Source organism: Cibotium barometz, chromosome 52, assembly GCF_041138505.1.
Source record: "Cibotium barometz isolate CiBa-2024 chromosome 52, ASM4113850v1, whole genome shotgun sequence".
NCBI classification, from domain to species: Eukaryota; Viridiplantae; Streptophyta; class Polypodiopsida; order Cyatheales; family Cibotiaceae; genus Cibotium; species Cibotium barometz.
Window position 1 is genome coordinate 24,014,573 of NC_141097.1, and position 288,358 is coordinate 24,302,930.

The window sequence follows — 288,358 nt, forward strand, 5'->3', positions numbered from 1 at the left end:
AATCAACATCAAGCAAACGTGAGAGAACAGCAACAAGTGTATCATTACTTATCAATGTTCAAACAAAAACGAAATATCAAATAATTTTAATGAACTCAACATCATCCAATACATCATCAAACGTGAGAGAACAGCAACAAGTGTATCATTACTTATCAATGATCAAACAAAAACAGAATATCAAACAATATTACTGAACTCAACATCATGCAATACATTATCGAACGTGAGACAACCGCAACAAGTGCATTATTACTTATGAAGTGTATACATTATCGAACGAGAGAGAGAGAGAGAGGGGAAGGAAGAGAGAGAGGTGTGACAGATAGAGAGAGAGGAAAAATTAAATGACATTTTTAATAGTTTTGTGAGTTCCTAAAGAGAGGAAAATAATGTTTTGTAATCCTAAAGCACTCCTCATCTACATACCTATCGTGATAGAGAGAGAGATGTGAAGTGTATCATGAGAGAGAGAGAGAGAGAGAGAGAGAGAGAGAGAGAGAGAGAGTTGTGAAGTGTATCATGAGAGAGAGAGAGAGAGAGAGAGAGAGAGAGAATTGTGAAGTGTATCATGAGAGAGAGAGAGAGAGAGGAGAGGAAGAGAGAGTTGTGACAGATAGAGAGAAGAAACATTAGATGACATTTTTAATGTTTTTGTGAGTTCCTAAAGAGGAAAATAATGTATTATTTTAATTTTTAAGTAAATAGAGGGAGAAAAATAAAATTATTTGAAATTATGTATATTTTAAGAGAAATAAAAAGAAATCCTTATCTACACATCTATCGTGTTGTGAAGTGTATCATGAGAGAGAGAGAGAGAAAGAGTTGTGAAGTGTATCATGAGAGAGAGAGAGGGGGGTAGGAAGAGAGAAATATTCATATTTTTCGAGTTACGAATCACGATATTATAAAATAAAACGTTTAGACAATATGATGCTGCATTAGCAACCAAGTATCGCATGGATCAAACACAATAAAAACAATACAAGTCAAATCAAACAAATTTACGACATTTTTTCGACCGCGTTAACGATCAAATGCCGCAATATGCAAAAAACAATTTATGCACTAGCGGACGACACCAACTTGCCGCGTTAACGACAAAATGCCGCCCGATTCTATGGGAATACGAATAGGATATGAACATACACTGGCCACGTTATCGACCATATGTCCGCATTTGACAAAGGGAAGGGAAGGGAAGGTGACATCGCCATAACGATACTATGCTTGCCGTGTTACCGAGACTAGTACCGCTACGGCGTGCCATACTTACCATAGGACACAGACTAGCCACGTTACTGACTAAGTGCCCCAAGGTAAGCACCATTCTGAAGAATGGCCTTACACACACACCTATCGTGTGGCGGACCACCCACATCCTGCCGCGCATTGTGACAATGGGCGGCTGCCTGCACGAACACACACCCACACACACATCCCTCGTGTGGCGGACCACCCACATCCTGCCGCGCATTGCGACAGTGGGCAGTTGCCTGCACGAACACACACACACACACACACAAGTTTCATTACCTGTGTATGCTGTTAGCAATGAACTCCCAAAGGGCCCCCGGGCCCATATATTTAGGAAATTGTACCTCGTCGGGCTGGATGATGACCCCGCCGGGACCCGCCGGGGTTTTCTTTTCCCCGGCAGGACCGTCGGGTATAGCAAAAGCCCGGCGGGATTTTATCCGGTTACCAGGTCGCTTGCCAACCGGCTTTTTTGAGAACATGTTAACATGTTAACATGTTAACACATGTTATTAACAAAAAAAAATTTGTGATCACGTGAATATAAAATCATTGATCCCTTGAGTCACCATAGCAGGAAGAGGAAAGAAAGTAGTATTAAACACAAAATGATGAAGATTCAAAGAGAAAGCAAGAGATTGAGGAGGGAGAAAAAGATAGAAAAAGAAAAGAGAGGGAAAAACTCGTGTTATGGATTCAAATATTTGAAAAAAGCTTTTTCATCCAAGAGTGTACTAAATTAGGCAAGATGGCTACCAAGTATAGGCGAAATTTTTTGACACGATAGATATGTAATGAATTCCATATTAAAGACACTATCCTCAATATATAGGTAAAAGGGATGCATTTAATATAGCTATTTGCCTCTACTATTTTAGTTAATTCACTTCCATTAAAAAAGTTAATCCAATCCTTACACGGCCCTTTTTCCATTTTTGGCCTTAATGTGAGATCCATTATAGTAGATAGGAATGGCAACATTTGTATCATTATTCTTGTTAGTAATTACCCAATTTATTGATTAGGATTTGTAGGAATTTAGAAGCGCTAATCTCTTCTCTTAAATGTTATGAGGTATCAACCTCAGGTTCGTGTCCTAGTTTAACCTATGGCTTTGAAGTCCCTTTAACCCATTCTTTTACCTTCCTCCACAGGGTAGGATTGCTATAAGCAAGAGCCCAATAGGCATTTCACCTCTGATGTGACGAGAATGATGTTAAACTGGCTACATCTTCTGGTATGTATACTATCTCACTTTCCCTAACTAGGTGTTCAATAACATTTTCTGATCTAGGTCTATACACCTCATTCATTGTTTCAAACATTCTATTAATAGGTCATCATGAGACCCTTCCATGGAGCTAAGTTCTTGCTTTGCCTCCTGTTCTCGAATTGGATCTAGAATAACCGATTATCTGTCTCTCCTTATCTCCTCTCAAGGATACACTATGTCAATAGCTTTACTGCTCCTTAGATTTTGCTCAAAGTTTCCTTGGGCTTCTCTAATCAAATCCCTTGTTGTTTCTAGTTTTGGAATCTCTTTTTCTACATTGGGATTCTTTTGCATGCCCTTTGACATAACTGGCCTTTCCAACTCTGTTTGTTTGGGGGCTTTTTGTTTAGGTAGAAGCTGGTGGAAGGACATGTGGTGATAAGGGCACATTGGGTACCCTATAGATTCCTTGAACATAACCTTGTGCTGGCATGGGTGTGGGTCCAATATTGCCAATATGGGGGCAGCTGGTGCTATTGGTGGTAAAGCTAGAGTTAGTCTAGATACTAGTATTTCTGCTAGAAACTGAGCACCATATCTACACATGCATCATTATATCTACACATGCATGTCTCATCATTTTGCCAACATCTGCAATGTGCATAATAGACTAATGGTATGGATTTCATATATTGTGGACATTCAATGCTTGTATGATTTAATGACTTGCCTTTGTTTAATGTGGAAATCAAGGTGAAATATGTGGATGTAGCTACAAGTGAAAATGAAGTGGAGCATTTTTCCACAATTATTTTTAAGACCTATGGGTTCTTTAAAGCTTGGGAGCAATGCAATGGAGCAGTTGAGTGGATTGACTCCTACCCTAACTTGATAAGGCTTTGGCAAATAATGTGAGTCTTGGCTCCAATGAGTACAACATGTTGTGAATGTGGCTTCTCAAAACAAAAAAAGATTAAAGATGATGAGATGTAGCTTAAGCCTTATCACCTTGGATACCCTTATGTTCTTATCTCTCAAAGCACCTCAATCTTTAGATGAGGTAAATTAGGAGAAGACAGTTGAAAATTGGGTTTCTATTAAGGATTGAAGGCCTCAACAATTGGCTACATGACCTTTGTAATTTTTTAACTTGTCCTTAGTGTTTTTCTTTCAATGTTCTTGTCTCTCAGAGCACCTCAGTCTTTAGATGAGGTAAATTGGGAGAAGATATTTAACACTTGGATTTCTATGAAGGATCAAGTAGTTTTTTATATTTGAATCATCGTGATTTGTATCTTTATCTTGTTTCCAAATTTTAGAAAATTACTTCAAGCATTGACTTCTTTCTTAATATTTGTCTACATAATCTTTATAGCTATAAAGTCTTTGTAAGATCTTCAAAGTCCTTGAGTTTTTTTATCATATAAAATATTTTTAAAATTAACATTTCAAGTAATACAATGTGATTATAATGATTCATTAGTTTACATCTTTAAAAGGCATGTTGAGATTTTAGTGTGGAGGTTTCCATGTGTTGAACTAGTCTTTATGGTTGCCTCATCATGTACCCTCATAAGAAAGGGGGAGGAGGAGGAATAGAAAAAGGAAAAATGATATTTCTTCTTTCATTATGGTGTGGGTTAGAATGAAATGAAAACTCAACCCATCTATCCATGGCCACCTATAACTTACCTCTAACAATGGACAAGAGATATGGGATCCAAGGGGACTTAGGATACTTCTCGTGTTCCCTCTGAGAAGTGCAGCTCACTCCTTGTCTAGTGCCTCTTGTTTCTTGGCCAAAGTAACATAATGATAGTGCTGACAGTCTTTCTCTCCAAGGCCAAGGAGGTTACGATCATCACAAAGCCTCCAAATCTCTAGGGGAGGTCTCTACATCCTGATAGAGAGAGTTTGGGATGTGAACGAGGTACACCCTTCTATCTCCCAAGCTCCATGATACACAAGACAACTAGGAAGTGATATCATTTGGTACTACCAAGAAAGATGGCAATAGAACCTCCTCTATCGAGGCTCCACTCATCTACATAAAATCTATACATCCATTTCCTTCTAGGGTTATGTCATGAGTAAGATAAGAAGTTAGGCCTCCTTTGGAAATCATCCTCTATCCCACCAACAATCCCTGCCACAAAAGGAGAATATGAATCTCTCCTAGAAGGTTCTCTCCAAGAGGTGTGTTCTAGCCTCATGACCACCTTTTTTGTCAGAGGGCTACTCAACCATGTTGAAGTCTCCTCCAATAATTTAATGATTATCTTGGGGAAACAATTTTATGATGGTGCCCTAGAGGACCACGCTCTCTCCTTGTACATTAGGTGCATAGATATTCAAAATACCCAACTTTTGTCCCTCCTACATAACCATAATCCACTATACTTTGGCATGTATGATAACACCATGGCCAATAACATGAGGCAAAAGTGATGCGAACACTAGATTACATACCCACCTTTGGCCCCCTATGACGGAGCAAAAAGTATGTCCAGAAAGGATCTTACTAGTTTTACCACACTGAAGCATATCCAATTTATTCTCTTGCAAAGCAACATATCCATGGGTCCACCTGTAATGTCATAGTGGAGTTGAGCCTTAACAAGGGGTTTCCTACTAGGGGCACATTCTGTAAGATTCCTCCCCCACCCCCTTTTTGATGTCTAGTATCTTTCCCTGTAATCAATCCCTCTTCAGAAATATAAAGACCTTGTTTCTATCTGTTTTAGCCTAGAGAGAGAAAAATATTCTAGAGAGAGAATATTCAGATTTTGAATATTTTTGGATAGAAAAATATCTCTTCTAATTCAGATGAGTTCCCCTGAAACAGAAATTCAAAAAGAATTTTCCAATGTGCAATTGGAATTAATTGAAAATAGCTATAAAGAACCTTAGCCTAAGGGTCTAGATTTTCAGAAATCTTTAGACTATGGTCCAATTAAGGTTCCTATGGACCAATAGCATCAATCCATGTGTAGGGAGGAGATAAATCCAACTTGTAAAAAGAAAATACCCAAAAATGAGTAAATGCTCACATGAGGTGAAGAGTTGAAAATGTACAAGGTTTATTAGTAAAAAAACTATGAGCAATATTAAAAGTATGACATATGTAAGGAAGAGGAGTTCTTTAAAGGAGGTGCATATTTCACATAAGATGAAGAGTTGAAAATGTACAAGGTTTATTAGTAAAAAATTATGAGCAATATTAAAAGTATGACATATGTAAGGAAGAGGAGTTCTTTAAAGGAGGTGCATATTTCACATAAGATGAAGAGTTGAAAATGTACAAGGTTTATTAATAAAAAATTATGAGCAATATTAAAAGTATGACATATGTAAGGAAGGGGAGTTCTTTAAAGGAGGTGCATATTTCACATAAGATGAACAGTTGAAAATGTACAAGGTTTATTAGTAAAAAACTATGAGCAGTATTAAAAATATGACATATGTAAGGAAGGGGAGTTCTTTAAAGGAGGTGCATATTTCACATGCTTGAATGAGTTTTAAACTCATAAAAATTGAGATATTTCATCTCTCCTCTCTCCTCATTCAAGTCTAGTTCCAAAAAGTTAGCTTAACTGACCTAAAAATGGTCAAATATTGACCAAACTGATTTAGAAAATTCTAGAAGCAGTTTGTTTGCTTAGGAGCTCAATTTTTCCTATAAATAGAAGCCTCACCCTTGTTGAAAAATATATAGTGTTTATGCATCGTTACTCTACTCCACCTAAGCCAAGAACTGTGAATTCATTTAATAATTCACTAGTTTTTGGAGCTTCCCTCTTTCTTCAATCCCCATTAGTGGCTCCATCAACATACTTAACCAATTGATTGGTTGGGGGCCTCTACCGTGAACAAAGAATCAAGCAAGTTGTAAGGTAATTAGTGAATATTCATCTTTCTATAATTTCTCAATGTTTCTCTCTTCTCAACCCCTCTCAAGCTTGAGAAGTTTAATTGGTATGGTTTTTTTTAAATGCTATTGAAGTTTGAATAGTAGTGAAGAGTTACATAATTTAATAAATGCTATTGAAGTTAATTTTCATTTATGTTTAAATTCTAATGATTCTTAAGTAAATTCTCTCTCTCACTCAAGAAATGGTCATACTCATGACCCATTCTCAATCCAAATCAAGCTTTTCATAAAGCTTTTCCTTAACCCAAGATAAAGCTATGCTTGAGGCCAAATTAATGGCTTTTTCTTATGCTTTTAGTTTATGTATATTGATGATTCAATCCATTATGGATTAAGGATCCAATTAGAGAATCATTTTAATTATTTCCTTAATGATAAGCTTTATCCCTTAGAAAAATTGAGATTTATCAGTCATAGCAGCGGAGCTATGGCAAAATTTTTATAAAAATTATGCATAAAAAATTTTCATTCAAAGCATAAAAAGAGGACTTCCTACCATATTCTAGGAATCATCATCCTAGATTAATTGAAAGAATTTCATTATAATCATGGAGAATTGAATTTTAATATTATGCATAAAGGATAATTTTTTATATCAAAAGTGTTATTTTTACCATTTTTATTTTCATGCATAGAAGTATGCATAATGGATAAATTTTTATATCAAAAGTATTACTTTTATCATTCTTACTTTCATGCATAGAAGTATGCATAAAGGATAAATTTTTATATCAAAAGTGTTATTTTTACCATTTTTATTTTCATGCATAGAAGTATGCATAATGGATAAATTTTTATATCAAAAGTGTTACTTTTATCATTTTTATTTCATACATAAAAGTATGCATAAAAGAAAATTTTTATATCAAAAGTGTTACTTTTATCATTTTTAATTTTCATGCATAGAAGTATGCATAAAGGAAAATTTTTATATCAAAAGTGTTACTTTTATCATTTTTAATTTTCATGCATAGAAGTATGCATAAAGGAAAAATTTTTATATCAAAAGTGTTACTTTTATCATATTGGATTTCATGCATATAGGTATGCATAAAAGATATTCTTTTTATACTAAAAGTATGATTTGCCTCATAAATGGATTTTATGCTTAACTTAGATGCATAAGAGAAATTCTTTTATTCTAAAAGTATAATTCCCTACCAAATTGAAACCATGCATAAGAAGATGCATAAAAGATTGATTTTAATTTCGAAAGTGTTAGTCTCCTTAAATGGAATTTATGTATAAATAAATGTGTAGAGAAATCTTATATCAAATAAAAGAATTCTCTTTAAAAAAAAAAAAGATATGAAATGTGATAAGATGTGATAAGAGGTGTATGAGATGTGATAAGAATTGATAAGATGCGTATGGAAAGTGATAGGATGTGATAAGAGGTGTGATAAGAGGTGATAAGATGCTTATGAAATAAGTTAGGATGTGATAAGATGAATTAAGATGTGTATGGGGGGATGAGGTAAGAAGTGTATGTGATAGGATAAGATATATATGGGTTGTGATAGGGCGAGAATGGATGTGATGTAAAAGATTAGATGTGAAAGTATATGGGGTTATATAAATGGGAATGTGAAAATGGATGTATGTATGTGGATGTGTGGATATGGAGATGGGAGTGTGGATGTATGAACATGAAAATGGATATATGCATGAAGATGTATATGCATAGATGTAAATGTGGATGTAGATGTGAATGTGGAATGTGGATGTATAGATGTGGATGTATGGGAATGTGGATGTGGATGTATGTGAATGTGAATGTAGATATGGATGTATAGATGTGAATGTGGAATGTGGATGTGGATGTATGTATGTATGTGGATGTAGATGTGGATGTATGGATGTGTATGTATGAATGTGGATATGGGATGTGGATGTATAAATGAGGATGTGAAAATGGAGGTAAGCATGTAGATGTGGATGCATGTATGTGAATGTGAATGTAGATGTGAATGTGGAATGTGGATGTATAGATGTGGATGTATGGGAATGTGGATGTGGATGTATGTGAATGTGAATGTAGATGTGGATGTATAGATGTGAATGTGGAATGTGGATGTGGATGTATGTATGTATGTGGATGTAGATGTGGATGTATGGATGTGTATGTATGAATGTGGATATGGGATGTGGATGTATAAATGAGGATGTGAAAATGGAGGTAAGCATGTAGATGTGGATGCATGTATGTGAATGTGAATGTAGATGTGAATGTGGAATGTGGATGTATAGATGTGGATGTATGGGAATGTGGATGTGGATGTATGTGAATGTGAATGTAGATGTGGATGTATAGATGTGAATGTGGAATGTGGATGTGGATGTATGTATGTATGTGGATGTAGATGTGGATATATGGATGTGTATGTATGAATGTGGATATGGGATGTGGATGTATAAATGAGGATGTGAAAATGGAGATAAGCATGTAGATGTGGATGTATGGATGTGGATGTGGATGTATGGATGTGGATATGGATGTGAATATATGATATGTGATGTGAAGGAATCTGAAGTGAAGAGATGGAAAAGGAGGTGATTGGATGAGTACACATATACATGGAATGTGGAATAAGTAATGTGGATTAATGAGGGATAATGTGGAAAAATGAGAGTTAATATAGAAACTGTATTTGTAAACTGTTTGTAAATGCTGTTTGTAAATGGCTGTTTTATGTCAAGAATGCTGGGGAAGCATTTTGACCGTCTTGTGATTAAGGTCGTGGAGACCTAACTGATAAAGTTGCAACTGCTGACGGAGAGTCAATGGAGGACGTCTCGCGTAGCAAGGTCGGCCGAGGTCTTGACCAGCCTCGGTTCGATTAAAATGGTGAGCTTCCGGTACGGTGGATGAGGGACCAAGGAAGCGGCCTATGAGTGAAGCGCTAGGTCACCTGCGAAGGATCCTAGAGGGTGCTGACCATACGGTGCTCGGGCTCTGGGTCGCCTAGGATACCCACGCGTGCGTCGAGGAAGATATTGGAACAAGGAGTAAGAGTTGTTTTGTGAAACCGGGCATGGATCTGGTTGACTGACCTTGCTGGTCCTCAACGGATGAGTCCATGGCTCTTTTATATGGATCTGTTGGTTGATCTTGCTGATCTTCAACGAGAGTCCATCTTGATAAGTGATTATATTGCCGAGTATTATGGGCTAGGAACTATGGAAACGGCCTCTGTGTGGACAGGTGGTGAGCGTTCTAGTTGCCAATGATGCCATAGATACTCTGATGAAGGAATGATGGGAAATTATGAATCAACTGGATAAATTGGGAGATTGTGATCAGTGGTACTATGGTTTCATTAAAGGATTGTTTTAAAGTTAGCTGATGCTAAGAAAAAGGCAATTTTCATATTGTGTGTGTAAGTGGTGTGGCTAGTTTTATGTTTGCATGAAATTCCGGCTAGGGGGCCTTGGAACTCTTTTCCTTGGTACCCGGGACAAAACCTAACCAAATTCCAAATTGGATCCCATCACTACAGTGGTTGGGCGGTTGGCTAACCCATGGGATCGGATGGGGTTAGGCTGGACTGATGGATCCATAAATCGAGACTCAACTTTGTTTTTACGATAGATAAAGTAAATCCCGGATAGAAATTGTTCTATGGATAGGAATCAACGGCTGTGCCTCTTGATGGGGAAAAAAGCGTTGATCCCAATGATCCAAGTGCAAGTTTCTACCTTGAATTGACCAAGTACCGTTAAAGGTGCAGTCAGATCAGCTGATCCGTAATGATCTTGACTACGTTAGAGTAAAGAGTTATCCTGGTGGAATCGCCCATGCTTTCCGAGTAAAGGAAGTTTTTCCAGTTTCGGTTTTGGACAAACCGACGGATTAGTCTCTTGTCCGGATATCCGTGGGCGAGGCCCCGAGTGTGAGACCCCTACCCACGCATGATGTGCTACTTCCGCTGCTAGTACCCCGAATCCGTTGATTGGTGGGGAACAGGGATCTCACAGTTGGTATCAGAGCCGCTTTTGAAAACTAATAAAGATAATTAAATTCTTATCTGAAATTGGTAATAAGAATTCAGAAACAGCATTTTCATAATGTATTTTCATCCCGTAAGCTTCTTTAATTCAGAAATTTTAATCAAAGAAATTATTTTTATAGATGGAAGTTCCACATTTATCTGGTATTCCCGACCTCACCCAGTCTCAAGTTATGATTGCATTTGCCTTCGAGCATCTCATCTCTTCCGCTTCAACTCAAACAAGCCGAGTAAGACTTGCACGCCATTTCAAGGATTTATATTTTCCTACCCCAGTGGAGAGAATACAACATAAGTGGGTTGCAGGGCAATATGTCCATGCTCATTGCAACCGCCGTACAATGCTGTGGCAGAATCTCTCATTGACTATAATCCTGTTAAAGCTGAAAATGGTGCGTGGTGTCATTCTATATCATTCGACACCTCGAAATTTCAGACTTTCATGTCAAATTTATAGACTCCTTAGTCGATTTATCCCTAAGGAGAAAATAATAATTTCCTTCGCAGTTAGAGAACTTATGTAACAGGGGATGACTATGGCCCAGTACCGTCGTCTTATACGTCTCTCGAAGAGATTTTGAATTTTGGAGCCGAACCACTCTATGTAATTATTGCAACTTGTATATAAATATACAAATGTTTTTTTTACGGACGATCGGATAAAGAAAAATCTATTTATCAGACTTAAGTCATAGATCTCCAATAAGATCAACTGAGGAGCAAATTATGTCAAAAGTTTATCAAGACGCACAAAAAGGTTGTAATTGTTTGATATAATTCATACAAATTGTTAATTCAAATTGAAATTCGTAAATTAGTAATTGGGTCTTCAATTGGAAGTACCGCAATTGTATGGAACCCTGACTTGCTTGAGACCCAGACATGATGGTATTTACCTTATAGTTTCGAGTATCATGACTATCCGTATATACCGAGGGTATAACTGCAGCTCTTTACCGATAGTATATACGAGTAAATCTAAGACTTGAAATTATAAGCGTTAATGCTATCCAGATGATGATTTCGAATGTGGTTGATATGATTTTTAATTCTGTTTGAGAATTGATGAATTGAATTGGATTCTGATTGAAAAATGACGATTTTCGAAATTTAGTTGAAATGTAATAAGCTGAGCGAAACCACAATGAGGATGAATGGGACGAGTCCCAGTGATGATATTCATAACGGGAATGATGATAATGATTTCAGCAAATCACTATGAGATTAGTGGATTGTGCTGTCAGATTGCTACTGTTAACACTTGAGACGGTAGATTAAGTTAAGGGATGACAAATTGAGAACTTGCTTAACTAAAATTCCTGTGGAGGAATGTTCAGAAGGAAAATTTTCAGACTAATGGACCATTATCGTGTTAAAGATATGAATGATATGATCTGAATGAATTGTTATTTAATGATGAGTTCTATATAAGGGATAATTATCCCCGTATTCTGTTGGGTTGACCAGAATATAAGGAACCCCAGAATAAATTGGATCTTAAGAAAAAGAGTTGTCCTCTACCTTGCGAGATGAGGACATCTCGCACTTTTCAAGTGGGGTAGAATGTAAGATTCTCCCCCAGTCTTAGAGGTATACAGGAGTAAGAATCTCCCTTTCTGATCTTATAATTATTCTCTCTCTAAAATAAAAGAAAGATTCTGTTTAAAAAAGGAAGAACCTTTTTCCTGAATACTTCTCAAGAGTCCCACCTGTTTTAAGATTCAGAACAATGAGTTCAGAAGGAGAATCGATGTTTTGGATATCAAGGTTTTGGTCTTCATTCGAGTACGGCCCAAAAGAAGTTCTTTATCTCTTGGGAAGAAGTTATCTCCCAGATATTGTGGACCAAAGAAAGTAGGTGATTTAGCTTACGAGCTTCTTTTATCTCCTCATCTCAAAGTTTGAATGCCTTCTATAGAAAAATATGCCAAACCCAAATCATGGAAAGACGGTAAAACTTCAGTGGCAAGTTACCGTTGGCTTCTAAGTTACGCTAGCTCCTTCCTTTATATAAGTCGTAACTTTTACTTGTCGTTCACAGTAATCTTACTTTCATCGATCTCCTTTCTTTCTTAATCTCCTTCATGGCTTGGCAACAAGAATTAGTTTTATCCATGATGATTTCTCACCTTCAAGACGCAAGGGAGTCTGTGAAGAAAGATTTTATAGAGCAGTATGAGCGCTCACTTTTCCCTCACTTGGGAACTTCTGTAGCGCAGACAAAATGGCGGACCTATCAAGACATAACTAGGGTAACACCCTGGGGTCAGCAGCACTTTCGTAACAATGTCCGCTTGGCCATGGTTATTGAAGCTTTGGGTTTGGGTCCCCGATACTACTGCGTCATGAGATCAAGGCATCCTGGGTTTTCTGAGCGGGTCTTCTTACTGGCGTGTTTTCTTCCTCATGAGAAGATATGCCTTTACCCCGTTTTTGGCTTGCCTCTCAGAGGTCCTTTTCTTAGAACACCTCATACCACTGAGATAGGCGCAGCAATAACCCACAGAATCATTCCCATAGATGAGTTACCTTATACTTGTGCAGCTTGTGAGGACTGCTTTTGTGACCATATGATGGACGGGCTTATGGAAGTGTAAAGAGTTCCTCTATCTTTACTGTATAAGTTTCGAGAATGAATAGAGTTTAAATCTTGTTCGTATTTTGAATCTTGCTCTCTTTAAGACTTATCTTGGTGGTTAATCTTGATTAAAATTTTTCTCTAAGTCTCATATTCGTGCATCTTGCGAAATTATCCCAGTTTGCGAGATGAGGACATCTCGCATTTTTTTAAGTGGGGTAGAATGTAAGATTCCTCCCCCACCCCCTTTTTGATGTCTAGTATCTTTCCCTGTAATCAATCCCTCTTCAGAAATATAAAGACCTTGTTTCTATCTGTTTTAGCCTAGAGAGAGAAAAATATTCTAGAGAGAGAATATTCAGATTTTGAATATTTTTGGATAGAAAAATATCTCTTCTAATTCAGATGAGTTCCCCTGAAACAGAAATTCAAAAAGAATTTTCCAATGTGCAATTGGAATTAATTGAAAATAGCTATAAAGAACCTTAGCCTAAGGGTCTAGATTTTCAGAAATCTTTAGACTATGGTCCAATTAAGGTTCCTATGGACCAATAGCATCAATCCATGTGTAGGGAGGAGATAAATCCAACTTGTAAAAAGAAAATACCCAAAAATGAGTAAATGCTCACATGAGGTGAAGAGTTGAAAATGTACAAGGTTTATTAGTAAAAAAACTATGAGCAATATTAAAAGTATGACATATGTAAGGAAGAGGAGTTCTTTAAAGGAGGTGCATATTTCACATAAGATGAAGAGTTGAAAATGTACAAGGTTTATTAGTAAAAAATTATGAGCAATATTAAAAGTATGACATATGTAAGGAAGAGGAGTTCTTTAAAGGAGGTGCATATTTCACATAAGATGAAGAGTTGAAAATGTACAAGGTTTATTAATAAAAAATTATGAGCAATATTAAAAGTATGACATATGTAAGGAAGGGGAGTTCTTTAAAGGAGGTGCATATTTCACATAAGATGAACAGTTGAAAATGTACAAGGTTTATTAGTAAAAAACTATGAGCAGTATTAAAAATATGACATATGTAAGGAAGGGGAGTTCTTTAAAGGAGGTGCATATTTCACATGCTTGAATGAGTTTTAAACTCATAAAAATTGAGATATTTCATCTCTCCTCTCTCCTCATTCAAGTCTAGTTCCAAAAAGTTAGCTTAACTGACCTAAAAATGGTCAAATATTGACCAAACTGATTTAGAAAATTCTAGAAGCAGTTTGTTTGCTTAGGAGCTCAATTTTTCCTATAAATAGAAGCCTCACCCTTGTTGAAAAATATATAGTGTTTATGCATCGTTACTCTACTCCACCTAAGCCAAGAACTGTGAATTCATTTAATAATTCACTAGTTTTTGGAGCTTCCCTCTTTCTTCAATCCCCATTAGTGGCTCCATCAACATACTTAACCAATTGATTGGTTGGGGGCCTCTACCGTGAACAAAGAATCAAGCAAGTTGTAAGGTAATTAGTGAATATTCATCTTTCTATAATTTCTCAATGTTTCTCTCTTCTCAACCCCTCTCAAGCTTGAGAAGTTTAATTGGTATGGTTTTTTTTAAATGCTATTGAAGTTTGAATAGTAGTGAAGAGTTACATAATTTAATAAATGCTATTGAAGTTAATTTTCATTTATGTTTAAATTCTAATGATTCTTAAGTAAATTCTCTCTCTCACTCAAGAAATGGTCATACTCATGACCCATTCTCAATCCAAATCAAGCTTTTCATAAAGCTTTTCCTTAACCCAAGATAAAGCTATGCTTGAGGCCAAATTAATGGCTTTTTCTTATGCTTTTAGTTTATGTATATTGATGATTCAATCCATTATGGATTAAGGATCCAATTAGAGAATCATTTTAATTATTTCCTTAATGATAAGCTTTATCCCTTAGAAAAATTGAGATTTATCAGTCATAGCAGCGGAGCTATGGCAAAATTTTTATAAAAATTATGCATAAAAAATTTTCATTCAAAGCATAAAAAGAGGACTTCCTACCATATTCTAGGAATCATCATCCTAGATTAATTGAAAGAATTTCATTATAATCATGGAGAATTGAATTTTAATATTATGCATAAAGGATAATTTTTTATATCAAAAGTGTTATTTTTACCATTTTTATTTTCATGCATAGAAGTATGCATAATGGATAAATTTTTATATCAAAAGTATTACTTTTATCATTCTTACTTTCATGCATAGAAGTATGCATAAAGGATAAATTTTTATATCAAAAGTGTTATTTTTACCATTTTTATTTTCATGCATAGAAGTATGCATAATGGATAAATTTTTATATCAAAAGTGTTACTTTTATCATTTTTATTTCATACATAAAAGTATGCATAAAAGAAAATTTTTATATCAAAAGTGTTACTTTTATCATTTTTAATTTTCATGCATAGAAGTATGCATAAAGGAAAATTTTTATATCAAAAGTGTTACTTTTATCATTTTTAATTTTCATGCATAGAAGTATGCATAAAGGAAAAATTTTTATATCAAAAGTGTTACTTTTATCATATTGGATTTCATGCATATAGGTATGCATAAAAGATATTCTTTTTATACTAAAAGTATGATTTGCCTCATAAATGGATTTTATGCTTAACTTAGATGCATAAGAGAAATTCTTTTATTCTAAAAGTATAATTCCCTACCAAATTGAAACCATGCATAAGAAGATGCATAAAAGATTGATTTTAATTTCGAAAGTGTTAGTCTCCTTAAATGGAATTTATGTATAAATAAATGTGTAGAGAAATCTTATATCAAATAAAAGAATTCTCTTTAAAAAAAAAAAAGATATGAAATGTGATAAGATGTGATAAGAGGTGTATGAGATGTGATAAGAATTGATAAGATGCGTATGGAAAGTGATAGGATGTGATAAGAGGTGTGATAAGAGGTGATAAGATGCTTATGAAATAAGTTAGGATGTGATAAGATGAATTAAGATGTGTATGGGGGGATGAGGTAAGAAGTGTATGTGATAGGATAAGATATATATGGGTTGTGATAGGGCGAGAATGGATGTGATGTAAAAGATTAGATGTGAAAGTATATGGGGTTATATAAATGGGAATGTGAAAATGGATGTATGTATGTGGATGTGTGGATATGGAGATGGGAGTGTGGATGTATGAACATGAAAATGGATATATGCATGAAGATGTATATGCATAGATGTAAATGTGGATGTAGATGTGAATGTGGAATGTGGATGTATAGATGTGGATGTATGGGAATGTGGATGTGGATGTATGTGAATGTGAATGTAGATATGGATGTATAGATGTGAATGTGGAATGTGGATGTGGATGTATGTATGTATGTGGATGTAGATGTGGATGTATGGATGTGTATGTATGAATGTGGATATGGGATGTGGATGTATAAATGAGGATGTGAAAATGGAGGTAAGCATGTAGATGTGGATGCATGTATGTGAATGTGAATGTAGATGTGAATGTGGAATGTGGATGTATAGATGTGGATGTATGGGAATGTGGATGTGGATGTATGTGAATGTGAATGTAGATGTGGATGTATAGATGTGAATGTGGAATGTGGATGTGGATGTATGTATGTATGTGGATGTAGATGTGGATGTATGGATGTGTATGTATGAATGTGGATATGGGATGTGGATGTATAAATGAGGATGTGAAAATGGAGGTAAGCATGTAGATGTGGATGCATGTATGTGAATGTGAATGTAGATGTGAATGTGGAATGTGGATGTATAGATGTGGATGTATGGGAATGTGGATGTGGATGTATGTGAATGTGAATGTAGATGTGGATGTATAGATGTGAATGTGGAATGTGGATGTGGATGTATGTATGTATGTGGATGTAGATGTGGATATATGGATGTGTATGTATGAATGTGGATATGGGATGTGGATGTATAAATGAGGATGTGAAAATGGAGATAAGCATGTAGATGTGGATGTATGGATGTGGATGTGGATGTATGGATGTGGATATGGATGTGAATATATGATATGTGATGTGAAGGAATCTGAAGTGAAGAGATGGAAAAGGAGGTGATTGGATGAGTACACATATACATGGAATGTGGAATAAGTAATGTGGATTAATGAGGGATAATGTGGAAAAATGAGAGTTAATATAGAAACTGTATTTGTAAACTGTTTGTAAATGCTGTTTGTAAATGGCTGTTTTATGTCAAGAATGCTGGGGAAGCATTTTGACCGTCTTGTGATTAAGGTCGTGGAGACCTAACTGATAAAGTTGCAACTGCTGACGGAGAGTCAATGGAGGACGTCTCGCGTAGCAAGGTCGGCCGAGGTCTTGACCAGCCTCGGTTCGATTAAAATGGTGAGCTTCCGGTACGGTGGATGAGGGACCAAGGAAGCGGCCTATGAGTGAAGCGCTAGGTCACCTGCGAAGGATCCTAGAGGGTGCTGACCATACGGTGCTCGGGCTCTGGGTCGCCTAGGATACCCACGCGTGCGTCGAGGAAGATATTGGAACAAGGAGTAAGAGTTGTTTTGTGAAACCGGGCATGGATCTGGTTGACTGACCTTGCTGGTCCTCAACGGATGAGTCCATGGCTCTTTTATATGGATCTGTTGGTTGATCTTGCTGATCTTCAACGAGAGTCCATCTTGATAAGTGATTATATTGCCGAGTATTATGGGCTAGGAACTATGGAAACGGCCTCTGTGTGGACAGGTGGTGAGCGTTCTAGTTGCCAATGATGCCATAGATACTCTGATGAAGGAATGATGGGAAATTATGAATCAACTGGATAAATTGGGAGATTGTGATCAGTGGTACTATGGTTTCATTAAAGGATTGTTTTAAAGTTAGCTGATGCTAAGAAAAAGGCAATTTTCATATTGTGTGTGTAAGTGGTGTGGCTAGTTTTATGTTTGCATGAAATTCCGGCTAGGGGGCCTTGGAACTCTTTTCCTTGGTACCCGGGACAAAACCTAACCAAATTCCAAATTGGATCCCATCACTACAGTGGTTGGGCGGTTGGCTAACCCATGGGATCGGATGGGGTTAGGCTGGACTGATGGATCCATAAATCGAGACTCAACTTTGTTTTTACGATAGATAAAGTAAATCCCGGATAGAAATTGTTCTATGGATAGGAATCAACGGCTGTGCCTCTTGATGGGGAAAAAAGCGTTGATCCCAATGATCCAAGTGCAAGTTTCTACCTTGAATTGACCAAGTACCGTTAAAGGTGCAGTCAGATCAGCTGATCCGTAATGATCTTGACTACGTTAGAGTAAAGAGTTATCCTGGTGGAATCGCCCATGCTTTCCGAGTAAAGGAAGTTTTTCCAGTTTCGGTTTTGGACAAACCGACGGATTAGTCTCTTGTCCGGATATCCGTGGGCGAGGCCCCGAGTGTGAGACCCCTACCCACGCATGATGTGCTACTTCCGCTGCTAGTACCCCGAATCCGTTGATTGGTGGGGAACAGGGATCTCACACATTCCATGAGATAATCCTCATGGGATAAAGAAGTGGTTTGATTCTGAACTTGAGCAACTGCTTGGTCAGAGTCTTGACCTACCTCCTATAATGCTGTAGGAGGGGGTAATCCTTGGAGAAATGTCCAATGTGAGTATGCTCACTGTTATATGTACATTATGTGTGCTATGTGATATGCACATTATGTATGCATATACTAGGAGGCTAACCCACATTAGGCTTGTGAGCATGGGAGCATGGGAACAAGCTCTAGTGGAGCATGGGTTAGGACTAACCTTAAGGGTTAAGGTTGGGGTCAGGCATTCAAGGGTCACACATGGGAAATGGAAAGTCAAGAGTCACTTGAGGGCCCTCCTATATAATAGGGACATGGGGCACACTCAAGGGGGCTTGGAGGCTTGGAGGCTTGGAGGCTTATGCTGTGGTCTCTTGTGTAGAGGTCCATATCTACTCATCTTTTCTCTCTCTCTTGCTTGGTACACAGGAGGGCTGGACTGCAGCACTCAGGGTTGCGTGCTCTTCTCCTAGGTGGCCACAGGGCTGGTTTCTCTAGACATATAGGCGGACAGGGGCTAGTTTTTCATGAACATAGACATCATGTCGATGGCGTTCAATTGATGGAACCTTCAGCTTCTCTTTGCTTTGGTTCGGGACTATTTTGAGATTAGTTCGAGGTTAGTTTATGGGCTTTTTTTTTGGCTGTAAGTTCAGCTATGTACATGGGTTATTGGCTGCAAGAATAAGGTCACCTGGTTATGTTTCTTGGCATGGGAGTGATGCAAGCTCACATGGCTACATGCTCATGGAGTAGATTGTTTTTCTTCCTGCTAGAAAGGAACAGAGGGACCTACACTTATGGGCATCTCTATGTTGCCAGATGTTTCATGAGGGAACAGGTAACTAGATGTATGCTGTTGTTGGCACTATTGTTGAATGGTGCCATGAATGGTTCTGTATGGAAACAGGACAGAAGTTTCAAAGGGAAACAGGCCTAAAGGTTTCATGTGGAAACAGGCCTTTCGCAAACAGATAGGGAGATTTGGTCGAGAGACTGCAAAGCTTTGAGAGACTCAGCTCTACAGCCTGCCTCATGGTGGGAGAAGTATGGAAATTGTGCTCACAGGATTGCAGTTCGGGTCCATGTGAGAGGAATTGGAGCACTTGGGCCCTCTTCCATACAAAGAAGAGGAATAGGCTGAGTACCGCTCAGCTAGAGCGGTTGGTGTTTTGTCATTGCAACCTCCACCTCCTTGAGAGGAATGCCTGTCACAAACTCATACAAAGCATATATCCCCCTCACATGCTCTTTTCTCTCTCTCTCGCTTGGTACACAGGAGGGCTGGACTGCAGGTGCTCAGGGTTGCATGCTCTTCTCCTAGGTGGCCAGAGGGCTGGTTTCTCTGGACATAAAGGCAGACAGGGGGCTGGTTTTTCATGAACATAGACATCATGTCGATGGCGTTCAATTGATGGAACTTTTAGCTTCTCTTTGCTTTGCCTCCTTCAGGGAGAAATGCGGTCCTGTGAAAGTAACTCCCAAGTAGACATATGACCTAACGTACTCTACCGGCTCCCCTCGGAAAGTGAACTGAGGCTCTGATCTCGTCACCCATGCCCGTGTGGTGTTAAACACCATAACCTTGGTTTTCCCAAGGTTCACTGTCAGATCTTTATCCGCACAGAAAGCCTATAATGCATCCAGGTGTCTCTGTAATCCCTCCGAAGAGTCTGAGATTAGAACAATATCATCAGGCAACACCCCTGCCAAGCATGCCCCTGGGCCTCCCAATCTGTCTACATAATCAGAGACTGCATCAATGTACAGTCCAAAGAGGGTGGGCGATAGCGGGCATCCCTGCTTCACCCCTATCGTGCTGGTCACCCTATTAGATAGTCCGCCTGGAGCTCGGACTCTGCCTGTCACAAACTCATACAAAGCATATATCCCCCTCACATGCTCTTTTCTCTCTCTCTCGCTTGGTACATAGGAGGGCTGGACTGCAAGCGCTCAGGGTTGCGTGCTCTTCTCCTAGGTGGCCAGAGGGCTCGTTTCTCTAGACATAAAGGCGGACAGGGGCTGGTTTTTCATGAACATAGACATCATGTCGATGGCGTTCAATTGATGGAACCTCCAGCTTCTCTTTGCTTTGGTTTGGGAGTGTTTTGAGATTAGTTCGAGGACAGTTTATGGGATTTTTTTTTTGGCTGCAAATTCAGCTATGTACATGGGTTATTGGCTGCAAGTATGAGGTCACCTGGTTATGTTTCTTGGCATGGGAGTGATGCAAGCTTGCATGGCTGCGTGCTCATGGAGCAGATTGTTTTTCTTCCTGCTAGAAAGGATCAGAGGGACCTATAGTTATGGGCATCTCTATGTTGCTAGATGTTTCATGAGGGAACAGGTAACTAGATGTATGCTATTGTTGGCACTATTGTTGAATGGTGCCAAGAATGGTTCTGTATGGAAACAGGATAGAAGTTTGAAAGGGAAACAGGCCTAAAGGTTTCATGTGGAAACAGGCCTTTCGCAACCAGAGAGGGAGCTTTGGTCGAGAGACTACAAAGCTTCGAGAGACTCAGCTAAAGCATGTCTCATGGTGGGAGAAGTATGGAAATTGTGCTCACAGGATTGCAGTTCGGGTCCATGTGAGAGGAATTGTCGCACTTGGGCCCTCTTCCATACAAAGAAGAGGAATAGGCTGAGTACCGCTCAGCTAGAGCGGTTGGTGTTTTGTCATTGCAACCTCCAGCTCCTTGAGAGGAATGCCTATCACAAACTCATACAAAGCATACATCCCCCTCACATGCTCTTTTCTCTCTCTCTCGCTTGGTACACAGGAGGGCTGGACTGCAGGCGCTCAGGGTTGCATGCTCTTCTCCTAGGTGGCCAGAGGGCTGGTTTCTCTGGACATAAAGGCGGATAGGGGCTGGTTTTTCATGAACATAGACATCATGTCGATGGCATTCAATTGATGGAACTTTTAGCTTCTCTTTGCTTTGCCTCCTTCAGGGAGAAACGCGGTCCTGTGAAAGTAACTTCCAAGTAGACATATGACCTGACGTACTCTACCGGCTCCCTTTTGAAAAGTGAACTGAGGCTCTGATCTCGTCACCCATGCCTGTGTGGTGTTAAACACTATAACCTTGGTTTTCCCAAGGTTCACTCTCAGATCTTTATCCGCACATAAAGCCTGTAATGCATCCAGGTGTCTCTGTAATCCCTCTGGAGAGTCTGAGATTATAACAATATCATCAGCTAACACCCCTGCCAGGCATGCCCTTGGGCCTCCCAATCTGTCTACATAATCAGATACCGCATCAATGTACAGTTCAAAGAGGGTGGGCGATAGCGGGCATCCCTGCTTCACCCCTATCGTGTTGGTCACCCTATTAGATAGTCCGCCTGGAGCTCGGACTCTACCTGTCACAAACTCATACAAAGCATATATCCCCCTCACATGCTCTTTTCTCTCTCTCTCTCTCGCTTGGTACACAGGAGGGCTAGACTGTAGGCGCTCAGGGTTGCGTGCTCTTCTCCTAGGTGGCCAGAGGGCTGGTTTCTCTGGACATAAAGGCGGACAGGGGCTGGTTTTTCATGAGCATAGACATCATGTCGATGGTGTTCAATTGATGGAACCTTCAGCTTCTCTTTGCTTTGGTTCGGGACTATTTTGAGATTAGTTCGAGGACAGTTTATGGGCTCTTTTTTTTGGCTGCAAATTTAGCTATGTACATGGGTTATTGGCTGTAAGTATAAGGTCACCAGATTATGTTTCTTGGCATGGGAGTGATGCAAGCTCGCATGGCTGCGTGCTCATGGAGCAGATTGTTTTTCTTCCTGCTAGAAAGAAACAGAGGGACCTACAGTTATGGGCATCTCTATTATTGAGTTATACAAGTTGTTCTAAATAGTTAAACTACTTCCTTTTTCCAAGGCAAAGCTGCTTGAGTTGGGGTTTCCAAGGCAAAGGAAACAGGCCTAAAGGTTTCATGTGGAAACAGGCCTTTCGCAACCAGATAGGGAGCTTTGGTCGAGAGACTACAAAGCTTCGAGAGACTCAGCTAAAGCATGTCTCATGGTGGGAGAAGTATGGAAATTGTGCTCACAGGATTGCAGTTTGGGTCCATGTGAGAGGAATTGTCGCACTTGGGCCCTCTTCCATACAAAGAAGAGGAATAGGCTGAGTACCGCTCAGCTAGAGCGGTTGGTGTTTTGTCATTGCAACCTCCAGCTCCTTGAGAGGAATGCCTATCACAAACTCATACAAAGCATACATCCCCCTCACATGCTCTTTTCTCTCTCTCTCGCTTGGTACACAGGAGGGCTGGACTGCAGGCGCTCAGGGTTGCATGCTCTTCTCCTAGGTGGCCAGAGGGCTGGTTTCTCTGGACATAAAGGCGGACAGGGGCTGGTTTTTCATGAACATAGACATCATGTCGATGGCGTTCAATTGATGGAACTTTCAGCTTCTCTTTGCTTTGCCTCCTTCAGGGAGAAATGCGGTCCTGTGAAAGTAACTCCCAAGTAGACATATGACCTGACGTACTCTACCGACTCCCCTTGGAAAGTGAACTAGGCTCTGATCTCGTCACCCATGCCTGTGTGGTGTTAAACACCATAACCTTGGTTTTCCCAAGGTTCACTGTGTGGGGAATATGCTTTTTGGCTGAGGCAAGAGCCTCCTTTGACAGGAACAGGAGCAGTTAACTGCTGCTCCAAAGCAAAAACAGGTGAGGGTAGTTACCTCACCATGCAGGTGTCCAATTCAGCACTAAATCAGTGTTGTTTTTGGACTGTTCAGGGGCTATTCCGAGGCCCAGTTGATACCAGATTGCAGAGGGACCTTGCTAGGGTCTACCAGGACAGTGTGGTGGTTGTACAGAGCTGAAAATAGGTCAGTACAAAAAATACACTGTTTGGGACTCAAATGGAGTGCCCAATTGCACTCTCGCTTTCTATTTTCAATATCTTAATGAAGAAATAAATACCGCAAGGGGTGCGGCGGACTTTGGGGCCTGGTGTTAAGCGAGGAAGCGAGGATTCTGTTTGTGTGTGTGTCATAAAGTCCAGGTATTTAACAATGTATCTCTAGTCTGACATATAGTTGTTTTAAATATATTGGTACGATGAGTGACCACGGCCGTAAAGTGAAGTTGGCGATCCTCAAGTCTTTGCTACGAGGCACTAGACTTTCTGAAGATACACTGTCAAAGGCCATGACAGATTATGTGGAGATGGATGATGCGGGTTTAGACGGCGCGATTGAGACTCTTGGGAGATTCAGTATTCCCGTACGACTTGGAGAGGGTACATCCTCCCAGCCACATGCAGGAGTGGAGACGTCTTGGCATGCACATAATACTACTACACATCAGTAAGCTTCTTGATTGATAAAATAGTAATGTCATCCATTTTTTACATATAGAATTCTTAATATATATATCCTTTTGATGTCTTTGTTTGCTTAGGACTCCCAGTTACATCACATCACGAGAGTCAGCGGCTTGCTCCTGATGTACCTCCTAGTACTCAGGTGACACCTGATTCACAGGGTAGTGGCCGTTCCTCCCGCGCAGGTATATCTTTTATGGCGATTACAGATTAAATATCAAGTATTTTTCACGAACTCACATCTCAATATATCGTATGTTTGTATTGCACGTAGGCATCAGTGGTGGCGACAGAGTACCACACCACCAGTGCCCCCACCACCCCAGTGCCCCCACCAGTGCCAATGCACACGTGCACTGGGACTTTGGGTGTCACATGCGACATCACACCTGACGGGGTATCCTTCAGGTCGGAGCCGGCATCGCCTTCAGACGACGGATGAGAGATATTTGCATGTCATATCTACAGCGAGTTCATATACCATGGCAGTAAGTATTATTTAACATAAAGAATATGAATTACAATTTTTTATTAGATGTAAAAGAGTTCAAGGATTGGAATCAAGGAGCAAGGAAAGTTATGTATTGGCTTTTTATTAATATACAAGACACCATGATTGGGCATATACAGGATGCCTAGTCACCTAAGGAGGCATGGGACACCTTGGTGAAATTGTATGAAGCTAACACCAAGGCATGCAAGATTCAGTTAAAGAATGAGCTTCATACTATGGAGAAGGAAGAATATGTCTATGAATGATTATACCTTGAAGATCAAGGGCATTGTGGAATCCCTTGCATCAATTGGTGTTTCTGTTTTGATGATGATGATAAGGTGGAAGTGTCTACATGGTCTCGGGCCACAATACAAGGCATTTAAGATGTCTATTCAGATTTGAAAGAACATTCCCAACTTCACAGATTTGGTGTCAATGCTGATCATTGAAGAGAAGAACTTGGGTAAAGATCAACAGTCTTCACAAAAAATAGAAACAATTCACAACACCACCAAGCCTTCTACACAAGTGCATAGTAAGAAAATATATCTTCACATTCAAGAGGCCTTCCTGTTTATAGAGAAGGTTAAGACAAAGAGGCACATATTGCTACTCTATTAGTACTTTTATGAGCAACAATTTCTTATTAGGTATTAATTCATTTGTAATAAAATATATATTATTATCAACAACCATTTAACAAAAATATTAAGTTTTAGATTGAATTAAAGAATGAATAATAATTAAGAGTAATATTCCATTCTTAAGCATCAAAATATTATACTCTCCTCTAATAGATTATCATATTAAATGATGAATTTTGAATAAAAATTAAATGTTAATTAAATATTAATCATTTTAATTATTATATTGGATATAAATGCTCACCCTTGTATTGTTTTGTCGAGGCACTCGGTAGCTTATATTTGTATGGCCCCCATTCAAGGGGAGAGGGGGGATCTTTAATATGCTTGGACACATTATGCTTGGACACATTATGATATAAGTCATGTCTCCCAAGACATGGCCCCCATTCAAGGGGAGAGGGGGGATCTTTAATATGCTTGGACACATTATGATATAAGTCATGTCTCCCAACACATGATCCGATGCAAATACCGGGGCAATAAAGAGTAAGACAATGTACTAGCTAGCCAACTAGTAGCTATAAACTCACATACCTTCAATATTAAATGAGAAATAAATGGTTCCAATAAGCAAATAGAAAGTGTCTTCAGAGCCGTCTTAATCATTAACGGTGCCTACTTTGAAGGCACCACTAGGTGTTCATAAATTGAAGAATATTTAGAGACTTTTTGGAAACAATTGTTTGGAAAAAGCATGGATATTTTATTAAAAACCATTATTTTCTATTAGTGTTAATACAAGGCATAGAGTTGATCTTCTGTTGGTCTGTTGCATACCATTTTTCTCCTACTGTTTGGTGGAACTGTGAAGAATACAATGAGCAGGAATATTACTATGTATGGTTCTTTAATGAGAGATTTTTTGAGCTGAAATTATCTACAGTCTTTGATTATTTTTATCTAGTTGGACTTTCGATTGCACTGAAGCTCCTCTCTCTAAGAACTGAGCATTTAAAACTAGACCCCATTCGATTAAATACATGTGAAATGCGTTTTGATCTTGATGCAGATATGTATCAATTTTATAAGATTTTTGTTGACATGGATAAAAATAATGCTCCAAAAGAAAATGTTTTGAGTGTGTAAGATGCTATTAGGGCACTTTCTCTCAATAGCAGTTTGCATGTTGCATTACATAGTGCCATCAATATACATAGAGTGGATAAGTTTCTCTCGTCATATGATGGATATGTTGCTTATGAGCTGCCGCCATGTGGGAGTGCTTCTACAATGTATGGTATGGAACAAAGGTAGGATGGTCACTCATGGGTTAAGTACGTAACAAGTAGTTCTGGTTGTTTTGATGGTGTTGTTTGATTTAGTAGATGCTCTTGCCATTTACGATGTGTGAATGTGGATTCTTCTTATCACACGATGTTAACCTATGATGGACATTGAGACGTACTATGTTTTACGTCATTAATTTAAATATTCTGAGTCATGGGCCGGGCTTGTCGGCACCATATGTTAAGGATGAAGGGATTGGGTGATCGCCGATGAGAGGCACACCTTGAATATGAGCAGGGTAAGGGTTAGGATCGGCCGGCCATGTATGGGCGCCCATGTGTGAACGGCCAAGTCACCTATAAGAGTCAAATGTAACCCTAAAACCCTCATTCTCATGTGTTGTGAATACAAGAGTGCTCTTGCCTTATCCCCTTGGTTTCCTTCTCCTGCGTGAGAGAGAGAAAGAGAGAGAGAGTGAGAGAGAGATCGAGCACTGTGTAGCGGCACGGCGGCGGAGAGGCGGTAGAGCGGCGACGGCGGCTCCTTCTTTACTGACGCGAGAATCCTTCAAGGCGGCAGTTGAGCAGTGAGTGACACACCTTTTGTATTCTGTTTGAGCTTGCTTTCCTGGTTGTATGCTTGCAGCCATTCATGGCTCGCATACGGTGTTCGGCAAGTCCCTAGCTACGACCTGTGCGGTAAAAGTGCACATTTTTGCGCCGCTGCCGGGGAGTTGCCCTGCACCAAGCTCCAGTTTGCAGCTCGGGCTGCTGCATGAAGTTTAATTTACACTGTAGGAAAGCGACTGTGTGTTTGTTGTTGAGGTGTTTTCGTGTTTTGCAATCTGTTTCTGTAATTTGTCTTCTGCATTTCTGTTATTTTTTGGTCCGCGTGTGGGCGTGCATTCTGTTATCTGGTTTTCTGCGTGTGAGGGGGGATTTCTGAATCCCCAGACCTGTGCTGTGTGCGAAGTGCGCCACGGCCAAGGCTGAACCCTAGAAAGAAACCCTAGAAACCTTATCTCAAATTTTTTTAAATTTTGAAAAATAAAAAAATTAAAAATTAAAAATTAAATTTTATTTTAAAAAAAAAAACCAAACGTGTGGAGAGGAAAGATTTTTTAATTAGAGAAAAAAAATTTGAAAAGAAAAACCCCCAATTGACCCTGACCCCGACCTCGGTCTCGGTCTTTTGATATATATATATAGGAGAGTGAGCCTCCATAGCTTTCTTTCAAGTGAGAGCTTATGGGAAGTTGTGCCCTATATGTAGCCCACTCCCCAAGGAGTAAATTGAGCATGTGGTATAAAGCCCTCACCCTTTCCTCCACAAGCAAATAGGCTTTCGCCCCTTCCCCACAAGGAAATAGACTGTTTTGAGGACTACAGGAGCTCTAGATAGGCAAATATGGTGTTGTAAAGCACGCTAGGACCCTTTGAACGATATGCTCGTTTCGAGCTATCACACGCCCTAGTCCAAGTTTGACCGTAAGTAAGGGGGTCAAAAACGAGTTAAAAACAAGTAAAAACGGGGTGCGAAATACCCAAGAAACCACTTGTGTGGGCTTCAAGTGTAGTTACCAATGCACGTGGGGTAACCACGTCACATGCATCTACGTTTTGGTCGGGTGCTAGAGTCTGAGCCACTAGAAAGCGTTTCAGTTTACGCAGGCTCACACCATCCCTCCACGTTAGCATCTTGGCCTTCAGCTGGAACCCAAGGGAGTGCAACCCAAGATCCACGAATAGTGGATAGTGACTTGTCCTCTGACTCAGAGGCCATGGAAGGGCACCCTACCAAAAACCCTGAGGAGACAAGCCAAAACATGTCAATTTGGGCCCCACAACCCAGATCTAGCATGTTTAGTCGTCTAATAGAGACCTTTAGTAGAGCTACACGCTTTGAACATACGACAAGCGAAGTAAATGAGGAAGGAGGGGTAGTAGATTGCCATTCACATCTTATGTAGACCCTACCCTCCCAAAGAGTGTCCATGTGGATATTCTACCCACTTCGTTTAATGAGGGCCCTACTGAGCTACCACCTTCCTATGCTCTTCCTAAAGAAGAGGTCCCTAGAAGCCAATCCATAAGAAGTGACATTGCGTCCACTTCAAGAGAACCGTTTGGCACACCAAGTTTGGATGGGATATTTCTCAATGAAAATTGGGAATATGATCTACACACAGAGACTCTAACTGACCTATACACGGGTTACACATACCATGTAGGTTGGTTAGAAGTCCTACGATCTACATCTACATGTAGGTTGGTTAGAAGTCCTACGATCTACATCTAGCGCCACTAATCTAGAGGAGCAACAACAAATGATATATGAGGTTATTCATAGAATTATCCAAATTGAGAGGCAAAATAGGGGAGTGAACTTAGTTTCCACTGGCCCTATGAGATTTTTGGATACGGCAAGGCCAAAAAACCAACCCTATCACAATTGGAGACTCCCTCGGTGAGTCCCATAGACCCTTCGTATGTTGTTTCACCTGGAGTCTCAATGCAGGTTGAGCCCACGAGTATTAACTTTAGATTTCCAACCTTGGCTCAACTTTCCATTAAGGAATCCACAATGTCTACCCCAATGATGAGCATGACAGAAAGCGCACCTGTTACCACTGTAGTTAGTACGCACCACTACCTATTGGAACAGTACTTACAACAGTGCGTGCCAGTGCCTATCGACCCTATGTACCTATCGCTACTCATGCTCATGTAGCTCCTACACCTCTTAGTATGCCAATGGCGTATGCTCCACGATCGCCTTATCACAACCCTTATCCAAGAGGAGCTAGGCCTAGTCACATATCATATCCTACGTCATTTGCCAACATACTCAGACCAATGCCAACTCCTATCAGCCAAGCTATCCCAGAAGTGCCTCCACCAGCTATGCCTGCTCACCTAGGTGATCTCGCAGCGTTTGCTCAGACGATCAGATGATCTATTGCGGAAAACATGCGGGGTATGCCTGAGAGAGAACCTAGAAGCAAGGCAGTACAAGTGGCTAAGCTCACTCAAAACTTCAGTGGTAACGAGGATGTTAGGAAGCACATTGAAGTCTTTGAACACGTGTGTGATTCCTTGGAAGAGCACAATGAGCTGCATAAGTGTAAAGCCTTAGGCTTAACCTTGAGTGGGAAGGCCAGAGATTGGTATCGAACCTTAAGGGTTGAAGAGCGCACTCACTACCCCACTCTCAAGAGATTGTTCTTGAAAGAATACATACATGAGGGTGTGCATTGTGGTGGGGAGTAGCATCTCAACTCCAAAAAGCTGAACGCGAGGAAGGGGAGTCAGTGAGAGACTTTATAAGTCGATTGAAGCATCTAAATTCTCGCTGCACTCCCGATGAGTGCTTCAATAATAACCAACTGCTCGATAGATTCATCCGAGGATTGTGCCACGAGGACATTTACAATGGCCTAGTCATTAGAGGTCTTATAACGTGGGAAGCAGTCACTGCCAATGCAATCCAGTTAGAAGACAACTTGATGATTGCAGGTAAAAAGGTAGCTTCGAAAACAAAATCCGTTAGTTCGCAAGTATCTGGGCACGAGCTAATGACAGTAGAACCTATTGCCAAGGAGCCCAAGATATCTGAAATGTCTATGACCGACCTTACTAAGGCTCTCCAGGAATACTTTAGGGGTAATCGAGCTCCTCAGAATAGCCATATGTACCCAAGAAGAGAGCAACAATGGTGTTCGGTTTGCTTAGGACCACATAGCACGAGTGAATGTCCCACATTCAGAGTCAAATTCAATGGGAATTGCAATGCATGTGGTAAGTATGACCATCAATCTAAAGATTGCCTAGTACTTAAGCGAATGTTGGTGAATCAGGCACCACTAGCCTGGTCAAACACACCTCAAGTACCCGCGCTAATGCCTGCACAACCTGTCGAGCAACCGTCACAACACATAGTTCCAAGGAATCCGAATGTAGTCCAGTCTATGCCGTTACCACCGCCAGTGCTAGGACCACAACCTCCACATCCAAGGATTACCCCAATAAACCAGATGGGTTGTGAGTCACATAGTACGTGTGGGGATTATGAAGAGGAGATAGACCCCACAGCTCCATATGGGATTGATACATTTGAAATGATTTCCCAGTACTACATGGAGGATCATTTCGGGCAAGTCAAGCCTGTATATCAAGCGACTGCTCTTGCCACAAGAGGGCAAAACCTTAATACCTTGGCGAGGAGACCACCTCTTCAATGCTACGATTGTGGTGGACCGCATCGTGTAGTGGAGTGCCCTAATAGGCTACAGAAGATCGCTACTCAGATGCAACTAAATCAAGGGAGCACATCAGGAATGCCGGTACTTACATGTAATCATGGTGGCATAGATCATTTGATCGCTCAATGTCCACATAATCCTAATGCACCCAAGATTACGCCATTGAATTTGGTCGAGGTCACCAACCAAGCACGAGGAACCACACCCGTTGTACCCGCGAATATAGTTACACGGTCAGTGCTTCAAAATCAAAACTACATTCTTGAAGAGAGGGATACTGCATCAATCGCTCAGGCAAAGAAAAAGAAAACACGGTGGAAGAGATCGCTTGATGCCACGAACTCCAAGCCTAGTTCAAAGACTAGCATAGGGACAGGAGACGACCCCGTGTATATGAATGATCCTGAAGATGATTCCGATTCAATAGAAACCATGGGGACCAAAGCCACTACCTTAAGGGAGGAACCCACTCAGGAGCTCAATGAAGGAGAATCAAGCGAGTACATAAATAAGGGGAAACAGAAGGAAACTTCCTCGGCCCCACAACCAAGTCAGTTAATGCCCTCTCGACCACCCAAACTGACTGAGACTCCCCAAGACAAGCCACGTGGGCCAAAAACCCTCGCGAAAAAGATTGGAACTTACCCAAACCCAGTTGAGGAGATTGAACAGTGCAACACTTAAGGGGTTTGGTGGAAGAAACACAAAGAGAACTGGAGCCAAACCCGAGAAAAATCAAAATTCCAGACACAGTGTTTCCTACGCAAGTTCAGCCTCACAGGAACCATAAACCGTTAGCTATACCTAGTATCATTCGGGAAGAAAGTGAGGATAGGACATCAGGAAGTGGGCAAACACCCTTTTTGCTTGAAAGAATGTTTAGTGAGGGAATGCCTGACCCCATCGAAGAGGAAGTGATTCCATCTTCACTAGTCCCTAGTCAAGGAGCGATGTCTCGAAAAGTACCGTTGAATGTGTCTAAGCTAATGGATTTCATGTCCTCTGAAATCAGAACCACGATCATATCCAAATTATACGGAGATCCTGAGCTATTCTTAGCTCTTCGGGCACTTCTCAATGGAGAACTAAAGGTGAGGCTACCACAATTTGCAAATATAGATAGACCCGACACGCTTCAAGATGAAGGGGAGCATTGGGATCTACAACCCAACTTAGATGAAGATTCGATCATTGAAATACCTGTTAACAAGTTGGGACAGTACTTTGAAGGTGACGAATCTAATGCAACCCTCCCCATTACTACCAAAGGATTAACTCTAAAGGGAATCCTTGATGGTGGTGCTGGAGTGAGCATTGAGACTAAAAACTGTTGGGAATCTATGGGGAGACCTCACCTCGAAGTCACAAACATAGTGGTTAAGATGGCAAACGGAACCATAGCTAAACCTATTGGAACGTTAAGGGACCTTAAGATCAAGGTTTTGGGATACAAGGTAAGACATACCTTCATTGTAATGGATTTCTCCAAGCATCCTATGTCATATCAAATGATCTTAGGATGTCCTTTCATGAGGGAAGCACAAATGGTGCATGACTGGTCAAAAAACCATGTCTATCTACAATTCCAGGACTCTATCATTCGAGTTGATCTTGAGAATGGTCGCGCACATCCTTTAGGAAGCAAAGTTATCATCGATAATCTATCGGATACCACTATTCACTCAGCCCCATTAAGGTATTGCTATACATGCAAAAAAGAGACTGATGATGGGAAAGATTCTCCTTATATGGATGTCCTACTGGGTATGACTGAGTCGGATAACGTGGATTGGGTACACCTAGCGGCAACCATAGACACATGGGAAAATAGAGGCACAAGTTGGGTAACACCTGAGGGGCAAGATATGCCACCGTTAGTGCCAATAAACATGATAGGTGTTATGCACTTGACCCCTGATGCACTTGACTCCTGATGGCGAGAAAGCGACAAACTCCACTGACACTGAAAGTAGCGAAGACTCTGACCCATGTAACTCTGAGTATGAATCTCAGCAGGAAACTGACTCGGAGCCTGATGGGGGGGGGATGAATCAAATATTCACTCAAATGTGGAAGCAAGGTGCTCAAGGCCTAGGACAGTGACCTCCTGTAATTCATCCGAAAGTGAAGATCGACCAAGTGAGTCCAAATCTGATAGAAACAAAAATCAAAAACTTGGTAAGAAGAGAACGAGACATAAGTGCCAACGCTATCGAGCTAATGTACGCACTGCAATAAACAAGGAAAGATCCACTGCAGAATGGCTTAGTTATGTAGGAGCCATTGATGCTCATCGGGAAGTTAGCGGATAATTGGGAACAATACCTCCAAAGTGTCATGTGGTGTATTCCGCAACCTCATGACGTCGCCCAATTAGAAATCGAAGAGAAGCCAAAACTAAGTCGTTTTGCAAGAAGGCGGCAAAACCAAGAGTTGGCTCAGCAACAAAAGGAAGCGGAATTGAAAGAAAAAATCCTGGCACAACAAGAACCAGTAGACTTACACCCTGCACCCGAGCATTTCAAATCATTTACCACAGGGGAACGTAAAGTGGTCTACACAAAAGCCCAACGAACGCCTACCAATATGGGAGTAGCGGTGTCTACGATGGCCCTGCGGTAGTTAAGGAGATAGACTTAGCAGATCCGGGTGAGGAGTCTAAACCAGTTTTTATTGCTCAAGACCTCGCCAAGGCGGAAGAAGCTGCACTTACAAAGCTTCTTAAAGAATTCAAGGACAGTTGGGAGAAATCTATAGATGAGAAGATGGCTGCATTGTATGGAAATAAGACTTGGGATTTGGTGCCATTGCCAGAAGGTAAGAGAGTTATTGGTTGTAAATGGGTGTATAAGGTGAAACATAATAGTGATGGTAGGATAAGCAGGTACAAGGCTAGATTGGTAGCCAAAGGATATGTGCAGACACATGGGATTGATTATGAGGAGACATTTTCCTCGGTTGCAAAGATGGGAACTATGAGAGTTGTGATTACAGTGGCTACAGCTAAAGGCTAGTTTTTACATCATATGGATGTAAAAGATGTGTTCTTGCATGGTGACTTGCAAGAAGAAGTGTATATGGATTAGCCACTTGGTTTTGCGGATAAACGTCAGTCGGAGTATGTATGTAAGATTCATAAGGCTTTGTATGGGCTCAAGCAAGCTCCACAAGCATGGCATGACAAGATTGCTGAGTATCTTATCACTATTGGTTTTTATATGGGAGATGCAAAACACTCTTTGTATGTGTGCAAAGAGTGATAAGGTTGTTATGATCATCACCATTTATGTAGATGATCTTATTGTTGGGGGTGAAAACTTGGATGAGATTGAGCATGTGAAGAGTCTTCTCAAAAGGAAGTTTGAGATAAAGGATTTGAGAGATCTACGCTACTTTTTGGGAATTGAGGTCATTCGCACACCTGATGGTATTTGGCTCACACAGATAGTATGTATTGGACATGTTATCTAGGTATGGGATGGTTGTTGTAGGCCAATCTCCGTGCCATTAGATCAAAATCACAAGATTAGTGCAGATGCAGGTTGTGTTGGGAGAGTCCCACTATGTATAGGAATATTGTGTGAGTTTGACATATGTCACGATCACCAGGCCAGATTTGAGTTACATTGTTGGCTTAGACAGCCAGTTTTTTTCTTACATTGTATCAGAGCATAGGCTCTAGGCAAAGCTTGTTTTGACAGTTTGCTATTGGACTGTAGAGTTGGAGAGATGGCCTAGCCTACAAATGCCCATCATCCACGATTTGGTGCGGATGAGACATCTTACTCTCGAGAAGTTCAAGATTAGGTCTATCCTTGACTCATATGAGTTGTGAAAAATTGTACCAGGGGTTAATGCAAATTCGGGCCCTACTTTGAATCCAACAGACCCACTACAGACCATATTGCCATACCTTGGTCTCATATGAGTTGTGCAAAATCGTAACAATGGGGTTAATGCAAATTTGGGTCCTACTTTGAATCCAACAGAACCATATGGACCAGACCATGCCATCATATCTTGCTCTTGCTTTGGCATGGAGGTGAAGGAATGCATTATGTGGCAGTGCCACCAGCGTCAATGCTTCTTCGGTGATGACCTCGATTTAGCATACTACCACAGCTTTTGAAACATGGCAAGTTCTTAAGAACCAATATGAGATGAGGAATCAATAAAGCATTTAAAACCTTGAGAATCAACTTGCGAGACAGAAAGGCATTAATGGAGAAGTAGTAGAGTAGTTCATATCATGGATAAAGAATCTATAAGATCAGATGGTGATGTAGTGGAAGTGAGGATCACCAAGACTAATGAAGAATTGGCATGAATATGCATTAGAGCATTGCCCTCGAAGTATGATAGTTTAGTGACCTCACTGAACATGCAGGTATGCAACCTGCCTCTTACGATCCATGCAAACCACATCTTGATAGTGTGCAATGCACACTTTGGTATTTAAGGGCCACTATTGATTATGCATTGTTTTATGCAACAGGTGTACCATTAGAGCTATATGGGTACACAGATGTAGAATAGAGGAGATCTACCAGTGGATTTATGTTTTCATTGGGGGAGTGATGTTGTGACATCATGGAGCAGCACGAAGAAGCCCACATTTGCCTTGTCGAGTACAGAGCTAGAGTACAGAGGAGTTGCGGTGGCAGCGTGTGAGGTAGTTTGGTTACGTAAGCTACTTGTTGATTTGGGGTTGCATGTGGATAGAAAGGTTATCATATATTGTGACCATCTTTGCACTATACAGTTAGCCCCAGGAACCCATTTTTCCATGTGCGGACGAAACACATTGAGCTACATTATGACTTCATGAGGGAGAAAGTCTTGGCAGGTGACATCAACTTGTCCTATGTGAGCACACAGGATCACGTCGCTGACATCTTCACGAAGGCCTTGGGAGCTGAGAAGCTTTGCATATGTTGAGATATAATTGGATTTCATGAGCTGGAGTTGAGCTTGAGGGGGCGTGTTGAGATGTCAAACTCAACATGAGCTGACACTCACAAAAGAGGTGCCTGCATGACCATCATTGGACATTTCCATACTTGCCGAGTTTGGTAGCTGGCACCAACATATCTTTGCCAAAGATTCTATAGCGAGTAGTCCACACCTACCCACTCCACTTAGCGTGTTCACATTATGGACCGCTCGTATATAATCTATTATGTGTGTTAGTCACTTTCTCTACTTTGTAGACCTCTTTTGTTGTGTGAAGAAGAAGAAGAAATTTCAGCCTTTCACCTTGTGTTTTCTCTTCCAGAGTTTGTGTGAGTGTGTGTGTGTGCTTGCAAGAGCTCAAGCTCTCTTCTCCCCTGCATCTTTTCAAATCTACCATGAAAGATGGTGTTATTTTACTAACGGTAGCTTAGCCCTATGGACACTCTACTAGCAAAGATGATGCAAATGTGTTCATGGTAGCTTGGCCCTAGGGCCACGCTAGATTCTCTTACAAGGGCCACTCAAGATTATCTTATGTTCCCTAGGGATATTCTCTCAAGATTGCATGATAGAATGGCCCTAGGGCCATTCTCTCAACAGATTGACCTGATGACAATTCTAAAATTATGCAAGCACATGTAGATATTGGCCCAAGGACAATTCTAAAACTTACCAACAGTTGATACAAGGGAGTGGAGAATGGACCTTGGCCATTCTTAAGCAAATTGTGTAGGTAGAATGGTCGTATGGTAATTCTAAAGTACATTGTTCTTGCATGAATGGCGATAGGGTCATTCTACCATGCAATCTTGAGAATGGCCCTAGGGAGCACAAGAGAATCTAGAGTGATGCTTGGACCAAGCTACCACACACAAAAGAATCTAGATAGGCCCTAGGGCTAAGCTACCTAGGGTGATAGGGCTAATCTACTAGCAAAGGTGGTGTTACTTTGTTGATGGTAGCTTGGCGCCCCATGACCAATCTACCATGTAAATTTGTTCATGGTAGCTTGGCCCTAGGGCCAAGCTAGATTAACTCTAGATTCTCTTGGAAGTTTTAATCTAGGGCCAAGCTACCTAGGCTGATAGGCCAATCTACTAGCAAAGATGGTGTTGCTTTGTTGATGGTAGCTTGCCCCCTATGACCAATCTACTAGCAAAGATGATGTGGATTTGTTCATGGTAGCAGCTTGGCCCTAGGGCAAAGCTAGATTAACTCTAGATTCTTGTGAAAGGTGAAATCTAGATTCTTTTGTGTGTACTAGGGCCATTCTCTCAAGATTTCATGGCGTATTGACCCCCTGAGGTCATTCATGGAAACACAATGTACTTTAGAATGGCCCTAGGGCCATTCTACCTACACAATGTGCTTGAGAATGGCCCCAGGGCCATTCTCCACTCCCTTAAATCAACTTTTGGTAAATTCCTTGGGCCAATATCTACATCTACTTGCATAAATTTTAGAATTGTCATTGGGCTAATCTCTTGAGATAATGGTCGTAGGAAACATAAGAGAATCTAAAGTGACCCTTGCAAAAGAATCTAGAATGGCCCTATAGCCAAGCTACTGTGACACGAAGTTGGGGTTTGGACTTCGGTCACTTCTCAGAATCAAAACACACTTGTATGAAACCTCACAGCCTCCTCACCTCCCTTTCTCTCCCTAGATTAGGATAAAGATATACACATCAAAGGTGAGATCATAATTCATGGAAGGAAAGATGAAAGGCTCCGAAGAAGCAAGAATTTCTGCCAGTCTTGCAGCTCCAAACAAAAGGGCGATTCTTTGTTGGAAGAAAATCTTCCGGATCAGGATTATGTGAACGGAAACATACGGGGAATATTGGTAAGGTTCATCCGTTCGAATTGGGCGATTTGGACGGAACATATTAATGAAAATGAATATGGCAATCACTTACAAGAGGATAAGACACATGGGGTTTGCCTTTTGATAAGGGATTAGGAGGAATTAATCATGATTAAGAAGAAAGAATGGCCAAAAAGCTATAAAAACATAGATATACAGAGAATTACAGTTTTAAATCCATAGAGGCTATGCAAGAGAGGATTATATAGATGCGTAGAGCTTGAAGAGAGCTTCGCGTCTATATAAAAACTTTCAAAAATGGGCAACCGAGCGAAAAGTTATGAGCATTTTACTGCAAGACTATAAAACTGCCAAAATTCTATAAAAACAGAGATACACAGAGAATTGCAATTTTAAATCCATATAGGTTGTGCAAGAGAGGATTAGATAGATGCATAGAGCTTGAAGAGAGATTCGCGCCCATATAAAAACTTTTAAAAACGGACAACCGAGTGAAAAGTTATGAGCATTTTACTACAAGACTATAAAACTGCCAAAATTCGCCTAAAAATTAGCAACTTTGGGAGAAATTCTAATCATCAATGAAGTAAGGGATTAAGAAATTAGTTACATAAGTGGAAAGAGCATAGAAAGAGCTTCCTAGCCATATGATCAATTTTAGAAAACAATACCCGAGCGATGAGTAATTACCGGTTGAAATTTGGGTATTGGACCACAAAAAACTGCACTTCTCTCTCTTTGCATGAAACCTCAATTTTCACATAGCCTCTTGCCTCTCATCTCCTTCATGATTCAAGCTAGAGGGTAAGGGTTAACATTGCTCAGCGGACAATCGTGAAGATTTACCTATGGTCCCCAAAGTCTTTCCACATGCTCATTACCGCTAAAACCATTGGTACCTCCAAAGGAGGGCGGCAATAAGGCAAGGGCTACCTTGAGAAGTCACAGGCCCGCCAAGATAATAACTCCTTATCCCCCTTATTATGAATCATCAAAGAGGTCCAAAATTGGGTTAAGCATGAGGAGCTAATGCTAAATGAGACATTCACATGTAAAGAGAGTGTTTGAATAAGGGTTTGAAAGATAAGAGAATAACAATGACACAAAATGCTCAATTGAGGAGGCTCATTCCTTGATTTGAAAGGGAGAGGAGGGCTCCTTTTATAGGTGGAGAATCAGCCCCTCTTCCATTGTTACAAATTACAACATAAAAATCTTCAACCCTTCAGTGACATAAGGGTAGATGTCACCATCAATTGTCCTCTTAGGCTAAGTCTTCTATTGATTATTAAATTGAAGACTTTTTGACTTTGAGAGTGTGATGAGATAATAGCCAAGCCTAAGTGGCATGTAGGTGGAGATCCCACTTACACATGGCGGAATTCTCCTCTTCCATGTAGGCATTCTAGAAGAATCTTTCCCAATTATGCACCTACACACACTCCTCCACATGCCTTCCACACTCCCCAACTTGTAGCCTTATGGTGAATACCATATTAATAATACAATTAAAATCCATGTGAGCATGAAGGCCCACTTTTATTTTCCACATCACTAGCCTCTCTACCATACCAAAGTATTTATCAAGCATACTTGTGGCATTTACAATGTGTGCACCCTAAATCAAGTGAAACCATTATATTTGAAGATAGAATGCTGTTATCGGCGTAGCCGCCAAGCCGCCGCATCACCACGCCGTTATTCCATTGTGGGCGCCGCAATCTTCTTGGACAAGCTTCCACCTTATTACCATTGAGAAACCATCAAAATATGCACAAAATTGACAATGAAAGATATCAATTTTTCACGTCACATCTTTCCCCCCCCAGCAGATCCTCCATGCTTGCCTTGGGGATCTGCTGGCCATGGTGCTCGAGGGTAAAATATCTTTAGCCGCCGCCGGTACTCATTGGCACGTCCAGGAACCTCCTGGCCAGTTGCAGCCTCTAGAAGATAGGTGTTATTTTTGAACTTTTGCTTTATCCTGAAGGGGCCTTCCCAGCGTCGAAGAACCTTCTTATCTAGCTGTTTCTCCACACGGCCATCATACCTCTTTTCCTCCTGGATCAAATAAAACTATCCCCCCAGCCCCACATTGCCTGGAAGGGCTAAAGGCTCCATCAAAATGCATAGTGAATGCAGTTGGTGGCATTTCCAAATCTTCATATACTTCTTCCTTTGCTCTTGTTCCTTCTTCCTCTTCCTTCCTGGTAAGCAAATCTGCAAGAGAGGCCCTAGTGGTGTTTTCTGTAATAAAAGTGAAAGAGAATTCTTGAAGCTCGCAAATCCACTTTGCAAACTTCCCTCCTGCAGGATTGGGTTTGCGGACCAAGAATTGTAAAGAAGGTTGAGATGTGAGGAAGAAAAAAGGGCGAGGTAACAAGTATGACCGGAACTTCTTTACTGCAAAAACAAGAGACAAACCACCTTTCTCCATTTCACCATACCTCTCCTCGGCATCAGTGAATTGTCGGCTTGCATAATACACTGGTTGCATACGCCCTTGCTCTCCCTTTTGCAAGAGAATAGCACCCACTGAATGTGATGAGACACTTGGGTTCACATAAAAGTCCTCCCCCCACCTAGGAGGCTGAACAATTGGACTTTGACTCATGCATTCCTTGAGCAAACAAAAAGATTGAATTTGATCGGGCCCCCATTGGAAAGAAACATTCTTCTTTGTTAACAGATTTATAGGATACATCTTTTCAGAGAACATGTCAACAAAGCATTGGTAATACTTTGTTTTACCCAAAATCCTCCTTACCTCCCTTACATTGGTAGGTGGTGGGAGGGCCACAATTGCCTGCACCTTCTCAGGATCCATCTCTATGCCTTCTTCTGAGATAACATGTCCCAAGAGAACCACCTTCCTTCGTGCCAAGCGGCATTTTCCAGGATTAAGACACCCTTTTGCATCATCAATACTTTGCAAGGCCAACCTCAACTTTTCCAAGTGATCCATGCGGCTTGAGTAAATGCAAAAATCATCCAGAAAGACCCTTATAAACTTCCCCAAGTAAGGTGCAAATACCTGACTCATGAAGCGTTGAAAAGTTGCTGGTGCATTGGTCAAGCCAAATGGCATCACCCTATAGGCGTACACTCCCCAAGGGGTGATAAATGAGGTTTTCCTTTGATCTTCTTTATAAATCCGGATTTGAAAGTATCCAGAGTATCCATCACACACTGAATACAATTCATGACCTGCAACTTGATCCAAAATCTCATCCTGAAAGGGTAGAGGATAATAATCCCTCTTTGTGCATGCATTCAGAGGGCGAAAGTCCACACACACACGCCATTTTCCACCCTTTTTGGGAGTGACTACAACTGGGGAAATCCATTCTGAATTCTCTATTGGAAAAATAAATCCAGCTTCAAGCAAATTTGTTACCTCCTTCTTAAGCACCTCTGCTTGCACTACTCCCAAACGCCTTAGCCGCTACACCACTGGCTTACTTTGGGGCTTGAGATCAATCTTGTGCTCTACTAGGGTAACTTGGCGTACTTGTGAGTAGCTATTTGCAAAAAGGTTAGGAAATCCATCCAACATTTTTAAGTAATCCTCCCTTTCAGTACCTGTTATGGACTCATCAAGAAGAAGTTCATTTTGTTGGTGAAGACTAGTGAGGTCCACATCTCCTTTCTTGCACATGGTTGAAGAAGCTTCCCCTTCCAAGGCTCCATTGTCTTCAGCATCCCCTCGATCCCTTCCTAGGGAAAGACCAAATGCAACTCCCTCCACCTCTCCTTCTGAGATAGAATCCTCGGAGCTACCACTTGTCTCTTCTTCATCGGATGACTCTGACTCTGAACTTTCGGAAGTTGAAGGTTCACCTCTTACCACTTTCTTACGACGACTCTTAATGTTGTAGTGGACCTTCTTATTCTCACCTTGTAGAATAAGATCACCTGTCTCCCACTTTTGAATCGCCTTCACTTGGCGAAGCCATGGCCTACCCAATATCAATGGGTAAGCCCTAGCATCAGGCTTTGTAGGAATGACCTGAAAAGTTGTAGGCACAGAAATACCACATACATCCACTCCCAAATTCCTGACAATTCCTAAGGTTTTCACCCTAGTATTATCAGCAAGTTTGATGCGATAGGGAGAGTTGGTAGAAGACAACTTTAAATCAGCATCTTTCATTGTTTTTTCACTCATGACATTGATTGACGCACCTCCATCAATGTATGCATTAGAAATTGTTTGCCCCTCAATGATGACATCAATCACAGGCACATCATCTCCTATATCAATATCCACCTTTTGAACCATAGGAGTCCCATTATCCCTCTTCTTCTTTTTCCTAGATTCCCTTATGCTAGCCAGCTTACCCCATTCCTTTCTGAGCTTGGGAGAGAGTGCCAAAAGCTGCCCAAATGTGATTTGTGCTGTTTTCTCCCTAAGATCTATTAAGAGGTCATAACTAAGAGATCCTTGTCCAAGAGGAAAGTCAGATTGTCCAATTTTTCTCCTAGACGACTTCTTCTTCTTCTTATTTTTCTCCTCTTCTTCAGATTTATCTTCTTGTTCTTCTTCCTGACTCCTAGTTCTACGACCCCTTTTTGCCACTAATGGCATCAATGTTTCCTCTTCTTCTTCTGAGCATATTTCCTCTAAAAGTGCTAAACTTTTATCCTCACTTTTCCTCAACTTTGGACACTCAGTACGATAGTGCCCCTTCTCTTGACATTCATAGCATGTGACACTACTTCTATCCCTAGGTTTATCCTCAGCTCGTGGAACCCTAGGTGGCCTTGCATTGACTAAGTGTAACTTCAAATCAGCAAATTCTGCCATAAGTTGTGCAATGTTATGATCCAAAGATGGAGCTTGTACCTGAGATGTTGAGGCTATCTCTACTCGTGGTGGGGTTGGCACACTTGGAGAAGATTGGAATGTGGACTCAATATGAAGATTGGCCTCCTTCTTCAAAGCAATACGAAGGGCCTCTTTAAAACTAGTGGGATCTTTGCTAAGAACTTTTCCATGCAAGCGAGGATCCAAAGCCCTGATAAACTTGCTCATCTTAAGGTGCTCCATTGCTAAAGAACTCTTTGAATCTTCCATAGAAGGTGAAGAAGAAGAAGCAACAACATGTAAAGCAGCTTGTTGATATTTGATGAATAAGGCTTCATACCTAACTGAAAAGGCAGAAACTGACTCTCCATCCTTTTGAAAAATTTGATCCAATTGCAATAGTAAAGCATTTGGCGACTCCACTGTCCCAAATCTCTCCTTCATTGCTTTGGTCAACCTTTCCCAATCATTCTTGGACTCCTCTGGCAAAGCCTCATGCCAAGTTAAGGCCATACCCTCCAAGAAATCTGGAAGTATTTCTGCCCTCTCCTTCATAGACCAACCCGTCAAGCGGCATGCTCGATTAAACTCTCGGAGATAACTCCCCGGGTCTTCTCCTTCCGATCCACGGAACACCGGAATGTTGAACATCTTGCACCAAAAGATGAGTAGTGACAAGGGAAATTTACTTGTTTCAAAACAACTTTCCTTTAATCATGCGGGACCTTGAGGTTAAAATAGAATAATTCTAAGTAAAACCTGCCCGCCGCCTCCACCAAAAGATGTGACACGAAGTTGGGGTTTGGACTTCGGTCACTTCTCAGAATCAAAACACACTTGTATGAAACCTCACAGCCTCCTCACCTCCCTTTCTCTCCCTAGATTAGGATAAAGATATACACATCAAAGGTGAGATCATAATTCATGGAAGGAAAGATGAAAGGCTCCGGAGAAGCAAGAATTTCTGCCAGTCTTGCAGCTCCAAACAAAAGGGCGATTCTTACGGAAACATACGGGGAATATTGGTAAGGTTCATCCGTTCGAATTGGGCGATTTGGACGGAACATATTAATGAAAATGAATATGGCAATCACTTACAAGAGGATAAGACACATGGGGTTTGCCTTTTGATAAGGGATTCGGAGGAATTAATCATGATTAAGAAGAAAGAATGGCCAAAAAGCTATAAAAACATAGATATACAGAGAATTGCAGTTTTAAATCCATAAAGGCTGTGCAAGAGAGGATTATATAGATGCGTAGAGCTTGAAGAGAGCTTCGCACCTATATAAAAACTTTCAAAAACGGGCAACCGAGCGAAAAGTTATGAGCATTTTACTGCAAGACTATAAAACTGCCAAAATTCTATAAAAATAGAGATACACAGAGAATTTCAGTTTTAAATCCATATAGGTTGTGCAAGAGAGGATTAGATAGATGCGTAGAGCTTGAAGAGAGCTTCGCGCCCATATAAAAACTTTCAAAAACGGACAACCGAGTGAAAAGTTATGAGCATTTTACTACAAGACTATAAAACTGCCAAAATTTGCCTAAAAATTAGCAACTTTGGGAGAAATTCTAATCATCAATGAAGTAAGGGATTAAGAAATTAGTTACATAAGTGGAAAGAGCATAGAAAGAGCTTCCTAGCCATATGATCAATTTTAGAAAACAATACCCGAGCGATGAGTAATTACCGGTTGAAATTTGGGTATTGGACCACAAAAAACTGCACTTCTCTCTCTTTGCATGAAACCTCAATTTTCACATAGCCTCTTGCCTCTCATCTCCTTCATGATTCAAGCTAGAGGGTAAGGGTTAACATTGCTCAGCGGAAAATCGTGAAGATTTATCTATGGTCCCCAAAGTCTTTCCACATGCTCATTACCGCTAAAACCATTGGTACCTCCAAAGGAGGGCGGCAATAAGGCAAGGGCTACCTTGAGAAGTCACAGGCCCGCCAAGATAATAACTCCTTATCCCCCTTATCATGAATCATCAAAGAGGTCCAAAATTGGGTTAAACATGAGGAGCTAATGCTAAATGAGACATTCACATGTAAAGAGAGTGTTTGAATAAGGGTTTGAAAGATAAGAGAATAACAATGACACAAAATGCTCAATTGAGGAGGCTCATTCCTTGATTTGAAAGGGAGAGGAGGGCTCCTTTTATAGGTGGAGAATCACCCCCTCTTCCATTGTTACAAATTACAACATAAAAATCTTCAACCCTTCAGTGACATAAGGGTAGATGTCACCATCAATTTTCCTCTTAGGCTAAGTCTTCTATTGATTATTAAATTGAAGACTTTTTGACTTTGAGAGTGTGATGAGATAATAGCCAAGCCTAAGTGGCATGTAGGTGGAGATCCCACTTACACATGGCGGAATTCTCCTCTTCCATGTAGGCATTCTAGAAGAATCTTTCCCAATTATGCACCTACACACACTCCTCCACATGCCTTCCACACTCCCCAACTTGTAGCCTTATGGTGAATACCATATTAATAATACAATTAAAATCCATGTGAGCATGAAGGCCCACTTTTATTTTCCACATCACTAGCCTCTCTACCATACCAAAGTATTTATCAAGCATACTTGTGGCATTTACAATGTGTGCACCCTAAATCAAGTGAAACCATTATATTTGAAGATAGAATGCTGTTATCGGCGTAGCCGCCAAGCTGCCGCATCACCACGTCGTTATTCCATTGTGGGCGCCGCAATCTTCTTGGACAAGCTTCCACCTTATTACCATTGAGAAACCATCAAAATATGCACAAAATTGACAATGAAAGATATCAATTTTTCACGTCACACTACCATGAACTAATCTACATCATCTTTATTGGTAGATTGGTCATTGGGGCAAGCTACCATCAACAAAGCAACACCATCTTTTCTACTAGAGTGTCCCTAGGACCAAGCTACTACCACCAAAATTAATGTGTATTTGCTCATGGTGGCTTATAGCCCTAGGGCCAACCTAGATTCTCTTGTGTGTGGTAACTTGGTCCAAGGGTCACTCTAGATTCTCTTGTATTTCCTAGGGCCATTCTCTCAAGATTTCATGGTAGTGTTCCCTAGGGCCATTCTCTCACGATTTCATGGTAGAGTGGCTCTTGGGCCATTCTTGTAAGAACAATGTCCTTTAGAATGGCCCTATGGCCATTCTACCTACACGATGTGCTTGAGAATGTTCCTAGAAAAAATATGCAAAGGAGAAGAGAGCTTAAGATCTTGCAAGCACACACACACTCACAAAACCCTAAAAGAGAACACACAAGATGAGAGGCTGAAAATCTTCTTCTTCTTCTTCTTCACAACACTCAACACACCGTATATAAAGATAAGAGTACACACTTATGAAAAGGTACTCAACCAAATACATACTAGGGTTCTCTATAGTGTGAACCCAACTAAATGAGTTGGCGCTATAACTATGCCAGTCTCTAGAATCGCTGTCACACAGCCTGTCATCCCACTGGCCACATATCACCCATGATCTCACCAACCATGCTGGTGGTGTAAGTGTGGGGCCTATCCCCCAAGCGGGTCATCAGTGTCCACTGCCTCACTAGATGGGCTCGATATCTCAACATTCCCCCTCGAGCTCAACTCCATCTCATGTACACCAAGCAAAGCCCTGAATCTGCAAAGCTTCTCTGTACCCAATGCTTTTGTGAAGATGTCAGTGACCTGCTGACATAAACAAGGTCAACGTCTCCTGCCAAAACCTTCTCTCTAACAAAATGGTAGTGGACCTCGATATGCTTCATGCCAGTATGAAAAACTAGGTTCCTAGCCAACTGTATACTACTAATGTTGTCATAGAAAATGACAACTTGTCTATCCAACTGATAGACCCAAATCTGCAAGTAGCTTTCTCAACCAAGCTACCTCCTCACATGCTTCCATAGCAGCACCTTTGTATTGGGGATAGAGCAACCGTAGGCTGCTTCTTGCTGCTCCAAGTCACAGCAGCACACCCCAAAGAAAACATGAAGCCACTAGTAGATCTTCTATCTGAGATACTACCAGCCCAATCAGCATCTGTGTACCCATGTACACATATCTCTGTCCCAGTTTCATAAAATAGTCCATAATGCAAAGTAGACCTCACATACCTTAGTATGCGTCTCAATGCATCCAAATGTGGCTTCCGAGGAACCTGCATAAACTGACTCACCAACCCAACAGCATAGCTCAAATCTGGCCTCGTGATCGTCATGTAGATCAAGCTTCCTACTATGCGCCTATACATAGTAGGGTCCTCCAAAATCTCTCCTGAATCTGCACTCAACTTGCCATTCTGATCCAATGGCACTGAGATAGGCTTACAGCCTGTCATACCATACTTGGACAACATGTCTAAGCCATATTGTCTCTGCAGTAATCCAATACCATGTGGTGACCTAATCACCTCAATGCCCAAGAAATATCTGAGCTCCCCCATATCCTTCATCTCAAACTTCTGTCTAAGCAAGATCTTTACATCAAAGATCTCTACATCATGGTCCCCCATAATGATCAGGTCATCTACATAGATGACAACAACAAGCACAACCCCTCTATCACTGTGTCTCACATACAGCGAGAAATCTGCATTGGCTACATGAAAGCCAATAGTGACAAGATATTCAAAAATCTGCATTGGCTACATGAAAGCCAATAGTGACAAGATATTCAGAAATCTTGTCAGACCATGCTCTTAGTGCTTGTTTTAAGCTATACAAGGCTTTGTTCAACCTGCAAACATGCTTGGGGGGTGACTCACATCCTCATAACCAGGTGGCAGCAACATATACACCTCTTTCTACAAATCCCCATGCAAGAATGCATTCTTTACATCCATCTGATGTAAAGACCATTGCTTTGATGCAGCCACTGCTTTCACAACTCTCATTGTTGTCATCTTGGCAAACTGGTCTGAAAGTTTCCTCATCATAAAATCAATGCCATATGTCTGCGCATATCCTTTGGCAATCTAGCCTTGTACCTGCTTATGCTTCCATCAATCACTGTTATGTTTTACTTTGTACACCCACTTGCATCCAATGGCTTTCTTGCCTTCACGCAATTGCACTAAATCCCAAGTCTCATTTCCATATAGTGCATCCATCTCCTCATCCATAGCTTTCTCCCAACACACATTCCCAACAACCTCATCAATGCATGTGGGCTCTACAACCTGCACAACTTTTGCCATGTATGCATAGTGATGTGCCACATAACCATCATAGGTAAACCTCTGCACAGGATTCTTCACTCTCCCAGATCTTCGCAGCTTTGCATTCATGGCTTCCATAACCTTCTTTACACCAGGTGTTCTCATAGCTAGTATCCAAGATTCTCATCAAGACTCATCTCTGAGCCACTAGACCCTCCACCACCAACATGAGAATGCCCTGCAGAAATGTCAGGCATACTAAGGGGCTCCAACCACTTTCTCTTTTCCTTTATGTGATGTACTAAATCACATTTGCAGGACTGGTATTATGATGCAGCATGCCACTCCATGATCTATCAACAACTAAACCACTAGATGAGGACTCTCCTGGTCCACTCAAAGACTGTGATTGCTGACTTGCATTCTGTGCAACCACATTTCCACTCACATCAGCCAACAGCTTCTTTTTCAGCAGCATACCAACTGCTCATCTCATCAAAAACAACATCCCTGCTTACCCTCAACTCACGTGTAGCAGGGTTATAACACCTGTATCCCTTTTGCTCAAGGGAATATCCAATAAACACACATTTTTCAGCTTTTGGATCTAGCTTAGTTCTCATCTCATCTGGCACATGCACATATGCAATGCATCCAAAGGCTTTCAGATGAGACAAATCAAGTTTTTTGCCAGTAAACCTCTCCTCTGGAGTTACATCAGGTATGGCTACAGTTGGAGTCCTGTTCATGATGTAAACTACTGTAGAAACAGCCTCAACCCAATAGCTATGTGGCATATTCTTCTCTCCCATCAATGCTTGTGCAATCTTAGCAATGTGCCTGTTTTTCCGCTCAGCAACTCCATTTTGCTGCGGAGTGTATGCATGTAAACTGTCTCCGAATACCATTCTTCTTCAAAAATTCAGAGAACTCATTGGAGAAGTACTCTCCCCCTCCATCTGACCTTAGGCACTTTACATATTTCCCTGTTTGCTTTTCAACCATAATAACTCTGAAATTCTGAAAATGAGTGAACACCTCACCCTTCTCCTTCATGAAGTATACCCACACTTTCCTTATGTGGTCTCATCAATAAATGTCACATAATACCAGTAGCCTCCTATAGACATGGTCTTCGTAGGACCCCATACATCTGAATGCACAACATCTAGTGCATTTCTGCTCACATTTCTGTGATGTGGAAATACATACTTTTTTTGCTTTCCAAATTGGCATGCTTCACATATTTTCTGCATACCTTCAATTTTAAACTTTGGCAGCCCTGTCACAATTCCTTTAGTCTGCATAGACTTCATTCTTTGCACATTCACATGTCCAATTCTTTTATGCCAAATGTCTGTGTCTGCAACAATTCTTGAACCATTTGCAAACATCGCAGCACTCACTTTAGGCATGTTTACATTCAATGTAAACATTCTGCCCACTCTATTGCCTTTTGCAACCAACCTGCACTTGTCTTTAAAGTCTTCAACATAACAACCATCAGGGTTAAACCGAACCTGCAAACCCTGCTCAATCATCTGGCCAATTGAAACCAAATTTTTTTATGTTTGGAACATGAAGTACATCTGCAAGGTACTTCACTTTGCCATCCTACATAGACAATGGCACATCTCCAACATGGAAAATTGGATGAGCAGTGTCATCCCTTGTTTCCTTAAAACCTAGTCTTTCAAGGTTTTTCATCTCCTTGAACCACTCCCCCCATGACTTGTCATGTGGTTCGAAGCACCTGAATCAACGTACCATACATCATCTTTATGTGCTGCTTCAACATTTTCAGACATGGCATTAATGAGATGCTGCATAACAAACAACCTTTCATTATCCTCATTGTTTCTGCTTGAGGATGCATAGTTGTTTTGCTACAATTTCCCATTTTGCATAAAGTGAAGAGGTGGAGAGAATCAGGAAAAAGAGGTGAAGTGAATCAAGGAGAAATCAGTGGGATTTGATGCTTGGATGTAAACTCTATAAATTGAGGCATTGCCCTAATGAGAATTTGCTGGTTTTTGAGTATCCATGCCTACATTAATCTATTTGTTAATTACCCACTAATTACATCTTAATTATTTGCTAATCACTTTGTTATTGATGTTGATTCTAGTGTTTGATCCACCATAGCTCATTACAATGCTCTAATTTTAACATGGTATCAGAGCCATGCCTAGAATCCATCAGGTTTATGAGCCCATTATCTAATTAATTAGGATTAGTAAATAATTAGAAAATAATCAAAATTTTAGTTAGTTTTCAACTCACCTCTGTACCCCCAGCCAGTGGAGGAGTTCATTCTCCTTGCATATTTAAAATTAGCCCTAGTGCTTCTAATCATAGCTAGCCATCTCAGTGCTCTTCAAAGCTCATCAACTCAACGCAACAAACTGCCCCAGTGGATGCAGCAGAAATCGTGAATTTACCAGGCGCCGTTTTTGTGAAGGGGATTTGAGATTTCTTCTTGCTCAGTTCAAATGCCTCTGATTCCTCTTAGCCCAAGGTGTTTTCAAGCATGTTCTACAAGCTGGTGAAGACAGAATTCAATTTCATCAAGTCTACAGTGAGATCCAAGCTCTTCATCAAATCTGCAGGTGACTTTTATAAAACAAAGATTAATCTTTCAATATTTGGTCAAATCTTGTGTTTATTGGCTTAATCCTCTACTAGACTCATTGCTATTGATGTCTAAGGCACCAGATCTGGACTCCCCACATACTCTATTTTTTGCACACAAAACAATAGATTAATTTATTAATCAATGATTAATCAATGCTAATCACTATATTTTGGTGCAATTGAGGGTTCAAATTAACCATTAGGTATCTGATACAGATCCCTATAACTTCAGATTGCAACTCGGAGTTGGTTTGATATTCCAACTATTCTGTACAAATTGGTTACCCTTGATTTAATGGGAAAGTTGTATTGAAAAATTTGTGATAATCATCATTTTGCATTTAACCCTTGGTTAATGCCTCTAAATCTCACTCAAATTCAAGATTATTCACAGCCAGAGTTGCATTTAGGAATGTGCATAAGAATGAATGCTATACGCATTATGTATTGGGCACATTACATCAGTGTAAATATGGGATCAGACATTGCCCTTGTACAGAATAAGGCAAGAGGTAAGACCTCCCACATAAATTTGGGTTTGCATTGCATAATGACACAAGATAAACATCAAAAGCCCAAAAGAACTATTAGCAAAACATTTAAACATGTTGCTCACATGGAGCAAGAATTTCTGACGGACAAGCTCATGGCCCTAGCCACCATGAAAGAAGAAGAATATCTCTTTCCAAGAAGAGGATCCACATCGAGAAGAAGATCTAAAGGAAGAATTGAAGGAAGACATGGACACGAGAAGAGAAGCTGCCACAAGAAGAGAAGCTGCCACACCATCTTTGCTCTGGTAGATTGGCCATATAACCTTAGATAGCTTGGCCTAGAGACAAGTTAGATTCTATTGTGTGTGGTAGCTTGGTCCAAGGGGCACTCTAGATTCTTTTGTGCTCCCTAGGGCCATTCTCTCAAGATTTCATGGTAGCCATTCTCTCAAGAGATTGGCCCAAGTACAATTCTAAAATTCACTAGTGGGGTGGTTGACACAATGGGAGTGGATACCGAAGCTGGAAACATTCTTGCAAGTCTTCATATTTTAATATTTTATGCAAGCACATGTAGAGATTGGCCCAAGGAACATTCTAAAATTTACCAACAGTTGATATAAGGGAGTGGAGAATGGCCCTAGGGCCATTCTCAAGCACATTGTGTAGGTAGAATGGCTCAAGGGTCATTCTAAAGTACATCATGCTTCCAAGAATGGCCCAAAATCCATTCTACCATGCAATCTTGAGAGAATGGCCATAGGGTCAAGCTACGAGGAATAAATCTATATCATCTTTATTTTTGGTAGCTTGGACCTAGGGCCAATCTACCAACAAAGATGGTGTTGCTTTGTTGATGGTAGCTTGTTCCTATAACCAATATACCATAACAAAGATGATGTAGAGTTTTTCATGGTATCTTGGCCATAGGGTAAGCTAAACTATGTTGCAAGGGTCACTCAAGATTATGTTGTGTTCCTTAGGGACATTCTCTCAACAGATTGGCTTAAGGACAATTATAAAATTTTGCAAGCCAATGTAGAGATTGTCCCAAGAACCATTCTAAAATTTACCAACAGTTGATACAAGGGAGGCCCTAGGGCCATTCTCATGCACAGTGTATAGGTAGAACGGCCCTAGGGCCATTTTAAAGCACTTTGTGCTTAAAACAAAGGAGAAAGGGCCTTTCTACCATGCAATTTCAAATGAACAGCCCTAGGGCCAAGCTACCACACACACAAGGGAATCTAACTTGGCCCTAGGGCCAAGCTACCATATACACAAGGGAATCTAACTTGGCCCTAGGGCCAAGCTACCAAGAAAAAACCTAAATCATCTTTACTGGTAGCTTGGCCCTATGGACAATCTACCATCAAAGAGGGTATTTCCTTTCTGGTAGCTTGGCCTTATGACCAATTTACCAGCAAAGATGATGCACATTTGTTCATGGTAGCTTGGCCCTAGGGCTAAGATATATTCTCATGCAAGGGCCACTTAATATTATATTATGTTCTCTAGGGACATTCTCTCAAGATTGCATGATAGAATGGCCCTAGGGCCATTCTCTCCAGAGATTTGCCCAAGGAAAATTCTAAAATTTATGCAAGCACATATAGAGATTGGCCGAAGGACAATTCTAAAATTTACCAACAGTTGATACAAGGGAGAGGAGAATGGCCCTCGGGCCATTCTCAAGCAAATTGTGTAGGTAGAATGGCCGTAGGGCCATTCTAAAGTACATTGTTCTTGCGTGAATGGCCCTAGGGACATTCTACCATGCAACCTCAAGAGAATGTCCCTCTAGGGAGCAGAAGAGAATCTAGACCGAGCGTTGGACCAAGCTACCACACACAAAAGAATCTATCTAGGTCCTAGGACCAAGCTACCTAGGGTGATAGGTCCAATCTAGCAGCAAAGATAGTGTTAATTTGTTGATGGTATCTTGGCCCTATGAGCAATCTACCACCAAAGATGATGTAGATTTGTTCATGGTAGCTTGGTCCTAGGGCCAAGCTAGATTGACTCTAGATTCTCTTGAAAGGTTGACTCTAGGGACAAGCTACCTAGGGTGATAGGCCGTATCTACTAGCAAAGATGGTATTGCTTTGTTGATGGTAGCTTGGCCCTATGATTAATCTATCATCAAAGATAATGTACATTTGTTCATGGTAGCTCGGCCCCTAGGGCCAAGCTAGATAAACTCTAGATTCTCTTGAAAGGTAGAATCTAGATTCTCTTATGTTTCCTAGGACCATTCTCTCAAGATTTAATGGTATAATGGCCCTAGGGCTATTCATGGAAGCACAACGTACTTTAGAATGGCCCTAGGGCCATTCTCCACTCCTGTGTATTAACTATTGTGGTAAATTTTAGAATCGTCCAAGGTTCACTCTAGATTCTCTTGTTTTCCCTAATGCCATTTGTCAGGTAAAAATTTGAAAGGGGTCTTTGGTCAGTGTATATATGGTGCGTGTGGTGTGTGAATAAAATTTGCCCTGAATGCCCTGGCAAGTGTACAGGCCGAGTGGTTTGGCAGAAAGCTGGAATATGCACGTGTTTTTTTTTTGGAGCAGATGCTGGTGATCTGGAGTTTTATTGCATTAGTACGGTGTACAGATGGTTACTAAATGCAGGGCACCGACGACTGGAATGGTTATGTTTGGAGATGATGATGATGCTGATGAAGACGGCGGGCAACTCTCGCATTTATTTGGAAATTATGGGCACCATATGTTCTGGAAAAGTATAAGGAGAAGGAGAAGCTAATGAGGGTGTGGCCATTATTAAGCTAAAAAATATATATAAATATAATCCACATGGCCACTTTATAAATAACCACATGGAAGGGTGCTGCCACCAGCGCAACATCTCGAAAGCACGAAGAAAGGGAAGGTGGCGAAAATGCGGGAGGAGAAGGCCGCCTTGAAAAAGACGCTCTCATGTGTAAGAAGCCCCCTTGCGGTGGAGAAGTTGCAGATGCTGACACTCGCCTATGTAAGAAGAGGCCTTGTGTGCTTGAAGGCTGGCGGGTATGGTAGGCGCTGCAGAGATCGCTTCGAGGACCACCTTGTGAAGTGGCCGCCTAGAGTAGCTGGTCTTGTGTGGACAGTGAGACAGGTGCAGAGAAGTGATGCGTGGAGAGCTGGATGATGCTACAGAGGCTGGCGACCTGGTGAAGTGTTTGCGAAGAGAGGTGTGAAGGCCTCCTGGTTGATGTGCAGTTGAAGTGGAGGCGACTGGGTGGGCATGTAAAAAGTGAAGGGGTCGCCAAGTGAAAAAGAAGACGCCTGGAGAGACTGCACAGACCAGAGGCGAGCTGCTGGCGATAGAGAAGTTTGAGAGGCGCAGCTAGTAGTCAGGTAGAGAGGGCTGCAGAGGTGGTGAGGCCTCCAGTGTGAAGCGAAGAAAGCCAGAGTGTTGGCTGCCTTATTGATACAAGGTTGACGGGTATGGTTGGCGCTGCAGAAAGAGAGGGCCGCCAAGGATAGAGGGGCGTAGTTGACTGGTGTCAAGAAGCTAGTGTGGGCCTTGTGTGTTGGTTATAGAGGGGTTGGTGACAGTACCGAAGAGGCTGCAGATCTCTTGGGTGATGGTCTAGTGTGGGCTGGTGATTGGAGCAGCATAGAGGGCTGCTGTTAGCAAGGGATTGAATGATGTGGCTCTGGTGATTCTAAAGAAAGCTGGATGCAGATGGTGATGCTGCGGTGAGTGGTTAATCGTGGTGCTGAGGATTGTGTGAGGCTCTGGTGGTTGGTGAAGCTTCTGGTCACGACATACAGAGAGTGGGAGCTGCTGAGTGAAGGTTAGCTAGTGTGGGCGCCTTATGGTGAGAGTAGCTGGTCTTGTGTGGGCGATGATTGCAGGCAGTGCGTGGCTGCTAACCAGAGAGGGAGCCTTGGTTTTTTGTGTGTGTTGGGCAATAGAGGTGCTGATGTGTGGGCTGGAGACAGTGGGGCTCGCCTACGACAATTGGCAAGCTGGAGACTGAGAGTAGCCGGGCTACAGATGAAGTGAAGAAGGGTTGCTGGTGTGGGCGCCCTCTGGAGATTACAGGGACCGAGAGACAGAGGCTTGGTTGTCAGACGCAAGGGTGTATTCCCTTGGCAGTAAATCCTGGCCAGAGTCTTGGTCTTTGGTGTATTTGCTGAGTTGTACATGGTTGATGCTGTATATGTTTTTTTGCTGAATGATCATCTGTTCGTTGTGGTTCTGAGCTGTCTTATGGTGTGGGTGGGTGGCGAATGGTGAGAGAGTGTTCCAGCCGGTGGCTGGTGGTGCCCCGTTTGTGGTAGTGTTTCCAAGTTTGCGAGGTGGAAGGGCTATAGAGGCAGGGTTTTCTTTTTTTTTTTTCACCTCACATCCTTCTGGTGCCCCCACTGAGGATAGCTCAAGGATTTCTCTTACGAGGGTGTATGCCCCAGAGTGAGAGACTGAAGGAAGGTGTTTCTATTTTTGTTGGGATTGAAGGTGAAGTTTGGGGATCAAGATGATGTCTTATCCAGCGTTTTATGGTGGTCCGAATGAGGATGTGGCAGACTTCTTGGAAAGGATGGAGGTTGCATGTATAAGCAACCATATCAGTGAGTCGGTACAGGTGTTGCGGCTACTGAGCATTTGCTTGAAGGGAGATGCAAGGACCTGGTACAGAGCTTATGAGGAGTCGTTAAGGGATGTTGTTCCACGCATTGAGATGACTGAGGATGGATTAAAGACAGCACTTAGCAACAGGTTCAAGAAGGTAGAAGACCCTGACAAGGTTTGGCATGAGATGCAAGCTCTAACACAAGGTGAGTTTGAATCAATAGATGATTATATGAAGAAATTTTCTTTGCTATGGGAGACTTTATGCAGGGCTTTAGAGGAAGATCAGGTGCCGCCTGATATGATGAAGAAAAACAAGTTTGTAGCCAGACTTAAGAGGAGTATTCGCTGGAAAGTGGAATTGAAGAAGCCCAGGTCTTTTGAGGATGCGGTAGAAATTGCTAAGTCAAAAGATTGGAAATTGCAACGAATGAATCAGTTGGGGATGATTCTAGTTGTAGCACAGCCGGAGATTCGTAGAGTGGAGGCTACACCCATGAATGCAGTGATTGAGAGAATGAAACCCACTGAAGCCCAAGCTATGCAGATGGTGCCTCAAGCTAGTCAGGGAGTACCTATGGTTCCTACAGGTTCTGATGAGGGATTGCGGCAGGATATGAAGCAGATGGTTGATCTTATGAAGAATTTGAGCTTAAATTTAATGGGAAGTACAGGTGGTGGACGTGGTAGAGGCCGAGGTAACAATCATGATGGGGGAGATGGACAAGCAGGGTATGGACGTGGTCGCGGCAGGGGCCGTCGTTTCATCCCTACATGCTGGAACTGTGGTGAGCTTGGTCATCTGAGTACAGATTGTGATAAGCCTCAGCGTATGGGTGGTGATATGTACCCACTACCTTCACAGTTACCGGATAGGTCAAATGATTATGGTATTGATATCAGGGATCAAGCAGGCCCCAGTGAATCACAGCTCAAGAGAAGGGTAAAACTAAGGTGATAGATGTAGTCACCCTTGAGAAGATGAAGGAAGCAGAAGCTGATGTGATGCCTTTGGGGAAACGGATACCACAAGAAAGGTGTAAGATCCCTGTTCCCACCGAGCAACGGATTCGGGGTACTGGCAGCGGAAGTAGCGCTTCTCGCGCGGGACAGGGGTCCCACACTCGGGGCCTCGCCCACGGATATCCGGATAAGAGACTAATCCGTCGGTTGTCCAAAACCGAACCCGGAAAAACTTCCTTTACCGGAAAGCACGGGCGATTCCACCAGGATAACTTTTTACTCTAACGTAGTCAAGATCATTTCTGATCGAGATGATCCGATTACATCTATAAGATACTTAGTCAGTTCAAGGAAGAAACTTGCACTTGGATCATTGGGATCAACGCTTTTTTCCCCATTCAAGAGTCACAGCCGTTGATTCCTATCCATAGAACAGTTTCTGTCCGGGATTTATTTATTTTTTTTCTATCGTAAAAACAAAAGTTTGAGTCTCGATTTACGGATCCATCAGTCCGGCTTAACCCCATCCAATCCCATGGGTTAGCCAACCGTCCAACCACTGTAGTGATGGGATCCAATTAAAAATTTGGTTAGGTTTTGTCCCGGGTACCAAGGAAAAGAGTTCCAAGGCCCCCTAGCCGGATGTTCATGCAAAATAAAACTAGTCACACCACTCACACACCCAATATGAAATTACCATTTTCAACCAGATTCAACCAGTTTAAAACAATCCTTTAATAAAACCATAGTATCATTGATCACCATCTTCCACTTTATCCAATTGATTCTTAATTTCCCATCATTCCTTCATCAGAGTATCTATGGCATCATTGGCAACTAGAACGCTCAGGAGCCGTTTCGATAGTTCCTAGCCCATAATACTTGGCAATATAATCACTTAACAAGATGGACTCTCGTTGAAGATCAGCAAGATCAACCAACAGATCCATATAAGGAGCCATGGACTCATCCATTGAAGACCAGCAAGGTCAATCAACCAGATCCATGCTCGATTTCAGAAAACAACTCCAACTCTGTTCCAATATCTTCCTCGACGCACGCGTGGGTATCCTAGGCAACCCAGAGCCCGAGCACCGTATGGTCAGCACCCTCTAGGATCCTTCGCAGGTAACCTAGCGCTTCACGCATAGGCCGCTTCCTTGGCCCCTCATCCACCGTACCGGAAGCTCACCATTTTAATCGCACTGAGGCTGGTCAAGACCTCGGCCGACCTTGCTACGCGAGACGTCCTTCATTGACTCCCCGTCAGCAGTTGCAACTTTACCATCACAACTTTATTCACAAGACGGTCAAAATGCTCCCCCCAGCATTCTTGACATAAAACAATCATTTACAAACAGCATTTACAAACAGTATTTACAAACAGTTTACAACACAATTTCTATTTTAACTTTCATTTTTCCACATTATCCTTCATCAATCTACATTACTTATTCCATATTCCATTTATATGTATACTCATCCCATCACATCATTTCTATCTCATCACTTCAGATTCCCTCACATCGCATATCGTATATTCACATCCATACATCCACATCTATATGCGTACATTCACATCTACATCTCTATGCATACATCCACATCCACATTCACATTCACCTCCATACATCTACATCTACATGCATACATCCACATCTCCATTCACATCTACATCTATACATCTACATCTACATGCATCCATCCACCTCCACCTCCACATCTACATCTATACATCTACATCTACATGCATAAATCCATATCTCCATTCCCATCTACATCTACATCCATACATCCATATCTCCATTCTCATCTACATCTATACATCTACATCTACATGCATCCATCTACCTCCACATCCACATCTACATCTATACATCTACATCTACATGTAGACATCCACCTCCACATCCACATCTGTATCTATACATCTACATCTACATATATACATCCACATCCACATCTATACATCTACATCTACATGCATACATCCACATCTCCATTCACATCTACATCTATACATCTACATCTACATGCATCCATCCACCTCCACATCCACATCTACATCTATACATCTACATCTACATGCAAACATCCACATCTCCATGCATAATAAAATTCTTTTAATTAATCTAGGATGATAGTTCCTAGAATATGGTAGGAAGTCCTCTTTTTATGCTTTGAATGAATTTATTTTATGCGTAATTTCTATAAAAATTTTGCCATAGCTCCGCTACTATGACTGATAAATCTCAATTTTTTTCTAAGGGATAAAGCTCATTATTAAAGAAATAAGTAGAATGGTCTCTAATTGGATCATCAATCCATAATGGTCTCTAATTGGATCATTAAGAAAATAATTAGAATGGTCTCTAATTGGATCATCAATCCATAATGGTCTCTAATTGGATCATTAAGAAAACAATTAGAATGGTCTCTAATTGGATCATCAATCCATAATGGTCTCTAATTGGATCATTAAGAAAACAATTAGAATGGTCTCTAATTGGGTCATCAATCCATAATGGATTGAATCATCAATGTGCATAAACTAAAAGTATAGCAAAAAGCCATTAATTTGGCCTCAAGCATGGCTTAATCTTGGATTAAGAAAAAGCTTTATGAAAAGCTTCATTTGGATTGAGAATGGGTCATGCGTATGACCATTTCTTGAGTGAGAGAGAGAAATTACATAAAAACCATTAGAATTTAAACATAAATGGAAATTAACTTCTATAGTATTTATTAAATTATGTAACTCTTCACTACTATTCACCAATTAACTTCAATAGCATTTAAAAAAACCATACCAATTAAACTTCTCAAGCTTGAGAGGGGTTGAGAAGAGAGAGTCATTGAGTAATTATAGAAAAGATCAAAATTCAATATACTTACCTTATAATTTGCTTGATTCTTTATTCACGGTAGAGGCCCCCAACCAATCAATTGGTTTAGTATGTTGATGGAGCCACCAATGGGGATTGAAGAAAGAGAGAAGTGTCAAAAACTAATGAATTATTAAAGAATTCACAGTTCTTGGCTTAGGTGGAGTAACATAGCATAAGACACTATATATTTTGGCTTAGATGGAGTAGAGTAACAAAGCATAAGACACTATCTAATTTGGCTTAGGTGGAGTAGAGTAACAAGGCATAAGACTCTATCTAATTTGGCTTAGGTGGAGTAGAGTAACAAGGCATAAGACTCTATATATTTTAGCTTAGGTGGAGTAGAGTAACAAAGCATAAGACTCTATGTCTTTTTCAACAAGGGGAGGCTTCTATTTATAGGAAAATTTGAGCTCCTAACCAAACAAACTGATTCTAGAATTTTCCAAGTCAGTTTGGTCACTTTTTGACCATTTTTAGGTCAATTAAGCTAACTTTTTGGAACTAGAATTGAATGAGGAGAGAGGAGAGATGAAATATCTCAATTTTTATGAGTTTAAAACTCATTCAAGCATGTGAAATATGCACCTCCTTTAAAGAACTCCCCTTCCTTACATATGTGTCATAATGGAATCATTTTAATATTGTTCATAGTTTTTTACTAATAAACCTTGTACATTTTCAACTCTTCATCTTATGTGATCATTTAAGGGACTCCCCTTCCTTACATATGTGTCATAATAAAATCATTTAAGGGAAATATGCACCTCCTTTAAAGAACTCCCCTTCCTTACATATGTGTCATAATGGAATCATTTTAATATTGCTCATAGTTTTTTACTAATAAACCTTGTACATTTTCAACTCTTCATCTTATGTGAGCATTTAAGGGACTCCCCTTCCTTACATATGTGTCATAATAAAATCATTTAAGGGAAATATGCACCTCCTTTAAAGAACTCCCCTTCCTTACATATGTGTCATAATGGAATCATTTTAATATTGCTCATAGTTTTTTACTAATAAACCTTGTACATTTTCAACTCTTCATCTTATGTGAAATATGCACCTCCTTTAAAGAACTCCCCCTTCCTTACATAGGTGTCATAATGGAATCATTTTAATATTGCTTATAGTTTTTTACTAATAAACCTTGTACATTTTCAACTCTTCACCTCATGTGAGCATTTACTCATTTTTGGGTATTTTCTTTTTACAATTTGGATTTATCTCCTCCCTACACATGGATTGATGCTATTGGCCCATAGGAACCTTAATTGGACCATAGTCTAAAGATTTATGAAAATCTAGACCCTTAGGCTAAGGTTCTTTATACCTATTTCCAATTAATTCCAATTGCACATTGGAAAATTCTTTTTAAATTTCTGTTTCAGGGGAACATCATCTGAATTATAAGAGATATTTTTCTATCCAGAAATATTCAAAATCTGAATATTCTCTCTCTAGAATATTTTCTCTCTCTAGGTTAAAACAGTCACAAACAAGATCTCTTATATTTCAGAAAAGGAATTGATTACAGGGAAATATACTAGACATCAAAAAGGGAGTGGGGGAGGAATCTTACATTCTACCCCACTTAAAAAACGCGAGATGTCCTCATCTCGCAACTTGGAATAATTTCGCAAGATGCACGAATATGAGATTTAGAGAAAAATTTTAATCACGATTAACCACCAAGAAAAGTCTTAAAGAGAGCAAGATTCAAAATAAGAACAAGATTTAAACTTTATTCATTCTCGGAACTTATACAGTAAAGATAGAGAACTCTTTACACTTCCATAAGCCCGTCCATCATATGGTCACAAAAGCAGTCCTCACAAGCTGCACAAGTATAGGGTAACTCATCTATGGGAATAATTCTGCTGGTTATTGCAGCACCTATCTCAGTGGTATGAGGTGATCTAACAAAAGGACCTCTGAGAGGCAAGCCAAAAACGGGGTAAAGGCATATCTTCTCATGAGGAAGAAAACATGCCAGTAAGAAGACCCGCTCAGAAAACCCAAGATGCCTTGATCTCATGACACAGTAGTATCGGGGACCCAAACCCAAAGCTTCAATAACCATGGCCAAGCGGACATTGTTACGAAAGTGTTGCTGACCCCAGGGTGTTACCCTAGTTATGTTTTGATAGGTCCGCCATTTGGTCTGCGCTACAGAAGTTCCTAGGTGAGGAAAAAGTGAGCGCTCATACTGTTCTATAAAGTCTTTCTTCACAGACTCTCTTGCGTCTTGAAGGTGAGAAATCATCAGGGATAAAACTAATTCCTGTTGCCAAGCCATGAAGGAGATTAAGAAAGAAAGGAGATTGATGGGAGTAAGATTACTGTGAGCGACAAGTAAAAGTTACGACTTATATAAAGGAAGGAGCTAGCGTAACCTAGAAGCCAACGGTAACTTGCCACTGAAGTTTTACCGTCTTTCCATGATTTGTGTTTGACACATTTTTCTATAGAAGGCATTAAGAATTTTGAGATGAGGAGATAAAAGAAACTTGTAGGCTAAGTCACCTACTTTCATTGAATTCAGATATAAGGATCACAATATCTGGGGGATAACTTCTTATACTCCCCAAGAGATAAAGAACTTCTTTTGGGCCGTACTCGAATGAAAACCAAAACCTTGGTATCCAAAACACCGATTCTCACTTCTAAACTCATTGTTCTAAATCCTTAAAACAGGCGTGACTCGTGAGAAGTATTCTAGGAAAAGGGTCTTCCTTTTTTAAACAGAAATTTTCTTTTATTTTAGAGAGGGAATAATTATAAGATCAGAAAGGAAGATTCTTACTCCAGTATACCTCGAAGGTCGGGGAGGAATCTTACATCCTACCCCACTTAAAAAGTGCGAGATGTCCTCATCTCGCAAGGTAGAGGACAGCTCTTATTCTTAAGATCCAATTTTTATTCTGGGGTTGCTTATATTCTGGTCAACCCAACAGAACACTGGGATAAATATCCCTTATATAGAACTCATCATTAAATAACAATTCATTCAGATTATATCATTCATATCTTTAACATGATAATGGTCCATTAGACCGAAAAGTTTCCTTCGGAACATTCCTCCACACGCAAATTTCAGTCAGCAAGTTCTCAATTTGACATCCTTTAACTTGATCTACCGGTCGAGTATTAACAGTAGCAATCTGACAGCACAACCCACTAATCTCATAGTGATTTGCTGAATTCGTTATCATCATTCTAGTTATGAATATCATCACAGGGACTCGTCCCATTCCCCCTCATTGTGGTTTCATTATATTTCAACTAATTTATTAAAATCAACATTTTTCAATCAGCATTTTCAATCAGAATCCAAATCAATTCATTCATTCTCAAACAGAATTAAAAATCATATCAATCACATTCGAAATCATCATCTAGATAGCATTAACGCTTATAATTTCAAGTCTTAGATTTACTCGTATATACTATCAGTAAAGAGCTGCAGTATACTCTCGGTATATACGGGTAGTCACGGCCCTTGGAATTATAAGGTAAATACTATCATGTCTAGGCCTCAAGCAAGTCAGGGTTTCTATATAATTGCGGTACTTCCATCTGAAGACCCAATTACCAAAATTACGAGTTTCAGTTTGAATATCAAATTGTATGAATTATATCACACAATTATAACCTTTTTGTGTTTCTTGATAAATTTTTGACATATTTGTCTTCTCAGTTGATCTTTATTAACCAAATGCTCTGATACCAACTGTAAGATCCCTGTTCCCACCGAGCAACGGATTCGGGGTACTGGCAGCGGAAGTAGCGCTTCTCGCGCGGGACAGGGGTCCCACACTCGGGGCCTCGCCCACGGATATCCGGATAAGAGACTAATCCGTCGGTTGTCCAAAACCGAACCCGGAAAAACTTCCTTTACCGGAAAGCACGGGCGATTCCACCAGGATAACTTTTTACTCTAACGTAGTCAAGATCATTTCTGATCGAGATGATCCGATTACATCTATAAGATACTTAGTCAGTTCAAGGAAGAAACTTGCACTTGGATCATTGGGATCAACGCTTTTTTCCCCATTCAAGAGGCACAGCCGTTGATTCCTATCCATAGAACAGTTTCTGTCCGGGATTTATTTATTTTTTTTCTATCGTAAAAACAAAAGTTTGAGTCTCGATTTACGGATCCATCAGTCCAGCTTAACCCCATCCAATCCCATGGGTTAGCCAACCGTCCAACCACTGTAGTGATGGGATCCAATTAAAAATTTGGTTAGGTTTTGTCCCGGGTACCAAGGAAAAGAGTTCCAAGGCCCCCTAGCCGGATGTTCATGCAAAATAAAACTAGTCACACCACTCACACACCCAATATGAAATTACCATTTTCAACCAGATTCAACCAGTTTAAAACAATCCTTTAATAAAACCATAGTATCATTGATCACCATCTTCCACTTTATCCAATTGATTCTTAATTTCCCATCATTCCTTCATCAGAGTATCTATGGCATCATTGGCAACTAGAACGCTCAGGAGCCGTTTCGATAGTTCCTAGCCCATAATACTTGGCAATATAATCACTTAACAAGATGGACTCTCGTTGAAGATCAGCAAGATCAACCAACAGATCCATATAAGGAGCCATGGACTCATCCATTGAAGACCAGCAAGGTCAATCAACCAGATCCATGCTCGATTTCAGAAAACAACTCCAACTCTGTTCCAATATCTTCCTCGACGCACGCGTGGGTATCCTAGGCAACCCAGAGCCCGAGCACCGTATGGTCAGCACCCTCTAGGATCCTTCGTCGCAGGTAACCTAGCGCTTCACGCATAGGCCGCTTCCTTGGCCCCTCATCCACCGTACCGGAAGCTCACCATTTTAATCGCACCGAGGCTGGTCAAGACCTCGGCCGACCTTGCTCCGCGAGACGTCCTTCATTGACTCCCCGTGAGCAGTTGCAACTTTACCATCACAACTTTAATCACAAGACGGTCAAAATGCTCCCCCCAGCATTCTTGACATAAAACAATCATTTACAAACAGCATTTACAAACAGTATTTACAAACAGTTTACAACACAATTTCTATTTTAACTTTCATTTTTCCACATTATCCTTCATCAATCTACATTACTTATTCCATATTCCATTTATATGTATACTCATCCCATCACATCATTTCTATCTCATCACTTCAGATTCCCTCACATCGCATATCGTATATTCACATCCATACATCCACATCTATATGCGTACATTCACATCTACATGCATACATCTACATCTCTATGCATACATCCACATCCACATTCACATTCACCTCCATACATCTACATCTACATGCATACATCCACATCTCCATTCACATCTACATCTATACATCTACATCTACATGCATCCATCCACCTCCACCTCCACATCTACATCTATACATCTACATCTACATGCATACATCCATATCTCCATTCCCATCTACATCTATACATCTACATCTACATGCATACATCCATATCTCCATTCCCATCTACATCTATACATCTACATCTACATGCATCCATCTACCTCCACATCCACATCTACATCTACATGTAGACATCCACCTCCACATCCACATTCGTATCTATACATCTACATCTACATATATACATCCACATCCACATCTATACATCTACATCTACATGCATACATCCACATCTCCATTCACATCTACATCTATACATCTACATCTACATGCATCCATTCACCTCCACATCCACATCTACATCTATACATCTACATCTACATGCAAACATCCACATCTCCATGCATAATAAAATTCTTTTAATTAATCTAGGATGATAGTTCCTAGAATATGGTAGGAAGTCCTCTTTTTATGCTTTGAATGAATTTATTTTATGCGTAATTTCTATAAAAATTTTGCCATAGCTCCGCTACTATGACTGATAAATCTCAATTTTTTTCTAAGGGATAAAGCTCATTATTAAAGAAATAAGTAGAATGGTCTCTAATTGGATCATCAATCCATAATGGTCTCTAATTGGATCATTAAGAAAACAATTAGAATGGTCTCTAATTGGATCATCAATCCATAATGGTCTCTAATTGGATCATTAAGAAAACAATTAGAATGGTCTCTAATTGGATCATCAATCCATAATGGTCTCTAATTGGATCATTAAGAAAACAATTAGAATGGTCTCTAATTGGGTCATCAATCCATAATGGATTGAATCATCAATGTGCATAAACTAAAAGTATAGCAAAAAGCCATTAATTTGGCCTCAAGCATGGCTTAATCTTGGATTAAGGAAAAGCTTTATGAAAAGCTTCATTTGGATTGAGAATGGGTCATGCGTATGACCATTTCTTGAGTGAGAGAGAGAAATTACATAAAAACCATTAGAATTTAAACATAAATGGAAATTAACTTCTATAGTATTTATTAAATTATGTAACTCTTCACTACTATTCACCAATTAACTTCAATAGCATTTAAAAAAACCATACCAATTAAACTTCTCAAGCTTGAGAGGGGTTGAGAAGAGAGAGTCATTGAGTAATTATAGAAAAGATCAAAATTCAATATACTTACCTTATAATTTGCTTGATTCTTTATTCACGGTAGAGGCCCCCAACCAATCAATTGGTTTAGTATGTTGATGGAGCCACCAATGGGGATTGAAGAAAGAGAGAAGTGTCAAAAACTAGTGAATTATTAAAGAATTCACAGTTCTTAGGTGGAGTAACATAGCATAAGACACTATATATTTTGGCTTAGATGGAGTAGAGTAACAAAGCATAAGACACTATCTAATTTGGCTTAGGTGGAGTAGAGTAACAAGGCATAAGACTCTATCTAATTTGGCTTAGGTGGAGTAGAGTAACAAGGCATAAGACTCTATATATTTTAGCTTAGGTGGAGTAGAGTAACAAAGCATAAGACTCTATGTCTTTTTCAACAAGGGCAGGCTTCTATTTATAGGAAAATTTGAGCTCCTAACCAAACAAACTGATTCTAGAATTTTCCAAGTCAGTTTGGTCACTTTTTGACCATTTTTAGGTCAATTAAGCTAACTTTTTGGAACTAGAATTGAATGAGGAGAGAGGAGAGATGAAATATCTCAATTTTTATGAGTTTAAAACTCATTCAAGCATGTGAAATATGCACCTCCTTTAAAGAACTCCCCTTCCTTACATATGTGTCATAATGGAATCATTTTAATATTGTTCATAGTTTTTTACTAATAAACCTTGTACATTTTCAACTCTTCATCTTATGTGATCATTTAAGGGACTCCCCTTCCTTACATATGTGTCATAATAAAATCATTTAAGGGAAATATGCACCTCCTTTAAAGAACTCCCCTTCCTTACATATGTGTCATAATGGAATCATTTTAATATTGCTCATAGTTTTTTACTAATAAACCTTGTACATTTTCAACTCTTCATCTTATGTGAGCATTTAAGGGACTCCCCTTCCTTACATATGTGTCATAATAAAATCATTTAAGGGAAATATGCACCTCCTTTAAAGAACTCCCCTTCCTTACATATGTGTCATAATGGAATCATTTTAATATTGCTCATAGTTTTTTACTAATAAACCTTGTACATTTTCAACTCTTCATCTTATGTGAAATATGCACCTCCTTTAAAGAACTCCCCCTTCCTTACATAGGTGTCATAATGGAATCATTTTAATATTGCTTATAGTTTTTTACTAATAAACCTTGTACATTTTCAACTCTTCACCTCATGTGAGCATTTACTCATTTTTGGGTATTTTCTTTTTACAATTTGGATTTATCTCCTCCCTACACATGGATTGATGCTATTGGCCCATAGGAACCTTAATTGGACCATAGTCTAAAGATTTATGAAAATCTAGACCCTTAGGCTAAGGTTCTTTATACCTATTTCCAATTAATTCCAATTGCACATTGGAAAATTCTTTTTAAATTTCTGTTTCAGGGGAACATCATCTGAATTATAAGAGATATTTTTCTATCCAGAAATATTCAAAATCTGAATATTCTCTCTCTAGAATATTTTCTCTCTCTAGGTTAAAACAGTCACAAACAAGATCTCTTATATTTCAGAAAAGGAATTGATTACAGGGGAATATACTAGACATCAAAAAGGGGGTGGGGGAGGAATCTTACAAAAGGGAAAGCAAGGATGCTACAGGACCCAGCAAGAAGAAAGGTAAAGTGAAGGTCAAGCAGAAGAGGAGGTCTCATAGGAAGCTTCAGGTAACTGATTTTCCACTAGGGGGTGGGCAGGATAGCTACAGTTTGTAGAAGGACATGGCTGGAAGGAAGGCTAACATTACTTTTGGGCAATTGATAGAGTTAGCTCCCAATTTGAAGCGTCAGTGGAAAAGACTTGTGAACCCGAGAGAGAAGGAGCCTGCCAGAGGGATAGTGACTGTTCTATCTATCCAGGAGCTGCCTGATATATGTCTTGTGGTGAATGTGTGGTACAAAGGGAAGAATCTGGGAGAAGCATACATAGATGGTGGAGCACAAATTTGTGTGATCACATTAGCAGCTGTGGAGAGGCTTGGTCTTAATTTCACTGAAGCGTCTGGATTCCGTATTCGGCTGGCTAATCATCAGAAGGTCAAATGCTTAGGTATGATCAAGGAATTAGAATTGCAAGCTTTTGATGTAAAGGTGCTTGTGGATTGTCATGTTATGCCTGCAGGAATGGGTGCATTCCCCATCATTTTGGGAAGACCATGGCTGAGAGCAGTGAAGGCTGTTAAGGATTGGAGGAAAGGGGTCATTACTCTGTATGACAGGAGAGGGGATAAGAAGCAGTTTAATATGGATAACCAGAAGCCTGTCAATGATTAAGAGGAGAGTGAAGCTGATTCGAGTGATGATATGACTAGTAGCACCACTACTAGTGAGGGAACAGAGGATACTTCATCTAGTGAGGAGGATGCAGAGATGGATGCCCTGGTTATTGATGAGGAAGTGCTTGGTGATGAGGTTGCTGAACAAGAAGAAGCCATACATGAGGAATGCGAGAAGGTACAAATGGATCATGAGCAAAAGTATGCATGTGATGTGAAAGAGCTTGCTTTTAAGTCTTTGGATAATGAACCTGGGTGGGATGAATGGGAAATAGACAGTCTACAGGATGATGAGCCTGAGTTGGAGCTGGATGACCAGATGTGCATAAATGTTAAAAAAGCCATGACCAGAATTGAGGCTATGAAGGAAGAGAAACACCAGAAGGCTTTGAATGATGATGCTGTTATAGATGAGTCTATGGATGCTGTAATAGATGAATTTCTTAGTGGTCTTGATGAAGATGAGCATACAGGAACTGAGGTGGATGCTTTGGGAATAGTGTCGGTTGAAGAGGAGTTTGTTTTGCCTGTGGTGGCCGGTTTTGATAGTGAGGCTTCTTATGCTGATGGACATGAAAATGTTATGGTACAACAGGTTTTTTTTGATGAGGCTTTCATCAATTTTTACCCTCAGCAAGAGTTGCTGCATTGGTTCTCCGATACTGGTGCTGATCGTATCAGGGATTTTGGGTTTGAGATGAGACGGGATGGTGTGTATGTCAGGAGTTTTGTCTCCAGAAGCTCTTATGATATGTGGTGGGAAGTAAAATGGTAAAATATGCCTTGGGAAGATGACAAAGTTTCTTTAATCACCTGGAACAGAGATGTGTTGGTTACCCTGTATGATGCTCAGAGGATAGACGGAGGGAAACGTGGTCATATGCTTTCTGCTGATCATAAATGATTCAGCAGGCTAGGGGCTGGGCAAAGTATGTCAGGTAAAAATTTGAAAGGGGTCTTTGGTCAGTGTATATATGGTGCGTGTGGTGTGTGAATAAAATTTGCCCTGAATGCCCTGGCAAGTGTACAGGCCGAGTGGTTTGGCAAAAAGCTGGAATATGCACGTGTTTTTTTTTCGGAGCAGATGCTGGTGATCTGGAGTTTTATTGCATTAGTATGGTGTACAGATGGTTACTAAATGTAGGGCACCGATGACTGGAATGGTTATGTTTGGAGATGATGATGATGCTGATGAAGACGGCGGGCAACTCTCGCATTTATTTGGAAATTATGGGCGCCATATCTTCTGGAAAAGTATAAGGAGAAGGAGAAGCTAATGAGGGTGTGGCCATTATTAAGCTAAAAAATATATATAAATATAATCCACATGGCCACTTTATAAATAACCACATGGAAGGGTGCTGCCACCAGCGCAACATCTTGAAAGCATGCAGAAAGGGAAGGTGGCGAAAATGCGGGAGGAGAAGGCCGCCTTGAAAAAGACGCTCGCCTATGTAAGAAGCCCCCTTGCGGTGGAGAAGTTGCAGATGCTGACACTCACCTATGTAAGAAGAGGCCTTGTGTGCTTGAAGGCTGGCGGGTATGGTAGGCACTGCAGAGATCGCTTCGAGGACCACCTTGTGAAGTGGCCGCCTAGAGTAGCTGGTCTTGTGTGGATAGTGACAGGTGCAGAGAAGTGATGCGTGGAGAGCTGGATGATGCTACAGAGGCTGGCAACCTGGTGAAGTGTTTGCGAAGAGAGGTGTGAAGGCCGCCTGGTTGATGTGCAGCTGAAGTGGAGGTGACTGGGTGGGCACATAAAAAGTGAAGGGGTCGCCAAGTGAAAAAGAAGACGCCTGGAGAGACTACAGAGACCAGAGGCGAGCTGCTGGCGATAGAGAAGTTTGAGAGGTGCAGCTAGTAGTCAAGTAGAGAGGGCTGCAGAGGTGGTGAGGCCTCCCCAGTGTGAAGCGAAGAAAGCCAGAGTGTTGGCCGCCTTATTGATACAAGGTTGGCGGGTATGGTTGGCGCTGCAGAAAGAGAGGGCCGCCAAGGATAGAGGGGCGTAGTTGACTGGTGTCAAGAAGCTGGTGTGGGCCTTGTGTGTTGGTTATAGAGGGGCTGGTGACAGTACCGAAGAGGCTGCAGATCTCTTGGGTGATGGTCTAGTGCGGGCTGGTGATTGGAGCAGCATAGAGGGCTGCTGTTAGCAAGGGATTGAATGATGTGGCTCTGGTGATTCTAAAGAAAGCTGGATGCAGATGGTGATGCTACGGTGAGCGGTTAATCGTGGTGCTGAGGATTGTGTGAGGCTGTGTGGTTGGTGAAGCTGCTGGTCACGACATACAGAGAGTGGGAGCTGCTGAGTGAAGGTTAGCTGGTGTGGGCGCCTTATGGTGAGAGTAGCTGGTCTTGTGTGGGCGATGATTGCAAGCAGTGCGTGGCTGCTAACCAGAGAGGGAGCCTTGGTTTTTTGTGTGTGTTGGATGCAATAGAGGTGCTGATGTGTGGGCTGGAGACACTGGGGCTCGCCTACGACAATTGGCAGGTAGCAGCTGGAGACTGAGAGTAGCCGAGCTACAGAGGAAGTGAAGAAGGGTTGCTGGTGTGGGTGCCCTCTGGAGATTACAGGGACCGGGAGACAGAGGCTTGGTTGTCAGACGCAAGGGTGTATTCCCTTGGCAGTAAATCCTGGCTTGAGTCCTGGTCTTTGGTGTATTTGCTGAGTTGCACATGGTTGATGCTGTATATGTTTTTTTGCTGAATGATCATCTGTTCGTTGTGGTTCTGAGCTGTCTTATGGTGTGGGTGGGTGGCGAATGGTGAGAGAGTGTTCCAGCCAGTGGTGGCTGGTGGTGCCCCATTCGTGGTAGTGTTTCCAAGTTTGTGAGGTGGAAGGGCTATAGAGGCAGGGTTTTCTTTCTTTTTTTCACCTCACACCATTCTCTCAAGATTGCATGGTAGAGTGGCCCTTAGGCCATTCTTATAAACATAATGTTTTTTATACTAGCCTGCGAGCCATCTACCTACACAATGTGCTTGAGAAGCCCTAGGGCCATTCTCCACTTCCTTGTATCAACTATTGGTAAATTTTAGAATTCTCCTTGGGCCAATCTCCACATGTGATTGCATAAATTTTAGAATTTTCAATGGGCCTAATCTCTTGGAATGGCCATAGGTCCATTCTATCATGCAATCTTGAGAGAATGGCCCTAGGGAACTTAAGAGAATCTAGAGTGAACCTTGTAAAAGAATCTAGCTTGGCCCTACCATGAACTAATCTACATCATCTTTGTTGGTAGATTGGTCATAGAGCCAAGCTACCATCAACAAAGAAACGATTGACCCAAAGAAAATTCTAAAATTTATGCAAGCACGTGTAGATATTGGCCCAAGGACCATTCTTAAATTTACCAATAGTTGATACAAGGGAGTGGAGAAAGGCCCTAGGGCCTTTCTCAAGCACATTGTGTAGGTAGAATGGCCTTAGGACCATTCTAAAGTACATTGATCTTTGCAAGAATGGCTCAAGTGCCATTCTACCATGCAATATTTGTTGAGATATCGATCTCTAGTGAGGCGGTGGACACTGATGACCCGCCTGGGGGATAGGCCCCGCACTTACACCACTGGCATGGTTGGTGAGATCTTGGGTGATATGCGGCCAGTGGGATGACAGGCTGTGTGACAGCCACTCTAGAGACTGGCATAGTTATAGCGCCAGCTCATTTAGTCGGGTTCACACTATAGAGAACCCGTGTATGTATTTGGTTGAGTACCTTTCATATTGTGTGTACTCTTATTCTTGTATATGGTGTGTTGAGTGTTGAGTAGAGAAGTAGAAGATTTTCAGCCTCTCACCTTGTGTGTTCTCTATTAGGGTTTTGTGAGTGTGTGTGTGTGCTTGCAAGAGCTCAAGCTCTCTTCCCCCCTGCATCTTTTCATGGTATCAGAGCCTAGTTCGTGCTAAGGGCTAAGCTGCAAGCAAGAGAACCACAAGAAGCGGTACGAGGGTAAGAGCTGCAACTACTCTTCCCTATTTGTGTTGGTGACTACACCCTTGTCGGGAGCTCTACGGGAGGCACCGGCAAACGATCTCCGATTGAGGAGCTTTCTTCGCGAGAGTAAAGCTACAGGGCAACTATACAGTCCTTCGGAATATCCGGGCCAAAAACGCATTTCGGGCGCGTCTGGACCTCCATTTTTCAGAAAGCAGGCGATTTCGAGCACTGCGGGTAAGTCATCGATTCTCTGCAAAACTCTGTTTTAAGAACTGCAGGAAGACAGATTGACTGTGCAGACACTGTGGGTGCTGCAAAGAGGTCTACAGTTGCCATTGGGTGTATGTATGCACATTGAAGTCACTGGTTGTGACATTTGAGAGTACTGCAGTACCGCTGTACAGAAAATACAGCATTTGTGCAGAAAAACCAGAGTGCAGTTTCTGGTAAAGTTGTGTGTTTGGCAAGATGTCAAATGATGGAATAACTCAGATTGTGGCTGAGAAGCTGGATAAGAATAACTTCCATGCTTGGAGGTTCAGGTTGACGAATTTCCTGATGGGAAAAGGTTATTGGGACTACATAGAAGGTGAGCATGAAGAGGCACCGGAGATACCGGATATAAATCCGACTGCTGCAGATGTGAAAGAGTTTAAAGACTGGAACCAAGGAGCCAGGAAGGTTATGTATTGGCTTTCCATTAGTATACAGGACACCATGATTGGGCACATTCAGGATGCCAAGTCCCCCAAGGAGGCGTGGGACACCTTGGTAAAGCTTTATGAAACAAATACCAAGGCACGCAAGATACAGATGAAGAATGAACTTCATACTGTGGAGAAAAAGAGCATGTCTGTGAATGACTATGCGTTGAAGATAAAGGGTATTGTGGAATCCCTTGCATCTATTGGTGTATCAGTAGATGATGATGACAAGGTGGAAGTCTGTCTACGTGGTCTCGGGCCACAATACAAGGCGTTTAAGACGTCTATTCAGACTCGGGAAAACATTCCCAACTTTACGGATTTGGTGTCTATGCTGATTATCGAAGAGAAGAACTTGGGTGAAGACCAACAGTCTTCACAAAGTAAAAACAGTTCAGAGCAACAAGCTTTCTACACAAGTTCAGGAAGAGGACGAGGTAGAGGAGGCCGTGGACGCGGTCAAGGAGGTGGCCGAACAGGTAATCAGAATTATGGCCAGCAACAGCAGCAGCAGCAGCAACAACAGTCCCAGAATCAACAACAACAACAACACACAGGTGGAAGAGGCAAATTCAGAGGCAGGGGGAGTCAAAGAGGCCGTGGAAATTGACAAAGGCAATATAATGATACACGTGAATGCTATTATTGTGGTAAGCCTGGACATGTGCAGTCAGAATGTTATAAAAAGCAGGCTGACATGCAAAATGGGAAAGTGCAGCAAAACAACTATGCATCCTCAAGCAGAAATAATGAGGATAATGAGAGGTTGTTTGTTATGCAGCATGTCGTGAATGCCATGTCTGAAAATGTTGATGCAGCACAAAAAGATAATGTATGGTATGTGGATTCAGGCGCTTCGAACCACATGACGAGTCATGGGGAGTGGTTCAAGGAGATGAGAAACCCGGAAAGACCAGGTTTTGTGGAAACAGGGGATGACACTGCTCATCCAATTGCCCACGTTGGAGATGTGCCATTGTCTATGCAGGATGGCAAAGTGAAGTACCTTGCAGATGTACTTCATGTACCGAACATAACAAAGAATCTGGTTTCAGTTGGCCAGATGATTGAGCAGGGTTTGCAGGTTCGGTTTAACCCTGATGGGTGTTATGTTGAAGATTTTAAAGACAAGTGCAGGTTGGTTGCAAAAGGCAACAGAGTGGGCAGAATGTTTACATTGAATGTAGACATGCCTGAAATGAGTGCTGCAATGTTTGCAAATGGTTCAGGAGTTGTTGCAGACACAGACATATGGCATAAAAGAATTGGACATGTAAATGTTCAGAGATTGAAGTCTATGCAGACAAAAGGAATCGTGACAGGGCTGCCAAAATTTAAGGTGGAAGGTATGCAGAAAATATGTGAAGCATGCCAATTTGGGAAGCAAACAAAGCATGTGTTTCCACGTAACAGATATGTGAGCAGAAATGCACTAGATCTTGTGCATTCAGATGTATGGGGTCCTACGAAGACCGTGTCTATGGGAGGCTGCAGGTACTATGTCACTTTCATTGATGACTACACAAGAAAAGTGTGGGTATATTTCATGAAGGAGAAGAGTGAGGTGTTCACTCACTTTCAAAATTTCAGGTTTTTGGTTGAAAAGCAAACAGGGAAATATGTAAAGTGCCTAAGGTCAGATGGAGGGGGAGAGTACTTCTCCAATGAGTTCTCTGAATTCTTGAAAAAGAATGGTATTCGGAGACAGTTCACATGCAGATATACTCCGCAGCAAAATGGAGTTGCTGAGCGGAAAAACAGGCACATTGCTGAGATTGCACGAGCATTGATGGAAGAGAAGAATATGCCGCATTGCTATTGGGCTGAGGCTGTTTCTACAGCAGTATACATCATGAACAGGACTCCAACTGCAGCCATACATGATGTAACTCCAGAGGAGAGGTTTACTGGCAGAAAACTAGATTTATCTCATCTGAAAGTTTTTGGATGCATTGCATATGTGCATGTGCCAGATGAGCTCAGAACTAAGCTGGATCCGAAAGCTGAAAAATGTGTGTTTATTGGATATTCCCTTGAGCAAAAGGGATACAGGTGTTATAACCCTGCTACACGTGAGTTGAGGGTAAGCAGGGATGTTGTCTTTGATGAGATGAGCAGCTGGTATGCTGCTGAAAAAGAAGCTGTTGGGGCTGATGTGAGTGGAAGTGTGGTTGCACAGAATGCAGGTCAGCAATCACAGTCTTTGAGTGGACCAGGAGAGTCCTCATCTAGTGGGTCTATTGATAGACCATGGAGTGGCAGGCTGCGTCATAATACCAGCCCTGCAAATGTGATTAGTACATCACGTAAAGGAAAAGAGAAAGTGGTTGAGCCCCTTGGTATGCCTGACATTTCTGCAGGGCATTCTCATGTTGATGGAGAGTCAAGTGGCTCAGATATGAGTCTTGATGAGGAGCTTGGGATCCCAGCTATGAGAACACCTGGTGTAAAGAAGGCTATGGAAGCCATGAATGAGAAGCTGCGAAGATCTGGGAGAGTGAGAAATCCTGTGCAGAGATTTACCTATGATGGTTATGTGGCACATCACTATGCATATATGGCAAAGGTTGTGCAGGTTGTTGAGCCCACATGCATTGATGAGGCTATTGGAAATGTGTGTTGGGAGAAAGCTATGGATGAGGAGATGGATGCACTATATGGAAATGAAACTTGGGATTTAGTGCAATTGCCAGAAGGCAAGAAAGCCATTGGATGCAAGTGGGTGTACAAAGTTAAACATAACAGTGATGGAAGCATAAACAGGTACAAGGCTAGATTGGTAGCCAAAGGATATGCGCAGACATATGGGATTGATTATGAGGAAACTTTCAGCCCAGTTGCCAAGATGGCGACGGTGAGAGTTGTGATAGCAGTGGCTGCGTCAAAGAAATGGTCTTTACATCAGATGGATGTAAAGAATGCATTCTTGCATGGGGATTTGCAAGAAGAGGTGTATATGTTGCAGCCACCTGGTTATGAGGATGTGGGTCACCCCGAGCATGTTTGCAGGTTGAAGAAAGCCTTGTATGGCTTAAAGCAAGCACCAAGAGCATGGTCTGACAAGATTTCTGAATATCTTGTCACTATTGGCTTTCATGTAGCCAATGCAGATTTCTCATTGTATGTGAGACATGGTGATAGAGGAGTTGTGCTTGTTGTCATCTATGTAGATGACTTGATCATTACGGGGGACCATGATGCAGAGATCTTTGATGTAAAGATCTTGCTAAGACAGAAGTTTGAGATGAAAGATCTGGGGGAGCTCAGATATTTCTTGGGCATTGAGGTGATTAGGTCACCACATGGTATTGGATTACTGCAGAGACAGTATGGCTTGGACATGTTGTCCAAGTATGGTATGACAGGCTGTAAGCCTATTTCTGTGCCATTGGATCAGAATGGCAAGTTGAGTGCAGATTCAGGAGAGATCTTGGAGGATCCTACTATGTACAGGAGCATAGTAGGAAGTTTGATCTACATGACGATCACCAGACCAGATTTGAGCTATGCTGTTGAGTTGGTGAGTCAATTTATGCAGGTTCCACAGAAACCGCATTTGGATGCAGTGAGACGCATACTGAGGTATGTGAGGTCTACTTTGCATTGTGGACTATTCTATGAGACTGGGACAGAGATATGTGTACATGGGTACACAGATGCTGATTGGGCTGGTAGTATCTCAGATAGAAGATCTACCAGTGGATTCATGTTTTCTTTGGGGAGTGCTGCTGTGACTTGGAGCAGCAAGAAGCAGCCTACGGTTGCTCTATCGAGTACAGAGGCCGAGTACAGAGGAGCTGCTATGGCAGCATGTGAGGTAGCTTGGTTGAGAAAGCTACTTGCAGATTTGGGTCTATCAGTGGATAGACAAGTTGTCATTTTCTGTGACAACATTAGTAGTATACAGTTGGCCAGGAACCCAGTCTTTCATGCTCGTACGAAGCACATAGAGGTCCACTACCACTTCGTCAGAGAGAAGGTCTTGGCAGGAGACCTTGACCTTGTTTATGTCAGCACAGAGGATCAGGTAGCTGACATCTTCACCAAAGCATTGGGAACAGAGAAGCTCCGCAGATTCAGGGCTTCGCTTGGTGTACATGAGATGGAGTTGAGCTCGAGGGGGAGTGTTGAGATATCGAGCTCTAGTGAGGCGGTGGACACTGATGACCCGCCTGGGGGATAGGCCCCGCACTTACACCACTGGCATGGTTGGTGAGATCTTGGGTGATATGCGGCCAGTGGGATGACAGGCTGTGTGACAGCCACCCTAGAGACTGGCATAGTTATAGCGCCAGCTCATTTAGTCGGGTTCACACTATAGAGAACCCGTGTATGTATTTGGTTGAGTACCTTTCATATTGTGTGTACTCTTATTCTTGTATATGGTGTGTTGAGTGTTGAGTAGAGAAGTAGAAGATTTTCAGCCTCTCACCTTGTGTGTTCTCTATTAGGGTTTTGTGAGTGTGTGTGTGTGCTTGCAAGAGCTCAATCTCTCTTCCCCCCTGCATCTTTTCAATATTGAGAGAATGGCCCTAGGGAACACAAGAGAATTTAGAGTAACCCCTATGAGACGAAGCTACTCCTGGACAAAGCTACCACACACAATAGAGAATCTAGCTTCACCCTAGGTTCATAATACAACCAATCTACCAGCAAAGATGGTGTTGCTTTGTTGATGGTAGCTTGTCCCTTATGACCAATCTACTAGCAAAGATGATGTAGATTTTTTTAAGGTAGCTTGGCCCTAGGGCCAAGCTAGATTCTCTAGCAAGGGTCGCTTTAGATTCCCCCCTAGGGACATTCTCTCAAGATTTCATAATAGAATGGCATTATCGCAATGGAATGGTCCAAGGAAAATTCCAAAATTTATCAAGCACATACACATCACCTCCATGTTGAGATATCAAGCTCAACAAGTGCTACGACCTAGACATTGATGACTCGCCTGGGTGATAGCTTTGGCACACTTGTCATTGGCATGGTTGGTGTGATTATGGTTGATATGCCGCCTGTGGATGACAGGCTGTGTGATAACCACTTTACAGTACTAGAGTTATTGCATGGTTATAGCGCCAGCTCATATAGTCAGGTTCACACTATCAAACTGACCACTTTGTATGTTGTAGGAGAGTACGTTCCCTTTATGTATGTACTCTTATCTTTTAGTTGTAGATAAGAGAAGAAGATAGAAGAAAAAATCAGCCATCTATCTCTCTTATGTCTTGTAGTCTCTTGTGTGTGTCTCTGTGTGTGTGTGTTCTTGCAAGAAACTCAAGCTCTCTCTCTCTCCCCCACATTCTCTTTTTGGTATCAGATCTCCAGTTCCTGTGAGAGATAAGGAGGCAAGTAAGAGGAAATAGCAAGCAAGCAAGGAAGTGGTACACAGGTAAGAGCATCACCATCTCTTTCCCTTCTTGGTTTAGGTACAACACCCCTTGGTAGCTCCAGGAGCTACACATCTCCGATTGAGGAACTGTCTTCATCTCGGAGGCTTAGAGGTGCTGACATTTTTTGGCCAGAATTGCATTTCGAGTGTGTCTTGTTTTCCATTCTGTCAGTGCAAGGTATTTTTGGCAGTTTTGGAAAGTTTTGGTTGAGAACTGTCTCTGGTTGAAAGTTGGTTATTGCCTTGTAACAGTTCATTTTGGGAGTGCAGACAGTGTTTGCACATGTATTGTTGACATTGGGTGTATGTACATGTACTTTGGTCAGATTTGGTGACCTACAAGTTATGCTGAAGCACCGTTGTAATAGTCATAGAAGATACTGTTGTGTCACAAGTTGCATACAGAAATTGTCTATTGCAATTTTTTGATTGTTGTAGGAAAGCATATCTAGTGACGGAATCAATCAGATTGTCAGTGAGAAGATGGACAAGAACAACTTCCATGCCTGTAAGTTTAGAATGACCAATTTCCTTATGGGTAAAGGATTTTGGGACTATGTTGAAGGAGACAATAAGGAGCCTCCTGAATTGTGTGAAGAGAATACCACTCTATCAGGCATAAAAGCATTCAAGGATTGGAACTAGGGTGTAAGGAAAGTCATGTATTGGATTTAAATTAGTGTCACAAACATGATGATAGAACATATACAAGACGCCAACACTCTAGTAGTTACGTGGTAGAATCTGGTGCAGATGTTCCAGACCAACATAAAAGCGAGGAAATTCCACCTAAAGAATTAGCTGCACACTGTGGAAAAGAAAAGCATGTCTATCAATAAGTATGCTTTAAAGATAAAGGGCATTGTTGAATCCCTTGGGTCCATTAATGTATTGGTGGAAGATGATGATTTGGTGAGTGCTGTTTGAATGGGCTTGGCAAAGAGTACAAGCCATTAGGGACTTGGTGTCTATGCTGATAATTGAGGAAAAGTCAGAGAGAATATTCCCAACTTTAGGGACTTGGTGTCTATCCTGATAATTGAGGAAAAGTCACTAGGTGAGGATTCCTCTACATAAAGCAATAATACATCGGAACAGGGCTTTTACTCTTCTTTCTTTAGGTGGAGGTAGGGGTAGAGGTCATGGTCCAGGCGGCCCTGAGTGAGAGGATCTGCCCTATGCAAGAAGTGCTACTTCCACTGCTAGCACCCCCAAATTCGTTGCATGGAGGGGGCATGGATCTTTCAGTTTAAGTGGCAGGCAATTGGTCCTTTCCCTATATTAATAGTGTTAGTTATATACAACTATCATTCCATAACCGGTATCATATTGGTTTGGGAGTGATATGATACTGGTGAAAAGCCTGTTAATCTTATTTTTGTTATAGCTTAAGTGTATAAAACTTGTTTTTAATCAAGTATCTTACTATTTTAACACCAATCTCTTACTAGTTTTACACTAGTTTTGTTGGTTTTGTTTATTGCCACCCCAAGTTGAAAACCGTTTAGAACCATGTCTTGCCTTGTGAGAGAGGATGGTTTCTTTTTATTTGCTAGATTTTCTAGTCCTAAATTTCCCTAAGGAGTCCAAGAGCTATAGGTTGACTGACTACAAATCTGACAGTTAGACATAATACACATAGACACATAATAAAAGAAGAAAACAACCCACATACAAGGATGATAGAATCATAGAAGACTAGAGAATTTGACATTTGTTTGTATACCGGTTGGAAACATCTAATCTAGTGTCTAAATATATACTGAAGCAATATTTAATGTATAAAAGCACACCAAATCAACATAGGTGTTGGAGCACATGTTGTTGTTGTTTGTTACCTGAGATTGATCGAGAAGGTGTGTCAGATGCTTAACATAAGATTTTTTACCAAGGCACTTTGGGAGATACATCCTTTTTGTTGGGGTGAAACACAAGTATAGCTTAACCAAAAATTCAAAACAAACTCTTTCACCTCATCACAGATTATGCCTATTGAATGGGCTTGCCGCCGATGGCATAAAGATAATGGCAAAATACAATCAATAGGGATTTGAAAATGCTCTCTACCTACATAGAAATTATGTCTATGTATGTTCAACTGCCTTGAAGCATCTGCAATGTTAAGAGAGTATATATTTGTGTCGGTGCCATTCATAAGAATCATTCGAATAGACAATTTAAGAAAAAGCTCCTTCGAGTTTCTAGGCACTTTCACTACTTCAAGTGTATTTCGTATGCCCTCTATTAGACTTGTCTAGTTCCATAGTGGAAAGCTGTTGGAAATTTCCTTCATGGAGCAATGTTAGAGAACCTAAGATAATATATCAAACCTCGTCTTCCCATCTAGACCCTTGGTCTACTTATTAAAGTATTGAACGACGTTGTTGCATATTTTTTGACGAAGGATGAGGAGGTATACCTATAGAGGATTTGGATTGCAATACACTACTAGTCCATGGGCTCGTAGGCGACGACAGAAGCGATGCAAAAGCGTTGCTTAAGCGACGTGCTGAGCCGTCGCTACTACAAGCGTCGCTATGATACGTCGCTTAAGCGACTATAGTAGCGACTCCTGTAGCGATGCATTAGCATCGCGACGAAATGTTTAAAAAGTTATTTAACGTCGCTTAAGCAACCCTGAATCGCTTAAGCAACGATAACAACGTCGCTTAAGCGATGATAACATTACGTCGCTTAAGCGATGACGTGCAATGGAAAAAAATGGACAGATACAGAATTTATATACCGATGGATTCATTTACATTAAACATAATGTTGTCTATATTTTTCTCATGATCTACCTACTGTTGCTCTCTCTGTCACTTGCTATCTTGCAATTGTGATTGCAGTCCGTGCTGTCATTGTTTTTGCAGAGATTAGTCAGACACCGGTGCATAAACAAACATGAATTCTGGTAAACAATGCTATCTAGCTCTCTTTTATTGTAATTTTTTGAAATTGAAACACTCTAACTTTAACTATTTTCAAGCCTTACTTTATCTTTATAATACATATACATATACATACACATATACAATGTGCATGCACATACATAGTACATACACACATAGTAGTACATACATATGTTTAATGTTATGCATACATAATGCAAGCATGCATGCATTATATATGTATGTATGTAAGACATTATGTATATATGTATGTATATCACATGTATATATGTATCTACATTGTATGAATCCATGCATGTGTGTATGTATATACATGCATCTATGTATGTATGTACATTGTATGTATGCATGCATGCATGTATGTATGTATGTATGTAAGAATTCCTGTGAGACGAACGGGAGCGGGGAAGGGGATAGGGCCATCCCGAGGATGGGACAAAGATCGACAGTTCAAAAAACTTTATTTAACTTCAACTATTTTCAAGCTTTACTTTATCTATATAATACATGTACATAAATATATACATATATAATACATATACATATACATATACATACACATATACAATGTGCATGTACATACATAGTACATACACATATAATAGTACATACATATGTACATACGTATGTTCTGCATACATAATGCATGCATGCATGCATTATATATGTATATATATATGCACGGATGTATGTCACATGTAGTACATATGTCATATTATATATATATCTATATAATACATATACATATACATATAAATATACATATACATACACATATACAATGTGCATGTACATACATAGTACATACACACATAGTAGTACATACATATATACATGCATACATGCATTGTATATGTATACATAATGTATGTACATACATAGTACATACACACATAGTAGTACATACATATGTTATGCATACATAATGCATGGATGCATGCATTGTATATGTATACATATATGTATGTATGTAAGACATTATGTATGTATGTATCTCATCCGGCATCTGCTCTCATCCGATATCCCGTACTCTCTTATTTTCGTACAGAATCTGACTGGTTTTCCGTACGGCTTGCGAAAGGTTTCTATCCCACATTCTTCCGTACTGTATGCAGAAGGTTCCCGTCCCGCACTCTTTTGGATCTCCTCTGTACCCGTCTCTTTGCCTTCCAGAACTCCATTCCGGTCTGCATTCCGGTTCATATAGATATTCCGGCTCCTTCCGGATCCGCATTCCGGACCGTATTTTCCTTCAAAATGAAGACTAGAAGCAAATGGTGGCATACTTCTATTATGCCCCAGACATGTTAGTAATTGACTCAAAATATATTATTTTACTAAGAGGCAAAATATACACAACCAAAAATTAAGTCTTTATGCCAAAATTTTGTATATACATGTCTATATCAAAAAGGGTCCTTACAGTATGTATGTCATATGTATGTATGTATATACATGCATGTATGTATGCATGCACATTGTATGCATGCATGCGTGTATGTATATATGTATGGATGTATGTATGTATGTAAGCAATCCCGACGAACGAAAATGGGGATGGACAAAAAACGGCAATTAAAAAACTTTCTTAATAATAACTATTTTCAAGCTACTTGGTACATGGTACTTGGTGCACTGTACTTGGTACATGGTAATTGGTACATGGTACTTGGTACATGGTACTTGGTACATGATAATTGGTACATGGTCCATATAGTAATTGGTACATGGTACATGATAATTGGTACATGGTCCATAGTACTTGGTACATGATAATTGGTACATGGTCCATAGTAATTGGTACATGGTATATGATAATTGGTACATAGTCCATAGTACTTGGTACTTGATAATTGGTACATGGTCCATAGTAATTGGTACATGGTACTTGATACTTGGTACATGGTACTTGGTACTAGATTCGGTGCTTGGTACTTGATTCCATAATGAAACTTCGAACTCACAATTAGACTTGGTACTTAAGTTGGGTATCATGTTGAAACCTCGTACTTGCAAATGGTTACATGGTACAGGTACGTGGTACATAAATTGGTACTTTGAAATCACGTGCTTTGAAACTTCATGGTTTGGATCTTTAAGCTTGAAAGTTAGCTTGAGTTGATACGTATCGTACAATCAGGGACCCCTGCAAAAAATATGAAAATCAAAAGCTTGTTAATATTAGAGCCTAACATAGAAAAACGATCACTGGAACTGTTTTTGATTTGTCTCTATCTAGCTTTCCAAGAGCTTTTGAGAAATTGGTGATGCTTGCCAATCTTTTGCTTCTTTTGATGTGTTACATTGTGGGCTCGCCTCTTTTCTTGTTTAGGATTTGTTTTGTTTTAAAACATACAGATAAATAAATAACGTTCTAGCTTCTCGCACATACTTAGGCTAATTAACTTACCGACAAATAATTAATTGTTTGACAATAGACAAATTCAGCGATGCAACGAGAACATATGTTAATATATATCATCAACAAATATATGTACATGTGTCTACAGTGTGTGGTGATCAATCCTCTTATATACAAAACAGATCACAAGTATCACTACATGAGCCATCACTACATGAGTCGCTACTATCAGACTCGGAATCATCATCAACATCAGCACTGCCACCACTCGTGCCCCCAACCACAACACCACCATCACCACCGCCACCACCCGTGTCCCCACCCAGGATCACGCCGCCGCCGCCGCCGCCCGCCTCAGCCTCTCGTCGTCGCCCCTCGGCCTCCTGTCGAGCCACCTCTGTCATGTCCTCCTTGCCATGTTGCTCCTGCATTACTTAGTGAAATCAAATAAGAATATATTACAGTTAATATGAAAATAAACCACAAAATAAATCAATGATACCCACAAGTGGATCAGGCTTGTTCGGAAGTGTCGCATGCAAAGCGCGGTACCCGTAGTATGTAGCGTACTCCATCTCCTGCGCCGTAGGTGCACGACCATAGTCTGTGGTCTGCATCAAGACAAAACCAAAGACTTATTGATTTCTTCATTCAATAATAGTATCTTTGAAAGTTAAAATTAGAATGATTTATACTCACAAATGTGGCCACAAATCCATCTCGACCCATCCGACCTAGTCTAGATGTGTGACCAACTTGCAGTCTCTTTCGTGCTGCTGTCTATGTAAATTTCATTAAACAAAATGACATAGATTAGAGAATACTTAGAATCAATCTATCAAAGTTCAAATTAGTTCTAATATACATTAACAAAGGCATGCACCTTCTGCTGAGGAAAAGTGATTCATAGGCGTCTCTCCTTGCGGAAGTATTGCCATGTCTCCATGCACATATCAGCCCTCCTCTTGTTTGTCTCCACCATACAGTAGCGTCTATTTATTTTTCATATTGCATACCATAGAACTTGTTAGATTTAAATGTTTTCTTTCATGCATTTCTTTTTTCTTCTCGATCATTTGATTAATGACTCGTGTTTTTATGGTACTTTAAAATCAGATTCAGACCAATCAGAGGGTACACCACCACCTCCTACTCGTGGTGATTGGGGTGTACAGAGTTCCAATACTGCACATGAACCCGTTTATGATGATTTCTACTACGATGAGTCTATTATATGCTGGTGCGCTCGCTGTCGTGGCATATATCAGGGGCCACGACGGGAGTGCTTTTCACATGAGATGACTCATGGTACTGTGACACGAAGTTGGGGTTTGGACTTCGGTCACTTCTCAGAATCAAAACACACTTGTATGAAACCTCACAGCCTCCTCACCTCCCTTTCTCTCCCTAGATTAGGATAAAGATATACACATCAAAGGTGAGATCATAATTCATGGAAGGAAAGATGAAAGGCTCCGGAGAAGCAAGAATTTCTGCCAGTCTTGCAGTTCCAAACAAAAGGGCGATTCTTTGTTGGAAGAAAATCTTCCGACTCAGGATTATGTGAACGGAAACATACGGGGAATATTGGTAAGGTTCATCCGTTCGAATTGGGCGATTTGGACGGAACATATTAATGAAAATGAATATGGCAATCACTTACAAGAGGATTAGACACATGGGGTTTGCCTTTTGATAAGGGATTAGGAGAAATTAATCATGATTAAGAAGAAAGAATGGCCAAAAAGCTATAAAAACATAGATACATAGAGAATTGCAGTTTTAAATCCATAAAGGCTATGCAAGAGAGGATTATATAGATGCATAGAGCTTGAAGAGAGCTTCGCGCCTATATAAAAACTTTCAAAAACGGGCAACCGAGCGAAAAGTTATGAGCATTTTACTACAAGACTATAAAACAGCCAAAATTCGCCTAAAAATTAGCAACTTTGGGAGAAATTCTAATCATCAATGAAGTAAGGGATTAAGAAATTAGTTACATAAGTAGAAAGAGCATAGAAAGAGCTTCCTAGCCATATAATCAATTTTAGAAAACAATACCCGAGCGATGAGTAATTACCGGTTGAAATTTGGGTATTGGACCACAAAAAACTGCACTTCTCTCTCTTTGCATGAAACCTCAATTTTCACATAGCCTCTTGCCTCTCATCTCCTTCATGATTCAAGCTAGAGGGTAAGGGTTAACATTGCTCAGCGGACAATCATGAAGATTTACCTATGGTCCCCAAAGTCTTTCCACATGCTCATTACCGCTAAAACCATTGGTACCTCCAAAGGAGGGCGGCAATAAGGCAAGGGCTACCTTGAGAAGTCACAGGCCCGCCAAGATAATAACTCCTTATCCCCCTTATCATGAATCATCAAAGAGGTCCAAAATTGGGTTAAGCATGAGGAGCTAATGCTAAATGAGACATTCACATGTAAAGAGAGTGTTTGAATAAGGGTTTGAAAGATAAGAGAATAACAATGACACAAAATGCTCAATTGAGGAGGCTCATTCCTTGATTTGAAAGGGAGAGGAGGGCTCCTTTTATAGGTGGAGAATCACCCTCTCTTCCATTGTTACAAATTACAACATAAAAAACTTCAACCCTTCAGTGACATAAGGGTAGATGTCACCATCAATTGTCCTCTTAGGCTAAGTCTTCTATTGATTATTAAATTGAAGACTTTTTGACTTTGAGAGTGTGATGAGATAATAGCCAAGCCTAAGTGGCATGTAGGTGGAGATCCCACTTACACATGGCGGAATTCTCCTCTTCCATGTAGGCATTCTAGAAGAATCTTGCCCAATTATGCACCTACACACACTCCTCCACATGCCTTCCACACTCCCCAACTTGTAGCCTTATGGTGAATACCATGTTAATAATACAATAAAAATCCATGTGAGCATGAAGGCCCACTTTTATTTTCCACATCACTAGCCTATCTACCATACCAAAGTATTTATCAAGCATACTTGTGGCATTTACAATGTGTGCACCCTAAATCAAGTAAAACCATTATATTTGAAGATAGAATGCTGTTATCGGGGTAGCCGCCAAGCCGCCGCATCACCACGCCGTTATTCCATTGTGGGCGCCGCAATCTTCTTGGACAAGCTTCCACCTTATTACCATTGAGAAACCATCAAAATATGCACAAAATTGACAATGAAAGATATCAATTTTTCACGTCACATCTTTCCCCCCCAGCAGATCCTCCATGCTTGTCTGGGGGGTCTGCTGGCCATGGTGCTCGAGGGTAGAATATCTTTAGCCGGTACTCATTGGCACGTCCAAGAACCTCCTGGCCACTTGCATCCTCTAGAAGATAGGTGTTATTTTTAAACTTTTGCTTTATCCTGAAGGGGCCTTCCCATCGTCGAAGAAACTTCTTATCTAGCTGTTTCTCCACACGGCCATCATACCTCTTTTCCTCCTGGATCAAATAAAACTATCCCCCCAGCCCCACATTGCCTAGAAGGGCTAAAGGCTCCATCAAAATGCATAGTGAATGCAGTTGGTGGCATTTCCAAATCTTCATATACTTCTTCCTTTGCTCCTGTTCCTTCTTCCTCTTCCTTCCTGGTAAGCAAATCTGCAAGAGAGGCCCTAGTGGTGTTTTCTGTAATAAAAGTGAAAGAGAATTCTTGAAGCTCGCAAATCCACTTTGCAAACTTCCCTCCTGTAGGATTGGGTTTGCGGACCAAGAATTGTAAAGAAGGTTGAGATGTGAGGAAGAAAAAAGGGCGAGGTAACAAGTATGACCGAAACTTCTTTACTGCAAAAACAAGAGACAAACCACCTTTCTCCATTTCACCATACCTCTCCTCGGCATCAGTGAGTTGTCAGCTTGCATAATACACTGGTTGCATACGCCCTTGCTCTCCCTTTTGCAAGAGAATAGCACCCACTGAATGTGATGAGACACTTGGGTTCACATAAAAGTCCTCCCTCCACCTAGGAGGCTGAACAATTGGACTTTGACTCATGCATTCCTTGAGCAAACAAAAAGATTGAATTTGATCGGGCCCCCATTGGAAAGAAACATTCTTCTTTGTTAACAGATTTATAGGATACATCTTTTCAGAGAACATGTCAACAAAGCGTTGGTAATAATTTGTTTTACCTAAAATCCTCCTTACCTCCCTTACATTGGTAGGTGGTGGGAGGGCCACAATCGCCTACACCTTCTCAGGATCCATCTCTATGCCTTCTTCTGAGATAACATGTCCCAAGAGAACCACCTTCCTTCGTGCCAAGCGACATTTTCTAGGATTAAGACACCCTTTTGCATCATCAATACTTTACAAGGCCAACCTCAACTTTTCCAAGTGATCCATGCGGCTTGAATAAATGCAAAAATCATCCAGAAAGACCCTTATAAACTTCCCCAAGTAAGGTGTAAATACCTGACTCATGAAGCGTTGAAAAGTTGCTGGTGCATTGGTCAAGCCAAATGGCATCACCCTATAGGCATACACTCCCCAAGGGGTGATAAATGAGGTTTTCCTTTGATCTTCTTTATAAATCCGGATTTGAAAGTATCCAGAGTATCCATCACACACTGAATACAATTCATGACCTGCAACTTGATCCAAAATCTCATCCTGAAAGGGTAGAGGATAATAATCCCTCTTTGTGCATGCATTCAGAGGGCGAAAGTCCACACACACACGCCATTTTCCACCCTTTTTGGGAGTGACTACAACTGGGAAAATCCATTCTGAATTCTCTACTGGAAAAATAAATCCAGCTTCAAGCAAATTTGTTACCTCCTTCTTAAGCACCTCTGCTTGCACTACTCCCAAACGCCTTAGCCGCTACACCACTGGCTTACTTTGGGGCTTGAGATCAATCTTGTGCTCTACTAGGGTAACTTGGCGTACTTGTGAGTAGCTATTTGCAAAAAGGTTAGGAAATCCATCCAACATTTTTAAGTAATCCTCCCTTTCAGTACCTGTTATGGACTCACCAAGAAGAAGTTCATTTTGTTGGTGAAGACTAGTGAGGTCCACATCTCCTTTCTTGCACATGGTTGAAGAAGCTTCCCCTTCCAAGGCTCCATTGTCTTCAGCATCCCCTCGATCCCTTCCTAGGGAAAGACCAAATGCAACTCCCTCCACCTCTCCTTCTGAGATGGAATCCTCGGAGCTACCACTTGTCTCATCTTCATCGGATGACTCTGACTCTGAACTTTCAGAAGTTGAAGGTTCACCTCTTACCACTTTCTTGCGACGACTCTTGATGTTGTAGTGGACCTTCTTATTCTCACCTTGTAGAATAAGATCACCTGTCTCCCACTTTTGAATTGCCTTCACTTGGCGAAGCCATGGCCTACCCAATATCAATGGGTAAGCCCTAGCATCAGGCTTTGTAGGAATGACCTGAAAAGTTGTAGGCACAGAAATACCACATACATCCACTCCCAAATTCCTGACAATTCCTAAGGTTTTCACCCTAGTATTATCAGAAAGTTTGATGCGATAGGGAGAGTTGGTAGAAGACAACTTTAAATCAGCATCTTTCATTGTTTTTTCACTCATGACATTGATTGATGCACCTCCATCAATGTATGCATTAGAAATTGTCTGCCCCTCAATGATGACATCAATCACAGGCACATCATCTCCTACATCAATATCCACTTTTTGAACCATAGGAGTCCCATTATCCCTCTTCTTCTTTTTCTTAGATTCCCTTGTGCTAGCCAGCTTACCCCATTCCTTCCTGAGCTTTGGAGAGAGTGCCAAAAGCTGCCTAAATGTGATTTGTGCTGTTTTCTCCCTAAGATCTGTCAAGAGGTCATAACTAAGAGATCCTTGTCCAAGAGGAAAATCAGATTGTCCAATTTTTCTCCTAGATGACTTCTTCTTCTTCTTATTTTTCTCCTCTTCTTCAAATTTATCTTCTTGTTCTTCTTCTTCCTGGCTTCTAGTTTTACGACCCCTTTTTGCCATTAATGGCATCAATGTTTCCTCTTCTTCTTCTGAGCATGTTTCCTCTAAAAGTGCTAAACTTTTATCCTCACTTTTCCTCAACTTTGGACACTCAGTACGATAGTGCCCCTTCTCTTGACATTCATAGCATGCGACACTACTTCTATCCCTAGGTTTATCCTCAGCTCGTGGAACCCTAGGTGGCCTTGCATTGACTAAGTGTAACTTCAAATCAGCAAATTCTGCCATAAGTTGTGCAATGTTATGATCCAAGGATGGAGCTTGTACCTGAGATGTTGAGGCTATCTCTACTCATGGTGGGGTTGGCACACTTGGAGAAGATTGGAATGTGGACTCAATATGAAGAGTGGCCTCCTTCTTCAATGCAATACGAAGGGCCTCTTTAAAACTAGTGGGATCTTTGCTAAGAACTTTTCCATGCAAGCGGGGATCCAAAGCCCTGATAAACTTGCTCATCTTAAGGTGCTCCATTGCTAAAGAACTCTTTGAATCTTCCATAGAAGGTGAAGAAGAAGAAGCAACAACATGTAAAGCAGCTTGTTGATATTTGATGAATAAGGCTTCATACCTAACTGAAAAGGCAGAAACTGACTCTCCATCCTTTTGGAAAATTTGATCCAATTGCAATAGTAAAGCGTTTGGCGACTCCACTGTCCCAAATCTCTCCATTGCTTTGGTCAACCTTTCCCAATCATTCTTGGACTGCTCTGGCAAAGCCTCATGCCAAGTTAAGGCCATACCCTCCAAGAAATCTGGAAGTATTTCTGCCCTCTCCTTCATAGACCAACCCGTCAAGCGGCATGCTCGATTAAACTCTCGGAGATAACTCCCCGGGTCTTCTCCTTCCGATCCACGGAACACCGGAATGTTGAACATCTTGCACTAAAAGATGAGTAGTGACAAGGAAAATTTACTTGTTTCAAAACAACTTTCTTTTAATCATGCAGGACCTTGAGGTTAAAATAGAATAATTCTAAGTAAAACCTGCCCGCCGCCTCCACCAAAAGATGTGACACGAAGTTGGGGTTTCGACTTCGGTCACTTCTCAGAATCAAAACACACTTGTATGAAACCTCACAGCCTCCTCACCTCCCTTTCTCTCCCTAGATTAGGATAAAGATATACACATCAAAGGTGAGATCATAATTCATGGAAGGAAAGATGAAAGGCTCCGGAGAAGCAAGAATTTCTGCCAGTCTTGCAGCTCCAAACAAAAGGGCGATTCTTTGTTGGAAGAAAATCTTCCGACTCAGGATTATGTGAACGGAAACATACGGGGAATATTGGTAAGATTCATCCATTCGAATTGGGCGATTTGGACGGAACATATTAATGAAAATGAATATGGCAATCACTTACAAGAGGATTAGACACATGGGGTTTGCCTTTTGATAAGGGATTAGGAGAAATTAATCATGATTAAGAAGAAAGAATGGCCAAAAAGCTATAAAAACAGAGATACACAGAGAATTGCAGTTTTAAATCCATAAAGGCTGTGCAAGAGAGGATTATATAGATGCATAGAGCTTGAAGAGAGCTTCGCGCCTATATAAAAACTTTCAAAAACGGGCAACCGAGCGAAAAGTTATGAGCATTTTACTACAAGACTATAAAACTGCCAAAATTCGCCTAAAAATTAGCAACTTTGGGAGAAATTCTAATCATCAATGAAGTAAGGGATTAAGAAATTAGTTACATAAGTGGAAAGAGCATAGAAAGAGCTTCCTAGCCATATGATCAATTTTAGAAAACAATACCCGAGCGATGAGTAATTACCGGTTGAAATTTGGATATTGGACCACAAAAAACTGCACTTCTCTCTCTTTGCATGAAACCTCAATTTTCACATAGCCTCTTGCCTCTCATCTCCTTCATGATTCAAGCTAGAGGGTAAGGGTTAACATTGCTCAGCGGACAATCGTGAAGATTTACCTATGGTCCCCAAAGTCTTTCCACATGCTCATTACCGCTAAAACCATTGGTACCTCCAAAGGAGGGCGGCAATAAGGCAAGGGCTACCTTGAGAAGTCACAGGCCCGCCAAGATAATAACTCCTTATCCCCCTTATCATGAATCATCAAAGAGGTCCAAAATTGGGTTAAGCATGAGGAGCTAATGCTAAATGAGACATTCACATGTAAAGAGAGTGTTTGAATAAGGGTTTGAAAGATAAGAGAATAACAATGACACAAAATGCTCAATTGAGGAGGCTCATTCCTTGATTTGAAAGGGAGAGGAGGGCTCCTTTTATAGGTGGAGAATCACCCTCTCTTCCATTGTTACAAATTACAACATAAAAAACTTCAACCCTTCAGTGACATAAGGGTAGATGTCACCATCAATTGTCCTCTTAGGCTAAGTCTTCTATTGATTATTAAATTGAAGACTTTTTGACTTTGAGAGTGTGATGAGATAATAGCCAAGCCTAAGTGGCATGTAGGTGGAGATCCCACTTACACATGGCGGAATTCTCCTCTTCCATGTAGGCATTCTAGAAGAATCTTGCCCAATTATGCACCTACACACACTCCTCCACATGCCTTCCACACTCCCCAACTTGTAGCCTTATGGTGAATACCATATTAATAATACAATAAAAATCCATGTGAGCATGAAGGCCCACTTTTATTTTCCACATCACTAGCCTATCTACCATACCAAAGTATTTATCAAGCATACTTGTGGCATTTACAATGTGTGCACCCTAAATCAAGTAAAACCATTATATTTGAAGATAGAATGCTGTTATCGGGGTAGCCGCCAAGCCGCCGCATCACCACGCCGTTATTCCATTGTGGGCGCCGCAATCTTCTTGGACAAGCTTCCACCTTATTACCATTGAGAAACCATCAAAATATGCACAAAATTGACAATGAAAGATATCAATTTTTCACGTCACATCTTTCCCCCCCAGCAGATCCTCCATGCTTGTCTGGGGGGTCTGCTGGCCATGGTGCTCGAGGGTAGAATATCTTTAGCCGGTACTCATTGGCACGTCCGAGAACCTCCTGGCCACTTGCATCCTCTAGAAGATAGGTGTTATTTTTAAACTTTTGCTTTATCCTGAAGGGGCCTTCCCATCGTCGAAGAAACTTCTTATCTAGCTGTTTCTCCACACGGCCATCATACCTCTTTTCCTCCTGGATCAAATAAAACTATCCCCCCAGCCCCACATTGCCTAGAAGGGCTAAAGGCTCCATCAAAATGCATAGTGAATGCAGTTGGTGGCATTTCCAAATCTTCATATACTTCTTCCTTTGCTCCTGTTCCTTCTTCCTCTTCCTTCTTGGTAAGCAAATCTGCAAGAGAGGCCCTAGTGGTGTTTTCTGTAATAAAAGTGAAAGAGAGTTCTTGAAGCTCGCAAATCCACTTTGCAAACTTCCCTCCTGTAGGATTGGGTTTGCGGACCAAGAATTGTAAAGAAGGTTGAGATGTGAGGAAGAAAAAAGGGCGAGGTAACAAGTATGACCGAAACTTCTTTACTGCAAAAACAAGAGAAAAACCACCTTTCTCCATTTCACCATACCTCTCCTCGGCATCAGTGAGTTGTCAGCTTGCATAATACACTGGTTGCATACGCCCTTGCTCTCCCTTTTGCAAGAGAATAGCACCCACTGAATGTGATGAGACACTTGGGTTCACATAAAAGTCCTCCCTCCACCTAGGAGGCTGAACAATTGGACTTTGACTCATGCATTCCTTGAGCAAACAAAAAGATTGAATTTGATCGGGCCCCCATTGGAAAGAAACATTCTTCTTTGTTAACAGATTTATAGGATACATCTTTTCAGAGAACATGTCAACAAAGCGTTGGTAATACTTTGTTTTACCTAAAATCCTCCTTACCTCCCTTACATTGGTAGGTGGTGGGAGGGCCACAATCGCCTACACCTTCTCAGGATCCATCTCTATGCCTTCTTCTGAGATAACATGTCCCAAGAGAACCACCTTCCTTCGTGCCAAGCGACATTTTCCAGGATTAAGACACCCTTTTGCATCATCAATACTTTACAAGGCCAACCTCAACTTTTCCAAGTGATCCATGCGGCTTGAATAAATGCAAAAATCATCCAGAAAGACCCTTATAAACTTCCCCAAGTAAGGTGTAAATACCTGACTCATGAAGCGTTGAAAAGTTGCTGGTGCATTGGTCAAGCCAAATGGCATCACCCTATAGGCATACACTCCCCAAGGGGTGATAAATGAGGTTTTCCTTTGATCTTCTTTATAAATCCGGATTTGAAAGTATCCAGAGTATCCATCACACACTGAATACAATTCATGACCTGCAACTTGATCCAAAATCTCATCCTGAAAGGGTAGAGGATAATAATCCCTCTTTGTGCATGCATTCAGAGGGCGAAAGTCCACACACACACGCCATTTTCCACCCTTTTTGGGAGTGACTACAACTGGGGAAATCCATTCTGAATTCTCTACTGGAAAAATAAATCCAGCTTCAAGCAAATTTGTTACCTCCTTCTTAAGCACCTCTGCTTGCACTACTCCCAAACGCCTTAGCCGCTACACCACTGGCTTACTTTGGGGCTTGAGATCAATCTTGTGCTCTACTAGGGTAACTTGGCGTACTTGTGAGTAGCTATTTGCAAAAAGGTTAGGAAATCCATCCAACATTTTTAAGTAATCCTCCCTTTCAGTACCTATTATGGACTCATCAAGAAGAAGTTCATTTTGTTGGTGAAGACTAGTGAGGTCCACATCTCCTTTCTTGCACATGGTTGAAGAAGCTTCCCCTTCCAAGGCTCCATTGTCTTCAGCATCCCCTCGATCCCTTCCTAGGGAAAGACCAAATGCAACTCCCTCCACCTCTCCTTCTGAGATGGAATCCTCGGAGCTACCACTTGTCTCATCTTCATCGGATGACTCTGACTCTGAACTTTCGGAAGTTGAAGGTTCACCTCTTACCACTTTCTTGCGACGACTCTTGATGTTGTAGTGGACCTTCTTATTCTTACCTTGTAGAATAAGATCACCTGTCTCCCACTTTTGAATTGCCTTCACTTGGCGAAGCCATGGCCTACCCAATATCAATGGGTAAGCCCTAGCATCAGGCTTTGTAGGAATGACCTGAAAAGTTGTAGGCACAGAAATACCACATACATCCACTCCCAAATTCCTGACAATTCCTAAGGTTTTCACCCTAGTATTATCAGCAAGTTTGATGCGATAGGGAGAGTTGGTAGAAGACAACTTTAAATCAGCATCTTTCATTGTTTTTTCACTCATGACATTGATTGATGCACCTCCATCAATGTATGCATTAGAAATTGTCTGCCCCTCAATGATGACATCAATCACAGGCACATCATCTCCTACATCAATATCCACTTTTTGAACCATAGGAGTCCCATTATCCCTCTTATTCTTTTTCTTAGATTCCCTTGTGCTAGCCAGCTTACCCCATTCCTTCCTGAGCTTTGGAGAGAGTGCCAAAAGCTGCCTAAATGTGATTTGTACTGTTTTCTCCCTAAGATCTGTCAAGAGGTCATAACTAAGAGATCCTTGTCCAAGAGGAAAATCAGATTGTCCAATTTTTCTCCTAGATGACTTCTTCTTCTTCTTATTTTTCTCCTCTTCTTCAGATTTATCTTCTTGTTCTTCTTCTTCCTGGCTTCTAGTTTTACGACCCCTTTTTGCCATTAATGGCATCAATATTTCCTCTTCTTCTTCTGAGCATGTTTCCTCTAAAAGTGCTAAACTTTTATCCTCACTTTTCCTCAACTTTGGACACTCAGTACGATAGTGCCCCTTCTCTTGACATTCATAGCATGTGACACTACTTCTATCCCTAGGTTTATCCTCAGCTCGTGGAACCCTAGGTGGCCTTGCATTGACTAAGTGTAACTTCAAATCAGCAAATTCTGCCATAAGTTGTGCAATGTTATGATCCAAGGATGGAGCTTGTACCTGAGATGTTGAGGCTATCTCTACTCATGGTGGGGTTGGCACACTTGGAGAAGATTAGAATGTGGACTCAATATGAAGAGTGGCCTCCTTCTTCAATGCAATACGAAGGGCCTCTTTAAAACTAGTGGGATCTTTGCTAAGAACTTTTCCATGCAAGCGGGGATCCAAAGCCCTGATAAACTTGCTCATCTTAAGGTGCTCCATTACTAAAGAACTCTTTGAATCTTCCATAGAAGGTGAAGAAGAAGAAGCAACAACATGTAAAGCAGCTTGTTGATATTTGATGAATAAGGCTTCATACCTAACTGAAAAGGCAGAAACTGACTCTCCATCCTTTTGGAAAATTTGATCCAATTGCAATAGTAAAGCGTTTGGCGACTCCACTGTCCCAAATCTCTCCTTCATTGCTTTGGTCAACCTTTCCCAATCATTCTTGGACTCCTCTGGCAAAGCCTCATGCCAAGTTAAGGCCATACCCTCCAAGAAATCTGGAAGTATTTCTGCCCTCTCCTTCATAGACCAACCCGTCAAGCGGCATGCTCGATTAAACTCTCGGAGATAACTCCCCGGGTCTTCTCCTTCCGATCCACGGAACACCGGAATGTTGAACATCTTGCACCAAAAGATGAGTAGTGACAAGGGAAATTTACTTGTTTCAAAACAACTTTCCTTTAATCATGCGGGACCTTGAGGTTAAAATAGAATAATTCTAAGTAAAACCTGCCCGCCGCCTCCACCAAAAGATGTGACACGAAGTTGGGGTTTCGACTTCGGTCACTTCTCAGAATCAAAACACACTTGTATGAAACCTCACAGCCTCCTCACCTCCCTTTCTCTCCCTAGATTAGGATAAAGATATACACATCAAAGGTGAGATCATAATTCATGGAAGGAAAGATGAAAGGCTCCGGAGAAGCAAGAATTTCTGCCAGTCTTGCAGCTCCAAACAAAAGGGCGATTCTTTGTTAGAAGAAAATCTTCCGACTCAGGATTATGTCAACGGAAACATACGGGGAATATTGGTAAGATTCATCCGTTTGAATTGGGCGATTTGGACGGAACATATTAATGAAAATGAATATGGCAATCACTTACAAGAGGATTAGGCACATGGGGGTTTGCCTTTTGATAAGGGATTAGGAGAAATTAATCATGATTAAGAAGAAAGAATGGCCAAAAAGCTATAAAAACAGAGATACACAGAGAATTGCAGTTTTAAATCCATAAAGGCTGTGCAAGAGAGGATTATATAGATGCATAGAGCTTGAAGAGAGCTTCGCGCCTATATAAAAACTTTCAAAAACGGGCAACCGAGCGAAAAGTTATGAGCATTTTACTACAAGACTATAAAACTGCCAAAATTCGCCTAAAAATTAGCAACTTTGGGAGAAATTCTAATCATCAATGAAGTAAGGGATTAAGAAATTAGTTACATAAGTGGAAAGAGCATAGAAAGAGCTTCCTAGCCATATGATCAATTTTAGAAAACAATACCCGAGCGATGAGTAATTACCGGTTGAAATTTGGATATTGGACCACAAAAAACTGCACTTCTCTCTCTTTGCATGAAACCTCAATTTTCACATAGCCTCTTGCCTCTCATCTCCTTCATGATTCAAGCTAGAGGGTAAGGGTTAACATTGCTCAGCGGACAATCGTGAAGATTTACCTATGGTCCCCAAAGTCTTTCCACATGCTCATTACCGCTAAAACCATTGGTACCTCCAAAGGAGGGCGGCAATAAGGCAAGGGCTACCTTGAGAAGTCACAGGCCCGCCAAGATAATAACTCCTTATCCCCCTTATCATGAATCATCAAAGAGGTCCAAAATTGGGTTAAGCATGAGGAGCTAATGCTAAATGAGACATTCACATGTAAAGAGAGTGTTTGAAAGATAAGAGAATAACAATGACACAAAATGCTCAATTGAGGAGGCTCATTCCTTGATTTGAAAGGGAGAGGAGGGCTCCTTTTATAGGTGGAGAATCACCCTCTCTTCCATTGTTACAAATTACAACATAAAAAACTTCAACCCTTCAGTGACATAAGGGTAGATGTCACCATCAATTGTCCTCTTAGGCTAAGTCTTCTATTGATTATTAAATTGAAGACTTTTTGACTTTGAGAGTGTGATGAGATAATAGCCAAGCCTAAGTGGCATGTAGGTGGAGATCCCACTTACACATGGCGGAATTCTCCTCTTCCATGTAGGCATTCTAGAAGAATCTTGCCCAATTATGCACCTACACACACTCCTCCACATGCCTTCCACACTCCCCAACTTGTAGCCTTATGGTGAATACCATATTAATAATACAATAAAAATCCATGTGAGCATGAAGGCCCACTTTTATTTTCCACATCACTAGCCTATCTACCATACCAAAGTATTTATCAAGCATACTTGTGGCATTTACAATGTGTGCACCCTAAATCAAGTAAAACCATTATATTTGAAGATAGAATGCTGTTATCGGGGTAGCCGCCAAGCCGCCGCATCACCACGCCGTTATTCCATTGTGGGCGCCGCAATCTTCTTGGACAAGCTTCCACCTTATTACCATTGAGAAACCATCAAAATATGCACAAAATTGACAATGAAAGATATCAATTTTTCACGTCACAGTACTTTTGAGCGAGCACCGCCACCTGAGGAGCGACATCGACCTATGGTATGTGACTATTCTCCCTTAGTTTTATTATTGGTTATTTTATAAATCAAAGGCTCATATATAATGTAACCATATCATATATGTAGGTATATTCACTTGATGCACAGTAGTAGTTGGATAAATCTCTGGTATCTCCAGTGCCTTCTCATGTTCATCTTCAATGTAGTCCCAATGACCTTTTCCCATCAGGAAATTTGTCAATCTAAACCTCCAATCATGGAAGTTGTTCTTGTCAAGATTCTCTGCAACAATCTGGTTTATTCCATTATTTGACATCTTTTCTATAGCATAAATTTACCAAAAGTAGCACTCTTGGCTTGACCTACACACAAACTGTTGTATTCTCTACAGTGCAGTAGCAATACTATATTGCACCCAAACTGTTACAACCAGTGACCTCAATTTGCATACATACACCCAATGGAAAGTTTGAGACCTCTTTGCAGTACACACAGTGTCAATCTAAACCTCCAATCATGGAAGTTGTTCTTGTCAAGATTCTCTGCAACAATCTGGTTTATTCCATTATTTGACATCTTTTCTATAGCATAAATTTACCAAAAATAGCACTCTTGGCTTGACCTACACACAAACTGTTGTATTCTCTACAGTGCAGTAGCAATACTATATTGCACCCAAACTGTTACAACCAGTGACCTCAATTTGCATACATACACCCAATGGAAAGTTTGAGACCTCTTTGCAGTACACACAGTGTCTGAAAAACAACCAATTACCCTTCCTGTAATTCCAAAAACAGAATTCTACAGAGAATCAAAACTTACCCGAGACGGTGCTTGTGAACTGAAAAAATGGAGGTCCAAACATGCCCGAAATGCATTTTTGGCCCAAAAAATTATGTCCAATGGATGTATAGTTGCCCTGTCTCTTTGCCCCCTCTCCTACTGATGGATCCTCTCTCCCCAGGTCTTCTACTCCTTAATTTTTGAAAGAAGGACTCATCATCATCTTCATATTTCATCATCATGCAAGATCTTTACACAATACACTCATGCCCATGCTATATATCTTTACAAGATGATAGGATGATGCAATACACACCCAAGGAACAATATTCATTAGACTTGCACAAAAGAAAAAAGAGACAAGAGATATATGTCTTCAATACATGCTGGCAACCCTTCATAGCTCTGGTATGATCTTGACATCACTTGTTGATGCTTGATGTTACCATCATTGGAGGCAAAGATACCTTCACGACCTTCAAAAGCAATCTCCTCAGCTTGATCCTTAGCCTGTACCTCTCAGACACCGGTGGCAGCAAATACAACACACACACATTGGCCTTCTACACTCAGAGGACTGCCTAGCATGCTACCAGTTTGCAGCTACCTATGAAACTTACATAAGGTGGCGTCGCCAACTCAATGGAGAGACAGCAGCAGCAACAAATACAAAGAGCACCGACACCCTGGCATCGCCAGCCCCAGCTTTGACAAGAAAAAAACAAGAAAAAACACCTACTATGCTCAGACCTGGCTGTAGCCAACCAAAGGAAAAAAGAAACAACCCTCACGGGCTCTCGAGAGAAAAAACCACACAGTCGTTGGCCTTTCTCAAAAGGCTCCCTCTCAGCAGCAACTTGCCTCCGCCTCTATTGCCCATCTCTCTCCCGGCAAATACTCAGCCGCCCTTCGTTCCAGCCTACAGCAGCTCACGCTCCTGCGCTCGAGTCTCTTCCCACTCCATCACACTCCTTCTCCTCTTCAGCCTTCGTGGTGGGTACTGCCCCTTTTTCTTATTCTTCTTCGTTTCAACCTATAGCAGCTCACGCTCCTGCGCTCGAGTCTCTTCCCACTCCATCACACTCCTTCTCTTCAGCCTTCATGGTGGGTACAGCCACGGCCGGCTCGCCTCCCACTACTCGTCCTCATCCACAGCGAATTGCCCCTTTTTTTTTGGAAAAAACCCGCCACCCCTGGCCCAAATTGGCATCCTCCCTTCCGTCGAATGCTCCCTGCGCCAAATCTCTCCCGTCATGCACACGTCCATCACCTTCTTTTTCCTTCCCCTTCCAGAACCATCTCATGCACACACGTAGCCATGCACAACCACATCACCCTTCCACATGCTTCCCTTTAATCTTGGACACTTTCACGCTTCATACACACATTAAATTGGCACCCCCAACAACTAATTGCCCCCATGCACTTGCACATACACTTCCATCAAAGCCTAAAGCTTGATTGCCACATATAACCACACATCCATGATGCCCACACTGAGTTAATGAGTGCTCCCATGACTTTACCACAATACAAAACATCACTCATGTACACATGTACAAGTTGAGTTTGGGGTTTTCAAAAATCTTCACACAACGTGAACACGCTAAAGTGGAGTGGGTTGGTGTGGACTAGTCCATGTTGTCCAGATGTAGAATCTCTCTCGCAAAGATATGTCGGTGCCAACTACCAAACCCGCCAGTGATGTAAATGTCAAATGGTCATGCAGGTGTCTTGTGAGTGTCAACTCATGTTAAGCTTGACATTTGAATAGAAGGAAAGGTACCAATATCTCTCCATATATAGCTGGATAGAGAGTCCTCATGTGAGAATACCATGCATCGATCTCTAAAGCACTTTTACTCTTGGGTGGTCACAAAGTATTGCCCAACATCATATGCCAAATTTTGCCAATCCCAATTATAGTTGTGCATTTCCTTCAACCACCAAGATCTATCTCTTCCTTTTAAATGAGAAGTCACTTTCTTCACTTTGGCAAGCTCACCACCACAAGGAAAGGCATGAAAATAGACATCCCAATTATGAATCCAATCCTCCAATGCAAGTGACTCCTTCACCATCGAATGCAAACAATATTTGTGAAAATGGATCCTCTTTTCAACCATAAACTACTCACTTGAGTAGATACCATATACTCAAGAAAAGCTTGCACTTTCATTGATTCCAACAATCTTGTATGCAAAAGTCCATACATCATAGAAAATCTAAACCTTGATTTTGCATCATAATGTTCCATAATCATCTTCAAAAGCATATTACCATTGTCTTGACTCTCAATTGATAAAGGCCTTTGATAATCATTTCCATCCATTATTTTTTAAAATGAAAAATCTTCGGTTGGCCTTGCTTGAGAGAAGTCTTGTCCTTGTACACCATATATGCTTGAAGAAGGTTTCTTGGAAAAAACATTGCTTCTTTCTTGCATGTCATCAAGTTCTTCTTGCCAACAGCATCATTCCCAATGTCAAGTGCACCATCCATGTCTTCCACAAGTTCCCCCCTTAAATAAGTTCCTACATCTCTTAAGTTTTATCCACAATCTTGCGTGGTCTTCTCCTTGGTATAGCTACAAATTTTTTGATTGAATGGATGCAAGGTCAAACGATATTTGAATTGAGTTCTCAAGGGCTCTATGGATATCTACTGATGATACTAACACAATATGTAAAAACATAAAGTTTTCAGATGAGGCTAATACTTTCTATTTTAGGGTTTATGAAGTACTACTAAAAATGGAAAGTTGACTATAAGATGACCAAAACTCAACCGATTTTCATGATCTATAGCATGTTGGAACTATGCTAGCATGTACTATCATCCCTCCAAATAGTTTGACTAAAGTCAAAGTGGAAGTTAACTCTATTTTGACTTTTGTCAAAAAGTCAACTGTCACTTTGAACTAGCAAAAATGAAATCTTAATGAGAGAGTTAAGGGCTTGATTAATAAGTATAATGAATTACTAACAAGATATGTAAAGACCCATGTGACAAAATATAGGGTTTTTTACTGAATCAGGGTTTGGTGATTTTTGGAAAACCCTAATTTCACCCCCCAAATGATTTTTGGAAAACCCTAATTTCACCCCCCAAATGATGTTGGAATCAAGACCTTTTAAAGCTTGATGTGAAGACTTATGGAGCATTACAAGAGGGTGCAAAGACCCACGTGTTTAGGGGATGAACTTAGGAGGATTATTATTTTGTCATATGATATGTAACCTTAGGGAAATCAAATATGACTTTTGGGATCTTAGGAGAAGTTGGAATGTCTTTTGGTGTTGGATATAAATCGGCAGTTATGTTTGTCCGCAAGGAAATGTAGACGGATGTAAGCAGAACTGTGTTTTGGGCAATGAAGAAGTCAGCAAGTTTGTCAATTTGTCAATTGATGTTTATGTTTTTGAAGCTTTGACAGTAATGTTTATCAGTCTCCATAATGGAAGGTGTTCCTCTCTTTATAGTACTCTGTACAATGTTGTTCATCTTTGTTTATCTTAGAGAGAATGTGAAAGAGTTTTTTGTCAGATTAGAAGTCAGGTTACTTATCATCCTATTCAATCTGCTAGGAAGTTACACTAGTTTACGCTGGCGATCACGGTGCTTGTGTGGGTTGTCATGGTCGCATTGATTTTCTTCTATGAGATTGATGAGTGCCAAAGAGGTTACAAAGAAGGTGTTTGGGATGACGTTTGGAATTCTTTCAAAAGTTGTATGATTTCGACGGCTATTCAGTTTCGACCTGGAGGATTTGGAAGACCATCTCATCCTTATTTTACAAGATCACTAGCAAGGTGGCAAAGTACACAGCAGGAGGAAGATGACCAAAATTAGGTATTACAGGAAGGAGGTGAAGAAATTGGGATGCAAAGTGATAGTTCCGAGGAAGAATCGGAGCCAGATACAGAAGAATTCGATGAAATGGAGGAGTATGGTGGTGAACCATCAGAAAGCGACGTGTTAGAGGAAAATAGGCAGATAATTCCGTAAATTCATAGACGCAACAGTATTACAGCAGACATTATTGGCTTGGAGAAGATTGCAATTTGATCCTTTAACAATAGGGAGAAGAGCAGTGTTGGAAGCACCTCGACCACCTTCACCGAGGTCAGCATCATCATCATCATCAGCATTGACACAGGCAGGGCAATTATCCCCAAATACGCTTCAAAACATGGCAGCGGCTAGAGCGGATTTACGCATCGAGTTCGGGACCTTTTCGGGAAAGTCTAAAGAAGACCCTGATTGCCACGTAGCTCAATTTGAGACAAGATGGCAGGCCAGAGGATTTGACGGAGTATATGATGCGCAAGCTAAGATACATCAGTTTGAGGCAACATTGGAGAGCAAAGCCATGCAGTGGTTCAACAATTTTAATGCAAGACATTTTGCGGATTATAATGCATTGAGGAATGGATTTTTGAATCGGTTTCAGAAGGAGAAGACTCCGAATGAAGTGCTTTACAAGCTTGGAGACATTAAGCAAAAGACGATGTTTATGGAAGATTATGCAAAGAAGTTTAATCAGTATTATCTCAACAGGCTCACGAATGCAAAGAGACCTATGGATGAAATGCAGGCGGAATATTTCATGAATGGGTTGCGTAAAGAGCTACAGAATGTAGTAGGCAGGTGTGGATATTGCAGCTGGTCTGGATGCATTGGTGTGCCACAAGGGCAAAAAAGAGATTTGGATTATCAAATCCAAGTTCAGCACGGAAGAGCTCCAAGGATAAGAAGAAGCAAAAGTCGAACAGGAAGAAGAAGGAGAAGTCAAAAGATGATAGCCAATGATGAGGATTCAAGGGAGTCAGACACAGATTCAGACAATTCGGATTTGGAAGAGGATTTAGAATTGGATAGTGAGGATGATTCAGCATTAGGAATTTTTTGAGGTCATTTTTGGGCCTTGTAAGGAAGTTTGACCGGAATGTTCCCTCCAAAAAGGGGCACCGGATAAAATTTTTACAAACGAACTCCAAATTTGTCAGACTTCAAAAGCTATCCATTGATATATAACATGATAGGGTTCGGAGAAGGGACAAGATAGATACCTAGAAGATTCCTTTTTGTCTGGGGAAGATTCACGTAACGTGAATCTTCCCCAGACAAAAAGGAATCTTCTAGGTATCTATCTTGTCCCTTCTCCGAACCCTATCGTGTTATATGTCAATGGATAGCTTTTGAAGAGTAGAATCTAAATATGTGAGGTCCGACAAATTTGGAGTTCGTTTGCAAAAAATTTATCCGGTGCCCCTTTTTGGAGGGAATATTCCGGTCAAACTTCCTTACAAGGCCCAAAAATAACCTCAAAAAATTCCTAATGACACTGATCTAGGTTCAGATGAAGATGGGAATAGAAAGAAGAAACACGAAAAGAAATCTAGTAAGAAGTCTAAGAAGAAGGTGAAGGATAGTTCAGTTGACAAGATGGTAGAAAAGAAATTGAAGGAACTAGGAGTCAAGAAGGAGTAAGACAACTCACTGTGACATCTGTGATAAGGATGGCCATAAGACAAAAGACTGTTGGTATAATCCAAATTTTAGGAGAGTAATCCCTGAAAGGATACAATAGAAGATTTAGCAGAACATGGCGCAAGCCAATGGAGTTTTTTCGGAAGCTTCAGAGATCATTTAACAACCAAGGATGGCAGAGGCAGCACTAGCGATATTCAAATTGGAGACCACCATTCAACTCTCGAAGACCACCATTCAGAGGAAATTTCAATCAAGGAAGTCGACCAAGATTTGGTGGATGGCAAAATTTCAGACCATCATGGGGAGGAAATTGGGGTCAGCAATAGAGTTGGCCACAACAACAGAATCGGCAACAACCACCTAATTGGAATCAGCAGGGCTGGAATCCGTAGGGTTGGAATCAGCAAGGGTGGAATCAGTAGGGACTTAGTGAGCAGTTACCTCAGTTACCTGCACCACCTGCGCAACAAGGAAAAAAGGATAAAGCACCACAAAGTAATTTGATAGAAGTAGAGATTCCTCAGGATCATGGGACAAAGCAGGTATCGATGGATTGTTCTCCTGAATGTGATTGTTCTCAATGTCAGCTAGAGGATCCGAAAGTGATGGTTGTTACACGTGCTAAAGCAAAATTAAAACCACCTATGGATTGGGAAGAGCAGAAGGATGTTCGTGATGAGGCAACAGAAGAAATTCTGAAAGCACAAAAAGAGGATCCGATTCCAAAACACCATATTAGGGAATATGGGAATTTCTCACAAGTTTGGGACATGTGGTCAAAACTTTGGATTTTCCATAACTTGAACACCATTAATCCAAAATGAGTGGTTTATGGCTCTTTAGATCCCATTTTTCAAGCGCTTTCCAATGATAGGTCACATGATAGGGCTTTGAGAAACTTACAAACATGTTATCCATGTCCCCCCTTTTTTAGTATTCAAAAATGGGAATTGGGAGATTCCCAAATTCTCTAATATGGTGTTCCAAAGGGAAAGGCGAAGTTACTGAAGAAGATGGAGAGTAATGGAGAAAAGTCAGAAGCATTATTTCAGGAATTGCTAAATACCCCAATGCATTTCACATTGGACCAATTGCTTTCGTTGGTTCCAATATTCAGAGAGCGATTTTATTTGGCCGCGAGGAAGTCAAAAGTTTCAGAAATTTTGAATGAATTGGAGCAAAGTGGGGAGTTATCAGATCAGTCGTGATGATGATGTGGATTTTACTGTTCCAACTGTTTAACTAGAATTTGATGATCGAATGTTTTCGGATGTTTTGCTAGATGCCAGTTTTGGAGTGAATATTTTGTCAGAAATTGAATTTTTGAAGTTGAAAAAAGCAAAGTTGGAACCAGCGCCATTTCAAGTGAGGATGGCGGATGAGCGAAGGGTTCAACCAATTGGAATGCTTAGACACCAATCTCTCAAAGTGCATGGATTGCAATTTCAAGCAAATTAAAACAGCAAAGCTCAAGCAGGATTGGGAAAAGAATGAAGTGATATTGAAAAAGGGGAAGAATTTGGTAAGATTTTCGATGGGTTCGGAAGAAGTTGTCGATGTCATTGCAGTCGATGATGGCTCAGACAATCAATTTGGCAGAAGAAGTTGAGGATGATGAAGAGGCCTGTAAGATTCCTCCCCCAAAACCCCTTTTGATGTCTAGTATCTTCTTCTGTAATCAATCCCTCTTCAGAAATATAAAGACCTTGTTTCTATCTGTTTTAGCCTAGAGAGAGAAAAATATTCTAGAGAGAGAATATTCAGATTTTGAATATTTTTGGATAGAAAAATATCTCTTCTAATTCAGATGAGTTCCCCTGAAACAGAAATTCAAAAAGAATTTTCCAATGTGCAATTGGAATTAATTGAAAATAGCTATAAAGAACCTTAGCCTAAGGGTCTAGATTTTCAGAAATCTTTAGACTATGGTCCAATTAAGGTTCCTATGGACCAATAGCATCAATCCATGTGTAGGGAGGAGATAAATCCAACTTGTAAAAAGAAAATACCCAAAAATGAGTAAATGCTCACATGAGGTGAAGAGTTGAAAATGTACAAGGTTTATTAGTAAAAAAACTATGAGCAATATTAAAAGTATGACATATGTAAGGAAGAGGAGTTCTTTAAAGGAGGTGCATATTTCACATAAGATGAAGAGTTGAAAATGTACAAGGTTTATTAGTAAAAAATTATGAGCAATATTAAAAGTATGACATATGTAAGGAAGAGGAGTTCTTTAAAGGAGGTGCATATTTCACATAAGATGAAGAGTTGAAAATGTACAAGGTTTATTAGTAAAAAATTATGAGCAATATTAAAAGTATGACATATGTAAGGAAGAGGAGTTCTTTAAAGGAGGTGCATATTTCACATAAGATGAAGAGTTGAAAATGTACAAGGTTTATTAATAAAAAATTATGAGCAATATTAAAAGTATGACATATGTAAGGAAGGGGAGTTCTTTAAAGGAGGTGCATATTTCACATAAGATGAAGAGTTGAAAATGTACAAGGTTTATTAGTAAAAAACTATGAGCAATATTAAAAATATGACATATGTAAGGAAGGGGAGTTCTTTAAAGGAGGTGCATATTTCACATGCTTGAATGAGTTTTAAACTCATAAAAATTGAGATATTTCATCTCTCCTCTCTCCTCATTCAAGTCTAGTTCCAAAAAATTAGCTTAACTGATCTAAAAATGGTCAAAAATTGACCAAACTGATTTGGAAAATTCTAGAATCAGTTTGTTTGGTTAGGAGCTCAATTTTTTCTATAAATAGAAGCCTCCCCCTTGTTGAAAAATAGATAGTGTTTATGCATCGTTACTCTACTCCACCTAAGCCAAGAACTGTGAATTCATTTAATAATTCACTAGTTTTTGGAGCTTCCCTCTTTCTTCAATCCCCATTAGTGGCTCCATCAACATACTTAACCAATTGATTGGTTGGGGGCCTCTACCGTGAACAAAGAATCAAGCAAGTTGTAAGGTAATTAGTGAATATTCATCTTTCTATAATTTCTCAATGTTTCTCTCTTCTCAACCCCTCTCAAGCTTGAGAAGTTTAATTGGTATGGTTTTTTTTAAAATGCTATTGAAGTTTGAATAGTAGTGAAGAGTTACATAATTTAATAAATGCTATTGAAGTTAATTTTCATTTATGTTTAAATTCTAATGATTCTTATGTAAATTCTCTCTCTCACTCAAGAAATGGTCATACTCATGACCCATTCTCAATCCAAATCAAGCTTTTCATAAAGCTTTTCCTTAACCCAAGATAAAGCTATGCTTGAGGCCAAATTAATGGCTTTTTCTTATGCTTTTAGTTTATGTATATTGATGATTCAATCCATTATGGATTAAGGATCCAATTAGAGAATCATTTTAATTATTTCCTTAATGATAAGCTTTATCCCTTAGAAAAATTGAGATTTATCAGTCATAGCAGCGGAGCTATGGCAAAATTTTTATAAAAATTATGCATAAAAAAATTTTCATTCAAAGCATAAAAAGAGGACTTCCTACCATATTCTAGGAATCATCATCCTAGATTAATTGAAAGAATTTCATTATAATCATGGAGAAATTGAATTTTAATATTATGCATAAAGGATAAATTTTTATATCAAAAGTGTTATTTTTACCATTTTTATTTTCATGCATAGAAGTATGCATAATGGATAAATTTTTATATCAAAAGTGTTACTTTTATCATTTTTATTTCATACATAAAAGTATGCATAAAAGAAAATTTTTATATCAAAAGTGTTACTTTTATCATTTTTAATTTTCATGCATAGAAGTATGCATAAAGGAAAATTTTTATATCAAAAGTGTTACTTTTATCATTTTTAATTTTCATGCATAGAAGTATGCATAAAGGAAAAATTTTTATATCAAAAGTGTTACTTTTATCATATTGGATTTCATGCATATAGGTATGCATAAAAGATATTCTTTTTATACTAAAAGTATGATTTTCCTCATAAATGGATTTTATGCTTAACTTAGATGCATAAGAGAAATTCTTTTATTCTAAAAGTATAATTCCCTACCAAATTGAAATCATGCATAAGAAGATGCATAAAAGATTGATTTTAATTTCGAAAGTGTTAGTCTCCTTAAATGGAATTTATGTATAAATAAATGTGTAGAGAAATCTTATATCAAATAAAAGAATTCTCTTTTTTTTTAAAAAAAAGATATGAAATGTGATAAGATGTGATAAGAGGTGTATGAGATGTGATAAGAATTGATAAGATGCGTATGGAAAGTGATAGGATGTGATAAGAGGTGTGATAAGAGGTGATAAGATGCTTATGAAATAAGTTAGGATGTGATAAGATGAATTAAGATGTGTATGGGGGGATGAGGTAAGAAGTGTATGTGATAGGATAAGATGTATATGAGTTGTGATAGGGCGAGAATGGATGTGATGTAAAAGATTAGATGTGAAAGTATATGGGGTTTTATAAATGGGAATGTGAAAATGGATGTATGTATGTGGATGTGTGGATATGGAGATGGGAGTGTGGATGTATGAACATGAAAATGGATATATGCATGAAGATGTATATGCATAGATGTAAATGTGGATGTAGATGTGGATGTATGGATGTGAATGGATGTGGATGTATAGATGTGAATGGAAATGTGGATGTGGATGTATGTGAATGTGGATGTAGATGTAGATGTATAGATGTGAATGTGGAATGTGGATGTGGATGTATGTATGTATGTGGATGTAGATGTGGATGTATAGATGTGAATGGGAATGGGGATGTGGATGTATGTGAATGTGAATGTAGATGTGGATGTATGTGAATGTGAATGTAGATGTGAATGTGGAATGTGGATGTATAGATGTGGATGTATGGGAATGTGGATGTGGATGTATGTGAATGTGGATGTAGACGTGGTTGTATAGAAGTGAATGTGGAATGTGGATATGGATGTATGTATGTATGTGGATGTAGATGTGGATGTATAGATGTGAATGGGAATATAGATGTGAATGTGAATGTAGATGTGGATGTATGTGAATGTGGATGTAGACGTGGTTGTATAGAAGTGAATGTGGAATGTGGATATGGATGTATGTATGTATGTGGATGTATAGATGTGGATGTATGGGAATGTGGATGTGGATGTATGTGAATGTGGATGTAGACGTGGTTGTATAGAAGTGAATGTGGAATGTGGATATGGATGTATGTATGTATGTGGATGTAGATGTGGATGTATAGATGTGAATGGGAATATAGATGTGGATATAGATGTGAATGTGAATGTAGATGTGGATGTATGTGAATGTGGATGTAGACGTGGTTGTATAGAAGTGAATGTGGAATGTGGATATGGATGTATGTATGTATGTGGATGTAGATGTGGATGTATAGATGTGAATGGGAATATAGATGTGGATATAGATGTGAATGTGAATGTAGATGTGGATGTATGTGAATGTGGATGTAGACGTGGTTGTATAGATGTGAACGTGGAATGTGGATGTGGATGTATGTATGTATGTGGATGTAGATGTGGATGTATAGATGTGAATGTGGAATGTGCATGTGGATGTATGTATGTATATGGATGTAGATGTGGATGTATAGATGTGAATGTGGAATGTGGATGTGGATGTATGTATGTATGTGGATGTATAGATGTGAATGGGAATGTGGATGTGGATGTATGTATGTATGTGGATATGGATGTATGAATGAGGACGTGATAGTGGATGTATGCATGAGGATGTGGATGTATGAATGAGGACGTGATAGTGGATGTATGCATGTGGATGTAGATGTGGATGTATAGAGGTGAATGGGAATGTGGATGTGGATGTATGTATGTATGTGGATATGGATGTATGAATGAGGACGTGATAGTGGATGTATGCATGTGGATGTGGATGTATGAATGAGGACGTGATAGTGGATGTATGCATGTGGATGTGGATGTATGGATGTGGATATGGATGTGTATGTATGAATGTGGATATGGGATGTGGATGTATAAATGAGGATGTGAAAATGGAGGTAAGCATGTAGATGTGGATGTATGGATGTGAATGTGGATGTGGATGTGGATGTATGGATGTGAATATATGATATGTGATGTGAAGGAATATGAAGTGAAGAGATGGAAAATGATGTGATTGGATGAGTACACATATAAATGGAATGAGGAATAAGTAATGTGGATTATATGAGGGATAATGTGAAGAAATTAGAGTTAATATAGAAATTGTTTTTGTAAACTGTTTGTAAATGCTGTTTGTAAATGGCTGTTTTATGTCAAGAATGCTGGGAAAGCATTTTGACCGTCTTGTGATTAAGGTCGTGGAGACCTAACTGATAAAGTTGCAACTGCTGACGGCGGAGAGTCAATGGAGGACGTCTCGCGTAGCAAGGTCGGCCGAGGTCTTGACCAGCCTCGGTTCGATTAAAATGGTGAGCTTCCCCGGTACGGTGGATGAGGGACCAAGGAAGCGGCCTATGAGTGAAGCGCTAGGTTACCTGCGAAGGATCCTAGAGGGTGCTGACCATACGGTGCTCGGGCTCTGGGTCGCCTAGGATACCCACGCGTGCGTCGAGGAAGATATTGGAACAAGGAGTAAGAGTTGTTTTCTGGAACCGGGCATGGATCTGGTTGACTGACCTTGCTGGTCCTCAACGGATGAGTCCATGGCTCTTTTATATGGATCTGTTGGTTGATCTTGCTGATCTTCAACGAGAGTCCATCTTGATAAGTGATTATATTGTTGAGTATTATGGGCTAGGAACTATGGAAACGGCCTCTGTGTGGACAGGTGGTGAGCGTTCTAGTTGCCAATGATGCCATAGATACTCTGATGAAGGAATGATGGGAAATTATGAATCAACTGGATAAATTGGGAGATTGTGATCAGTGGTACTATGGTTTCATTAAAGGATTGTTTTAAAGTTAGCTGATACTAAGAAAAAGGCAATTTTCATATTGGGTGTGTAAGTGGTGTGGCTAGTTTTATGTTTGCATGAAATTCCGGCTAGGGGGCCTTGGAACTCTTTTCCTTGGTACCCGGGACAAAACCTAACCAAATTCCAAATTGGATCCCATCACTACAGTGGTTGGGCGGTTGGCTAACCCATGGGATCGGATGGGGTTAGGCTGGACTGATGGATCCATAAATCGAGACTCAACTTTGTTTTTACGATAGATAAAGTAAATCCCGGATAGAAATTGTTCTATGGATAGGAATCAACGGCTGTGCCTCTTGGTGGGGAAAAAAGCGTTGATCCCAATGATCCAAGTGCAAGTTTCTACCTTGAATCGACCAAGTACCGTTAAAGGTGCAGTCAGATCAGTTGATCCGTAATGATCTTGACTACGTTAGAGTAAAGAGTTATCCTGGTGGAATCGCCCATGCTTTCCGAGTAAAGGAAGTTTTTCCAGTTTCGGTTTTGGACAAACCGACGGATTAGTCTCTTGTCCGGATATCCGTGGGCGAGGCCCCGAGTGTGAGACCCCTACCCATGCATGATGTGCTACTTCCGCTGCTAGTACCCCGAATCCGTTGATCGGTGGGGAACAGGGATCTCACAGTTGGTATCAGAGCATTTGGTTAATAAAGATCAACTGAGAAGACAAATAGGGCAGAAATTTATCAAGAAACACAAAAAAGTTATAATTGTGTGATATAATTCATACAATTTGATATTCAAACTGAAATTCGTAATTTGGTAATTGGGTCTTCAGATGGAAGTACCGCAATTATATAGAATCCCTGACTTACTTGAGGCCTAGACATGATGGTATTTACCTTATAGTTTCGAGTATCATGACTATCCGTATATACCGAGGGTATAACTGCAGCTCTTTACCGATAGTATATACGAGTAAATCTAAGACTTGAAATTATAAGCGTTAATGCTATCCAGATGATGATTTCGAATGTGGTTGATATGATTTTTAATTCTGTTTGAGAATTGATGAATTGAATTGGATTCTGATTGAAAAATGACGATTTTCGAAATTTAATTGAAATGTAATAAGCTGAGCGAAACCACAATGAGGATGAATGGGACGAGTCCCAGTGATGATATTCATAACTGGAATGATGATAATGATTTCAGCAAATCACTATGAGATTAGTGGATTGTGCTGTCAGATTGCTACTGTTAACACTTGAGACGGTAGATTAAGTTAAGGGATGACAAATTGAGAACTTGCTTAACTAAAATTCCTGTGGAGGAATGTTCAGAAGGAAAATTTTCAGACTAATGGGCCATTATCGTGTTAAAGATATGAATGATATGATCTGAATGAATTTTTATTTAATGATGAGTTCTATATAAGGGATAATTATCCCCGTATTCTGTTGGGTTGACCAAAATATAAGGAACCCCAGAATAAATTGGATCTTAAGAAAAAGAGTTGTCCTCTACCTTGCGAGATGAGGACATCTCGCACTTTTCAAGTGGGGTAGAATGTAAGATTCTCCCCCAGCCTTAGAGGTATACAGGAGTAAGAATCTCCCTTTCTGATCTTATAATTATTCTCTCTCTAAAATAAAAGAAAGATTCTGTTTAAAAAAGGAAGAACCTTTTTCCTGAATACTTCTCAAGAGTCCCACCTGTTTTAAGATTCAGAACAATGAGTTCAGAAGTGAGAATCGATGTTTTGGATATCAAGGTTTTGGTCTTCATTCGAGTACGGCCCAAAAGAAGTTCTTTATCTCTTGGGAAGAAGTTATCTCCCAGATATTGTGGACCAAAGAAAGTAGGTGATTTAGCTTACGAACTTCTTTTATCTCCTCATCTCAAAGTTTGAATGCCTTCTATAGAAAAATGTGCCAAACCCAAATCATGGAAAGACGGTAAAACTTCAGTGGCAAGTTACCGTTGGCTTCTAAGTTACGCTAGCTCCTTCCTTTATATAAGTCGTAACTTTTACTTGTCGTTCACAGTAATCTTACTTCCATCGATCTCCTTTCTTTCTTAATCTCCTTCATGGCTTGGCAACAAGAATTAGTTTTATCCATGATGATTTCTCACCTTCAAGACGCAAGGGAGTCTGTGAAGAAAGATTTTATAGAGCAGTATGAGCGCTCACTTTTCCCTCACTTGGGAACTTCTGTAGCGCAGACAAAATGGCGGATCTATCAAGACATAACTAGGGTAACACCCTGGGGTCAGCAGCACTTTCGTAACAATGTCCGCTTGGCCATGGTTATTGAAGCTTTGGGTTTGGGTCCCCGATACTACTGCGTCATGAGATCAAGGCATCCTGGGTTTTCTGAGCGGGTCTTCTTACTGGCGTGTTTTCTTCCTCATGAGAAGATATGCCTTTACCCCATTTTTGGCTTGCCTCTCAGAGGTCCTTTTCTTAGAACACCTCATACCACTGAGATAGGCGCAGCAATAACCCACAGAATCATTCCCATAGATGAGTTACCTTATACTTGTGCAGCTTGTGAGGACTGCTTTTGTGACCATATGATGGACGGGCTTATGGAAGTGTAAAGAGTTCCTCTATCTTTACTGTATAAGTTCCGAGAATGAATAAAGTTTAAATCTTGTTCGTATCTTGAATCTTGCTCTCTTTGAGACTTTTTCTTGGTGGTTAATCCTGATTTAAATTTTTCTCTAAGTCTAATAATTCGTGCATCTTGCGAAATTATCCCAGTTTGCGAGATGAGGACATCTCGCGTTTTTTAAGTGGGGTAGAATGTAAGATTCCTCCCCCAAAACCCCTTTTGATGTCTAGTATCTTCTTCTGTAATCAATCCCTCTTCAGAAATATAAAGACCTTGTTTCTATCTGTTTTAGCCTAGAGAGAGAAAAATATTCTAGAGAGAGAATATTCAGATTTTGAATATTTTTGGATAGAAAAATATCTCTTCTAATTCAGATGAGTTCCCCTGAAACAGAAATTCAAAAAGAATTTTCCAATGTGCAATTGGAATTAATTGAAAATAGCTATAAAGAACCTTAGCCTAAGGGTCTAGATTTTCAGAAATCTTTAGACTATGGTCCAATTAAGGTTCCTATGGACCAATAGCATCAATCCATGTGTAGGGAGGAGATAAATCCAACTTGTAAAAAGAAAATACCCAAAAATGAGTAAATGCTCACATGAGGTGAAGAGTTGAAAATGTACAAGGTTTATTAGTAAAAAAACTATGAGCAATATTAAAAGTATGACATATGTAAGGAAGAGGAGTTCTTTAAAGGAGGTGCATATTTCACATAAGATGAAGAGTTGAAAATGTACAAGGTTTATTAGTAAAAAATTATGAGCAATATTAAAAGTATGACATATGTAAGGAAGAGGAGTTCTTTAAAGGAGGTGCATATTTCACATAAGATGAAGAGTTGAAAATGTACAAGGTTTATTAGTAAAAAATTATGAGCAATATTAAAAGTATGACATATGTAAGGAAGAGGAGTTCTTTAAAGGAGGTGCATATTTCACATAAGATGAAGAGTTGAAAATGTACAAGGTTTATTAATAAAAAATTATGAGCAATATTAAAAGTATGACATATGTAAGGAAGGGGAGTTCTTTAAAGGAGGTGCATATTTCACATAAGATGAAGAGTTGAAAATGTACAAGGTTTATTAGTAAAAAACTATGAGCAATATTAAAAATATGACATATGTAAGGAAGGGGAGTTCTTTAAAGGAGGTGCATATTTCACATGCTTGAATGAGTTTTAAACTCATAAAAATTGAGATATTTCATCTCTCCTCTCTCCTCATTCAAGTCTAGTTCCAAAAAATTAGCTTAACTGATCTAAAAATGGTCAAAAATTGACCAAACTGATTTGGAAAATTCTAGAATCAGTTTGTTTGGTTAGGAGCTCAATTTTTTCTATAAATAGAAGCCTCCCCCTTGTTGAAAAATAGATAGTGTTTATGCATCGTTACTCTACTCCACCTAAGCCAAGAACTGTGAATTCATTTAATAATTCACTAGTTTTTGGAGCTTCCCTCTTTCTTCAATCCCCATTAGTGGCTCCATCAACATACTTAACCAATTGATTGGTTGGGGGCCTCTACCGTGAACAAAGAATCAAGCAAGTTGTAAGGTAATTAGTGAATATTCATCTTTCTATAATTTCTCAATGTTTCTCTCTTCTCAACCCCTCTCAAGCTTGAGAAGTTTAATTGGTATGGTTTTTTTTAAAATGCTATTGAAGTTTGAATAGTAGTGAAGAGTTACATAATTTAATAAATGCTATTGAAGTTAATTTTCATTTATGTTTAAATTCTAATGATTCTTATGTAAATTCTCTCTCTCACTCAAGAAATGGTCATACTCATGACCCATTCTCAATCCAAATCAAGCTTTTCATAAAGCTTTTCCTTAACCCAAGATAAAGCTATGCTTGAGGCCAAATTAATGGCTTTTTCTTATGCTTTTAGTTTATGTATATTGATGATTCAATCCATTATGGATTAAGGATCCAATTAGAGAATCATTTTAATTATTTCCTTAATGATAAGCTTTATCCCTTAGAAAAATTGAGATTTATCAGTCATAGCAGCGGAGCTATGGCAAAATTTTTATAAAAATTATGCATAAAAAAATTTTCATTCAAAGCATAAAAAGAGGACTTCCTACCATATTCTAGGAATCATCATCCTAGATTAATTGAAAGAATTTCATTATAATCATGGAGAAATTGAATTTTAATATTATGCATAAAGGATAAATTTTTATATCAAAAGTGTTATTTTTACCATTTTTATTTTCATGCATAGAAGTATGCATAATGGATAAATTTTTATATCAAAAGTGTTACTTTTATCATTTTTATTTCATACATAAAAGTATGCATAAAAGAAAATTTTTATATCAAAAGTGTTACTTTTATCATTTTTAATTTTCATGCATAGAAGTATGCATAAAGGAAAATTTTTATATCAAAAGTGTTACTTTTATCATTTTTAATTTTCATGCATAGAAGTATGCATAAAGGAAAAATTTTTATATCAAAAGTGTTACTTTTATCATATTGGATTTCATGCATATAGGTATGCATAAAAGATATTCTTTTTATACTAAAAGTATGATTTTCCTCATAAATGGATTTTATGCTTAACTTAGATGCATAAGAGAAATTCTTTTATTCTAAAAGTATAATTCCCTACCAAATTGAAATCATGCATAAGAAGATGCATAAAAGATTGATTTTAATTTCGAAAGTGTTAGTCTCCTTAAATGGAATTTATGTATAAATAAATGTGTAGAGAAATCTTATATCAAATAAAAGAATTCTCTTTTTTTTTAAAAAAAAGATATGAAATGTGATAAGATGTGATAAGAGGTGTATGAGATGTGATAAGAATTGATAAGATGCGTATGGAAAGTGATAGGATGTGATAAGAGGTGTGATAAGAGGTGATAAGATGCTTATGAAATAAGTTAGGATGTGATAAGATGAATTAAGATGTGTATGGGGGGATGAGGTAAGAAGTGTATGTGATAGGATAAGATGTATATGAGTTGTGATAGGGCGAGAATGGATGTGATGTAAAAGATTAGATGTGAAAGTATATGGGGTTTTATAAATGGGAATGTGAAAATGGATGTATGTATGTGGATGTGTGGATATGGAGATGGGAGTGTGGATGTATGAACATGAAAATGGATATATGCATGAAGATGTATATGCATAGATGTAAATGTGGATGTAGATGTGGATGTATGGATGTGAATGGATGTGGATGTATAGATGTGAATGGAAATGTGGATGTGGATGTATGTGAATGTGGATGTAGATGTAGATGTATAGATGTGAATGTGGAATGTGGATGTGGATGTATGTATGTATGTGGATGTAGATGTGGATGTATAGATGTGAATGGGAATGGGGATGTGGATGTATGTGAATGTGAATGTAGATGTGGATGTATGTGAATGTGAATGTAGATGTGAATGTGGAATGTGGATGTATAGATGTGGATGTATGGGAATGTGGATGTGGATGTATGTGAATGTGGATGTAGACGTGGTTGTATAGAAGTGAATGTGGAATGTGGATATGGATGTATGTATGTATGTGGATGTAGATGTGGATGTATAGATGTGAATGGGAATATAGATGTGAATGTGAATGTAGATGTGGATGTATGTGAATGTGGATGTAGACGTGGTTGTATAGAAGTGAATGTGGAATGTGGATATGGATGTATGTATGTATGTGGATGTATAGATGTGGATGTATGGGAATGTGGATGTGGATGTATGTGAATGTGGATGTAGACGTGGTTGTATAGAAGTGAATGTGGAATGTGGATATGGATGTATGTATGTATGTGGATGTAGATGTGGATGTATAGATGTGAATGGGAATATAGATGTGGATATAGATGTGAATGTGAATGTAGATGTGGATGTATGTGAATGTGGATGTAGACGTGGTTGTATAGAAGTGAATGTGGAATGTGGATATGGATGTATGTATGTATGTGGATGTAGATGTGGATGTATAGATGTGAATGGGAATATAGATGTGGATATAGATGTGAATGTGAATGTAGATGTGGATGTATGTGAATGTGGATGTAGACGTGGTTGTATAGATGTGAACGTGGAATGTGGATGTGGATGTATGTATGTATGTGGATGTAGATGTGGATGTATAGATGTGAATGTGGAATGTGCATGTGGATGTATGTATGTATATGGATGTAGATGTGGATGTATAGATGTGAATGTGGAATGTGGATGTGGATGTATGTATGTATGTGGATGTATAGATGTGAATGGGAATGTGGATGTGGATGTATGTATGTATGTGGATATGGATGTATGAATGAGGACGTGATAGTGGATGTATGCATGAGGATGTGGATGTATGAATGAGGACGTGATAGTGGATGTATGCATGTGGATGTAGATGTGGATGTATAGAGGTGAATGGGAATGTGGATGTGGATGTATGTATGTATGTGGATATGGATGTATGAATGAGGACGTGATAGTGGATGTATGCATGTGGATGTGGATGTATGAATGAGGACGTGATAGTGGATGTATGCATGTGGATGTGGATGTATGGATGTGGATATGGATGTGTATGTATGAATGTGGATATGGGATGTGGATGTATAAATGAGGATGTGAAAATGGAGGTAAGCATGTAGATGTGGATGTATGGATGTGAATGTGGATGTGGATGTGGATGTATGGATGTGAATATATGATATGTGATGTGAAGGAATATGAAGTGAAGAGATGGAAAATGATGTGATTGGATGAGTACACATATAAATGGAATGAGGAATAAGTAATGTGGATTATATGAGGGATAATGTGAAGAAATTAGAGTTAATATAGAAATTGTTTTTGTAAACTGTTTGTAAATGCTGTTTGTAAATGGCTGTTTTATGTCAAGAATGCTGGGAAAGCATTTTGACCGTCTTGTGATTAAGGTCGTGGAGACCTAACTGATAAAGTTGCAACTGCTGACGGCGGAGAGTCAATGGAGGACGTCTCGCGTAGCAAGGTCGGCCGAGGTCTTGACCAGCCTCGGTTCGATTAAAATGGTGAGCTTCCCCGGTACGGTGGATGAGGGACCAAGGAAGCGGCCTATGAGTGAAGCGCTAGGTTACCTGCGAAGGATCCTAGAGGGTGCTGACCATACGGTGCTCGGGCTCTGGGTCGCCTAGGATACCCACGCGTGCGTCGAGGAAGATATTGGAACAAGGAGTAAGAGTTGTTTTCTGGAACCGGGCATGGATCTGGTTGACTGACCTTGCTGGTCCTCAACGGATGAGTCCATGGCTCTTTTATATGGATCTGTTGGTTGATCTTGCTGATCTTCAACGAGAGTCCATCTTGATAAGTGATTATATTGTTGAGTATTATGGGCTAGGAACTATGGAAACGGCCTCTGTGTGGACAGGTGGTGAGCGTTCTAGTTGCCAATGATGCCATAGATACTCTGATGAAGGAATGATGGGAAATTATGAATCAACTGGATAAATTGGGAGATTGTGATCAGTGGTACTATGGTTTCATTAAAGGATTGTTTTAAAGTTAGCTGATACTAAGAAAAAGGCAATTTTCATATTGGGTGTGTAAGTGGTGTGGCTAGTTTTATGTTTGCATGAAATTCCGGCTAGGGGGCCTTGGAACTCTTTTCCTTGGTACCCGGGACAAAACCTAACCAAATTCCAAATTGGATCCCATCACTACAGTGGTTGGGCGGTTGGCTAACCCATGGGATCGGATGGGGTTAGGCTGGACTGATGGATCCATAAATCGAGACTCAACTTTGTTTTTACGATAGATAAAGTAAATCCCGGATAGAAATTGTTCTATGGATAGGAATCAACGGCTGTGCCTCTTGGTGGGGAAAAAAGCGTTGATCCCAATGATCCAAGTGCAAGTTTCTACCTTGAATCGACCAAGTACCGTTAAAGGTGCAGTCAGATCAGTTGATCCGTAATGATCTTGACTACGTTAGAGTAAAGAGTTATCCTGGTGGAATCGCCCATGCTTTCCGAGTAAAGGAAGTTTTTCCAGTTTCGGTTTTGGACAAACCGACGGATAAGTCTCTTGTCCGGATATCCGTGGGCGAGGCCCCGAGTGTGAGACCCCTACCCATGCATGATGTGCTACTTCCGCTGCTAGTACCCCGAATCCGTTGATCGGTGGGGAACAGGGATCTCACAAGGCCTGTTTCTTGGACTGCTAATCCAACTGTAGTTCCTATATTTGAAGTAGGCCATATAAACTTCTTCTTGTAGATCCCCATTTAGAAATGCATTTTTCACATCCATTTGATGCATTTCCCAACCATTTGCTGCAGCCATAGCAATGACTACTCTCACTGTTCCCATCTTTGCCACCACTGGACTAAATGTTTCACATCATAGTCCAAGCCTTGGGTTTGTGCATAGCCCTTAGCTACCAATCTTGCTTTACGTCGCTCAATGGAACCATCTGACTTGCATTTCACTTTGTAAACCCATTTGCAACCAATGACATTTTTGTTTTGTGGTAATGCAACCAAATCCCATGTTTCAATGCGTCCATCTCAACATCCATTGCCTTCTCCCATACATGCTTCCTGTGAGATCCCTGTTCCCACCGAGCAATGGATTCAGGATACTGGCAGCGGAAGTAACACATCATGCGCGGGTAGGGGTCTCACACTCGGGGCCTCGCCCACGGATATCCGGACAAGAGACTTATCCGTCGGTTTGTCCAAAACCGAAACTGGAAAAACTTCCTTTACTCGGAAAGCATGGGCGATTCCACCAGGATAACTCTTTACTCTAACGTAGTCAAGATCATTACGGATCAACTGATCTGACTGCACCTTTAACGGTACTTGGTCAAATCAAGGAAGAAACTTGCACTTGGATCATTGGGATCAACGCTTTTTTCCCCATCAAGAGGCACAGCCGTTGATTCCTATCCATAGAACAATTTCTATCCGGGATTTACTTCATCTATCGTATTAATAGAAATTAAATCTCGATTTACGGATCCATCAGTCCAGCCTAACCCCATCCGATCCCATGGGTTAGCCAACCGCCCAACCACTGTAGTGATGGGATCCAATTTGGAATTTGGTTAGGTTTGTCCCGGGTACCAAGGAAAAGAGTTCCAAGGCCCCCTAGCCGGAAGTTCATGCAAACATAAAACTAGCCACACCACTTACACACCCAATATGAAATTGCCTTTTTCTTAGCATCAGCTAACTTTAAAACAATCCTTTAATGAAACCATAGTACCACTGATCACAATCTTCCAATTTATCCGGCTGATTCATAATTTCCCATCATTCCTTCATCAGAGTATCTATGGCATCATTGGCAACTAGAACGCTCACCACCTGTCCACACAGGGGCCTTTTCAATAGTTCCTAGCCCATAATACTCGGCAATATAATCACTTATAAAAATCAAGATGGACTCTCGTTGAAGATCAGCAAGATCAACCAACGGATCCATATAAAGAGCCATGGACTCATCCATTGAAGACCAGCAAGGTCAATCAACCAGATCCATGCCCGGTTTCACAAAACAACTCTTACTCCTTGTTCCAATATCTTCCTCGACGCACGCGTGGGTATCCTGGGCGACCCAGAGCCCGAGCACCATATGGTCAGCACCCTCTAGGATCCTTCGCAGGTGACCTAGCGCTTCACTCATAGTCCGCTTCCTTGGTCCCTCATCCACCGTACCGGAAGCTCACCATTTAAATCGAACCGAGGCCGGTCAAGACCTCGGTCGACCTTGCTACGCGAGACGTCCTCCATTGACTCTCCGTCAGCAGTTGCAACTTTAACAGTTAGGTCTTCATGACCTTAATCCACAAGATGGTCAAAATGCTTCCCCAGCATTCTTGACATAAAACAGTCATTTACAAACAGTCACAAAATACAGTTTCTAAATCAAACTCTCGTCTTTCCACATTATCCCTCCTTAGTCCACATTACTTATTCCACATTCCATTCAATGTGTACTCATTCTCATCCATTTCCTCATATCGACGACACATTAATTCACATTCACATTCATACATCCACATTTACATGGATACATCCATTTTCACATCCTCATTTATACATCCACATTCATACATACACATCCATATCCACATCCATACATCCACATTCACATCCACATTCACATTCACATCCACATTCACATCCTCATTTATACATCCACATCCACATCCATATTCACATCCATACATCCACATCTACATGCATACCTCCATTTTCACATCCTCATTTATACATCCACATCCCTTATCTACATTCATACATACACATCCATATCCACATCCATACATCCACATCCACATCCACATTCATATTCACATCCATATATCCACATCTACATGCATACATCCATTATCACGTCCTCATTCATACATCCACATCCACATACATACATACATCCACATCCACATACATACATACATCCACATCCACATTCCCATTCACATCTATACATCCACATCTACATCCACATACATACATACATCCACATCCACATTCCCATTCACATCTATACATCCACATCTACATCCACATTCATATACATCCACATCCACATTCCCATTCACATCTATACATTCACATCTACATCCACATACATACATACATCCACATCCACATTCCCATTCACATCTATACATCCACATCTACATCCACATTCACATCTATGCATATACATCTTCATGCATACATCCATTTTCAATTCATACATCCACTTTCACATTCATACATCCATACTCCCATCTCCACATCCACACACCCACATACATACATCCATTTCCACATTCTCATTCATGTAACCCCATATGTCTTCACATCTAATCTTTTACATCACATCCATTCTCGCCCTATCACAACCCATATACATCCTATTCTATCACATACACTTCTTACCTCATCCCATACACATCTTATCACATCCTATCACTTTCCATACGCATCTCATCAATTCTTATCACATCTCATACACCTCTTATCACATCTTATCACATTTCATATCTTTTTTTTTTTAAAGAGAATTCTTATATTTGATATAAGATTTCTCTACACATTTATTTATACATAAATTCCATTTAAGGAGACTAACACTTTCGAAATTAAAATCAATCTTTTATGCATCTTCTTATGTATAAATTCAGTTTGGTAGGAAATTACACTTTTAGAATAAAAGAATTTCTCTTATGCATCTAAGTTAAGCATAAAATCCATTTATGAGGAAAATCACACTTTTAGTATAAAAAGAATATCTTTTATGCATACCTATATGCATGAAATCCAATATGATAAAAGTAACACTCTTACAATAAAATAATCAACTCTTATGCATACCTCTATGCATGAAATTCAATTATGATAAAAGTCACACTTTTATAATAAAATAATCAACTCTTATGCATACTTCTATGCATGAAAATTAAAAATGATAAAAGTAACACTTTTGATATAAAAAAATTTCTTTTATGCATACTTCTATGCATGAAAATTAAAAATGATAAAAGTAACACTTTTGATATAAAAAAATTTCTTTTATGCATACTTCTATGCATGAAAATTAAAAATGATAAAAGTAACACTTTTGATATAAAAAAATTTCTTTTATGCATACTTCTATGCATGAAATAAAAATGGTAAAAATAACACTTTTGATATAAAAATTTATCCATTATGCATACTTCTATGCATGAAATAAAAATGGTAAAAATAACACTTTTGATATAAAAATTTATCCATTATGCATACTTCTATGCATGAAATAAAAATGGTAAAAATAACACTTTTGATATAAAAATTTATCCATTATGCATACTTCTATGCATGAAATAAAAATGGTAAAAATAACACTTTTGATATAAAAACTTATCCTTTATGCATGATATTAAAATTCAATTTCTCCATGATTGTAATGAAATTCTTTCAATTAATCTAGGATGATAATTCCTAGAATATGGTAGGAAGTCCTCTTTTTATGCTTTGAATGAGATTATTTTATGCATAATTTTTATAAAAATTTTGCCATAGCTCCGCTGCTATGACTGATAAATCTCAATTTTTTTAAGGGATAATGCTTATCATTAAGAAAATAATTAAAATAATCTCTAATTGGATTATTAATCCATAATGGATTGAATCATTAATATACATAAACTAAAAGCATAGAAAAAAGCCATTAATTTGGCCTCAAGCATAGCTTAATCTTGGATTAAGGAAAAGCTTTATGAAAAGCTTGATTTGGATTGAGAATGGGTCATGAGTATGACCATTTCTTGAATGAGAGAGAGAATTTACATAAAAATCATTAGAATTTAAACATAAATAAAAATTAATTTCAATAGCATTATGTAACTCTTCACTACTATTCAAACTTCAATAGCATTTAAAAAAAACCATACCAATTAAACTTCTCAAGCTTGAGAGGGGTTGAGAAGAGAGTAACATTGAGAAATTATAGAAAGATCAATATTCACTAATTACCTTACAAATTGCTTGATTCTTTGTTCACGGTAGAGGCCCCCAACCAATCAATTGGTTAAGTATGTTGATGGAGCCACTAATGGGGATTGAAGAAAGAGGGAAGCTCCAAAAACTAGTGAATTATTAAATGAATTCACAGTTCTTGGCTTAGGTGGAGTAGAGTAACGATGCATAAACACTATCCATTTTTCAACAAGGGGGAGGCTTCTATTTATAGGAAAAATTGAGCTCCTAACCAAACAAACTGATTCTAGAATTTTCCAAATCAGTTTGGTCAATTTTTGACCATTTTTAGGTCAGTTAAGCTAACTTTTTGGAACTAGACTTGAATGAGGAGAGAGGAGAGATGAAATATCTCAATTTTTTATGAGTTTAAAACTCATTCAAGCATGTGAAATATGCACCTCCTTTAAAGAACTCCCCTTCCTTACATATGTGTCATAATGGAATCATTTTAATATTGCTCATAGTTTTTTTACTAATAAACCTTGTACATTTTCAACTCTTCATCTTATGTGAAATATGCACCTCCTTTAAAGAATTCCCCTTCCTTACATATGTGTCATAATGGAATCATTTTAATATTGCTCATAGTTTTTTACTAATAAACCTTGTACATTTTCAACTCTTCATCTTATGTGAAATATGCACCTCCTTTAAAGAATTCCCCTTCCTTACATATGTGTCATAATGGAATTATTTTAATATTGCTCATAGTTTTTTACTAATAAACCTTGTACATTTTCAACTCTTCATCTTAAGTGAGCATTTACTCATTTTTGGATACCCAAAATATCTCATATTTTTAATATTGCTCATAGTTTTTTACTAATAAACCTTGTACATTTTCAACTCTTCACCTTATGTGAGCATTTACTCATTTTTGGGTATCTTCTTTTTACAAATTGGATTTATCTCCTCCCTACACATGGATTGATGCTATTGGCCCATAGGAACCTTAATTGGACCATAGTCTAAAGATTTCTGAAAATCTAGACCCTTAGACTAAGGTTCTTTATACCTATTTCCAATTAATTCCAATTGCACATTGGAAAATTCTTTTTGAATTTCTGTTTCAGGGGAACTCATCTGAATTATAAGAGATATTTTTCTATCCAAAAATATTCAAAATCTGAATATTCTCTCTCTAGAATAATTTTTCTCTCTCTAGGCTAAAATAGTTAGCAACAAGGTCTTTATATTTCTGAAGAGGGTTGATTACAAGGGAAGATACTAGACATCAAAAAGGGGTTGGGGGAGGAATCTTACATTCTACCCCACTTAAAAAACGCGAGATGTCCTCATCTCGCAGTTGGAGTATGATTTCTTTCATCATCTTCTTCTTCTTCAATCACATTCAACTTTACGCCTTGGAAGTGAACGGTCGATTTTTCCCTGGTATTCTGCTGGAGTATGGATGACTTGAGAACTTTCGGTTCAGTAAAGATCTACCCTTCTTTCCTCTTCTACTTCTTCTGAAATTGTGACTGCTCTGGCTGCTGCAGTCTGAGGTGGAATTCTTTCTCTTTGGTTGCCCCTGTTATGGAAAGGAATTCTGACGTTACTCTGGGTAGAGGCAGACGGTTGATTTGGAGTTCTTCTGGGGTTACCCTGGCTTGGGTGAGACGGACCCTGATTAGACTGGTATGAAGGAATTGGTCTCTGAATTCGGGGTCCTAGACTTCCCTGTCCCCTTGACATGGCAGGAGTTGGGCAGTCTTTTAATTGATGACCAAAACCTTGGCATCCAAAACACCGGTTCTCACTTCTGGGCTCATTGTTTTGCATCCTTAAAATAGATGGTCCTCCTGAGAAAGTATTTTGGAGGAAGGATCTTCCTTCACTTTGGAGTCTTCCATACATCCACATCCCTTATCTACATTCATACATACACATCCATATCCACATCCATACATCCACATCCACATCCACATTCATATTCACATCCATATATCCACATCTACATGCATACATCCATTATCACGTCCTCATTCATACATCCACATCCACATACATACATACATCCACATCCACATACATACATACATCCACATCCACATTCCCATTCACATCTATACATCCACATCTACATCCACATACATACATACATCCACATCCACATTCCCATTCACATCTATACATCCACATCTACATCCACATTCATATACATCCACATCCACATTCCCATTCACATCTATACATTCACATCTACATCCACATACATACATACATCCACATCCACATTCCCATTCACATCTATACATCCACATCTACATCACATTCACATCTATGCATATACATCTTCATGCATACATCCATTTTCAATTCATACATCCACTTTCACATTCATACATCCATACTCCCATCTCCACATCCACACACCCACATACATACATCCATTTCCACATTCTCATTCATGTAACCCCATATGTCTTCACATCTAATCTTTTACATCACATCCATTCTCGCCCTATCACAACCCATATACATCCTATTCTATCACATACACTTCTTACCTCATCCCATACACATCTTATCACATCCTATCACTTTCCATACGCATCTCATCAATTCTTATCACATCTCATACACCTCTTATCACATCTTATCACATTTCATATCTTTTTTTTTTTAAAGAGAATTCTTATATTTGATATAAGATTTCTCTACACATTTATTTATACATAAATTCCATTTAAGGAGACTAACACTTTCGAAATTAAAATCAATCTTTTATGCATCTTCTTATGCATAAATTCAGTTTGGTAGGAAATTACACTTTTAGAATAAAAGAATTTCTCTTATGCATCTAAGTTAAGCATAAAATCCATTTATGAGGAAAATCACACTTTTAGTATAAAAAGAATATCTTTTATGCATACCTATATGCATGAAATCCAATATGATAAAAGTAACACTCTTACAATAAAATAATCAACTCTTATGCATACCTCTATGCATGAAATTCAATTATGATAAAAGTCACACTTTTATAATAAAATAATCAACTCTTATGCATACTTCTATGCATGAAAATTAAAAATGATAAAAGTAACACTTTTGATATAAAAAAATTTCTTTTATGCATACTTCTATGCATGAAAATTAAAAATGATAAAAGTAACACTTTTGATATAAAAAAATTTCTTTTATGCATACTTCTATGCATGAAAATTAAAAATGATAAAAGTAACACTTTTGATATAAAAAAATTTCTTTTATGCATACTTCTATGCATGAAATAAAAATGGTAAAAATAACACTTTTGATATAAAAATTTATCCATTATGCATACTTCTATGCATGAAATAAAAATGGTAAAAATAACACTTTTGATATAAAAATTTATCCATTATGCATACTTCTATGCATGAAATAAAAATGGTAAAAATAACACTTTTGATATAAAAATTTATCCATTATGCATACTTCTATGCATGAAATAAAAATGGTAAAAATAACACTTTTGATATAAAAACTTATCCTTTATGCATGATATTAAAATTCAATTTCTCCATGATTGTAATGAAATTCTTTCAATTAATCTAGGATGATAATTCCTAGAATATGGTAGGAAGTCCTCTTTTTATGCTTTGAATGAGATTATTTTATGCATAATTTTTATAAAAATTTTGCCATAGCTCCGCTGCTATGACTGATAAATCTCAAATTTTTTAAGGGATAATGCTTATCATTAAGAAAATAATTAAAATAATCTCTAATTGGATTATTAATCCATAATGGATTGAATCATTAATATACATAAACTAAAAGCATAGAAAAAAGCCATTAATTTGGCCTCAAGCATAGCTTAATCTTGGATTAAGGAAAAGCTTTATGAAAAGCTTGATTTGGATTGAGAATGGGTCATGAGTATGACCATTTCTTGAATGAGAGAGAGAATTTACATAAAAATCATTAGAATTTAAACATAAATAAAAATTAATTTCAATAGCATTATGTAACTCTTCACTACTATTCAAACTTCAATAGCATTTAAAAAAAACCATACCAATTAAACTTCTCAAGCTTGAGAGGGGTTGAGAAGAGAGTAACATTGAGAAATTATAGAAAGATCAATATTCACTAATTACCTTACAAATTGCTTGATTCTTTGTTCACGGTAGAGGCCCCCAACCAATCAATTGGTTAAGTATGTTGATGGAGCCACTAATGGGGATTGAAGAAAGAGGGAAGCTCCAAAAACTAGTGAATTATTAAATGAATTCACAGTTCTTGGCTTAGGTGGAGTAGAGTAACGATGCATAAACACTATCCATTTTTCAACAAGGGGGAGGCTTCTATTTATAGGAAAAATTGAGCTCCTAACCAAACAAACTGATTCTAGAATTTTCCAAATTAGTTTGGTCAATTTTTGACCATTTTTAGGTCAGTTAAGCTAACTTTTTGGAACTAGACTTGAATGAGGAGAGAGGAGAGATGAAATATCTCAATTTTTTATGAGTTTAAAACTCATTCAAGCATGTGAAATATGCACCTCCTTTAAAGAACTCCCCTTCCTTACATATGTGTCATAATGGAATCATTTTAATATTGCTCATAGTTTTTTTACTAATAAACCTTGTACATTTTCAACTCTTCATCTTATGTGAAATATGCACCTCCTTTAAAGAATTCCCCTTCCTTACATATGTGTCATAATGGAATCATTTTAATATTGCTCATAGTTTTTTACTAATAAACCTTGTACATTTTCAACTCTTCATCTTATGTGAAATATGCACCTCCTTTAAAGAATTCCCCTTCCTTACATATGTGTCATAATGGAATTATTTTAATATTGCTCATAGTTTTTTACTAATAAACCTTGTACATTTTCAACTCTTCATCTTAAGTGAGCATTTACTCATTTTTGGATACCCAAAATATCTCATATTTTTAATATTGCTCATAGTTTTTTACTAATAAACCTTGTACATTTTCAACTCTTCACCTTATGTGAGCATTTACTCATTTTTGGGTATCTTCTTTTTACAAATTGGATTTATCTCCTCCCTACACATGGATTGATGCTATTGGCCCATAGGAACCTTAATTGGACCATAGTCTAAAGATTTCTGAAAATCTAGACCCTTAGACTAAGGTTCTTTATACCTATTTCCAATTAATTCCAATTGCACATTGGAAAATTCTTTTTGAATTTCTGTTTCAGGGGAACTCATCTGAATTATAAGAGATATTTTTCTATCCAAAAATATTCAAAATCTGAATATTCTCTCTCTAGAATAATTTTTCTCTCTCTAGGCTAAAATAGTTAGCAACAAGGTCTTTATATTTCTGAAGAGGGTTGATTACAAGGGAAGATACTAGACATCAAAAAGGGGTTGGGGGAGGAATCTTACATTCTACCCCACTTAAAAAACGCGAGATGTCCTCATCTCGCAGTTGGAGTATGATTTCTTTCATCATCTTCTTCTTCTTCAATCACATTCAACTTTACGCCTTGGAAGTGAACGGTCGATTTTTCCCTGGTATTCTGCTGGAGTATGGATGACTTGAGAACTTTCGGTTCAGTAAAGATCTACCCTTCTTTCCTCTTCTACTTCTTCTGAAATTGTGACTGCTCTGGCTGCTGCAGTCTGAGGTGGAATTCTTTCTCTTTGGTTGCCCCTGTTATGGAAAGGAATTCTGACGTTACTCTGGGTAGAGGCAGACGGTTGATTTGGAGTTCTTCTGGGGTTACCCTGGCTTGGGTGAGACGGACCCTGATTAGACTGGTATGAAGGAATTGGTCTCTGAATTCGGGGTCCTAGACTTCCCTGTCCCCTTGACATGGCAGGAGTTGGGCAGTCTTTTAATTGATGACCAAAACCTTGGCATCCAAAACACCGGTTCTCACTTCTGGGCTCATTGTTTTGCATCCTTAAAATAGATGGTCCTCCTGAGAAAGTATTTTGGAGGAAGGATCTTCCTTCACTTTGGAGTCTTCCTGCATCTTGATTCTGAATCGGTCCTTGCTGCCTCTTTGGAGGTGGAAAGTTTGAAGTACCTTCCTGGGCTTGGAATCTTTTAAAGTTAGAGGGTGCAGGTTTTGGCGGGACCTTTACTACAAAGGCTTTGGCAAAATCCTTTGCCATTTTTACTGCTTCAGCCATGGACACTGGTTTGGCATTTTTGACCAGTGTGTCCAAAGGTTCGTTCATTGCCCGAATGAACCTAGCCATGAGCTGTTCTTCATCTAGAGGTGGTGAGTATTTGAGTAGAAGAGCAAAGGCCTGGTGATATTCTTCAATGGTTTTGTTCTCCTGCTTTAGTTCTAAAAATTCATTCATTTTGGTTTCCAAAAATCCAGGGGGACAAAATCTCTTTCTCAAATAGGTTTTTAGGTCATTCCAAGATTGGGTATTTCTATTTAGACGGTTGGTGTCACAGTGGTTCCTCCATGCTACCCTGGCTGTTTCCACTATTTTCAACCGGCCAAGAGCTATTTTGCTCAGCTCATTATAACCTGTGACGTCAAAATACTCTTCCATGGCTTCCACCCATTTCTCCACAGTCTCACCCAGGTTCTCCCCTTCTCCTTTGAAGGGTCCTGGTTGAGTCCTATGAAGAGCCTTGCGAACATCAGGATCAAGTTCGTTATCTTCAGTGACAGGGTCTGGCTGCTGACGACTACGATTTCCTCGTCGCATGATTCTGTCAAAAATTTATATATTAGAGAGAGAATAGTTATAAGATTAGAGAGGAGATTCTTATTTTTGAATACCTCAAAAACTGGGGAGAATTCTTACATTCTACCCCACTTAAAAAAAAGCGCGAGATGTCCTCATCTCGTAGGAAGAGAACAACTCTTTTTCTTACGACCCAAATTATTCAGGGGTTCCTTACATTCTGGTCAACCCAACAGAATACCTTCTGAACATTCCTCCACGGGAATTTTTAGTTAAACAAGTTCTCAATTTGTCATCCCTTAACTTGATCTACCGGTCAAGTGTTATCAGTAGCAATCTGACAGCACAACCCACTAATCTCATAGTGATTTGCTGAAATCATTATCATCATTCCAGTTATGAATATCATCACTGGGACTCGTCCCATTCATCCTCATTGTGGTTTCGCTCAGCTTATTACATTTCAACTAAATTTCGAAAATCATCATTTTTCAATCAGAATCCAAATCAATTCATCGATTTTCAAACAGAATTAAAAATCATATCAACCACATTCAAATTCATCATCTAGATAGCATTAACGCTTATAATTTCAAGTCTTAGATTTACTCGTATATACTGTCAGTAAAGAGCTGCAGTATACTCTCGGTATATACGGTAGTCAAGGCCCTTGGAATTATAAGGTAAATACCATCATGTCTAGGCCTCAAGCAAGTCAGGATTCTATATAATTGCGGTACTTCGACCCAATTACTAATTTATGAATTTTTAGATTGAATATCAATTTGTATGAATTATATCACACAATTACAACCTTTTTGATCCTTCATAAATTTTTGATATATTTGGCTTCTCGGTTGATCCTTATTAACCAAAAAGCTCTGATACCAACTGTGAGATCCCTGTTCCCACCGAGCAATGGATTCAGGATACTGGCAGCGGAAGTAACACATCATGCGCGGGTAGGGGTCTCACACTCGGGGCCTCGCCCACGGATATCCGGATAAGAGACTAATCCGTCGGTTTGTCCAAAACCGAAACCGAAAAAACTTCCTTTACCCGGAAAGCATGAGCGATTCCACCAGGATAACTCTTTACTCTAACGTAGTCAAGATCATTACGGATCAACTGATCTGACTGCACCTTTAACGGTACTTGGTCAAATCAAGGAAGAAACTTGCACTTGGATCATTGGGATCAACGCTTTTTTCCCCATCAAGAGGCACAGCCGTTGATTCCTATCCATAGAACAATTTCTATCCGGGATTTACTTCATCTATCGTATTAATAGAAATTAAATCTCGATTTACGGATCCATCAGTCCAGCCTAACCCCATCCGATCCCATGGGTTAGCCAACCGCCCAACCACTGTAGTGATGGGATCCAATTTGGAATTTGGTTAGGTTTGTCCCGGGTACCAAGGAAAAGAGTTCCAAGGCCCCCTAGCCAGAAGTTCATGCAAACATAAAACTAGCCACACCACTTACACACCCAATATGAAATTGCCTTTTTCTTAGCATCAGCTAACTTTAAAACAATCCTTTAATGAAACCATAGTACCAGTGATCACAATCTTCCAATTTATCCGGCTGATTCATAATTTCCCATCATTCCTTCATCAGAGTATCTATGGCATCATTGGCAACTAGAACGCTCACCACCTGTCCACACAGGGGCCTTTTCAATAGTTCCTAGCCCATAATACTCGGCAATATAATCACTTATAAAAATCAAGATAGACTCTCGTTGAAGATCAGCAAGATCAACCAACGGATCCATATAAAGAGCCATGGACTCATCCATTGAAGACCAGCAAGGTCAATCAACCAGATCCATGCCCGGTTTCACAAAACAACTCTTACTCCTTGTTCCAATATCTTCCTCGACGCACGCGTGGGTATCCTGGGCGACCCAGAGCCCGAGCACCATATGGTCAGCACCCTCTAGGATCCTTCGCAGGTGACCTAGCGCTTCACTCATAGGCCGCTTCCTTGGTCCCTCATCCACCGTACCGGAAGCTCACCATTTAAATCGAACCGAGGCTGGTCAAGACCTCGGTCGACCTTGCTACGCGAGACGTCCTCCATTGACTCTCCGTCAGCAGTTGCAACTTTAACAGTTAGGTCTTCATGACCTTAATCCACAAGATGGTCAAAATGCTTCCCCAGCATTCTTGACATAAAACAGTCATTTACAAACAGTCACAAAATACAGTTTCTAAATCAAACTCTCGTCTTTCCACATTATCCCTCCTTAGTCCACATTACTTATTCCACATTCCATTCAATGTGTACTCATTCTCATCCATTTCCTCATATCGACGACACATTAATTCACATTCACATTCATACATCCACATTTACATGGATACATCCATTTTCACATCCTCATTTATACATCCACATCCCATATCCACATTCATACATACACATCCATATCCACATCCATACATCCACATTCACATCCACATTCACATTCACATCCACATTCACATCCTCATTTATACATCCACATCCACATCCATATTCACATCCATACATCCACATCTACATGCATACCTCCATTTTCACATCCTCATTTATACATCCACATCCCTTATCTACATTCATACATACACATCCATATCCACATCCATACATCCACATCCACATCCACATTCATATTCACATCCATATATCCACATCTACATGCATACATCCATTATCACGTCCTCATTCATACATCCACATCCACATACATACATACATCCACATCCACATACATACATACATCCACATCCACATTCCCATTCACATCTATACATCCACATCTACATCCACATACATACATACATCCACATCCACATTCCCATTCACATCTATACATCCACATCTACATCCACATTCATATACATCCACATCCACATTCCCATTCACATCTATACATTCACATCTACATCCACATACATACATACATCCACATCCACATTCCCATTCACATCTATACATCCACATCTACATCACATTCACATCTATGCATATACATCTTCATGCATACATCCATTTTCAATTCATACATCCACTTTCACATTCATACATCCATACTCCCATCTCCACATCCACACACCCACATACATACATCCATTTCCACATTCTCATTCATGTAACCCCATATGTCTTCACATCTAATCTTTTACATCACATCCATTCTCGCCCTATCACAACCCATATACATCCTATTCTATCACATACACTTCTTACCTCATCCCATACACATCTTATCACATCCTATCACTTTCCATACGCATCTCATCAATTCTTATCACATCTCATACACCTCTTATCACATCTTATCACATTTCATATCTTTTTTTTTTTAAAGAGAATTCTTATATTTGATATAAGATTTCTCTACACATTTATTTATACATAAATTCCATTTAAGGAGACTAACACTTTCGAAATTAAAATCAATCTTTTATGCATCTTCTTATGCATAAATTCAGTTTGGTAGGAAATTACACTTTTAGAATAAAAGAATTTCTCTTATGCATCTAAGTTAAGCATAAAATCCATTTATGAGGAAAATCACACTTTTAGTATAAAAAGAATATCTTTTATGCATACCTATATGCATGAAATCCAATATGATAAAAGTAACACTCTTACAATAAAATAATCAACTCTTATGCATACCTCTATGCATGAAATTCAATTATGATAAAAGTCACACTTTTATAATAAAATAATCAACTCTTATGCATACTTATATGCATGAAAATTAAAAATGATAAAAGTAACACTTTTGATATAAAAAAATTTCTTTTATGCATACTTCTATGCATGAAAATTAAAAATGATAAAAGTAACACTTTTGATATAAAAAAATTTCTTTTATGCATACTTCTATGCATGAAAATTAAAAATGATAAAAGTAACACTTTTGATATAAAAAAATTTCTTTTATGCATACTTCTATGCATGAAATAAAAATGGTAAAAATAACACTTTTGATATAAAAATTTATCCATTATGCATACTTCTATGCATGAAATAAAAATGGTAAAAATAACACTTTTGATATAAAAATTTATCCATTATGCATACTTCTATGCATGAAATAAAAATGGTAAAAATAACACTTTTGATATAAAAATTTATCCATTATGCATACTTCTATGCATGAAATAAAAATGGTAAAAATAACACTTTTGATATAAAAACTTATCCTTTATGCATGATATTAAAATTCAATTTCTCCATGATTGTAATGAAATTCTTTCAATTAATCTAGGATGATAATTCCTAGAATATGGTAGGAAGTCCTCTTTTTATGCTTTGAATGAGATTATTTTATGCATAATTTTTATAAAAATTTTACCATAGCTCCGCTGCTATGACTGATAAATCTCAATTTTTTTAAGGGATAATGCTTATCATTAAGAAAATAATTAAAATAATCTCTAATTGGATTATTAATCCATAATGGATTGAATCATTAATATACATAAACTAAAAGCATAGAAAAAAGCCATTAATTTGGCCTCAAGCATAGCTTAATCTTGGGTTAAGGAAAAGCTTTATGAAAAGCTTGATTTGGATTGAGAATGGGTCATGAGTATGACCATTTCTTGAATGAGAGAGAGAATTTACATAAAAATCATTAGAATTTAAACATAAATAAAAATTAATTTCAATAGCATTATGTAACTCTTCACTACTATTCAAACTTCAATAGCATTTAAAAAAAACCATACCAATTAAACTTCTCAAGCTTGAGAGGGGTTGAGAAGAGAGTAACATTGAGAAATTATAGAAAGATCAATATTCACTAATTACCTTACAAAGTGCTTGATTCTTTGTTCACGGTAGAGGCCCCCAACCAATCAATTGGTTAAGTATGTTGATGGAGCCACTAATGGGGATTGAAGAAAGAGGGAAGCTCCAAAAACTAGTGAATTATTAAATGAATTCACAGTTCTTGGCTTAGGTGGAGTAGAGTAACGATGCATAAACACTATCCATTTTTCAACAAGGGGGAGGCTTCTATTTATAGGAAAAATTGAGCTCCTAACCAAACAAACTGATTCTAGAATTTTCCAAATCAGTTTGGTCAATTTTTGACCATTTTTAGGTCAGTTAAGCTAACTTTTTGGAACTAGACTTGAATGAGGAGAGAGGAGAGATGAAATATCTCAATTTTTTATGAGTTTAAAACTCATTCAAGCATGTGAAATATGCACCTCCTTTAAAGAACTCCCCTTCCTTACATATGTGTCATAATGGAATCATTTTAATATTGCTCATAGTTTTTTTTACTAATAAACCTTGTACATTTTCAACTCTTCATCTTATGTGAAATATGCACCTCCTTTAAAGAATTCCCCTTCCTTACATATGTGTCATAATGGAATCATTTTAATATTGCTCATAGTTTTTTACTAATAAACCTTGTACATTTTCAACTCTTCATCTTATGTGAAATATGCACCTCCTTTAAAGAATTCCACTTCCTTACATATATGTCATAATGGAATTATTTTAATATTGCTCATAGTTTTTTACTAATAAACCTTGTACATTTTCAACTCTTCATCTTAAGTGAGCATTTACTCATTTTTGGATACCCAAAATATCTCATATTTTTAATATTGCTCATAGTTTTTTACTAATAAACCTTGTACATTTTCAACTCTTCACCTTATGTGAGCATTTACTCATTTTTGGGTATCTTCTTTTTACAAATTGGATTTATCTCCTCCCTACACATGGATTGATGCTATTGGCCCATAGGAACCTTAATTGGACCATAGTCTAAAGATTTCTGAAAATCTAGACCCTTAGACTAAGGTTCTTTATACCTATTTCCAATTAATTCCAATTGCACATTGGAAAATTCTTTTTGAATTTCTGTTTCAGGGGAACTCATCTGAATTATAAGAGATATTTTTCTATCCAAAAATATTCAAAATCTGAATATTCTCTCTCTAGAATAATTTTTCTCTCTCTAGGCTAAAATAGTTAGCAACAAGGTCTTTATATTTCTGAAGAGGGTTGATTACAGGGGAAGATACTAGACATCAAAAAGGGGTTGGGGGAGGAATCTTACACTTCCCAATAGCTTCTGTATAGCATGTAGGTTCCACATGCTTCACCAAAGAGGTCATATATACGTAATGCATAGCAAAATCATGATATGTCAACCTGTCAAAACTGCATCTCGTGAGATAACCACTTGCCTAGTTTGTGGATTGTAGCCTTGCGATCCTATGCATATCCAACAAACACACACTTTTCTGCCTTAGGATCCAACTTCCTCCTTCTCTCGTCAGGTACATGTACATAAGCTATGCATCCAAACACTTTGAGATGTCCAATGTCTGGCCTAAATCCTGTAAGCCGCATCTCTGGCGTACTTCCATGTATGGCTATTGTGGGTGTCTTATTAAGTATATACACTACGGTAGCACATGCTTCTGCCCAATAATAGTCTGGCATGCTCTTTTCATTGAGCATCACCCTGGCCACTTCATAAATGACTCTATTCTTCCTCTCACCAACACCATTTTGCTAAGGTGTATACCTGTAAGTTAATTGTCTTCTTATGCCATGCTTTCGCAAGAAATGCTCAAAAGCATGTGACGTGTATTCACCACCTCCATCTATCCTCAAACATTTTATCCAAGAGCCATATTGCTTCTCTCCAAAAGCTTTGAAATCCATAAACTTTCCCAACACTTCACTTTTCTCTCTAAGAAAGTAAATCCGTGTCATTCTGCTGAAATCATCAATGAATGTCACATAATATAAACTGCCTTTAATAGATAGGTTTTGTGCAGGACCCCATACATCGCTATGCACTATCTCAAGTGGCCTGTAACTCATGTTGCCTTCTCTAGGAAACCGCAACCTCGCCTGCTTTCCAAACTGACAGGCTTCACAAACATGCATATTTCCATCATACTTGAATCTAGGTAGCCCACTAACAATGCCTCTTTCCTGCATGTTCTTTAACCTTTGTATATTCACATGTCCAATCCTCTTATGCCACATGTCAATGTCCTGTACCACATTTCGGCTTTTAGAGAACATTGCTCATTTCAACTCAGGAATCCCAGCATCTAGCTTAAACAACCTGCCTTCTTTCTTGCCTTTGACAATGACTCTACATCCATTTTTGAAATCCTCAACGAAGCAGCCATGCTTGTTGAAACGAACCTGTAATCCCTGTTCCACCATTTGACTAACTGAGGCCAAACTTTTTGTAATAGAAGGCACATACAAGACATCTGCCATAGACTTTCTTTCACCATTGTGCATAACCAATGGTACACTTCCAACATGTGTAATGGAATGTTGGGTATCATCTCCTGTCTCCACATAGCCTTTCACATCCATAGGCTGCCATCATTACTGCTTGATGCATAATTTCCACCATGTTGTGCATAATGTCCACCATGTTGTGCTCTACCCCCTCTCAAATCATTTTGTTTACGGAAACAATCACGTGCCATATGACCAAATTTCCCACAGTAATGGCATTCCACATCATGCATAGATGTTTGTTGGCCTTGCCAACGTCCTCTACCACGAGGATTACCTCTGCCTCTCTGAGGTGTAAATCCACGACCACCTCTAGCACCATATGTAGGCTGAAAATTTTGTTGTGGTGACCTGTCCTGCCATCCACGCCCATTACCATGGCCACATGATGCAAATCTCCCCCTGCCGCCTCTAGATCCTCTTTGTGAGTAGAAAGTCTGATTTATGCCATTATCATCATGGCTAGTAGATGCATCATGAAAAGAATCACTGAGTTTGATTTCCTCAACAAGAAAGAGTGAAACCAACTCATCAAAGTCTGGTAAACCTGATGTATCAAAAGACTTATACTCCTTGCCAAGACCACGCAAGGTAATGTCTACCAAATCATCATCAAGCATGGGGGAATTGATTGTTGCCAATGCATCTGCATACTTCTTTATCTCTTGTACATAATCATGGATGCTCCTTCTATTCCGTTTCACATTATGAATCTATTGTCATCGCGCAAACTGAGACTTGCGAGCACTAGTGTCTGTATCAAACAGCTTTACCAATGTATCCATGCATCCTTGGGATTCTCATCATCATGTATGTGTATGAGTATAGCATCCGAAATATATATACACAGATAATGCAAAACTTTGTATGCTCTTTCTGACCATTGCTTATGAGCTATAACCTACTACTGTGTAGGTTGTCAGGGTAGTTCCGGCTCAGGCTCCGCACCTGTGATGAGATTCCAAAAACCTTTTCCCTTTAGAAAACTTTTAATCCTGTACTTCCATGCCTGGAAGTTCTTCCTATCCAATTTCTCACCCACAATTTGTACTGGATTATCCGACATATTTGTTCAATGCAAATGCACCTTTTGCACAATTCCAAATCTATAAACGAGCCTTCTTCAGCTCAACCACACTCTAATGAGTGTTCCAGATACTCCAAAGTAGTCAACAAACTTCAATTTTGATGTAGAAAATCAAACTGTATGCATCCAAAATGAACTGGTTTATGCAGTCCAAGATACCCTGCTTTGATGCGCTTTCCAAGGCTTCAAATTGCGATGTAGTGGTTCAATCAAGTGTGGATAACTTACATTGACACCTAAACAAGCTCAATGTTGAATATCAACACCATCCAAGGTGTGTACATACCAATTTTGTCAAACCCCCTTCTCTGTTTTGAAAACAACCAGAAAAACCAGTAAAACTAGTAGTAGAATTGCTCTAATTTCTTCAATATTTGTCCAAATTAAGAGACTAGGCATTCATTAGCTTAGAAATGATGTCCACTAACTCCATGTAAAAGGAGTTAGATCAATTGTTTAAGATGACAGAGTAATTAGCCGATTAATCACACTCTGTTTCACTGAACATAGTAGACAGCCTGTTTAATCAGCTCATTTCCAGCTCCATAAGGCATAATTGCTCCAACAAATCACGTAGCCTCCTTCTTAGGTGTATGCATCAACCAATTGCTAAGACAATTTTGGGATTTATCAAGCACACAAGTAGTATTTGACCTCCTCGCATCAAAAATATGTGAAAAAGCTATGTTTTCTGCTGTAGATCTACGCCGCCCTCTCCTGAAGGGATTTGGAGAGATTATAATGATAATTGATGTTGCATTTAGATGCCCAACACTCCTATGCAAGTGTACAACCCATCAATGGTATGATTTTTGCCAAAAACTTGGTTTAATTTCATCAAAAGTTGACCTCTTTTTCTCTGTTTTGTGAGGGCTTCAAAAACAGTGATTTTCAATCACTCAAATGCATCATATTTGCTCCAAAATCAGTGTAGGGCTTGTACATGAGTTGCCAATACATTCATCCTTGTCACATACATGTTTCTTTGCCAGATTTGCATCTATTTCACCATACATCACCGCCGCTTCCAAGCTCCAATGGAAAGCTTTGCAAAAAAACCAGAATTTTCCTTTGCTTTGGGCAACCCTAATTTGCTTTATTTGTGCCTGAATCACCTGCAATCCACTCAAGGGTGTTTAGTAGACCTTACTTGGTAGGCCAAGCTCTCAGATCTGATAGAAATCGGTGTGCTCCAAGCTTCACAGCATCAATGGCAAGCTTCACAGCTTTTCTTCACAGCTTCTTCTCCCTCTTCTCTCACTCACTCATAAACCCTAATAGAGAGCAATGATGAAAAACAGGTAGAGGGAGAGGAGACACACACACAAAAGCAAACCCTAATGTATATTGCAAACCCTAACAATAGAGAGAAGCCATCTCACTTCTCACACAATACATAAAGCCATAATCCCTAATACACAAGACACACTATGAGTTGTGTCCACACACATCTAACCCTAGCTAATGTCCACACACTATGACGACCAGCTAGACACGGTCAACATGCCAGCACATAGCATAGCTGGCACACACTGACATCGAGCTTGAATCTCAATAGTCGCCTGCCTCCATAACTCCTGAGTGTAATCAAACACCTCTTTCTTCAACAGATCCACATCCGCTTCTTCCGCAACCAGGACTCCAGTAAACTGTCTGCCCATCTAAGGCTACCTTTTCCATCTCCACCAAGGGCATCAATTGATTCAGCAAAAAGTTATTATCTATGATCAACTGAGTGATCCTCTCCTCCATTTCCTGAAATTGAGACTCCGTGGGGCCATCCGACCACACTCCGAAATCTTGCGCAACGCTTAAAAGCTCTACATATTTGGCGTGCATCGTAGCTCCTATGTGCTCCACTTCCTCCTGCAAGCTTTTCTTCTCCTCTATCGCTTCTTCCAACTTGTCCTCCAGCTTCTGCACTTCTCTCTCCAACACATCAACTTGCTTAGTATCCAATTTCTGAGCTTCCAGTGTTAAGAGCATAGCCTCCTGGTTCTTGATGAGCTGACTCAAATCAAATAGGCTTTGAATTGCATCCTACACTGAAAAAATCCTTGGAAAACTTGAACTCGCACTTATGACAAATGGTGTTAACTTTTGCAATGCCGTCATTGGGGTCTGACATTCTCTTGCAAACTTGTGTGCATCTCTTTAACAACAATGGCCACCATAGTCCTGCTTGCATAATCTTTCGCGCTATAATTTCTCCTGGAAAATATCCTCCAGCCATTCTACAATGTGCCTCTTGCAAAACCGCCTTATGTTCTTCATCTGGAACACATCTACAAATAATATGATCTGCTCCTCTTCTATATAATGATCCAGCAATAATCAAAAATGGCCTACTCCTCAATCAAGGCAAATTTCTTCTTTTAATCCATTGTCATATTAGAAGGTAACACTCCATCTGTCAAAAACTACAACATTTGGTCATACCAATTGTCAAAGGAGTGACCTTCCACCCGAAACAATTTCACATCTGATCTCACACTTCTGGTGTCTCTTATGAATTCTTCAGCCTACTGAGATAATCTGCCGCCACCGCATGCTTATTTTCAGGAGTATTGTTTCCCCCGGAGGGCACAAGGTCATACTATATGGTGAGGAATACAGACAATCTGAGGAGAGTACCCATCTATTTTGGTACTTAGACAAGGTATGCATTCTAGCTAAGACAGCCTATATGTCAAAGGAGGCATTTGCACCCCTCTAAAATGTAGAGAGAGGTATGAAGATGGATTGGGCCACTTTCATCTATGACAGGATGCAATTAGGGGAAGCGCCTGATAAACGCAGGTTACCTTCAATGGGAAAGTTAGCACCCTACTTGGCAGCAATCTTCGGATATGCATTGTAGGTGCCCACTGTTTCACCAATGTCCCCATCAGGGTTTAGCAGAAGCGCGGAGCAAGTGATGGTGGGGGAAGCAAAAAAGAGAAAGCTAGAGTGGGAGCCATCGGCATCAGACAAGGGAAAGTCTATTGTGCGGATTAACTTGAAGGGCCCGAAGTTAAGTCCTCCAAAAAAGCAAAAAGAAGGGGGTCAGTTCAGCTTCTTTCCCCAGTTGCCAAGTGTTTCAAAGCCAGATGCAAAGACAAGGACAATTATAATATTCCCTAAGAGGTTTGGGGAAGTTTCGGGGGAGCAGACCCCAGTGGTGAACGGCATCGCAAAAGTTAACACCATTTATCATAAGTGCAAGTTCGAGTTTGCCACGGATTTTTTCAGTGCAGGATGCAATTCAAAGCCTATCTGATTTGAATCGGTTCATCTCAAGAACCAGGAGGCTATGCTCTTAACACTAGAAGCTTAGAAATTAGATACTAAGCAAGTTGATGTGTTGGAGAGAGAAGTGTAGAAGCTATAGGACAAGTTGGAAGAAGCGATGGAGGAGAAGAAAAGCTTACAGGAGGAAGTGGAGCATGTAGGAGCTGCGATGCAGGCCAAATATGTAGAGCTTTTAAGCGCTGCACAAGATTTCAGAGTGTGGGGGCGGATGGCCTAAAAGTAGCCACAGAGTTTTAATTTTAGGAAATGGAGTCCAGAGGATCACTCGATTGATCACAGACAATAACTTTTTGCTAAATTGATTAACGCCCTTGGTGGAGATAGAAAAGGAAGCCTTAGATGGGCAGGCAGTCCTGGTTGCGGAAGCGGATGCGGATTTGTTGAGGTGTTTGATTACACTCAGATAGCTATGAATGGCATCTACAACTTCTCAATGATATGTAGTAATGCATGAAAGGATCTTAATGCCATAGATTGAACCATGGAAATCCTCAATTACCAAACAAGCAATATTGAAAATGGATCCAATTCCCCCAAATTTTACTTAGGATTCTCCTAATGCTTTATTTGAAAATATAAGATTGCATATGGTACACCAAACAATTCACATTCAAGAAGCACAGAGCCTTTCAAACCCCCTACACTAATGTCTCCAAGAAATCATTTGATGCATTGGCAACTTCAAATCATTTATTCTTCAAACCCTATTATTACCATGTCTTGCGAAGCCATAAAGTTGCACAAGTAAATGTGAACTTACACTTAATAACACACTTGCTTACTGTTGGAGTCAAGTTTTAAGCTCATCGAGTTGTTGATTTTGAGTATTATAGCACCATGGAATGTGCAAAAGAATGTGCAGCAATTTCACAGCTCAAATCACTAACAAGAGAACCACCATCACTAAGCCTATTATGCATCATAAGCTTTTTGTGCATATCTTAGGATTTCTTAGGCTCCAACTCCTCATGAAAATGCACAGGAATGTGCAAAAATTGGTGATGGGTGCACAGTCCCTTCACGGACAAAACATGAAGAAATAGCTTCCCCATAGTGCTCAAAACAAGGTCACCCTACGGCTAACCAACCATAATAGCCATTACATGCTGAATGAAGCTCCAAAGCACGAAGGAAAGGCGTGAAATAGATGCAGCAAAATGTGGTTTGACGGGTGGAAGATCTCCATAAAATTCTACAATGTCAGCTTGAAATGAAGCCAATGTCTTGCTCAAACAAGTCCCTAGGATAATGCTAGTCCTTAGCCAAGGATTGAAGCCCTAGTCACTCCAAGATCAAGCATGAAGAAGAAGGAAGATTAAAAATGTTTTTGGATTAGCACTAATCAAGACTAGCAGATGTTTTCCTAATTTTGGTTGTGTGATTTGAAATTAGGAGCGGCTCCCTCAAAATTTGGTCCTCAACCAGTCCATGGTCCGAAAACTTAGGAAAAATGAATCAAGAAGATTAAATCAACTCAATCAAGATCACCATGTCTCTCTCCTTGATCAAGAAAATCAAGAACATGAAAAAAATTCAAGAAAATTAAAGGAAAATGGATCAAAACCAGAGCTCTAATACCATTGCAAGAAGAAGGCCCACTCATCACATGGAGTAGACAACAAGGGTGTAGGTCACCATCCTAGAATCTCATGTGGGAGAAGGTCACCATGGAAGCTTGCTCAAGGAAGGGAGATAACCATATGGTCATGTATTGAAGATATTATCAAAAAAGGTGTACAAACTATCCCATAAGTGACTTATATAGTCCTAGGACCTTTCACACATGAGCTACCCATAAACACAAGTCTATGCCCCATATCACGTGCCTAGGCCCTCATCCTACATGTGCACATAATTTCCTACAGTACAGAAATAGATGCATCTTCTAGTCCTATACAATTGAAAGATAGAGGGATTTTGCTTGAAATAGATCTTCTCAGGCCAATAATATTTTTGAAGATGAGAGAGTTGATAATGATCAGCTCTATGATTTTGTAAACATGCAAATATTCTCATGACATACCCAAATTTCCTCTTTTTGTTGGTTTCATGTATGTTTATACATATTTATGTATACCAAAAGTGAGAAATATATACATTGATTTGGATTTAAAAAAATGCTAGAGGAGAAAAAATTGGGGAAAAACATTTTTTGATGCTATTTTCGACCATTATTTCGACCGCTATATAGACATTATTTCTGACATTTTTTAGACGCTTGTTCATATTTAGACATTCTTTTAGATGAGAATTTTGATGACGGGAGGTGTCAAAAATTGTTGTTGGAACATAAGCATCCTGTAGTAGTGTCATGAGAGTTGTTGACTCATGAGATATGCTACAAAAAGATTCATGAGAGGTCACATGGTTGTTTTGAGACTCACGAGAGGTGCTATGGGAAAAATAAAAGGGAAGGATTTTTTGGGTTATTGAGACTCATGAGAGGTGCTATGGAAACAGTAAAAGGAAACAAGTTCGAATAATGTACCTCCCTTTGAGAGAGACAAGGGCATCATCGCTAATAATAAACCCCTAGAGACACTGAAAGAGGAGGGTTTTGATGTTCCAAGACTTGTGGAACATGTATTTTGGGTTGACTTGGTGTAGCTAGTAGGTCAAAGAACTCAAGGTTTAAACCCCACCCCAAACAAAAAGCCAACTAGAAGACTTAAATGCCATACGAGTATCTTCTTGAAAAAAACAAAGAAAAAAATAGAAATGTTTTGTTTTTTTACACATTTGAAATGCTTAATTCTTTGCCATGGAATGTTTGATTCACTTAAATATTTTATGTCATTTCACTATTTTTGTGGACCAACAACAATATATTCACATATATCTTAGTGCATTTTCATGTCTTGTACATTGTATCCTCTACCCTATATTCTCTATCTACATCTTTTAGTTTGAAAATTCCCACATCTATCCTTGCTTATGCTCACACTGATGTGTAAGGGGCACCATTATATTACTACTCTCGACCCACCCAAGATTTTAAAAATTGTTGTCAACAACCACCTCATAATCAATTCATCACATGAACTTGCAAATGGTCAAATAATAAAGGTGGCTATTAGTTTTTTTGTTTTACAATCTTCACAGATGATTGGGCATGAGAGTGCCACACCATCCATGGTAGCTAATCATGCCTAGCTTTGAGCAAAAAATGTCCAACATGGATAGGCCGGTGACAAACAAGACCACCCCTATAGTAAGCCCCAACAAAGATCAAACACATGACCACGTCCTAGCTCTTGGTGTTGAGAGTGGATTAGCAAATCTAAGGAGGATCAAACATGGTTATCGTCATGGTTAGGTCATGATTAGAAACATGATTATGAGTGGATTAGGAGATACTAATGAGACATGGCTTAGGCATAAACATGGAAACACACGAGTTGTTATCTTCATTAGCAAGAGCCTCTTATATAGGCAAGTAGTACATGACCTCATGACATCACCTATGATGTCTTACAAGCATAAGATGCCATCTCCCCCATGTGGGTATGCCATCTCCCCCATGTGGGTATGCCATAAATGAGCAAGATTCCCTCTAGGCTATATTTGAAGTAGGCGCCCATTTGAGGATGTGTCTTGAGTAATGTAATCAAGGTTATATAGCCCCTTTCAACCTTTTGAATGGATTTGGGTGATATATCCAACACTAACAATGTAAGACAAATACTCTAACTCCTTGGCACAACATAGCTTGTGGCATTTATAGAGAGAACAAAATATTGAAACCTAGTGTTTGTGAAAAAAAGTGTGTATGCCTTTGTTTAGAAAATTCTTTTTCCTTAGATGCATGGGCACATTGAAAAACTTGGCCATCTCAGGGGGGGGCAGAATAATGACTATGTTGAGTCCTCTTTACTTGAGATTCCTTACTTGAGATGGACAATATGTAGGATACACTTGGTACGGATGCATAGGACACATTGCCATCCTATGAGGCCTTGTTGGATGTACATCAGGACATAGGCCACAATGCCGTGCAAGGAACCCATGCATTGCACACATATGCAAAGACTGTGTAGAGTCCATCATGACAAAGTGAGCATGCTCACATTGGGCTTTGCTCCAAGGATTACCACCTCCTAGAGCATTATAGGAGGTAGGTTAAGAATTTGACCAAGTGGTCTTGGACGTGTCCAAGCCTTCTACACAAGTGTAGGTAGAGGATGAGATAGTGGTCTTAGACATGTCCAAGGTGGTGGCTGAACATGTAACCAAAATTAAGGTTAGCAGCAACAACAATCCCAAGATTCACAACAACAACACACAGGTGGAAGAAGAGGCCAGTTTAGAGGCAGGGGGAGTCAAAAGAGGTCGTGGTGGTAATTGGCAAAGGGGAAACATAATGATACACAAGGTTGTTTTTACTGTGGTAAGCCTGGACATGTGCAAGGAGATTGCTATAAGAAGAAGAGTGACATGCGAAATGGAAAAGTGCAACAAAACAAATATGCATCCTCTAGCAGAAATAATGAGGATAATGAGAGGCTGTTTGTTATGCAACATGTGGTTAATGTTGTGTTTGGAAACGATGTAGCAATGTATAGTATGTTGATTCAGGTGGAGGGGGGAGAATTTAAGGTAGGTACCTATTTCACACATGTGGATGAGTTTTTAAACTAAAAAAATTATGATATTTTTATCTCACCTCTCCCCTGGATCAAAATGGGAGCTAAACTGGTCCAAATCTTGTCCAAATTCAGCCAAACTAAACTTGGAAGATTCTAGAATCCAGTTGTACTTGGTTAGAGGCCCCCCTCACCTATAAATAGATCCTTAGTCTTTTGTAAAAAAATCTGTGAATTATACCATGCCAGTATTACATTAAAATAATGATATTTTCTATCATCCCTTAAAAATCCTCTACATTTTGGAGAGATTGGAGCTTCTCTCTCTCTCTTCAACCATCCTTGGAGCTTTCCTCTCAACACACTAACCAATTGATTGGTTGGGGGCTTCTTCTAAGATAGAGAAGCAAGCAAAATCAAGAGGTAAGGTGTAATTTCATGGTTTTTCTCTACAATTCTCAATGTTTTCACTTCTCAACCCCTCTCAAGCTTGAGAAGTTTCTAAATTAAGTATTTATAATGCAAATCAAGCTTTTCTTAAGAGTTGAATAATCGCACCAACCGTGCCAGTGACATAAGTATGGAAGCTATCACCCAAGTGAGTCGTTAATGTCCATCTTGTAGCATTAGTTAAGCTCGATATCTCAACACTCCCCCTCGATCTCAACTCCGCACACTGCACTCCAAGTAAGCTTCTAAACCTATGGAGCTTCTCTTTGCCAATGCCTTTGTATATATGTTAGCTACCTGATCCTCTGTGCTTACATATACCAGATCTACATCACCTGCTACTAAAACCTTCTCTCTCACAAAGAAATAGTGCACCTCAATGTGATTTGTTCTAGCATGGTATACTAGGTTGCTAGCCAACTGAATGCTACTTATGTTGTCACAATAAATGTCAACTGCCCTATCCACGGGCTCACCCATATCACCAACAAGTAGCTTCTAGAACCAAGTTACCTCACAAGCTGCCATAGCAACACCCCTATACTCTGCCTCTATACTCGACAAGGCAACTATTGGTTGCTTCTTACTGCTCCAACTCATAGCAGCACTCCCAAATGAGAACATAAAACCATTGGTAGGTCTCCTATCTACAACACTACGAGCCCAATCAACATCTGTGTATCCATGTATTTGTATCTCTATACTAGCCTCATAAAAAAGTCTATAATCAACTTTGGACTTTATGTACCTAAGCCGAGTCTGGCTTCCTAGGAGCCTGTATAAACTAACTCACAAGTTCAAAAGCATAACACAAGTTGAAAAGATGCAGGGGACAAGAGATCTTGAGATCTTGCAAGCACACACACACACACTCACACAAACCCTAGAAGAGAACACACAAGGTGAGAGGTTGAAAATTATTCTTCTTCTTCACACAACAAAAGAGGTCTACAAAGAAGATAAAGTGACTAACACATATAATGGAGTATATACAAGCGGTCCATAATGTGAAAATGCTAAGTGGAGTGGATAGGTGTGGACTAGTCAGTGTAGTCCAGCTGTAGAATCTCTTGTAAAGATATATCGGTGTCAGCTACCAAACCCACTAGTGATATAAATGTCTGGTAGTCATGCATGGGCGTCGTGAGTGTCAGCTCATGTTGAGCTTCATGTTGAGCTTCACATCTCAACACTCCCCCTTAAGCTCACTTGTAGCACATGAAGTCCAAGCATATCTTGAAATTTACAGAGCTTCTCAGCTCCCAAGGCCTTTGTGAAGATGTCAGTGACCTGATCTTGTGTGCTGACGTAGGCCAAGTCGATGTCTCTTGCCAAGACTCTCTCCCTGATAAAGTGGTAATGTACCTCAATGATGTGTTTCATTCGCACATAGAAAACTGGGTTCCTGGCCAACTGTATACTGCTAAGATTGTCACAATATATGACAACCTTTCTCTCCATATGCAACCCCAAATCAGCAACAAGTAGCTTGCATAACCAAGCTACCTCACACGCTGCCACCGCAACTCCTATGTACCATGCCTCTATACTTGACAAGGAAACTGTGGGATGCTTCTTGCTGCTCCATGTCATAGAAACACTCCCCAATGAAAACCAAAATCCACTCGTATATCTCTTGTCTAAGATGCTACCTGCCCAGTCTACATCTGCCTACCCATATAGCTCCAATGTACACCTGCTGCATAAAATAATGCAGAATCAACAATGGTCCTCAAATACCTAAGTGTGCGTCTTACACTGTCAAGATGTGGTTTGCACGAAACTTGCATACACTGGCTCTTTAAGCCAAGGTGTAACTCAAATCTAGCCTGCTGATTGTGACATAAATCAAACTCCCCACAATCTTCCTGTACATAGTGGGATCCAACACGTAACCTACATCAGCACTAAGCTTGTCATTTTGATCTAATGGCAACAACATTGACTTACAGTCAGCCATTCTATACTTCGACAACATGTGCAGCACATACTATCTCTGTGATAGTAGCCAAATACCATCAGGTGTGCGAATGATCTCAATCCCAAAAAATAGTGCAGATCTCCCAAATCCTTTAACTCAAATTTCCTTTTGAAATAACTTTTCACATGCTCAATATCTCATCCAAGTTGTCACCCCCAACAATAAGATCATCTACATAGATGGTGATGATCACAATACCTGTTGCATGCAAATGAAGATCAATACAAGGAAGCAACAAAAAAGATACTTAGGGCTCTTGTAAAGAGTTCCACTTTGTAGATGAATGTGGGAGAGGGCTTCACAATAATCCCACATGGGAACTTTTGAGAGTTCTAGAATTTTTGTATAAAAGGTGGCTCATTTGAGAGCATGGACACATTGGGCAAACTCATGTTTTGAGCTCTCTTGAGACTAGCTCTCCCTCTTCTTCCATAGAGGTGCAAGCTCTTCTCACTCCCCATCAACATTGTTGTAAGTTCTATTCTTTTGTTAATTCAATGCAATGAGTGATGTTTGTCTCTCTTCTCATGTCTATTCTCTAGTATGCATGTTTCTTTGTTGATAGCTTCAAGGTTTGTGTGCATGCTAGGGAGTAAGATCTTGAGAATGAAGGATGCTTTGAGCTTGTGTATGCAATAGCTTAGCTTTCTTCTTGTTTGGATGTATGGATGAATGGAATGTGGAGTTGAGTGAGCAATAGCAAGATTGAGCTTGAGTGTGTGTTGAGTCTATATCAATAGTAGTAGTTTTCTTAGCATTCTCTCCATCAAATGGATAAGCTTTTGTGCACCGGTACGGGTTGAATCCCTATCTCCGAAAGGGATGCAAATCCCATTGGATTGAGCTAAGTGTGGATCATACTACTCTTGCTACAAGTGAGAGAGTTATTCCGTCTCTCCATTGGCGCCGCTGCCGGGGAGAAGACTCAAATCCGGTTGAGAGTGTGTGGAAACCACCACTATTTCCTCTTTTGGTTGCAAAACCATTGAGTGATTAGGTTAAGTTTGGGTGTGTGATCCCGGTGTGAGTGGATAAGGTTAACCATTGAGCGGTTGAGGTTTCTCCCGCATTGTTTTTTTTTATGTTTCATTGCTTTTATGCTTTTTCAAGTACCGTTCATTATGCTTACCCTCATTGTTTTTTGTCATTTCATTCTTTCATGCTTTTCGTTAACATGTAATTAGTATAAATAAATAAAAAGAAAAGAGGTGCGTTGCTAAGCTCTCCCATAGCTTATGCAAGCCCCATAGACTCCCAAGCAAGAAGTCCGCTTAAGGATGAGAGGAGAGAGGGAAAGAGAAGGGAGATAGGAAGTGTTGGAGGCGACCTTTCTTTTGTTGTTTTGTTGTGTTGTTATCGTGTGGGGAGGCATCTCCATAATCGTAGCAAAGAAAAATAAATAGATATAGATATATATGTATATATATATATCTATATATTCACATATATATACATTGGAGAGGCTGTGGGCGGCCAGTCGGAGCGGTGAGCAGCCGTGAAGTGGAGGCGAAGAGGCGCAAAGAAAGAAAACGAAAGCCCGGACGGAAAAAAGAAAAAAAAAAAAAAAGAAAAGAGGCTGGGGTTCGCAGTGGCGGCGTCGCAGGACGGTCTGTAGCCGCACAAGGGCTGCGTTACCCCTCCACTGCCGGGAGAGGGGGGTTGTCATTGCCCCATTTCCGGCCTGACACGAGGTCCCACCCACTGCAGGGAAAGGCGAAGAAGCTGACGGCGTCTGAAAAAGAGGCGTGGGCGGCGATGGCGTAGGCGGGCTGAAGCAACTGGAGGCGGCCAGTGAGGGTGGCTGAGTGAAGGCGGCGAGCTCATTGGCCAGCTGCTGCTGGCTGTGGAAGAGAAAGGAGGCGACGAAGACGTCAGGCGAAGGTGCCTGCCTCAGCAGCTGAGGAGGTGAGCACAGCAGAGAGAGCCGGCCCCTCTCTGCCTCACCCGTAGGCAGAGAGGGTGGCTGTGGTGTTAGCAGAACCGCAGAGCAGAGCCGCTGAAGGCTGCAGAAGTCGGCGTAGAAAGCGAAGCTGGCATAGGCGGTGGCTGCAGAGCCGTTGAAGGCTGCTTTAAAAGAAGCCAAGGCGCCTACAGGCAGCAGCTGGCGAAGGCGAAGGTGCAGAGGAAGACGAAAACGGTGCGCCGGTGGGAAATCCGGGAGGGAGCGGCGAGCGGCGAAGCGGCGGATAAGGTTAGTGGATTTTTCATTTTTTTTATTTTTTTCATTTTTTTCATTTTTTTCAATGTTTTTTGGTATTTTTAAATAAAAAACAAAAAAAATATTTTTTTAATTAAAAAAAAGAGAAAAAAAGATTAAAAAACAATTAAATTTTTGTTTTAAAAAAAACAGAGATTAAAAAAGAAAAAGAAAGAAAGAAAAGAAAAAGAAATTTAAAAAAAAGGAAGAAAAAAAACAGAGATTAAAAAAGAAAAAAAAAGAAAAACAATTAAATTGAGAAAAAGAAATTAAAAAAAATAAAAAAAATAAAAATAAAAAAAATTTAAATTATTTTTTTTAGGAGTCCATATTGTTTGCATATTTTTTATTTTTCATTTCTGTAATTTTTAGCATAATTAGAGTGATTTGCATTGTTTTAACTTTTTGTTTTAAAAAAAAGACAAAAACAAAAAACAAAACAAAACAAAATTTTAAAAAAAAAAGAAAAAGAAAAAACAATTTTTATTTTTGTATTTTGAAACCATTGTTCATCATTTAAATTTTTGCATAATTAAGGTAGCTTGCATTTTTTATTTTTTATTTTTTATTTTTTTAGAAGTATGTAAATGATGCATAATTAGTAAACTCATATTTTTTGGCACGAAATTTATTTAAAAATAATAATAAAATAGAATAAAAATAAAAACAAAAAAACTAACAAACAATAAAAACCAAAAAAAGGAGGAAAAAACAAAAGAAGACAAAAGAAAATTTTTTTGATTTTTTAGGAGTCTACTTTTTTGCATAATTTGTAATTCTTCATTCTTTAATTTTTTGCATAATTAGTTTAACTTGCATTTTTTAAATTTTTGTAACTTTGTGCATAATTAGTATTTTTTTTAGTGTGATTCATAATTTTTGTGTTAGAAAAAGTAAAAATCATAAAATCATTAAAAAAAATATTTAAAAAACAAATAATAAAAAAAATAGGGTAGATAGTACACTACACATATTCTTTTTAGTTGCCTTTAGTGGTTAGGTAGGGTGAAAAAAAATATATATATATTCATATATATATATATATATATTTCTATTAAAAAAAAACAAAACACAAAAACCCAAAACCAAAACAAAACAAAAAAACACGTTAAAAAAAAAAACCAAAAAAAATTTGACCTTATGCACTTGCGGTCGGGACGTCTTGTAGATTCTGCCATAGGGCCTACGGCACCTTCTAGAGTACCTACACAAGAAAGTGGGACCCAATCGGTAGGCAATTTGGCAGATATTGCTGAAACCCTTTCTGAATCCCAATCCGATACCCTTTCCTCCAGAACAACTAGTTCATTGTCCATGGACAATCTAGGGCCGACAAATAGTCATCCCATAGCCCCAAATAGGACACCCTCAAGATCCTTTAATCCATTTGAAGCCGACACCATGGGGTTAACACTCAATGTGAGACTCCAATATGTCTACACAAATGCTCAAGGAGCTGAGATCTTTAGGGATCCACAACAAAGGTATCTTGTTAAGATCGCAGACATTCTCTCAGAACTTGATAGAGCACCTCTAGTCAATGACCAGGGTAACATGTATATGGGTGGAGATGGGGTTCGCTACGAAGTCACCTACCATCCAGAAAAGGTCGACAAATTAGGGGAGCTCTCTAAAACCGAGTTCTTAGACTTATCAGAACTTTCCAGAGCAAGGGAGTCTAGAGATGACTGGCTCATCGAGCCGGACATGCCTGGACCATCCAATGCCCAGTCCTCAAAGCCATCCACCATAGATGATTTACTTCTTGTAGATCTAAATTTGGAAAGGGATAGGAAAGGCAAGAGTAAACTGGATCAGGGGGCTGAATGCCAATGGGAGTTTGTACGACAAATTCCTGTGACAAAGGTCTTACAGGATGACCCACTTCAAGAGGTCTATAAGGACTCGTTAGAGGGATATTATGCCACAACTAGATTGCCACAGCTGGATCTTCCTCTAGCTCATGTGGTTGTAGTTGAGAAGCGTGCAGGACACATGAACAGAATAATTGATAAATGGGCCAATGAATACCGAACCTTAGATTGGAAAGAGATTCGGGAACTCACGTGGAAAGGACAACCATTATTCATGGAAGTGTTCTCAACAAATACAGCCAAACAAGGAGAGACAGCCTTTTTTGGAGAAACTGTTGCTCCTCCCCTACGAGAGTTCACTAGAGAGGGACCTTCAACATCTAAGTGGACCACTGCTAGTAGCCCAACTCTAGCACCAAGATATTGTCCTACACCAAATGTGCGACCACCGGTCACACCACACCAACATCTTTCTCACTATAACAATCGGAGGATAGGGGAGCCAACTCGGCTTCCTATAAATGCACCTCCTGAAATGAGGGTGACAAGATCTTTGGAGGGGTTTGGTGAGGCTGGTAATAGGGTACCCACACCAATTTTGGAAACATGTGGACCATGTTTCCAAAGAGAGGAACAATTCCCACTGAGAGTGAGAGGCCGTAGGCCCTATGATGAGTATTCACGACAAGTAAGACCATCAACTCTTCAGAAACTGGTAAAGAAGTATGAAGGGTCGGGAGATCCATACGACCATGTAGCAGCATTTAGGCAAGCAGTTCGAGCTGAGCAAGTGGCTGACAAGCATACTCAAATTGAAGGATTTGGGCTCACTCTTGAAGGAAAAGCCCTCGCTTGGTTTCAGGCATTAGAAGCTTCAGACAAAACTTCTTTACGAGTTTTGGAAGAGAGATTCATTGCTGCTTTTTCCTTGATGGGAATTCAACATGACACGGTAGCACACATCTACTCTTTCAAGCAAGGCAAGAATGAGAGTGTTAGAGACTGTGTAAATAGAATGAAGCAGTACATTAATCGTTGCCCAGAAGATGAGAAGCCCGCCCAAAGTCGATTAATTTCTCTCTTCTTAAAAGGCCTCAAAAATTCAACACTGCATACACATCTCTATGCAAAGAAGCATACAAGTTTCAATGAGTGTTGCCATGATGCTATGGATTTCACCGATAACTTCAAGTTCCAAGATGGTTCTGGCCCTGAGGTGAAACCTAGAAATCAGTGGGGTGATGACCAAAGATCAGGGTCTAGCACGCTAGTAAATCCAGACCAGATAGCTAACCTAGTGCTAAGGAGATTAGGACAAACCTATCGTCCACCCATGCAGCCACAACAACAGCAGCAGAGAATGAGGAGTGTACTTCCTACAGGCCCTCATCTTTGTGGAGCATGTGGCGGTGACCATAAAACAGAGGACTGTAATATCTTTTCTCCTCTAGTCACAAACCAACCCACAAAGAAGTGGTGCCAAGCCTGTGCTTGGAACTTTACCCACACCACACAGGAATGTACTCGCATTGCGAGAATGAGACAGGAACGTGAGCAGCCGAGGGGTGGAGTGGCTCCACAAATGTATCAACAGTATACTAGTTTTGAATGTAAGCCACCGATGACACAAGAACAAGCACGACCTGTTCTTGGTGCTCAACCTCCTGCTCCAGGAACTGCTCCTGTGAGGGTTGTTGAATACGACAATTCAAATATGTGTAGAGAATTGGTAAACCCAGGCTATGTGGAGGAGGAATATGTATTATATTCATCCAAAGAAAATATTTTTGAAAGTCCCGCATACCCAAGCCCAGCACTGGGGAGATTCAACCAGGGGAACAAAACTCTTTAATGTTGCTAGGCGGCTACCAACCTAGGACTCCAGGCCCCTCACGTCAATGGCAGCCAAGGAAAGTAGAGGCCAAACCAATGGGCCCCTGTTATGAGTGCGGAGAACCCCATTGGGCTCGTGATTGTCCACATCGCTCAAGGCAAGCATCTCGGTCAAATACAACAGTATAACAGTTTCCACCGATTGAAAGATATTGTCTAGGGTGTTGTGTAGAACATTTCCCAAAAGACTGTCTGCTAAAACCACATGAGGAAGGCACCTCTCAACCAAAGGTTTCACTCAACCTTGTAGGGGCAGTTCCATCGCCACCTTCATCTGAGATTGATGATGTCGTGCCACTTAGAGTCATGACTAGATCACAAACACGAAATGCAAAAATGCAAACTGATGAGACACCTCGAACTAGGGATGCAAAAACAAATCTAGTGGACAAGACCCTACAGTCCAGTAGAAAAAAGACCACTAGGAGGAAGAAGAACCGAAACAAGCGAACTAAAAGTACATCCACTAGTTCTCAGGAGACCTCTAAACAAAACATACGGGATAAAACTTTTACATCCCAGGAAGTGCGTGAGGAACATCAACCTCAACCTGAGCCTAGTGTTAAACAAGATGAGGCTAGTACGACTGAGGATAGTTCTGGGGGTTCTGTCTTTGTGGATAAAGTGAATGAGACTCTAGAGGCCATCATTGATGCTCATAGAAGTTGCATTGCAGCTTTATCTGAGCTACCCAAGAAGCTTCAAGAATACCCAAACCCTCGTGAGGAGAAGATCAATTTAGCTGTACATCAGCAACTCATTAGGGAAGCTCAGTCAATACTTGAGGGACCACCACCACCTATTCCTCGGGGCCCAGCCTCTCTTAAGCCAACATTAGAAACCATACCGGAAGCGTCATCAAGTAGAGAAATGAAAAGTGAGTGCATTTCAAAAGCTCATAGCGAAAGGACTGCACCAATTGACACTCCATTGAAAGATGACATTCTGCCATCACCTAGCCTTGTCTTCCCATGCAATGATGAAGTTATTGATGCTAATGAGGACATGGCAAATGAGATGTGGGCTGCAGTTCATGAGAAAGTTCATGAGAACATGTCTTCCATTAGTTCGCCTCCATTCTCTGAGGTGGATTTTACCAGAGGCACGGAAAACAAATTTAGACACCCAAGCATTCAGGAGGAAGTTCAAACAATTGTTTCTCCTAGAAGTAAGCATACAATGAAAACCTTACCATCATATCTGGGAGAATATGAGAACTGTTCTCAAACCTTGAGGATACCCTCCATGCATAAAAGGTTGACAAAGGAGAAAGATATGAGTATGGTGCAGGCTATTTTGTCAGCACCAGTGGCTTGTACCTTACCTTTGCTTGATTTGATAAAAAGTCGACCTGAGTTGTGGAATGATATTGCCACATGTTGGTCAGAGCAGGTATTGCTACAAAAGGGTCACCATGAGTGTACTATACACTCTGAAACAAAGCATGTAATGCCAGTTCCTATCAACAAAGTAGGAAAATTTTGTGAAGACGATCAGGGAAATGCTACCCTCCCATTAGAAGTGCGAAAAGTATCTTCAACTGCAATACTTGATAGTGGCGCAGGAGTGGGCATTGTGACAAGGTCCATTTGGGAAAAATGGGGCAAACCAGCTATTAGGAGTACCAGGATGCGCTTGCAGCTAGCAGATGGAAGCTTAGAACATCCCCTTGGGCTGCTCGAGAACATATTGGTCACCACATGTGGGATTGAATATGAGCACACCTTTGTAGTAGTGGATTTTGGAAAGCATCCAAACTATGAAGTGATATTGGGTAGACCATTCATGCGACAATTTAAAATGATTCAAGATTGGGGATACAATTACTTGTACCTCCGACATGATTCTGTCATCACAAGGGTCAACCTAAGGAATCACTCATATCGGGATGTAACAAGATCTCCAATAGATGAGTTTGATTCTGCTTCATCTGAGGGCTCAAGAGTTACATTGTCAGATGGGCGAGAAGATCTATGGATGTGTGGAGCCTCATGTAGGGATTTCAACACTGAGAGACTTAAGGGTAATCGAAGTGTATCAGACGAGGCATACATTCCACAACCCTTCCCTGAGCATTTAATTGATCCATTAGAATGGAGTCATGTCCTTGCAACATTATCGACATGTGCTTTACCGAAGCCAATTCAATTTTGTGACTCAGATGGATATGATATTATTCCTATACGAATGGTACAACCACGTGATCTTCTAGATGACTTGTACTATAGGAATGCATCCACAACAGCACTGCAAGTAGAGAAAGTCTCTGCTACTCAACAAGCTTTATCGTGTCAAAGGGGTAATGTTTCTACCTTACCCAACCCACAATCCAAATCTGCTCTTGAAGCTCCAAAACAAATGATGTGGATTATTGATGAGTACTCAAGTGAGGGCCATGGCTGGCATGTTCCAACTACTCTAGTTGCTGCTCAAAGAAGGCCAGGTAAGAAGGAATTATCAATGTGGCTACCCAAAGCTGCGTACAAACTTGTACCATCTAGTCCAGTTGCTAAGCCTCTTAAGAAGCACATCATTTCCAAGCCTAAACCTCAGATTGTTACTCGATGGGTCCCCAAACAGGTTCTTAAAGCACAAGGTTATTATGACGGTGCAACAGCAATTTGGCTTCCAAAATGCCATGCTTTGCTAAGGGTAAAAGAGTGTTTCAGAAAGATTCCAAAAGCCACCCTTGATTTTCCATATCGGTGGGTGCAAAAGAAGTCAACACAAAATCTTCAAGAAAGGAAAGGTGGCTGTGATAGCACCTACAAAACTACTTGTGTTGATCTTCCTAAAACATGTATTGAAACACCGGTTGTCCCTATTCCTCCTTGTTACACAATTCCACCATCAACTGGTGTACCTCCAACTCCAAAGGAGTCTCATTTGAGCATAGATTCTAGCATTTCAAAGCCTAAATCCTCTTATCTTGCTCAAATTCCAAGACAATTGATAAAATTTCCACTCAAGAAGGACATACCTAACACCAAAGATAAGGCATTAACACTACAATTGAAGCTCTTTGGTAGATCAATGTTTGCATAGTGTGGTTCCTTATGCCTTTAAAGGATTATGTTCTTTTTGAGATGATCTCCACCACCAGCGCAAGGGTAAGCACATCGACTCCACAATAAGAACGACAAGCTAGGGCACTTTTCTCCCATTGGGTTTTTCCCCTCGGCTATATTCGGTGATTGGCACCACTAACAAATTTTATTTTTTTTCTTTTCTTTTCGTGTTTGTTAATAAAAATTTTGCAGAGATCTCCGAAAAAAACAAGAGCATCAAACACGCCCCACTAGTCCACCTATTGTGCAAACAAATTAGGAAGGGGGGAGACATGCTACGCCTACAAAGATCAAGGAGGAGCAATCTGCACAAAATCAGCAATGCATCAATGCAAACGATCAACATCAATAGGGCACTACAACAGGTGTATTCAAATCTTAATCTCTACTTCTTTTTGTGCTCTTATCTTTCGAATATATGGTTTGCATGTTCACACAATATTGGCTGGTTTTAGTTTTTGATTAGTTGTTAAAATATGGTGAGTACATTCTAGACTCTTAAAAGACTTGGTAAAAGATATTTCTATCTAAAGACAGTGTAGGATATATACCAATGGAGTATGCCAAGTACTTATGTTTTCAAGGTATATTAGTTATCCCTAGTGGTAGTTACCTCTTAGATATGAGCTAGGTGCTAGGAGTCATAAAAATTTATGAAAATATACCCTAAAAAATATATATATATATACAAAGTGAATTGAGACATGAAGTGTCTACCGCCATGTGAAATGCTTGGTAGGACCTGAGGTTGTCTTAGCACCTTGGGGCCGATGCCTTGGTTTCCATGGGGTGAACACTGATGTCTAAAAACTTCAGAAGAAGAACTTTGAGGAATCTATCGCCTTGATAGATGTTGGTAGGACTCGGGGGTACACTATGGGCCCTCAAGACCGATGCTTTCATCTTCAAGGGGTACTCCTTAGGTCATAACAGAAAGAAAAAGGGTCTGTCGCCCTTGAGATACTTAGCGGTCTTTAGATTCTCTTGGCGGAGGTCTCTTGGCCATTTCTTGGGTCTCTTTGGGATAGAAACTTAATCTTTATCACCTTCTACACACATATCAAGAGATATTTAAAAAAAAAAAAAAAAAGAGAGAGTCCTTATCACCTTTGCTCATATTTAGGAGTAGGGTTGCCACTTAGGAATAACTTACATACTTATAGGACATTGAGACTGCGGTCATAACCGGCGGTGTACAAAGCACACTTGCCTTTGCGTAGCATTATCTACTACTTAAGTCTCACTTTGACTAGTCTTTACTCACCTATTTTAGTACTCATTAAAACTTTAATCAGCCTTGCACTTGTATGCTCACGTGTGAAATCATCATTGCTGATTTTTCTTTTCTTTTCTTTTCTTTTCAATAAAGGACTTTACTCGTATCAATTGTTTTTTGTTGCAGCTCTTGTTACTACCGCGCTCGAGGACGTGCGCAAAATAGGAAGGGGGGAGTGTTGCATGCAAATGAAGATCAATACAAGGAAGCAACAAAAAAGATACTTAGGGCTCTTGTAAAGAGTTCCACTTTGTAGATGAATGTGGGAGAGGGCTTCACAATAATCCCACATGGGAACTTTTGAGAGTTCTAGAATTTTTGTATAAAAGGTGGCTCATTTGAGAGCATGGACACATTGGGCAAACTCATGTTTTGAGCTCTCTTGAGACTAGCTCTCCCTCTTCTTCCATAGAGGTGCAAGCTCTTCTCACTCCCCATCAACATTGTTGTAAGTTCTATTCTTTTGTTAATTCAATGCAATGAGTGATGTTTGTCTCTCTTCTCATGTCTATTCTCTAGTATGCATGTTTCTTTGTTGATAGCTTCAAGGTTTGTGTGCATGCTAGGGAGTAAGATCTTGAGAATGAAGGATGCTTTGAGCTTGTGTATGCAATAGCTTAGCTTTCTTCTTGTTTGGATGTATGGATGAATGGAATGTGGAGTTGAGTGAGCAATAGCAAGATTGAGCTTGAGTGTGTGTTGAGTCTATGTCAATAGTAGTAGTTTTCTTAGCATTCTCTCCATCAAATGGATAAGCTTTTGTGCACCGGTACGGGTTGAATCCCTAGCTCCGAAAGGGATGCAAATCCCATTGGATTGAGCTAAGTGTGGATCATACTACTCTTGCTACAAGTGAGAGAGTTATTCCGTCTCTCCAATACCTTTATCACTCTTGTGCACATACAAAGAGTGATCTGCATCTTCCCACTCGCCGATAAATGTCCGAACAAGACACTAATCTGGCGGTTCTTCCAAAACCAAACCTGGAAAAACTTTCCTCGCCCACATAGCACGAGCGATTCCTCCAGGAAAAATTTGCTAACGGGAATTTATCTAACAGGGTCAAGGGCCTTAACTATCCTTTTTTTTCTGGTCGAACCCGTAGGTCACATGGCCAAATCAAGGAGGGACTTACACTTGGTTCATAGAGATCATCGCTTTTTTTCCTCAAGCGAGAACACGAATCTCCATGGCACTTACTTTAACTATCATAAGCTTAAACTTAACTGAACTTAGTTGTAGGAATCCACCGATCCAACTGGACCATGGGTTACAACCACTGTATTGGTAGGATTCCTTTTTATAAAAAATTGGTTGTGTTTTGTCTCGGGTACCAGGGAAAAGAGTTTCCAAGCCGCCTAACCAGCACTCATGCAAAATACAAAATAGACACACCACTTATGCACCAAATATGAAATTGTCTTTTCTCAGATTCAACTATCTTTAAAAAAAATCGAAATGAAACCACAGTGTTTCCATCATAATCCTCAAAATTCCAGTTTCATTGTTTTACAATAAAATTGTCATCCGAACTCTCCGTTGAAGACCAACTAGTCAACCAACGAGATCCAATTTCAAGTTTCCAGTTCACGTAGACAATTTCTCGCCAATCCATGAGTATCTTCCTCGACATACGCATGGGTATCCTAGCAGCCTCTCTTGCGAGCGCGTGAATTACTTGGTCAGAGCCCTCTAGGATCCTCCTTAGGTGTCCTAGTACATCTCTTAGGGACCGCTTCGTCGGCCCTCGACCATCCTACCCGAAGCGCACCATTTTCAACCATACCGAGGCTGTTCAAGACCTTGGCAAGCTTTGCCGCATGGAGACATCCTTTGATGCTGCCCGCCAGCAAAGCTGTTACAACATAACTCTCCTTAGATTAAACCATAAGCCAAATGCTTCCTCCAGCATTTTGGCGTAAGATAGTCCTTTAAAAAAAACAAAGTTTCTATGCAAGTAAGATAGTCCTTTAAAAAAAACAGAGTTTCTATGCAAGTAAGAATTTCCCATTGAGTTTGGTTTCACGAGACTCCCTTATTTTCAACCCAATCTTTCTCAATGAAAATCACGAATTGCGTATCTTGTTGGTCCATCCCTCAATTACAACGAATTTCTAACTGGTTTCTAGACGATTTCAGGTCTTAGGGAAAACTTCTCTAAATCAGTTAGTTATCCATTCTTCGTAATGAAGAAATGGGATTGGTCATGGGGGGGTAGGCATCTTATTGACCCACCTTTCTCTCGTGAACATGGTCTAGCACCGAATTACTCGAATTTATTCCTAAAGATATTTTCTAAAGATAATTCTCCATTTATCTGATAAATTAACTATGATTTCTAATCATAAGGGTAAATATCCAAAATTATGAAAATTCATTCTTCCTTGGACATAATAGAACTATAAATAATTCTATTCGTAAATAATGGAATTTAACAAGGATATTTCTTTTTCCCATGATCCTTTTTGCGAATATGCATACATCATTTATTTTTAATATTCAGAGAGAATTCTACTAGCATATTATTTTCTCCATTTGGACCTAGGCATCAACATGCCCTAAATTATCTACGTAGAATTATGCTCTTTTGATAACAAAATTAATTTATGTATTTTTCCTAATTAAAGGTACGATGAAAATTCTACTTTTTGATAAATAAAAATACCCATGTATATACCATGAATATACCTATTTTGAAATATGACAAAAATTTCTCTTTTAATATTTAAAATGTTTTTTCATAGAATATCATGAAAATTCCTCTTTTTGCATCTAGATTTTTATGCACACACATATAAAAATAAATATAACAGAAATTCCTCTTTCCTCCATTTAAACATTTATGCATAAATACTATAAAAGTATTTTAAAAAAATGTAACAAAAATCCTTCTTTTAGCATTAAAATGCTTATCCATAGAATATGATGAGAATTCCTCTTTTTGAATTATCAATTTTATGCATAGAATTAAATTTATTTTTTTAAAGGGTAAAAATTTTGCCATAGCTTCGTTGCATTTTCTGAGAATACTCAAAAATTCTACTTTTAATATTTACTCCTAATTATCTAAAATATGGTGGGATTTCCTCTTTTAATCTAAAAATTCATTATGCATACCTAAGGATAATTACATTGAAACCTCTTGTTTATTTTTAAAAATATCCCATTTTTCCATATGAAAATAATTACAAAAATGTGAGCATAAACTCTCTTTCAACTTAAAATGAATAATTATAAATTTCTAATCATAAAACAAGCTTTAATAAATTAATCCTCATTTTAATTAGAATAAAAATCATAAAAATACTTAATCTCTATATCTAGCTTGCTAAGCCTAGAGTTTTGATTAAGAAAATGAGATTAATACTAAAATCCATCCTTCCACAAGAAGGATTAATCCATAAAGGTGAGTATTCTTACAAAAAGAGAGATTTATTAATGAAAAAAATTATATTTAAGCATAAAGGATTAGCATTAATCCATTTAAACAATATGAATCGCTAAAAGCTTCATTTTAAGAAAAAAACCATGAATTAAAATTCTTCCCAAGCATTAGAGAGGTTGGGATGAAGATTACCATTCCAAAAAAGAGAAAAACACCATTCATTTAAGGCTTACCCTTGGTTTTTGGCTTGATTCTTTAAGAAGAAGTGAAGCCTCCAAGAGAAAGCTTGGCCACCAAGATGAAGAGGGTAATCTCCAAGAGAGGATGAAGATTAGTGAAGCTCTAAAGCTTCCCAAAGGAGAGGCAAAATAGAGGGATAATAAAATTACACTAAATTGAAGATTATACTGGCGTGTAAATACACAAAGATAAAAATACACAGCAATGAGGGTCTATTTATAGGTGAGGGAGGGAATCAACCAAGTCCAACTGGGATCTAGAGGTTTCCAACTTCAGTTTGATCCATTTTACCAATTTGGCTCACTTTTTGATCCAGTTTGAAAGAGGAGAGATGAAAATATCTCATTTTTTTGAATTAAAAATGTGAAGTAATGATGGATTTTAGGCGCCTCCTTCATGAGCCGCCTCCCCCCTTCCTGAGGTGTCAACAAAAAATCATTTTTTTACTACTAAACCTCATTTTTTTAACTAATAAACCCTAGTACTAGTAGTCAACTCTTCATCTTACGTGAGAATTTACTCATTTTGAAGGATTTTCCTTTATTCTTTGCATTTTTGTTATTCCAACACTTGGATATCTCAAAACTGTATTACCTCTCTCTAGAATATTTTATCTCTCCTCTAGACCAAAAACAAAGGAAAATAATGTTTTCTTGCATTCTAAAATAGAGGATGATTACAGGGGGCTGAGAGGAGAGCTGATACATCTTTTAGGGCTGAGGAGGAACCTTACATCCTGTCCCACTTGATAAACTCGAGATGTCCTCATCTCGCAAAGTGGGGGTTGTCCTTTATCAGTTCTTGTTCTTTCTCCCAAGTGGCGTCCTCTAAAGGATAGAACTTCCACTTGACTAGAAACTCTCTAAGGACTCTGTTCCTGAGAGCCTTCTCCCGAACATCAAGGATTTCTTCGGGTTGGAGTTCCATCTGGCCTTGAGTCTGAGAAGTCAATTGTTCATCGAGCACATGACTCGGGCTGGGTACATACTTTTTAAGTAAATTGATATGGAACACATTATGCACCTTGAGATGGGGAGGTAGAAGAAGTTTATAAGTTAGATCTCCTACTTTCTTAGTAATGGTGTACAGCCCGCAGTATCTTGGAGACAACTTTTTGTACTTCCCTACAGAGATAAAGAACTTCTCTTGGGTCGTGCAAAAATGAAGACCATATCTGATTCTTCAAACACTCTCTCCGTTTTTTTCTTGTCTACATACTGCTTTTTTCTGTCCTGGGAAGCCTTAATATCTTTGCTGCAGATTGCCTGCATTTGCTACTCCATATCATAAAGCATATATCTGGACATCTCAACCATGATCAATGGGTCATACCAAGTTAATGGTGTGAGGAAAACTTGTCTGTACAAAGCTTTGAAAGGAATCATCCCAATAAGAGGCATTGTAGGCAAACTCTACTAGATGTAAGTAGCTTAGCCCCTTCTTGCTCTCTGCCCACAGCATGACCGAAAAATATCTTCAATTACTTGGTTGACTCTTTCTGTCTGGCCATCTATTTCGGGATGATAAGCAGTACTAAGATCTAAGGAAGTTCCCACTGCTCCGAAGAATACAGTCCAGAACCTTGATGTGAACTTAGAATCTCTATCACTCACTATTCTTCTGGGTAAGCCATGCAGCCTCAAAATCTCCTTGAGGAAGACTCTGGCAACATCCACTACAGAGTAGGTTTCTTTTATTGGAATCAGATGGGCAACCTTGGTTAATCTGTCAACTACCATAAAAATGGAGTTGTAACCTGATTGCACTGACGGTAATCCAATAACAAAATCCATACTAATCCATTCCCACTTCATTTGTGGAATGTCTAAGGGATGCAGCTTTCCTAGCATCTTAACCCTTTCTGCCTTGACTCTTTGACATGTTAAACACTGACGTACATGATTAAGTACATCCCTTTTGAGTCATGGTGGCCAGATAAATCTTTTCTTTACAGATATGTAGGTCTTTATGAACCCTGGAACCCTGGATGTCCAGCTATCAGGCTATCATGGGATTCCCTAAAAAATTTTTCCTTTGTTTCCTTATCATTACGAATGCATAGCCATTTATTGTAATACATGCATCCTTCATCCGATTTGTACCCAAGAACTAGACTCGTTTCCTAGAGGAGTCTTCCTTTCCTACATCAGTAGGGTAGCAATAGTAGGGGCAAAGAATTTGTCCTGCAGAGAAGATCATGCAGGACAAATTCTTTGCCCCTACTATTGCTTCACTAATCAAAGGATTTGACACCAATGTTATTGCAAGTAAGGAGGCTTTCCTACTGAGCGCATTGGCTTCTTTCCCTGGTCGATACTTTATCTCAAAGTCAAATTCCTGCAGTGTAAGTTTCCTCCTCAACCTGAATAATGAATAAGCTTTTACCTCAATCCCCTATAATCATTCCCTATTTTTGAATACAAGAAAATATTATTTTTCCTTGTTTTTACCTAGAGAGAAGAAAAATTCTAGAGAGAGATAATTCAATATTGAGATATTTTTAGATATAAAAATTCTCCTAATATCTAAAACATATTTTCCTGAAACAGAAGTTCAAAATAAATTCTCCAATGTGCATTTTATTAGGAATCAATTAAAAATGATATAAGGGACCTTAGCCTAAGGGTCTAGATTTTCAAAAATTTCTATGGGCCAATAGGATTAATCCATGTGTTGGGATGAAATAAATCCAATGAATAAAAGAAAATACCCAAAAATGAGTAAATGCTCACATAAGATGAAGAGCTGACTGAGTACAAGGTTTATTAGTTAAAAATTAAGAGATATTTTAAAAAAATGATGAATTTTTGATACCTTGGTAAGGAGAGGGGGACCTGTGAGGTAGGCGCCTCCTTCACATGTGTGGGAGGATTTTTAATTCAAAAAAATTGTGATATTTTTATCTCTCCTCTCTCTTGGATCAAACTCGATCAAAACGGGAGCCAAACTAGTCTAAACCTTGTCCAAATTAAACTAAAACTAGAAAATTCAATTAAACTAAAACTGGAAAATTCAGTTAAACTAAAACTGGAAAATTCTAGAACCTAGTTGGACTCAGTTAGTGGCCTCCCTGACCTATAAATAGACTCTCATTATTTTATATTCTCATCTGTGAGCTATACCATGCTAGTATTACATTAAAATAATCATATTTTCTATTATCCCTTTAAAATCCTCTACTTTTGGGGAGCTTGGAGCTTCTCTCTCTCTTCAACAACTCTTGGAGCTCTCTTCTCCACTTGCTAAACCAATTGATTTGTTGGGGGCTTCACTTCCAGAAAAAGAAGCAAGCTAGTCCTTGAGGTAAGAATGAATTTTACGGGTTTTTGTTAATATTCTCGAATGGCTTCTCTTCTAAACCCCTCTCAAGCTTGAGAAGTTTTTAATTGGTTGTTTTAAATTCAAATCAAGATTTCCCTAAGAATTTTAATGTGTAATCAAGCAAAAGTTAATCTTTATGCTTAATTAGAATGCTTTCTTATGTATATCTCTCTCTCAAAAAAAAAGAATAGTCATTCCTATGGCTAATTCTTTAGCAAAAGAATGCTTCTCATTGATAAATTCTTAATTCAAAATCAAACTCTAAGCTTGTTAAGCTAGAGAATAAGAAAATGGTATTTTTATGCTTTTATGTTAACAAAATAATGGTTAATTCTTTTAGATTATTTATAAGTAGTTAAAAACTACTTTAATTGATTCTAAATGGGAAAGAGATAATCCTATCAATTTGGAAAAAGAGGAATAATGAAAATAGCTTAATCTAGTAGAATAATCATAATTAAGTTTATGATTATGGTTAAAATTATGATTCAAATTCATAGTTTAGATTTAATTTTAAGAATAGGTCTTCTATCATATTTGAATTACAATGTTTTATTCTTTTAAGAAAAATTAAGAATTATCAGTAATAGCAGCGAAGCTATGGTAAAATTTTCAGAAAATAATACATATCTTATTTTATGCATAATGATAAAAGAGGACTTCCTACCATATTCACTACAAGAGGTTGAGGACATACCGACGCCAAAATACCGACGCAAATGTCGAACGTCGGTATGTCCGTCGTCATGTTGGAGGAGACAAGTATGGCGGGGTTTTTTTAAATTTTCATTTCCCGTCGCGTATACCGACGCCTATACCGACGCTTATTCCGACGCTCATACCGACGCATATTCCGTAGCATATACCGACGAATATTCCGACACATATTCCGTCGCATATACCGGTGCTCGTAAGTTTTTCACAGCCGAGAGCCTATTTTCTGGTTTTTCGCAGAAGAGGCGCAAGTAATCACTAGGAAGAGGTGCTTTCTCTCCCTCTTCTCTTTCCCTCTCTCTCCTCTTTTTTCCTCTCTCCTCTTTTCTCCTTCATTCTTCTTTTCTCCTCTTCTCCTTCTCCTAACATGTTATTGCAATTGCTTTTAGTTTTTAATTGAAAAATTAGGACGTTTAGGGTTTTGTGTTTTTTTGGCTCTCTATGCATGTTGAGATCTTGAGCTCTCTATGTATGCATAGATCTCCTAATGCATGCATAGAGATTTTAGGGTTTTGTATTAGTTCTTTTTCTTGTGTTTAATTTACTAATTAGTTTGTTTATTATTTTGTTTTGCAGCTCTTTCACCTCACCAATCTTTCACCAATCCTCGAGCTCTCCTTCAGCTTTGCAAAAAAGAGGTAGATCCTCTATTGATTTTTCTTGTTTATGCTATTTTATATGAATTTTTGCATCCTTGTTTTATGGTTTAGGGTTAGTTTTGGGTTCTTGTAAGCTTACAACACATAGGATTAATTTAATATCTATGCATAAAACCTATAATAAGCTTGCAATCTCTATTATCCATGTACGTAAAACAAGATCATGTTTATTACACCATTGGGTGATGGGATTAAGGGTTAGCATAGTGCATAAGGCATATAGCATAGAGCTTATGCATAGAGCTTATGCATAAGTCTTGCATAGAGCGTATGCAAGAGACTTATGCATAGAGCGTATGCATAAGACTTATGCATATGACTTATGCATAGAGTTTATGCATATGGCTTATGCATAGAGCGTACGCATAAGACTTATGCATATGGCTTATGCATATGGCTTATGCATAGACCTTATGCATAAGGCTTATGCATAGAGCGTGTGCATAAGGCTTATGCATAGAGCGTAATTGCATAGAGCGTGTGCATAAGGCTTATGTGAAAGGGATTAAGGGTTAGCATAATAGTGCATAAGGCATATAGCATAGAGCTTATGCATAGAGCTTATGCATAGAGCTTATGCATATGTCTTGCATAGAGCGTATGCATAAGACTTATGCATAGAGCGTATGCATAAGACTTATGCATATGACTTATGCATATGGCTTATGCATAGAGCGTACGCAGGTAGACTTATGCATATGGCTTATGCATAGAGCTTATGCATAAGGCTTATGCATAGAGCGTGTGCATAAGGCTTATGCATAGAGCGTAATTGCATAGAGCGTGTGCATAAGGCTTATGTGAAAGGGATTAAGGGTTAGCATAATAGTGCATAAGGCATATAGCATAGAGCTTATGCATAGAGCGTATGCATAAGACTTATGCATAGAGCGTATGCATAAGGCTTATGCATATGACTTATGCATATGGCTTATGCATAGAGCGTACGCAGGTAGACTTATGCATATGGCTTATATGAAAGGGATTGTTAAAATGCAATTGCAAATGCCTTGATTGTGGTTAACAAATGCTTATGCAAATGCCATGGTGAGGGCATTGTGAATTGTTGGTTTGTGTTGGAGCTTTTGGATGATGGATTGAGGCATGAGTCCATGCCTCAATTGCTGAGTTCTAAATTGTAAAAGGACATGAGTCATGCTCAATACTTGTAAGCCAACAAACTTGTTCTATCATTTGATATTATCCACATCATTTTGTACCTACACTCACCATTGCAACCACTTCAAGTTTCTATAGAATCTAGCAATGTGTGAGGGTACCTTGGCATTGGTTGGAGAGGCCAAGGGGAGAATGGCTTGAACTCTTTGTGCCGTGATTGCTTGGTAAAGCGGTACGAAGGGGGATTAGATACATCGGTGTGAAGAAATGGCCTCAACCTTCACCTTGGAGGAAAACTCGGTGAAGGGGTGAGAAGAGCTTGGCCGGGAGATCGGCAAGCTTCAACGCGCGTCCTCAACAATCCTCACCATCGACTTTGTGGATGCATTTGGGCAATGGGGCCCCTTTTCTGTCATATTGTGTGGATATTGCAAATGCATATGATCTTTCATGACATTGTGGGATGCAAAGAGTATTGCGTACAAGTTTTAAGAAGTTGCATTTTCAATTGAGATTTGGTTCCAATTACAAAGGAGACTCTGGCGGAATTTACAAAACCGTAATTCAGTCCTAGGGTTTTTGGGATTAGGTCCGAGCTTATGGCTTATGCATAAGACTTGTGCATAGAGCGTGTGCATATAGCTTATGCATAAGACTTATGCATAGAGCGTGTGCATAAGACTTATGCATATGGCTTATGCATAGAGCTTATGCATAAGACTTATGCATAAGGCTTATGCATAGAGCTTATGCATAAGTCTTGCAGCCTTATTATGCAAGCTTATACTTATAATATGCATTTAGATTATTGCATAAGGCCTTTATATATAAACAGCTATTTATGAATAGAGATAGCTTCTCTCTCCATCCTTGTGTAAATTCTATTTAATTTTGTATGGAGAGGAGATAAGCTGATTTGTGTTTAACGAGCTGCATATACATGTTATCCTGCTAGATGGAGCCTCTCAATCTTGAAGAGAGAATAGCGTGTCCATGCATGCGATGTAAGTACCAAATCTTTCGAAAACGAAGGATTTGCAACGAGCATGTTCATGACGCTGGAATATTTCCAATGGAGCGCTTGCAAAATTTACGGTTTCAATCGTACAACCAAGCAAGTGTGCAGCCGCATCTTGATAACATTGCGCCTGTGAATTCTCGTCCCCAACAAAGGATGAGGATATCGCAGGAGGGAGTGACAGATGGAGCTCAATTAACAGCACCCGAGGGAATGGAAGAAGGTCAGGAAATGGAAGAAGGTCCAATGGAAGAAATGTTGGATGCCTTCATTGAGCAACAAGAAGCTCTCTTCGAGGAGCATGAACATGAAGATCATCAACCACGACATTCTCAACGGTCAAATTATGAACCAGAGGAAGAGGCCATGCGTAAACTTGCACGCCTTCCATTATACAATGGTGCCAACATATCTGTATTGTGTGCATCTCTTACGATGCTAAATTTGCAGTCAGTTTTTGGATGGTCTAATACAAGTGTCACTGAACTATTCAAGTAAGGTCTTTTTTTGGAGATTACACCTACTGTTGAAATGTTAAATTATCAACTTGTATTTGAGAAAATCTTAATAGTAACGATCAGATATTGCCATACTTGCAGGCTTTTGAAAGATCAAATATTGCCCCCTGGCAACGAGATGCCTCCATCTCGTGCAGATGCGAAGAAGTTATTGAAATCCATAGGCATGGATTACAATAATATTCATGCTTGTCGCAATGATTGTTGCCTCTTCCGCCATGAATATGAGCATTTGCAAGAATGTCCCCATTGTGGCTCTAACAGATATAGAGAAGATGTTCAGGGGGAAGCTGTCCCGGTAAAGGTTCTCAGGCACTTTCCAATCATTCCAAGGATAAAAAGCATGTTCAGGTGCAAATCAATAGCAAGCTTGATGACATGGCATGCCACAACTCGATCCACAGATGAAGTGATGCGTGTGCCTGCAGACTCACCCGCATGGAGACACATTGAAGAGAAATGGCCGGCTTTTAAGGAAGAACCTAGAAACCTCCGTCTTGGCCTAGCAATGGATGGTGTAAACCCTTTTGGTTTAAGGAGCTCTTCATGGAGCACATGGCCTGTTTGCCTTGTGAATTATAATCTTCCGCCATGGTTAGCAATAAAGAAAGGTCATCTGTTGCTCTCATTAATAGTTCCAGGAAAGTACAAGGTGAAGAACATGGATGTATATTTGGCACCACTTATTGATGAGTTACGCACCTTGTGGAACGGAATTGAAGTGAAGGACATGTCAAAGCAGCAGAGTGGCCAAAGACTTACAACTGTGCAAGGTATTCTCATGTGGACAATGCATGATTGGCCTGGCTATGGAGAATGCTCAGGTTTGTCTATATCGGGTTACAATGCATGTCCTGTATGTGGTCCTCGACTTGATTCAAGATACTCAAAAGCATTACGAAAGAATGTCTACCAAGGACATGTTAGGTATCTGCCAGAAAATCATGAATTGCGGGATGGTAATCTAGGAAGACCTCCTCCAAGTACATTGAAGGCAAGCGATTGGAAGATCAAATGGGAGGAATGTGGCAACTTGGCATGTCCTGGGATGAAGAGGCTCTCTATCTTTCACCAACTCCCCTATTGGGGTGATCTCCTTATAAACCATTTGCTTGACCCGATGCATATTTTCAAGAATGTAGCTGACATTCTGTGGAAGACCATGACAGGAAAAAAGGATACTAAAGGCCAAAGGGATGACTTGGAAGAGATTGGTTGTATGCAAGAGTTGTGGGCTCGCACTAGACCCAATGGAAAGGTGCTACTTCCAAGAGCCCCATGGGTTTTTAGCAAGATGGAGGAACAACAAGTCAAGAGGACAATTTCGGAGTTTCGGACTCCGACAGGTTGTATGCATTGCTTGAAAAGTGCATTTACAAAGGATGATGATCTTAGTGGTCTCAAGAGTCATGATTGGCACAAGTTTCTACAATTTGTGCTACCCATAGCAATAAAAGATTGCCTCACTGAAGACATTAGAGCTACTATCTATAAGATTGGCACATTGGTGCGCTGGATTTCTTCAAAAGAGATAAAGAGAGACACTTTGGAGACAGCGCGTTTAAACTCCATAGAGGCAGTCTGCATGGTAGAGAAGTTTTTCCCTACAAGTTTATTAACAATCCAGATGCATCTGCTAGTTCATGTTGTAGATGAGGTTGCAGTTGCTGGAACAGTCCATTCAAGATGGATGTTCTTTTTGGAGAGGTTTATGAAGACATTAAAGGGATTTGTTCGCCAAATGGCTCGCCCAGAGGGTAGTATGTCAGAAGGGTGGCTGATACAAGAGTCCCTTGTTTACATCACTGAATATTTAAGTTCCTCAGATCCAGAGATACCTCGACTATGGTCTCAAGAGTCCAACAGGCGAGTCATTGGTGAGGAACCTCAAGGCCAAGGCATTAAGAGAAAGATGGATAACACTTTGAGAGAAAAAATCAACAAATTTTGCATCTTGAACTCTCATGTAATGGAGAAGTGGATTGAGACATATGAAGCTCTCAAGCGACAGCGAGTACAAGATCGTTTAAGTTTCAGAAGGAATCGCACTACAAGAAATCTCCCATATCCAGAAGGTATGCAAGCTCTTCCGGACTTTCCCACAGGTAGATGGCTAGAAGCTACAATTTTAGAAGCCAAACGTGCTGGTTTACCTATAACAGAGGAGGAGGAGGAGCTTACAAAAGGATGCGATTGGCATGTAAGTGTTTAAGTTCTACATGTCTCTCATTTTTTCCTCTACATGTCTCTGTGTTTGATTCTCCATCAACAAACTTTTTGTGCTCATTGTAGTATCACAAATATGGGGCGTTTTGGTCACATGGACGTCATTTTCGAGTAGAACGAATAGACCAAAGAAGAGCAACCTTTGATTGTGGTGTCACAGCACAGTTTGTTCAAGAAAGTCGTGCAAGTGCAAGTGATGATAACACAATTACTGGAATGCTTGATTACTTTGGAACCATTCAAGATATATTGAAGGTTGGCTTCAGAAGTTTTGAGTTGTTTATCTTTGATGTGAAGTGGTTCAAGGTAATCATGAATGGGCCACATGCAACTGTACGTAGAGACAAGAGTGGCCTCATCCAAGTGGACTCCACAAAGGTATGGACTGATCAGCAAGATACTTTTGTGCGCCCAGAGCATTGTGAGCAGGTTGTCTTTAAAGCGGATCCAAAAGATCCACGCTGGCTGTTTGTGGTTCAAGTCGCCCCCCGCAGTAAGCAAATTGTGGCCTTGTTTGAGATGCTTGAAGAAGAAGGAGAGACCGTCAATTGGGAGGCATTACCATGATGTATGATGACCTTCAAACTAATGAAATATGATCAAAACATTCTTGAGTATTAATGTTTAATTTAATTTCTTGTTTGTCGATATCAGGAAAATATGCAAACGAGCACGGTTGTTTTTGTGCTCTATTGTAGACAGAATGGTGCTGTCTGTTTGCTGTTGTTGATCCTGCTCATTGCAGGCAGCTAGGCAACAGCCAGGCAGCACTATTCTGCCCAAAAAAAAATTTCTGCTACAGCGTCGGTATTTGCCCCGGTATCAGCGTCGGTATATACATAGGTATAGATGCCGGTTTACATTTCGGTATATAATCCGGTATAGAGGCCGGTTTGCCCGTCGGTATATGAATCGGTATAGAGGCCGGTTTAAGCGCCGGTATTATCCCCGGTCAGCGTCGGTATAGGCGCCGTTATCTGCGCCGGTATTAATACCCGACAGGTATACCGACGCTGCGATACCGGCGCTTATACCGATAACGAGGCTTTTTTAGACCCCGTTAAATAGCGCCGGTACAAGCCCCGGTATTAGGCTAATATGTAGTAGTGATTCTAGGATTAGACATCCCATGTAAAAAGAAGAATTTTCATCATATTCATGGGAAATAAATTTTTAGTATTTATGCATAAATGGTTAATTAAAAAGTAAAGAAGAATTTTTGGTGAATTTATTTTTATGCGAAAAGAGGAATTCCCATGATAATTGAAATACAAGTAATTAAATGGTAAAAGAGGAATTTTTGGCATATTTAAAATAATGGATATTTTTATTTAAAAGAGAAATTTTAGATAAATCTATTTTATGTATAAGAAATTTTAAATGATAAAAGAGGAGTTCCCATGACATTTAGAATTCAATCATTTAAATACAGAAAGAGGAATTTTATGCATATTCAAAAAATGGATATTTTAATTTAATTAAAAGAAGAATTTTTATGGTATTTTACGTAGAGAAAGGTTTAAATTAAATTTTGGTGAACAAAAGAGGAATTTTCACCATAGATCTACCTAGAAAATTAGGGCTGAATATTAAATTGGTAGAAAGAATATTCTTAGATATTCTATGTGGATAAATCACCAAATTGATATTTACCCAAAAATAGATTAATGGAAGAAGAGTATTTTTATATAAAAATTTGATATTCTCATATAGAACCATTTCTTAATCTATTATGGTTAGGAAGGAATGAAATTCATAAAGTTGGAATTTTCCTTATTATGGTTAGAAGTTCAGTAGATTTTAATATGAAGAAAATCCTTAGGAATCAAAGTCAGAAGTAAACCGAATAATTTTAGTTAGACCACGACTATGAGAGGGGCAGCCAGTAAACTACTTGCCCATCTCTCGAATCTGAATAAAGCAAAAACCTCATGACCAATTCTAATTCTTGACACATAGTCAAATAATTATTAGAATGTAGTTTGAACCATGGATCATGAAATTCAAGATCATTATCACATGTATCATGCGTAATAACATCAATGGAACATGTTAAGAACATAAATATTTGTAATGGTAGGGCATCTACTTAATGCATCTGCTATAATATTTTCCTTACCTGGTTAATAATGAATGAGAGGGTGAAAAATTAATGTGATGATCAGATATGAAAGTTTGGGAAGGTATATGCCGTATACTTTGTTGATCAGTTTTAATGAGAAATTCAGAACCCATTTAATAATGTTTCCACATCAAAGTGCATCGACAATAGCAAGAAGTTCTTTATCACAACTGTTGTACTTAGTTTTAGAGGAGCTTATGACTTTCATATGCAAGAGGATTTGAGCTTATGACTTTCATATGCAAGAGGATGACCATCCTGTATAAGGATTGCACCAATATCAGATCCATCGAGACAAGGAAGAAAGGTCTATAAAAATCAAGTAATTAAAGGACTAGGGTATATGTCAAAATATTCTTAAGCATGTCAAAGGATTTTTGTTGGTGTTCACCCCAACAAAAAATAGTCGGCTTTCGAAGAAGCATAGTTAAAGGTAATGCAATCAAAGAAAAATCACGAACAAATTTTCTATAATAACTACAAAGACCTAGAAAAAAACAAACCTCAATAACATTCTTTGGATTTCACTAAGTCCGTTTTTGGGATCTACTCTAATACCTTCAACACAGATAATGTGACCTGAATATTCAATTTTCTTTTGATGAAAGAAAGAACTTTTCTTTTTATTAGCAAATAATTGGTTTTCTTTCAGAAATTTGAAGACAGATGTTAAATGTTATTTGTGCTCTTCTTCATTTTTACTGAAAACAAGAGTATCATCAAAGAAAACAATGATGAAATGTCGGTGTTTCAAGAAAATGTAGTTCATCATTCTCCTAAATGTGGCAAGTGCATTGGTAAGACCAAAATGCATAACAAGAAACTCATAGTTACCTAATAGAGTGTGAAAAGCAGTCTTATAAATATCAAAAGTATGCATGCAAACTTGATGATATCCAGATTTCAAATCTATCTTACTAAAGACACATGCACCATGGAGACTATCTAACAAGTCACAAACACAAGAAAAAGGATACTTTTTTTAATAGTTATCTTATTCAATGCTAAGAGTCGATGGACATGTGATAGGTTTTTTTCTTGTTCTAGACTAAGAGTATTGGGGCCAAAAGGGGAACTACTAGTTCGTATGAGTTCATGGTCTAGGAGTTCTACTATTTGTTGTTGAAATTATTTTTGTTAAATTTGATTTTGTCTATAAGTATGGGGGGTGCACTACTAATAAGAACCCCTATGTATCACGTGCATTCAAGGGGTATCTAAAAAACCTCTTACATGTGAATTTTTCATGAATAAAATGACCCCTTTTTCTTTATATAGACCTACAGTTTTGTAAATTGATTAAAAAACCTGTTTTGTAAATGTATTTTTGTAAATTTACCTTAAAATTTTAAATTAAAAATCCCCTTCATTTGAACTCACGTGATATACTTACATGTTTTTAGGTGAACCCCTCGAGCTATAAGGGGCCTTATGAGGTGGTTAACTACCAGGAAGAACATCAATGGTATGATCTTCTCTACAAGATATAGGAGGTCCTAGGGGTATTTCATCTGTAAAATGTTGGAATTAGGATTGCAGGAATGCACACACAACTTCAAGAAGATGAGGAAGCTTGAGCACAACACTGTAGTGTATTATGAGTGCCAAAAATGAAAGATAAACAACCCTAAAAGATAATGGGTGTATATACAATGCACGGGGGAAAAAACCTCCTAGTGAGGGAAAAAGTGCCCCGGCGGTCCTAAGTGTGTTCACACACATCACTACTATAATATGGTAACAAATCCCCCCTGGAGTGATGCGGTGAACAAGAGCTAGCACTCATGTATAGGGAAGTGTCTAGCTATGTGGACGAATCCACAAAAGGGAGTAAGCCCAAAGCTTTGCGAAAAGCTTCGAACTTTTCACGAGGCAGAGCCTTTGTGAAAAGGTGTGCAAGGTTATCCTGTGTTGGCACATAAGCCAAACTGATCTCTCCTGCAGAGAGTCTCTCCCTGACATAATGGTAGTGCACCTCAATGTGCTTCGTACGAGCATGGAACACTGGGTTCCGCGCAACTGCCAATGCGCTCTGACTGTCAGTGAAGATGGTGGTGGCAGATGGCTGCCCAACACCCAAATCAGCCATAAGGCGTCTGAGCCACACACACTCAACCGTAGCTGTGAAAGCTGCCCTGTACTCAGCTTCACAACTAGAAGTGGCCACAGTAGGCTGCTTCTTGCTCAACCATGATATGCATGAGCTTCCAAGCATGAAGCAAAAACCACTCGTGGACACGCGTGTGTCATAACAACCAGCCCAGTCAGAATCTGAAAAAACATGTAAATCTGGCGGCAATGATCCCCCCTTGGGATAAAACAACCCAAGATGCCGAGTACCACTCAAATAGCGAAAGATACGCTTCACTGCCTGCCAATGCTTAATGCCTGGGCTATGCATAAATCTGCTCACCTGTGAGACTGCAAACTGAATGTCTGGCCTCGTAATGCATACATAAATGAGGCAACCAACAGCTGTCTGATAGAGTGTGACATCAAAGTGATCTCCAGCATCATGAAGACTCAACTTCAAACCTGTCTCCATTGGAGTAGCAATAGGCTTGCAGTCTTCAAGGCCAAATCTCCGCAACAATGTTTCAATATACTTTGTCTGACACAAAGCAATACCTCCATCACACTGCTTAAATTGTATCCCCAAATAATGATGCAAATGCCCCAAATCTGACATCTCAAAAGAGGCATTCAAACCAGCCTTAAAATCAGCAATATGACTCTCATTTGGTCCTGTGAGCAGCATGTCATCGACATAGAGAGCAATGATTAGATGTACACCATCCACACGTTTAACATACAAAGTGCTTTCTGTTGGACTATTCTGAAACCCATGTGCAGTTAAATATGCATGTATTTTTTCATACCAAGCTCGTGGAGCTTGCTTTAAACCATATAAAGCCTTTTTTAACCTGCACACTTTGTTTTCCTGCCCTCTTTGAACAAAACCACGAGGCTGCGATACATACACCTCCTCATGCAAATCTCCATTTAAGAACGCAGTCTTTATGTCCAGCTGATGTACATTCCAACCATTATGAGCTGCTAATGCACAGATGCTATGAACAGTGGTCATACGACATGTGGGAGCAAAAGTCTCATCAAAATCAATGCCCTTCTCTTGAGCATAACCTTTTGCAACAAGCCGAGCCTTATGGCGATCCACTGTGCCATCAGGCTTACGCTTCAATTTGTATGCCCACTTAGTGCCAATGGCCTTCTTGCCAGGGGGCAAGTCACATAAAGACCATGTACCATTCTTCATAATAGCATCGTATTCTGCTTGCATAGCAGCCATCCAATTTTCTGAACTTTGTGCCTCATCAAATGAAACAGGCTCACTTTCATCGCACATACTAGAAACAGCCAATGCATAACAATCTGACGCATAAGAGGCACCATGAGAGCCAGAACGAGTGCGACTAGACAAAGGGGCATCCAACTTGCTGTCACGCAAAGTCTGCACCAGCCATCTAGGCATATTCCTAGAGCCCTCAATCTCTTGTCTCTCATCCTCAAGTGCATCATGCACATCTGCATCAGATATAGGCTGATCTGTGCCATCATTTAAAACCTGCATAGGCTGAAAAACTGCCTCATGAGGTATTGCACTTGACTGTGCACCACTGAAAAGAGGCAACAATGTATCATAGACATCACGTGAGCTGATATCTGTCTCCTTAGTACATGAAACCAAGGGCTGAACTGCATCTTCCACAAATACAACATCACGGCTAACCAAAATGCGCTTTGTCTGTGGATGATACAAACGATAGCCTTTGCTCTCAGCACTATATCCAACAAAAATACATTTGACAGCTTTGTCATCCAATTTTCTGCGATGTTGCACAGGCACTACTGCATATGCCAGGCAACCAAAAACACGTAAATGGCCAACAGATGGCTTGCGGCTATGCCAAGCCTCATATGGAGTGACAACCTGTAATGCTTTGGTGGGACACCTGTTTAGTACATAAGTGGCACACATGACAGCCTCAAGCCAAAAACCATGTGGTAGACTTTGACTCTTAACCATACATCTTGCCATTTCCATGAGAGACCTGTTCTTTCTCTCAGCCACACCATTTTGCTGTGGTGTATACGGCACTGTACATTGGTGTTTTATCCCACGCTCAGCCAGAAATGCATTAAATTCTGAAGACATATACTCCCCCCCTCGATCTGAACGGAGGGTGCCCATCTTACTTTCTGACACATTTTCAGCCATAACCAAAAACTGTTTGAAGCACAAAAACACTTCGGACTTTGCCTTCAAAGGATATACCCATGCATGCCTGGTAAAATCATCAATGAAAGTCACGAAGTAAAGGTAGTTTCCAAATGATGGAGTTTGCATGGGTCCACAAACATCACTGTGAACAAGCTGCAATCTGCGTTCAGCTCTCACTGATCCATCTTTGGGAAAGGAAGCACGCTGCATTTTACCCAATATGCAGCCCTCACAAACATGCTTGACAGGTGCCTCAAGCTTAGGCAAAGAAGACACCATTTCAGATTTCTGCAGGCGCAGCAAACTTGCAAAATTCAGATGACCAAAACGTGCATGCCACAGTTTTGCATTTGAAATAGCCTGCGTATCCATAATAGCACATGCTGAATCCTCTACACATTTGCCATCCATATTGAGCTTATACAGCCCTCGACATAGTGAACCAGATGCTACAATGATGTCACCACAAGAGAGATCATGAACAGTACATCTGTCATCCACAAATTTTACAACCAAACCTGTTTTGGCAAATGCGGAGACTGACAGCAGATTCTTTTTGATCCCTGGCACATACAATGCATCAAAAAGTGTAAAGGTGTTGCCATTTGCAACATTCAGCACAATCTGTCCAACTCCTTCAACGGGATAAGAGGAGTTATTGGCACAAGTGACAGTATTCCCTGTGGGAGCAGACTCAAGGAAAGTGAATAAACTGCGCTGCGAGGTGATATGCTTAGTGGCACCACTGTCAAAGTACCATACATCTGAATCTACTGCAGACATACATGTGTCATGCAAAGATGGGTCATAACTGCACTGCGCATTGAATGCCCATTCTGTATCTAGCACAACATTAGCAGATTCATTGTTAGAAGGAGAGGCATCTGCAACAACCATACCAGCCTCTTTCTTCTTAGCCTCTTTCGCAGCCAGCTTAGGACACGCTTTGATGACATGATCATTTCCCTTACAGTACTTGCAAAATGTCTTCTGTTTGTCACCCTTCTTCTCATCTTTGTCTTCCTTCTTTGGTTGCGCAGCATTTGCAGATTTCTGCTTACTAGAAGAAAAGCCAGCTTTACCTTTCCCGCTTCTCTGACTAGCTACGAAAGCTTGATCTGCGACACGCATAATATTCCTGTTTTGCCTTGACTGGTCTTCTTGCAGCAAAACAGAAACTAACTCCTCAAATGATAAGGCATTGGGATTGCCTTTCATCATCAAGCGAAGAGTGGAAGCAAAACCCTGATAAGAATCTGGTAGACCATTCAAAACAGTCTGCACAAGTGAACTGTCTGACAGGATTTCATCTGCAGAAATGAGCTGCTCTTTGAAATCCTTGATCTTTGTCAAAAAGCTATCCATAGAATCACCTTCGTTCATATGCTCACTCTCCAACTGTTTTCGGAGATAAGCAACACGAGCCTCATTTCTTGCCTGATACAATGTGGCAAGTACATCCCAAGCATCCTTAGAAGTCCTGCAGGAGCGAATATGTGGGATAATGGTACGTTTGACAGACAGCGCAATCAAGGCATAAGCCAGCGCATCTCTACCATCCCAACGAATCTGCTCTGCTGAAAGTGGTGGTTCTCGAACAGCTGCTACAGCACTTGTGCCTGCACCATCATCAACAGTACCTGTTTCTGATGTGTTTGCAGCATTCCCAGCCACAATAGGACGTGCATCAATACCCTGCACAATGTTCCATAACCCCTTTGCTACCAATACATGTCGCATCATATATGCCCACAATGGATAGTTGGTGCCATCCAACTTATCCTCAGCAGCCAACATGCGGAATACATCATTGTTGTCAGCCATGGCCAATGACTGTACTACTAGATGTAAATGCTGTCTGTAAGAGGTAAACCTGTATAAAATCGACCTGTGCTATGTAGCACAGCCCAAAACAGACGAATGGGCACCTGTCCTGCAGATTTTAATCTTGACAGAAAATCTGCACAGTAGGACGATTTTGCCTGCGCAGTACTTGGAATGCAAAAACGGAGGGCGAAATGACTTCAGATCAAAATTCTGAAACGAACAAGCCCTATGGGATCTCCCACGGCATATACTAACCTGCAGACGCTCGTGAAACCTCGTTGCAATCGGAGGAGATGAAGCGGCAGGTGCCGGTGATGCTGCCCGGGAGGAGGAAGCCTGCTCTGATACCAATTGTTGGAATTAGGGTTGCAGGAATGCACACACAACTTCAAGAAGATGAGGAAGCTTGAGCACAACACTGTAGTGTATTATGAGTGCCAAAAATTAAAGATAAACAACCCTAAAAGATAATGGGTGTATATACAATGCACGGGGGAAAAAACCTCCTAGTGAGGGAAAAAGTGCCCCGGCGGTCCTAAGTGTGTTCACACACATCACTACTATAATATGGTAACATAAAAGAGTCTTTGAATTGATCAAGAAAAACTTATTGGCTATGTGACAATCTATGGTGGTTAGAGTCGCTTCAATTTCTTTAACATAAATCATGTATTAAGATTTATCTTGTTTCCTTAATGAACATTTTGCATGAATGTGTGATAACAATGGATAGAGTTCATGTGTGACATCATTGTAGAGTTTTATTTTGATGTGTGATCCCCAATGTATGTGTGTCATAGTCAATTATTTGAAAATTGAATGACAAAATGGCATGCCTAAGATGATATTTATAGTGTAGAGAGGTGCAATCAAGAAGTATCTTTTCTCTTTATGAGGTCCAATAACAATTTTTGATTGCCTAATCTTCTTCGTGCCATATAACGTTCGTGTACCTTGGAATCTAGATTTAACCTTATAAAGTGATGGGTGTGTATCTAACTATAATTTCTTAACAATACACTCAAAAGTAAAATCATGTATACTACCATCATCATGAAACATAGTAAATCATGATCATTAATTTTACCCTTCATTTTAAGTAATGAATAAAATGAAATAGGGTTACCTAGCACATCACTTTGGTTTAGATTACCCTCTTCATGTAGTGTATCTTTACAAAAATCTAGAGCATAGCCACCATTGTTGTTAGGTACCTCTTTGATGTTATGAAGCTGAGAAATTGTTGATTTGGAAGTCTTCCGACATTGAGAAGAAAGTGTGGCCTTCTTGGTTGCACTTGTAGCATGTTGGGCGAGGTTTGTTTGTAATATTAGTGTTGTGACTAATAGGCTTGAGTTGAGTTACATTGCTTTTTTGATCATTAAGCCTTTACATTTTGATTAGAATTTATGTGTGCATTACTAGGTGTTGTGACCCAAGGATTTATATCTGTATTGAAATTATTAAAAAACATGATTCAATAGGAGCACCATAATGACAAGGAATAGGTTGTTGATTGTTGTTGTTGAAGCCCAAGATTTGCTGATTATTTGATCAAGAAGTGTTAAATTGATGAGGAGGCTTATACAAACCTCTTTTTTAGGTTTTGCATTATGACTTAAAGTAATAGCTTCATCAAATGAAGTGGGCTTGAACATACCTACCTCTGCTTGAATAGTTTCTTCAAGTATAGATTTTTAATGACATTAAATTATATCTTCAAGTACTACTTCAAGTATACGAAGTTGAAGTAGATTATATCTTCAGGTACTTCTTCAAGCATATGGAGTTGAAGTAGAGTTTGCCAAAACTTCTCCATGTATTGGGGTATTTTCTCGTAGTCTATCATAGTCAAAGTGTCCCATGCACAACGAGCTTTGAGGGTAAAGTATGGTGATTGAAATCTTGCCTTCACTTTGCTTTATAATTTCATCCAAGATTCTCAAGGAATTTTATGGTAATTTGTGGACTTGAAAATATCAATTTTGGGTAAAAATAAGGATTTTTAGGCCAAAAAAGAGCTATGTAATTTTCTAGATTTTTTTGAAGAGGGAAATATTTTCAAGATCTTTGTTGAGTTGTGGGAAATGATTTAAAAATTTGAGACTTTAATAGGTTTTGAAACAGCTTTAAGGGAAAAGCTTTTGTAAAGCTTTAATAAGCTTAAAAGCTTTATAATTTTAAAGATTTGAAGCTTTAAGTAACTAAAGCCTACAAAAGAAAGGAAAACTGACTGTCCACTTGCACAAAGGATAAAAAGTGAAGTAATTTAGGAAAGAGAACGTGCTGTGCACTGTTGGAAGAGAGGGGAAGATGAAGTTAACCTAGAAATCAAAGGATGGATGGAATTGAGGACTTCGGGGTGAGGAAAAAGCATCTACAGTGTCAGATGTGGAATAGGGAAAGAAAACTGAGAAAACACTTTTGGGTTTTTGGTGGTTTCAGGAAGTGATTTTTCCACCTTTCTTTCACTTGTGGGTTTTAAAAAATGGCTTTTGGTTATCCAATGGGCAGAAAGAAGCCTTCCCTTGAACCTTAGCCTTTCCTTGAAATTTATAAGTGGAAAATTACCTTCCTTTGAATTCCAAGGCTACTTTGTCTTCTAGTTCTTCTAACTTTACAATCAATCTTGGCTCTCATACCACGTTGGGAGGGTGAAAAAGAACACACTAAAAAATTTGTAAAGTATTAATCACAAAGCATAAAATATGAATTCCACATAACACAAGATTGGGTCTGATTTGCCTCCACACAAAAGTGAGCCCACACTTCCTCTTGGTGTATTTAAATCATATTTCTTGAAATAACTTGTGGGGCTCAAAATAATGTCCACTTTTACAAATATATTAACTTCTTGAAAAATATCTTATAAAATCAAATATGTACAAGGGTGCTTTCACATGTCCCAATAAATATATAAATCGACAATAAATATGGACGATGCCCAAAATAAAATAATGACGTGCATTGTGAAAAAATCAAATAGTATTCACCGACACCCAAAATCAAGTGTCTCAAAATATTTTTGACCACCAGCTTACCTCCATTATCTAATCCAAGGATCTAAACTTACATTAACTATTCTAATCAATTGATAAATTAATTTAGTAAAAATATAAACAACCATGATACAAAACTCATAACATCAAGATGATATAACCCATACTCTCACACATGTATGGAATCACCCGCATACACGTAAAAAAAGCTATGATTATGCCTGGATTTCAAAAGGCATCCCAATCTAAACGCATCTAGGAGAATTCATAAATAATGGGAAACGTGGGAATATAAAATTGCATGGTTAACTCCTCATAATAGTTTGTATGCAAGAACAAACAATAATAAAGTCACCCCTTGAATTAACTCCTCATAAAAGTTTGTATGCAAGTACAAACAATAATAAAATCACCCATTGACATGGATATATATGGGTATTTTTGGAATGAAGACCAAGGTAGTGACACACACATAGATACATCAAGTAATGAGAGATGCAGAGAAGCACACCACTCAAAGTGGATTAACAAGAATGAGTGAAGTACAAGTGAAGTGACATGATACGGTCACTTGCACACTCACTCATAAGAGTATCTACATACGCTCGGGAGAAGAAACCTCCTAAAGGAGGGAAAAATACCTTGGCCCATTATTAGTCTCTGTCCACACATCACTACCATATAAATGGCTACATGCAGTGATGTAAACATGTATAGGAATCATGTGGTTGATTAATACCAAAATGGAAATAATCCCTCGTTCTTAAAAACCATGTTTAATAGAGTTCTCTCTCTCTTACTCAAGAAATAATTAAACCATACAAGAGAAAAACATAAAAGAAATTGATACTCTCTGTAGACGTTTGTTTGTATCAGGCTCCTTGTTAGGTACAGGCTTACAACTTATAGTAGTTGTAACTCTTTGGTCTTTCATCAGAATATAGTTGAGCTCATACTTAAAATTACAATAATAGTGGGCCGTTTTACTATATTTGATTGTATGCAAAAATAGATTACTTTGGAGAGGTATATTTTAAGAAAAGTTTACTTTTTTCCTTAAGAATAGGAAAGTTGCATGCATGCATTCAATTATTGATCTCGTATTTCACTAGGCTAAAGTATTACAATGAATTGAATAAATTGACTACTCTAAAATGGTCCAATTGAATTAAACTAAAGAGATAGTCCAAGAAAATAGTCCAAATAATTGATGGTGGGGCCGCCCGTACTACTAAAATGGGTGTGGTCATTACGTAAAAATTAGACAAGGGCCACGCTGACGCTTTCTTATCAAAAACCATCACATGGATTATATGCACATAGAATTCACCATTCAAATAATCATTTAAATACTATTCTCATAACACTTTGATACACTCCATATGTGAAGCAAATTTGTGCTTATTAACATGGTGCTACAAATCAACCCCAAGTAAATTTACCTTTGTACCATATGTGAAGCAAATGTGTGCTTAACAAGGTGCTACAAATCAACCCAGATAAAATTTACCTTTGTCAAATGTGTGCTCGACAAGGTGCTACAAATCAATTCAAAGGAAAATTTACCTTTGTACCATATGTGAAGAAAATGTGTGCTCAACAAGGTGCTACAAATCAACCCAAAGGTAAATTTGCCTTTGTACCATATGTGAAGTAAATTTGTGCTCAACAAGGGCTAAAATTTTCTATGGATACAAAGTGAGTTTATAAGCTTAAGAATAAAGATTATGGTAGTGTTGGGGCCAATACAAGGCAAGGCTTATTTTACAAAGGGCTATGCTCAAGAGAAGGGAATATATTTTGATGAGACCTTTGCCCAAATCTCTTGTATGACTACAATCTAGTGTATTATTGCATTGATAGCACATCATGAATGAAATGTACATCAGTTGGATAGCAAGATTGCCTTATTGAATGGTGATTTGTATGAGTAAGTTTATGTATCTCAGCCTCGTGCTTTTATTTAGAAGGGGCATGCATCTAAACAGTATGCAAGTTGTTGAAAAAGGATTTATAGCCTTAATCATGCTCCCAAAGCATTGCATAAGTAGATAAATACATACTTGGTTGCAAAAGGTTTTTGTAATAGTCCAACTGAGAGTACCATTTATATAAAGTGGAGTAAATGTAAGATTCCTCCCTCCATCTTTTGAGGTGTAAAGGTGTAAAAACCTCCCCTTCTGTTCTTGTAATTATTCCCCTCTCTGAAATAGAAGAAAGATCTTGTTTTACCTTGTTTTGGCCTAGAGAGAGAAAATATCTAGAGAGAGATAATCCAAAATTGAGATATCTTTGGATATAAAAATCCTCCTAGTATCTAAAATAGTTTTCCCTGAAACAAAAGTTCAAAATAAACTTTCCAATGTGCATTAGGAATCAATTAAAAATGATATAAGGGACCTTAGCCTAAGGGTCTAGATTTTTAGAAATTTTTAGATTATGGTCCAATGAAGGCTCCTATGGGCCAATAGGATTAATCCAAGTGTTAGGATGAGATAAATCCAAAGAATAAAAGAAAATACCCAAAAATGAGTAAATGCTCACATAAGATGAAGAGTTGATTGAGTACAAGGTTCATTAGTTAAAAATTAAGAGATTACTAAAAAAATGAGATATTTTGGAGAAATGATGAATTTTTGACACATTGGTAAGGAGGGGGAGACCTTTGAGGTAGGTGCCTATTTCACACATGTGGATGAGTTTTTAATTCAAAAAAATTGTGATATTTGTATCTCTCCTCTCTCCTGGATCAAACCAAATCAAAAAGGGAGCCAAACTGATCCAAATCTTGTCCAAATTCAACCAAACTGAAGCTGGAAAATTCTAGAACTTAGTTGGACTCAGTTAGTGGCCTCCCTTACCTATAAATAGACTCTCATTCTTTTGTATTCTCATTTGTGAACTATACCATGCCAATATTACATTAAAATAATGATATTTTCTTTTATCCCTAAAAAATCCTCTACTTTTGGAGAACTTGGAGCTTCTCTATCTCTTCAACAATCCTTGGAGCTTTCTTCTCAACATACTAAACCAATTGATTTGTTGGGGGCTTCCTTCTAAGATAAAGAAGCAAGCCAAATCAAGAGGTAAGAAGTAATTTCATGGTTTTCATTAATATTCTCAAAAAGATTTCACTTCTCAACTCCTCTCAAGCTCTAGAAGTTTCAAATTAATTGTTTTCAATGCAAATCAAGTTTTCTATAAGAATTCTAATGATTCATCACAAAAAGTTAGTCTTTATGCTTAATTAGGATGCTTTTTATGTATATCTCTCTCTCCCTAAAAGAATAGTCATTCCTATGACTAATTCTTTATCAAATGGATGCTTTTCATTGATAAATTCTCAATTCAAAAATCAAACTCTATGCTAGTTAAGCTAGAGGTTAAGAAAATATCTTTTTTAGGCTTTCATGCTAATAAAATTATGGTAAACTTATGATTTAATTCCATAAATTGGATTTAAGTCAGGATAGTATTCTATCATAATTGTATTACAAAGTCTTATTCCTTCTAGAAATATTAAAAATTATCAGTAATAGCAGAGCAAAGCTATGGTAAAATTTTTAGAAATTAATACATAACCTATTTTTATGCATAATGTGAAAAGAGGACTTCCTACCATATTCTAGGATTGAATATCCTATGCTAAAAGAATGATTTTCATCATACTCATGGGAAACTAACTTTTAGTGTTTATGCATAAATAAGTAATTAAGAAAAGAGGCAATTTTGGTAATTTTATTTTTATGCAAAAAGAGGAATTCCCATGATAATGGAGATCCATGTAATTAAATGGAAAAAGAGAAATTTTGGTATATTAAAATAATGAATATTTAAATTTAAAGAGCAATTATAGATAAATTTATTTTATGTATGAGAAAATTTAAATGATGAAAGAGAAATTCCCATGACATTTGGAATTCAATCATTTAAATGATAAAAGTGGAATTCTTGGCATATTTGAATTAATGGATATTTTTATTTGAATTTAAAGAGGAATTTTAGATAAATTTATTTTATGTATGAGAAATTTTTAAATGATAAAATAGGAATTCCCATGACATTTGGAATTCAATCATTTAAATGGTAAAAGTGGAATTCTTGGCATATTTAAAATAATGGATATTTTTATTAAAGAAAAGAGATATTTTAGATAAATTTTCTTTATTAATAAAAGAGGACTTTCCATGACATTTGGAATTCAATCATTTAAATGCAAAAAGAGGAATTCCCATGATATTTGAGATCCAAGAAATTAAATGGAAAAAGAGAAATTTTTAGCATAATTCAAATTATGAGTATTTATCAAAAGAGGACTTTTGAGCATTATTGGGAAATATGGGTAGAATTGATTTTTGCAAATCCCATGAATCTTTTACTCAAAAGAAGAATATTGAATATATTTCACTTGAGAAATTTTGGAAAGAATATGAGAATATCCATCGAGAAAAAGTACCTTTAACTAGGCCAAGCAATTGGCAAAAATTTAGAAAAAGTCCCATCGGTATCAAAAGTAGAAAATGTTACTAAATGTGAATAGATGTGAATACGATGTAATAAGATGTGAATAGATGTGAATACGATGTAATAAGATGTGAATGAAATGTGATAGGATGTGAGTAGATGTGATAAGATGTGAGTAGATGTGAGTAGATGTGATAGGATGTGAGTAGATGTAATAAGATGTGATAAGATGTGAGTAGATGTGAGTGGATGTGATAAGATGTGAGTGGATGTGATAAGATGTGAATGTGATGAATGAGATGTGAATGTGATAAGATGTGAATGTGATGTAAATGGATGTAGATGTGAAGAGATGTGGATGGGATGTGATGTGATGTAAATGGATGTGGATGTGGATGAGAAGAGATGTGGATGGGATGTGATGTGATGTCAATGGATGTGGATGTGAATGTGATGAGATGAGATTGAGATGTGATGATATGTGAAAGGAAGTGATGTGATGTAAATGGATGAGAATGAGATGTGGATGTGATGTAATGTGGATGGGATGTATGTGATGTGATGTGGATGTAATGAATGAGATAGATGTAAATGGATGCGCGATGAGATGTGAATGGATGACATGTGATGTGATGTAAATAGATGTGAATGGATGAGATGTTATGTGAATGGATGTGATGTGATGTGAAATGGATGTCATGTGAATTGGGATAGATGTGAATCAATGAGATGTGATGTGAATCGAGATAGATGTGAATGGATGTGATGTGATGTGATGTGAAATGGGTGTGATGTGATGTGATGTGGATCGGGATAGATGTGAATGAATGAGATGTGATGTGATGTGAATCGAGATAGATGTGAATGGATGAGATGTGATGTGAAATGGATGTGATGTGATGTGGGATAGATGTGAATGGATGAGATGCAATGTGAATGGATGTGATGTGATGTGACATGGATATGGGTAGATGCGAATGGATGAGGATAGATGTGATAAGATGTAATATGATGTGTCTAGATGAGAATGGATGAAGGACAATGGGAATACATATGATTCGATGTGGATTAAGCAATGTGAATTGATGTAGAAGAATGTGGAATAACAAGAAATGATGTGGAATAATGTGGAAAGATGAGAGTTCGTTAGAAACTGTATTTATGACCTGTTTTTAAATGACTGTTTTATGTCAAGAATGTTGGGGAAGCATTTTGACCATCTTGTGAATGAGGTCATGGAGACCTAAGTGATAAAGTTACAACAGCTGACGGAGAGTCAACGGAGGACGTCTCGCGTAGCAAGGTCGGCCGAGGTCTTGACTAGCCTCGGTTCGATTTAAATGGTAAGCTTCCGGTACGGTGGATGAGGGACCAAGGAAGTAGCCTATGAGTGAAGCGCTAGGTGACCTATGCGAAGGAGCCTAGAGGGTGCTGACCATACGATGCTCGGGCTCTGGTCACACCGACGCTACCCACGTGTGCATCGAGGAAGAAAATGGAACAAGGTGTTAGAGTTGTTTTCTAAACCCGGGCATGGATCTGGTTGATTGACTTTGCTAGTCCTCTCGACTGATGAGTCCATGGCTCTTTTATATGGATTTGTTCATTGATCTTGCGGATCTTCAATGGAGAGTCTATCTGGATTTTTATAAGTGAATATATGTCCGGGTACTATGAGCTAGGAATTATTGAAAATGCCCCTGAGTGGATAGGTGGTGTGAGCACTCTGGTTGTGCCAATGATGCTTGCTTAACAAATATGGCCTACTTCACAGGACTGGTGTACAGACCTCATAGAAGTAGCCCTGGTAAAATTGAAGGCCGAGAGAATAGTTTGATGGTGTAGTTTGGTAAAGCTGCTTATATAATATATATAAGGGTAGGTAGTTCTCATGGTTTGTCGTTCACAACATCACCTTCTTGTCTTTCTCAAGGAGCTCTGAAAACACTCTTAGCCAATGTTTTGGTGGCACCTCATTTGGGAGTCATGCATCCTCCCCCTCAATATTGACACCATACACTCTACAAAAATCCTCTGAAGTCCTACAAACTTCTTTCAATGGCTCTGTCTCTAACTTCGTGTGGAAAAACTTGGTAGGTGCCTGCTTCACGGCATGCAGAAAACATTGGTTAGACAAGAAAACACACTCTCCTTATCTCTCATATATTGAGATCAAGACCAACATCTATGGAGCTCGATTAGTAGGTTGATGAGCAATTTGAGAGAGAGAGAGAGAGAGAGAGAGAGAGAGAGAGAGAGAGAGGCTACCTTTGTATCTTTGTCCGCTGCCCTTTGAGTTAGCCATTGCCGAAGATAGAGACATTTTCTCAAGTAGCTATCAGTGGGGGAGAGGAAGAGAGAAGAGATCTACTAACTCTGAGTTTTTCAAAATGAGATAGTGCACGTAGGGAGAATGCAAATGAAAAAAAATTACCCCACCACTTTCAATAATCCCCCACCACTATCAATAATCCCCCACCACTTTCAATAACCCCCCACCACTATCAGTTATGTACATTTTCTTTTCTTAGTTCTCAAAATATTTTCATTTTTTTCCAATTCAAAGTTTATTTCCAAGTTGCAAACCACAACCCAAAAACCACTACTTCTACTAGTCTAAAGTGTACCACTGTACCATGCATCACCCCAAGATGAGAGGCTAAAAAATTTTTCTTCTTCTTCTTCAACGAAAGAGGTGTACAAAAGAGATAAAGTGACTAACACACATACTACAATATATACAAGGGGTCCATCATGTGAACATGCTAAAGTGGGGTGGATAGGTGTGGACTAGTCAGTGTAGTCTAGCTATAGAATCTCTAGGGTGGAGATATGTCGGTGCGAGCCAGTGATGTAAATGCCGATAGTCATGCAGGTGCCTTGTGAGTGTCAGCATATGTTGAGCTTGACATGTCAACACTCCCCCTCAAGCTCAACTCCAGCTGGTGAACTCCAAGAATATCTCGAAATCTACGGAGCTTCTCAACTCCCAAGGCCTTTGTGAAGAAGATGTCAGAAACGTGATCCTATGTGATGACGTAGGCCAAGTCAATGTCGCCTGCCAAGACTCTCTCCCTAATGAAGTGGTAGTGTACCTCAACGTGTTTTGTTCGTGCATGGAAAACTGGCTTCCTAGCCAACTGCGTACTGCCAAGATTGTTACAATATATGACAACCTTTCTCTCCACATGCAGTCCCAAATCAACAAGTAGCTTGTGTAACCAAGATACCTCACACATTGCCACCGTAGCTCCCCTGTACTTAACAAGGAAACTGTGGGCTGCTTCTTGCTACTCCCATGTCACAGCAGCAACACTCCCCAATGAAAACATAAATCCACTGGTAGATCTCTTGTCTGAGATACTACCTACCCATTCTACATCTATGTACCCATATAGCTCCAATGGTACACCTGTTGCATAAAACAATACATAATCAATAGTGGCCCTCAAATACTGAAGTGTGCATCGCCCACTTGTCAAGATGTGGTTTGTGTGAAACCTGCATAACCTGTGCACATACAAAAAGTTATATGAATCTGCCATATGAAAACCAATAGTGACAAGATATTAAGCAATCTTGTCATGCCATAATTATGGAGCTTGCTTCAGCCCGACAAGGCCTTATGAAGCTTACATACATACTGTGGGTGACCTGTATCCTCAAAACTAGGTGGTTGATCCATATATACTTCTTCTTATTACAAGTCACCATGCAAGAACACACTTTTTACATCCATATACACTTCTTCTTTTTTGCAAGTCACCATGCAAGAACGCATTTTTTACATCCATCTAATGCAAAAACCAACCTTTAGTTATAGCCACCGCAATCACAGCTCTCGAAGTTGCCACTATTTGTTGCAACCAAGGCAAACGTCTCCTCATAAACAATCCCATGTGTCTATGCATATCCTTTGGCTACCAATCTAGCCTTATACCTGCTTATGCTACCATCACTATTACGTTTCATCTTATACACCCAAGTACATCCAATAGCTTTCTTGCCTTCAGAAAATAGCACCAAATCCCAAGTCTCATTTCAATACAATGCATCCATCTCCTCATCCATAGCTTTCTCTTAATACACTTTTCCAATAGTGTCATCAAAACATGTGGGCTCTACAACCTGCACAACTTTTTCCATGTAAGCATAGTGATGTGCCACATAACCATTGTAAGTTTACCTCTGCATAGGGTTTTTGACTCTTCTAGATCTTCGTAACTTTGCATTCATGGCTTCCAAATCCTTCTTTACACCAGGTGTCCTCATTGTTGGAATCCCAAGCTCCTCATCAAGGCTCATCTCTCCGAGCCACTAGACTCTGGAGTCTCCATCAACAAGGGAATGCCATGCAAAATACCAGGCATACCAAGGGGCTCAACCACTTTCTCTTTGCCATTATGTGATATACCAACTACATTTCCAAGACTGGTATTATGACATAGCTTGTCACTCCATGGTCTCTTAACAGAACTACTATATAAGGACTCCCATGGTCCACTCAATGACTGTGATTGCTGACTTGCATTTTGTGCAACCACATTTCCACTTACATCAGCCCCAACAACATCTTTTTCAGCAACATACCAACTACTCATCTCATCAAATACAACATCCCTACTTACCCTCAATTCATGTGTAGCAGGATTATAACATCTATATCTCTTTTTCTCAAGAGGGGATACCTAATAAACACACATTTTTCTCCCTTTAGATCCAACTTAGTACACAACTCATCCGGCACATGTACATATGTAATACATCCAAAAACTTTCAAGTGAGACTAATCAGGTTTCTTGTTGCTAGTAAACTTTTCCTCTGGCGTTACATCATGTAAGGGTGCAGTAGGAGTCTTGTTCATGATATAAACTACTATAGACACAGCCTTAGCGTAATAACTATGCGGCATATTCTTCTCTACCAAAATGATGCTCATGCTATCTCTGTAATGTGCCTATTTTTTTGCTCCACAACTCCATTTTTTTATAGAGTTTATCTACATGTAAACTATCTCTAAATTCCATTCTTTCACAAGAAATCAAAGAACTCATTGGAGAAGTATTATCCTCCTCCATCTAATATTAGGCACTTCATATGCTTTCCTATTTTCTTTTCAGCCCATCACTCTAAAATTTCGAAAATGAGTGAAACCTTCACTCTTCTCCTTCATGAAATACACCCACACTTTCTTCGTGGTCATCAATGAATGTTACATAGTACCTGCAGCAGCTGCCCATAGACATAATCTTTGTGGGACCCTATACATCTGACTGCACAACATCTAGTACATTCCTGCTCACATTACTATCATGTGGAAATACATGCTTTATTTGCTTTTCAAATTAACATGCTTCACATACTTTCTGCATACCTTCAACCTTAAACTTAGGTAGCCTTGTCACAATTTCTTTAGTCTGCATAGACTTCATTCTTTTCACATTTGCATGCCCAATTCTTTGATGCCAAATGTTTATATCTACAACAACTCCTAAACCATTTGCAAACATTGCAACACTCACTTCAGGCATATTTACATTCAGTTGTAAACATTCTTCCCACTCTATTCCCTTTTGCAACCAGCCTACACTATCTTTAAAGTCTTCTACATAATAACCATTAGGGTTAAACCACACCTGCAAACCCTACTCAATCATTTGGCCAACAAAAACTAGATTCTTTGTACATAATGTTTAAAACATGAAGTACATTTGCAAGGTAATTCACCTTACCATCCTACATAGATAATGGCACATCTCCAACATTGGTAATCAGATGAGCAGTGTCATTCCATGTTTCAATAAAACTTGGTCTTTCAAGACTCTTCGTTTCCTTGAACCACTCACCATGACTTTTCATGTGATTAGAAGCACCTGAATCAACATACCATACATCATCCTTACATGCTGCTACATCATTTCCATACACTGCATTACCTACATAACAAACAACCTCTAATTATCCTCATTATTTCTGATAGAGGAAAAATAGGTTTTTTTGCACTTTTCCATTTTGCATGTCATTCTGTTTCTTATAGCAATCTGCTTGCACATGTCGAGGCTTACCACAGTAAAAACAGCCTCGTGCATTATTATGCTACCTTTGCCAATTACCATGAGGTCCTCTTTAACTCCCCCAGTCTCTAAACTAGCCTCTTTAAACTGGCCTCTTCTTCCACCTATGTGTTGTTGTTGTGATTCATGGGACTTTTGTTGCTACTGCTGACCAGCATAATTCTGATTACCTATTCGGCCCCACCACCTTGGCCACGCCCATGACCTCTACCTCCTCCTCTACGTGAACTTATGTAGAAGGCCTACTGGTTTAAACTATTTTTATTTTATGAAGACTGCTGATCTTCACCCAAATTCTTCCCTTCAATGATCAACATTGACACCAAATTTGTAAAGTTGGGAATGTTTTTCAGAGTTTGAATAGACGTCTTGAATGCCTTGTATTGTGGCCCAAGACCATGTAGACATACTTTCACCTTATCATCATCATCAACACAGAAACACCAATAGATGCAAGGGATTCCACAAGGCCCTTGATCTTCAAGGCATAATCATTCAGAGACATGCTTTTCTTCTGCACAGTGAAGCTCATTCTTTGATTGAATATTTTGTGCCTTGGTGTTAGTTTCATACAGCTTCACCAAGGTGTCGAATGCCTCCTTGGGTGACCTGGCATCCTGTACATGCCCAATCATGGTGTCCTGTATGCTATAATAAAAAGCCAATACATGACTTTCCTTGCTCCTTGATTCCAATCCTTGTATTCTTTTACATCTCTATCAGTTGGATTATCCTTGTATTCTTTTACATCTATATAGCAGTTGGATTACTCTTTGGTATCTCTAGTGCCTCCTCATGTTCATCTTCAATTTAGTCCTAATAGCCTTTTCCCATGAGAAAATTTATCAATCTTAACCTCCAAGCATGGAAGTTTTTCTTCTCTAGATTCTCTAATCTAGTTCATTCCTCATCATTTGACATCATGTCTATACCACAAACTCACCAAAAATAGTACTCTTGTTTGACCTTCATAAACTGTTGTATTCTCTGCAACAACAGTACTATATTACACCCTAACTGTCACAACCGGTGACCTCAATTTTCATACATACACCCAATGGCAACTGTAGGACCTCTTTGTAGTACACACAGTGTCTGCACAACCAATCGCCCTTCTTGCAGTACCAAAAATAGAATTCTACACAGAATTAAAAGTTAACCGCACTGCCCGTGACGCCTACAAACTGAAAAACAGAGGTCTAGACGTGCTCGAAATGCATTTTTAGCTTGAAAAACTTTGTCCAGAGGATGTTATAGTTTCCCTTAAGTTTCTCTCTTGCAAAGAAATCTCCTCAATTGGAGTTCGTTTTCCGGTGCCTCTCAAACAGCTCTCGACAAAGGTCTAGTAGCCAACACAAAGGGAAAGAGTAGATAAAGCTTTTACCCTCGTATTGCTTCATGTGCTTCTCTTGCTTGTCACTCATCTCCTTAGCATGAACCAAGCTTTCATACCATGAAAAGATACAGGGAATAAGGGATCTTGAGCTCTTACAGGCATACACACACTCACACAAACCAAGAGAACACACAAGATGAGAGGCTAAAAAATTCTTCTTCTTCTTCAACAAAAGAGGTCTACGAAAGAGATAAAGTGACTAACACACATACTAGATTATATAAAAGTGGTCCATAAGGTGAACACGCTAAAGTGAGCGAGTTGGTGTGGACTAGTCGGTGTTGTCCAAATGTAGAATCTCTCGCGAAGATATGTCGGTGCCAGCTACCAAACCCGCTAGTGATGTAAATGTCAAACGGTCATGCAGGTGCCTTGTGAGTGTTAGCTCATGTTAAGCTTAACATTTGAATAGAAGGAAAGGTACCAATATCTCTCCATATAGCTAGATAGAGAGTCCTCATGTGAGAATACCATGCATCGGGGTGGTCACAAAGTATTGCACAACATCATATGCCAAATTTTGCCAATCCCAATTATAGTTGTGCATTTCCTTCAACCACCAAGATCTATCTCTTCCTTTTAAATGAGAAGTCACTTTCTTCACTTTGGCAAGCTCGCCACCACAAGGAAAGGCATGAAAATAGACATCCCAATTACGAATCCAATCCTCCAATGCAAGTGACTCCTTCACCATCGAATGCAAACAATATTTGTGCAAATGGATCCTCTTTTGAACCATAAACTACTCACTTGAGTAGATACCATATACTCAAGAAAAGCTTGCACTTTCATTGATTCCAACAATCTTGTATGCAAAAGTCCATACATCACAGAAAATCTAAACCTTGATTTTGCATCATAATGTTCCATAATTATTATTTCTTCAAAAGCATATTGTCCATTGTCTTGACTCTCAATTGATAAAGGCCTTTGATAATCATTTCCATCCATTACTTTTGAAAATGAAAAATCTCCGGTTGGCCTTGCTTGAGAGAAGTCTTGTCCTTGTACACCATATATGCTTGAAGAAGGTTGCTTGGAAAAAACATTGCTTCTTTCTTGCATGTCATCAAATTCTTCTTGCCAACCATCATGAAAATTATCTTGTAAAGGTGTCCTATCATGACCATGCATCCTCACATCTTGATGAACTGGTTGAACAACATCATTCCTTGATTCACTTCTCAACAAGGCCATCTCACTTTTGAAAGTGTTGAGAAGTTGATTTTTCAAGGTAAGGAGTTGGTCTTGAAATTTGGATTGCTTGTCATTAAAACTATCCACCAACATTTTCCTCATTTCATAAACATCATGTGATAAATGTCGTTGGAGAAAGTTGGTACTTCTTTGGCTTTAGAAGATTCTGCCCTTGCATGAGTGACATCATCACATACTCCTTTGCCCTTCGATGCCACTATGTTTACGTATGTAACCTCTTTACAATCATTCTTGCCTTTGCCCTCTCCATGCATTTTGTCATGCATCAATCCATGTATCGACATTAGCTCAAAACATGCATCATTCCCATGTCAAGTGCACCATCCATTTCTTCCACAAGTTTCCCTTAAATAAGTTCCTACATCTCTTAAGTTTTATCCACAATCTTGTGTGGTCTTCTCCTTGGTATAGCTACAAATTTTTGGATTGAATGGATGCAAGGTCAAACGATATTTGAATTGAGTTCTCAAGGGCTCTATGGATATCTATTGATGCATACTAACACAATATGTAAAAACATAAAGTTTTCGGATGAGGCAAATACTTTCTGTTTTAGGGTTTACGAAGTACTACTGAAAATGGAAAGTTGACTATAAGATGACCAAAACTCAACCAATTTTCATGATCTATAGCTTGTTGGAACTATGCTAGCATGTACTATCATCCCTCCAAATAGTTTGACTAAAGTCAAAGTGGAAGTTAACTCTATTTTGTCAAAAAGTCAACTATGTCACTTTGAACTAGCAAATGAAATCTTAATGAGAGAGTTAAGGGCTTGATTAATAAGTATAATGAATTACTAACAAGATATGTAAAGATCCATGTGACAAAATATAGAGTTTTTGATTGAATCAGGGTTTGGTGATTTTTGGAAAACCCTAATTTCACCCCCCAAATGATGTTGGAATCAAGACCTTTTAAAGCTTGATGTGAAGTACTTATGGAGCATTACAAGAGGGTGCAAAGACCCAGGTGCTTAGGGGACGAACTTAGGAGGATTATTATTTTGTCATATGATATGTAACCTTAGGGAAATCAAATGTGACTGTTGGGTAGTTTACACTGGCGATCACGGTGCTTGTGATGGGTTATCTTGGTCACATTAATTTTCTTCTGTGAGATTGATGAGTGCCAAAGAGGTTACAAAGCAGTTGTTTGGGATGATGTTTGGAATTCTTTCAGAAGTTGTATGATTTTGACGGCTGTTTAGTTTCGACCTGGAGGATTTGGAAGACCATCTCATCCTTATTTTACAAGATCAGTAGCAAGGTGGAAAAGTACACAGCAGGAGGAAGATGACCAAAATTAGGTATTGCAGGAAGGAGGTGAAGAAATTGGGATGCAAAGTGATAGTTTTGAGGAAGAATCGGAGCCAAATACAGAAGAATTCGATGAAATGGAGGAGTATGGTGGTGAACCATCAAAAAGAGACGTGTTAGAGGAAAATAGGCAGATAATTCCGCAATTCATAGGTGCAATAGTATTACAGCAGGCATTATTGGCCTAGAGGAGATTGCAGTTTGATCCTTTAATAGTAGGGAGAAGAGCAGGGAGAAGAGCAGTGTTGGAAGCAGCTCAACCACCATCACCGGGGTTAGCATCATCATCATCAGCATCGACACAGGCAGGGCAGTTATCCCCAAATACGCTTCAAAACATGGCAACGGCTAGAGCGGATTTACGCATCAAGTTTGGGACCTTTTTAGGAAAGTCTAAAGAAGATCCTGATTGCCACGTAGCTCAATTTGAGACAAGATGGCACGCCAGAGGATTTGACGGAGTATATGATGCGCAAGCTAAGATGCGCCAGTTTGAGGCAGCATTGGAGAGCAAAGCCATGCAGTGGTTCAGCAATTTTAATGCAGGACATTTTGCGGATTATAATGCATTGAGGAATGGATTTTTGAATCTGTTTCAGAAGGAGAAGACTCCGAATGAAGTGCTTTCCAAGCTTGGGGACATTAAGCAAAAGAGGATGTTTGTGGAAGATTATGCACAGAAGTTTAATCAGTATCTGAATAGGCTCACGAATGCAAAGAGACCTATGGATGGAATGCCGGCGTGATATTTCATGAATGGGTTGCGCAAAGAGCTACGGAATGCACTAGCAGGTGTGGATATTGTAGCTCGTCTGGATGCATTGGTGGACACTACCACAAGGGCAAAAAAGAGATTTGGATTATCAAATCCAAGTTCAGCAAAACGGAAGAGCTCCAAGGATAAGAAGAAGAAAAACTCGAATGGGAAGAAGAAGAAGAAGTCAAAAGATGATAGCAATGATGAGGATTCAGAGGAGGAGTCAGACACAGATTCAGACAGTTCGAATTCAGAAGAGGATTCAAAATTGGATAGTGAGGATGATTCAGACACCGATCTAGGTTCAGATGAAGATGGGAATAGAAAGAAGAAACACGAAAAGAAATCTAGTAAGAAGTCTAAGAAGAAGGTGAAGGATAGTTCAGTTGAAAAGATGGTAGAAAAGAAATTGAAGGAACTGGGAGTCAAGAAGGAGTCAAGCAGTAAGACAACTCACTGTGACATCTGTGTGATAAGGATGGCCATAAGACAAAAGACTGTTGGTATAATCCAAATTTTAGGGGAGTAATCCCTAAAAGGATACAGCAGAAGATTCAGCAGAACATGGCGCAAGCCAATGGAGTTTTTCCGGAAGCTTCAGGACAACAGAGATCATTTAACAACCAAGGATGGCAAAGGCAGTAGCAGTCATATTCAAACTGGAGACCACCATTCAACTTTGGAAGACCACCATTCAGAGGAAATTTCAATCAAGGAAGTCGACCAAGATTTGGCAGATGGCAAAATTTCAGACCATCTTGGGGAGGAAATTGGGGTCAGCAATAGAGTTGGCCACAACAACAGAATCGGCAACAACCACCTAATTGGAATCAGCAGGGCTAGAATCCACAAGGTTGGAATCAGCAAGGGTGGAATCAGCACGGACTTAGTGAGCAATTACCTCAGTTACCTGCACCACTTGCGCAACAAGGAGAAAAGGATAAAGCACCACAAAGTAATTTGATAAAAGTAGAGATTCCTCAGGATCATGGGACAAATTAGGTATCGGCGGATTGTTCTCCTGAATGTGATTGTTCTCAATGTCGGCTAGAGGATCCGGAAGTGATCGTTGTTACACGTGCTAAAATTTAATGAAAATAACACTTTTATAATAAAAAAATTCCATTATGCATCTTTCTATGCATAGAAATCAATTTTAATAATTAATATCAGTGATATCCATACATATTCATAGGTGAATATGTACATGGAGTAATTAAAATATTTTTTTTAGAATGCACAAACGGTGGGAATTACTCTTTTGGAATAACATAAAAATAAACTTTCTTTTCCATAAAATTCTGGAAAATTTTGCCATAACCTCCTTTGTATGGCTGACCATTTTTCATTTTTATCATTCTATTTTCAACTTAAATTAACCCAATCTAGATGTATAGGACTCTAATCTACATAATTTTAAGAATTCAAGAGAATAAACAATAAGAAAAGTTTAATTATTCATTTAACTAATCTTTCTAGGATTAAGGATGGCTAGAATGTAAAGAAGAGAAGGGGGTGGCCTTTTCCTTAAAGGCATAACATTAGAATTTAATTCAATCAACAATAAAACATGAAAATCAATAAAATTATAGATTTAAAATTTAGAAAGTAAGAAAATTTAGCTTACATTTAGTTGTAAGCTTTCCTTTGGCTTGAGGGATTGACGGTTCTACTCTTGTTTGAAGCAAGAGTGGCCACCAATTACTTTGGAGAGGATTAGGCCAAAAACAATTGAATTATCAAGAAATTCAATGTAAATGACTCAGGGCGACAAGAGTAGAGTAACATTGCATAAACACCATTAAGCTTTTACAAAAGGGGAGGCTTCTATTTATAGGAAAAAGTGAGCCTCAAACCAAGCAAACTAATTCTAGAATTTTCCAGATCAGTTTGGTCAATTTTTGACCATTTTTGGGTCAGTTCAGCTTACTTTTTGGAACTAGACTTGAAATAGGAGAGAGGAGAGATGAAATATCTCATTTATTTGATTTAAAATTGGGGAGTAATGATGAGAAAAAAGGCACCTCCTTCATAGGGGAGATCCCCACTCTGAGGTGTCAAAATTTAGTTTTTTTAATGTTTTCTTTGGTCCTTAGTCCACTCTTCATCTTATGTGAGCATTTACTCATTTTTGGGAGGTTTTTCTTTTATTCTTCAGTTTATCTCCTCCCTACATTTGGATTAATCTTATTGGTCCATCAGAATCGTAATCCAAAATTTTCAGAAAATCTGGACCCTTAGGCAAAATTTTCAGAAAATCTGGACCCTTAGGCTAAGGTCTTTTGTACACAGTATAATTTACTTCTAATGCACCTTAGGAATTTCTTTTTAAACTTCTGTTTCAGGGGATTTTTTTTACTGAGAAGGGATTTTTTTCCATCCAAAGATATATAAAAACTGAATTATCTCTCTCTAGAATATTTTCTCTCTCTAGGTCAAAATAGGTAGAAACAAGATCTTTTATTATTCCGAAAAGGGGATTGATTATAGGGGAAGAAACTCAACATCTTAAGGGGGGTGGGGAGGAATCGTACATCCTCTCCCACTTGAGAAATGCGAGATGTCCTCATCTCGCAAAGTGAAAGTAATCCCGCATCAGTTCGGCTTCTTTCTCCCAGGTGGCGTCTTCACAAAAGGATAGAACTTCCATTTGACTAATAATTCTCTTAGAATTCTATTCCCGAGAACCTTCTCTCGAACATCAAGGATTTCTTCACCTTGGAGTTCCATCTGCCCTTGGGTTGAAGAAGTTAAGAGTTCATCATTAAGCACATGATTCGGGCTCGGTACATACTTCTTAAGTAGGCTAATGTGAAATACATTGGTAAAAGAACTTCATATGCTAAGTCACCTACTTTCTTTGTAATCAGATATGGCCCATAGTATCTGGGGGATAATTTCTTGTACTTCCCAAGAGATAGAGAACTTCTTTTGGGGCGTACTCAAATGAAGACCATATCTACTTCTTCAAATTTTCTGTCTGATCTCTTCTTATCTACATACTTCTTCTGTCTAACCTCTTCTTATCTGCATATTGCTTCTGTCTATCCTGGGCAGCTTTTATATCCTTGCGGATTGACTGCATCTACTGCTCCATGTCGTCAAGCATCTGTCTGGACATCTCAACCCTAATCAATGGGTCGGACCAAGTTAATGGTGTTAGGCAGCAGTGTTGTCCATAAAGAGCTTTGAAAGGGCTCATCCCGATACTTCGATGATAAGAGGCAATGTAGGCAAACTCGACTAGGTGCAAATAGCTTAGCCACTTCTTGGGTTCCTTGCCACCACAGCATGACAGAAGTATATCTTCGATTACTTGGTACACCCTTTTTGTTTGACCATCGGTGTCGGGGTGGTAAGCTGTGCTGAGATCCAAGAAAGTTCCTACTGCTTCGAAGAATGTAGTCCAGAATCTTGACGTGAATTTGGGATCTCGATCACTTACTATTCTCTTGGGTAGGCCATGCAATCTGAAGATTTCCTTGAGGAACACTTTGGCCACATCCACTGCAGTGTAGGTTTCTTTTACTGGAATCAGATGGGCAACTTTGGTTAGTCTGTCAACTACCACGAAGATGGAGTTGTAGCCTGATTGCACTGAAGGTAGTCCAATAATAAAATCCATACTGATACATTCCCACTTCATCTGGGGGATGTCTAATGGATGTAACTTCACAGGCATTTTTACTCTCTCGGCTTTGACTTTCTGACATATCAAGCATTGACGTACATGATTAAGTACATCCTTTTGTAGTCCAGGCTAAAAGAAGCTTTTCTTTACAAACATGTAGGTCTTGATGAAACCTGGATGTCTTGCTATAAGGCTATTATATGGGCTTCATTCAGAATTTGACCCTTAGTCCCCTTATCATTATAATACATAACTCCTTCATCCAGGCTGTACCCGTGAACTCAGTTCAACTCCTGAGGAGTTTTTCTTTCCTGCATAAGTAGGGTACCAATAGGGCCAAAAACTTTATCCTACATGATCTTCTCTCTTGCTTCAATAATCAATGGATTTGACACCACTGTGATTGCAAGCAAGGAGGCTTTTCTGCTGAGGGCATCTGTTACCACATTTTCTTTGCCTGGGCGGTACTTGATTTCAAAATCAAATTCCTGCACGGTCTGCATCCACCTTTTTTGGTGCATGTTGAGATTCTTCTGAGTGAAGATCCACTTTAAGCTCTGATGATCTGTCATCAAAGTGAATCTTTGACCCAATAGGTAATGTCTCCACAACTTCAGGGCATAGACTACTAAAAGTAGCTCCAGGTCGTGGATAGCATAATTTCTCTCATGCGTTTTGAGCTTTCGGGATTCATTGGCCACTGCATGAGCGCACCTCCTAGGGCAAAACCACTAGCATCAGTTATTACTACCTCAAAGGGTAGAGAGAAATCTGGTAACTTCAGAACGGGATTGAAGGCGGCCTTCAGCTTATCAAAGGCACTCTAACACCTGGCAAGACCATTGAAACGGGGTATTCTTCTTGAGAAGATTAGTCAGGGGAGAAGCTATGAGAGCATGCTTAGGTATAAAAATTCTCTACCAACCAGTTAATCCCAAGAATCCCCTGACTTCTTTCATTGTCTTTGGTTCAGGCCAATCTATGACTGCTTGGACTTTTGCGGAATTTGGAGAAATTCCGTCTTTGGATACCAAGAAGCCTAAGTATTCAACATGGTCGGCAGAGAAATTACATTTGCTCTTTTTTGCAAAGAGTTGGTGCTTTCTTAGAATCTCAAGAACTTTACGAACGTGAGCTTCATGGTCAGCTGCATTCTTTGAGTAAATCAGAATATCATCAAAGAAAACAAGAACAAAATCATCCAAGTATTCTCTAAGAATGTCCTGCATTAGGCGATTGAATGTAGCTGGGGCATTTGTCAATCCAAACGGCATGACTGTAAATTTATAGACTAAGTGCCCATAGCGAGTATTGATGGCTGTCTTCTTTGAGATATCTTGATCATTAATCCTGATCTGGTAATGTAATACCCTGATTTGAGATCTATCTTTGTGAAGATCTAGGCTCCATTTAGCCTGTCCAGAAGCTCATCAATTTTGGGGATAGGATACTTATTCTTAACTGTCAGCTATTGAGACCTCTGTAATCCACACAGAGTCTTAACATTCCATCCTTCTTTTTCTGAAAGAGAACTGGCGCTCCCCATGGTGAAACATTGGGGCTTACAAACCCTTGTTCTAACAGCTGTCTAAGCTGTTCTCTAAGTTCAATGGCTTCAAGGACTGGCATTTTAAATGTGCATTGGGCTACTAGTTGAGCTCCGGAGGTCAATTCTATCACATGATCTACTTCTCGAATCAGAGGCATCTCAGTTAGCTTTGCTGGGAATAAATCATCATACACTTAACCATCTTGGTCCTTTAGCCTTTAACTTTGTGTCTACCGGATTCATTTTGACAACATAAATGAGTTACTTCTTTCTGAGTCCTTCAGTAACCTAGAAGCTTTTACTAATTGCAGATCTGGGGATCCAAAAATTTCAGTTCCTTGAACTTTGTTCCTATGAAGGTCATGGAAGGAAATGGTTCCATTGTGACAGTGAATGTCAGCTTGATTTTTGTGGAGCCAATCCATTCCAGGGATTTCGTCAAAAACTCCCAAAGGTAAGACTCTGAACTAGCAGTCAGTTACATTCCCATCTAGATTAAACTAAATATGATCTGTCTCATGGTGAGTGAAAAGAATCTTCCCACTGGCCAATTCAACTTGCATAGGGGTAGAAGCATGTTAACGTGCTACACTTTTTATGCTAGTTCACATGTGTGAACAAGCATTCCTAGTTAGCATAAGTTTAGGCATGTAAGTCACTATATTAGTAATCATATTTAAAACTTCTGGCTGATACAAAAAGCTCAAATGAGCACTTCAAAAAAAAAAGAATAATCAATGAAAGTTGTGGTATATTGAATTACGAGCTAGTCTTTGAAGCTAGTTAGCACGTGCGTTACAGCGGAGTGGTGGGGTGATGAAGTGCAAAGGCCAGAGCACCGTGGAGTCCGCAAGCAAGGCGGCACATTCGCGTTCTCCTATACACAAAAAATGCAGAGCCCCTTCTGCTTCTCCATCTCCTTGCAAAAGCGCAAAGCGAGGTTCCCCAATGTCCCTCTCGGGTACTCTCTCTCTCTCTCTCTCTCTCTCTCTCTCTCTCTCTCTTGTGCGGGTTCTGTGTGTTTTCTCTTCTACTTTCGGCTTCAGTACCACAAGAAGCTCCATGCAATACAGTTGAGCACATTTCCCTTTGATGTGTGCAGGCCGATGGAAAGCTCCGAAGGTCGTGATCCCCATGTAGGAAAAATTCTATACAACTTTGGTAGAGTTCAATGCTGCTTATGGCCTTTCCATGGAGGGTTTAGATCCCAAAATGGTTAGGTGGGAGCAGGTCACTGATGTTGAATGGTTCAGTGTGTTCAAACAAACAAAGGATCCTAGCCAGTACCGCATCAAATGCAGCACCATCCACACCAAAATGTATGAGTCGATGATGAAACTGCACTACAATGTATACCAGAAGGCCCCAACCAACATAGAAATTTCCTCTGCATTTGCAAAGGGTTTCGTGAAAGAATTCAGTCCTGCTGTGATTGCAAGCGGGATAGCCATTAGGTTCAATTGGGCCGAGTTTGCAGTGCAGTACTTGCAGGATATTTGAGAGAAGGGCTATTATGAGGGCCATGTTAACAAGTGGAGACTACGCAATCTTTAGCTTCCAGCTTCAAAAATTGAGGATGAGTCTACTGACATCTGCGAGGAAAACATGGCATTGGCAGGAAAGAGTACTGCCAAATCTACCAAGGCCACACTTCAGCCTCATCAAGATAGTCGACAGGAGATGGAAGCTTCTTCATTTTGTGGGTTGGAGGAATGGCAATGCATGAAGGCAACTGTCCTTCAAATGAAAACAAAGCTACATTATGAGAAATAGAATCTAAACGATGTGCAAGAGGGCCTGGAACTTGCTAGGGCTTTGAATGCAAAAAATGCGAAGGTCACTCCTATTGTCACGGCCATGAGATAGAGGTTGCAAGCAGCTGAGATAGAGTTGCAAGCTCTATTGCAAAGCAATGATGTGGATGCTCAGAGAAAGATGGAGCTTGAAGTCAGAATAGAGACAACCAAAGACACCATAGAGGCTATGGGGTTTCCTCTTCGTGAAGATGACCCCATAGATAGTGATATAGACATAACCTGCAAACTGGTAAGTGTCCGTAGGTTTCATCTCTGCACTTTATGTTTGGTACATGTGCTCAAGTAACTCATGTACTTACCATGCCCCTTTTGTCTTAGTTTTGTAGGTTGAGGTCGAAATTGCAAAATCCAAGGTGCAGAACTCTGAAAGCCAACTTGAACTTTTGATGCACATGCAGTCCAAGCTGCAGGGCTCGTTTCTCCCGGGCAGCGTATGTGGCTGACAATTTCTTTGATACAGGCTCTGATAACTTCTCTGATGCAGTCATCAAACAGTTGCTAGAGACTAAGAGACAAGCAGAACTTCGTCGCAAACAACCAAAAGGAAGATAACCTAGAAGCAGAGAGAGAGGAGAAAGCTAGGCTAGAGAGGGAAAGAAAAGAAAAGGAACAGCAGAGAGGTGACCTAGAAGCAGAGAGATTAAAGGAAAAAGCAGAGGAAAAGGAGAAAGCAGAGAAAAAGGAGGGAGCAAAAAAGCCCAGTCACTGCAAACGCCCTCTGAGGAGGCCTAAAGATTTTTGGCGGGTGTGACTCATTGTAAAATTAAACCCTATGTAATGTTATTTGATGCTGGAAGTTAATGATGAGATAATCTTTTCAACAGTTGCCTCCTACTATTCCATTTTTATGTGTTACAGAATTATGTATTGGGTTTTTTGTTAGGTAGCACACACTATAAAGTAGCAAGTATACAGTTAGCATATACTGTGGTAGTTAGCATACACTATATGCTAGTTAGCATAATCCTGTATGCTAGTTAGCACACTATATAGCAGCTAGTTAGTATACAGTTAGCATATATTGTGCTTGTTAGCATACACTATATGCTAGTTAGTATATACTGTATATGCCAGTCAGCATATACTGTTTGCTAGTTAGCATACAGTATATGCTAACTAGCATACGCTTTATGCTAGTTAACACACACTATGTAGAAGCTTGTTAGTAAACAATTATCATATATTGTGGTAGTTAGCATACAGTATATGCTAACTAGCATACGCTTTATGCTAGTTAACACACACTATGTAGAAGCTTGTTAGTAAACAATTCTCATATACTATGGTAGTTAGCAGATACTGTATGCTAGTAAGCACACGATATATAGTAGCGTGTGCTTACTAGCATATACTGTATGATATAATGGTTATTTCTTTTAGATTTTTTATAAGTAGTTAAAAAACTACTTTGATTGATTCTAAATGAGAAATAGATTATCCTATCAATTTGGGAAAAGAGAAATAATGAAATTAGCTTAATCTAGTGGGATAATCATAATTAAGTTTATGATTATGGTTAAAATTACGATTTAAATTCATAGTTTGATTTTAAGCATAAAAGAGGAACTACTATCATATTTTCATTACAAGCTTTTATTCTTTAGAAAAAAATTAAGAATTATCAGTAATAGCAGCGAAGCTATGGTAAAATTTTTAGAAAATAATACATATCTTATTTTTATGCATAATGCTAAAAGAGGACTTCCTACCATATTCTAGGATTTAATGAGAAATAATTTTTTTATAATTATGCTTAATTATTTTCATCATGTTCATGAGAAATATTTTTTCTAAATTATGCTTAATTAATAGATTATGAGAAAAGAATAATTTTTGGTAAATTTATTTTTATGCAAAAAGAGAAATTCCCATGATATCTGAGATCCAAGCATTTAAATGGTAAAAGATGAATTTTTGGTAAATTTATTTTTATGCAAAAAGAGGAATTTCCATGATATTTGAGATCCAAGTATTTAAATGGTAAAAGAGGATTTTTTGGTAAATTTATTTTTATGCAAAAAGAGAAATTCCCATGATATTTGAGATCCAAGTATTTAAATGGTAAAAGAGAAATTTTTGGTAAATTCATTTTTATGCAAAGAGGAATTCCCATCATATTTGAGATCTAAGTAAATAAATGGTAAAAGAGGAAATTTTGGCATAATTCTAATTATGAGTATTTATCAAAAGTGGAATTTGGAGCATTATTAATTTTATTCAAAAATATGGGTAGAATTGATTTTTGTAAATCCCATGAATCTTTTACTCAAAAGAAGAATATTGAATATATATTCACTTGAGAAATTTGAGAAAGAATATGAAAATATCCATCGAGAAAAAGTACCTTTAACTAGGCCAAGCAATTGGTAGAAAATTAGAAAAGTCCCATCGGGTATCGAAAGTAGAAAACGGTACTAGATGTGATGAGATGTGATGTGATGTAAATGGATATGGATGCGGATGTGATGAGATGTGGATGAGATATGATGTGATGTAAATGGATGTGGATGTGGATGTGATGAGATGTAAATGAGATGTGATGTGATGTGATGTAAATGGATGTGGATGTGGATGTGGATATGTGATGTAAATGGATGTCGATGTGGATGTGATGAGATGTCATGTGATGTAAATGGATGTGGATGTGAATGTGATGAGATGTGAATAAGATGTGATGACATGCAAAAGGATGTGATGTGATGTAAATGGATGAGAACGAGATGTGATGTGATAGATATGTATGTGAATGACTGTGGGACGTGAATGGGTGTGATGGATGTGAATGGATGTGATGAGATGTGAGTGGATGTGGTGAGACGTGAATGTGATGTGATGTGGATCTGGTTAGATATGAAAGGATGAGATATGATGTGGATAGATGAGATGTGATGTGATGTGGACTTGGGTAGATGTGAATGGATGTGAAGTGTGATGTAAATAGATGTGAACTTGATGTGATGTGGATCTGAATGAATGTAGATGGATGTGATGTGATATGAATGGATGAGATGTGATGTGGATCTGAATGAATGTAGATGGATGTGACGTGATATGAATGGATGAGATGTGATGTGGATATATTGTGATGTGATGTGATGAGGATAGATGTGGATAGAAGTGATAAGATATAATATGATATGATTGGATGAGAATGGATCAGGACGATGGGAATACATATGACTGGATGTGGAATAAGCAATGTGAATTGATGTAGAAGAATGTGGAACAACGAGAAATAACGTGGAACAATGTCGAAAGATGAGAGTTCGTTAGAAATTGTATTTATGAAACCTGTTTTTAAATGACTGTTTTATGTCAAGAATGTTGGGGAATCATTTTGAGCATCTTGTGAATGAGGTCGTGGAGACCTAAGTGATAAAGTTGCAATAGCTGACGGAGAGTCAACGAAGGACGTCTCGCGTAGGAAGGTCAGCCGAGGTCTTGACCAGCCTCGGTTTGATTTAAATGGTGAGCTTCCAGTACGATGGATGAGGGACCAAGGAAGCGGCCTATGAGTGAAGCGCTAGGTGACCTGCGAGAAGGAGCCTAGAGGGTGCTAACCATATGGTGCACTTGGGCTCTGGGTCAGCGAAGATACCCAAGGAAGAAAATGGAACAAGGTGTTAGAGTTTTTTTCTGAACTCGGGCATGGATCTAGTTGATTGGCCTTGCTGGTCCTTAACGGATGAGTCCATGGCTCTTTTATATGGATATATTGGTTGATCTTGCTGATCTTCAATGGAGAGTCCATCTGGATTTTCTTATGTGATTATATTTTTGGGAACTATGAGCTAGGAACTATTGAAATAGTCCCTGAGTGAACATGTGGTGAGTGTTCTGGTTGCCAATCGAACTTGACTACGGTCATAACCCTTCAAAAGGGTCATTTTGTAGAGGATCTGGGATCTACGAAATGGAAGTAGTTGAGAATTGATGAGTTGATTTGGATTCTGATTAAAAGATGATGGTTTTTGAATTCTAGTTGAAAGAAGATAAGTTGAACAAAGCCACAATGAAGATGAATGGGACAAATCCCAGTGATGATGTTAGTAACTGGAATGACGATTATGACTTCAGCAAATCACTATGAGATTAGTGGATTGTGTTGACAGATTGTTGCTCTTTGACCTTTGACCCAGTGGATCTAATTAAGGAATGACAAATTGAGAACTTGCATAATTGAAATTCCCATGGAGGAATGTTCAGATGAAATTTTTGGTCTGATGAACCATTATTGTGTTAAGAATATGAATGAATTATTCCTTGGTAATGAGTTCTTTATGTTCTTCTTGTAGAAGGGATCTTTATCTCAGGATTCTGTGGGGGGCTGACCAAACTATAAAGAACCCCATAATCAATTGGATTTAAAGTCGGATTTGAATTATAAATAAAGTGGTCTTTTCACTTGAGCAGCTTGGTTAATATGGAAAAAAAAGGGACTTAACAAGAATTTTCGTATTGATAGGATCATGGATCGAGGTTGTCGCGTAGGAATGTTAACCCCCAACTCAATGAGGAAGAGATCAACCCAGATGTTCGTAAAACTCTTCATAGATTGCAACCTGGACCTTTCAAGGGTGAAGGGGAAAATTTTGGTGAGATTGTGGAGAAGTGGATCGAAGCAATGGAAGAATACTTCGATGTCACCAAGTACAATGAGAAGAGTAAAATGGCTCTTGCAAGGCTGAAGATAGTAGAAACAGCCAGAGTGGCATGGAGAAACCACTATGAGACAAACCATCTAGAGCGGAACACCCAGACATGGGATGATCTCAAGATTTACCTAAGGAAGAGATTCTGTCCTCCCGGCTTTTTGGAAACCAAGATGAATGAATTCTTAAAATTAACCCAGGGGAGTAGACCTATCGAAGTGTATCATCAGGCCTTCTCTCTCCTCCTCAAGTACTTGCCACCGCTTGGATGAAGAACAACTGATGGCCAGGCTCATTCCGAGACTGAACGAACCTTTGAATATCCTAGTGAAGCATGCCAAGCCAATTTCCATGGCTAAAGCAGTGCGGATGGCAAAAGACTTTGCCAAGGCCTTTGATGTCAAGGTCCCGCCGAAGCCAGCACCATCATCTTTCACTAGCTCCGGCGGAAGGTGATTGCAACTTTCCACCGCCTACGAGACAACAAGGTCAATCTCAAGATATGGGAAGTTCCAGAATGGAAGGAAGGTCCTTTTCCTGGAGGGATGCATGGCATGCAAAAAAGCTTTGCCCTGAATGCCCTGGCAGGTGTGCAGAGTGGATGGTTTTGTAGTAGGCTAGTACATGCATGCTTTTTTTTTGGGAGCAGGTGCTTGAGGTTTGAAGTTTTTTTTCATTACAGCAGTGTGTATGGCTACCAGTGGGAAACGACCTTATGATAGGTGGTGCTCTTGGTGGACATGTATACCAAGTGTGAGGCAATAACTATGGTCGCCAGTCATAGGAAAAACCAGCCGATTCTTGGGCTAAAATTAGGAAGCACGTGGATGCTCAAGCCGACTGGTAAAAGGATGAACATGCACGATCATCAAAGGATGGAAGCACAGAGAGAGAGGAGAAGTTCTGTAGGGGCGGGCTAGTGGTGCCAATAGGAAAAAAAGAGTTTTTTCGTTGGGTAGCCGCCTCTGAGTGCAAAGTGGTGTGCTTATTTGTATAGCTGCCGTAGAGCCGGTAGAGCTCAGAGGTGAGTTGTTTAGATTGTTTGTTTAGCCGCCAATGGTGGCTGGTAGCGCAGCTGGCATGTCATTTGCTCGTTTGCTCGTATTACTGCCACAGCTGCAGAGCTAAGAGGTGAGTTGTTTTGATTCGGTAGATGCCTCTGAGCAGCTCGTGTTTTGTTTTTGTTAGTATTGTTGCCAGTGAGAGAGTGTGTGTGTTGTTTCGTTGGGTTACTGCCCCCTGGTGTCTCAGCTGAGGGGGTGTGTGTTTTGTTGGCTTGCTGCTCTGCTGGTGTCTGAGGGCAGCTCGAGGGCTGAGGTGATGATGTTCTGAGAGGAGGTGAGAGAGGGATCAGTCGTCGTCATGTTTGTGGGCAGCTCGTAGCCAGAGGGTGTGTTGTTTTTTTTGCTAGTATTGTTGCAAACTGATAGAAGCGAGCAGAGATGTGTTGTTTTGTTGGGCTGCTACTCTCAGCCATGGCCCAACTATATGTTGCCAAGATGAATGGGGGACAGCCTTGTGAGTGTACATCTTGTGTGTTGATTTGAAGGTGTCATGTATGTGAGATGGTGTGAAGTACAAGCTTCTGTGTGTCGGAAGAAGCTTGTATGGAAGTGTTGGCTGGCAAAGGTGGATGATATAGGTTATGTATTTGGCTATGGTTTGTGTGTTTGTATCCTCTGTGTGTTGATTTGAAGGAGAAGGCGTGATTGACATGTTTGGTAGTGTAGTCCACGGGTTTACACTCTCACAGCGCACCTTGTGCCAGCCTTCGATTACCTCGTCATGCACACAGTGAGAGCATATGTGTTTGCTGGGTGTTTTATTTGACTATGGTACCCCTGTTTTGTGCTAGTGATTCCAAGGTTGGAGGGGAAGCTATAGAGGCCTGTTTCCTTGTTTTTTTTCCACTATACAGCTTTTTGGTGCCCCCACTGAGGAGAGCCAAGTATTTTTCTTTGCCTACAAGGGTGTATGCCCTAGGAGTTGAAGGTTTCAGGGAAAGTGTTTTTCTTGTTTTTCTTGAGATTTAAGGTGAAGCTTGGGGATCAAAATGATGTCGTATCTAGAGTTTTTTGGTGGTCCTAGTGAAGATGTGGCGGATTTTCTGGAAAGAATGGAGGTTGCATGCATAAGCAACCACATCAACGAGCCGGTACAGGTATTGCAGTTGCTGAGTATATGTTTAAAGGGAGATGCGAGGGCATGGTTCAGAACTCTTGAAGAGTCATTAAGGGATGCTGAGCCATGCATTCCGATGACCGAAGATGGATTGAAGACTGCACTTTTGAACAGGTTCAAGAAAGTTGAGGATCCAGACAGAGTCTGGCATGAAGTGCAGGGGTTGACACAGGGCGAATTGGAGCCAATTGATGATTATGTGAAGAAATTCTCCTTGCTATGGGAGAACTTGTGCAGGCCTTTGGGGGAGGATCAAGTGCCTCTAGACATGATGAAGAAGGATCGTTTTGTTGCGGGATTGAAGGGGGGCATTCGCTGGAAGGTTGAACTAAAAAAGCCCAAATCTTATGAAGATGCTATGGAGATTGCCAAATCAAAGGATTGGAAGTTGCAGCGGATGAACTAGCTGGGGATGGTTCCAGTGGTAGTGAGGCCTGAAACTAGAAGGGTAGAAGCGGTACCGATGAGAACCGTGCTGGAAAGAGTGCAACCGATAGAAACTAAAATGAATAATGCCACACCACAGGGGACAGAGGTGGCACCCATAGCTATTACAGCTTCTGATGAGAGGCTTCAACAACAGGACATGAGGCAAATAGTGGATTGCATGAAGAATCTGAGTTTGAAAATGATAGGAAATACAGGTGGTGGTGGACGTGGCCGAGGCAGAGGTTATAATCAGGAAGGGGTTGAAGGTCAGACAGGCTATGGAAGTGGCCGTGGTTTTGGCAGGGGTAAACGGTTTATTCCTACATGTTGGAATTGTGGTGAATTGGGGCATATAAGTCCCGACTATAATAAGCCGCCGCGAATGGGGGGTGATATGTATCCCTTACCCTCTCAGATTCCCAATAGGGCAAATGATTATGGAATTGAAATTAAAGGTGAAGCAGGGACTAGTGGGTTGACAAATGAGGAGAAGGGTAAAACGAAGGTAGTGAATGTGGTCACCCTTGAGAAGATGAAGGAGACGGAAGCTGATGTAATGCCTTTGGGGAAACAGATGCCACAGGAAAGGGAAGGCAGGGATGCTGCAGGGCCTAGCAAGAAGAAAGGTAAAGTGAAGGAAGGAGGGGATGTAAAGGTCAAGCGGAAGCGAAAGCCTCGTAGGAAGTTTCAAGTGACTGATTTTCCACTAGGGGTTGGGCAAGATAGCTACAATTTATAGGAGGACATGGCTGAAAGGAAAGCTAATATTACTTTTGATGGAGTTAGCTCCCAAATTAAAACGTCAGTGGAAAAGACTTGTGAACTCGAGAGAGAAAGAACCTGCCAAGGGGACAGTGACTGTTTTATCTATTGAGGAGTTGCCTGATATATGTCCCGTGGTGGATGTATGGCACAAAGGGAAGAATCTAGGAGAATCATACATAGATGGTGGTGCACAAATTTGTGTAATCACACTAGCAACTATGGAGAGGTTGGGTCTTCATATTATTGAAGCGTCTGGTTTCCGTATTTGGTTGGCCAATCACCAAAAGGTCAAATGCTTAGGTGTGGTCAAGGGATTAGAACTGCAGGCTTTTGATGTAAAGGTGCTTGTGGACTGTCATGTTATGCCAGCAGGAATGGGTGCATTCCCCATCATTTTGGGAAGACCATGGTTGAGAGCGGTGAAAGTTGTTCAAGATTGGAGGAAAGGGGTCATTACTCTGTATGACAGGCGAGGGGACAAAAAGCAATTTAATATGGATAATCAGAAGCGTGTTGATGATGAAGGGGAAAATGAAGCTAATTCAAGTGTTGATGACACGACTAGTAGCACCACTACTAGTGAGGGAACAGAGGACACTTCATCTAGTGAGGAGGATGCAGAGATGGCTGCCCTAGTTATTGATGAGGAAGTGCTTAGTGATAAGGTTGCCCAACAAGAGGAGGCCATACAGGAAGAATGCATGAAAGTGGCGATTGATTTTATGACAGAGGATGCCCTTGAAGAGTATATGTTTTTTGAGGCAGATTTCCTTCAAGATTCTGATGTACTTCCTTTGGATGCTATGGTTGAGATACAAGTGAATCATGAGCAGATGTATGCATGTGATGTAAAAGAGTATGTTTTTGAGTCTTTGGATGATGTACCTTTGTGGGATGAGTGGGATATAGAAAGTCTGCAGGATGATGAACCCGAATTGGAGTTGGATGATCAGATGTGCATTAATGTTAATAAAGCCATGAGCAGAATTGATGCTATGAAGGAGGAGCAACACCAGAAGACTATAAATGATGTTGATGCTATGGATGCTATGATAGATGAATTTCTTATTGGCCTTGATAAAGGTGAGCATACAAGAACTGAGGTGGATGCTTTCGCAATGGTGCCTTTTGAAGGGGAGTATGTTTTGTCTGTAATGGATGGCTTTGATGGTGATGTTTCTTATGTTAATGGACAAGAAAGTGCTATGGGACAACAGGTTATAGAGTCTTGTTCTTTGGGATGTGTGCAGCAGGTCTTTCTTGATGAAGCTTTTATCAGTTATTACCCTCAGCAGGAGTTGCTTCATTGGTTTTTCAATAATAGCGTTGGCCACATAAATGATTATGGAATTGAAATGAGGCAGGATGCTATGTATGTCAAGAGCTTTGTTTCCAAAAGTTCTTATGTTATGTTGTGGGATGTGGGATGGCAAACTACGTCTTGGGAAGATGACAATGTTTCTTCGAACACATGGAATAGAGATGTTTTGGTTACCTTGTATGATGCTCAAAGGATTGACAAAGGATTGACAAAGGGAAACGTGGTCGTATGCTTTTTGTTGTTGCTCATAAATGATTCAGCAGGCTAGGGGCTGGGCAAAGTATGTCAGGCAAAATTTTGTAAAAGTGTTTTGGGCTTGTGTACATAAGGGATGCATGGCATGCAAAAAAGCTTTGCCCTAAATGCCCTGGCAGGTGTACAGAGTGGATGGTTTTGTAGTAGGCTAGTCCATGCATGTTTTTTTTTGGGAGCAGGTGCTTGAGGTTTAAAGTTTTTTTTCATTACAGCAGTGTGTATGGCTACTAGTGGGAAATGACCTTATGATAGGCGGTGCTCTTGGTGGACATGTATACCAAGTGTGAGGCAATAACTATGGTCGCCGGTTATAGCAAAAACCAGCCGATTCTTGGGCTAAAAGTAGGAAGCACGTGGATGCTCAGGCCGACTGGTAAAAGGATGAACGTGCACGATCATCAAAGGATGGAAGCACAGAGAGAGAGAGGAGAAGTTCTGCAGGGGGGCGGGCTCGTGGTGGTGACAATAGGAAAAAAAGAGTTTTTTCGTTGGGTAGCCGCCTCTGAGTGCAAAGTGGTGTGCTTATTTGTATAGCTACCGTAGAGCCGGTAGAGCTGAGAGGTGAGTTGTTTAGATTGTTTGTTTAGCCGTCGATGGCTGGTAGCGCAGCTGGCATGTCGTTTGCTCGTTTGCTCGTATTACTGCCACAGCTATACAGAGCTCAGAGGTGAGTTGTCTTGATTGGGTAGATGCCTTTGAGCAGCTCGTGTTTTGTTTTTGTTAGTATTGTTGCCAGTGAGAGAGTGTGTGTGTTGTTTCATTGGGTTACTGACCCCTGGTGTCTCAGCCGAGGGGGTGTGTGTTTTGTTGGTTTGCTGCCGCTGGTGTTTGAGGGCAGCTCGAGGGCTGAGGTGATGATGTTCTGAGAGGAGGTGAGAGAGGGATCAGTCGTCATGTTTGTGGGCAGCTCGTAGCCAGAGGGTGTGTTGTTTTTTTTGCTAGTATTGCTGCAACAACTGATAGAAGCAGGCAGAGATGTGTTGTTTTGTTGGTCCTGCTGCTCTCAACCATGGCCCAGCTATATGTTGCCAAGATGAATGGGGGACAACCTTGTGAGTATACCTCTTGTGTGTTGATTTGAAGGTGTCATGTATGTGAGATCGTGTGAAGTACAAGCTTCTGTGTGTCGAAAGAAGCTTCCATTTATGTCAGCTTGTGCCAGCTGCACCATGTGCTGGCATGTTAGGTAGCAGCATGTGTGAGACATAAATGACCGCGTCCAGCTAGTCATAGTGTGTGGACATTAGCTAGGGTTAGCTGTGTGTGGACACAACACATAGTGTGTGTTGTGTATTATGGATTATGGCTTTATGCATTGTGTGAGAAGGGAGATGGCTTCCCTCTATGGTTAGGGTTTGTAATATACATTAGGGTTTGCTCCTGTGTGTGTGTCTCCTCTCCCTCTACCTGTTTTTTATCATGGTATCAGAGCCTGGTGCTCTTTATTAGGGCTTATGAGTGAGTGAGAGAAGAGGGAGAAGAAGTTGTGAAGCTTGCCATTGATGCTGTGAAGCTTGGAGCACACCGATTTCTATCAGATCTGAGAGCTTGGCCTACCAGGTAAGGACTACTAAACACTCTTGAGCGGATTGCAGGTGATTCAAGCAACAGAAACATAGTACTTTTTCACATTTTTGCTAAGTGGAGGCCACAAATCAATGTTGTGTTTGATAAATTACAAAATTGACTTAGCAATTGTGTGGTACATACACTTGAGAAGGAATCTACATGATTGGTTGAAGCAATTAAGCATTATGGAGCTGGAAATGAGCTGATTAAACAGGCTGTCCACTGTGATTAGAAAAATAGAGTGTGATTAATCGGCTAATTACTCTCTCATCTTAAACAATTGGTCTAATTCCTTTTACATGGAGTTAGTGGACATCATTGCTAAGCTAATGAATGCCTGGTCTCCCAATTTGGACAAGCATTGAAGAAATTAGAGCAATTCTACTACTGGTTTTTAGTGGTTTTTTTGGTTTTTCTCAAAACAGAGAAGGGGGTTTGACAACATTGGTATGTACGCACCTTGGTTGGTGTTGATATGCAACATTGAGCTTTTTTAGGTGTCAATGCAAGTTATCCACACTTGTTGATTGAACCACTACATTACAATTTGAAGCCTTGGAATGCGCGCCAAAACAGGGTACCTTGGACTGCGTATGCCAGTTCATTTTGGATGCAATCAGTTTGATTTTCTACATCGAAAGTGAAGTTTGTTGACTACTTTGGAGTATTTGGAACACTTATTAGAGTGTGGTTGAGGTGAGGAAGGCTCGTTTATAGATTTGGACGTGTGCAGAAAGTGCATTTGCATTGAGCAAATATGTCAGACAATCCAATACAAATTGTGGGTGAAAATTTGGATAGGAAGAACTTCCAGGCATGGAAGTACAGGATCAAAATCTTTCTGAAGGGAAGAGGTTTTTGGAACCTTATTACAGGTGTGAAGCCAGAGTCGGAACTACCCCGACAACCTACACAGCAACAAGTTATAGCTCACAAGCAATGGTCAGAAAGAGCATACAAAGTTTTGCATTGTATGCATCTCTGATTCTATACTCATACATATACATGATGCTGAGAATCCCAAGGATGCATGGGATTTATTGGTAAAGCTGTTTGATACAGACACTAGTGCTTGCAAGTCTCAGTTGCGACAATAGATTTATAATGTGAAACGAAAAGGAAGGAGCATCCACGATTATGTACAAGAGATAAAGAAGTATGCAGATGCATTGGCAACAATCAATGCCTCCATGCCTGATGATGATTTGGTACACATTACCTTGCGTGGTCTTGGCAAGGAGTATAAGTCTTTTGATACATCCATCTCAGTTCAGAGTACAGGTTTACCAGATTTTGATGAGTTGGTTTCACTCTTGCTTGTTGAGGAAATCAAACTCAGTGACTCCTTTCATGATGCATCTACTAGCCATGATGATAATGGTAGAAATCAGGCTTTCTATTCACAAAGGGGATTTAGAGGCAGGGGGAGATTTGCATCACGTGGCCGTGGTAATGGTTGTGGATGGCACGACAGGTCACCACAATAGAATTTTCAGTCTACATATGGTGCTAGAGGTGGTCGTGGATATACACCTTAGAGAGGCAGAGGTAATCCTCGTGGTAGAGGACGTTGGCAAGACCAACAAACAACTATGCAAAATGTGGAATGTCATTACTGTGAGAAATTTGGTCATATGGCATGTGATTGTTTCCGCAAAAACAAAATGATTTGAGAGGGAGTAGAGCACAACATGGTGGACATTATGCACAACATGGTGGAAATTATACATCAAGCAGTAATGATGGTAGTGCAAATCACTTGTTTGCCATGAAACATGATGTGGGATCTATGATGACAAATGCTGAAAGTGATGACACTTGGTATATGGACTTTGGAGCATCAAACCATATGACTTGTCATGGCGAATGGTTTGAGCATATGAAGCCTATGGATGTGAAAGCCTATGTGGAAACAGGAGATTATACCCAACATGCTATCACACATGTTGGAAGTGTACCTTGGTTATGCACAATGCTGAAACAAAGTCTATGGTAGATGTCTTGTATGTGCCTTCTATTACCTTCTATTACAAAAAGTATGTGCCTCAGTTGGTCAAATGGTGGAACAGGGATTACAGGTTCGTTTCAACGAGCATGGTTGCTTCATTGAGGATTTCAAAAATGGATGTAGAGTCATTGCCAAAGGCAAGAAAGAAGGCAGGTTATTTAAGTTGGATGAATGCTGGGATTCCTGAGTTGAAATCAGCCATGTTCTGTAAAAGTTAAAATGTGATACAGGACATTGACATGTGGCATAAAAGGATTGGACATGTGAATATACAAAGGTTAAAGAACATGCAAGCAAGAGGCATTGTTAGTGGGCTGCCTAGATTCAAGTATGATGGGAATATGCATGTTTGTGATGCCTGTCAGTTTGGAAAGCAGGTGAGGTTGCCATTTCCTATAGAAGGCAACATGAGTAGTAGGCCATCTAAAATAGTTCATAGCGATGTATGGGGTCCTGCACAAAATCCATCCATTAAAGGCAGCTTATATTATGTGACATTCATTGATGATTTAAGTAGAATGACTTGGATTTACTTTCTCAGAGAGAAAAGTGAAGTGTTGAGAGCTTTGATAGCCCAAGCTCATCTACATCTTCATCTATGGTAGTACATCATGAGCTTGAGAGGGGCTGTTGAGATTCAAGCTCGATGTTAGCTTGTGCAAGCTGCACCATGTGTTGGCATGTTAGGTAGCAGCATGTGTGAGACATAAATGATCGCGTCCACCTGGTCATAGTGTGTGGACATTAGCTAGGGTTAGCTATGTGTGGACACAACACATAGTGTGTGTTGTGTATTATGGATTATGGCTTTATGCATTGTGTGAGAAGGGAGATGGCTTCCCTCTATGGTTAGGGTTTGCAATATATATACATTAGGGTTTGCTCCTTTGTGTGTGTCTCCTCTCCCTCTACCTATTTTTCATCATTTCGGGCACGTTAGGACCTCCGCTTTTCGGAAAGCAAGAGATTTCAAGCACTACGGGTAAGTCATCGATTCTATGCAGAACTCTGTTTTAAGAACTGCAGGAAGACAGATTGGTTGTGCTGCAGACATTGTGTGTGCTGTGCAAAGGAGGTCAAACAATTGCCATTGGGTGTATGTATGCACATTGAGGTCACTGGTTGTGACATTTGAGTGTAGTACAATACTGCTGCAGAAAATACAGTAGTTTGTGTAGGACAAACGAGAGTGTTGTTTCTGGTAAATTTGTGTGTGTGGCAAGATGTCAAATGATGGTATAAACCAGATTGTTTGCTGAGAAGCTTGATAAGAACAACTTCCATGCTTGGAGGTTCAGGTTGACAAATTTCCTGATTGGAAAGGGTTACTGGGACTACATAGAAGGTGAGTGTATGAAGAGGCACCAGAGATACCGGAGATCAATCCGACTACTGCAGATGTGAAAGAGTTCAAGGATTGGAACCAAGGAGCCAGAAAAGTTGTGTATTGGCTCTCTATCAGTATACAAGACACCATGATTGGGCACATACAGGATGCCAAGTCCCCCAAGGAGGCATGGGACACCTTGGTAAAACTCTATGAAACAAATACCAAGGCAGCACGAAAAGATACAGTTGAAGAATGAACTTCATACTGTGGAGAAAAAGAGTATGTCTCTGAATGACTATGCATTGAAGATCAAGGGTATTGTGGAATCCCTTGCATCTATTGGTGTTTCAGTAGATGATGATGATAAGGTGGAAGTCTGTCTATGTGGTCTCGGGCCACAATACAAGGCGTTCAAGACATCTATTCAGACTTGGAAAAACATTCCCAATTTCCAAGATTTGGTGTCTATGTTGATTATAGAAGAGAAGAGCTTGGGTGAAGACCAACAGTCTTCACAAAACAAAAACAGTTTAGAGCAATAGGCCTTCTACACAAGTTCAGGAAGAGGACAAGGTAGAGGAGGTCATGGACGCAGCCAAGGAGGTGGCCGAACAGGTAATCAGAATTATGGCCAGTATAGCAGCAACAACAACAATCCTAGGATTCACAACAACAACAACACGCAGGTGGAATAGGCCAATTCGGAGGCAGGGGGAGTCAAAGAGGTCGTGGAAATTGGCAAAGGTAGTATAATGATACACGTGGATACTTTTATTGTGGTGGTCAGCCTGGACATGTCCAGGAAGATTGTTATAAGAAGCAGGCTGACATGCAAAATGGAAAATTGCAGCAAAACAACTATGCATCCTCGAGCAGAAACGATGAGGATAATGAAAGGTTGTTTGTTATGCAGCATGTTGTTAATGCCATGTTTGAAGATGTTGAAGCAGCACATAAAGATGATGTATGGTACATTGATTTAGGTGCTTCGAACCACATGACAAGTCATGGGGAGTGGTTCAAGGAGATGAAAAACATTGAAAGACTAGGTTTTATGGAAACAGCGGATGACACTACTCATCCAATTGCCCATGTTGGAGATGTGCCATTGTCTATGCAGGATGACAAAGTGAAGTACCTTGTAGATGTACTTCATGTTCTGAACATAACAAAGAATCTGGTTTCAGTTGGCCAAATGATTGAGCAGGGTTTACAGGTTCGGTTTAACCCTAATGGTTGTTATATGTTAACGACTTTAAAGACAAGTGCAGGTTGGTTGCAAAAGGCAACAGAGTGGGCAGAATACTTACATTGAATGTAAACATGCCTGAAGTGAGTGCTGTGATGTTTGCAAATGGTTCAGGAATTGTTGCAGACACACACATTTGGCATAAAAGAATTGGACATGTGAATGTGCAGAGAATGAAGTCTATGTAGACTAAAGGAATTGTGACAGGGCTGCCAAAGTTTAAAGTTGAAGGTATGCAAAAAATATAAGAAGCATGCCAATTTGGAAAGCAAACAAAGCATGTATTTCCACGTGACAGAAATGTGATCAAAAATGCACTAGATGTTGTGTATTCAGATGTATGGGGTCCTACAAAGACCATGTCTATGGGAGGCTGCAGGTATTATGTGACATTTATTGATGACCACACAAGGAAAGTGTGGGTATCCTTCATGAAGGAAAAGAGTGAGGTGTTCACTCATTTTTAGAATTTCAGAGTTATGGTTGAAAAGCAAACAGGGAAACATGTAAATGGAGGGGATGAGTTCTTTGAAGTTTTACATAAGAATGGTATTCAAAGACAGTTTACATGCAGATACACTTCATAGCAAAATGGAGTTGCTGAGCGAAAAAACAAGCACATTGCTGAGATTACGCGAGCATTGATGGGAGAGAAGAATATGCCGCATAGCTATTGGGCTGAGGCTGTTTCTATAGCAATTTACATCATGAACAGGACTCCAACTGCTGCAGCCATACATAATGTAACTCTAGAGGAGAGGTTTACTGGTAGAAAACCTGATTTGTCTCATCTGAAAGTCTTTGGATGCATTGCATATGTGCATGTGCCAGATGAGCTGAGAACTAAGTTGGATCCAAAAGCTGAAAAATGTGTGTTTATTGGGCATTCCCTTGAGCAAAAGGGATACAGGTGTTATAACCCTGCTACACGTGAGTTGAGGGTAAGCAGGGATGTTGTTTTTGATGAGATGAGCAGCCTGGTATGCTGTTGAAAAAGAAGCTGTTGGGGCTGATGTGAGTGGAAATGTGGTTGCACAGAATACAAGTCAGCAATCACAGTCTTTGAGTGGACCAGGAGAGTCCTCATCTAGTGGTTCAGTTGTTGACAGACCATGGAGTGGTAGGCTGCATCATAATACCAGTCTTGCAAATGTGATTAGTACATCACATAAAGGCAAAGAGAAACTGGTTGAGCCCCTTAGTATGCCTGACATTTCAGCAGGGCATTCTCATGTTGATGGAGAGTCTAGTGGCTCTCAGAGATGAGCCTTGATGAGGATCTTGGGATACCAGCTATGAGAACACCTAGTGTAAAGAAGGCTATGGAAGCCATGAATGCAAAGTTGCGAAGATCTGGGGAGAGTGAAGAATCCTATGCTGCAGAGGTTTACCTATGATGGTTATGTGGCACATCACTATGCATACATGGCAAAAGTTGTGCAGGTTGTAGAGCCCACATGCATTGATGAGGCTGTTGGAAATGCGTGTTGGGAGAAAGCTATGGATGAGGAGATGGATGCACTATATGGAAATGAGACTTGGGATTTAGTGCAATTGCCTGAAGGCAAGAAAGCCATTGGATGCAAGTGGGTGTACAAAGTAAAACATAACAGTGATGGAAGCATAAGCACGTACAAGGCTTGATTGGTAGCCAAAGGATATGCGTAGACATATGGCATTGATTATGAGGAAACTTTCAGCACAGTTGCCAAGATGGCAACAGTGAGAGTTGTGATAGCAGTGGCTGCATCAAAGCAACGGTCTTTACATCAGATGGATGTAAAGAATGCATTCTTGCATGGGGATTTGCAGGAAGAGGTGTATATGTTATAGCCACCTGGTTGTTATGAGGATGTGAGTCACCCCGAGCATGTTTACAGGTTGAAGAAAGCCTTGTATGGCTTAAAACAAGCACCAAGAGCATGGTCTGACAAGATTTTTGAATATCTTGTCACTATTGGCTTTCATGTAGCCAATGCAGATTTCTCGCTGTATGTGAGACACAGTGATAGAGGGGTTGTGCTTGTTGTCATCTATGTAGATGACCTCATCATTAGAGGGGACCATGATGTAGAGATCTTTGATGTAAAGATCTTGCTTAGATAGAAGTTTGAGATGAAGGATCTGGGGGAGCTCAGATATTTCTTGGGCATTGAGGTGATTAGGTCACCACATGGTATTGGATTACTGCAGAGACAGTATGGCTTGGACATGTTATCCAAGTATAGTATGACAGGCTGTAAGCCTATCTCAGTGCCATTGGATCAGAATGGCAAGTTGAGTGCAGATTCAGGAGAGATTTTGGAGGGTCCTACTATGTACAGGTGCATAGTAGGAAGCTTGATCTACATGATGATCACCAGGCCAGATTTGAGCTATGCTATTGGGTTTGTGAGTCAGTTTATGCAGGTTCCTCTCGGAAGCCGCATTTGGATACATTGAGACGCATAATACGGTATGTGAGGTCTACTTTGCATTGTGGACTATTTTATGAAACTGGGACAGAGATATGTGTACATGGGTACATAGACTCCTGATTGGGCTGGTAGTATCTCAGATAGAAGATCTATTAGTGTCTTCATGTTTTCTTTGGGGAGTGCTGCTGTAACTTGGAGCAGCAACAACCTACGGTTCCTCTATCCAGTACTACAGAGGCCAAGTACAGAGGTGCTGCTATGGCAGCATGTGAGGTAGCTTGGTTGAGAAAGCTACTTGCAGATTTGGGTCTATCAATGGATAGACAAGTTGTCATTTTCTATGATAACATTACCAATATACAGTTGGCCAGGAGCCCTGTTTTTCATGCTCGCACGAAGCATATAGAGGTCCACTACCATTTTGTCAGAGAGAAGGTTTTTGCAGGAGACGTTCACCTTGTTTATGTTAGCACACAGGATCAGGTCACTGACATCTTCACCAAAGCATCGGGTACAGAGAAGCTCCGCAGATTCAGGGCTTCGCTTGGTGTACATGAGATGGAGTTGAGCTCGAGGGGGAGTGTTGAGATATCGAGCTCATCTAGTGAGGCGGTGGACACTGATGACCCGCCTGGTGGATAGGCCCCACACTTACACCACTGGCATGGTTGGTGAGATCATGGGTGATATGCGGCGAGTGGGATGACAGGCTGTGTGATAGAGAACCCTAGTATCTATTTGGTTGAGTACCTTTTTATATTGTGTGTACTCATCTTTGTAAATGGTGTGTTGAGTGTTGTGTGAAGAAGAAGAAGATTTTCAACCTCTCACCTTGTGTGTTCTCTTTTAGGGTTTTGTGAGTGTGTGTGTGCTTGCAAGAGCTCAAGCTCTCTTCTCCCCTGCATCTTTTTAGTTAGTGGCCTCCCTCACCTATAAAAAGACCCTCAGTCATTTGTAAAAAAATATGGGAGCTATACCATGCCAGTATTATATTAAAATAATCATATTTTCTATTATCCCTTAAATTTTTCTCTCTCTTGGGAGCTTGGAGCTCTCTCTCTCTACAACAATTCTTGGAGTTGCTCTTCTCCTCTTGGTGGACCAGTTGATTGGTCAGGGGCTTCACTGCAACTAATAGACGATCAAGCTATAGTTGGAGGTGGTAAAATCAAATTTTATGGTTTTTTCCAATTTATCTCAATGATTTTCTTCTTCTCAACCCCTCTCAAGCTTGAGAATATTTCTAAATGAATGTTTTAATACAAATCAAACTTTTCCTTAAAGTCTTAATGCTTAATTGAGAGAAAGTTAATCTTTATGCTTATTTGTAATGCTTTCTTTAAATAAATCTCTCTCTCTAAAAGAATAGCCATCTTTATTACTAAATCCCTTGAAAAAGATGCTTCTCAATGATAGTCTCTTAATTCAAAGCTAAACTCTAGGCGTGATAAGCTAGAGATTAAGAAAATAGTATTTTTATGATTTTGTGTTAACAAAACAATGGTTATTTCTTTTAGATTATTTATAAGTAGTTAAAAAACTACTTTGATTGATTCTAAATGAGAAATAGATTATTCTATCAATTTGGAAAAAGAGAAATAATGGAATTAGCTTAATCTAGTGGATAATCATAATTAAGTTTATGATTATGATTAAAATTATGATTTAAATTCATAGTTTGATTTTAAGCATAAAAGAGGAACTACTATCATATTTTCATTATAAGCTTTTATTCTTTAGAAAAAAATTAAGAATTATCAGTAATAGTAGAGCAAAGCTACGGTAAATTTTTAAAAAAATAATACATATCTTCTTTTTATGCATAATGCTAAAAGAGGACTTCCTACCATATTTTAGGATTGGACATCCTATGCAAAAAGAATGATTTTCATCATATTCATGAGAATTTTTTTTAATAATTATGCTTAATTAATTGATTTTATGAGAAGAGTAATTTTTGGTAAATTTATTTTTATGCAAAAAGAGGAATTCCCATGATATTTGAGATCCAAGTATTTAAATGGTAAAAGAGGAATTTTTGGTAAATTTATTTTTATGTAAAAAGAGGAATTCCCATGATATTTGAGATCCAAGTATTTAAATGGTAAAAGAGGAATTTTTGGTAGATTTATTTTTAAGCAAAAAGAGGAATTCCCATGATACTTGAGATCCAAGTATTTAAATGGTAAAAGAGGAATTTTTGGTAAATTTATTTTTAAGCAAAAAGAGAAATTTCAATGATATTTGCGATCCAAGTATTTAAATGGTAAAAGATGAATTTTTGGTAAATTTAGTTTTATGCAAAAAGAGGAATTCCCATGATATTTGAGATCCAAGTAAATAAATGGTAAAAGAGGAATTTTTGGCATAATTCAAATTATGAGTATTTATCAAAAGTGGAATTTTGAGCATTATTAATTTTATTGGGAAATATGGATAATCTAGACCCTTAGGCTAAGGTCCTTTTTACCTATTTTCAATTAATTCCATTTGCACATTGGAAAGTTCTTTTTGAATAGCCAGCTTGGAAAGTAATGTTAACTAGAGTGGTTAACAATATTTTAGCCTATAACGTTGATTCACCTAGCAATAACTGGTTATCTAAAAACACACTTGAATTCATTATACTCCAAATAATTTGACAAAAGACACAAACATCTAGAATGTAGTTTACCTGTAGAAAACCCCTATGCTATTCTTGCATTATCGATTTTCATTTCATCCCCACTTGTGCTTTCCTCTACAATGTACCACAAGTTATTCAGTGTGGGGAATCCTGCTACTATAAGGCAAGATGGCATGGGAGGTAGCTAGCTAGTGGGGCGGGGCTAGTTAGTTGGTTTGAAAACTAGTGGTTTGATTAGGAGCCTAGTTAGCTTGTATTTGAGCTAGTTAATTCGCTCGAAAATGGATAGTACCCACCTTCTTGGCATTGCTCTTAGAATGTGATACTTGATTGTAATAAAAAATACACTTGAATTTATTATTCTCCAAATAATTTGATAAAGACACTAGCATCCAGAATGTATTATACCTACACACAACCTCAACGATGTTCTTGTATCATCAATTTTTGTTCCATTCTCACTCTTGCACTCCTCAACAATGCACCACAAGTTATCCACCAGTGCTGGGAGTCTTGTGAAAAAGCACGATGGCACAAAATCTAGTTAGTTGGAGAAGGAGCTAGTTAGTTTGCTCTAAACTTGTTAATTGGAGGAGGAGGTAGTTAGCTTGAGCCCAAGCTAGCCAAGTTGTTTAGGACCATGTTAGCTAGAGAAGGAGCGATTTATCTTGATCACAAGCTAGACAAGTCGTTTAGAACCTTGTTAGTTGGAGGAGGAGCTAGTTAGCTCGAGTCCAAGCTAGATAGGTTGTTTAGACCTTGTTATCTAGAGGAGGAGCTAGTTAGCTCAAGCCCAATCTAGACAAATCATTTAGGACCTTGTTAGTTGGGGGAGGAGCTAGTTAGCTCAAGCCCCAAGCTCGATAGGTTATTTAGGACCTAGTAGCTTATTTGTAAACTACTTCTAGTTTTGGGATTGATTAGAAACTTTTTTAGGAGGTAGTTATCTAACATAGGAGCAAGTAAAGGTGGCTTCGGACCTATTTCCCTAGTTTTGAAGCTAGCAAGCTAGTTAGCAGGTTTGGCACCACTGCTAGCTCTAAAAACTACTAGTGCTAGAATTGAACCTAGTTAGACCTAATAATATCTCAAGCATCTATTAGGAGCTATTAGTTTATCTACTTGTAGTGTGGGAACAAAGTAGTTGGCATTGTATGTAATGGCATTGGGATGTTTAAGATGAAGTCAAATAGCTAAGTATATGGTAATCAAGTCAGGGAATTGGTGGGGTACTACTTACTCATAACCCCCAGCCATCGCTCACTCTTGGAAGTCATAAACAAGGAGAAAGCTTTAACAACCAAATCTAAAGAAACCCCCTCTACTTATTGTCTATTGTTCAAAGGACTCTTGATTCTTTTCCCTCAACATAGCTAACACCTCCATGTCAAAAGAACCAACTGATTACAATAAGCTAAAAAGTGGCAACGCAAATCTATCTTGAAATGGGTTCCCAAGGTTTCTCCATCTATGCCACCTTAACCAACCGAGGGAAGGTGGCCTCAATAACAAAATAATCAGCGCAAAAAGTACAAAATATAGGTTATGCCAAAATGGATACCTAAATCTTTATTAGAATCTCAAGGCTACTATGAGGGTAGCTATTGTATTTGGATCCCAAAACAAAAATGTATACCACTAGACTCACTGCCACCGCTTGTCAATTCCCAAGTCTCCCCAATGGTGGGACAAAATCTTCATATGCTAAAAATTAAAGAAAGGGAAAACTATTGTAGATGAATCTAGATCCATAAGAGAATCCATAGCATCACAAGAGGTAAGGTGATTGATGGGGAAGCTTCTACTTCATAAGATGTTACAAAACCCTTTTTGATTATCCACCAAGACCAAACCCCATTGGTTTCCCTAGAGCAACCCACTATATAAATAGAAATTTCCTTGTCACAAGTGTCATATCCATTGTTCATCTATAAGGAAAAACCCATAAGCTCCTTCTAGTCTTATGAAATCTCCTTACCACCCTCTAAGCTGGAGATTGATATGCTACAAAACAAGTAATAATAGGCACTCCTAACTAACAAGCATTAATGGACTGAAGTTGGAAAGGATGGTTACATAAAACCTACAATACTTTTCCTGAAGTTAAGGCATGACATAAAGCAAGAAGGGAAAATTTATGATACGTCATCACTTTTACCCCCACATTTTTCTCCTCGATAAATTTCATATCCATATCAAGAGGGAGATTGTTGGGAAAAGCTAGCCTCACAACAATATAGGTTGCACCAACATATATGCAATATAGCACATATACACATGATAAAAATCCAAATAATAATAATTTAAAATATATATATAAGATGAGAAAGAGCACATACCAAAAAGAGAGAATGAAAATGTGTGTGTGTTGTTACTACATGCCTTGAGCCTGGACTTTTCATGGACTAATACGAGTGACCCTATCTCTTGGACCCAAATTGTCTAGACTGCTATGTTCAAGGGGAGCTAAGTATTCCTCCTTTCCAAACACAGTCATGATATTTTTATGCATCATTAGGGGAGCGACGATGTTGTAGAGTCACCTTTGTGGACCTATTCTATGTATAGTTTTATCCCCTTGCACCATGTTTTAGTTTTGAGTGTCTCATGCAATCTACCGCCCGCAGCGTCCTACTTATGTTGGCACTATAGAACTTGTTTTTAGGTAGTATATGGGATAGGAATCCTACAGTCCATGATGGTAGGTGAGACCCCACAATGACATGATGATGTGAGTGTACTTTAACCAGTCAGAGGACCCTATCAAGTAAGGAATGTGTAGGAAGAGCTTGTAGAGAAGGGAAAGAGGACAAGAGCTTACGCACTTACATCATCATTCTATGAAATAATATTATCGACTCCTTCTCCTTTCTAGAGCATAGTGGGTCATTTCCTTGATAGATTAGCTAAATAGCGGTAGCTAATTAGTTCAATTGCTTGTAGTCCCCATGCCATATCATAGTGAGGATACACTCAGATTATTGTCTCGCTATACACAAGAGGAGGCATACATTTTGGAATCATATCGTGATGAGGAGGATGATGAGCTTAGTGACATTGAGTCCGACCCGATGTTGTATGAGTTATGGCTATCTGCTGTGCTGATGACTATGCATAACTTTGAAATTCTTTTATGGGTTCATTAAGATGCAACATTAAGGAATCAACATTGCAAGTACACTTCTACAAGACCAACTTCCCAACCATACAACTAACCAGGTGTATTCTAAACCCATCCTCAAATGTTGCTATTGTTTTCTATCTTTTTTATAAATTTTTAATTCAATGTTTTCTTGAATTCTTTCTTGTGTTCTTATGGCGATTGGGTCCAACTTTCTAGTTATTACTTGGATGACCATTAAGGCTCAATTCTTCCTTTGGAATTGGTCCTAGTTCAATCTTTACTTAGATCGACCTTAGAGTATGCAAAAGGAGTATGCCAAGTATCCCACCTTTTTTAGTGTGCCCTCTTTAGTTCGAGTGGAGTCTTCTAGGTGAATTGTAAAAGCAAAAGTAGCCTATTAAAAAAATAAAAAAAGTCCAAGAAGATAACCATCACAATGTGAGATCTTGGTAGGAATTTTGGCTCCTAGTGATAGAGCCTTGAGACTACGCCTTGATCTTCATGGGATGGGACCTTGTGGTTAAAAACATACCAGTAAAAAGCTTCACTATGGAGGTACTTAGCAGTTCTTAGATACTCTTGAAGGAGGGCTCTAAGCCATTGCTTAGGTCTCTGTAGGGTGGCACCCTAATCTTACTTTTTTATTGTTGCATTTAAAATGTGTATGCTTGTACATAAACTTTAGCTCATGTATATGCATAAGATTTTTCTTGCGCATCTTAAAAATCAAGTCTTCTGACATCCTAGGCCTCCTAGGCTAGTGTAGACAATCATCCAAAGGTAGCAACCTAAACTTCTTAATCTCATGGTGTGCCTTTCATAGACAAGCACTGAGCACACACGTAAAATATACAATACATGGCTTTTAGGTCAATTTCGGCCATTCTGGTGCCTGTGGCCCTAAAGGAGGTAAAAATGATACTGTGTCCGACATCGACGTCATAGAGGTCTCTAGCAAGGGTTAACAACCCCCCTTCCTGATGCAGATTTTACCCTCAAAATATATCACTGAAGATGCATCGAGGTTGTATGCCGGATAGGTATTTTGTTGCTTGTTGGATTTGGAGGTTTTGGAAGATCTGTAAGGCAACATGGTATAACCAGTAAGGTATTCTAATGAAAAAGAATTAAATTTTAAGCACAATGCAAACACCTAATTAAGCAATGAGAAAATTTTTATTGTGATTGATCAAATTTTCCTTGTTATTACAAGGGTAATATTAAGCTAGGTCCAAATTCTATCTAAACCAAAATTGAGTTAAGAATATGCCTATGGTTATCTCCTAGTCTCTACACACTATCACTTCTACGAAACCATCTCTAGCTATCATTTAGTCAAGGTATCTTTTTTTGAAGTATTTGCATTTCTTTTTATGCATGCATGTGTAGCATAAGTATATATGTGCTTAGAATGCTATGTATGTATATGCACTAGAATGAACTTATGCATATACATGAGCTTATGTATGTATATGCATAAGCATTAATTTGTATTTGAGAGTGAAGACCTAGCTCTCTTAACAAATATGTAGAGCTCCTCAAAATCCACCCCTCGTTGTGGGAAAGCACTGTAGTGTCTCTAGAGTATCTCCTAGATTTGAAATTGACAACAAGGGGAGTGTGATCTATATTTAGGTTGTACCGACATCCATCGACAACTCAATTAGCAAGCACCAGGAGCTCCCAATGCATTCTGGTAGCTATTGGCATGCACCGGTAACACCCAACATGCATTGGGAGCTCCCAATGCATGCCGATTGTAACTACCAGCATGCGCTGTGGGAGCTTTTGGTGCATGTCGATAGCTACCAGCCTGCTTAGGTAGCACCCATGCACTAGGATCTCCCAGCACATGATGCTGGTAGCTACCGACATACTCAGGTTGTTCTACCAACATGCTAAGGTAACTACCAACATACTTAGATTGTACTAGCATGATGATGATAGCTATATTGACATACGTAGCTTGTACTAGCATGCTAAGGTAGCATCCAGCATCATGCATTGCAATCTACTGGCATGTTTTGGTTCCAAATGCATGTCGGTAGCCACCACTAGCACCCAACATGCATTCGGATCTCCTAGTGCATGTCGGTAGCTACTATCGACATGTTAAGGTAGCACCCCGTATACATTGGGAGCACTCGACATGTGCATTGGAAGCTCCCGGTGCATGCTTGTAGCTATCGGCATGCATCGGGAGCTATTGGCATGCACAGGGAGCTCTAATACATGCAGTTAGGCATGCATTGGTAACACTCGGTAGCTATCAGCATGCATTAGGAGCTCTCGGTGCATGTTAGTAGTAGCTACTAACATTCTTAGGGAGCACCCGACATGAGAGAACCTGACATCCTAGTGCATGTTGGTAGCCCTCTCAATGTAGACCTAGGTTGTACCAACATGCTTAGGTTATATCGGCATGCATTGGAAGAGCTACCTCCCCATGCATGCAAGTAGCTCCCAACATGCACTGGTAGCACTCGGCATGCATTTACAGCTCCTAGAATTCCTTGGGAGCACAATGCATTGGGAGATCCCAGGTAGCTACTGACATTCTTAGGTTGTATCGGCATGCATCAAGAGCTATCGGCATGCATGGGGAGCTACCAGCATATGCAATGTGGTAGAATCTAGCATGCCCGGCATGCATAGACATCTATCGGCATGCTTAGGTAGCATGCATTGAAAGCTCCTAGTTCATGCTGGGATCTCTTGATGCATGTCGGATACTACCTAAGCATGTTGGCATCCCGATGCATCCGGCGAGAGATTTGAGCATGCACCGAGAGCTCCCAATGCATGGCGGTAGCTACCAACATGTCTAGATAGCACCCGACATGCATTGGGAGCTCTTGGAACAAACCAATAGCTATCGGCAAGCCTAGGTAGTGATTGATATAGGTAGCTGCCCGAACAGCTCCCAATGCATGCTAGGTTATGCTACCTAGGCATGGTGGTAGCTACCAACATGCACCACGAGCTCCTAATACATGCCAAGTTCTCCCAATGCATTCTAGGTAGCTACCTAGGGATGCTGGTAGCTACCTAAGCATGCCTATAGCTGCTGACACATACCAAGTAGCTATCTACGCATGTCGATAGCTCCTAATGCACACTGGGTAGCTACCTAGGCATATCAGCATGCAAAAAGCATGATCAAGATATAAATTTTTGTCTTAAAGGAACATAATTCTTGCAAAGTATGATCAACATATAAAGATTTGATCAAGAACCACTCACTGCTACAGTTTTTCACCAAGATTTCCACTCATGTCCTTGCAAACTTACACCAAGATTCTTATAAACTTCACTCTGCATAGTAAACTTGTCTAAATCTATAACGTAGATGTAAATTATACATAAATTTGCTTAAAATCTTCAATAAAACTATAACATTCACATAGATCTACTTAAATCTACTATAGAACTACAATCTTCACATAAATCTACCCAAATATGCTTAAATCTTCTATAGAACTATAATCTTCACATAAATCTACTCAAGTCTACACAGAACTATAATCTTCACACTTTCTTGATAAACTTTGTACCATGTTAATCCCAATTAGGATTAACAATTATGCTCCTCCATTTGAGGACATTAATAAGTGTCATGCAAAGGCACTATAAAAGTTGTAACATTAAGATATTGGCCCCACCCAAGGCCTTAGTTAGTAAGTTTTAGGTGCCCAAGTGTGAATAAGGGCCAAGGTATTTTCTCATAATGAATGGACACAATCCCCCTTTGTTCTAGGAGTGTTCTTGCCTTGTCTTGAGAGAGAGTGTGAGAGTATAATCTAGTACATGTGCCTTCTCTATGCTTATATGCTTGTATGCTTGTTATGGCTCACCCTAACCCTCCTTGAAACACATCCAATAAGAGATTACCTGGTGAGAGTGTACTCTATTACATGTACCTTCTCTATGCTTGTATGCTTGTATGGCTCACCCTAACCCTCCTTGAAACACATCCAATAAGAGATTACCTGTAAGCTGCAACTGTTGTGAGGATATTTCTAATGGCCGAGCTCAAAACCCTTGAGGTCTCCAATCTCTTCAAAACCCTTGAGGTCTCCAATCTCTACAACTCCTTGAGAAGTAATTCCAGTGCACCTCCTAAGCATTGTCACACCACCACGTTGCACTACGGGTACTTGTCCATCCTCTCACCTCACTTCACTCACACACACTCACTAGCATGCCTTAGGGAGAGAGATTAGCAAGAGGATTAGCAAGAGCAAGACTCAATTGTACAATGGGAGAGTATCCTGTATTATGAGAGATATTGTAAGATTCCTCCTCGGCCTGAATAATGAATAAGATTTTACCTCAATCCCATGTAATCATTCCCTACTTCAAAATACAAGAAAATATTATTTTTCCTTGTTTTTGCCTAGAGAGAAGAAAAATTCTAGAGAGAGATAATTTAATATTGAGATATTTTTGGATATAAAAATTATCCTAATATCTAAAATATATTTCCTTGAAATAGAAGTTCAAAATAAACTCTCCAATGTGCATTAGGAATCAATTAAAAATGATATAAGGGACCTTAGCCTAAGGGTCTAGATTTTCAGAAATTTATGGTTTATGGTCCAATTAAGGTTTCTATGGGCCAATAGGATTAATCCAAGTGTTGGGATGAGATAAATCCAAAGAATACCCAAAATGAGTAAATTCTCACATAAGATGAAGAGTTGACTGAGTACAAGGTTTATTAGTTAAAAATTAAGAGATTACTAAAAAAATGAGATATTTTGAAAAAATGATGAATTTTTGACACCTTGGTAAGGAGAGGGGGACCTTTGAGGTAGGCACCTCCTTGACATGTACAAAAGGGTTTTTAATTCAAAAACATTGTGATATTTTTATCTCTCCTCTCTCCTGGATCAAACTGGATCAAAAGGGGACCCAAACTAGTCCAAATCTTGTCGTCCAAATTAAGTCAAACTGAAACTAGAAAATTCTAACTCAGTTAGTGGCATCGCTCACCTATAAATAGACCCTCATTCTTTTGTATTCTCGTCTGTGAGAGCGATACCATGCCAGTATTACATTAAAGTAATCATATTTTCTATTATCCCTTAAATGTTCCTCTACTTTGGGGAGCTTGGAGCTTCTCTCTCTCTTCAACAACTCTTGGAGATCTCTTCTCCACTTTCTAAACCAATTGATTGGTTGGGGGCTTCACTTCCAAAAAAAGAAGCAAGCTAATCCTTGAGGCAAGAATGAATTTTATGGTTGTTTGTTAATTTTCTCAAATGACCTCTTCTCAACCCCTCTCAAGCTTGAGAAGTTTCTAAATGGTTGTTTTAAATTCAAATCAAGCTTTCCCTAAGAATCTTAATGTGTAATCAAGAAAAAGTTAATCTTTATGCTTATTTAGAATACTTTCTTATGTATATCTCTCTCTCCAAAAAGAAAAGTCATCTCTATGACTAATTATTTAGCAAAAGAATGCTTCTCATTGATAACTTCTTATTTCAAAACCAAACTCTAGGCTTGTTAAGCTAGAGATTAAAAAGGCGAGGACCGACGACGAAGCGGTCCCTGAGTGAAGTGCTAGGACACCTAAGTAGGATCCTAGAGGGTTATGACTAGGTGATGCACAGGCTCATGGTTGCCAGGACACCCATGCATACATCGAGGAAGATACAGATCAACCAAAAAGAATGACTTTTGTGAATTGAATTTTGATATTGGATCTCGTTGGTTGACCAACTGGTCTTCAACCGGAGAGTTCGGATGATATATTTTATAAAACAATGGACTCAATATTTTGGAGGATTATGTAATACTATGATTTCATTGAAAGATTATTTTAAAGACATCCAATGGCAATTTCATATTAGATGTGCAAGTGGTATGCCTACCTTAAATTTGTTGAAATTAGGGCATTGTGATGAGTTATGGTGGATCAAACACTAGAATCAACATCATTAACAAAGAGATTAGTAAATAATTAAGATGGGTAATTAACAAATAGATTAATGTAGGCATGGATACTCAAAAACCAGCAAATTCTCATTAGGGCAATGCCTCAATTTATAGAGTTTACATCAAGCATCAAATCCCACTGATTTCTCCATGATTCACTCCACCTCTTTTCCCTGATTCTCTCCACCTCTTCACTTTTTCCAGAATATCTCCACACTTCCCAGAATATCTCCACACTTCCTAAATCTTCTCATGCTACCTTTTATTCTCTCCCAGTAGATTCTTCTCACCTTTTCACAAGTTCTTTCACATTTACACATCTTCTCTTTTACAGCCTCTAACCAAGGGCTTGTTCCCGCACACACCCTATTCACTTGTATTTTCAACACCTGCCCTCAAGTGAATACTCCTAGAACACCTAGACCCTATACCAAGTTTCCCTCTTACATGATAGTCCGCGACTAGTGCCTAGCACACCTCCCCTCAAGTTAACTTAGCACACCTAGACCCTGTATCAAGTTTCTCTCTTACTTGACAGTCCGCGACCAGTGCCTCAAGTCCCTAAACTCCATAGTCCTTGACACTCTCTCTCTCTATGTGTCCAAGGCTACTATAAGTGCCCGGCGACCTTGACTAAAGTGCTCACACATACATCTACCATGTGGCCTACATCATCGGTGGCTCAGAGGTGGTTTTACTTTGTTGGGGCAGGTTACATTGGGTTGTGGGGTCTCTCTCTCTCTCTCTCTCTCTCTCTCTCTCTCTCTCTCTTAGAAAAGATGATCCGACTCCACTTCCTTTGGAGCCTCCATGAAGTTTGCCGATGTCGTTCCTTCTTCACTGGGTTTGCTGTAGCAGTCTCTCGCCATGTGTCCTGGCTTTCCACATTTGTGGCAAGTGAAGGTCCTTCCTCCTACTCTGCCTCTTCCTCGTCCTCGTCCTTCAGAGAATCCTCCTCGGGTGAAGAATGCTTTTTCTTCTCCTGCTGTTGAGTTGAGCCATTTCTTCTCTTTGCCTCTGCTCTCTTGCTCGAGAAGAGCTGCTTCTATCTTGCTCTAGAATTCTCCTCGGGTGAAGAATGCTTTTTCTTCTCCTGCTGCTGTTGAGTTGAGCCATTTCTTCTCTTTGCCTCTGCTCTCGTCCTTGAGAGAATCCTCCTCGGGTGAAGAATGCTTTTTCTTCTCCTGCTGTTGAGTTGAGCCATTTCTTCTCTTTGCCTCTGCTCTCTTGCTCTAGAAGAGCTGCTTCTATCTCGTGTAGCTTCAATTCAGGTACATTCTTTAGTGTTGCTACAATATTTTCATATTCACCTTTGTCCACACTCTTCAGAAGCACTGCTAGTGCCTCATCATCTTATACCTTTTTGCCAATAGCTGCCAGCTATTGCTTAATGCTTTTATATTTGTTCAAGTGTGTGATTAAAGGTTCACTTTCCTTCATGTCCAATTTGTAGAATTGCATTAACAGATTTATCTTTGAATTTTTTGCTTGTGTGCCAAATAATTTATTGAGTTCATCCCATGCATCTTTTGCCCATTGTATCCCTGTGATGTGATGAATGATTTCATCATTTAAACTGAGTGCAATAAGTCCCAATGCTTTTTCATTCCTGGTCTTCCACTCATTTTCTCCTCTCTCTGGGCATTCATCTCTTCCCTCAACTAATCCCCATAGATTTTTCCTCATGAGTAAATACATGGTTTTTGTCTGCCATGTGTAAAACTGCTCCCCATTAAATTTGGCTATTTCTTGTGCTGTACTCATGGTGATGTGAAGGGGGTCTTACCTCTTGATCCAATTTCAAGATTCAAGGGCAGTGTCTACCCTTTTACAACTCAATCTGGTGTTTAATAGATGATTACAACAAATTTAGCATAAAATCACCAGAAATTACATTAAATCAAGGGTAACCAACTTGTATGAAATGGTTGGAGTATCAAACCAACTCTGAATTGAAATCTGAAGTTATCGAGATCTGTATCAAATACCTAATGGTTAATTTGAACCCTCAATTGCACCAAAATATAATGATTAGCACTGATTAATCATTGATTAGTAAATTAATCCATTATTTTGTGTGCAAAAAACAGAGTATGCGAGGAGTCCAGATCTGGTGCCTTAGACTTCAAATGAGCTCAAATGCTTTCAAAGCCATCAATAGCAATGAGTCTAGTAGAGGATTAATCCAATAAGCACAAGATTTGACCAAATATTGAAAGCTTAATCTCTGTTTTATCAAAGTCACCTGCAGATTTGATGAAGAGCTTGGATCTCACTGTAGACTTGATGAAATTGAATTCTGTCTTCACCAGCTTGTAGAGCATGCTTGAAAACACCTTGGACTAGGAGGAATTAGAAACATTTGATTTGTGGAAGGAGAAATATCAAAAACAGCTCAGAAAAATGACCCCTGGTAAAAATGCGATTTCTCCCTCGTTCGCTTGGCGGTTTCGCTTCTTTCTTGATGAGATTGAAGAGCAGTGAGATATCTATCATGTGCTAGAAGGGTTTAACCTAATTTTATGTGTGCAAGGAGAGGGAGCTCCTCCACTAGCTCGAGGTACAGAGATGAGTTGAAAAAAGAGGGAAAATTATAATTTTTTACTAATCCTAATTAGCAAGATAATGAGCTCACAAAATGATGGATTCTAGGCACGGCTTTGATACCATGTTGAAATTAGGGCATTGTGATGAGCTATGGTGGATCAAACACTAGAATCAACATCATTAACAAAGTGATTAGCAAAAAATTAAGATATAATTAGTGGGTAATTAACAAATAGATATATGTAGGCATGGATACTCAAAAACCAGCAAATTCTCATTAGGCAATGCCTCAATTTATAGAGTTTACATCAAGCATCAAATCCCACTGATTTCTCCATGATTCACTCCACCTCTTTTCCTTGATTCTCTCCACCTCTTCACTTTTCCCAGAATATCTCCCAGAATATCTCGACACTTCCCAGAATATCTCCACACTTCCTAAATCTTCTCATGCTACCCTTTATTCTCTCCCAGGTTCTTTCACATTTACACATCTTCTCTTTTACAGCCTCTAACCAAGGGCTTGTTCCCGCACACCCCCTATTCACTTGTATTTTCAACAAAATTTTGCTTGAAGTGCCAGCTAGGGGGCCTGCGAACTTTTTTCCTCGATACCTGGGCAAAACATAACCAAATTTTTATAAAGTAATCCCACCAATACAGTGGTTGAGCGGAGTTGGCTAACCCATGGGCTAGATCAGGGAAATCTTGCGATACAAATAGTTACGATTAAGTTACGTTAGTTAGATTAAGTCCCAGGAAGACCCTTGTTATGTGGGAGGGAATCAACGGCTGTGCCTCGCTAAAGGAGAAAAAAAGCGGTGATTCTATGAACCAAGTGCAAGTCTCTTCCTTGGTTTGACCATGTGACTTTCGAGTTCGGTCAGATCAGTTTGGTTAGTTAAGACTTTGACTCGTTAGATCAATTCTCCCGTTAGATGATTTTCCTAGTGGAATCTCCCGTGCCTTCCAGGTGAGGGAAGTTTTTTTGGGTTTGGTTTCGGAGGAACCACCGAGCTAGTCTCTTGTCTGGATATCCGTGGTGGGGGAAGCCCCGAGTGTGGATCCCTACCCCGCACGAGAGATTGATGCTGCTTCCGCCGCTAGTGCCCTCGGAGGGGGATTGCGGAGGGGGAGGGGGTCTCACAGAGATATTCACTTATATACATGGCTATAAGTGTTCACACTCACTTAAACTGTGTGGCCGGCCGAGCACTTTAGGGTCATTATAGGCCTAATGCTATTACAATGACTACTCTCATAATATTTCCATGAAGTACATCACTTAGGACTTCATCCTAACTTGCTACCACACGCTCTTGAAGCGATAATTGCCATAAATACTCCGTTACACCATTACGAGTGCCCATCCAAGTTGTAGCTTTGGACACTATTGCTTCATATCTTGAATGTATGACCCTTTGGTGTATCTATCATGACTCCTTGATGTACGATAATGACAGTAGATCTTGTTAACCCTAGGAACGGGTTAACATCCCCCCTTCCTGATGGTGATTACATCCTTGTGATCATGTTGAAGACCTCAGTGTGGGAAGAATGGACAAGCTTTGTCGATGTCTTTGATGTTGATTGACGCTCAATGGTCCTTGTCCCTCTCTGGAAGGAATAAGAAAAGCTAGTTAGTGAATGCAAATGTTATTGGTTTATTGTGAATTCCTAACGGGGTGGGGGGTGGGGTTTTTTGCAAATGATTGCATTTTTATGTGTGAGAATTCCTTTTTTTTGGGATTTTTTGCTCATTTTGTTTTTTGTGATCATAAGCAAGGTTACATGTGATGTGTGTTAGTGGGGATGCTAAGAGATGTTAATAATGGGAGAGAAGAGAGGGAAGGATCCGGAGGAACGTAGACTTAATCGTCAGAAGGAGATGGTGATTCTAAGTTCCTCATTTGATTCATTGAAGGGACATTCATCATTTGAAGAAATTGGCCTTTGCTGATGTTCCTTTGTGTGGTAGGATTCTTGTCAAATACTCTTATTGAACTGCTTTGTGTTGACGTAGCCACATGTTGGTGAGGATTGAAAGAATTACGTCAACTTGCGAGTCTAATATAGATATCTTCACTAAGGATTGAAGATCATTGATTTGTGAAGATGGTAGCGTTGTTTGGAGAGGTTTGGAATTTGAAGGAAAATTCCAGGCGATGGGTTGTACCATCGACTAGGCTTTTGCCCACCATGGTCCCCCCCATCTAGAGATGTACCTGGAAAAGTTATCGATGGTGAGGCTTTGGTGCAAATGTTCTCCAGTGCATTAGTATGTACTCTAGCTGCTACATTAATTTAGCCAAAAAAAGGAAGCTATAAGCTTAACAATTATATAATGGCTATTGAAGATCATTGGGAAAGTGTTAATGTGTGAGATGGCTTAATCCGAGATATGGCTTAACTTGTGAAAGTGTAGGTTCTTAAGTTGTGAGATTGTAAATTCATGAGAGAGGTCAATGTTGAGATTCAAGCTCGATGTCAGTGTGAGCCAGCTATGCTATGTGCTGGCAGATTAGGTAGGAACATGTGTGAGACATAAATGACCGCGTGTCCAGCTGGTCATAGAGTGTGGACATTAGCTAGGGTTAGTAGAGTGTGGACACAACTCATTGTGTGTTGTGTGGATTATGGATTAGTGCATTATGCTTTGTGTGTGAGTGGACATGGTTTCCCTCTATGGTTAGGGTTTGTAATATACATTAGGGTTTGCTCCTGTGTGTGTGTCTCCTCTCCCTCTACCGTTCTTTCAACATGGTATCAGAGCCTTGTGCTGTTTATTAGGGTTTATGAGTGAGTGAAGAGAAGAGGGAGAAGAAGCTGTGAAAAGAAGCTGTGAAGCTGGCCATTGGAGCTGTGAAGATTGGAGCACACCAAATACTATCAGATCTGAGAGCTTGGCCTACCGGGTAAGGTCTTCTAAACATCCTTGAGCGGATTGCAGGTGATACAGGCAAAAACAAAGCAAATCAAAGCAAATCAAAGCAAAGCAAAATTTTGGTTTTTGAAGCTTTTCATTAAAGCTTGGCAACATTGATGTATGGTGGGAATACATGTAAATCTAACAAAACAAACATATAGCTGACAATGAGGGCTGTAATGTCAACTCTTATGCAAGCCCTATTGTGATTTTGGAGCATTTTGGAAGCATTTCAAAGTGTGAAAATCTCTGGTTTTTGAGCTCTCACAAAACAGTGAAAAAGAAGCTCAAAATTGAAGCATTTGGAGCATGTATTTGGCAAAAATCCAAGCATTGGTGGATTGCACATGTACCTAGGAGTGTTGGGGACTTAAATACCTCATCAAACAACATTATAATCACTCCCAAATCCTCTAATTGCAGGCGGCGTAGCTCACACAGTGAAAACAGGGCAGTTTTCTGGTTTTTTGACTACGAGGAGATCAAATTCTCAGTGGATGCTTGATATCTTCCACAATTTCTTTAGCAATTGGATGCTTTACACTTTGGGGAGAAGAGGGCTATGTGATTTTTTTGGTCAATGATGCTTAATTGAGCTGGGAATGAGCTGATTAAAACAGGCTGTCCACTGGTTGCAGAGAAACACAGCATTTTTAATTGAGCAATTAATCCTTGGTGTTTTATAATTGGACAAATTCCTCTTACATGGAGTTGATGGACACTAATGCTAAGCTAATGAATGCTTGGTTGCCCAATTTGGACAAATATTGAAGAAATTAGAGCAAATTTTCTACTGGTTTTTCTGGTTTTTTCCAAAACAGAGAAAGGGGTTTTCAAAAATCGATATGTACACAAGTCAGGTGGTGTTGATACTCAACATTGAGGTTGATTAGGTGTCAATGCAAGTTTCCCATACTTGATTGCACCATTACATTGTGATTTGGAGCCTTGAAAGGCGTGTCAATTCAGGGTATCCTGCACTGCATGAGACAGGTCATCTTGGATGATTACAGGTTGATTTTCTACATCAAATTTGGAGTTTGTGGGCTACCTTGGAGTATCTGGAACATTCATTGGAGTGTGGTTGAGCTGAGGAAGGCTCATTTATAGATTTGAAGTGTGCGGAAGGTGTATGCATTGAGCAAACATGTCGGGGGACAATCCAGTTCAGATTGTTGGTGAGAAGCTGGATAGGAAGAACTTCCAGGCATGGAAGTACAGGATAAAGAGTTTCTTGAAAGAGAAAGGATTTTGGAATCTCATTACAGGTGCTGAGCCTGAGCCTGAGCTACCTCGGCAACCTACATAGCAGCAACTTATTGCTCATAAGCAATGGTCAGAGAGAGCATTCAAAGTGCTGCATTATTTGTCGATATGTATATCTGATGCTATGCTCATACACATTCAGGATGCTGAGAATCCCAAAGATGCATGGGATACTTTGGTCAAGATGTTTGATACAGATACGAGTGCTCGCAAGTCTCAATTGCGACAGCAGATACACAATGTGAAAAGGAATAAAAGGAGCATACATGATTATGTGCAAGAAATCAAGAAGTTTGCAGATGCATTGGCCACAATAAATGCCCCCATGCCTGATGATATTACCTTGCGTGGTCTTGGCAAGGAATACAAATCCTTTGATACATCTATCTCAGTGAGGAGTACAGGTCTACCCGACTTCGATGAGTTGGTTTCACTCTTGTTGGTTGAGGAAATCAAGCTCAGTGATTCATTTCTGAATGCATCTACTAGCCATGATGATGGCAGAAATCAGGCTTTCTACTCGCAGAGAGGCTTTAGAGGCAGGGGAGATTTGCATCACGTGGACGTGGTGGTAATGGTCGTGGATGGCAGGAGAGACCTCCACAACAGAATTTTCAGCCTTCATATGGTGCTCGAGGTGGTCATGGATATGCACCTCAAAGAGGTCGTGGTAACCCCCGTGGTAGAGGACGTTGGCAAGGCCAACAAAATTCTATGCAAGATGTGGAATGCCATTATTGTGGCAAATATGGTCATATGGCAAGAGATTGTTTCCGCAAACAGAATGATTTGAGAGGGGGAAGAGCACAACGTGGTGGTCATTATGGTGGAAACTATGCACAACATGGTGGTAACTATGCATCAAGTAGCAATGATGGAACTGCAAATCATTTGTTTGCCATGAAGCATGTTGTGGGTTCTATGACGACAAATGCTGAGAATGATGACACATGGTATATGGACTCAGGAGCATCAAACCATATGACATGTCATGGTGAATGGTTTGAGCATATGAAGCCTATGGATGTAAAAGGCTATGTGGAAACAGGTGATGATACCCAGCATGTCATTACACATGTTGGAAGTGTACAAGTTTTACTTTTTTTTAATTCAAAAAGAGTAATTCCCATTGTATATGTATTCTTAAAGTGTTAATTTTCATCCTAGGTATAAGAAAATGCATACTAAAAATATTTTATTAAAAAAGTGTTACTTTCTTTACAATTAAATTCCATTCATAGAAGGAAGTATATTAAAATTGTGATTTTGATTATAAAAGTGTTTTTTTCATCATAAATGATTTGTATGCATAAACATATACATAAAAGATATTTTTTTAATTAAAAGTGTGATTTTCATCATAAATGGATTTTATGCATAAATTAGATGCATAAGAGAAATCCTTTTATTCTAAAAGTGTAATTCCTACTAAATTGGATTTATGCATGGAAAGATGTATAACGAATTTATTTTAATCCAAAAGTGTTATTCTCATCAATTTTGATTTTATACATAAATAGATGCATAAAGAATTTTATTTTTAATTCAAAAGAGATATTTTCATCAATTTTGATTTTATGCATAAATAGATGCATAAAGAATTTTATTTTTAATTCAAAAGAGTTATTTTCATCAATTTTTATTTTATGCATAAATAGATGCATAAAGAATTTTATTTTTATTCCAAAAGAGTTATTCTTATCAATTTTGATTTTATGCATAAATAGATGCATAAAGAATTTTATTTCTAATTCAAAAGAGTCATTTTTATCAATTTTGATTTTATGCATAAATAGATGCATAAAGGATTTTATTTTTATTCCAAAAGAGTTATTCTTATCAATTTTGATTTTATGCATAGAAAGATGCATAAAGAATTTTATTTTTAATTCAAAAGAGTTATTTTCATCAATTTTGATTTTATGCATAGAAAGATGCATAAAGAATCTTATTTTTAATTCAAAAGAGTTATTCTTATCAATATTGATTTTATGCATAGAAAGATGCATAAAAGATTTATTTTTATTTTGAAAGTATTATTTTCATTGAAATTAAATTTATGCATAGTTAGATGCAAAAAAGATTTATTTTTATTTTGAAAGTGTTATTCTCATCAAAATGGAATTTATGCATAATAAAATGCATAAAAGATTTATTTTTATTTTGAAAGTGTTATTCTCATTAAAATGGAATTTATGCATAGTAAAATGCATAAAAGGTTTATTTTTAATTCGAAAGTGTTATTTTCCTTAAAACTGAACTTATGCCTAAATAGATGCATAAAAGGATTTTTATAAAAGTGTTATTCCTACTAAAGTTGTCTTTATGCCTAATTAGATGCGTAAAGAATCTTTATATCAAAAAATTCAAATTCTCCTACATTCTATAAATAGATGTGACAAGATGTGATAGGAATCAGATAGATGTAAATGGATGTATGGATGTGAATGTGGATGAATGGATGTGGATGTAGATGTGGAATGTGGATATGGATTTATGGATGTGAATGTGGATGTGGATGTGGATGTGGATGTATGAATGTAGATGTGGAATGTGGATGTATGAATGTGAATGTGGATATGGATGTATGAATGTGGAATGTGGATATGGATGTATGGATGTGAATGTGGATGTGGATGTAGATGTATGGATGTAGATGTGGATGTGGATGTATGGATATAGATGTGGATGTATGGATGTGGATGTATGGATGTAGATGTGGATGTGGATGTATGGATATAGATGTGGATGTAGATGTATATATGTGGATGTGGATGTATGAATGTGGATGTGAAAATGGATGTATGGATGTAGATGTGGATGTGGATGTATGGATGTATGCATGTGGATGTGGATGTATGAATGAGTATGTGAAAATGGATGTATGAATGTGAATGTGGATGTGGATGTATGAATGTGGAATGTGGATATGGATGTATGAATGTAGAATGTGGATATGGATGTATGGATGTGAATGTGAATGTAGATGTATGGATGTGGATGTATAGATGTAGATATGGAATGTGGATGTGGATGTATAGATGTAGATATGGAATGTGGATGTGGATGTATGAATGTAGATGTGGAAATGGATGTATGCATGTGGATGTGGATGTGGAAATGGATGTATGGATGTGGATGTGGATATGGATGTATGAATGTGGGTGTGGATGTATGGATGTGGATATGGATGTGTATGTAGTATGAATGCGGATGTGGAATTGGATGTATGATGTGGATGTACGAATGTGGATGTGTATGTAGAATAATGAATGCGAATGTGTATGTGAAATGATGTATCATCGATATGACTGAATGGATGAGATGTGATGACATGTGAATTGGGATGTGAATATATGATATGTGATGTAAATGAATATGAGGTGATGAGATGGAAAATGATGTGATTGGATGAGAATGAGTACACATATGAATGGAATGTGGAATAAGTAATGTGGACTGATGTGGACTGATGAGGGATAATGTGGAAAGACGAGAGTTCAATATAGAAACTGTATTTGTGACCTATTTGTAAATGACTGTTTTATGTCAAGAATGCTAGGGAAGCATTTTGACCGTCTTGTGATTAAGGTCGTGGAGACCTAACTGATAAAGTTGCAACTATTGAGACGGAGAGTCAATGGAGGACGTCTCGCGTAACAAGGTCGGCCGAGGTCTTGACCAACCTCAGTTCGATTTAAATGGTGAGCTTCCAGTATGGTGGATGAGGGACTAAGGAAGCGGCCTATGAGTGAAGCGCTAGGTGACCTAGAGGGTGCTGACCATATGGTGCTCGGACTCTGGGTCGCCAAGGATACCCACACATGCATCGTGGAAGATATTGGAACAAAGGAGTAAGAGTTGTTTTCTGAAACCGAGTATGGATCTGGTTGATTGACCTTGCTGGTCCTCAACTGATGAGTCCATAGCTCTCTTATATGGATCTGTTGGTTGATCTTGCTGATCTTCAACGAGGATTCCATCTTGATTTTTATAAGTGATTATCTACCGGGTACTATGAGCTAGGAACTATCGAAAAGGCCCCTGAGTGAATAGGTGGTGACTCGTGAGCGTTCTGGTTGCCAATGATGCCATAGATACTCCGATGAAGGAATGATTGAAAATTAAGATTCAACCGGATATTTTGGAGGATTGTGATCAAAGATACAATGGTTTCATTAAAGGATTGTTTTAAAAGATAGCTGATGCTGAGAAAAAAGGCAATTTCATATTGGGTGTGTAAGTGGTGTGACTAGTTTTATGTTCGCATGAACATCCGGCTAGGGGGCCTGGGAACTCTTTTCCCTGGTACCCGAGACAAAACCTAACCAAATTCCTAATTGGATCCCATCGCTATAGTGGTTGGGCGGTTGGCACTAGATGGGGTTAGGTTGGACTGATGGATCCGTAAATCGAGACTCAATTTCTGTTTAGTTCGATAGATGAAGTAAATCTCGGACAAAAATTGGTCTATCGAAAAGAATCAACGGCTGTGCCTCTCAATGAGGAAAAAACCGTTGGTCTCTATGACGGTCAGATGAGCTCAGTTAGTTAAGACTTTTGACTACGTTAGGAAAAAGTTATCTTGGTGGAATCGCTCGTGCTTTTCGAGCAAAGGAAGTTTTTTTCGGGTTCGGTTTTGGAAAAACTGATGGATTAGTCTCTTGTTCGGATATCCATGGGTGAGGCCCCGAGTGTGGGACCCTGCTCCGTGCAAGAAGTGCTACTTCCGCTGCTAGCACCCCTGAATTTGTTGCGCGGTGGGGACGGGGATATCACATTTGACCCTGTGAAATTGCAGGGTTTGACTCCGATGGGTTTTGATTTGAAATGGTTCTCTAGGTCAGCTCTAGGGCATGACGGGCGAGAAACACGTTCTTGTGCACTTATGCTTCACATCCAGAGGGGTGAAAAGAGCATTGTGAGTTTGTCTTTGATGCACTCATAAGTCTCCATTTGTAGATGTGGGAATTGATTCTTAAATTTTTGGCTCAAATGTTGTCGAGGCAGTAGATAAGACTGCTGGTTGGTTACCATTGGGGTTGCTTGAACACACAAGCTCTTATGTAGGTGCTGAATGGACAATAGTGGTTGAGTGACTTGCTTGGGCCTCCATTCTTATCTAACTTGCTTGGTTTCTTGGGCCTCCATTCTTATCGAACTTTAGGTGAAGCTGTTGGTCGGTGGTGAGGCTTTCTTCACGTTGTTCAATTTTGGCAACCATATGATGGGATTACCATCATAGTATCCTTGTTAAAGCATATTCACAGGCACCCATCTTTGATGAACCTTATAAATTGGTGGCTAATGCGTTTGGTTTCCATCTTTGTGCAAGCTTAGGGGGCTTTGTGATCTCTTGGAAATTCAAGTTTTGGTATTATCTTGGTAGTACCCTTATGCTTACAGTAATATTTTTGGTACCCGCACTTATTGACTTAATGGAGTTCTTTGATGAACTCGCATAGGTTTTTGTGGATGGTATTGTGGAGTACTTTTATTTTTCCTTGGCCTGTGAGTGTTGCATTGAGGAAGAGGCTTTGATGATCAAGGCACCCAAATTTGATTGGCACCTTTGTAGTAGCCTTGAGCTACAAGTAGCTGCTTCTCCACCCACATTTTGATACCATTAAGATACCTTGACTTGTATTGTCTTTTTGGTTGAAGTGGAAGGTTTTAGGCCCTCCTTGACATTGGGTAGTGTTGAGGCTGTAGGTTTGAGACTCATGGGTATTTTTGATGATGATGAGGCTAGAGTCTCTTGTGGAGTGGTTGTCGAGCATGCAGTTGTCTCCTTTTGAAAGATCCCTGCCCCCTCCGCGCAACGAATTCTGGGGTGCTAGCAGCCGAAGTAGCACTTCTTGCATAGGACAGAACCTTTCACTTGGGGCCTCACCCATGGATATCGGGACAAGGGACTAATCCCTCAGTTCTTCCAAAACCGAACCCAGAAATACTTCCCTCGCCCAGAAAACACGGGCGATTCCTCCAGGATATTTTATTCTAACGTAGTCAAGGTCTTCACTAACCAAACTGAAACGGGATGCGATAGGATGAGAATGAATGCGGATGTGGATGCGAGAGAATGGATGTGGATGTGTATGTGGAAGACTGGATGTGGATGTGTATTTGAAAGGATGTGATGTCGATGTGAGTGAATGAATGAGATGTGATGTGATGTGAATCCGGATGTGAATGAATGAGATGTGATGTCATGCGAATTGGATGTAAATGTATGTTATAGGATGTGAATGGATGTGATGTGATGGATGTGAATGGATGAATGTGATGTGATGGATGTGAATGGGTGGATGTGATGTGATGTGAGTCGAACAAGTATGAATGAATGATATGTGATGTGAATGGATGAGATGTGATGTCATGTGAATCAGGATGTGAATGAATGATATAAGATGTGAATGGATGAGATGTGATGTGATGTGAATTGGGATGTGAATGAATGAGATGTGATGCGAATGAATGTAATGTGATGTAATGTGATGTGATGTGGATCGGGGTAGATATGAATGGATAAGATGTGAATGAATGTGATATGATGGGATGTGGAGATGGGTAGATGCGAGTGGATGAGATGTGATGAGGATAAATGAGGAATGTGATGAGATGTGGATCGGGGTAGATATGAATGGATAAGATGTGAATGAATGTGATATGATGGGATGTGGAGATGGGTAGATGCGAGTGGATGAGATGTGATGAGGGTAATTGAGGAATGTGATGAGATGGAAAATGATGTGATTGGATGAGAATGGGTATACATATGAATTGGACGAGTTCATTATAAAAACTGTATTTATAACCTGTTTTTAAATGACTATTTATAGATGCGAGTGGATGAGATGTGATGAGGGTAATTGAGGAATGTGATGAGATGGAAAATGATGTGATTGAATGAGAATGGGTATACATATGAATTGGACAAGTTCATTATAGAAACTATATTTATGACCTGCTTTTAAATGACTATTTTATGTAGATAATGCTGGGGAAGCATTTTGACCATCTTGAGAATGAGATCGTGGAGAGTAAACTGATAAAGTTACAACAGCTGACGGAGAGTCAATGGAGGACATCTCGCGTAGCAAGGTCACGGCGGCCGAGGTCTTGGTCAGCCTCAGTTCAATTTAAATGGTGAGCTTTCGGTACGATGGTTGAGGGACCAAGGAAGTGGCCTATGAGTGAAGCGCTAGGTGACCTGCGAAGGATCCTAGAGGCTGCTGATACGGTGCTCGGGCTCTAGGTCATCGATACCCACACGTGCATCGGGAAAAATATTGGATCAAGGAGTAAGAGTTGTTTTCTAAAATCGGGCATGGATCTGGTTGATTGACCTTGATGGTCCTCAATGGATGAGTCCATGGTTCTTTTATATGGATCTGATGGTTGATCTTGATGATCTTCAATGGAGATTCCATCTTGATTTTTATAAGTGAATATATTGTCGGGTACTATGAGAGCTAGGAACTATCGACTGAGGGACAGGTGGTGAGTGTTCTGGTTTGCTAATGTTGCCATAGGTACACCAATGAAGGAATGATTGGAAATTAGGATTCAACCAGATATTTTGGAGGATTATGATCAGTGACACTATGGTTTCATTAAATGATTGTTTGAAAGATAGCTGAATCTGTAAAAAAGGCAATTTCATATTGGGTGTGTAAGTGGTGTGACTGGCGTTAAATTTGCATGAATATCCGGCTAGGGGGCCTCGGAACTCTTTTCCCTGATACCCGGGACAAAACCTAACCAAATTCCTAATTGGATCCCATCACTACAGTGGTTGGGCAGTTGGCTAACCCATGGGACTAGATGGGATTAGGCTGGACTGATGGATTCATACAATAAGACTCAATTCTGTTATAGTACGATAGATGAAGTAAATCCCGGATAGTAATTGTTGTTCTATGGAAAAAGAATCAACGGCAATGCCTCTCGATGGGGAAAAAAGCGTTGGTTTCTATGATCCAAGTGCAAGTTTCTTCCTTGATTTTACCATGTGACTCACAGGTTTGGTCAGTAATGACCCTGACTATGTTAGATTACAAATATCCTGGTGGACTCGCCCATGCTTTCCGGTAGGGGGAAGTTTTTCTGGGTTCGGTTTTTGAAGAAGCAAGGGATTAGTCTCTTGTTTGGATATGCATGTGTGAGGCCCCGAGTGAGAGATCCTGCCCTGTACAAGAAGTGCTACTTCCGCTGCTAGCACCCCCCGAATCTGTTGTGCGGAGGGGGCAGGGATCTTTCAGCTGGTATCAGAGCGAATTGGCTAAAGTGGATTAAGTGAAAAGCCAAAAATGTCAAAAATTTGTGAACTAACAATAAAAAGTTGTAATTGTGTGATAAAATTTATACAAATTGATATTCAAAAGAATGAAGATTCATAAAATTGAAAGTGGGTCTTCAGATGAAGTACCGCAATTGTATGGAAATCCCTGACTTGCTTGAGGCCTAATTATGATGATATTTACCTTATAATTCCAAGGACTGTGACTACCCGTATATATTGAGGACATAACTGCAGCTCTTTACTGGCAGTATATACGAGTAAATCTAAGACCTTGAAATTATAAGTAAAAATGCTATCCAGATGATGAATTCAAATGTGGTTGATATGATTTTAAAATTCTAGTTGAGAATTGATGAGTTGATTTGGATTCTGATTGAAAAAAAAAAGATGATTCCTGAATTTTGGATTGAAAAACGATCAGTTGAACAAAGCCACAATGAGGATGAATGGGACGAGTCCCTGTGATGATGTTCATAACTGGAATGACGATAATGACTTCAGCAAATCACTATGAGATTACTGGATTGTGCTGACAGATTACTACTGTTAACACTGGACTTAGTGGATCCAGCTAAGGGATGACAAATTAAAAACCTACATAACTGACACTTCCATGGAGGAATGTTCAGATGGAATTTTTGGTCTGATGGACCATTATTGTGTTAAGAATATGAATGATATGTTCTGAATCAATTGTTATCTAATAATGAGTTCTATATAAGGGATCTTTATCCCATGATTCTGTGGAGAGCTAACCAATCTAAAGAACCCCAGAATCATTTGGATCTAAAGTCAGATTTGAATTGTAAATAAAAGGACTTAACAAGAATTTTCGTATTGATAGGATCATGGATCGAGGTCGTCGTGGTAGGAATGATAACCCCCAACTCGATGAGGAAGAGCTCTACTTGGATGTTCGAAAAACTCTTCATAGATCGCAGCCTAGACCTTTCAAGGGTGAAGGGGAAAACTTGGGCGAGACTGTGGAGAAGTGGATCGAAGCAATGGAAGATTACTTCGATGTCACCGCATACAATGAGAAGAGCAAAATGGCTCTTGCAAGGCTGAAGATAGTAGAAATAGCCAGAGTAGCATAGAGAAACCACTGCGAGGCAAACCGTGTGGATCGAGACACTCAGACATGGAATGATCTCAAAATTCACCTAAGGAAGAGATTCTGTCCTCTTGGATTTTTCGAAACAAAGATGAACGAATTCTTAGAGTTAACCAAGGGGAGCAGAACTATTAAAGTATATCACCAAGCTTTCGCTCTCCTCCTCAAATACTTGCCACTGATGGATGAAGAACAACTGATGGCCAGGTACATTCGGGGACTGAACAAACCTTTGAATATCCTAGTGAAGAATGCCAAGCCAGTTTCCATGGCCGAAGCAGTGCGGATGGCGAAGGATTTTGCCAAGGCCTTTGATGTCAAGGTCCCACCAAAGCTAGCACTATCACCTTTCAAAAGGTTCTTAGCTCCAGAAGGTGATTGCAACCTTCCACCGTCTAAGAGATATAAGGGTCAAGCCCAGGATATGGGAAGTTCCAGAATGGAAGAAATGTCCTTTTCCTGAAACTAAATTTCTTGGAATTCAACTTCAGAAGTTCCACCCTTGAACAAGGGAGTGAAATGCTATAATTTTCAAGGATTTGGATATCTCAGTATGGATTGCCCAACTCCTTTTCACAAGGTCCCATTTTCCTCCACTTTGCAAAAAGGATTGTCTTTTTTCAGCCCTAGGCCTATAGAGAAATCGCTGCCACTTCATGTAATGTTGGAGAGAGTAGGTCAACCTTCCACAAGATTGGAGATGCTAAAAGGGTTCATAAATAAGCCAATAAAGTGTAGATAAATGCTCATATCAAATGGCTCCCTCCCATAGAAGCTAGGGTTTGCAGAAAATAGGCTCAAAAGATGCACGAAAGTTACAGAAATTGGGAAAATTCAAGAAACTACAAAAAGTGAGTTCAACTTATCGAGTATGGCCAGTATTGCCTCCAAGATGGCCAAGAAACTCACAAAAATGGATTTCTCAAGAATTTCTTGCCATGATTAAGAAATTTACATAAATTAAAATTTTAAATTAGTGCCTAATCAATAAATTAACAAGAAATGGATGAAAAGAAAACTAGGCTTTAATACCAATGAAAATAAGTGACTAGCCATTAACCTAGATTAATTTAAGAAATATAGATTAATAATATTGACAAAGATTAGTAAAGGATTAACAAATTTTTAAGGTAAGAAAGAGAGATTTATCATTATCAAGTGATTACCATCAAAGGTGTGTATGGCCTATTTGGTATATAAACATGACCACCCCTTCCACACTATCATAAGTGTTGTCCATGGGCATGTTTAAGTGGCCTTGGGACCATTATTCATGAGACCATTCACTTTGTTACAATTGACCATGTTGTGACATGGAGGTGGCATAGTGCGTCATCACACTTCATAAACTATCTACCTAAACGTGGAGGTGGCATAGTGCGTCATCACACTTCATAAACTATCTACCTAAATAATAATGCAATGAGCCCAAATCTATCATCTCAAATTACATATGTAGTTTAGTCTTGAAGGCCAAAATCTTCTCCTCATTTAGGATAATGAGAAGCATGTCATCAATGTATAAAATAATGACTAAAAAATAATCTTTACTGCTCTTTACATTGAGGGTACTCTCAGTTAGATTGTTGTTTGCAAAAATAATTTGCAACCAAGTATGTGTTTATCTTCTCATACCATGATTTGGAAGCTTTCTCTTAAGGCCATATAAAGATTTTCTTAATCGGAATACTTTAGATTCCTTAATTTTTTCATCAAAACCATGAGGCTGAGCGACATAAGCCTCCTCATGCAAGTCACCATTTAAGAAGGCAACCTTGATATATATCTAACTTATATGCATTCCAACCATGATGTATTGCCAATGCAATAATACACCTGATCATAGTTATATGACATGTAGGTGCAAATTTCTCATTAATGCTACCATCATCTTTACTCTTTAGCTTATAAGCCTACTTCATACCAATTGCCTTTCTACCATAAGGCAAATCTGCTAAATACCAAGTGTCATTTTTTATGATTGAGTCATACTCATCATGCATGGCGGTCTACATCCACCAATGATCATTTTACTATGGTACCTCATAGGAAACATGTTCCTCTTGATTGTATATATACCTTCCCAGGCCTTCTGCCTTGTAAGGCATTCAAATTTGCATCAAAGCATGATTTGATTATATCTAAATTTACATTTATATCTTTCATTGTAGCTTCATATTTTTTTTTAAAACTTTTCCTTGAGATCTTTCTTGACCTTAGTCCTTTTTTCCCTCCCTCCAATTAGCTTGTTTTCAATTCTCCCTTCATGAGCTTGTCGACTATTCCTATGTAGGTGTTGCTTTTACCTAGTATATAGTTACTTAGCATGTGGTAATCGACGCAAGCCCCTCATTGTCATCATCGTTCTTTTTTGGGGATTCATGTGGGATCTTGCATTTCTATACTTCTTCCCAAGGCAATGCTCTAAATTTATCATGTGACTTAGAAGGTTAGGCTACGTGTGACATGGAGACGAGAATGAAAGATTGATAAGGAACCCTGGGGTTGGCATTTATAAAGTGAGATCCTTAAGAGGGAATTTTATTTGTACTTTCCTTACTCTCCTTTGCATCATCAGCTCTGTCATATTTTTTGGGGGTCTAGGCTTGTCTACTGTAGTGGGTGCAAATTTTGTTACCTTTTTTGCTACAAGAGTGGCTTCTTGTAGAACTAACTCTATCAATGGGATCTCTTTTTGTGGCACTTATTTCTCTTGCTCAACTACCTTGGCTCTCTAAAAAACTTCTTTTTCTTTGGTTTCTTCTACCTTGCCCTCGTTTGGTAGCTCTTTTTGTGATGGGGAGGTTACCTGTTACTCTTGTAGGATCGTGGACTACGATGGCTCCTCATGCGGCTTCTCGATAACGTCCTCTATTTCATGGAAAAATCTTGCATAAGAGTGTAGAGGCTCTTGTTCTTGTACGTGCAAAGCTTTGACAAGAGGTGTGACCTAAGGTTCAATGAATGTGACACGTTCGATTCTCGTGTCAAGATCAGCCATGGAAGAGAAAGCGGTTGAGGTCTTTTTGCGCATACTTTCCTTCTTCGAAAACTTCCTATCCTGCCTTAGCTTCGCAAGGTCATGGCCTTACTAGAGAGTTGCCTACGTCCTTTTGTCTTTTTCTCTTTTATAACTGTCAAGACCTCCTTGGTGTGATGGCTATGAATAAATCTGCTTTCTCTACGTTCTCTTGGAGATCTTCTAAGTGGCGTCTTCTTCAATGGGAGTGGCCATTTTAAGAACTTTGGTTGATGTGAAAAACTGGTCTAGTTTTTCACCGCAAAAATATATGAGAAATTCATGTCAAAAAAATGTTAGTGATTAAAGAGAAAAAAGTGTAAGTATGATTAAATTTATCATCAAAATATGAAATTATTAGCTAATAAGTTAATTCTAAATATTTTTTTTGATGTGAAAAACGAGATTAGTTTTCTCACAACATAAATATTTGAGATATTCATGTTGAAAAATTAACCTTTGTTAGGAAAAGTGATGTTTATTAGTAATGTAGACTATGTACATAATGAAATGATGTTACTAACACATGTAATGCTTAAGATTTTTTGGGCGTGAAAAAATATGGTGGCATTTCATGTGTGATTTTTTAGAAGATAAAAGTTAATTCTTTGGTACAAGATGGTGTGGTTGAGACGATGAATAGATCTCTCATGGAGATGGCTCATTGTAATTTTTAAAGGCCTACCCACCAATTACTGCTTATGAAACTTGGAATGGTAGGAAGCTCTTGTGACTCATTTGTGTATTTTTGGTTATCTTGCTTATGCTCTCATCCTTGAGAGTAACAACGTAATAAGCTGGAAGATAAGGTGGAATATATATATATATATATATATATATATATATATATATATATAAAACTCAAAAAACAAAGGGTATAGACTCTACCATCTTACACAAGACAAGCGTGTCTTTGTTGAGAACTCAGTTTAGCTCATGCTTTAATACAAAAAATAGAAAAACGTATGCTCACATGATATTTTTGTGTTGCGGAGTGGAACAAACTAAAATAAAAATAATTAAATTTTTACTTCAAATAATAATTTATAAAAAATAAATCATAGAGACATAAATTCCATATTGGGTCCAATGTGCCCCCATGTGTGAGACCCGATCTCACACATGAGTATTTCAATGATTTAGGAAGGTATGAAGTAATTTGGTACAATCAATCCCTTTGATAGAGATGAGACATCATCTCATTGGAGAAGAAAAGAAAATATAGAAAAAAAGGAGAGCTTCATCCAAGGAACCTGCAATTCTTACAAACCATGTTTAATAGAGTTGTCTCTCTCTCTCTCACACTCATGAAATGATTAAACCATACAAGAGAAAATAGTAGAATAAATTGCTACTCTCTATAGATGTTTGAATGTCTTCACCTATCATGGCTCCTTGTATGTAGGTACATGCCTGCAACTTGCACCAGTTATAACTCTCTGGTCTTTTGCAAGGATATAGTCGCATTCATACTTAAAATTATGGGAATAATGTTGGTCTACAACCCAACGTGGGCCATTTTACTAAATTTGGTCATATGTAAAAATAGACTACTTTGGAGAGGTCTATTTTAAGAAAAGTTTGTTTTTTTCCTTAAGAATATGAAAGTGCATGCTTCATGCATGGATTTAATTATTTACTTCATATTTCACTAGATTAAATTATTACAATGAATGAAGTAAATTGACTACTAACACAGTTGCGAGAAAACTAGGTAATATTTCCTGAAAATGAGAAATATTTAGCATCTTTCAAAGATTCCATAAAAAGTGCCTTTTTTGGAAAGTGGTATATGTATGCGTACAATATCGCCCAAAAATAACAATATTTAGGACACTTTGCACATTTTTACAAAAAATGAAATGGAAAAAAAGACTTGGTTTTGCTTACTTTTTGAGATTACAATTGAAAATCTCAAAATAAGTTTAAAAAATGTACCAAAATAGAGTTCATTTGTCATTGCCATCTTTGATCCAGAAAAGAAACTAATACAACTATTAAAAAAGAAGCTATTTTCTAGACATACAACTTATGGCATACTTATGGCTCCTCATCATCACTGCCACACCTATACACACCCTCACTAGTTTGTGTGCCTTCCCCTGAGGACGTAGATGAGGCATCCTCTTCATCACTATCCACAAAGCCATTTTTTTCTTCTTTGTGTACACTTGAAGCTAACACCCCTTGGGTTTATTAGCACACCAAGGGTGTGTTACTAAGCTCAGAGTTCCTGAAGCAAAGGATCTTCTCTTGTAAAATAGAAATGGTTGACCTTATCAACAAGTAACCTTCTTTTGTGAGAGTAAAGTCATGCACAAAAATATCACATCTATTGGGCACAATGATTTTAACCCCAAAAACCCATCATAGTTTTTCCAACTCCCCCTGGTTAGAGCATTCATACTCAACGACAACATGTTGGTTGACCAAAAAAATCCTCAAAGAAAAGTACGTCCAAGTCCAAAGAAAAATCTCCAACATTAGCTAGATCATTTGCATCAGTAGGCAAACTGGTATCCATTCTTTCTGAATCCTTTTGAATAGTCATAATTCTGCACCAATATTTCTTGAGCCTGTGGCCATTTACCCTCTTGGAATGTAGCTGATTATCCAAATCAGCTAGCTGATATGTACCCTTCTCATATACATGCATCACCTTAAAGGGACCTTCCCATTTAATTTAGAACTTGGTCTAGAAGGTGTTGTCGAGTTTGTTGTTGTACCACCTGAATACCAAATTTCCTTCTTTTTGATACCTTTGTTTTTAACAGTCTAATTGAAATGCTTAGCTCTCTGATTGCTTAACTGAATATAGTGGACCAAGATTCCTCTCTAGCTAACTGCAACTCTTGAAGATCTAACAGCCTTTCGTAATACTCATCTAAGCTGCTTTCTTGATGCTTTAGAAGAAATTGTAAACTGGTAATTTCAACCTCAATAGGCATCATGGCCTCTTTCCCAAAAACAATATGGTGAGGTGGAAACTTAGTTAGCTGATCTGATAGCTATCCTGTAAGCCCACAGAGCTAAGGAAAAATTCAAATCCCACTGCTTGGGATGCTCTTCTAGACACTTAGTCATCATAGTGCACAACTCCCCATTGAATCTCTCTACTAGCCCATTACAATGTGAGATAATATGGAGTGGAGTACCTATGTGTAATATGTAATTTTTGCATGAGCTCTTATACAACCTCTCCTTTGAATCTACGCCCCTGGTCTATTAGCAACTCCAAGGGCATGCCAAATCTGGCACATATGTCTTCAAATACAAATTTGGCCACCTCTTTAGAAATTAAATTCTTCACACATCTAACTTCATTCCATATGGTCAGTCTACTCCAGTCAATATGTAGGTCTTACCCCTAGTAGTAGTGGGCAAAGGACCAATTGCATCCAATCCCCACTTTTCAAAAGCCCCATATGATAAAATACTATTCCTCAACTCATATTGCAAAACCTTCCTGCCTTGTTTCTGACAGGTCTCGTAGCTCCTGCACTGTTGATAAACATCTCTTCTCAAACTAGGCCAAACATACCCAGCTGTCAAAATCTTCCTCAGTGTCAGCTTCAGGGAAAGATTCCCTCCATAGGCACCTTCATGGAAAGAGGAAAAAATTGCAAATATCTCCTCCCTATTTGGAATTCTCCTCAGAATCATATCTTTGCCTTTCATATACATTTGAGCATTTAGAATGAGGTACTGCAAAGCTTTCTCGATGAAACCATACTTTTGCCTCTTAAATAGATTTAAAGGTGCCTGACCCGTGTGTGTAAAAAAACTTTGATTTACTGTAAGTTCTCTCTTCCAACATAGCTGGGATGGGCAACATTGATAGCATGCATATCCAAATCCTTTCCCATCTCCTCCCTTGCCAATGCATCAGTAGCTTGGTTTAGCTCCCTCTTCACATGTTGTATTTGCACTTCCTAGAATCTGCAACATTCTCTTTATGTGAAAATACCATTCTTTCAATTTGGTATTTTTGGATTTCCAAATAGCTTGAATCTTCCTAATGACCAAAAAATTGTCCCCTTTGATGATAAGCCTTATGATTCCCTTCTTAATGCACTTTTGAAGCCCATACTCCAAGGTAGCATACTCAGCTTCATTGCTGGTCTGTAGCTGCAATTTAATCCCTTCTTTAAATACTTCTTTGCCATCTAGGTCCAATAAGACTACACCTCCACTAGCCATCCCTAAGATTCTCTTGAAAACCCCATCAAAGAATAGAGTAAAAGCATCTGACATGGTTGTTTCTAGATCCTTCTATTTGGGCACTTTCTGTTAACAATCCTAAAATGGGATTAATCATGGTGATAGACATAGATTAAGCAACATAATTAAAGTGGGTTATACCATACTAGAAACTCCATGAGTAGAGAGAGAGAGAGATTTTTCACACTTAACACTTGTTCTCTTTTCTATTGTATATTACAAATCAACCATATAATGATATAGGCCTTCTAGCCTTATCCCACTTTACACATCATCATCCATGTGAAAACTCCTTTCCACTCTTTTGGTCAACACTCACACACCATACAATATTACATGTGGCATTATTATCTTACCAACAATATCTTGCACCTCTAGGGTGCTTTCCCACACACTCAACACCGCGATTACATCTCTCAACACCCCCTCTTAATCGAGGTGTTCTACAACTCATTCACCACCCATATTAATGTAGCATTGCACAACCGCAACTGCTACCTCTCAATAGTCCCCCTTAATGATACATTGGAGTGTCCATCAACTATGACTAGATGCATCTAGTCCACTAGCATGTGTCTACATGGGCGTGTGCTATATATACTTGACGTAGACACCAAGTTCGTTTGAGCAGCATGCATGTTTGGGCGAAACCACCCTCATCCTTTTTGAACCATCGTTGTGGTCGGGAAAGGCACCAACCGATACACACCACTACCATAATCCATTTTGAGATCAGTACCCCTATGATGAGCTAGATCACTCTCACGACATGTCTCAAAATCCATCGAGATACCGCACATGCATTCACTTTTGAGCCTCTAGGTGGGCTTGGGCATAGAAACTTCATACCAATGGGTGAAAATAAAAAATTACAAAGCTCTTTTGACTGAAGTCGGGAAAGGAACCCGCATATGAACACAGATACATGGACACCTTATACAAACAAGGCAAACACATGCCACATCTTTTATGCATGTGAACAAGGCTTTAAGTATTTACAAGAACCTGTGTGAATGGGGCTTAATAAGGAAATTTTTTAAGCCATACGTTTGAACCTTATCTTACTCAAGGGCTCACCTTTATTTATTTATTTATTTATTTTTTATTATAAAACAACTTTATCTTTTGGCATGTGCGATCTGGATGGACCTGCGCTGCTCACTGGATCAGTGCACTCTGCTGTGAGGCATGCCATAGAAGCTGCAGAGCCGACCTACTTCTATTGGGCTCTAGACCTTTTTGATGCAAGGTTCACATAGGACCTGAACCTATGGAGGTCGATTATTACCAAGCAACTCTCTTCTTTTGTAAGCAATGAGCACACTGGTTTTGCAGCTCTTATTACCACGACTTCTTCTTAGCTTCCATATGCGTGCGTCGGCAACTCGGCTACACAGTGTCTACTCAACTTCGCACGTACTGAGTGCCCATTGCCTCACTCTCTTCGTCAGCTGTTTTTTTGCTCTCACACCCCTTGCTTCTTCTTTGTATCATCAGAGAAGCCTTTTTTCTATTCTCCTATAGTTGCCCATTTGCTGCAATACCCTGCTCTTTACCGAATCTGCACCCAAATCAAAAATATCATGTAAACCTCCTTCTCGACTGTAACTTTAGCTCTGCCATTGGTTGTGATTCTCTCTCATCTCAATAGTGTAAGATCCCTATCCCCACCGCGCAACAATTTTAGGGGTGCTAGCAGCGGAAGTAGCACTTCTTGCATGGGGCAGGGTCCCACACTCGGGGCCTCACCCAATGGATATCTGGACAAGAGACTAATCCATCGTTTTTTCCAAAACCGAACCCAGAAAAACTTCCTTGCCCAGAAAGCACGAGCGATTCCACCATGATAACTTTTCCCTAATGTAGTCAAAAGCCTTAACTAACTGAGCTCATCTGACCGAACCTGTAAGTCCCATAGTCACATCAGGGAAAAATATTGTACTTGTATCATAGAGACCAACGCTTTTTTCCTCATTGCGAGGCACAGTCGTTGATTCTTCTCCATAGAACATGTACCTTACCACATTTGACTCTGTCAAGGTACTTTAAGCCTTCTGCATGCAACGGCCTATTGGCCAAATTTAACTTATTTTTTCTTGCAAACCGAGATACATACCTTCTTTTTTCCCCTCCAGATCATGATTCTGTCTGTATCCTAGTTGTGCTTTATATTCCACTTTTATATTCCACTTCTGAGCCACGAGCTTCCCAATAGCATGGGATATACACATGTTATCTCAGTCATTTTTTAGGACTATGAATATACAATGATGGGTTTATTTTGGGTCAAGATCATTTTTCCCAATAGATGTATTCACCCCAACCCCAAAATCAAAAAATAAATTATCATGTGTGTGTAGGACCATAGAGAATAAGGACTATTGCATGGCCACCTGCAACAAGTGAACTGATGTGAAGTGAAGGTGGAACTACTATATGGATAGCTAGAGTTGAGGGTAGTTGACTAAATCAAGGAGAAGATGCATGGAATTGTATGGTGATGGTTGAGAAAAAGAGAAGGGCACTATTGCGAACAAGATAGGGAAGAACATTGAGAAGAAGAGCGATAATTGATTTCTGATAGCATAGTTAAGAAGAGAGTGAGAGAGCCAAAGGGGATTTTGTGTTGGAACTTTGTGGAAGCTGTTGTTGTATGGTGATTTTGAGAAGATGACATGGGACTTGATTGGAAAATCTTGGGTCTAGCTAGAGCAGAGGGTGCAAGAGGGAGATAAAGGGTCTTGTAGGTGACCTTTGAAGCTACATCTCTGTTAGAACTTGGGTGGGTCCAAGGCTTTTTTCAATTGATATTTGTTGTGTTTGAGGGAGTAGCTATAGATTTGTTTGTTGCTGGTTCTTGTGGAATTTGAAGAAGAAAATTTAAGAGCTTAGTTGGAATCATCTTGTGGGGGTTTCCCTTTGCTATCTCTCTTTTATGTTTAATCCCCACGTCACAAGGTTATTGGGACAAGCTCTTTTATCATCTATATGTAAAAGATTTTTAATAGTTTTGGATGGATGAGTTGATTTTGCTTTACTCTTGTTGTCTGGCTTGATATTGTTGAGAGAATATATGTGTGAGTGAGGTTCTAAGGTCTAGGTCACAAAGCTTTAATTTTCAATTAAAGGGGTAGAAGATGACAAGGAAGAGCATATCCTTAAAGAAAATCCTATAGATCTATTGTCATCACTCTTTGAGGTGGCCATTGAGTGGATTGTACAAAGATACGATCCAAAAGTCTTGGTCGCTCATCTTGAGGTGCTCATGAATGAATAAAGTACACATTACTAACATTTTATAAGAATTCTCATATATAGAAATGATGAATGGATGTTTTAAATCAAGAGGATTAATCATAATTATGCTTATAATTATGTTATGAATGCACAAATAAAATTTTAGCTTAAAAGAGGAGTTCCTATCATATTTCAATTGTGAATATTTATTTAAGTTTAGAAAATTGAACATTCTCAGAAATTGTAGCGAAGCTATGGCAAAATTTTCCAGAAAAATTTATGCATAAATTTAATAATACAAAAAGATGAATTCCCATCATATTCTAGGCATCAAATTTTTGTCATATTTATGGAAAATACTTTTATAGTATTTATGCATAATTGTTTAAATAAAGAAAAGAGGAATTTTTGTTATATTTATTTTTACATGCATAAAAATTTAGATGCAAAAAGAGAAATTCCCACGACATTCTAGATGCAAATATTTTAAATATTAAAAGAGAAATTCTTGGTATATTTCAAAACATGGATATTTTTATTTATGTAAGAGAGGAATATTCATCATACTTTAAATGCATAAATTAAATTCGGTGTTAAAAGAGAAGGTTTCACCACAACTTCATGTAGATAGTCATTGGTGGATGCACCGTGCCTTGGCTTTGGCTCATCAGATTGACTAGGTTTATTTAAGTCTATCAATGTCTTTTGTGGTCGACAATGCAACCATGCAGGTCTAAATGGCTATAATGGTGGTCAAGTCTTGGAATTCAATCTATGGCAACTAACAAGAAATTCTGTACGAGCATATTTCCCGAGAGGCTTGATTTCTCATCCTATCAGCTTATGAGGTTTATGTTCACATCATGTCATCCTGGCTACATACTGCCTACGGATGTCAAAGGTTTGATTTCTCATTCCATCATCTTATGAGGTTTACTATCCTGATTGTGAATGTCACACGTTTGATTTCTCGGCCTATCATCTTATGCGGTTTACTTTCAAGTACGTCATGTCAAAGGTTTGCTTTTTCGTCCTGTCAGAGGTGTCTACATCCTAATTGTTGTTTCATGTCAGAGGTTTGCTTTTTCATCATGTCTGGTCATCCTACCTATGGATGTCAGAGGTTTGATTTCTCATCATGTCATCTTATGAGGTTTACTTTCATATCATGTCATCTTGGAGGTTTGATCCAAGTTATAGTTGTCTCATTATCTTGACTCATAATATTGGAGGTTTGATCTTATGTCATAGATTTTTCCCATGGCAAAGATATGATTCTAGCTTTCCATGATATCCTTACTAACTAGTGTCATTTTCTATTTTAGTGTTTATTGACAGGTCAATCTTCCAACTCAACTTCTCCAAGTAACCAGATTCTCTTCCCAAATCTAGTTCATTTGCCATTGATTGGATGATCTTCCACAAGTTGACATCGCCATGCATGTCCTTGCAGATGGACTATATTCTTAAGCAACCATATAATAGATACCTTTATGTCTATTTCTTTATGTACATCTTTTCGTGTACATCTCATATTTCTATAACAAAATTATGGTTTTCCATTTGTTATGGAGACTTCTTCCATATTACAGGGTTTATGGATCAGAATTGTATTTGGATATTGTTGAGCTTCAATATAGAGAAGAGACTACAAAAATATTATTTGGCATCGTCACGAAGATAGACTCGCACCCAATCTACATGAATGGATCAAGACAACATGAAGATGGATGACCTTCAAAGCCTTCATGGCTATTGTGCACATAAGAGTGATGGAGTATATATGGGAGTGATGTAGCTCCTTCATGGCTATTGTATATATGGGAGTGATGTAGCTCCTTCATGGCTATTGTATATATGGGAGTGATGTAGCTCCTTCATGGATATTGTATATATGGGAGTGATGTAGCTCCTTCGCAGCCTTCATGGCTATTGTATATATGGGAGTGATGTAGCTCCTTTGAATAATACTTTGTAACTATAAAATAATTTAATATAGCGGTAGGTGTATATAGAGCTGTGGGTTTTTCCCTTGAGCCCCCAAGGGTTTTTTCATTAGAGACCCTTCTTTGAGCGGGGGTGTTGGCTATATATAGAATGTCTCTATATATAGCCCTAGGATCTCCTCTATATATACTCATCTATTGTGTGTATTCCACACACCTTTGGGGATGCATATGACGTCTCTCTCTCTCTCTCACGTTGGTTCAACAGATTCCATAAGACCCTTTTTCTCAAAATCCATATTTTCTTAATGAGAATCACGAATCTCGTATTAGGGTAATCCACACATCAATTTCAATGAATTTTTAACTTTTTTTTCAATGGTTTCGGTCTTAGGGAAAACTTCTCTACATCAGCCGGAATCCATTCTTAGTACTGAAGAGATGGGAATGGTCATAAGGTTTTACTTAATTTCTGATTCGAGATGGGCAAGCATCTTACTAGCCCACCATTCTCACGTGGTCATGGTCCACCAACTATAAATTATTTGGATTTGATCCTAGCTTTGATTCCTATGGATTTTTCTTCTATTTACCTCATAAATTAGCGGTGATTTCCAATTGTAAGGAAAAATCCAAAATTATGAATAGCTCTATTCAAGAATCATGGGTTTTATAAAGATAACTCTCCTTCCAATAATCCATTTGCATACATCATTTTATTGGTTTATTCACATAGAAATTCTCAGTTGTTGAGACAACAGATTTATAATGTGAAATAGAAAGGAAGAAGTATGCAGATGCATTGGCAACAATCAATGCCCCCATGCCTGATGATGATTTGGTAGACATTGCCTTGCGTGGTCTTGGCAAGGAGTACAAAGTCTTTTGATACATCTATCTTGGTTCGGAGTACAGGTTTACCAAATTTTGATGAGTTGGTTTCACTCTTGCTTGTTGAGGAAATCAAACTCATTGACTCCTTTCATGATGCATCTACTAGCCATGATGATAATGGTAGAAATCATGCTTTCTATTCACAAAGGGGATTGAGAGGCAGGGGGAGATTTGCATCACATGGTCGTGGATGGCAGGATAGGTCACCACAACAGAATTTTCAGCCTACATATGGTGCTAGAGGTGGTCGTGGATATACACCTCAGAGAGGTTGAGGTAATCCTCGTGGTAAAGGATGTTGGCAAGGCCAACAAACATCTATGCAAAATGTGGAATGCCATTACTATGGAAAATTTGGTCATGCGGCATGTGATTGTTTCCGCAAACAAAATAATTTGAGAGGGGGTAGAGCACAACATGGTGGACATTATGCACAACATTGTGGAAATTATGCAAGTGGTGGAAATTATGCATCAAGCAGTAATGATGGCAGCGCAAATCACTTGTTTGCCATGAAACACGTTGTGGGATTTATGATGAGGAATGGTGAAAGTGATGACACTTGGTATATGGACTCTAGAGCATCAAACCATATGACTTGTCATGGTGGCAAATGGTTTGAACATATGAAGCCTATGGATGTGAAAGGCTATGTGGAGATAGGAGATGATACCCAACATGCTATCACACATGTTGGAAGTGTACCATTGGTTATGCACAATGGTGAAACAAAGTCTATGGTAGATGTCTTGTATGTGCCTTCTATTACAAAAAGTTTGGCCTCAGTTGGTCAAATGGTCGAACAAGGTTTATAGGTTCGTTTTAACGAGCATGGTTGCTTCGTTGAGGATTTCAAAAATGGATGTAGAGTCATTGCCAAAGGCAAGAAAGAAGGCAGGTTATTTAAGTTGGATGTTGGGATTCTTGAGTTGAAATCAGCCATGTTCTCAAAAAGCCGAAATGTGACACAGGACATTGACATGTGGCATAAAAGGATTGGACATGTGAACATACAAAGGTTAAAGAATATGCAGGCAAGAGGCATTGTTAGCGGGCTGCCTAGATTCAAGTATGATGGGAATATGCATGTCTGTGATGCTTGCCAGTTTGGAAAGCAAGCAAGTTTGCCGTTTCCTAAAGAAGGCAACATGAGTAGCAGGCCACTTGAGATAGTTCATAGCGATGTATGGGGTCCTGTACAAAACCCATCCATTAAAGGCAGCTTGTATTATGTGACATTCATTGATGATTTCAGCAGAGAATGACTTGGATTTACTTTCTCAGAGAGAAAAGTGAAGTGTTGGGAAAGTTTATGGACTTCAAAGCTTTTGCAGAGAAGAAATATGGCTCTTGGATAAAATGTTTGAGGACAGATGGAGGTGGTGAATACACCTCACATGCTTTTGAGAATTTCTTGAGAAAGCATGGCATAAGAAGGCAGTTAACTTGCAGGTACACACCTCAGCAAAATGGTGTTGCTGAGAGGAAGAATAGAGTCATTTATGATGTGGCGAGGGCGATTCTCAATGAAAAGAGCATGCCAAACTATTATTGGGCAGAAGCGTGTGCCACAGTGGTGTATGTACTTAATAAGACACCCACAGCAGCCATACATGGAAGTACGCCAGAGATACGGCTTACAGGTTTTAGGCCAGACATTGGACACCTCAAAGTGTTTGGTGCATAGCTTATGTACATGTGCGTGATGAGAGAAGGAGAAAGTTGGATCCTAAGGCATAAAAGTGTGTGTTTGTTGGATATGCGCACAGGATCGCAAGGCATATAAAGGTTACAAACCACATAGGCAAGTGGTTATCTCACGAGATGTGGTGTTTGATGAACTTGCTAGTTGGTACAAGGCAAAGGATGAGGGTTTCATTGATTCATTGATGCTGATGTGCATGTGAACTTGCCACAAGCAAGTTCTATTTCTATGTTTGGGCCAGCAGAGTCTGAGAGTAGCACTATACGTCCATGGTCAGGACACTTGAGGCATGAGAGTGTGAGCACTGGGAGTAGTGCTGTCGATAAAGGGAAAAAGAAGGTTGAAGGAATTGGCATTACAGGTTATGAGTCGTTTAAGTTCAAAAAGTTTGGATGAGGAACTTGGCATACCAGTTTTACGCACACCAGGTGCAAGGCAGGATAGATATGTGCCTCCACATGCTAGAGTGACAGGTGTTCAGAGTGATCCGCATGCATTGCGGAGATTCCAAAGGGTTAGGTGTCCAATTGACAGGTTGACATATCATCACTTTGCTATGCATTACGCATATATGACCTCTTTGGTGTAGCATGTGGAACCTACATGCTATACAGAAGCTATTGGGAAGCATGTATGGGAGAAGGCAACGGATGTTGAGATGGATGCATTGGTTCATAATGAAACATGGGATTTGGTTGCCTTACCACAAGGAAAAAATGTCATTGGTTGCAAATGGGTTTGAAATGCAAGTCAGATGGTTCCATTGAGTGCCATAAAGTGCGGTTGGTAGCTAAGGGTTATGCACAAACCCAAGGCTTGGACTATGATGAAACATTTAGTCCAGTTGCAAAGATGGGAACAGTGAGAGCAGTCATTGCTATGGCTGCAGCAAATGGTTGGGAAATGCATCAAATGGATGTGAAAAATGCATTTCTAAATGGTGATTTACAAGAGGAAGTTTATACATTCCTTATTGAGGTGCTTTGCATGCTTTCTTTCACTTGTTTCCAAGAAATCCGCAATGATTTCACGTGAGCCATCATCCTTTTGCTTACCTTTGCTTCTATCTATTTCCTTAGTAGTTTGAATTCTCACCTTTTCTTGCAGATCCTAAACCACAGCTGCCTTCTTGTAGGCTTGTGGTGAGTTTTGGTTATGTAATGGGGTTATTACTACACCAAATTCATTAGCTTTAGCCTTGTGACTTCCAAGATGTCATGCACCTCCTTCTGTATGTCATCTGCCTACATCATGTTGGCTCTTGGTGGATTTTCGTTGAGTTGCATCAATTCTCCTTGTCTTTCTTCATCATGCTTTTTCTTCATGGCACATTCTTCTTTGGTGTGTCTAGGCTATTGACAATAATAGTATGTGAAGGTTGTAGAACCACCGGCTCATCCTTGGTTTCTACTTCCTGAATAGTTTCAGTGGCCTCTATTTCCATACCTTCCCATTCATGGGGGTCTTCTTTTCACTCCTTCCATGTTGTTTACCATGGGAGATCTATTTTTCATGTTGTACCTATGTACTCTTCAGTGGTGACACTCTTCTTGGGTTTCTTCTTTTGTATCCTTTCTCGACTTCTTTTTTCTGCCATTTTGGCTAGCTCCACCAATTCCTTGAACTCTTCTTCAGTTTTTGCTTGTTTTGTGTTGTGTTTAATGCGTGGATGTCCAGCTTAAGCCCTTGGACAAACCAATTAGTAACAATTTTCATAGAGGGCTGGGCTTGTTCTGCCACTTTTTGCCTCAAGCTTGGCAGCTTTATTGAATAAGCTTCCACATGATCCATATCCTCTTGTTGGAGCTCTTTCATTTGATCATAGAGTTGATTTGCATACTTTATTTTGCAGAATCTTCCCATAAAAGTAATCATGACCTCCTTATAGGTCTGAAAATGGTTGTCTTGATATCTTAACACCCACTTTGTGGCTCTGTCTTTGAAGGTATTCATCAAAGCATCTCTGCGAATTTCACCCAACTCTGGCTCTTCCACATCCCGAGGTCTGGCCACTTTTTAGTATTGCTCAAACCTCCTTACATGTAGATCGACATCTTCCCTTTTCTCTCCTGAGAACACTGGGAAATTTTTGGCTAATGACGCTATGGTCCCTTGAACCATTTCTGGGGGTTTTGTTGTGGTTGTTCTTCTCGGTTCTACTTCTCCGGATGTTGGAATCGAGCAAGAAGAAAGTCGTTTTGGGGATTTTGGGGGCAAGGAATATGATTTTAAGTTTAGATTTCTCTAAGCATTCTCTCTTCCTTTAATAAAAATATCCATTATTTCAAATATGCCAAGAATTCCACTTTTACCATTTAAAATATTGAATTCCAAATGTCATGGGAATTCCTCTTTTATCATTTAAAAATTTCTCATGCATAAAATAAATTTATCTAAAATTCCTCTTTAAATTCAAATAAAAATATCCATTAATTCAACTATGCCAAGAATTCCACTTTTACCATTTAAATGATTGAATTCCAAATGTCATGGGAATTTCTCTTTTATCATTTTAATTTTCTCATACATAAAATAAATTCATCTATAATTTCTCTTTAAATTTAAATATTCATTATTTTAATATACCAAAATTTCTCTTTTTCCATTTAATTACATGGATCTCCATTATCATGGGAATTCCTCTTTTTGCATAAAAATAAAATTATCAAAATTGCCTCTTTTCTTAATTACTTATCTATGCATAAACACTAAAAGTTAGTTTCCCATGAGTATGATGAAAATCATTCTTTTAGCGTAGGATATTCAATCCTAGAATATGGTAGGAAGTCTTTTTTTCACATTATGCATAAAAATCAGTTATGTATTAATTTTTAAAAATTTTACCATAGCTTCGCTGGCTATTACTGATAATTTTCAATATTTATAGAAAGAATAAGACTTTGTAATACAATTATGATAGAATACTATCCTTAGACTTAAATCCAATTTATGGAATTAAATGATAAGTTTACCATAATTTTATTAGCATGAAAGCGTAAAAAAACTATTTTCTTAACCTCTAGCTTAACTAGCATAGAGTTTGATTTTTGAATTGAGAATTTATCAATGAGAAGCATCCATTTGATAAAGAATTAGTCATAGGAATGACTATTCTTTTGGGAAGAGAGAGAGATATACATAAAAATCATCCTAATTAAGCATAAAGACTAACTTTTTGTGATTAATCGGTTAGAATTCTTATAGAAAGCTTGATTTGCATTGAAAACAATGAATTTGAAACTTCTCAAGCTTGAGAGGGGATGAGGAGTGAAATCTTTTGAGAATATTAATGAAAACCATGAAATTACTTCTTACCTCTTGATTTGGCTTGCTTCTTTATCTTAGAAGAAAGCCCCCAATCAATCAATTGGTTTAGTATGTTGAGAAGAAAGCTCCAAGGATTGTTGAAGAGAGAGAGAAGCTCCAAGTTCTCCAAAAGTAGAGGATTTTTAAGGGATAATAGAAAATATCATTATTTTAATGTAATACTAGCATGGTATAGTTCACAGATGACAATACAAAACAATGAAGGTCTATTTATAGGTGAGGGATGCCACTAACTGAGTCGAACTGAATTTGGACAAGATTTGGATCAGTTTGGCTTCCTTTTTGATTTGGTTTGATCATGAAGAGAGGAGATATAAAAATACCACATTTTTTTTGAATTAAAAACTCATCCACATGTGTGAAATAGGCACCTACCTCAAAGGTTTCCCCCTCCTTACCAAGGTGTCAAAAATTCATCATTTCTCCAAACTATCTCATTTTTTTTAGTAATATCTCTTAATTTTTTACTTATAATCCTTGTACTCAGTCAACTCTTCATCTTATGTGAGCATTTACTCATTTTTGGGTATTTTCTTTTATTCTTTGGATTTATCTCATCCCAACACTTGGATTAATCCTATTGGCCCATAGAAACCTTAATTGGACCATAATCCAGAAATTTCTGAAAAGCTAGACCCTTAGGCTAAGGTCCCTTATATCATTGAGAACTAAAATTCTCTTTGTTAGGGCCTGTGTGTATCATGTCTTCAATGTATAAAATGATGACCAAAATAGAATTCTTACTGAAAGATCCCTGCACCCTCCGCGCAACAAACTCGGGGGTGCTAGCAGCGGAAGTAGCACTTCTTGCGCAGGGCAAAGCCTCTCACTCAGGGCCTCCCCCACGGATATGTAGACAAGAGACTAATCCCTCGGTTCTTCCAAAATCAAACCTGAAAAAACTTCCCTCACCCAGAAAACACGGGCAATTCCTCCAGGATATTTTTATTCTAACATAGTCAAGAGCCTTAACTAACCAGACTGATCTAACTGAACCCGTAAGTCACATGATCAGATCAAAGAAAAGACTTGCACTTGGATCATAGAGACCAACGCTTTTTTCCTCATCAAGAGGCACAGCCGTGGATTCTTTTCCATAGAACAAGACTATCCGGGATTTACCTCATCTATCGTACCATAACAAAATTGAGTCTCATTTTAGAGATCCATTAGTCCAGCCTAGCCCCATCCAGACCCATGGGTTAGCCAACCGCCCAACCACTATAGTGATAGGATCTAGTTAGGAATTTGGTTATGTTTTGTCCCAGGTACTAAGGAAAAGAGTTCCGAGGCCCCCTAGCCGACGCTTCAAGCAAACTTCAAGATAGTCACACCACTTACACACCCAATATGAAATTGCATGTTTCATAAATTTAGTTGTCTTTAAAACAATCTTTTAATTGTAAGATTCCTCCCCAGCCTCTCAAAATGTCCAGCATCTTCCCCTGTAATCAATCCCTCTTCAGAAATATAAAAGACTTGTTTTTAACTGTTTTAACCTAGAGAGAAAAAATTCTAGAGAGAGAATATTCAAATTTTTAATATTTTTGGATAGAAAATTATCCCATCTTATTAAAATAAGTTCCCCTGAAACAGAAATTCAAAAAGAACTTTCCAATGTGCAGTTGGAATTAATTGGAAATGGGTATAAAGGACCTTAGCCTAAGGGTCTAGATTTTCAGAAATTTTTGGATTATGGTCCAATTAAGGTTCCTATGGGCCAATAGCATCAATCCATGTGTAGGGAGGAGATAAATCCAATTTTGTAAAAGAAGATACCCAAAAATGAGTAAATACTCACATAAGATGAAGAGTTGAAAATGTACAAGGTTTATTAGTAAAAAAAACTATGAGCAATATTAAAAATATGAGATATTTTGGGTATAATGATTTCATATTGACACTATGTAAGGAAGGGGAGTTCTTTAAAGGAGGTGCATATTTCACATAAGATGAAGAGTTGAAAATGTACAAGGTTTATTAGTAAAAAACTATGAGCAATATTAAAAATATGAGATATTTTGGGTATAATGATTTCATATTGACACTATGTAAGGAAGGGGAGTTCTTTAAAGGAGGTGCATATTTCACATAAGATGAAGAGTTGAAAATGTACAAGGTTTATTAGTAAAAAGCTATGAGCAATATTAAAAATATGAGATATTTTGGGTATAATGATTCTATTTTGACACATATGTAAGGAAGGGGAGTTCTTTAAAGGAGGTGCATATTTCACATGCTTGAATGAGTTTTAAACTCATAAAAATTGAGATATTTCATCTTTTCTCTCTCCTAATTCAAGTCTAGTTACAAAAAGTTAGCTCAACTGACCTAAAAATGGTCAAAAATTGACCAAACTGAGTTGGAAAATTCTAGAATCAGTTTGTTTGGTTAGGAGCTCAATTTTATCTATAAATAGAAGCCTCCCCTTGTTGAAAAAAATATATAGTGTTTATGCATCGTTACTCTACTCAACCTAAGCCAAGAACTGTGAATTAATAAATAATTCACTAGTTTTTGGAGCTTTCCTCTTTCTTCAATCCCCATTGGTGGCTCCATCAACATACTTAACCAATTGATTGGTTGGGGCCTCTACCGTGAACAAAGAATCAAGCAATTTGTAAGATAATTAGTGAATATTGATCTTTCCTATAATTTCTCAATGTTTCTCTCTTCTCAACCCCTCTCAAGCTTGAGAAGCTTAATTGGTATGGTTTTTTTAAATGCTATTGAAGTTAATTGGTGAATAGTAGTGAAGAGTTACATAATTTGATGAATGCTATTGAAGTTAAGTAATTAATGATAGTAAAGAATTACATAAATTTCTATTTATGTTTAAATTCTAATGGTTTTTATGTAATTTCTCTCTCTCACTCAAGAAATGGTCATACTCATGACCCATTCTCAATCCAAATGAAGCTTTTCATAAAGCTTTTCCTTAACCCAAGATTAAGCTATGCTTGAGGACAAATTAATGGCTTTTTTCTATGCTTTTAGTTTATGTATATTGATGATTCAATCCATTTTGGATTAATGATCCAATTAGAGATCATTTTAATTATTTCCTTAATTATAAGCTTTATCCCTTAGAAAAATTGAGATTCATCAGTCATAGCAGCGGAGCTATGGCAAACTTTTTATAAAAATTATGCATAAAATAATTTCATTCAAAGCATAAAAAGAGGACTTCCTACCATATTCTAGGAATTATCATCCTAGATTAATTGAAAGAAATTCATTATAATCATGGAGAAATTGAATTTTTATATTATGCATAAAGGATAAGTTTTTATATCAAAAGTGTTACTTTTACCATTTTTATTTTCATGCATAGAAGTATGCATAATGGATAAATTTTTATATCAAAAGTGTTATTTTTATCAATTTTTATTTTCATGCATAGAAGTATGCATAAAGGATAAATTTTTATATCAAAAGTGTTATTTTTATCATTTTTATTTTCATGCATAGAAGTATGCATAAAGGATAAATTTTTATATCAAAAGTGTTATTTTTATCATTTTTATTTTCATGCATAGAAATATGCATAAAGGATAAATTTTTATATCAAAAGTGTTACTTTTACCATTTTTATTTTCATGCATAGAAGTATGCATAATGGATAAATTTTTATATCAAAAGTGTTATTTTTATCAATTTTTATTTTCATGCATAGAAGTATGCATAAAGGAGAAATTTTTATATCAAAAGTGTTATTTTTATCATTTTTATTTTCATGCATAGAAGTATGCATAAAGGATAAATTTTTATATCAAAAGTGTTATTTTTATCATTTTTATTTTCATGCATAGAAGTATGCATAAAGGATAAATTTTTATATCAAAAGTATTATTTTTATCATTTTTATTTTCATGCATAGACGTATGCATAAAGGATAAATTTTTATATCAAAAGTGTTACTTTTATCATTTTTATTTCATGCATAGAAGTATGCATAATGGATAAATTTTTATATCAAAAGTGTAACTTTTATCATATTTGAATTTCATGCATAAAGGTATGCATAAAAGTTGATTATTTTATTATAAAAGTGTGTCTTTTATTATATTGAATTTAATGCATAGAGGTATGCATAAAAGTTGATTATTTTATTATAAAAGTGTGACTTTTATCATAATTGAAATTCATGCATAATAGAGGTATGCATAAAAGTTGATTATTTTATTGTAAGAGTGTTACTTTTATCATATTGGATTTCATGCATAGAGGTATGCATAAAAGATATTCTTTTTATACTAAAAGTGTGATTTTCATCATAAATGGATTTTATGCATAACTTAGATGCATAAGAGAAATTCTTTTATTCTAAAAGTGTAATTCCTACCAAATTGAATTTATGCATAAGAAGATGCATAAAAGATTGATTTTAATTTCGAAAGTGTTAGTCTCCTTAAATGGAATTTATGCATAAATAAATGTGTAGAAAAATCTTATATCAAATATAAGAATTCTCTTAAAAAAGATATGAAATGTGATAAGATGTGATAAGAGGTGTATGAGATGTGATAAGATTTGATAAGATGCGTATGGAAAGTGATAGGATGTGATAAGAGGTGTATGAGATGTGAAAAGATGTGTATGAGATGTGATAGAATGTGTTAAGATGAGTTAGGATGTGTTAAGATGTATATGGGATGTGTTAGGACGAGAATGGATGTAATATGGTTGTATGAATGTGATGTGGATGTATACATGTAGATGTATATGTATGAATGTGAATGTGGATGTGGATGTGGATGTATGGATGTAGATACGGATGTGTATGTATGTATGTGGATGTGTATGTATGAATGAGGATGTGAAAATGGATGTATGTATGTAGATGTGGATGTATGGATGTATGTATGTAAATGTGGATGTATGTATGTAGATGTGGATGTATGGATGTGAATGTGAATGAAGAGGTGGATGTGGATGTATGGATGTAGATACGGATGTGGATGTATGTATGTGAATGTGGATGTATGAATGAGGATGTGAAAATGGATGTATGCATGTGAATGTGGATGTATGAATATGAATGTGGATGTGTGGATGTGGAAATGGAGGTATGGATGTATGAATGTGGATGTGGATGTATGCATGTAGATGCGTATGTATGAATGTGAAATTGGACGTATGATGTGGACGTACGAACATGGATATGTATGTAGAATAATGAATATGAAGGTGTATGTGAGATAATGTGTAGTCTATATGAGTGAATGGATGAGAACGAGTACACATTGAATGGAATGTGGAATAAGTAATGTGGTCCGAGAGTGGATAATATGGAAAGACAAGAGTTCGTTATAGAAACTGTATTTTGTGACTGTTTGTAAATGACTGTTTTATGTCAAGAATGCTGGAGAAGCATTTTGACCGTCTTGAGGATTAAGGTCATGAAGACCGAACTGATAAAGTTGCAACTGCTGACGGAGAGTCAATGGAGGACGTCTCGCGTAGCAAGGTCGATCGAGGTCTTGACCAGCCTCGGTTCGATTTAAATGGTGAGCTTCCGGTACGGTGGATGAGGGACCAAGGAAGCGGCCTATGAGTGAAGCGCTAGGTCACCTGCGAAGGATCCTAGAGGGTGCTGACCATACGGTGTTCGGGCTCTGGGTCGCCAAAGATACCCACACGTGCATCGTGGAAGATATTGGAACAAGGAGTAAGAGTTGTTTTCTGAAACCGGGCATGGATCTGGTTGATTGACCTTGCTGGTCCTCAACGGATGAGTCCATGGCTCTTTTATATGGATCTATGGGTTGATCTAGCTGATCTTCCACGGAGATTCCATTCTATTATATGAATATATTGCCGGTTACTATGAGCTAGTTGATGCTAAGGAAAAGGTAATTTCATATTGGGTGTGTAAGTGGTGTGACTAGTTTTATGTTTGCATGAACTTTCGGCTAGGGGGCCTTGGAACTCTTTTCCCTGGTACCCAGGACAAAACCTAACCAAATTCTTAATTGGATCCCATCACTACAGTGATTGGGCGGTTGGCTAACCCATGGGACTGGATGGGGTTAGGCTGGACTGATGGATCCGTAAATCGAGATTTAATTTCTATTATTACGATAGATGAAGTAAATCCCGGATAGAAATTGTTCTATGGATAGGAATCAACGGCTGTGCCTCTTGATGGAGAAAAAAGCGTTGATCCCAATGATCCAAGTGCAAGTTTCTTCCTTGATTTGACCAAGTACCGTTAAAGGTGCAGTCAGATCAGTTGATCCGTTAATGATCTTGACTACGTTAGAGTAAAGAGTTATCTTGGTGGAATCGCCCATGCTTTCCGGGTAAAGGAAGTTTTTCCGGTTTCGGTTTTGGACAAACCGACGGATTAGTCTCTTGTCCGGATATCCGTGGGCGAGGCCCCGAGTGTGAGACCCTACCCGCGCACGATGTGCTACTTCCGCTGCTAGTACCTCGAATCCGTTGCGCGGTGGGGACAGGGATCTCACAGTTGGTATCAGAGCAGGTTTTGAAAGCTAATAAAGATAATTAAATTCTTATCTGAAATTGGTAATAAGAATTCAAAAACAGCATTTTCATAATGTATTTTCATTCCGTAAGCTTCTTTAATGAAGAAATTTTAATCAAAGAAATTGTTTTTATAGATGGAAGGTCCCCATTTATCTGGTATTCCCGACCTCACCCAGTCTCAAGATATGATTGCATTTGCCTTCGAGCATCTCATCTCTTCCGCTTCAACACGAACAAGCCGAGCAAGACTCGCACGCCATTTCGAGGAATTATATTTTCCTAACCCAGTGGAGAGACAACAGCATAAATGGTTTGCAGGGCTATATATCCACGCCTCTTATAATCGGCGTGCAATGCTGAGGCAGAACCTCTCATTGGCCATGATTTTGATAAAGCTGAAAATGATGCGTGGTGTCATTCTATATCTTTCAACGCCTCAAAATTTCAGACTTGCTTGCCGAGTTTATAGACTCCTTAGTCGATTTATCCCTAAGGAGAAAATAATAGCTCCCTTCGCAGTTAGAGAACTTATGTAACAGGGCATGACTATGGCCCAGTACGGTCCTCTTATATGTCTTTCGAGGAGATTTTGAACTCAGAGCCGAGTTGCTCTATGTACATATTGCAACTTTTATATAAATAAAGAAACGTTTTCCGGTTAAAAAATTCCTATTGGATAAATGATTGTTTATGGCGAACGATCTGCTGCTGATAAAGAAAAGAAAATCTGTTATCGGACTTATGTTATAGATCTCCATTAAGATCTTGTCTTGTATAAGAAATTGTTTTCCGAACTCTTAAGTCTTAGGATCTCGTGAATAATATCAAAATAAAAATTTAATAATATATAAATTTTGACAGAATCATGAGACGAGGAAACCGTGGTCGTCAGCCAGACCCTGTCTCTGAAGATGACGAGCTTGACCTTGATGTTCGCAAGGCTCTTCATAGGTCTCAGACAGGACCCTTCAAAGGAGAAGGGGAGAACCTGGGTGAGGCTGTGGAGAAATGGGTGGAAGCCTTGGAAGAGTATTTTGATGTCATAGGATACAATCATCAGAGCAATTGGCTAATAAAGATCAACTGAGAAGCCAAATATGTCAAAAATTTATCAAGAAACACAAAAAGGTTGTAATTGTGTGATATAATTCATACAATTTGATATTCAAACTAAAAAATTCGTAATTTAGTAATTGGGTTTTCAGATGCCGCAATTGTATGGAACCCTGACTTGCTTGAGGCCTAGACATGATGGTATCTATCTTATAGTTCCAAGTATCATGACTACCCGTATATACCGAGAGTATAACTGCAGCTCTTTACTGACAGTATATACGAGTAAATCTAAGACTTGAAATTATAAGCATTAATGCTATCCAGATGATGATTTCGAATGTGAGTGATATGATTTTTAATTCTGTTTGAGAATTGATGAATTGATTTGGATTCTGTTGAAAAATGATGATTTTTGAAATTTAGTTGGAATATTATAACCTGAGCGAAACCACAATGAGGATGAATGGGACAAGTCTCTGTGATGATACTCATAACTAGAATGATGATAATGATTTCAGCAAATCACTATGAGATTAGTGGATTGTGCTGTCAACTTGCTACTGTTAACACTTGTCACGGTAGATCAAGTTAAGGGATGACAAATTGATAACTTAACTGAAATTCCCGTGGAGGAATGTTTAGAAGGAAATTTTTCGGTCTAATGGACCATTATCGTAGGAATGATATGATCTAAATGAATTATTATTTAATGATGAGTTCTATATAAGGAATATTTATCCCAGTATTCTGTTGGGTTGACCAGAATCTAAGGAACCCAGAATAAATTGGATCCTAAGAAAAAGAGTTGTCCTCTACTTTGCGAGATGAGGACATCTCGCACCTTTTTGAGTGGAGTAGAAGTTTGTAAGATTCCTCCCCCCAACCTTCAAGGTATACAGGAGTAAGAATCTCCCTTTCTGATCTTAAAATTATTCCCTCTCTAAAATAAAAGAAAGATTCTGTTTAAAAAGGGAAGACACTTTTTCCAGAATACCTTATCAGGAGCCCACCTGTTTTAAGAATTCAGAACAATGAGTTCAGAAGTGAGAACCGGTGTTTTGGATGCCAAGGTTTTGGTCATCAGTTAAAAGACTGCCCAACTCCTACCATTAAAAGGGCACAGGGAAGTCTAGAACCCAAATTCAGAGACCAATTCCTTCATACCAATCTAATCAGGGTCCGTCTCTCGGACAAGATTGCTTAAACTAGGTCCAACCCATTGATTAGGGTCGAGATGACCAGTCAAATGCTTGGCGACTTAGAGCAACAGATGCAGGCAATTCATAAAGATATAAACGCTGCCCAGGAGCGACAGAGACAATATACAGATAAGAAGAGGACAGTCAGAGAATTCAAAGAAGCAGTTATAGTCTTCATTTGATTACGGACCAAAAGAATTTCTTTATCTCTAGGGGAGTATAAGTAGTTATCCCCCAGCTATTGTGGATCAAAGAAAGTAGGTGACTTAGCCTACGAACTTCTTTTATCTCCTCATCTCAAAGTTCTTAATGCCTTCTATAGAAATTTGTGCCAAACCCAAATCATGGAAAGATGGTAAAACTTCAGTGGCAAGATACCGTTGGCTTCTAGGTTACGCTAACTCCTTCCTTTATATAAGTCGTAACTTTTACTTATCGCTCACAGTAATCTTACTTCCATCGATCTCCCTTCTTCTTAATCTCCTTCATGGCTTGGCAACAGGAATTAGTTTTATCCGTGATGATTTCTCACCTTCAAGACGCAAGCGAGTCTGTGAAGAAGGATTTTATAGAACAGTATGAGCGCTCACTTTTTCCTCACTTGGGAACGTCTGTAGCTCAGACCAAATGGCGGACCTATCAAGACATAACTAGGGTAACACCCTGGGGTCAGCAGCACTTTCGTAACAATGTCCGCTTGGCCATGGTTATCGAAGCCTTGGGTTTGGGTCCCCGATACTACTGTGTCATGAGATCAAGACATCTTGGGTTTTCTGAGCGGGTCTTCTTACTGGCGTGTTTTCTTCCTCATTAGAAGATATGCCTTTACCCCGTTTTTGGTTTGCCTCTCAGAAGTCCTTTTGTTAGAACACCTCATACCACTGAGATAGGCGCGGAAATAACCAACAGAATCATTCCCATAGATAAGTTACCTTATACGTGCGTAGTGTTGAGATATCGAGCTCTAGTGAGGCGGTGGACACTGATGACCCGCCTGGGGGATAGGCCCCACACTTACACCACTGGCATGGTTGGTGAGATCTTGGGTGATATTGTAAGATCCCTGTTCCCACCGAGCAACGGATTCAGGGTACTGGCAGCGGAAGTAGCGCTTCTCGCGCGGGACAGGGGTCCCACACTCGGGGCCTCGCCCACGGATATCCGGATAAGAGACTAATCCGTCGGTTGTTCCAAAACCGAACCCGGAAAAAACTCCTCTACCGGAAAGCACGGGCGATTCCACCAGGATAACTTTTTACTCTAACGTAGTCAAGATCATTTCTGATCGAGATGATCCGATTACATCTATAAGATACTTAGTCAGTTCAAGGAAGAAACTTGCACTTGGATCATTGGGATCAACGCTTTTTTCCCCATTCAAGAGGCACAGCCGTTGATTCCTATCCATAGAACAGTTTCTGTCCGGGATTTTTTTTTTCTATCGTAAAAACAAAAGTTTGAGTCTCGATTTACGGATCCATCAGTCCAGCCTAACCCCATCCGCCGATCCCATGGGTTAGCCAACCGCCCAACCACTGTAGTGATGGGATCCAATTTGGAATTTGGTTAGGTTTTGTCCCGGGTACCAAGGAAAAGAGTTCCAAGGCCCCCTAGCCAGAATTTCATGCAAACATAAAACTAGCCACACCACTTACACACCCAATATGAAAATTGCCTTTTTCTTAGCATCAACTAACTTTAAAACAATCTTTTAATGAAACCATAGTACCACTGATCACAATCTCCCAATTTATCCAGTTGATTCATAATTTTCCATCATTCCTTCATCAGAGTATCTATGGCATCATTGGCAACTAGAACGCTCACCACCTGTCCACACAGAGGCCGTTTCCATAGTTCCTAGCCCATAATACTCGGTAATATAATCACTTATCAAGATGGACTCTCGTTGAAGATCAGCAAGATCAACCAACAGATCCATATAAAAGAGCCATGGACTCATCCGTTGAGGACCAGCAAGGTCAGTCAACCAGATCCATGCCCGGTTTCACAAAACAACTCTTACTCCTTGTTCCAATATCTTCCTCGACGCACGCGTGGGTATCCTAGGCGACCCAGAGCCCGAGCACCGTATGGTCAGCACCCTCTAGGATCCTTCGCAGGTGACCTAGCGCTTCACTCATAGGCCGCTTCCTTGGTCCCTCATCCACCGTACCGGAAGCTCACCATTTTAATCGAACCGAGGCTGGTCAAGACCTCGGTCGACCTTGCTACGCGAGACGTCCTCCATTGACTCTCCGTCAGCAGTTGCAACTTTATCAGTTAGGTCTCCACGACCTTAATCACAAGACGGTCAAAATGCTTCCCCAGCATTCTTGACATAAAACAGCCATTTACAAACAGCATTTACAAACAGTTTACAAATACAGTTTCTATATTAACTCTCATTTTTCCACATTATCCCTCATTAATCCACATTACTCATTCCACATTCCATGTATATGTGTACTCATCCAATCACCTCCTTTTCCATCTCTTCACTTCAGATTCCTTCACATCACATATCATATATTCACATCCATATCCACATCCATACATCCACATCCACATCCACATTCACATCCATACATCCACATCTACATGCTTATCTCCATTTTCACATCCTCATTTATACATCCACATCCCATATCCACATTCATACATACACATCCATATCCACATCCACATCCACATCCACACTCACATCCATGCATCCACATCTACATGCTTACCTCCATTTTCACATCCTCATTTATACATCCACATCCCATATCCACATTCATACATACACATCCATACATCCACATCTACATCCACATACATACATACATCCGCATCCACATTCCACATTCACATCTATACATCCACATCTACATTCACATTCACATACATCCACATCCACATTCCCATACATCCACATCTATACATCCACATTCCACATTCACATCTACATTCACATTCATATACATGCATCCACATCTACATTCCCATACATCCACATCTATATATCCACATTCCACATTCACATCTACATTCACATTCACATACATCCACATCTACATTCACATTCACATACATCCACATCTACATCCACATACATACATACATCCACATCCACATTCCACATTCACATCTATACATCCACATCTACATCCACATTCACATACATCCACATCCACATTTTCATTCACATCTATACATCCACATCCATTCACATCTCTACATCCACATCTACATCCACATTTACATCTATGCATATACATCTTCATGCATATATCCATTTTCATGTTCATACTTCCACACTCCCATCTCCATATCCACACATCCACATACATACATCCATTTTCACATTTCCCTTTATATAACCCCATATACCTTCACATCTAATCTTTTACATCACATCCATTCTCGCCCTATCACAACCCATATACATCTTATCCTATCACATACACTTCTTACCTCATCCCCCCATACACATCTTAATTCATCTTATCACATCCTAACTTATTTCATAAGCATCTTATCACCTCTTATCACATCCTATCACTTTCCATACGCATCTTATCAATTCTTATCATATCTCATACACCTCTTATCACATCTTATCACATTTCATATCTTTTTTTTTTCTTTTTTTAAAGAGAATTCTTTTATTTGATATAAGATTTCTCTACACATTTATTTATACATAAATTCCATTTAAGGAGACTAACACTTTCGAAATTAAAATCAATCTTTTATGCATCTTCTTATGCATGATTTCAATTTGGTAGGGAATTATACTTTTAGAATAAAAGAATTTCTCTTATGCATCTAAGTTAAGCATAAAATCCATTTATGAGGAAAATCATACTTTTAGTATAAAAAGAATATCTTTTATGCATACCTATATGCATGAAATCCAATATGATAAAAGTAACACTTTTGATATAAAAATTTTTCCTTTATGCATACTTCTATGCATGAAAATTAAAAATGATAAAAGTAACACTTTTGATATAAAAATTTTCCTTTATGCATACTTCTATGCATGAAAATAAAAATGGTAAAAATAACACTTTTGATATAAAAATTTATCCTTTATGCATACTTCTATGCATGAAAGTAAAAATGATAAAAGTAACACTTTTGATATAAAAATTTATCCATTATGCATACTTCTATGCATGAAAATAAAAATGGTAAAAATAACACTTTTGATATAAAAATTTATCCTTTATGCATACTTCTATGCATGAAAGTAAAAATGATAAAAGTAACACTTTTGATATAAAAATTTATCCATTATGCATACTTCTATGCATGAAAATAAAAATGGTAAAAATAACACTTTTGATATAAAAATTTATCCTTTATGCATAATATTAAAATTCAATTTCTCCATGATTATAAGAAATTCTTTCAATTAATCTAGGATGATGATTCCTAGAATATGGTAGGAAGTCCTCTTTTTATGCTTTGAATGAAAATTTTTTATGCATAATTTTTATAAAAATTTTGCCATAGCTCCGCTGCTATGACTGATAAATCTCAATTTTTCTAAGGGATAAAGCTTATCATTAAGAAAATAATTAAAATGATTCTCTAATTGGATCCTTAATCCATAATGGATTGAATCATCAATATACATAAACTAAAAGCATAAGAAAAAGTCATTAATTTGGCCTCAAGCATAGCTTAATCTTGGGTTAAGGAAAAGCTTTATGAAAAGCTTGATTTGGATTGAGAATGGGTCATGAGTATGACCCTTTCTTGAGTGAGAGAGAGAATTTACATAAGAATCATTAGAATTTAAACATAAATGAAAATTAACTTCAATAGCATTTATTAAATTATGTAACTCTTCACTACTATTCAAACTTCAATAGCATTTAAAAAAAAACCATACCAATTAAACTTCTCAAGCTTGAGAGGGGTTGAGAAGAGAGAAACATTGAGAAATTATACAAAGATCAATATTCACTAATTACCTTACAACTTGCTTGATTCTTTGTTCACGGTAGAGGCCCCCAACCAATCAATTGGTTAAGTATGTTGATGGAGCCACTAATGGGGATTGAAGAAAGAGGGAAGCTCCAAAAACTAGTGAATTATTAAATGAATTCACAGTTTCTGGCTTAGGTGGAGTAGAGTAACGATGCATAAACACTATATATTTTTCAACAAGGGGGAGGCTTCTATTTATAGGAAAAATTGAGCTCCTAACCAAACAAACTGATTCTAGAATTTTCTAAATCAGTTTGGTCAATATTTGACCATTTTTAGGTCAGTTAAGCTAACTTTTTGGAACTAGACTTAAATGAGGAGAGAGGAGAGATGAAATATCTCAATTTTTATGAGTTTAAAACTCATTCAAGCATGTGAAATATGCACCTCCTTTAAAGAACTCCCTTTCCTTACATATGTCATATTTTTAATATTGCTCATAGTTTTTTACTAATAAACCTTGTACATTTTCAACTCTTCATCTTATGTGAAATATGCACCTCCTTTAAAGAACTCCCCTTCCTTGCATATGTCATACTTTTAATATTGCTCATAATTTTTTTACTAATAAACCTTGTACATTTTCAACTCTTCATCTTATGTGAAATATGCACCTCCTTTAAAGAACTCCTCTTCCTTACATATGTCATACTTTTAATATTGCTCATAATTTTTTACTAATAAACCTTGTACATTTTCAACTCTTCATCTTATGTGAAATATGCACCTCCTTTAAAGAATTCCCCTTCCTTACATATGTCATATTTTTAATATTGCTCATAGTTTTTTACTAATAAACCTTGTACATTTTCAACTCTTCACCTCATGTGAGCATTTACTCATTTTTGGGTATTTTCTTTTTACAAGTTGGATTTATCTCCTCCCTACACATGGATTGATGCTATTGGCCCATAGGAACCTTAATTGGACCATAATCTAAAAATTTCTGAAAATCTAGACCCTTAGACTAAGGTTCTTTATACTTATTTCCATTTAATTCCAATTGCACATTGGAAAATTCTTTTTGAATTTCTATTTCAGGGGAACTTATTTTAATAAGATGAGTTAATTTTCTATCCAAAAATATTCATAATCTGAATATTCTCTCTCTAGCATATTTTCTCTCTCTAGGTTAAAACAGCCACAAACAAGATCTCTTATATTTCAGAAAAGGAATTGATTACAGGGGAATATACTAGACATCAAAAAGGGGGTGGGGGAGGAATCTTACATTCTACCCCACTTAAAAAACGCGAGATGTCCTCATCTCGCAACTTGGGATAATTTCGCAAGGTGAACGAATATGAGACTTAGAGGAAAATTTTAATCAAGATTAACCACCAAGAAAAGTCTTAAAGAGAGCAAGATTCAAGATAAGAACAAGATTTAAACTTTATTCATTCTCGAAACTTATACAGTAAAGATAGAAGAACTCTTTACACTTCCATAAGCCCGTCCATCATATGGTCACAAAAGCAGTCCTCACAAGCTGCACAAGTATAGGGTAACTCATCTATGGGAATGATTCTGCTGGTTATTGCCGCTCCTATTTCAGTGGTATGAGGTGATCTAACAAAAGGACCTCTGAGAGGCAAGCCAAAAACGGGATAAAGGCATATCTTCTCATGATGTGGATGTGGATGTATGGATGTGGATATGGATGTGTATGTATGGATGTGGATGTATAAATGAAGATGTGAAAATGGAGATAAGCATGTAGATGTGGATGTATGGATGTGAATGTGGATATGGATGTGGATGTATGGATGTGGATATGGATTGAAGAGAGAATCATTGAGAAATTATAGAAAGATCAAAATTCAATATACTTACCTTATAATTTGCTTGATTCTTTATTCACGGTAGAGGCCCCCAACCAATCAATTGGTTTAGTATGTTGATGGAGCCACCAATGGGGATTGAAGAAAGAGAGAAGTATCAAAACTAGTGAATTATTAAAGAATTCACAACTCTTGGCTTAGGTAGAGTAGAGTAACAAAGCATAAGAGACTATCTATTTTTGGCTTAGGTGGAGTAGAGTAACAAAGCATAAGAGACTATGTTTTTTGGCTTAGGTGGAGTAGAGTAACAAAGTATAAGACACTATATTTTCTTTCAACAAGGGGAGGCTTCTATTTATAGGAAAACTTGAGCTCCTAACCAAACAAACTGATTCTAGAATTTTCCAAGTCAGTTTGGTTGAATTTGGACTAGATTTGGACCTAGTTTGGTTACTTTTTGATTCGGTTTGGTTCCATTTTGATTTGGTTTGGTTCAAGAGAGATGAGAGATAAAAATATCATATTATTTTTGAGTTTAAAACTCATTTAAGCATGTGAAATATGCACCTCCTTTAAAGAACTCCCCTTCCTTACATATGTGTCATAATGGAATCATTTTAATATTGCTCATAGTTTTTTTTTACTAATAAACCTTGTACATTTTCAACTCTTCATCTTATGTGAAATATGCACCTCCTTTAAAGAATTCCCCTTCCTTACATATGTCATATTTTTAATATTGCTCATAGTTTTTTACTAATAATCCTTGTACATTTTCAACTCTTCATCTTATGTGAAATATGCACCTCCTTTAAAGAATTCCCCTTCCTTACATATGTCATATTTTTAATATTGCTCATAGTTTTTTACTAATAAACCTTGTACATTTTCAACTCTTCATCTTATGTGAGCATTTACTCATTTTTGGGTATTTTCTTTTTACAAGTTGGATTTATCTCCTCCCTACACATGGATTGATGCTATTGGTCCATAGGAACCTTAATTGGACCATAGTCTAAAGATTTCTGAAAATCTAGACCCTTAGGCTAAGGTTCTTTATAGCTATTTTCAATTAATTCCAATTGCACATTGGAAAATTCTTTTTGAATTTCTGTTTCAGGGGAACTCATCTGAATTAGAAGAGATATTTTTCTATCCAAAAATATTCAAAATCTGAATATTCTCTCTCTAGAATATTTTTCTCTCTCTAGGCTAAAACAGATAGAAACAAGGTCTTTATATTTCTGAAGAGGGATTGATTACAGGGAAAGATACTAGACATCAAAAAGGGGGTGGGGGAGGAATCTTACATTCTACCCCACTTAAAAAAATGCGAGATGTCCTCATCTCGCAAACTGGGATAATTTCGCAAGATGTACGAATATGAGACTTAGAGAAAAATTTTAATCAAGATTAACCACCAAGATAATTCTTAAAGAGAGCAAGATTCAAAATACGAACAAGATTTAAACTTTATTCATTCTCGGAACTTATACAGTAAAGATAGAGGAACTCTTTACACTTCCATAAGCCCGTCCATCATATGGTCACAAAAGCAGTCTTCACAAGCTGCACAAGTATAAGGTAACTCATCTATGGGAATGATTCTGTGGGTTATTGTTGCGCCTATCTCAGTGGTATGAGGTGTTCTAACAAAAGGACGTCTGAGAGGCAAGCCAAAAACGGGGTAAAGGCATATCTTCTCATGAGGAAGAAAACACGCCAGTAAGAAGACCCGCTCAGAAAACCCAGGATGCCTTGATCTCATGACGCAGTAGTATCGGGGACCCAAACCCAAAGCTTCAATAACCATGGCCAAGCGGACATTGTTACGAAAGTGCTGCTGACCCCAGGGTGTTACCCTAGTTATGTCTTGATAGGTCCGCCATTTTGTCTGCGCTACAGAAGTTCCCAAGTGAGGGAAAAGTGAGCGCTCATACTGCTCTATAAAATCTTTCTTCACAGATTCCCTTGCGTCTTGAAGGTGAGAAATCATCATGGATAAAACTAATTCTTGTTGCCAAGCCATGAAGGAGATTAAGAAAGAAAGGAGATCGATGGAAGTAAGATTACTGTGAACGACAAGTATAAGTTACGACTTATATAAAGGAAGGAGCTAGCGTAACTTAGAAGCCAACGGTAACTTGCCACTGAAGTTTTACCGTCTTTCCATGATTTGGGTTTGGCACATTTTTCTATAGAAGGCATTCAAACTTTGAGATGAGGAGATAAAAGAAGCTCGTAAGCTAAATCACCTACTTTCTTTGGTCCACAATATCTGGGAGATAACTTCTTCCCAAGAGATAAAGAACTTCTTTTGGGCCGTACTCGAATGAAGACCAAAACCTTGATATCCAAAACATCGATTCTCCTTCTGAACTCATTGTTCTGAATCTTAAAACAGGTGGGACTCTTGAGAAGTATTCAGGAAAAAGGTTCTTCCTTTTTTAAACAGAATCTTTCTTTTATTTTAGAGAGAGAATAATTATAAGATCAGAAAGGGAGATTCTTACTCCTGTA